Raw genomic sequence first — 285,269 nt, 5'->3', positions numbered from 1 at the left:
TCAACTGTCAACTTCATGGTTAGGACCTTTGATAGCTATGTAAAATAAAGCAATATTTGCACTTGGAAGTTTAGCTACTTATGTAAATATTTTTTCACATGGGATATATAAGCTGGATAGAAGTAACTTCACTTCAGATTGGTATACTCCATAATCTGTTAGGTTTCCCATTAACGAGCAAAAATTTTCAAGGTATACTCAAGATGAATTTATCTAAGAATATTTGCTTTAATAAGACGAATAGAAGCCTCTTTTTCCCTAGAAATCTTATTTAATTCATTATTTAAATGAAAACTAGTTTAATCATTTATCTTTTATGGCAAGTAAATTTAGTGTTAAAATCAAATTTTAAAAGACCTTTAAAAAATAAAGATATTTACTATCTTGGTATGATTTTAGCCTTACTTTTAAAAGTCAAGTAAGAATGTCTGCCTTGTTGAAAAAATGCAACTAGAAAAGTCTTTATGTAGTCTTAAATATATCCATTTTTTCTGAGTAGCTCAGTCTAATCCCTTTTTAATTTACATTCCATCTAAGCTGTGGAAACTTTCTAAACATACTCTTGCCATACGATCCAGCGATCACACTCCTTGGTATTTACTCAAAGGAGCTGAAAATGTATCTCCACACAAAAACCTGCTCATGCGTGTTGATGGCAGCTGTATTTATAATTCCCAAAACCTGGAAGCAAACAAGATGTCCATCCTATGAATTAGGTGCTAATATTCCTCCCATTTTATAAATTAGAATACTGAGGCTTAAAGGGGTTAAATGTTTTTATCAGGACAAGGCACCTAGAGAGTCCTGAAGCCAGGAATTGAACCCTACCTATAGGAGCTTGACTCCTGAGTCTATGCTCCTCACTGCTACTAATAAACATGGAAATGTTACAAAGATTTAAGGACTTACAACAATATTTGGACATAGATAAAAATGTGTCCCCAGAGGCCTGGAAAATATGGAGATCCTAAGGTTATAGTTATTTTATTTAACAAGCATTTATATAGCACTTACTATTTACCATTAGAACTTGCTGTTCTAAGCACTTTATAAATAGAAAATCTGAACAGACCAATAATGAGTAAAGAGATTGAGTCAGTAATCAAAAACCTCTCAACACAGGAAACCCCAGGACCAGACAGCTTAGCTGGAGAATTCTAACAAACATTCAAAGAATGAACACCAACCCTGCTCAAACTCCTCCAAAAGCTGAAGAAGGGAGAACACTTCCCAACTCATTCTACAAGGCCAGCATTACCCTGATACCAAAGCCAGAGAAAGACAACACAAGAAAACTATAGACCAATATCCATGGCTGAAACCACTATTTGTTACATATCTCGGGGCGGGGGCGCAGTCCGAAAGTTAAGGCTAACTTATAAAAAGGAGTGGGGTGCATTAAAAAGAGTACTGAGTGTCAAACACAGAAACTGAACAGGTAGGGAGACTGATTTTATTCAGATTATTGCAATAAGAAGAACATCCCAGATCTGGAGATCAGAGTGCCTCAGCAGGATGCTTTCGCCTTAAGACTTTTGTAGGGAGATGTAGACAAGTTACAGGTGGGGAGATTAACAGTTGAGGTTGTTTTGCAATCAGGGGAATTCTCAGTTAGCTGAACAGGAAGTGTTTATCTCTAGTTGTAGTTAGATTGGGGCGGGGGAAAACAGTTCTAAGCTCAGCTAATCATTGATGAGAGAAAGAATGGGGAGCTGGAGGGTCCGTGTGGTTCAGGCAAAGGCGGGAAGGTCTGTGGCTGACCTTGTCACACGTCCACAAAGGACTCATCCGAGGTCTTACGGGAGCCATGAGAGAGTGGACGGAGCCTTTTCAAACTCATATGGGGAAGGGTCATTCTTTGTGATGAGCCATTTCTCAGAATACAGAATTTCCAAGAATTTTTCACCCACTGCTGTTTTCTGGGAACACAGGGCTCAGGTAAAGTTCTACACATCAGGGGAAATCTGGAAACACCGTTCCGAGTCCTGACTTGGCTGTTAACTTCCACGAGGCCTACGGCATCCTCGTCACTAAAATGGTGAGGGGAGGGTGATTTGTTAAATCTATTTCATACCCCAATGTTTGAAGAGTCTCTGAGAGGGGCAGAGGGACTCTTGAGGAAAAGGGAGATGGCAAGTGAGGGCAGGGAGAGAGGTTCACAGTCACAAAGGGAGGAGAGGACAACAAAGAAAGACTGTGTCACAGAGAGGGGAGGAGAATGTCAGCAGGTACTCCTGAGATTTTTAGGGTCAGAGAAGAGGCACCAGGGGCTGGACTTGGTCTGCCCCTTTCCCTTTCACCCACATCAGAGACAGATCTCAGGTGTGCCTTATGTAACTGGATTTTGATCAGGGCTCGTTTGAAGACATCTGTAAAAGCCTTGCTTCTCCCCTACCCGCCAACTTAATATTTTCTCCCCCCGCTGTTCTTGCCAAGGACGCTTGGACTAAAGATTGAGACAGCTGACAGCTTGATCTGACTTGTCTGCTCCTGGCGAGATCCCAGCCTGCCATGAAGTGCTATCTCATCTTTGCACTCATGAGCGCAGCTGGTGAGTCTGGGGTCTTGTTGCTGCTTAGGCAGAGATGCGGTGGTGTGTGGGAGGGTCAGAGAGGGAGGTAGCTAGCCACAACTGAAGAGAGAGGAGTTGGTGGGCATTTCCTTCAAGTAACTGTTGATGCAAATGAAAGGAACCACTCTCGATGCACAGCTCACCCCACCAGCAGTCTCTCTGAGCTTCTCCGGTGCCTGTGAGCATGTTAGGATACGTCCCCTGCACTCTCCCAGGACCCTTGAGCGTGTGATTTCCTAGATTGCCGAGTCTCCTGGACAGACACCAGAAAAGCACATCTTCCCTTTCTCTGGGCAGATGGACTTTGGAGGAGTGAGTGCCCGAAAGGAAGGGGGGCTGGGTCAGGGGCTCTGAGAGCCTTGTGGCCCTATCCCAAGCTTTTCCACTCCTTTCACCACCAAAGTCAGGCAGTATTTAACTTTTTCCTTTCATTCCTGGCAAAAGTTAATTTAAACTATTATTTTTAAAGTAGTAAGTCTTTTTTTTTCATTTTTATAATACACAGCACTGCCCATCAGGGTTTTTGATCAGCCTCAGATAAGCCTTTGCATTAGTTTCATAGAACTTTAATATACCTCCATCTCAAGCAAAGACATGTGTCAGTTTTCTTCATGTGTAGAGCTCAGGTGACATGCATGATTGCCCTTTGATTTAAAAGAATATTTAAAAATAACTTGAAGACCTTGACATTGTCCTTGAAAACCTTAAGGTGGCAAAAACTAGTCAACTCTCACCTCTCGCCCTGTCTCTCCTTCTACCTGTGACCCCACTGATTCTTTAGGAGTCATTCCGGCCCAAGATTCTAACACTGAGAAGATGAACGTAGCAGAGGATTTTACTATTCCTTACATGGTCTATCTTCAGTCCTTCCCGGAACCCTGTGTGGGGTCTCTCATTCACCCTGAGTGGCTACTGACCACTGCTCACTGCCCCTTACCGTAAGTATCTGTTTGCTCTTGGGAGCCATGAGCTATTCGAACAAAATCAGGTCTGATGAGGCATCCCAGCAAGTTCTAATGGCATCCTAGGGAATTAGAAGCCCCAGGAAGAGAGAGGGTCATCTTCCCAACGGGGAAAATAATACACACTTGGGTGGTTTAGGAGGAGATGAAGAGGAAGCTGTCAGAAGACTTTCTCACAGAGAGTAAATAATATTCATTCATTCAACATACTTATTGAACATTTACTATATTCTAGGGACTGCTTAATGCACTGAAAAAACAGCAAGGGAACAAGACAGAAATTCGTTTTCCCTCATGGAGCTCACATTCTGGTAGAGGAAGTAAGGCCAAACAAATACATGTCCCCAAATAAAACATTAAAAAGAGTGCCAAGCTGAAAAATACAGGAATAAAGCAAGATATCTACTTTGCTTAGGGTGATCATGTCAGGCCTAGTTGAAGAGATGAGACCAACAGGAAGAGGGGGATGCAACCAAGTGAATAAATCCTGGGGAAAATTCCTGGCAGAGGGAATAGTGTACAGAGTCTCTGAAGCAGTAAAGATAATTGAGTGTTTGCCAAACTGAGAGACCAGCGCTGAGTGAGTGTAATGAGTAGGGGTGGGTGTTCACAGGCTGAGGTCCAAGTGTTAGCAGAAGCCATGCGATGCAGGTAACAGGAGAAGGGCAAAGGAGCTCTGCACGAGATGATGCTGTCCCTTACAAACCTCAGTGTCTCTGCTGTGTGTGAGAAACTGTTGTATGATTGGGACCTAGCCAGAGTTTCAGGAGTATATAAGGGTCATTTCTAACTCAGAACTCTTAGCCATCTGGTTGTTCAAGACAGTTTACTCAGACCCAGATTGAAGCCGTGCTCTGTGTGTTAATGAGAAATACAAAGGAAATAAAGACAGTTCATCCCCTCCAAGAACTGGAGCTGGTGAACTGGATGTTCTTCTCTCAGCCAGGCCTAATGCATGAACTGTTTCTGGTAGGCAGTGGCTCCTGTGCCTGTTACGTGACTGGACTCCTGACACTGGAAGCCTGTGGGTTTTTAATTTGTCCAGGAAATGTAATGGAAGATGGTAAATGGGAGTCCTGATAGACTACTAAGAGTCTTGTGAATCTATAATGAGTGTAGGCAGCACATGGTAAATACAATGATATGGGCCCAAGAGGAGCTGGGAAGGGCCTAAGAATATCCAGAAACAAAGGGTACAATATGCTTTGCTCAAGAGTTGCTTGAGACAGTGTAGTGCAGGCAACGACCTCTGCAATGATGCATTGTGGTGCCATCTCTGTTACCTCTTCATTCAGATCATCCATCATCACCATCACCACCATCACCACCATCATCACCATCATCACCATCACCACCATCATCACCACCATCATCACCACCATCATCACCATCATCACCATCACCACCATCACCACCATCATCACCATCACCACCATCACCACCATCATCACCATCATCACAACTAGATTGCACTGAGTATGTTCTAGGTGGCAGATACCATGTCAGGTTTTATGTCTATACATTGAGTCTAACACAACAGTCCTATAAACTATTATTATTACTATTTTACAGACCAAGGCCGGTCACTTGAGTTCTCAGGTCTAAGAGATAAAATTAAGATGATTGGAGGAGGTCACCTCTGACACTTCTTGCAATTCTGACGTTCTGTGACCCTGTTCTTTTCCAACTGCCTGCCTTCTTTCTTCCATAGTGTTAAAATCCGATTGGGAGTTTATCAACCCAACATCAAAAATAAGAAAGAGCAGGTGCGGAATTACTCAATGGTGGTGCCCCACCCTGAATTCAACGCAGGATCTCTGAACAATGACTTGGTGATGATAAAACTGTCTAAGGCTGCTGCACTCAACAACCAAGTGGGAACCATAGCCATAGCCATGGAACCCTTACCAGTTAATAATTCCTGCTTTATCCCAACCTGGACCTGGAGTAAATATAAAAACCGTAAGTGTTTTTTGACTCTGTGTTCTTCATCCTGAGAAGGTTTTGGCGCTGGGGAACATGTGGACGGATATACCTGAAGGAAACAGCTGCTATGAGGTAATGCTCTTGACCCTAGAGGGATTGCTGCAGGGCCTTACACTACCATTATACTCTCTTTCAGTATTATCAAAGGATGCTGGAACCACCACTTGATACCTGAAATGAACTGATAAAGCTAAATTTATTGCTTATTATAGAAGAGCAATGCTGAGCAGACAACAGTCTCAAGGAGCAGAGTACTAGGCTTATATGGGGTTTGTGGGAAGCTTTCCGTACAGGGTTTGGAAGACTTTCAGGGGCTTAGAAAGTTGACGTCATCTGTAGAGGCGTGGTTACCTGGGTGAGGTTGTTGTTGATTGGTTGGCACTCAGCATGTTTATTGGAGGCAAGTCTGATTTGCTGACTTTAAAAAGTGGCATTGATTGATTGGCTTGCCAAAGCCTGTTCACTGAGGCAAATTGTCATGGGTGTTAATCAGGTTTAAACCCTTCTCTGGTAGTTACAGAACAATTCATATGTTCTGTAAAAATAAAAAGTGGGAGACTGGGGCTTCCCTGCTGGCGCAGTGGTTGAGAGTCCGCCTGCCGATGCAGGGGACGCGGGTTCGGGCCACGGTCCCGGGGGATCCCACATGCCGCGGAGCAGCTGGGCCCGTGAGCCATGGCCTCTGAGCCTGCGCGTCCGGAGCCCGTGCTCCGCAACGGGAGAGGCCACAACAGTGAGAGGCCCGCGTACCAAAAAAAAAAAAAAGTGGGAGACTGTTTTGTCTATCAGTCTGTTTCGTGAAAACAAAAGTAGAAAGTGGGAACTTTTGTATGCTCAGTATTTGGCAACTTCATTTTCAATTTAGAAGCAACATTCCAGGGAATCTAAGTGAACATATTTTCTGAACAAATTGAAGATTTTAAGTCTTATTCAAAGTAACTGTATCACATTTTACAAAGTAATTCATTACATAGCATTTGAAAACAAAATAAAACTACATAACTGTTTTATCCCATAGGCTCTGCATGCCAGAATCATAGTGACAAACCAATTCTACAAGCTCTCTGGTGCCAGCCTCCCAATATGTATCGAGTTCATTATTTCAAGTAACTAGGTTACTTTCACCTAGCTTGTTCTTTGTATTTCAGTTCAATTTCCACAAAAACTTAAAACTGAACATAACTCATCTTGTTCTTTTCTGACTTGACATCTTCTGGTCTAATCTGCTTTAAGACGTTAGATTGGATATATATCAGAAAAATCCTTCTCTGTAAGTAACACTAGGCTTAGCCTGAGCAATCTCTGGTTAATTTTTTGTTTCCTTCCTCCTTGTTACTCTCTACCAGAGATTAAAATTATATAATGCCTTGGTTAGACTCCTTGCATCCTGAGGTTAACAGTATAGTAACAATTGCTATTAGTGAGATGGGCAATATTACTTCTTAGGGGAAAATATATATGTATATTTATACATATACACTCACATACACTTATAAATAATCCATTTATAAATTATCTCACTAAAAAAGCATGTTTAGACACATTAAAAATAGTTTTCTACCTTTATGATTAAATGTAAAGATGATGAAGTAGGTGCCAAAAATGAAGGTTTCTTGGGGACAATGGCTTTGTGTCTCTCTCTTCTCACAATCATTCATAATTTTCCTGTGGGTTTTTCAAGCTTTCTAAGTTATGCACGCTACAGAGAGAATTATAGATCTGATGATATCTGACGTAAGGCTCACATAATGCTCTGAATCCACTGCTCTGACACAGAGATACTGAACAGGGGACTCTAAGAAGGATGGAATGTCTGATACCTGCCATAAATATTCTCGGGTATTAATGTATTCACAAAATAGAGGCTGATCACAAGAGTATATGTGATAAGGAGAGTAACCCTGGACTTCATTTCTCTTCCCCACAGTTAGTGACCCTGACAAGCTGACTTGGATAAACCAATATACTCTCCCCCACGATGAGTGCCAGAATATGCAGGATGAAAGAATGGCAATAAACATCATGTGTGTGGGACAACCTCTAAAGAACTTATCTGAAAATAAGGTATCTTTCCCTTCCCCAGACAGGAAGATAGCAAGGGGTCCATGACAAGGAGAGGTGCCCATGGGAAACCAAATGGTGCCCAACAAGGAGGCCTGGAGCCCTTCTACTCTTTCTCCTCAGTCTCTGGATTTCTCATCAATTCCCCTGCCTTCCTTTAACAGTGGGAGAGATCCGGGGGTGGGGAGAGCCATTTGTCCTTTCTCCTCCTACTTGCTCTCAGTTTGGTCAAATTCAAACCAAGAGAGGTGAGCCCTGCCTGGATGTGAAGAGAGCTTTGTCACCTCTCAAGAAAAATGATTCCAGGCCGTGAGATGCTTCTGCTACTATAATGTGCCACTTCTTGCAATTAATTCTTGTTCCATGAGGACCAAGCACTATTGATCTCCTGTTCCCTCTCTCTGGCAGGAAGTCTCAGCAGCTCCAGCCGTCTGCGGTGGGAGGTTGCATGGCATCTTGACTTGGGCAAAAGGAAGTGTCACCCTGGGAAGTGAAGGATTCTTCACAGAAGTTAATCCTTATGCAAGATGGATCATAAACACCATTGAAAGCTACTGAGGCTCCTCTGTCCCTCCATCCCTTCAGTGCAGTAGCTTCTTGATTTCTACACTGGATCCACAGCTCTATCTTTCCTGTTCTTGAACAGAATTAATTAAAAACAAAAATGACACTAAAAACTTAGGTTGAGGCCCCTGATCTCTTTATCACATAAACTGTAAACATGATGAGAAATTTAGCAACATCCTCACCATTTGTTCATTCAAAAATTATTGAGGGCTTCCCTGGTGGCGCAGTGGTTGAGAGTCCACCTGCCGATGCAGGGGACACGGGTTCATGCCCCAGTCCGGGAAGATCCCACATGCCGCGGAGCGGCTGGGCCCGTGAGCCATGGCCGCTGAGCCTGTGCGTCCGGAGCCTGTGCTCTGCAACGGGAGAGGCCACAACAGTGAGAGGACCGCATACCGCAAAAAACAAAAACAAAAAGTAAATATAGAACTACCATACGACCCAGCAATCCCACTACTGGGCATATACCCTGAGAAAACCATAATTCAAAAAGAGTCATGTACCACAATGTTCATTGCAACTCTATTTACAATAGCCAGGACATGGAAGCAACTTAAGTGTCCATCGACAGATGAATGGATAAAGAAGATGTGGTACATATATACAATGGAATATTACTCAGCCATAAAAAGAAATGAAATTGAGTTATTTGTAGTGAGGTGGATGGACCTAGAGTCTGTCATACAGAGTGAAGTAAGTCAGAAAGAGAAAAACAAATACCGTATGCTAACACATATATATGGAATCTAAAAAAAAAAAAAAAAAGGTCATGAAGAACCTAGGGGCAAGATGGGAATAAAGACGCAGACCTACTAGAGAATGGACTTGAGGACACGGGGAAGGGGAAGGGGAAGCTTGGATGAAGTGAGAGAGTGGCATGGACATACATACACTACCAAATGTAAAATAGATAGCTAGTGGGAAGCAGCCACATAGCACAGGGAGATCAGCTCAGTGCTTTGTGACCACCTAGAGGGGTGGGATAGGGAGGGTGGGAGGGAGAGAGACACAAGAGGGAAGAGATATGGGGATATATGTATATGTTTAACTGATTCGCTTTGTTATAAAGCAGAAACTAACATACCATTGTAAAGCAATTATACTCCAATAAAGATGTTAAAAAAAAAAGATCTATTCTCTTAGAAAATTTCAAGTACACCATACAACAATATTAACTCTAGTCACCATGCTTTACATTAAACCTCCAGAACTTACTCATCTTACAACTGAAAGTTTGTATCCTTTCATCAACATACCCCTATATCCTCCACCCCCTAGTCCTTGGTAACCAGCATTCTACTGTCTGTTTCTATGCATTTGGCATTTTTAGATTTCACATTTAAGTGAGATAGTATTTGTCTTACTGTTTCTGGCTTATATCACCCAGTATAACATCCTCTAAAACAAGAAAAACGGAGCTGGAGGAATCAGGCTCCCTGACTTCAGACTACACTACAAAGCTATAGTCATCAAAAAAGTATGGTACTGGCACAAAAACAGAAACATAGATCAATAGAACAGGACAGAGAGTCCAGAGATAAACCCACACACCTATGGTCAACTAATCTATGACAAAGGAGGCAAGAATATACAACGAAGAAAAGACAGTCTCTTCAGTAAGTGGTGCTGGACAGCTACATGTGAAAGAATGAAATTAGAACACTCCCTAACACCATACACAAAAATAAACTTAAAATGGATTAAATACCTAAATGTAAGACCGGATACTATAAACCTCTTTGAGGAAAACACAGGCAGAACACTCTACGACATAAATCGAAGCAAGATCTTTTATGATCTACCTCCTAGAGTAATAAAAATAAACAAATGGGACCTAATTAAATTTAAAAGCTTTTGCACAGCAAAGGAAACCATAAACAAAACAAAATACATTATCTCAGTATGGGAGAAAATATTTGCAAACGAAGCGACTGATGAGGGAATAATCTCCAAAATATACAAACAGCTCATGCAGCTCAATAACATAAAAACAAACAACGCAATCGAAAAATGGGTGGAAGATCTAAATAGACATTTCTCCAAAGAAGACATACAGATGGCCAAAAAGCATATGAAAAGATGCTCAACGTCACTAATTATTAGAGAAATACAAATAAAAACTACGATGAGGTATCACCTCACACTGGTCAGAATAGCCATCATCAAAGAATCTACAAACAATAAAGGCTGGAGAGGGTGTAGAGAAAATGGAACCCTTCTACACTGTTGGTGGGAATGTAAATTGGTACAGCCACTATGAAGAACAGTATGGAGGTTCCTTATAAAAACTAAAAATAGAGCTACCATATGATCCAGCAATCCCCCTCCTGGGCATATACCCAGAGAAAACCATAATTCAAAAAGATACATGCACCCCAATGTTCATTGCAGAACTATTTACAGTAGCCAGGACATGGAAGCAACCTAAATGTCCATAAACAGAGGAAAGGATAAAGATGTGGTACATATATACAATGGAATATTACTCAGCCATAAAGTAGAATTAAATAATGCCATTTGCAGCAACATGGATGGACCTAGAGATTGTCATACTGAGCGAAGGAAGTCAGACAGAGAAAGACAAATATATGATATCGCTTATATGTGGAACCTAAAAAAATAGTACAAATGAACTTATTTACAAAGCGGAAATAGAATCACAGATGTAGAAAACAATCTATGGTTACCGGGGGTCGGGAAGGGGGAAAGGGATAAACTGGGAGATTCGGATCGACATATACACACTATTATATATCAAATAATAAGGAGCTACTGTATAGCACAGGGAACTCTACTCAATACTCTGCAATGACCTACATGGGAAAGTAATCTAAAAAAGAGTATATATGTATATATAACTGATTCACTTTTCTGTACAGCAGAAAGTAACAGGACATTGTAAATCAACTATACTCCAATTAAAAAAAATGTAGAATTTCCTTGTCCTTTGAGAGACAATTTGAGTTTTGGAAATAGGCGAAGTCCTACTGTTAAGCAGTATGTTTGATTCATCTGGGTATGTCACTTGAGTCAAAAAGAGATGTAACTTACAAAAAAGTGCAGTTTATTTTGATCCGGCTCATGAGGTAGTTAAGTAAGCATTTCCAAAAAAAAATTCCCAAAAGAAATGTGGAGCTATACAATTATTGCTGGGCTGGAAAATAAGGCAAAGAATCTCAATCATTTTCTTTTAAAGAATTAATATATTATTTTCAAATAAAGACACTCAAATAAACACACACCCAACTAAAACAAACAAAATCTTAAACTAAAATACTTCCTCCTAAAGAGGAATCTTTGGCAAGAAAACTAACATTTGTGGAGATACTACGTTGCTCTTGTTTTTCTCATTTTGTTGCAGATTGGAAACATTTTGTTATGGGTCTGCACAGTTCATAGTATGTGTGAACTACTGATATAAAGGAAATAACTTGAATTAGGAATGAAGAGACTTAGTTTCAAATCCTAGTTTTATGGGTTTAAGAAAACCACTTTTTGAGTGATTTTAAATGAAAAATTAGGCTTAGAGCTCACTAAATTCCTTCAAACTCTCAGGATAGGAGAGACCTTGTTTAAGGGTACAAACTTGCAACTAGTAGATAAATAAGTTCTGGAAATCTAATACACAGTATAGTGAATATAAATAACAATATTGTATTATAATCAAACTTGCTGAGGGACTAGATCTTAATTTTTCCCACCACAAAAAAGAAATGATAATTATGTGAGGTGGTAGAGGTGAACTGTTGCCACAATGGCAATCATATTACAGTATTCAAATGTGTCAAATCAATACGCTATATACCTTAAATTTATAAAGTGTTTCTCGTCAATATATTTCAATTTAAAAATTAGAAAGGAGACAGTGATTAATGTAAAATATGGGACAAATAAAAAACATGGAAGCTCAAAAAGTAAAATAAAATTGAATGAATAAGATTCCAACACAAAGGACACTTTTTAAACGTTTGAATTGCCAGAAATGTTTTAAGTAATTTATTTCATTTCATTGCAGAAATGTCTTATATTTACATCTAACTTCCAAGAATTTAATCTCTTTTATAAGTAGATAGACACTTTGTATCATGAGAAATTGTTAATCTGATCATTTCCTATGGTCTTAGTGGTCATAGCTGTGATTTCTCTCAGTGTTTGAACTCTTCCTTTCTACCAGGAGATGAAATGTGATGAAAAAGAGGGAAAGGAAAAAAGAAAGTTTGGTATCTCATAACTCTTCAAGTTCTATTTCTTTCTTTCGTCTAGACAAGGACCCCGACTCACTGCAGAATGTCAATATCTCTGTAATCTCCAAGACTGAGTGCCGCGAAGCCTATAAAACCTACAACATCAGAGATAGTATGATGTGCGTGGGCATCGTGCCAGGAAGGAGACTACCCTGCAAGGTAATGTACTCTCAATGCCTTAATTTTCCCATTTTATTGTGTCCTTTGCCAGAAAGATAACCCAGTTTCCTTTTCCCTGGCAGGAAGTCACAGCTGCCCCTGCCCTGTGCCATGGGGTACAGGGAATCCTGACTTTTGTAGATGGATGTGTTTTGAGAGCTGATGTTGGCATCTATACCAGAATCATTAACTACATACCCTGGATTGAAAATACCGTCCCGAACAACTGAGCTCTCATGATGGGAATTCTAGACCATATGACACCACCTGTCCCCAAGTCCAGCCTCAGAATTAAATCTAATCAGTGTCCTGAGTTGCATCGCACATACCTGTCTCACTCCTGCCCCACAGAGTGGGTGACTGGTACCTACCTGTACTGTGATTATACATGGCAGCCCTCCCTCCTCACCTAATGATGATGATGGCAAACTACATACCCCTTAGGCAGTTGAAATTTATGGAGTGGCAATTGTGTCCTCTCTAACGAATCGACCATTGACTTATTGAAAAAAAAAAGGCCACTCGATTGCCATCTTGGGCGACAAAACCCCTACTACTTGCACAGAACTCAATAGCATGTGCTTTTGCCAAGTTACACACGGCAAACGGGAGTCTGAGAAGGATGGCGCTACACAGAAGTCACAGGGAAGGGAGAAGGTCTAAGGAGGGGGGCTGTTGGAGGAATGGCGCTTGGTTTCTCCCTGCCCACACAACTCTCAGCACCAGACAGAGACTCTGGACATTCATTTTGCAGGATTCTCAGTAGGGACTTGCGCTCTGAGAGGTTAATACAAAAGTTAACCGGGGCTTAGGACATAGCAGATGAACAGGGAGTCCAGGATGGATTTGCCAATATACCTGCACGTGGGCTCTTTCTATTATGCCAGCTGCCCCGGGAACTGCATTCTCCCCCAGTTATCACTCTTGCCTTTTTCTTCCTTCCTTTTCTTTTCATTTCACCTCTGCAGCTCCATTTACCACCTGAGAGTTTTAATTGATAGTTTTCTATGGGGAGTAGCCTTTGGTCAGTTGACTGAGGATCAAAACCACAAAAACAAAACCGAGTTCTAGAGAGTTCTGTCTGTGGCCATTACCAGTGGACTATTACACCCTTACGGTCTAGCTAGGCAAGAAGAGAACTCCTCTCAGGAAGCAGAAGTTCCAGCAGTAAATCTTGTGCTCACTAGGGTTCTAAAACCTCTAAGTCAATAAAGCCTAGCTTGTGGTGCTGAACAGCAACATTGTGTGTGGATTATTCAGTGCTATTGTGAGCACTTCACCTTCATGTATGTTATTAGTTGAATTTTTTTTTTGCTTTGGAAGAAACAGATGGTTTTTGCAGGAAAGCACCTCAGCCTCTGTAGATGTTTCTGTTTGAAATGGTGCTACAGTTTCAACAGATCATACTGATATCTTAAAAAGCCAACTGATCCCAGGTGATGAAGCAGATGGTAAGGTCACTGAATTCCATGGGCATCAGCCTACTGTCTCACTGCTACCACTGTAAGGTAACTTCCTTGGTTGGAAAGTACATTCCATTTTTGTGGAATATATAAGGGATTCAAGGATGGTGGGGCTGAGAGTGACGATGGCAAAAGAAAGAAAATCCAAATCTAAAATATGTCAGGAATTCCCTGGTGGTCCAGTAGTTAGGACAATGCATTTTCACTGCCGAGGGTGTGGGTTTGATCCCTGGTCGGGGAACTAAGATCTCACAAGCCACGTGGCACAGCCAAAAAAAAATAGAATATGTCATGTGCAGTGAGAACAAATAGCTACTCCCTCCATGACAAAAAGGGACTCATCTCCCACCACATGGCTGGTGGGAGACCTGGGGTACCAGTGATATGTCATCATTATATTAAGGGTGAGATTGGTCACTGACACTGGCAAACTGGGTCTTTGCAAGAAGTCTCTGCATACGCTCCGTTTGGTTCCATTGCTCACTTTGTTTGTAGAGCCATTTAAAAACCACTCAGAACAATGAGGAAGGACTTCAGAATAGACCGGCTTGTCTATCTGATCGTTAAAGTCTTCTGCAGTGAGAGCATTTTGGTGAGAATTCTCATGGGACACATTTTCCTGCTCCAAACTGACCTTGAAAAACGCTTGTACATAATTCTTCCTCAAATAACTTATCCCCTCCCCCAGCTTGCTCTTTCTGAGTGCCTACCAGGGCAGACCACCAGCCACTCCTAAGAAATTCAAATAAATCTTGACCTCAAGAAAGAGAACCAGATATGTTGATTGAACTTTTGTCTCCTGAGAAGAATTCAATTCTCCTTTTTCCTTCATGGCATCCCTCTGAAGGGTTTTAGTATCACAACGGTACACGTGCAATTGGACCAATATATCAACCAAAGTTATGCATAATCAAGGTGAAGTCTTTTCACCCTCAGCGAACTGTTCAGGGAGAAATCTCTTTGAGGTCATAAGTGTGGATTGAGGAAAGGTTGCCCAGAGCAATTGCTTATGCAAACAATTTGGACACTCAGTGCCTGATTTACCTCTGTTCCATTTACGTTTCTAATTGAGAAGGTAATGCTACTGAGCATATCCAAGTTAATGACAAGGAGAGGAAGGTAGCCCCACCTAGAGCAAGTATCATGGTCAACAGGTGGTCGGCAGTCTGGCATTTAATCTCCACCTGATCCTAGTAGCAAACCAGAAGCTATTTCTCAAAAAGCTACCGTGACTTTGCTACCTAGTTTAGGGATCTCTGTGTTGATTTTCTTATTAGGCTTTGTCATACACTTCATCTAGGTTGCTAAAAATACTGTTAGCACTATTGGAGCTACAGAGTTTAAACCCAAGAAACAGAACCAATTGTACTTCAACTTGTGCAGGCTGGAGAATCTTTTCTGACTTAGTCTCTCCCTAAACTAGCAACTTTTTAGATCACTCATTAAATGGCTCAGAGCATGACATCCCAATGAGATATATGTTGCTCATAAAATTTAGAGACCTTCGGACATCACTCTTAATGGTAGACAGCACAAGTTTCAACAATGCGTTCATTTCAGTGGAGGAACCAATCATACACCCACAAGCTTCACTGCAGAAGCAGGTGATTCTATTTTTTACTTGTTGCGTCACCTACTCATTACCATACATCTGTTTTCCCAAGACATCTGGGAAACTTGCTACTTGCTGTCTGGTCCTATCGCCATGATATCATCAATACAGCAGACCAGTATGGTACCCTCTGAGACTGCCAAGTCCCTTAAAGATTACATTCAGGTACAGGGCCAGAGCAATCATGATTGCTCTGGAGGTGAAATATATACTGCTGTTTCTGCCAAATGAAAGCTAAAGTGATTCTGAACTTCTCAAAGACAACGTACAAAAATGCACTTGCCGTGATCATAAATGGGTAAACAGATAAAAACATGTTGTGGTATAGCCATACAATAGAATACTTCACAGCAATATAAACGAATGAGCGTTCGATACAACTATCAACATGCATAACCTCAAAATAATTAAGCTGAGTGAAATAAGCCAGACAAAATGAATACGTACGGTATGACTCCAGTTTTATCTACATGCACACAGATCTACAGTGACTGAAGGCAGTGGTCTAGTGTAGGCAAGGATGCAGAAAGTGGAGTGAGGGAGAGGTAACGCAAAGGGAAACATTTCTACGCGTGATACATATGTTCATTATCTTGGTTGTGGTGACGATTTAATCACATGTTTAACAAACCTTTCAAACTCATCAAATTGTACGTTTTAAATATATGCAGTTTATCATATGACAATTATATTTCCATAAAGCTATTAAACAACAACAACATAAATGCACTTGCTAGGTGAATAGCTGCATACCAAGAATGAAGGACTGTATTTATTTGCTCTGGTAAGGAGGCTACGTATGGAACAGTAACTATAATTGGCATTACCACCTGATTACCCAATAATCGAACACTATCATTCCCCACTACTCTTTTGACTTGGGCCAAGCTGAAGAACTGAATGGGATTATAATAGAAATTACCACCCAGCGCAGTTCAAGCCTGTGTTGGTAGTACTGATCTCGGCAATGTGCTCATGCATTAGATTTACTAAAGGAAGTTTCTGTCAACTTCCTCTTAGCGTTTTCTACAACGAAAGCCCTCCGGTCACAGGCCAGGGAGAGATTGTCATAGTTGTAGCAATTCTACCAGTTGTAGATTAAAAAGTGCACCTCCCCCAGCAACAGTACACATAGGAAATAAGGAAATAAATCCAGAGCCCCACTGAATTGCTCTAGGAAAGACTTAGGTTAAAAAAAAAAAAAATCCATGAATCGCTCAATTTTCATAAGCCCCACTCTGATCAGAGGTTGGCACGGACCATGTCTTCCCCCCACCACCAATTAGAACTCATTCAGGTTCCCTCAAAAAATTAAGCTATGTTCTTGTCCGTGGAGCACAAGTTGCCAGGCAAATAGACACTGGTCACTTTTATATAAGCTCGAAGCCTCTCAGTGTTAGAATAGAGTCCATTCTCCAGCTCCCTTCCCTCAAGGGGCATCGAAACAGTTAATATAACTAACAGGTCTGTGAGCGAGAGAGGAGGCCGTGATACTTTCGCACATTGACTCACATCGGTCCACTGTTATCAGATCTGTTGGTGTGGCTTTTTGGTTGGTTTTTTGATTATGTAAATCAAATAAGAACTTGAACTTCCTGTCAGTTTCATTCCCGGGGATCCCGTTTTTATGGAGAACCCTGGAGAGAATCCTCTTCAAGGCCCCAAAACATCATCATGTAATATCATTCATTTCCATTTTGAGTTAGAGAAGCAGGTGAAATTAATAACTTGATGTTGTCTATGTTCCTTTAGCAAGTTACATGAAAATGTAAAAGGTTCTTCAGCGGGAGATAAATGACACTGAAGGAGGAGAAAGTGTGACACCTACAACGTTCTTCTTCAAGGCTTCTCTGTTCATCTGCATTTTGTGTTTTTAACAGAAAATAGGACGGAGGCTACCCCTCAGTATCCTGAAGGGCGGGATGAGTCCTCCTCATTTTAAGTTGCAGCGCTGGGCATCCTGTTGTCCTATATCTAAGCCGCATTCTCTATCAGCTCCATAAGTAACATTGCCAGGAATTTCCCTCTCCATCTGCCCTACTCCTTTATCTCTCTCAATTTGTTCAGAATTTATGTAGAGAAAATAGGGGTGTCCCTCCTTATAGCCTCCTCAAATGCTAACAATACGTCAGGATTGGTGATACGCCCCAAACCACCATTCTCAAGGCTGAAAAGATCCCCAAAGTGAAATGTGAATGGATAGGGTCTCACAAAAACTAGGTGAAGGTTAGGCTGGAGCTTGTTCTTGTGCACAGAAATGAACACCAGCTACTGCACTGATGAGACTTTCAAGACGTCTTAGAACTTAATTTAGAATTTCTTCCTTTGTGTATTTACTTCAAGGATGGGAGGATCTGAGAAACCGTAAAGTGGGCTCTGTTCAATAGAGAACCAGGGTGGAAAAAAAAAAAAGCCCTGGTTTAAAGTCATTGGCTCAAACAATTGGAATAGAATCAAATTGCCCAGCGGAAGCTAAAGATGGGGCTTTGAGAAGCTGGGCCAGGGTTGGACACTAACAAGAAACCCCAAGGCCATCACTCCCAGGCCCTTTGAAAACTCACACAGCACCAGGGAGCTTGATTATCTTACTTTGGGCTTTCTGGCAGCTACTCTGACCAAAATTAAACCAATATGCCATAGAGACAAATGTCTTCCCCTTGTCTTTCCCCCAGTCTATACTGGCTCGTCCCTGCCTCTCTGAAGCCCCAAACCCCTACCCTGATCAATTTAATTGGCACATCTGTAATCCGCAGAGCTCCATCTACAACAGCAGCCCAAGACCGGGGTCCAATGCTGTCCTTCGTGAAAGGAGTTTAAACATCCTCCTTATTCAAGTGACTCATCACCAACCCAAACTTGCTATTACATTTTTCTACCTTAACAGGCCCAATTCCAATGACTGGGCTTCTGTTCTGTTCCTGCAGTAAAGTCACCCTTTGTATCCCAGTTGCATTAATGCTGTCTTTGACTTGACAACCTTGTCTGATTCTCTGGCTCCTATAAGCTTGGACTCTGCCTTACTCTCCCCAGGTGGTGCTAGAAACCCGTAAGAGGCCAGCTTCTTGCTGTCAGAATGTCCTGCTGCTAAGTGCCTGCCATACACTTAAGTTTCCCTGGCCTGCCACGCCTCTACCGGCCACCTGGCCCTGACAGCCTGCCTGGTTGCCCTTCTACCCTCACTTTAGTATGCTTTGGCGTTAGCTTAGCTGAATCCCTCCTGTTATTGTCAACCCCATCCCCCCTCTTTGACTTCTACCATCCGCCCCACCACTGCAAGTTCATTTAATTTATAGATTCCCCCAAAGAGTGACCTAGGGTTAGTGTAGTGGAGAGAGTGTGGATTTGGGATCCAAGCTGGTATTTAATCCGAGCTTCAACAGCTACTAGCTGTGTGTCCTTGGGCAGGTAATTAAGTAATTTAACCTCTCTTGCCTTAGTGTGTTTATCTCTCAAATGGGACCCATAATACTTTTCTGGATTGTTGGGAATAAATAACTTATGTAAGGCACATAGCATAATACTTTGCACATGGTAGGCACTCAAGAGCTCATAATTCCACTGAAGCCTTTACCAAGGGATGACTGGGAATCTGTCACCATTTCTTTACACCTGTGCTTATTTCTTCAATTAGAATTAAACTTATTTGCTGGGACTTCCCTGGTGGTCCAGTGGTAAAGACTTCGCCTTCCAATGCAGAGGGTACGGGTTTGATCCCTGGTCAGGGAGCTAAGATCCCACATGCCTCGCCGCCAAAAAAACCAAAACATAAAGCAGAAGCAATATTGTAACGAATTCAATAAAGACTTTAAAACAATGGTCCACATCAAAAAAAATCTTAAAAAAAAAGAATGAAAACTATTTTCATGTCCAAACATGTCAGGATTCATCCCAAACCCAGTTTATCCAGTTCACCCCAGTTTATCATCAACAAGCTCCCACCAGGGCACTCTGTGTGTATGCCTAAGCTCAAGGGACCCTTGCGTGGATCCTGAAACCCTAACAATTATTAACTCATTATCAACTCCCCTCTCCCCAAGCCCACCTGTATTTAATCCCCCCTACCTTCACATTAGACCCCCTTTTCCTCCCCTACTCAGGGGCCCTGAAACGATGGCATATGGGTCTTAAATACTAGCTGTGTGTCTGCTTGGGGCTCAGGAGTCTGAATTACAACCAAGATGTTACACAAAGATATATAACTCCTTTCTTTGCCGCTCGGAACTACAAGCGAAATTTTGAGCTCATGCTTTCTGCTTTCTGAGGACCTTCTAAATGAAAGAATAAGGAAGGAAATAAGAGGGGTAAAATTTGGAGGAAGTAAAGAGGAAACATGCCTCATATTTCTTGAAAGTCACACCCTATCTAGTAAAATACTGACAACTGAGCAGGCATTTTTATACATTGATTGATTGATTGAGAGAGTGACTGAGACAAAGGAGAACAAGTAGACAGCTGTCGTTGGTGACTGTATTCACGTGCCAGTCCTTCAATTCCACGATCTTCAGACTAATCCAAACCGTGAAGACAACTACGGGGCAGAAGCTGGTTTACACGAACAGAAAATACACTGCTTTTCCCTCCAAGTGATTAGATTTAATCAGTACAATTCTGTCTATTCCAGTCTGATCCTGCATCCAGGGTGACTAGCTTGGCCCTTTCCTCACTCTTCTTCTCGGGCCACTCACCTGACCTACTCCACGTGGTGTGTAGACTTCCCTGCGTTCTCTGACCATGTTTGCCAAACGGCCTCTCCCGATGGCATCACAGCAATGTTTTTTATTGCCCCCAACCAGGGTTTGAACCCTGTGCCCCAGCAGTGAGAGCACCGAGTCCTAACCACTGGACCACCAGGGAATTCCCACATCACTAGCCATGTTATGTGCGTCGGCTTTCCGGAGGGGGGCAAAGATGCCGGCCAGGTAACACCTCCCCCATCCCAGTAGTAATGTATTCATTATGCAGAGAGAGGTGTTGAGAGTCCTAGACGTAGAAACAGAATTCCTGTTTGTTGAGACCTGGTTCTACTACTATTAGCTATGTGACAGCAGGCAAGTCATACAAACTCTTGAGCATCCATTTCCCTATTTTAAAAAAAAAATGGCGGTATGTACTTCCCTAATAGAGCATTTGAAAGTATTGAAGGAGAAAATGAAATTAAATATACTTTGCAAAGAAACGGACAAATCACTTATCAACCTGAAGACGGGAGACTCACAGGACATTGATCAATATTTCCTATCTGAGTAACCAGGGAATAACATTATCCATTCAGTCAAAAAGCATCGTTTGAACCCCTACCATCTGCCATTCTGCGACGGCTAGTTTCATCACCATGGAATCAAGGATACAGGCAATAGTATTAAGCCATAGCTCCAGGGTCTGAGAGAGCAGAGTTGCATCCAGGAAGTCGCCAGAGAGCTCTCAGGGATTGAGGTTGAAGGGAACCCATCGGAGCAATGGTCCTTTCCATCACTCCAGCCAGATGCTTGGCTGTAGTTGTTTTAAGAACTGCCAGCAGAGGGCCCCAGCTTTCCTTTAAGAGCCGGTGGCCCAGGGCCTCCCTGCCCTACCATTTCCTCTGTATTAAACCGCCTCTCGATGGCCTCTGACGGCGGACCTCCCAGTGATATTCTCAAACAGAGGTACCCTTCCTGGAGAAATGAGAGAACACAGGTCTCCAGATGCCCCCAGGGCTCTGGGCCAGGCTCTCGACCTCCTCTTCATCCCTGTCCTTGTCCTCTAGAGCTGGGCAGGTGTTCACCACCACACCTGAAAGGGGCTGAGAGAAGACCAACACCTATGGCTGCTGTCATGCCCTTGGTGCAGGTCGTGGAGATCCGTGGGCAGATGGCGCTCCCTGATGGAAAAAACTTCTCACTGCGCACAAGCACTGAGGAAAGAGCAAGTGCTTGCAGCTCTGCACCGCAAACCACACGCCCCCCGACCCCGCCATTAGAGACGGGGCTGCCTTTGAAATGCCTCCTTATTCACTCACTCCCACCCTGCACCCCAGTTACCTGCTCACGTGGTCCACACCGTCTAGGATGGAGAAGCTCTGAGCTGGAAGCAGAGTGGATTAGCTGAGCTGGAAGCAGAGTGGATTAGCTGCGGTCCGGTCTCCCATCTCTGCAGGGGTCTCAGGATGGGGTTCTCTCTCATAACGCCTCTCCCGCTGGTTCCCGGCCATTTCTCTGGGGCTGAGTCTCCTTGTTCTGCCCTCACTCCATGTGTGCCCTTCCTCAGGCTGCAGACCCAGTTCTGAGCCACGGCTTTTAGGTCAATATTTGGTAAGTCCTCCACTATGGGACCCAGACGCTGGTCCTTTCTAGGTCAGGCCCTCTCTGTGGATCTTAATTTTAGAAAGATCGACTTGAGCTTGAGGTGTGAGAAATGTAGGCAGTGCTGAGTGCGGAGAATGTGGATCTAATTGGAAAAAACGTGTGCTTATTTATTCCAGGGGTGTGAGTGGGGGGTCATACGTTGAGATATTCACTCTACTCCTTTTCTGAGCTCCCAGAATTTCTCTGGGTTTCTTTTCAGCACCCCTCTGGGCACTGATACTGGTATTGAAATGCAATATGCTTTTTTTTTTTTTTTTTTGGTGGTACGCGGGCCTCTCACTGTTGTGGCCTCTCCCGTTGTGGAGCACAGGCTCCGGACGCGCAGGCTCAGCGGCCATGGCTCACGGGCCTAGCTGCTCCGCGGCATGTGGGATCTTCCCGGACCGGGGCACGAACCCGTGTCCCCTGCATCGGCAGGCGGACTCTCAACCACTGCACCACCAGGGAAGCCCGCAATATGCCTTTTATACACGCATACTGTGGAGAAAATAGCTAACAGTGATTAAATGCTTCCTACGTGCCTCTGTATTTTCCTAAAGGCTTCACCTGAATTGCGTTGTTAATCCTAGCAGCAACCTTCTGAGTTGGGTAGAGTTACTGTCTGTGCTTTGCAGACACAGAAACTAAGTTTCAGTGAGATGAGGTCCTCCCCAAAGCCTTAAGTGGCAGAGTCAAGGCTGCCCCCAGCCCTGCAGAGCCCACGGGTCGATTGCTGTGCTCATTTGGCCGAGTGTCTCTGAAGCGCAGTGGGAAAGTGGCAGGGGAGGTCTGCTTGTAGTAAAGAGGCCAGAAGGGAGTCTCTGGATGGGGAGGAAGCAGGCTGGGGGACCGTCAGGGCAGAGGAGGACATTGGGTCTGTGGTTGGGAACCAGGGGTGGTTTTTATTCATTTGCCCAAGAAGGATGTCTCACTGTGTCTTTACTGCAGGTGCAGAATAGGGTTCTGCCCTGGGTCACATTGGCCACGTGTAGGTTCAGCTCTGTTTCACTGACCCGCGTGGCTCGGTAATCTGCTCCAGGAAGGGATATGACCTTCTCATCCCCAGAACTCCGCAGTTCGGCCAGCAACTGTAGCTGCCCCTGGAGATCCTGTTGGTACCAGCTCATCCAGGGGTACTGGGAATTCCTCAGGATGCAGTGCAGTGTTTCAGCCTGTCCGCGAGGTACCAGGACCCACCTGGGGCTTTGCTCCACCAAGCTTGTGTCGGCATCTGAAACACACAAGCAGGCCAGGCTAAAGGTCCTGGGGGTAGTAAAGGTAGCTAAAGGTCACTGCCAGAAATAACTAGTTAGAGCCGAAGCCTGAAGAGGGGGTCCTATGAGTAAGGCGGAGAGGAGGCTGCTGGGAACAGGACGGGCACTCTCACAGGGCGAGGAGATACGCAGATCTGGGATCAGGGAGCAAAACCTTCTGTACCCACAGGGGTCCCAGTGACCCAGTCCCTTTTTCCCTCCCTCAAGCCACCGACTGGCTGTCTCTGCCTGGCCTCTGACCTGTACTCACTGCACCCATGAGAACCCAGCCCCACAGGATGGGAAACAGGGCCATTCCTGGGCCTCTCCGGCAGGGCAGTGGGACGGGGACCGCGGGACAGGGACCGCGGGACAGGGACAGCCTAGGCAGGAGAGCTCATCTTGGCCTGTAAGGTGGCGACTGGTGTCTGAGACTCTCTGGGCCCGACACTCAAAAGGGAGCGGCTTTTCCAGGAAACTCAAGATCTTATCTTCTCACTGAGGCTCAAACCTCAAACTGGAGTTTCCTGTTTCGGCACGCCAACACGCACTCACTCGTACACACTCCCCGGGCTCACTGGGGGCCTTAGTGAAGGTGCCTGGCCCTGCACCCTCTTAGCTGCTTCGCAGAGATTCCATGCTGAATCCGTGCCTCACGTTTTTGCAAGGAATTAAAATAACTCATTGCAATGAAGCCACACTTGCAGATTGAACAAAGACATCTTCTCATAGGCATAGAGGCTGCTGCAGGTCAGTGTTGGGCGGTCGGCAATGGACACTCATCTCCAGTGACCTGTGTTTTCCTCTGTAAAAGCAAATACAAACCAAATGGAAGAGGCTCAGTTCTCCTGTTGAAGATAAGGGGAGAGACTTCCCTCCCCTCCATTTTCTTAGAGCATTTACTGTAGAAAACTTGTAAGTTCTTTCTCTGTCTCTTTGAAATGCATACACTCTTAAAAGCTAAATCACCTCTTGCCAGCATTAAGACCCAGGAATGTCTTTCTCAAGGACCTGCAACCATCGCTTCGGAATATAAACATCAAGGAAGATGAGCTTAACTTAGTCTAGAGCAGACGGCTGGCACCGAGTTGCAAAATGATTTCATCATAAAGATATAACATGTTTATCTCTCCTTTGGTAAAGCCAATTTGCAAACACAGATAGACAGCCCAATTACCAAGTGACTTCAGCGTGAACTGTGGATTAACAAAAGGTCCTGTCGAGTCCTCTCATTTGGGGACTAGTTATTGCTTATCTTGAGAACACGTGTGTAGTGGGTTTGATCTGCTGGTCTGTACGATAGGCCGAAATTTCTTTTTGTCTCTGCAATCTCTTAACAAAATGCTTGTGGTGTGTATCACATTCTGACTTAATGATTATTCAATAATAAAACTGTTTTCTTTCTCTTCTACCTTTGTGGAGAGATTTTCTGAGTTGGGAGGGGATTTTGTTTTTAATTGTATTTTCCCAGCAACACACAGTGCTGCCACTTACTGGCAGTGTGAACTTGGACTTCGGTTTCTTCCTCTGTAAGACGAAGATAATGATGAAAGCCATTTCATAGGAGTAAGTGGATTCATACATGAACATTTCTGAGAGTAAAACCTGGCAGAGACTAATCGCTTAACGAGTTGGCCTCTATTATTGCAATTGTAAACTTCCGATAAAAACATATAGTGGCTTTTATTGGTCTTTAATCTCCTATCCTTAGTAATCAACTGAGATTCAAATCACAAGTTCTCATACTTTTTAACATTGATAAGAGGCCTCGAGTTTTGGTAACCAATGATCTGGGAAATGAGATTTAAAAGACCCACACCTACCGTGGCTACAACCTCAGCATGTTATAGACAGAACTATGGAGACACAGAGGGGTCTAGCAACAGAACTTTACTCTTTCAGGACCTGGGGCCGCACAATATTTAAGTTGGTGTCAGGACACTCCATAGATGGAGAAGGGAATTAGAGCAGGGTGAGGCTGCAGACCCATCTTCCGAGAGAGTCTGTGTCGCGGCCCAGCAGCGGCCTGGCATCCTGGGGGTCTGTGCCTCCCAGAGTCACTATTTTTTCTAATCTGCTGGAGTTTTAATACATGCAACACTACGGTTCACGTGAGTCACGGATGGCATCTGGTGATGGCATAATACAGTTTACAATTCACTGGGCTCGCAAGCTTTGAAACCGTGTGGTTCCTGATTTTTTTAAAAATACGGATTTTCATTATGTACAATTCCGTGTGTAACTTCATTAATATTTTCTATATCACACTTTCAAATTTGCATCATCTAAATGTGCACAAAATGTCAATTGCACTGCATTCTAAGTAACGTGCTGATTCCCTTTTATGGGGGGGAGGCGGGAATCTGATTTTTTTGTACGTAAGTTTCAGGTGTACAGCATTATAATTCAACACCTGTACACACTGCAAAGTGATCTCCACCGCAGGTATGGTTACCATCCATCACCGTGCAGTTGACCCCCTTCACCCACCCCCGTGTCCCCTTCCCCTCGGGTAACCTCTGCTCTGATCTCATGTGCTGAGTCACTCTTGTCTTTGGGCCCCTTACCTATTCCCAGCCACATCCGTCACTCCAGAGAGGGAGAGAGATGAGCTCTGTGAAGCATTGCCCAAATCACACCTCTTGAATACCAGACCAAAGGACACGCCGAGATGGTGTGTCCTCACCAGCCTTGTGCACTTAATCCTGAGGTCTGCTTCTGAGAGAGTCAACTCTGGGATTTGGATGACTAAAGGAAAGGGGGCTGGGAGAGGGGAGAAAACCATAACTGGGGTTGTGGTGGTCAGCACTCTGGCCGGTGAGCGGGTTGCAGGAAAACGGATCCTGGACCCATCTTGGTTTACAGGGCTGGCAGTCCTATCTCCTGGCCCCATTCTCCATTTGTCTTAATCCCCAAGTGCGATGGGGATCACAGTGTCTCTGACACCCCTGTTATCTCCTCCCCGGGCTCCGGTTCCTCAAGGTCGGTGACTCCTCAGGCTCCACCCTCTGGCCTTGGCCAGGCTCCCGTCCTGGGCCAAAGTAAGCCTCTTCCTTCCAGGTGGCTGCTTGGCTCCCCACCTTCTCTGCCTGCTCAGAGGTGGGTGGTATGCTTGCCCTCTTGGGAACGGTGTTTTCTCCCCACCGCGCCCCAGTTACTACTCAGGTGCTCACAGCAGCTGCGAACAACCTCAGCTGGGTCCTTACCAGCTTTGATGGGCTCCATAGGTAATGAGAAGAACATGCGTGGCCTGAATGGAGGCATAAACAGAGGTGCCCTCACTCAAGCTGGATTCCTGTGTGGAGGTGTGTGGTCCGGATTCTGTGATGGAGGAGGCCCTCGAAGCATGTATCCTTGTTAATTTTTCAGATCCTCTCCATTGTCTGATGGAGGAAGAACACTGAGGGTCAAAAGATTATCAGCTCTGTCACTCACACTGGAAGAAAGAACTCTAGGATTAGAGATTTTGGTCCCCTCCCTAAGGAGCAGCCAGCAAATGACACCAGCTCCCTCCACCAGGACAAGCCAGGTAGAGACGCCTCCAGGGGGCTGCGTGTCTTATGGGTGTCTGTGACCTAAGGAAATAATGCAAAGAGCACCATCCCGGGGGCAGGGCCCCTATGGCCTCGAAGTTAGCTCTGCCGCCGACGGGATGGGAGTTCGGGCACTACACATGTTACTCCCTGATGTTCCCATTTCCTCATCAAAAAATTAAGTGGACTGGAATGTTTGGAAAATCAAGCGGATCTAAAGTTCCTTTTCACTCTGGTGTTCTGATATTTTAATATTCCTCTGCGTTTCTTCTGTTTGCCTCGTACCAAAGAGCTTGCCAGCGGGGAAGTTGGCCAAGACTCCAGTGGAGGGTCCCCGAAGGTGACTTCTCCAAATGGCAATCTGTGGGAGGAAGGGCAACATGCAGAGTACCCCAAAGGCAAATTCACATTTATTCCCCCTTTTCTCCCTCTCCTTCCCCTCCTCCGCCTCTTTGCTCCTCCCCAGCGACGTGCAGAAACTTGCAGCTGCCCCAGACGTGCCCATCTGGAAAGCTGATTATGACTCCTTCACCTCTACATGTCCTTCCAGGGATTAGTAGTAAAGACTCCTCCAGGAGATGGAGACCATAGCCTTCCCCTCCGCATCTCCCAACACCTCCTCTCCTCCTGCACTGTAGGGAGGCTGGAAGGCAGGGCCACTTGGAGTCCCACTCCCTGTCTGTGCATCACTTCTATATAGAGACAAAATAGAAAATGCCCGTAAGAAGTTGGGGTGAGGGACATGTGCCAGAGGCCAGAGCGCTCAGTAAGAACATCCAAGGATACAGGGATGGTGGGGGCAGAAAGGGAGAGAACGGAAGGAGGGAGAGAGAAATAGAGGGAGAGGCAGGAAGAAATAAAACCTCCTTGATTCTGCAGGGTCCCCATGGGTAGGACACTGGTATTGGGTCAGGAGGGAGGAGACTGAGTGATTCATTCCCAAGAATTTCACGCCAGGTCCCTACTCCAGGGCAAGGGCAACCTTCTCTGGGCACCTTACGCCTCCAAGTTGTGTAAGTGGTACCACTCTGAACCCAGAGATAATGAGATCAGAAGAGCCCCAGTCTGTCCCTCCCCCGTGGCACGGTACCTAGCACAGGCAGAGGTACATATAAGTCCATACTTCTTGAATGTCCATCTAAGGAGAGATGCTTCAGACCCCAGGAGCCATGGCCTGTGCCCTTCTCTTTCGGCTTCTCCTACTTACGGCCCTGCCGACCTCCTCTCAAGGCAACCACCTGGGCCTCACATCACGTCTGCGTTATTCCATGTTCCTAGATCCTTCTAATGTTACTTTCCTGCACTGGGACTTTGACCTTGAGGCTGACGTCGTCACTTTTGAGCTCCAGGTCCAGACAGCTGGCTGGGTGGGCCTGGGTATCACAAATAGCTACACCATGGTGGGAAGCAATCTGGTTGTTGGAGGAGTCTCGCCGGACGGCAATGTCTATTTCTCAGTGAGTGTGAGGGTGACTCCCTCCCGTGAGGGTCTCTTGCTGGGTGGAGGGTGGCTCTGAGTCCAGGAAGGATCCACATTTTCCAAACACATCCAGGCCCAGAGCACCAACTGATGGCTGACCTCTCCCTACAGAAATGGTCCATTGGAGAGTTTGAATCTAGGTCTTCCAGACTGCATGTCTCTAAGTTGCCAAGGGAATGGAGCCATTGGACTGAAAGAGAGAGAGTCCTGGACCACAGTCTCGGTGCAGGTCACTGGGGGAAGAGTCAAAGCTGTTTGGTACACAGTCCTCATCTTCAGTTACCTTTAGGATCAGTCAAATAGACCACAACATAAAATAATCTAACAACATCAGCACCTGCAACAATAATAGCTTAAAACTGTTACTCATTTTTGGTTAAGCAGCCATTGGTCCAAATTCTTTGCACATTAAACCTCACAGCATCACCATGAGGTTTCTTCCCCCATTTTACAGATGAAGACGCAGCTCACCTGTCTCCCAGTCTCACTCAATCTGAACTTCATTTATATGGCGAAGTGCCCATGTTAAGAGCCCCATGAGAAGAGGAATAGCGTAGACAGTTCAGAGAATAAGTGAGCTTTTAAGACTTGAGGATACAGGAATATTAGGATTTATGGAGATGAGATTTGAAATGGGAGAAGCAAAGCAAGGTCAAGTGGTTAAACTCCATCACTGTCCATCCCTCTTCCCCACGAATCCCCCCTTGATGCCATGCTCTGTCCTAGGAGCAAATTATAATACAGAGCTGGGTTCTGCTAATTTGGTACTTTATTGGGGCTAAATGGACCCAGACTACTCTGAACCCGTGACCACGTAGGGCTCCTGGTTCTTACCCCTTCACCTTTCCTGGACCCTAGAATCAGCACCTGGTGGATGAAGACGCTCTGGAGGAGGGAGCCAGGACGCAGAGCTGCAGGCACTGACAGAAGACACCATCTATACCACCATGTGCTTCTCCAGGCCCTTCTGCTCCTGTGACCCTCAAGACCAAGATATCACGGTAAAAGAGGGAGGAGAGAGGAGCATTTGCTCACAAGCAGCCTTCCTTCTAGGAGGTGAAGTCACCCCCAACCTGGAATGGCCATGCCTGTCAGGCAGCCAGTCTTGGTTCCAGGGCCCTCGTCTCTCTCAGCCTTCCCAGGCACGGCCCCAATCCTGCCGCCTCTGATTCCACCAGCCCTCTACAGGTGGCCTCCCACTGACTCAGCCCCATGCCACCCTCCCTAGTGTCCCCTCCTGAAGAACCTTGTCTGATCTTGAACTTCAGTGTCATGAACCAGATGTGGACACAGGCTCAGACAGGGGACATGAGAGGGGGTGTGACTTACTCAACATCTCCAGCAAGTCAGCCTCTAGGCAGAACTGGAACCTGACTAGTTCTGACCCCCAGTCTGAAGTGTTCTCCTTTCTGAAACCGCTAGGTGGCATTTTGGGGGGCTCCAAGGAGCTCTGGTTCTTTATGTCTCAGTGCAGAAAGAATCCAGGGAGACGCAAAGTGATAGATAAGAAGTGAGTTATTAGAATAGGAAGCTTGTGAGGCTTATATCAGGTGGGTGAGAGGGTGCTGCCCCAGAGAACTTAGTGGTCTACAGTTTTACAATCAAAGGAAAACTGGGGAGGGGGAGAAGACCAACTTCTTCCTCATTCTTGAGTAGACACAAGCTTCCATCATCAGCTCTGCCTCCAGGTTGGGCAGGGGAGTTTTCTTGTCCCAACATGATCAAGCCAGGACTGTCGTGGTACTACGGAAAAATTATTTCAGGTCTCAGTACAGTGAGGGTCTTTCACTTTGACATGTCACCTTTCCATAAATTATTGTTTTCTATGTGTGCAGAGAGCATGTCCTAGGGGTCATTAACTTACTGAGCTCACTGGGAAGGATATGGGTCTCATGTCACCATTGTTTTATTGTTTGGGGGCATGTCTCACGCTTCTGTTGCATGGTTTTGTTGCTAAGCAAGCCTGCTTGGTTTTGTGGTTAAGTAAACCTGCTTTCTTGAGTGATCATTAACTTACAGGGGTCCGCCATACTTTTTTCTCTACTTACAATCCCCTTGTGGTATTAACTATTTAATCACCTAGTTTGTCCCTTCACTCTGTCCCAGTAAGTTCCACTGTGTCGATGTGAGCAAGTGGCTTGTGTCAGTGGTTGGGTGTGGGTGTGTGCAAAGTGCTGCTCGTGGGCTGCAGTACCTCGATGCCCCCAGAGTGACACTGTGAGGGTGCTTGCCACCTACGGCCCAGATGACACTCTGAAGCTGGATCGGGAGCGTACTTTTGTGAGTCCATCTACAAATTGTCCACCCCGATGATCTCGATGTCCCCGAGGACACCATCATCCATGACTTGGAGATCACTGATGTAAGGCCCCTCCTCCCCACCCAGCCGCCTCCAGCCACTGCCCACCTTCGTCTCAATCCAGACCTTCCTCTTGCACCCAATATTCAGTATGTTCCTGGAACTGAGGTTCCTCTGACTCCCCTTGGTCCCCCGAGGATGGTCAAACTGGCTCTCAAGTGGCCGCCCTTCCCCGACCTGTCCCTTCCCCTGCTTCTCCAGGAGACTCCCTACCACCTGCTCAGCCTCTGTGTGTCCTTCTCCAGTTCTTCATCCCAGAGGATGACACCACGTACGCCTGCACCTTCCTCCCTCTCTACATTGTTAGCAAGAAGCACCGTATCTACAAGGTACCATGAAACAGACTTCAGGACATTGTCAAGGTGGTTGAGACAGGCAGTGGGCATGGCTGACTCTGAAGAGATGGTGTTCAGAAAACTGCTGGGAGGATGAAGGAGGGAGGTGGTCAGGAGAACACGGGGGCCAGGCCAGGTTTGGTGGAGGTGGCAGTTTCACGATTTCCCGAGCCCAGAACTACAGCTCCCAGCACTGTTTTATTCACGCCCCACAGTGCAGCAGCGATTTTGATGACGGTCATTGGTTAATAAGTGTTTGCAAAGAACAAAGTATAAGTCCTGTCCTGGGCCCAGAATTGTGTTCTCTTAGCCCAGGAGGAGGTGCAGGCTGGGGAGACGTGGCCAAAGGCTGTCAAGTCGGGAAAGTCTGGCTAGAGGAAACTCAAGTCGGTCATCTGACTTCACATTTGAGTGATTTCAATTTTGATCAAATAAATAAAAGTGTGACCTTACAATGAGTGGCAAATGTGTGGGAGCCATTGTTTTCTTTAGAGACTGAATCCAACAAGGCATGATCACATGCTCAAATATAGAGAACTGACGAGGTTATTACGGGAAAGTAGAAAGTCTTGGGATGTTCCCGGCTGGATCAAGTGTGTTGTGCTATCAGGAAGGGATTTTAAAAGGGTGAGGGCTGAGTGAGGAGTCAGACTGAGTGCAGGGGAAATGATAGGTTGGGGAAGGAAAAAAAAACAGAGGAAACAGAAGAGAAAGAGAGAGAAGTGGGGACGGGCATAGTTTTATTTGGGGGAAAGGAATAGGGGGGATAAGAACATGGCCCAGAAGATCTTGACCACACTCTGTCCTGCATCCCCCGCCCAGTTTGAGCCCAAGTTGGTCCATCACAAGGAGACGACGGTGCACCACATCCTGGTGTACCGCCTGCGGCAACACCAGTGCTCTGCCCAAGGGCATCAGCGACTGCTACGGGGCCGACCCCGCCTCCTCCCTCTGCTCACAGGTCATCGTGGGCTGGGCTGTCGGGGACACAGTGAGTCGTGTGATGAGAGAAATCAGCCGCTAAGGGGACACGTGTGGTTGGGCAACTGGGATTGTTGGATTGATGGAAGGTGGGGAAACGGGAGGGCTGGGACGAGGGCCAAAAGACAAGGGCAGGCCCGGGTCCCTGCACCTACTTCCCAGCCATTCTTGCCGCCAAATCACCCTCCATCCAACAGAGTTACCAGTTTCCAGGTGACGTGGGTATCTCTACTGGGATGGCTTTGGACCCCCAGTGGGTCCGACTGGAGATTCACTACAGCAGTTTGCACAGTCTTCCTGGTGAGCGCCTAGAGCATTTACGGGAGAGCCGCGGTGAGGCTGGCTGAGCCCTCTAGGTGTCGGGAAGGGGTGCAGGATGCACGCCTGCGTCTTCTGCTGGCAGCGCCCCCCCGCCCCCCCCCCCCCACTTTCCCAGGGCCTCTTCCTCCCCACCGTGCGACACGGTCTCCTGCATCCTGTGATTGGTCCTTCCTGCACCAGGTGTATACGGCTCCTCGGGGATTCGAGTGTACTACACGGCGCAGCTACGCAAATATGACATGGGTGTCCTGCAGCTGGGCTTCTGCACTTTGCCCATCCACTTCATACCCCCGGGTGCCGAGTCCTTCGCGTCCTATGGGCTGTGTAAGGCAGAGAAGTTTGACGAGGTGAAGCTGGGAGGCACCCCTCCTCCCCTGAGCTTCCCAGTTCCCCATCGCAAATCTGCTGTGACCCACAAGGCACAGCTTGAGCCCCAGATTTGGAGAATGACCACTGCCTGGTGCTCAGGAAAATCGCTCACCTGAATGGGGCGGGGGAGCCAGGAGGCAGGGCTGCGGGGCAGGAAGAGGGGCCAGGAGGTCCAGTAGGGACTAAAGGGGTGTGTCTCAGTCATAAGATGAAGGTGTCAGATGTGAAAGGAGGAAACCGAGGAGCGGGGCCAGACGAGAGTTCCTGACAAGCCAGGTGGTCTCCTCCCTGCCACAGATGAACGGGGCCCCGGTGCCTGACATCCAGGTCTGCGGCTACCTGTTCCACACCCACTTGGCTGGCCGCACTCTGCAGGCCGTGCAATACAGGTAAGGAAGACACGGATTGGAAGCTCTCCCTTCTGTATTTGGAAATAAATGTTAGCAATAATTATTTATTCTGTGGCATGACGTTATGCTCAGTTGGGAGTAGGAGAAGCTAGAACTATCCCTATAGTAGTGACGACAGGAATATGACAGTGGAGGGAGCTTTTTCATTTTACGGGCAATCTGTGCCCACAGAATGACTGCACACGCTGCTTCTTTGTTGATAGACCCCCTCCCTGCTTCATCCTCTCCTTATTCCTGTCCCCTCCCCTTGTCCCCCTCCAGAAATGGAACACAACGCCAAACAATCTGGAAAGATGATACCTATGACTTGAATCTGCAGGAGACTTGAGATTTACCTTCTTGAGTGGCCATCAAGCCAGTGGGAGCCTGGGGGGAGGCATGGCTGGCATTGGGGGAAGGCAGGGTCAGCACTCACTACTGTTAGCCAAGAGGACTGTACCAGTCCCTCTGTGTCTTACTTTGAGCCTTTGTTTCGCTCTGCACAGGGAGATGAATTGTTGGTAGGGTGTCACTATCAGACGCTGGACCACGACTCCTTGACTTTTGTAAGTACCTCTCTCCCCATCGTGGTCAATGACAGTAGCCTCAGAATAGAGCCCCATCCCTGGCCTTGGCCATCACGTGACTCAGATTATTCCAGCTGAAGCCCCTTTCTTTCTCCAATGGTATTACCCAGGCACATGGGGCTTCATGCTCTCGCATCCCCATGACTGTAAGATGGGTACAAGGATTCCCGTTTTCTCTGTCAACGACCCACTAAGATTATGAAAGGAAAGCATGTGATAGTGTCTAAGAGCGTGGACTCTGGGCCTGATCGCCTGGGTCTGAATGTCAACATGATCATTAATAACTTTATAACCTTAGACAAATTATTCAGATTCCTTGTGTCTCAGTTTCCTAATTCTCAAAAGAATTAATACTATCTATCTCATAAGATTTAGGGGAGAGTTGATTAACACGCCTAAAACATCTAGATCATTGCCCGACTTTTAGTAGATTGTCAGAGTTAGCTATTATTATTATGGTCACAAGGAACCCATATTTTGTGTGTCAGGAATGTCTCAGTGTCTGTAGGATTCAAAATGGATTGCATGCTTCCAAGGAAGAAAATACAGCCATACAAATGATTACAACACAAGTTAGAAAGTAAAATACACCGTAAGAGAAGAATGGGGAAAACGCACTAGGGGAATTCACAGGGGAACAAAATCATCAGGTCCTATTACAGTGACCTGAACATGTGACATATTTGAGTGGGTCCTGCTTTTGACATGTAGAGATGGGGAATTCCAGGGAAGCTAAAAGGGAGTGGCTTTTTTGGGAAACTCGGTATGTTATCTCATCTTCTCAACCATCTTTTCTCAAACCAGGGCAATAGCAATGGAAATGTAGAGGATGGGGAAGATACGTGGGATATTTCTTTGGAAATAATATCAATAATTGTCCACCAGTTAGAAACACAGGAGGAGAAAGCAAATGTGGTGAGAAGTAGTAAATAACAATTAGTGAGCTGGCTCAAGGTTAAGGGAAAAGGAAAACAGTCTCATTGGTAGAATGATCACCTAATCTAGTTTCTGCCTACCTTGTTCCTCTCTCTCTGCATGCCTGTGTATCTCTGTCTCTCCATCTCTCTCTCTCTCTCTTCTTCTCCAGGGGGGTCCCAGCACCGTTAATGAGATGTGCCTCATCTTTCTCTTCTACTATATCCGAAACAACATCTCCAGCTGCATGGGGTATGCTGACATCATCTACGTGGCCCATGTGCTGGGGGAGGAGGCATCAGAGTGAGTCATCCTGAAAGATAAGACCCTTAAGAGTGACCTCTAGAAGTCAGATCACTTGTGTACAAAGTATTTGTCTGCCTTTTTCTCATGCACTACCTGATTCAAAGACTGTTTACTTTCAAGTAGTGACCCTTAATTACTTGGGACTAAGGGGCCTCCCTGAGACTGATGAAAGCGCTGAAACTCCTTTCCAAGAAAAATGCACATCTTTGCAGACACATCCTATTTCACATATAATTTCAGGACATTTATAGTTTCCCTGAAGTCACCCTATCAACCTTCTTGGACTTCATGGCCCCCAGATTAAGAAACACTTCTTTAAAGAGTCAGAACTTTCTTTTTTTTTTTTTTTTTTTTTGCGGTACGCGGGCCTCTCACTGTTGTGGCCTCTCCTGTTGCTGAGCACAGGCTCCGGACGCGCAGGCTCAGCGGCCATGGCTCACAGGCCCAGCCGCTCCGCGGCATGTGGGATCTTCCCGGACCGGGGCACGAACCCGCGTCCCCTGCACTGGCAGGTGGACTCTCAACCACTGCGCCACCAGGGAAGTCCAGAACTTTCTCTTTTTCACTTTTAAAAATCCTCTTCTCTGAGCTCTGATGATATTTCTCCTGCCAAGCTCACAGTTGTGCCATTGAGTTGTAAGACATTCCTTATGGTTTATGCCAACATGGAACTGATGCTAACAAAAGTGAGGCTATTTTATACACATTTTGTCAAAGCTTTCAGTCAACCCTAAACTACTGTCTGTTCTTCCTGCCCATGACAGTTCCATGGAGGGCATGATGGCCATGAACAATGTGGAATGGACTCCGGAGAACATTAAAAAGGCTGAGAAGGCCTGCGAGGAGGCCCAGCAGATGGTGATAATAAAGACCATTGACATAAGTGTCCCAGGAGACACCACCCTCCCAGGGTTAGGGATGGAGGGGAGTGGGAGGGTACTGGACGAGGCTGGAAAAGAGAAGAATGAGGGGTATGAATGCCAATGGCAGGAACGCTGGGTCAAAGAAGGAGAAGCTGAGGGAGCAGAAAGAGCACTGATGTTGCTGTGGGTGTGGATGGTAGTCTCCCATCTAGCCTGTGAGGCTGCAAGTCCTGGGGATGACCAAGTAAGGTCTTAGGAGAGGAAAGGAGGTGGGGATGCTTCCACCTTCACCCATTTTCTCCCTTCTCCTGCAGGAACTAGTGGAAAACAGAACAGGCTGGATTCCGGGAATCATCCCTGCTCCCCGGGGTCCTTGCTTAGAGTCCTCCAGAGGCAAAGTGGAGCCCCAGGACAGAACCCCTGTAGGCTTCAGGGCTGCCCCCATGGCCCTCTCGGGCTCCAGCGCTGCCACACCAAGGCGCCCCCCCCGACTGCCCTCTTGTTTGGGCAGGGGGCCGTGTCTTGGCTCCTAGCCACCCTGCGGGCTGGAGCCTGATACCGTTTCCTCATGCCACATACTCAGGCCCCTCCCTGCTCAGGCCTCCCCTTATCACCAAACACAGAAACTCCCTCTGCTTTGGCCCCCAAAGTCCTCCATCTGTGCCCTTCTCATGACTTCGGCCATGAACCTGCAGGCTTGGGCGTGACACAGAGTCCCTAAAGCCTTTCCCGTGACGAGCTCGGCAATCCATCCTTTAAAGCTTTAGAAGCATTGGTGGGACCACACATTTTCTAACAAAATCTAGATTCAAGGCTGGGTGAGGTGATGGGTCTCTGAGCAGTCCAGTGCCCCAGCTTGACTGAGGGGATGCCGCGTGGGGAGGAGGGGGCTTGAATGCAGAGGCGGGAGCCCTGTAACCCCTCCTCAGCCCATGCTGGCCTTGGAGCGGCTCCGGTTTCTCTTTTCTTCTGACATTTTTGTCCAACCCTCCCTGTGAGGCAGAGACAGCAAGCCACATGTGTGATTTGCAGTAAAGGAAGGTGCTCTGTTTACAAGGAACAAAGCTCAAGACACCAAGTTAAATAGAATTCACCTTGATTCCTGTTGCCATCTCTTTCCTTTGAGCCTCCGGTCCAGGAGAGACAGCTGGGAGGTCTCTTGAATGGCTCAGGATAAGGCATCCAGAGGGCAGTGGAGGGCTGGCTGCCCAAATTGCAACATCTAATGCAGGCCTTGCTTGCCTCACCTGTGCCTCCACTGTCAGATGATCTTTATTTACTCGACAAGTATCACTTTCTCAACATTCAGATCACCAGGTGTCAAGAGCCTAACTGGCCAGGGAGGCTGACTTGGGCTCTGAGAACAGGTCAAGGGCATGCTAGTGCATGAACCGCCTTGCTCACGGTTCCTACCTTCTGGAAGGGACCCCTACCCTGAATATTCCGAGGTATTTAGAGGGATCCTAACTCCCTGGAGATCAGGGATCTAGCCTCCGTAAACTCCTCGCCACTGCTTGAGGGGCCGAGCTTACCCGAAGCCAGAGGGATCGTCTGGGTTCACTGCTGGGCTTCTCTGCTGTCAACATTCAAGTGAAATGAAGGCTCTCCTTTAGGTCGTAATCTTAAAACACGGTTGAGGCCCTTTGACGGCAGTCTGAAGTGCACAAATTACATTCTACAGCGTGAAGAAACACACAGATAAAAATGAATCTAGACAGAAACTTAAAACAATCTAAAGAGACCTTTTCTCTCTGGTTTGCCCAATTAACAAATAAGTCTGACATTTCTATTCCAATCTGTGTTACTCCAAGCCCCCCAAGCAAATTCTTTCGACCTCGATCTTTTAGGTAAAAACAAAAAGACAAGAACAGAAGAACCTCCTGGCTGGGTTTCTGATGACAAACCTCGGTCTGTGCTACAGCCTTATTCTCGGGTCTGTCTTGACAAGTTCAAGTCAGCTGGGCAGCTACTCCAAGGTTCTGCAGCCAGGATCTTCTAATGCTCCATTTGTATAGCTCATGGCCCTGTGCAGTTCCTCTCCTCTGTACCCACTTCAATTTCTGGTTCTTATTAAGCCTTCCTTCTTTCATTTTGTTTTCCTCTCCATCTCTTGATCTCAGCATTTAGTCGCCAGGCACATATTCATTGAGCATCCTCTGTGAGCTTGACATTAGGTCAGAACAGAAGCCACCTAAATGAACAGGAAATGGACAAGCACCCCCCCCCCCCCCGCCCTTGTGGAGCTGAGGTGAAGCCTCTATGAGCCCCTGGCTGGCCATTTTCTCCTTGGGTTCACAGCATCCACCTCTGAGTCTTGCCCAGTGCCATGGGTCATTTCCCCCGCTGCTGACTGCCTCCAGAGAGGAACTATATTTATATCAACCTATGGAGAATGATTTGTTCCTATATTTAAAAGGGATGCATTTATATTGATATTATGCATATATATTAGACGGGGAAATGTTTGAAAACATTCCTACACAGGGTAGGAGCGTGAATTAGATGACCTCAAGTGTTTTTCCAGTTTATGTGTTTTGTGACTGCAGTTTCCAGAAAGCCTAATGATACACTACAAAAAGAAGGGCTCAGAGTTGAGGTGGAAAGGGATGACCCCAACTTCCTCCTAGAACCTTCTGGCACATGGGTCTCTGTCATTCCTCTTCCCTCAGTGGTCTCTAAGTTCAGGTCAGCTCTGAGTGACTCTGAGACTGTAACTCTTTTTGCATCTCACCTCCTCTACTCAGAGCTCCACCTGAAATGTGGAGAGCAAATAAGGGATGTATTCCCTCATTACTTTTTTCTGTGACGACAAGAGGACCCACAGGCTAAAGTTTACAAGGATCTGGTCTTTCCTGAGGAATAAGAATATTTTGTTACAATTTCAAATTTATAGGAAAGTCGCAAGAATTCCCACAGGCCCTAAAATGAGCTTTATCCATTGTTTATACTTTGCCCCATTTCTCTCCCTCCCTCTCTCCTCTCTTCCCGTCTCTTCTATTTTTCTTCTCCAATTCCTTCTGCTTCTTCCTCCTTCCCCTGTCTGTCTCCCTCTCCTTCATGAGCTGATAACGTAGTTTCTTATTCCTGTTTGCTAGAATTCTCACCACGTTTAAATTCCTGCTATACTTAGCTGAGACAAACAAGAAAGCTCCCCGACTCCACTGCTCCACCACGGCAGTGACACCCAACCTTGACAGCATATCAGAGTCACCTGGGTGATGGGAGCAGCAACCAGGCATTAGTGAATGATTAAACTCTCCAGGTGTTTCCAATATGCATCTGAGATTGAGGACCACTGAACCAGAAGTTCAATTGCCCTTAACTAGTCTATTTCCTGGATGGGCAGGAATCCCATTCTGGCTTCACATATTGAAGCCACGGCACAGGCACTGACCAGTCCAAGTGAACGCCAGTGAAGAGGAGCCCTGGAAGCCCCCTGATTTCCAAGAGTTAGACTTTTAGTTGCTGGATTATGAGGATGTGTGGGGATCTCAGAGAAGGGGTGCATCTGGGGGGGCTCAGGGAAGAAGCTATTTACCAAGCATCACTCAAAAAATAAATAGCAAAGAAGAGACCTTTAAATGTCAAGTAATGAATATAGAGAAAAAAATGTGAAGTTAGAAAATCACCATTTAATAAATGTATAGTAATAAATTGAATCAGACAAGAATCATCAATGGGTGACAAAATAGGAGAGTAACCCAATAGCTACATAGCCTCAAAGTATCTCCTCATTATATATTTATTAATTATGATGAGAGGAAATAGTAATTTTACGATAGACCTGGCAGACCCCACCTCAAGGAAGTAAGCCAGTTAGCATCACCAATCATGGACAGACATCATGTGCCTCCTGACAGGCATACCAGGAAACACATAACATCAATTCTACGTAATACCTGTCCAAGAAATGTACAACCTCGGTATAACCATGAGGAAATATTAGACAAACCCAAATGAGGAATATTCTACAAAGATCTGACTTGTAATTGTGAAAATGTCAAAATCAAGAAGGAAAATGAGGGGCTGAGGTATAGTTCCACAGTAAACTTAAAAACAAAAATCCAGGGCTTCCCTGGTGGCGCAGTGGTTGAGAGTCCGCCTGCCGATGCAGGGGGCGCAGGTTCGTGGCCTGGTCCGGGAAGATCCCACGTGCCGCGGAGCGGCTGGGCCCGTGAGCCATGGCCTCTGAGCCTGCACGTCCGGAGCCTGTGCTCCGCAACGGGAGAGGCCACGACAGTGAGAGGCCTGCGTACCGCAAAAAAAAACAAACAAAAAAACCCCCCAAAAATCCAGTTAAAATGAATGCACCATGTGCTCCTCATCCAAATTACTACCTGTTGCTGTTGTCATTGTTGTTGTTTAGTGTTTTTTGTAAAGAACATTATTGGGATGATTGGTGAAATTTGACTAACGTGTGTGCATTAGATGGTGGCATTGTCTGAACGTTAACTTCCTGACTTGGCTGATTATATTGTGGTTATGTAAGAATATGTCCTTGTGTTTTAGGAAATACACACTGAAGCATTTTGTGATGTTGAGACATTGTGTCTACAAACTCTCAAATTATACGCACGTGTGCACGTGTGTGAGAGAGAGGAAATATGGTAAATAATTTATAGTTTATGGATAATATTTGGGAAATCTGGGTGAAGAATATAATGAAGTTTTTATACTATGCAACTTTTCTCCACACTTATTTCAAAATAAAAATGTTAATTTTAAAAAAAGAAACAAGCATAAGATCTATACAAAAAGAGTATGAAAATGGAGCAACTTTTTTTTAAAGGCACACAGTTACCTAGAAAAAAAAGTCAATTTAGAAAAATGTCAGCTTTTCCAAGCAAGAGTTTTTGACCACTCTGAGCAGAGAACCTCCAGTCTGCAAGCTATAGTGTACCCTTGGATTAATTTCACTGGCAGAAAATATCATGTTTCCCATATAAAATAATGTGCATGAACTTACACACACACATACACACACACACACACACACACACACACAAGCACGCACAGAAGCTTTGTTTCTGCCTCTATAAACTCCTAGAATGACATAGACACCGTATCTTTTGCTTTAGTACAAGAGAGCCTTTGTAAAAAGGGAAAATGCACCTGGATCTCATTTCAAATTGGGACAATATGTTGGCAAAAGATCAAGAAAGGAGATTTATTGTTACACAAATCTTTCTATTCTTTGTGTGACAGTTTACTCTTAACTCCCCACACCCTGTGTGCACTTGTGACATCATTCACATTAAATGCTAACTGACAATCCCAGCTATAATCTGTTTCCTATAGTGCAGAAAACAGCTAGCTTCACCATCCCTTCTTGCTAACCAGCAGCTGGAAGATATTAGGTCACATGCTTGTGTTGACCAATGAAAAAGTAACAGAGACATTTTGAAGGGAAGAGACAAGCCTGTGAGCCAGTATCTTCTCATTTTTCATTAGTAAGAAGGAACAGTGAAGTTAGCTATTGGCAGAACATTGTAAATCAACTATAAGTCGATTAAAAAAATAAAGTGTAAAAAAAAATTGTAGATATCTCAAAATATTGTTTATGCTGCTCATCACACTGACGTTATGACATGAGATCCACTTGCTAGATCTTGTTATTTAATGTGATAATTTTTAAAAACACCTCATGTTTTTAATATTTGCATAACTGTATTTCAATATAATAGGATTCCTTTACAATAGTATGCATTTTACTTTATGCATTTAAGAACATCATTCTTAGGAGGGGTTCCATAGATGCCACTAGACTGTCAATAGGGCCCTTGACGCTACAAATGTTGTAAAGTCTTTCATGCTTCACTCAGAGACTTGGCAATCAGGATTCTCTAGTAAGAAATCTTCTCCTTGAGCATTTTGTAGCAACCAGAGCCAACTTCTAGCAATATGTCCTTGATGATAACATAAAATATTTCTCATATATCAAGTAAATAATTCTTTCCTACTGGTAGCCTTCCTGGGTTTATCAAAGGATAGCTGACAAGTTTCCCATCTTTTTGATCAAAGGATTCCTGTGGTTGTTTTTCCATGTTTCACTAGTTGCCTAGTTAGTGCAAGCTCTCATCCAAAAGCCTCCTATTTTGATAATTAGAATACTAAGCTAATTTACCTATATTATTTTTATGTAGCCTTATGGAGGCACTGACACATGAGTAAACAAGTAGAATCTGGCTTCCTGGTATAAGAAAGAAAGAGAGAAAGGAAGGAAGGAAGGAAGGAAGGAGAAAGGGAGGGGGTATAAATTAGGAGTATGGGATTAACAGATACACACTACTATATATAAAATAGATAATCAACAAGGATTTACTGTATAACGCAGGAAACAATATTCAATATCTTATAATAACCTATAATGGAAAGTAATCTGAAAAAGTTATATATGTACACATATATATATAAAACTGAATCACTTCGCTGTATACCTGAAACTAACACACAATTGTAAATCAACTATACTTCAATTAAAAAAGGGAAAGACAGAAAAAGACGTAGGAAAGCAAACACATTCATCTCTAATACACTCATTTTCAAGTAATACTAAAAGTAAATATCCCTGTTGAACATTAGTATATAATTTCTTTATCCCAAAATCTAACCACCTAGTGTTTTAACCAACAGTGCTGCAAATTCTGTTTTTGCCAGAGTTATGTTACCAAGTATAGTAACTTCTAGGATGATTAGAAAAACAACAAGCACAGCCTCCCACAAACCTAAGAAAAACCCATGCCAGAGGCATAAGGCAAAGGGTGAATAACCATAAACCTGATCATTTCCCTGGTGGATTAGCCCGCAGGAACTCTGATGCCGAAGGGAACAAGACCAATTCAGAAGGGTTTTTGCTGAATAGAAAGAAGTTTTAATGCCGAAGTGAGATTACCCACGGTCAAATTACCACAAAATTCCAAATCTTTTGTAAATCTGCTTGCCTATTTTTAGTTGGCACGTGAGTTGCATGCATTTGTGTGAACTGTGGTTATACACATCGGGCACAGAGTAGAGAAATAAGGTTTACCTATTTCAAAGCACACCACAGCAAAAATAAGTTATTTTTTACATTCAGATGCCTTCCTTCAACTTTGCCTGCTTAAATCTCACCCCAGCCCTATTCCCACAGGCTAAGGATTTCCCCTAGCCCCTCCTCTTGTTTTCAAATGAGCTAGCTCTTCCCTTCTCCTTCCCATGAGGCTGCTATTCCTAATACTTGTATGTTATCTTCTTACTTGTCATGGTCACTTTTATCCTCATCATCTGTTCTCTCTCATCTCTCCTGCTTACCTTCCCTACATTTGCCTTTTCTTCCCCTTATATCATGCTCTCAGCAAATTATCCCATCTCCCTATAACTAACTACCTGGCAGATGTTCTTTCTGGATACTGTTTTGAGGAGTTAGTTAGCTCTAGGATCCGAACTATCCTGGAAAGCTGTAGCTTGTATATTTAACAAGAGTGGGCCCATCCCCTAAGTACACACACATATGCACGCACACATGCTTCATCATGGACCCAGTGCGTCTTCAGTATATGTATGTTTAGCCATCAGTACCATACTAATCACAGAGAGACATCAAGGTAACCCGCAGTTTTCCACACCTCCCTACTGCCTATAGCACAGGGCTAAAACACAGACAGAACATAAAACAAAACCAAGAAAATATTTTAGCTGTACTGGGCACGATCGGGCAACACACAATAATTTTATGAGCATGAAGTATAAGCAGTATCAAAGCCATCCGTAGTTAGGATCTTGCTCTAAAAATTCAGAGTGCTCTCCATGTCAGTGAAGTGAAATTGTGTAAGCTGAGGTTTCTGCTGGTCACATCAATGTTTAACACCTGTTGGGAACCAAAGAAAAAGCATTGGGCATCTGGTGATTGAAGTTTTCTGCAGTCAAGCAAATCAGATACAAGCCAGTGGTCCATACACACTTTCACAAGTCGTTGCCTAGCTTCCAGACTGCCCTCAGATTTTCAGGTGAGAAGGGTATTTCTTAATCCCTTAGAGTACAAAAATCATTCAGTACGTAGGGAAAAGACGACAAGACCCTAAATAATGAAATACACAACCACTGCAGAGAAACAACTGCGCAAATTGGAGAAAATGTCCTCGGAGCCCTCCTTTTATTGCCTGCTTCTCCTCCTCCCTTATGGCGCCTTGATGATTGCCCAGTAAGAGTCTGATATTTCAGTGTTTTTTTCTAGGCAAATACTTTCCATAAAGTTTCACCGCATGTGCAGTAGTTAGCTTGTTTGTCAGCAACAAAATTGGGCAAAATCCTTTATAAGCTCTTGGTCGAGTTGGGGAAGTTGGTTGACAAGAAAACCACAAAAATGAGGAAACAAGTAAAAAATACAAAGTGAAGGAAAACTTTCATTTCAGGCTTTGTAATCAGGAAGGATTATGAAAAAAGAAAGTTCTGAAAAAAGCAAGAAGTAAGCACACAAGGGAAGAGCCCATTTACCATGAGGCTAGGTACTGGAACCACAACACTGCATTAAATTCAAGGTGCAGATTTTTCACATATTTAACATTCATGAAATCAGAATGTGTCTTACAATCAACAGGCTTGGAATTACTGTGAACAAGTAGCCCTCCTGACAACGGTTTGTACACGTGTGAACTTCATTGCTTCTACTGGTGTTACGAATGGATGGACTGTAAACCACTTAAGAATCATTTTAGAAAGGAATATGTATCTTGGCTGACAGTAAAATCAAAAAAATATGCTACGATGAAAACTTGTATAAAGGATCTTAGTGGCTTTGGAGTAAATTGCATAGACAGCAGGGAAAGAATTTTTATGAAATGATGTATCACCAACACCTTTGATAGTTCAGAGGAAATATCTTAACCAATTCGGGCCACATATTTTTCTTCTAAATAATAATAAATCAAATAAAATAATTTAAAATATTTACCTAGAAATTTAAATAATAAAAGAAAAACTTAAATGATATAAAACGGTTAAGATATTTCTAATATATCTTCACAGTTAGATTTTCCCTCTCCTAAATTACCTTGATGCAGATTTATCAATGTCCATGTATCTCCACCCAACATTTTCCTCTGCAGTATCATAGTAAAATGATAAAAATCTTTGGTTAAAGAAATTTTGTAAAGCTTTCCATATTTTTAAAATAGAAGTTTTAAGTGATAGGAAAGCATAGAATCATACTTTTGTAAGACTTTTTCTTTCTTTGTGGCACGGGAAATAAAGGAGCGAATTTTAACTGACGGTGTCTTATAATTGATAAAATATGGTAGTTCAAGCTGTTTGAGAAGTAGATCTCTGAGGCAAAGACAAAGTTTTACATAGGTTTGCAGACAAGAAGACGTACATGACAAGTAAGGATCCAGACCATCAGTTCCAAATGATAATAAACCCTGAATTTTCCCTTCATCTCCGTGCTGTCCTCTCTGACACACGGAACACAGAGGGATTCGGGAAGGGCTTTGCAGGAGAGGGTATCATCTGGAAGGGAAGCAGGAAGGAACTGCCCTAGGTAGCTCAGGGTTGGGAAATACCATTTGGACTTTTCACTGGTCACAAACCTGTGTTGTAGAGTTGTAGGAGAAGGTGGGTGTTATAACCATGCCGCTCACAGAGATGCTGACACCGGAAACGGAGACACTGCCCACTCCCCAGATCTCAATGTAGCCCAGTTTCAAAGGGTTTGTATCGCTGATGTATTTGTTGAAAATTACATGACTGTGCATTGTATTCTGTCAATTGGAGATAAAAGAAACCAGAGGGGGGGAAATAGCAAAATTTGTTCAAATTTTTCACAACCTCTTTTTAGGCACAAATGTAGACCATGAAGTGAGATAACTTAAGAGCCCCCCCGTCTTGTGACCTTGGATAGTGAGACCATGATTTTAGCATTCTGTCTCCTATTGCCAACTACCATCCAAATCTGCATTGGTTAAGCACTGGCAGGGTCTCTAGAATCATCCCAACTCTGAGAAGACAAAGAATCTCAGCTATCAGGAACCTTATATTCCACATGTGGGGAAGTCACAAAATATGCTGACCATTCCAAGGTGACATAGGAACAAGGGCTAGGAAACATCGAAACAGCCTGTCCGTCTGTGCTTGGTGAACTGGAATAAGCTACTGATGAAATATGAATGGGCTTAATCACAGAAGACTTCCGGGGAGCATATTATATCTCTATCTGAAGTCTAGAGGATGGGGAAGTTACAAATTAGTAAGATGAAGAGTGAAGGAATTCTAGGTGGATTTATGTCATGATTCCCAGCATCTTAGTAAGCTAGTAGAACTCTATCTTCTCCCTTCACAGTCCCAGTCACACTCACCTGGCTGACAGAAAAGCGGGCCAGGTAGTAGAGTCCTTTCCCATAGGTATCTGCAAACAAAGGACAAAGTAAGCATGATCTGGAACATGCTCTAGAATTCTAATTGCTTACCAGGTTACCTTGGTTGAGAAAGTAGGGATGATTTTTGTTTGGGTTTTTTATCTTATTTTTCTTCTTTACAGAGTTCCGTTTTGGGAGATTTAGACTCTGGCTCCAACCTCAGTTGACACAAAATGTTTGAAGTGAGTGTATACAGACGCCTCTGTCTAAGAGAGTCGCCTCATATAGTATAGTTTTCTAACACCACACTTAGTCCACTTCTCTTTCTTGTGGTCTGTGATTCCCAACATCTTGGTAGTCACCTCGGAATTTCCAGACTCCTTCTGCTAGCGACGCACATATCTGCACACACGTGCATGCACACCACATCACAAACACCAAGGCTGGTGTGTAATTGGTCAGTTTATCTTGAGAGGTCTTAGGCAATTTTTTAAATGCCATCTCCAGAGAATAGACTTCTTTGTCCTTTATCCTTAATTTATGCCGCAGGTCCAGGGAGAATATCCTTAAAGGTGGACTAGCCAGAGCTTTGTTACAGGTACTCCCGCCCCACACCCTACCTCGGTGGCTTTCTCACTCTTCCCCATACACTTGCCTCTTTCTAAGTTGCTGGTCACTCGGTCAGAAGGCATTGGCTATCCTCTAGCGCTGTGCTGTCTGAGATAGTAGCCACTAGCCAAACATAGCTATTTAAATTTAACTTAATTACAATGAAATAAAATTTAAACTCCAGTTGCTCAGATGTACTTGTCATGTTTCAAGTGCTCAATAGTCACATATGCCTACTTGCTAGCATATTGGACAACACAGATATAGAACATTTCCATCACTGCAGAAAGTTCCATTGGGTATCACTGGGCCTAGAAATTACTAATGGTGCTTGAGACATCCTCCTGAGAGGTTACTAATTCCTGTAAACTCCTAATGGAAGATTCCCCCCAATAAATAGCACAGCTGATAGAGGCATTGCCTCTCTTACTGGGACATGTAATTAGCGAATGTGCCCTTGAACATAAACCAGATATGGAAGTATAGCTCAGCTGGCTACAAAGCAACTCCCCCTACGGCTCCTATACTGCTGTTTTCCACAGTGGATTAGGACAGCTGGATAACGGTGAGAGATTCAGAGTTAAGCTTCATACGCATGAGGCACAAGGATCATGTATTATACATTTAAAAGTAACAAATGGCTATATTTAAAAGTGCACGACTGTCTTAACACAGAAAAGGAAATAGCAGCCCTATAAGGTATCCAGGAACCTAGCCAATGGTATTGACATGAATGAATCCGAGGTGGCCCTTACTCACCAATGCTTTGCCCATCATCCCAGAAGAGCCAACCTTCAGCAGTCCCCTCATCATCCAAGGCAACCTTGAAGCCTGTGAATTTCTGACGGCTGCAGTGACGGAGGAAAGAGACTTTGGGTAAAAACAAAGCCACAGCCACAAACCCAGCTTCTTCATAAAAACATAAAGGAAGTGCTTCATGATATAAAGACTGGGTACTGGGCTTCCGGAGACGTGGGATCTAGTTCTAGTTCTGTCTCCATAAGCTCTACGACTTCATGTCAGGAATGAATGAATGAATCAAAGGGAATTTTCCTTTAAGGCTGTATAAGCTCATAGGAGATCTACAATCTCTACAAAAAGCTACAAGCAAACTCACTGGCTTCCTTCCTTTCTCCACTGTGAGGAAAAGCCTAGTGCTTCAATCTTTCTTCTTTCATGACCTAATGTCCACATGTACAGTGAGTTCTGTTTACAGATGTCCTAAGTTCTTCAGTTTTCAACAGAATTTTTGCAATAAAATGAGTAGGGCTCCAAGAATTTTAGTCTGACATCAGACATACATGTATTTTAGTCCCTGCTCAACTCCTTACTAACTGTGTGACTCTGAGTTAATCACTTAGCCTCCTGAAGCCTCTCTTTGCTAATCTGAAAAATGGGGATGATAACAGTACTTACACCATAGGGCTTATCTTTCCTTTTGTTAGGAAAAATAGATAATCTCCAAATAGAAATCTCCATGTTAGTACAGTTCTAGGCACAGAGCAAGCATTCACCTGCTGTTGGCTATTATCAATTATTATATAGGTCTAGAATACATAGGCTATATATTAGGTCTAGAATTTTTAAATCTCGCATGTAAGGGATCTCAGCCTCAGTTGCCATATGGCTTACACAATTTTTCAGCAGTAATTTTCTTAGCAAAGAGTCAATTATGATCCAGTCTTTTAAAACTAGCATGAACCACGGTTGCTCTCCTGTTTGACTTCTACCTCAAATGTCACTAATGAGACCTAATAGCACACCCACTTAGATCTAAAATAGCTGTTAATTAAGAATTGTTCAGAGTAGAGAATCCAAAAAAAGGTTAAAATGCAAACAAGTAAGCAAGCAAGCAAGCAAAACTGTTTAGTAAAAGTGCTCTGGGGCCCGAGGGTGCGGTTTACAGATTGGTGGGCTTCACCAGGACCTGGGCTGCCTGGCGTGGAAGGGAGAAACGTGACGCCCTCCCTCACCTTAAGTGGGTGTTCTGTGCAGGCTCTTGCCAGGGCAGGATGTAGCCCCCACGGACATGGAGATTAATGTGGTCAAGAGGCGCTGGCAAGGTCTTCCACTCTCCCTGGGCTTGAATGTCCACACCCTGTGGGCCAGAAGAAGGTGATGGAGAGAACACATCTGCCCGAATGATGCATTTACCAGACATCTTGTCCATGCTCGGAACCTGCTGCCTGTTCAGGACCTGTTATCACACTTTTCCACGCTCGCCCAGCTGCTCTACGGGATCGAGAGCTGCTGCCAGGGCATCATGTCAGGGTCTCTTGTCTTTGGGGGCTTCTGCTGTACACACCCCATGAGATTGCAGCTGCCTCTCACCCTACCCTTACCCCATATCCTGTTTCTGCGTAGGAAGTACTGCTAGAGGAGGCTGAGCGAGCCTTCTTTCTTTCTGTTCGGCTCCCGATTCACTCCCCCAAAGACACGTTCCCTTTGTTTTGTCCCATCTCCGCCTCCGTCTCCCTCCACTGCCCCTCACTCCACCCTCATTAACACCTTTGACTCCTACTTGACAGAAATAATTAAAGTGAACTGCCTTACTTCACAAATCCTTATCTTTAACTCATTACATCTTCCTTTATGTTTCACATCTTGATCTTGCCTGTGACAGGGAGAAGCATCTCTCACCCCAGGCCATAAACCTCGATTCCTAAGAAACCGTCCTCCCTCACGTTCTCAGCCTAGAGCAAGGCTTCTCGAATTCAGCACTGTGGACGTTCTGGGCCAGATAACCCTGTGCTGTGGGCACTGTTCTGTGCTTTCTAGATGTTGACCGGTGTCCATCCACTAGATGGACAAATTTTTATCAGCAAAGATATATAACAGGTTGTTAATGGGGGTTAGCTTTAGAAGAGGGACCAAGGACTGGGAGAATAGTGAATTTTACTTTCCGTTTTCCCTTTTCCAATATTTGAATTTTTACCAGTGGAGGGATTTTTACTTTGTTAATTTTTTGGCACCCCATCTGTCTTTCAGGGTACCTTTCCAGTCCATATTCCTCTGATATCTTCCATCCTTTAACCAGTATACTTGCATTTCTTCTTCCTCTAAATTTCTACACTATATTTTAATATTCCACAGTGTTCCTTATATCGAAGGTTTTTTTTTTTTTTTTTGGTTCACAGGCCTCTCACTGTTGTGGCCTCTCCCGTTGCGGAGCACAGGCTCCGGACACGCAGGCTCAGCGGTCATGGCTCATGGGCCCAGCCGCTCCGCGGCATGTGGGATCTTCCCAGACCGGGGCACAAACCCGTGTCCCTTGCATCGGCAGGTGGACTCTCAACCACTGTGCCACCAGGGAAGCCCTCGAATGATTTTTTAATTTTTATTTTATATTGGAGTATAGTTAATTAATAATGTTTTGTTAGTTTCAGGTATACAGCAAAGAGATTCAGTTATACAAATACATGTATCTATTCCTTTTCCAAATTCTTTTCCCATTTAGGTTATTACAGAGTATTAAGCAGAGTTCCCTGTGTTATACAGTAGGTTCCTTAACTTGTTCCTTTTCACATGACCAGATGGTGAAATAGGTCTCATACACTTTGTGTATCCTCTAGAATAGGGATTAACAAATTTCACCTTTAAAGGGTCAGATAGGATATATTTTACACTTTGTGGGCCAGATAGCCTCTGATGAAACTACTCAAAACTACTTGATTCTAATTAAACATCAAAATTTTATATTTTTCTAAATGGCTTGTTCCATCAACATTTGGCTTCCTATGTTTTGTTTTGTCTCAAAAAGAAACAAAAAAAGTTGAAAGACTCAATCAAAGCTATTTTCTATTTAAAAGCCATGTATAAAACCAGCAATTCCAGGAAACTTTTCTCTTCTTTGAGAGCCCTCACACTTCACTTTCTTGTATAATTATGTACATATGTATTAGTGTTTATAACATGCAAATATTAGCTCCAGATTAGATGGTGAACTCCATAGGGAAACTTCTCCAGTATATACCACACCCAGAGCTCAGTATGGTGGTTTGCACCTGGGCAAGGTTGGGACTAGAGTGAGATGTGTCAGGTGCCTAGGATGCACCATTTAAGAAGGCACTTACTCTCAGCGTCCTGCAAACACAGGGGCCGCCTTAAAAAGGAGCGCCTCCTTAAACCGTGTGCCCTAGGCACCTTACTTGCTTCACCCTGGCCCTGGCCCCGCACCCAGGAGCCTCAGTGTACTCAGAGTGACTGCCTGTTAGTGACTAAGCCAGTCAACATGCAAACTCAGGACAAAGGCTTCACTCACTTAAAGGAAGTTGGCTGCTCCATCCCAGAAAGCCCTCGCTGGGAAGCACAGCGCAGTCTTAACCTACTGCCAACCAGAGGACAGATCCAGCTCAGGAAAAAAGGGCGTGTCAGGGAGGACTCAGGGCTCCATAAGACAGAGAAGAAAAGGAACAAAATTTCCATTGTCCTTGCAGGGTTTTCACCCAGTCCCACTACAAATGGCTTGGCTGAAAGGGCCCAGAGCACGCTCTGCCTCTTGTCCTCCTGCTGTTATCCTTTTGCTGTATTTCTAGTTTGCTGCTTTGCTCTGCTCAGAAAAGTCAGGAGAGGAGGACACTACCTACGATTGTTCCTCAAGAATCAAACTCTGGATTTCCCTGGTGCTCCAGTGGTTAAGAATCCACCTGCCGGGCTTCCCAGGTGGCGCAGTGGTTGAGAGTCCACCTGCGGGTGCAGGGGACGCGGGTTCGTGCCCTGGTCCGGGAAGATCCCACATGCCGCGGAGCAGCTGGGCCCGTGAGCTATGGCCGCTGAGCCTGCGCATCCGGAGCCTGTGCTCCACAACGGGAGAGGCCACAACAGTGGGAGGCCCACGTACTGGAAAAAAAAAAAAAAAAAAGAATCCACCTGCCAATGCAGGGGACACAGGTTCAATCCCTGGCCTGGGAAGATCCCACATGCCATGGAGCAACTAAACCTGTGAGCCACAACTACTGAGCCTGTGCTCTAGAGCCCTCGAGCCACAACTACTGAGCCTGCGTGCCACAACTACTGAAGCCCGTGTGCCTAGAGCCCGTGCTCCACAACAAGAGAAGCCACCGCAATACGAAGCCCACACACCGCAACGAAGAGTAGCTCCCGCTCGCCGCAACTAGAGAAAGCCTGTGCGCAGCAATGAAGACCCAATGTAGTCAAAAATGAATTAAATTAATAAACTTATTAAAAACAAATCAAACTCTGACTTGTCTGTGTCCCTGCAAAAGAACACTGCTTGTACCAATTTACATTCCCACCAACAGTGTAGGAGGGTTCCCTTTTCTCCACATCCTCTCCAGCATTTATTGTTTGTAGATTTTTTGATGATGGCCATTCTGACTGGTGTGAGGTGATACCTCATTGTAGTTTTGATTTGCATTTCTCTAGTAATTGGTACAGCCACTATGGAAAACAGTATGGGGGTTTCTTAAAAAACTAAAAATAGAACTACCATATGACCAGGAATCCCACTCCTAGGCATACACAAAAGAAAACCATAATTCGGAAGGATACATGAACCCCAATGTTCACTGCAGCACTATTCACAATAGCCAGGACACAGAAGCAACCTAAATATCCATCAACGGAGGAATGGATAAAGAAGATGTGGTACATATATACAGTGGAATGTTACTCCATCATAAAAAAGAACAAAATAATGCCATTTGCAGCAACATGGATGGACCTAGAGATTGTCATACTGAGTGAAGTAAGTCAGACAGAGAAAGACAAATATATGATATCGCTTATATGTGGAGTCTAAAAAAAGGCTACAAATTAACTGATCTACAAAACAGAAATAGAGTTACAGATGTAGAAAATAAACTTTTGGTTATCAGGGGGTAAGGGAGAGGAGCGATAAATTGGAAGATTGGAATTGACATAAATACACTACTATATATACAATAGAAAACTAATAAGGACCTACTGTATAGCACAGGGAACTCTACTCAATACTCTGTAATGGCCTATATGGGAAAAGAATCTAAAAAAGAGTGGATATATGTATATGTATAACTGACTCACTTTGCCGTACACCTGAAACTAACACAACATTATAAATCAACTGTACTCCAATAAAAATTGAAAAAAAAAAAAAAGAAAGAACACTGCTTGAAGCTTCTGTGAAAGACTGTTTTCCCAACTTAGTCTCTGGGGTTCAGACTAGCCCAGAAAAGTCATATGACAGAGAAGGCTGTGTTCCTTCCCCATTTCTAAATGCATTTGCATCACACCAGCTCACAAAAGTCAGGCCTTATACCTCTGTGTACATTTTACATACTGCCTAGGGCCTTGCTTACCTTAGGAAAGTACATTTAACAACTCCTCTTTGGGCATCTATGCTATAAAAGAAGGTATTATGTAAAAAGACAGAGGGGAAAAGGCTCCTAATACTTATGAACTTCCAGTCTAGCGGGAGAATATAAACAAAAACCATAGCTTCCAGCACAACTTCAAGCATTTACCAGTGTCTGCCATTTTACACCACTGTGAATAGTGGTGGTATGAGGAAAGATAAAAACTAACACATAAAGAACACCCACAAAAAGCCAGGCACTACAGCAGATGCTTTCACACATTTCAGAACAATTCTGTGAGGGAAGCGGTCTTTCCCCACGTGGAGGTGAGAAAAATGAGGCTACAAGGTTAAAAGTGACATGTCCAAGACACACAACAAGTGGGTTACGGAGCCAGAATTTGACCTGAGGTCTGTCAGCTTCTAAAGCCTGTGCATGCTATCATTTCCCCAGGTTGTATAGAAACAATCAGAAAAACTTACCGTGTAGTAATCATACCAGCGGGCTCTAGGGAAATATGCAGTGACATTTCTGGCGTTCTAAAATTAAACAACAAAAAAAACAAGGCATGAGCAGTAGGCTCAGCTCTCTAGGGCAGAGTAACCATTTGCATAGTAAAGGGGTCAAAACAACGTAGTGGCCTTGGACCCACAGGCCTCTTCTCTCTAGAGGTCACCAGTGTTGGGAAAGGCTCCCTTCTCTGATCCCTTCTCAAACTGGGGAGATCTGCCTAACCAAAAATGGTGGCTTCTGTAAAACCCTTTGGGATCCGGGACTTAAGGGGGGAAAAAACATCATCATTTACTTATAGACTTATCCCATACCCTCTCTAAAGAGACAAACTGAGGCTGGGTCTAGAGCAGAAAAAAAATTTGTAGGTTTACCGCACCAATACTTCAGAAATTATGATTAGTGCAGTAAGTTTTGGAGAAGATCCGGTTAACTGTTACTTTAATCAGAAGCCTAATCATTGATAAATGAAGTAAAGAAAGGGCTGCCTGAGGACCTCTTTTGGAGGAAGGGAAGAGCTAGCCAGCAACAAAAGTATACACATTGCTACAAACAATCCTTCTGAAAAGTTTTGTTTTAATGGTGATAGAGGATAGCAAGGATTTCCTTATAGTACTGTCCCCACCTGACTCATACTCCTTCTTTCAGTTAAAGAAGAAATGATTATATCTTCAAATATATCAAAGGGTTTTTTCCTTCTTGATTATCCAATGAATCAGAATTCGTTATACTGATTTTAAAGATGAGGGAGCTGAGGACCAGAACACCTAAGTAATGAACTTCAGCTCAGAGGGAGAGGAAGAGACAGAGGTAGAATAAGAAACCACATCTCAGGACCCCATCAGATGAGGCCTCTTCTCTTCGACTAGTCACCGGCCTCATAGCTGGGATCCTCTATTCGTCAGAGGCCTCCATACTCACAGGCTCCAGGACAGGGCTGACCAGGAAGGCTGGGCCCAGAAGGAACTGACTGTCTACATCCCAGGTCACCTGGTCTGACACAAACCTGGAGAGGGAAACCAAGGTACCACAGTTAGGACCCCTACAGGACTCCAGATGGAGGCCTTGAAGAAACTCCTCAAGTTCAGACCCAAGTTGGAAATCCAGCCGCATCCTATGCCATCCTTTATTCTTCCCCTAGGTCAACCTTAATTAGACACATGCTTACTTTCTACATGTCATGTTCTTCAAACCCCAGAAATGGCTGGATTTAGACACGTTCTCACCTATCAATGTCTCCACACGTTTCTTAACCACAGCACATTTTAACACAAGAATGGTCTCCATTCCTCAGATATCCCCCTGGATTCGTGACCTGAGCTACTATAAAGGATACGTAGGTCTTTACAGGCCCAAATTAGAAAGAAATTATTCTGTATTGTACTGTATATCATTTTGAAATTTTTCAAAAAAAATCAGTAGTCTTTTACCAAAGATCTAAGGTGTGACTGACACCATGCTAAAAGGAGTCATAACGTACGGTCTGTGCCTAGAGAGCTTTTGGCAAAGGCAGTCATGCCTTTAATTTGGAAGAATTGTTTTCTTCAACTGCCACCATATAGAATAAAATTATCACTTAGTCTTTGGCATCCTCGCTATACACTCACTCATGGAGAAGAGGCCGCACGACAGTGCTGCCCTCCGTGTTGGCCCTGTGCATCAGGGTGTACAGATATGGCAACAGGGTGTATCTGGTCTGCAGGACACTTCTGGAGATATTCACAAAGGTAGAATCCCAGGACACGGGGTCTTGCCTCTAAGGAGAAAAAAAAGTGTTCAGGGCTCAACTTAGGGGACCTGGGGGACGTAAGGAGATAACTGAACATTTATTCCAAATGAAGATCAAACAAAGCTAAACCAACGATGACTATAGATGAGACTCAAAGAATATTTTTAATAGACCAAAAGAGGTCACTGAAGCTTTCCCAGGACAGCTGAAAAAATTCCCCATAAGAAATGGGGGATGGGGTATATATTTGGTACAGTGCCCAAACTGAAAGAATACTGATTCATTGAAACATGAGGATTTTTTTCATGTACTTGTTGGCTATTTGTATATCTTCTTTGGAAAAATGTCTATTCAGTTCCTCTGCCCATTTTTAAATCAGATTTTTTTTTTTTTTTGCTATTGAGTTGTATGAGTGCCTTATATATTTTAGACATTAACCCTTTATCAGATACATAGTTTGCAAGTATTTTCTCCCAATCTGTGGGTTGTCTTTTCATTTTGTTGATTCCATGCAGAAGCTTTTTAGTGTGATGTAGTCCCACTTTTTAAATTTTGCTTCTGTTCTTTGTGCTTTTGGTGTCATATCAAAAAAAAAATTGCCAAGAACAATGTCATGTAGATTTTTCCCTATGTTTTCTTCTAGGAGTTTTATGGTTTCAGGTCTTAATCCATTTTGAGTTAATTTTTTGTGAGTGTGGTAAGATTTGAGTTATTTTTGTGAGTGTGCCTGTGATTATCTAGTTTTACCAACATCATGCATTAAAGAGACTATGTTTTCTCCACAGAGTATTTTTGGCTCTCTTGTCAAATATTAGTTGACAGTACATGCGAAGGTTTATTTCTGGGCTCTATTCTGTTCCATTGGTCTATTAGTCTATTTTTTATGCCAATATCATACTGTTTTGATTACTAGACCATGTACTTTTGATTATTATAGCTTTGTAATATAGTTTGAAATCAGGAGGTCTGATGCCTCTAGCTTTGTTCTTCCTCAGGACTGCTTTAGCTGTCTGTGGTCTTTTGTAATTCCATACAACTTTTAGGATTTTTTTTCTATTTCCGTGAAAAATCACGTTAGAATTTTGATTGGAATTACATTGACTTCATAGATGGTTTTAGTATGGACATTTTAACAATGTTAATTCTTCTGTTCCATGAACACAAAATATTTTTCCACTTGTCTCTTTCATCAATGTCTTACAGTTTTCAGTGTACAGATCTTTCACCTTCTTGGTTAAGTTTACTGCTAAGTACTTTATTGTGTTCTGATGCTATTGTGAATGGGATTGTTTTCTTTATTCCTTTTTCAGATATTTCACTGTTAGTGTATAGAAAGGCAATTGATTTCTGTATGTTGATTTTATATTGTGCAACTTCACTGAATTCATTGATTAGTTTCTAATAGTTTTTTGGTGACATCTTTAGGATTTTCTGTATATAAGATCATATAAACTGTAAACAGAGACCATTTTACTTCTTCCCTTCTGATTTGAATGCTTTTTTTTTTCTCATCTGATGGCTCTGACTAGGACTTCCAGTACTATGTTGAATAGGAGTAGTGAGAATGGGAACCCTTGTCTTTGTCCTGATCTTGAGAAAAAGCTTTCAACTTTTCACTGTTGAGTATAATATTAGCTGTGAGCTTGTCATATACGGCCTTTATTATGTTGAGGTACATTCCTTCTATACTCAATTTGTTGAGAGTTTTTAATCATGAAAGGATGTTGTATTTGTCAAGTCTTTTTTCTTCCTGCACCTATTAAGATGATCATATGACTTTTATCTCTTATTTTATTAATGTGGTATATCACATGATTTGCATATATTGAACCATCCTTGCATCCCACGGTTAAACCCCACTTGATCATGATGCATCATTCTTTCAGTGTGCTGTCAAATTCATTGTACTAATATTCTGTTAAAACTTTTTAGAACTATATTCATCAGGGATATTGGCCTGTTTTTCTTTCCTTGTAGTATATTGGCCTCTTTTTCTTTTCTTGTAGTGTCCTTATCTGCTTATGTATCAGGGTAATGCTGTTCTTGTAAAATTAGTTTGGCAGTGTTCCCAAACCTTTAATTTTTTGGAGGTGAGAAGTATTGGCATTAATTCTTTTTAAAATGTTTTACAGACTTCACCAGGGAAATCATCTGGTCCTGGGCTCTTCTTTGTTGGGAGATTTTTGATTACTGATCTCCTTACTCATTACTGGTCTGTTCAGATTTTCTAGCTCTTCATAATTCAGTCTTGGTAGGTTCATGTTTTTAGAAATTTATCCATTTCAACCAGGTTGTCCAATTTGTCAGTATATAATTGTTCATAGTAGTCTCTTATGATCTTTTATATTTCTGTGGTATCAGTTATAATGTCTCCTTTTTCATTTACAATTTTATTTATATTTGAGCTTCCTCTGTTTTTGTCTTAAGAAATCTAGCTAAAGGGTTGTCAATTTTGTTTATGTTTTCAAAGAACCAGCTCTTAGTTTCATTGATCTATTTTCTGGTCTCTATTTTATTTATTTCTGCTCTGATCTTTGTTATTTCCATTCTTCTGCTAACTTTGGGCTTAGTTTGTTTTTCTTTTGCTAGCTCCTTGAGGTGTAAAGTTAGGCTGCTTATTTGATATCTTTCCTTTTTCTATAAACTTCCCTCTTAGGACTTGGAATGGTAGTTATCAGCGGCTGGGAGGTGAGAGAAATGGGGAGATGTTGGTCAAAGAGTAAAAACTTCTTGTTATAAATTAAATATTTCTGGCGATATAATGTACAGCATGGTATCCATAGTTAACAATACTGTATTATACACTTGAAAGTTGCTAAGAGCGTAGATATTAAATGTTCTTACAACAAAAAAGAAATGGTAATTATGTGACATGATGGAAGTGTTAACTGACCCTACTGTGATAATCATTTCACAATATATAAGTATATCAAATTTAAAAAAAGAAACATGAGGGTTTAACGGTTTTGAAGATGTCTTTGGGGAACACAGACTACATTACTTGTAGTTCAAAAAGGGAGTCTGTGTTCCTGGTGACACAGAACTTCTGAGCTCTGAGCTCAATGTCCTACCCTGGCCCCAATGCTGTTGTGGTTCCTCGAGAAGGGGTAAAAGGCCCCCAGCTGCATCCAGCGAGCACACATTTCATATTCAGCATCTTGAAAGAATCCACAAATATCTGCTCCTGTCTGAAACAGGGTAGAATAAAATGGGCCCGTTAATGATTTCTGAAAGATATCACCATCTGCTTGGTGATTAGGAGTAATCCAAAGGACACTTACAAAGGATATGCCAAAGAGGCTAAACTCCATCATGCCTGCAACGAGAACCACAGCTGTGTCAGACAAGGCACTCATGACCTGCCTCCTCTTCCCTCCTTGGAGAAGCCTTGATCGAAGACCCCAACTCCTCTCCTCTCCCAGCAGCCCACACACCAATGATAGATTTCCTCAGCTGGTCCCACGCGGCCGTGTTGTCACCCAGCCAGTGTCCTCCCCAGCGGCCAGAAGAAGGAAAAGTGGAGCGAGTGATGACGATCCCTCGCTGTCCCGTCACCTCCTGCACAGCTCTGCTCGGAGGGGAACAAGGGGGTGATTTAGGGCACAGCAGGTGAGGAAAGGCCACAAACCTTCTCCTCCCAGAGCTCCTGAGCCTAGGGCATGGTGACAAAATATCTCCTGTGTCACAGAAGGGAATATGGAAATCTAAGCCATGAGGTTCCTCACTGACTGACTCCATATCATGGTGATAATATTAAAAGTTGTGTCTTTACATTGTGTTTTATAGTGTTTCATATAAAAAAAACACTTCACAATGTAATAAACTCACCAGATCACCTAAAAATCATAGGTAATCACTAAATTTTGCTATTTATTTACTCAATACTTAGTTTTATATATTTGGGAAAGAAGAAGATGAATTCCTTTATAAGGCTTTCCTTAGGATACTTCTTATTAAATATGGAATGAGCACACAAAATGGGACAGTGATAATTAAGTAGAACACCAGTTGGCTACCCAACAAGAGTGACAAAAATAAATTCTAATAGAGATGAGTCACTTTTGAAAAAAAGGAAAGAGGTATCCAGTCCTCTGTGTTCCCTTACAATAAGTAAAGTTATCATAGTATCATCCACACTGCGTGATGTCTTATGTCTCCACGTGTATTTCCTCCACTAGGACTATTAGTCTCTTACTTAAATAAGGACCACGCCTTATTTAAATCTGTCCTGCTAACTAGGATCACAGGGTCTGGCTCCATGCTCATGAGTATTTAATAAATGAGAATTGCGACAGAGCTGTAATTAAAGTCTTCTTAACTCTTGGAAGAGGGAATGAAAGGACGAGCAGTGTAGCTTCATCAGTCCCTGGCTGTCCCTGCAGGCTGGCCCGACTGGAGAAGGCAGTTGATGACTCACTCGTACGTGGGTCTGGTCTGGGCCCACCCGTACAGGCTGTGCACGTCGTAGTGCCGCACCGGGGAGCCGTCAGGCAGGAGCTGCTGGCTCTCCATGCACAGGGTCTTGCTGCTCAGGCCCCTGTCCCTGGACTCCAAATCTGAGGAGAAAGATCTGGTGATGTGAAATCCACCCCTGCCTGATCCTGTTTATCCTGGACCTCTCCTCATGGGATCGGACTCTGGATCATAAGACTAACTTGATCCCTGCATGGGTCCCTCTCCTCCCCAGGGGCATGGAAACATGCACGGCTCTGAGCTACAATGGCACTCGCAGGTGTTTTCAACATCCAGGGCCCCGGAGGGTTCCCCGGGAGAAAGCAGGGGCATGGGGGAGAACGCAGTTGTCAAACACTTACTGAGTGACAGGCTCCAACCTAGGCTTTTAACATGTATGTTATTTTATGTCATTCTTATCATAGTTCTATGGAGAAGATATCATTATCTTCCTTTAACAGTTTAAAAAACTGAGATTAGAAAATAGCAAGTAATCTGCTAAAGGTCACACAACTCATAGAGAGTATAATTTCCGGAGCCAAGATATGAACACAAATACAACGCCTAAGTCATTGACTCCATGATAAGGTGAGGCCATTACTTTCCACCCACTGGTGACACAATAAATTCCCGTGGAGGGATTAACATGAGCCTGAAGAAGTAAGACACCTACCTGTGGGATCCTTCGGAGACATCACCACAGTTAAGTGTTTTTTGAAAAAAATTTGAGAAACTTACCCAAAGGGGCCAATAACTTGCCCACACCCAACTGGGTAAAGCTCTTGGAGTGTGTTTGTCTTTGGTCCCCCCAAAACCAGAGTGTCAGTCAGGATGTCCCTGAACATCAGGATAAATGTCTGGCTGCTGGACTCTTGCAGCTCATTCCCTGCAGCCATGGCACTGCCAGTAGAGGAGGCCAAGGGTCCTTACATGGCATGTAGGGAGGGTGGTTCAGACAGGCATCCTTGCAGCCTGGAGGGACTGCCCCACTCACGAAGTTTGCCGGTTCATTCATATCCTAGAAATGTCCAACACAGGAATACTTTACTTTTAAAAAGAATTATATACTGTTAACTCAGAGACAAGGAAGCAGAGAATAATCGTTCACCATCCAGTAATTCCACAGATGCCAGCCCAGGGAGATTCATCAAATCCAGCTTGAGAAAGATCAGTTAAGCCCTACAGAATGACTGGCTGGTGGATTTGAAAAAAAATTCTCACTCAGGGTGTGAGGCAGGCTCAGTTCCAAGGAATTCCTGGTAATCAGCTTGGAATTCTACAGCAAGAACTTCAGACAAGGTACAAGGTATGAGGAGTATCAGAATGGTCCACTCCAGATTGGAGGAACTGCAGTCTGATATGTCCAAAGTCTTTCTTGGATGACGATTACCCCTTTTGATTAAAGGTCAGTAATACATATGCTTAGGCACACAGAGATAGAAACACACCTATCCCCATGTACACAGACACAAACACACACACTTACAATCCATATGCCATCAAACTTCAAGCTCTTCTCTGGATCCCGTGGATTGGTGTACATTTCTCTCAACTCCCTTTTCCACCATGTGATGGTTGAATTACGGAAAAAGTCTGGGAAGGCCACATAAGCTCGGTATTGCTGTAAAAAGTAAATACAATTTATTTGTCCCGAACAAATATATTAGACAGAAAACAGGCATTTCCTAAAAGCTTAACTCATGCGAAGCCTATACTGTGTGGTGATAGTTAATCCAAAGTTATGAGCTTAAGTAATGTTCTTAGCTTATTTGAAATACAATGAGCTCAAAGAACAGAAATGAGCACAAATGAGACACCTTCTTATCATTTGGAAAGCACCCACGGACGGTTTTCCTCTTTGTATCAACAGGAATGGTAGCCATCAACACCCCGAACTCACTTTTTCCATCGTTAGATACCCACCCCTCAACTTCTGTCCTGAGCACTCCTCAAAGACAAAGCATGAGCCAGGGAGACTGCAGCTTGAAAGGGGCAGACAGCAGATGCACTGTCAACAGGTTGTAAAGAAACACCCAGCTGATCCTCTCCTATCTCATTCCCAGTAGGAAAAAAGGGTGAGAGGTAAGACTGCATTTTATCACATAAGACTATCTAACTAATATGTATCTGGGTTTTCTATGGTTTCAGAATCACTTGAAAAGTGCAGTTGTGTGTCAACTAAATTGGGAGGACTGAAAGAGGAAGTTTCAACTCCCCTTTCTCTTATCTTCTTCAAATAATAAAAACTGTCTTTATTTTAACCTGGAAAATGGACCCAAGGTATAACTCCTGAACTATAGCCCCTTTGAGAGCAAGGTCCTTGTTGACCTTTGTATTCTCCAACCATGCTTAGCTTAGTAGCTGACATAAGATAAATGTTTAGAGCATAATTGTAAATTCACACCACTTAGCAACAGCAAATATTCTTACATTTCTATATAGCTACGATGCTTGTTATAGAGCTTTATGGTCCTCTGTATGTCTCAGGAAATTGGTTCCTCTGTGTTCATCAGTACATTTCAAGAGTTAAAAAGCTAAATAATGTTGGTGGCAAAAGTGTGGGTGGGGAGGAAACAACAGAAAAAGGACTTGGTCTAGGGCACCTCCAGTACCTAAACATGATAGGCAAAAGGCAAGTGGAATCCAAATGTCTAGAAAAAAGGCCAAAAAGAACACAAAGAAAAAACCAGAAATGGATTAGTGTACAGGGATCCAGCTCACAGAGAACTTCTGAGGTAGTGAGCCACACCACTGAGCATCTCGTGAAAGGGAGGCATGCCAAGGTTGCCTTTTTGTTAGAAAATGGAGGTAGAAACATGGACCCAACAAAATAGAACCTTTCACCAGAAACAGAGCTCCAGCTCAGGCAGGGTTAGAAACATGGGGTAGAGGAGGGAAGTGGAGAATTGGAATAAACAGAGTCAATACCAGCCGTGTCCAAGTGATAACTGAATCCCAAATGAGATACAAGTGAGAAACTTGACTATGATTTATTAACCCCACTAAAAGGTGCTCTGACCCTTACCCATGAAATTAAAAATGTTCTGCTGTTCTCCAAGGTACTGGCTCTGCCTCACTCCTGTCTGCATTCCACTTTTGCCTCATTGCTTCTGTCCTCACTTTCCCTAGTCCTCAATTCATGATGTACCCACTTGCATGTCTGGTCCCAGGATTACTTACCACAATCCATTGTGTGCTACCAAGATGCAATTCCTAGGCTCCATGCCAGGCTTACTGTATTAAACATCTAAGCTTCAGATCCAGTGGCCTCAGGCCCACTAATCTCATCAAGTGGGTCTTATTAATATAAATAGTTAAAATCATTCTATCTATTGAGAATACCTTATGTGCTACCTAACAAACATTGCGACCCCCTAATGAAGTATTTCCCATCAGGGGCACAATTGGCATTTAGGGCAGAAGAATTCTTGGTGGAAAATCCCCTGCAATTGGGCATCCCTGGTCACTGCCTACAAAATGTCACTTGGTGCTCCCCTTGCAATAATCAAAACTGTCCCACAGATTTCCAAATGCCCTCAAGGTGGCAGTATTGCCTCTAATGGCCGATGCACTATAGGGCTCACACAGTGGTAGCCAACTTCTTGATTGCTGAAGTGGCCCTCTCCCCAGCATACTGATTTAAAAGTCATGGTACTGCCATAAAAACAGACACATAGACCAGTGGAACAGAACAGCAAGCCCAGAAATGAACCCACACATGTGCAGTCAATCAATCTTTGACAAGGGTGCCAAGAACACAAATGGGGAAAGGACAGTCTTCTGTTAACAGTGTTAGAAAAACGTGGATATGTAGAGAACAAACGTATGGACACCAAGGGGGGAAAGCAGCAGGGGGGGTGAGGGTGGGATGAATCTAAGAAAAAAGAAAAACATGGATATCCACATGCAAAAGAATGAAACTGGACTCCTATCTTACACTGCTCACAAAAATTAATTCAAAATGAATTAAAGACTTAAATGGAAAACCTGAAGCCATAAAACTCCTAGAAGAAAACACAGGAAAAAGCTCCTTGACATTGGTCTTGGCAATGATTTTTTTGGATTTGACACCAAAAGCACAAGCAACAAAAGCAAAAATAAACAAGTGGGATTACATCAAACTAAAAAGCTTCTCCACAGTTAAGGAAACAATCAACAAAATGAAAAGGCAACTTACAGAATGGGAGAAAATGTTTGTAAATCAAATACCTGATGAGTTAATATCGGAAGTATATAAGCTTATACAACTCAATAGCAAAAAAAACAAAAAACAACCCACAAATATATTGATTTAAAAATGGACAAAGGAGGGGCTTCCCTGGTGGCGCAGTGGTTGAGAGTCCGCCTGCCGATGCAGGGGACATGGGTTCATGCCCCAGTCCGGGAAGATCCCACATGCCGCAGAGCAGCTGGGCCCATGAGCCATGGCCGCTGAGCCTGCGCGTCCGGAGCCTGTGCTCCGCAACGGGAAGGGCCACAACAGTGAGAGGCCCGCGTACCGCAAAAAAAAAAAGGACAAAGGACCTGAACAGACATATTATAAAGCAGGCATACAAATGGCCAACAGGTACATGAAAAGGTTCTCAGTAACACTAATCATCAAGGAAATGCAAATCAAAACCACAATCATAATCTGTTAGGACAGCTTTTATGAAAAAGATGAGAGATAACAAGTGTTGGCAAGGATGTGAAGAAAAGGGAACCCTTGTGCACTGCTGGGGGGAATATAAATTGGTATAGCCACTACAGAAAATACTGGGTTAGCAAAAACTTCGTTAGGGTTTTTCCATAAGATGTTATGGAAAAACCAGAACAAACTTTTTGGTCAACCCAATAGTATGGCATTCCCTCAAAAAATTAAAAATAGAACTACTGTATGATCCAGCAATTCTACTTCTGGGTATATATCCTGAAGGAAGCAAAATCAGCATCTTGAAGAGATATCTGTACTCCCATGTTCACTGCAGCATTTATTCACAATAGCCAAGATGTTGAAGTAACGTAAGTGTCTGTCCACACATGAATGGATAAAGAACGTGTGGTGTCTATACATACAATGGAATATTATTCAGCTATGAGAAAGAAGGAAAACCTGCCATTTGCAACAAAATGGATAAACCTAGAAGGCATTATTCTGAGTGAAATAAGCCAGACAGAGAAAGACAAATTCTGTATGATCTCACTTATATGTGGAATCTGAAAAAAAAAAAAAAAAAGTTGAACTCATAGAAACAGAGAGTAGAGTGGTGATTACCGGGTGTCAGGGGGTGGAGGAAATGAGGAGATGCTGGTCAAAGGTGGCAAGCCTTCATTTCTAAGATGAATACATTTCGGAGCCTAATGTACAACATGGCGATTGTCGTTAATAATACTGTATCGTATACTTAAAAGCTGCTAAGAGAGTAGATCTTAAACATTCTCACCACACAGTACACCAATGGCAACTAGGTGAAATGATGGATGCGTCACTTAACCTGATTCTCATAATCATTTCATGATATATATGTATATCAAATTATCACATTGTACACTTTACATATATACAATTTTATTTGTCAATTATATGCCGTTAAGCTGGTGGAAAATAGTAAAAACTAAATAAATAAAGTCAAGGAGCCCATGACCCTGAACTTCTCTGGCAGATTCCCATGTCCATGTGGGCTGCCTGGACCATGAAACTTCAAGTGATCTTCTGTGAGAAGCAACAGAGATTACAGCAAGCTAGGTTCTCTCCCTTGGATCCTCACCTGAGATCCATTACAAGTAAGAACCTGTTTCCAGAAGACTGAAAGTTTTAACATATGGCTGGAAACTGGGAGATAAGATCAAAGTTGGGAAACCCAAGGAAAGATGGGGGGATTTATAAGAGAGAAGATGGAAAAGCCTGTCCATGAAAAAAAAGAGGTATAGAGAAAATTACCCAATCACTGAAGACAGGTGTGGGAGACTGTTTAAAAGGGATACGCAAGGCAAAAACAACAATAATGAAAACAATAAATACACTAATTCAGGCAAAAGGCACTGTTTCTTCGAGGTATCATTCAGTGGAAATTTCATGGATGTTTGCAATCTGAAAGCCTTGGATTGGAAATCACCACTCTGTCACCTAAAAGCATGGACAGAAGTAATTTAAGCTCTCTGAGTCTTAGTTATGCAAAGTATAATAATATCTACCTCCCAACCGGGGTAAAATATTGCATGTAAAGTGACTGGCACACAGACAGACACACAGGACATGTTCCCTACGTAAGTTTCCTCATCTCGCGCCCATGCCCATGCCATGGGGATGTCCAGTATCCTAAGTATGGCTGCACCTTCCTGGCAACACTGATTTCACCCAACATCCATACAGGCCCTTTACCTCCACTTGACTTTCCCAGTCTAGAGAACTGTTGATAACAATATCAGGAAAATCAGGCCAGACCTGTGAAGAGAAAAATGTTTAAAAGCAATGCACTAGATAATCTCTCTTACTTAGCATTTCCTAAGAAACTATAAACCATGTCCTAGAGGTGATAATTTGATTTTCTTGTAGGGCTGATCTAAAGAAAAGTGGGTCTCACAATGCACAAACATTCCTTTAAAATTCCTTAACAGTGGTGACAAAGACTGATGGAGAAAATGACAACTTCTGACCTCAGAGTCCAAACAGAAAAGAAAAAAAAAAAATGTACAAACACATTAACAGTGTGGGGATTAGTGGCTCACTGCTCAGAGCATACCTTTCCCCAAACAATGCTTCCATCATTCGGATCTTTGATGAAGACATCATCCTCCACACCCCGCGTGAAAGGGGGATAGGGCTTTGTCTCGTTGCCAGAAATGGCTGGGTCCTGAAATCAAAGCACAGGTCAGGTGAGAAAACCAAAGCCAGGGTAGAAAAATGGAGAACTCTTCAAAAGCGGAGCCATCAGCTTCCACCTGAGCTGTAGAGCTTCTGTGAATCCAGGGAAATACACTTTTCTTACTGAACCTCAACTTCTCTATTCATAGCATGGAAGAAAACACAAGTATAAAGCTTTCTGCACCAAATCCCATTCACTCTTCCAAACAGACTCTGCCCATTCACACAGGGACTCACCAGAATGAGGATGACCCGCATCCCGTCGGCCTTCATTCGAGTAATCAGAGCTGGAAGCCCCTCAAACTCGGGGCTGAGGGTGAAGTCCAGCTGCCGCTCCATGTAGTCGATGTCCGCGTACTGCACGTCCTGGAGGAGGACAAAGGAAACTTGCAAAAGCCCAGGTTCTACGTGAGAACAACGCTCCACTAACCAATGGTGAATTTCAGTCGGCATCTTTTTGATTCTTTCAAATCCCACCTCTGTTATTTGTTAGGTATTAGGTTCTGGAAAATTCACCTAATTTTCAAATTTTGAGTCGTAAAATAGAAAAAAACTAAATTTGCAAAAAATAGGATGATAATGCCGAACTAGCAAGGCTGTGGAGATAAATGAAAGCAGCAGATGAAAGTGCTTTGTGAAGGGCCATTATAAGGAGCGATTGTGGCCACCACCCCATCCCCAGAGGCTGCCCCTGGTATCAGTGACTCATACTCAGAAAAAATAACATAATATAAACTACCCGGTACGAATATAACGTGGATAGTAAGCCCATTAAAACAAAACAAACAAAAGCCACTGTAACTGCTTTGGAATCACTAATCCTGGGGGTTATCAGACACAGCTTTCTTATTAAGAATAAAATATTGCATGCTATACTTTCCGTTAGTAGGAACAATCATAAACAATAGAAAAATCAATAGAATAAAATTAAGTATGTAAATGGTTTATGGGACCAATTCTCTGATTAGTGGACCCCTCTCATCTTCAAGTGAAGGTGGAGTTTGTTTCCATAATTATTTCCTCTGGAAACCAGTCCCAAGATCCCTACATTCAACCAGGAATTAGCTCAAAGCTGTGGGAACACTGGGCTGCAGTGCCAGCAAAGCGTTGGAACTGAGGTTGTAGCTACACACACAGTGGTCTGACTGAATTTGGGTCAATTTCTTTTTTTTTTTTTTTTTCCGGTACGCAGGCCTCTCACTGTTGTGGCCTCTCCCGTTGCGGAGCACAGATTCTGGACGCACAGGCTCAGCAGCCATGGCTCACGGGCCCAGCCGCTCCGTGGCACGTGGGATCTTCCTGGACCGGGGCACGAACCCGCGTCCCCTGCATCGGCAGGCGAGCTCTCAACCACTGTGCCACCAGGGAAACCAGGTCAATTTCTTTTAATTAAGCAAAACTACTCTCTGGGCAACATTTTTACGGTAGCAAGAATGCTTTTGACTAGATGTTGTGAAGTCATGTGAAAGAAACGGAAGCATGATCTAGCAGAAAGAGCCCTCGGGCTGACCCAATGCCCTCTTCCTTTGGCAAATCACTGTGACTCTTCAAGTTGGGGACAATGACACCCCCCCCTTATATTACTACTGGGTAGGGGTGAGGCTGAGTGTGATACTGTATGAGAAAGTACTTTGTAATTTTATAGAACCTGATAAAAATCAGACAAACTAATCCAGATACAGAGACAAGGGTTGGCCATGCGGTCCCAGAGCCAGTACCCCACAGACTGACAACGTACATAGGGGATCTGGGCAGCCACCATCTCATCATACAAGCTACCAATCTCAGCGTCGTTCATGTATCCATAGCGACACAGCTGAAACCCCAAGGACCAATAAGGAACCATCACTGGCCGACCAATCAACTAGAAAATAAACAGAAAATTTAGTCCTTAAGAAGAAGAATCTGGGTTAAAGTTGTACACAAAGTAATAAGAATATTTTTTCCAGTGTCCCCAGTTAGATAATCAACAAATTCAAATCCAGAGAGAAACTAAGAGGATGCAGAGCCACTGAGATAACTTGGAGGAAGCTTCCTGCCAGACTTGAGCTCTCTCCCCAGGAGTTTTGGAAAACCTGATTTTGCTCTCATTCCTAGTGGCAGACCAGCTTACTGGTTAAGAACACGAAATTCAGAAGCAACATACCAAAATGTCTGGGTAACCATATGCGATCCGGTCTCTGCTGGCTATGTGACTCTGGGCAAAAGTGAAATAGCCTCTTCTATATCTGTTTCTTCACTTGTAAATTGAGGATAATAATAGATTTGTTTCATAGTGTTTTTGTGAAGACTGAATGAGTTAACGTATGTAAAGTGCTCTGACATGCAACAAGTAATATATCAGTGACATATAGTAAGTTTTATGTCTGTGTTTGTTGCTGCTGCCAAAGCAACTGTTGGGACCACTATGACCACAACCCTCATCACTACAATCACCACCCTCACTGCCACCACTCTCACTGCCACCACCATCATCACCGCCATCATCACCACCACCACCATCACCACCATCACCACTATTACCACTCTCACTGCCACCACCCTCACTGCCACCACCACCATTACTACCATCGCCATCATCACCACCACCACAACCCTCACCACCACAATCACCACCCTCACTGCCACCACTGCCACCACCATCACCACCACCACCACCATTACCTCCATCGCCACTACTACCACTGTCACTGCCACCACCCTCACTGCCACCACCATCATCACCACCACCACCATCACCATCATCACCACTATTACCACTTTCACTGCCAACTACCACCAGTGGCACCACTACTTTTGATACTTCTGCTAGTCTGCAATGCTCTGAGAGGCTACGAATATAATGGTTATCGGGATGTATTTATTGTTCCTTATTCTATAGCCTACCTGTCTCCCAGAAAGACCAACAATTCTAGTTATCATCTAAGAACTACAGAATGTGCTGTATAAATACTTGGTAACCAGCTGAATTCCCTCCTACCTCAGTGTACTGCTGAGTGACAAGCTCTGGAGTTGGCCCCAAGAAGACACAGAAGTCCAGAATTCCTCCTGTGGTGCGGTATGTCACGGCAGGCAAGGGCTGGAATGTCACATCTGGAAATGTAGGAAAATACCAATCAATATGGAAACCTTCAAGTGAGAAATTACCCCTGAAATTCATACATTCTCCCTCTTCCTATGCCTCCTTATTGTAGAGTACTGAGAGAAGGTATTTTGTACTATGCCTACAGAGAATTTAAAAAGTTAAGTGAAGGTCTGCAGGGTAATCTGCGCCTGGATTTTCTTCCCTTTCATGCACTTATTACCTTATTATATGTTTTGTCTTTCTGTTCTTTTAGAATTGTTATTAACATTTTTATTTCAGAATAGTTTAAAACTTACAAGAAGTTGCAAAAATAGTACTAAGAGTATTCTTGGACAATTCACCCAGCTTCCCCCAATGGTAACTTCTTATATAACCATTGTACATTGTCAAAACCAGGAAACTGATGTTGATATAATACTATTAACTCAGGTAGAGGCCATATTCAGATTTCACCAGTTTTCACAAGCATGCTTTTTAACCCCACTTCCTGATTTTCCACCCCCTTTCCAATATACCACGCAAATTTTCTTTACACCCTCGTACCCCCAGAGTGAGTGCTCTGACCCCCAGCTTCATCACTAATTCAGATTATATTAGTGGCTCCCACTGGCTGACCTCCAGGATACTTGGGACTTGCTTGGTTTTGCTACCCCTTCTTACGTTGTTTATGCCAAATAAGAGTTAATTCTTATTACTACACGTTACTGAATTGAAATAAACAGAACTGCTAAAGAGAATGAAGAAAAAAAATAAAAAGCACTCTCCACAAGATAATAATTTTGACTTCGGGGCCACATGATCAAACACATTCTAAAGTTCCTCAAGGATGACTGATTCACAAAAATAAGGGGAGATGCCAGCATCATCTTACCCATGGCGTTGCTGTTCAGCAGCAGGGCCCCGTGGGCATTGCCATCCTCCTCCAGTGCCATGTAGTAGGGGTGGACACCATAGGAATTCTTCTTGTACTGGGAGAGTCATGGGGAAAAGTGGCAGGAGGTTAGAAGACAAAGGGGGAAAAAAGACAGAGATTGAGAAAGAAACTCAACAAATTGATTGATAAGGTGTGTCTAGTCTTCTCTGTGAAATAAACACATAAGAAACAAAGAAACCCGAGAATTGGCCTACTTGCCTAAAAGCAGAATGTGACCATCCAGGTTGAGTGTTGGAAAGATGAAATATGAAGCATACACAGTGTGGGTGGACAGAGGCAAAGACACAGATCCCAAATGCTCTGCCCTTACCCCCGGGGGCTGGTCTCGGGAAAACATTCCCCACGTGTTCCAGTTCAAGTCTCTTCGAAAGGCTGTGTGCTCAGTTTCCCCAAAGCCATAGAGGTACTGGGAGGGGAGGCGCGTGGAGATGCGGATGAACATGTCGTTGAAGGTGAAGCCAAGGAGCTGAGAGTCCCAACTGCAACACAAAAGGGTACGTTTGCAAAAGAAATGGGCTGTTCTAATAGCTTCAAGCAACTGACTTCTCAGGGAAATTGAACTCTTGATTTCCTCCTCCCACCCAGAACCTCCCTGTTGACCTCCCACACAAAACATAAAGTCTATACGATTAAAACAATCAGAGACTCCCTTGCTATACAAGCCCAGGAGCCAGTTCTTTCTTCTATTTTCCTCTATCACTACCTCCTTCTAGTGGTCCCTCCAGAATGCCAAATCCAATCAGTCTCACCATCTCAGCTGCCAACACTTCACAGCAGGCCTAGTTTCCACCCTTGCCCCACTATAGTCCATTTTCTACACAGCATCCAGAATGATTACTTTTTAAGCATCTCACATCATGTCAACCCCTGTTTGCAATTCTTCAGTGATTCTCATTGAAACATCTTGTGACGTCTTCAAGGCCATTCCTGATCTGAAGCCACCTGGACCCCAGCCTCATCTCCCCCCACTCACCTCCTTACTTACGATACTACTGCCACCACATTGGACTTTTTTCCCCTTAATAAGGCAAGTTTGCTCCTGTTTCTTGGTCTGTGCACTGACTACTCAATTTGCTTGAAGTGTTCTCACTCCTCCCCCATCTCCATGGGGGAGGCTGCTTCTGCTCATCCAGGTCCTACTTAAAATGTCACCTCCTTGGAGAGACCACCTCTGACCACAGTATCAAAGCAGTAACCTCCCCACAATTATCAATTACCCTGTTCTTTTTCCTGCATAGCAGTTGTCACTATCTAAACCGCTACATATTTTAACTTAAATTATTTTTGTTATTTCCTTAGTATTTTTTGTCATAAAAAGAAAGACCTCATCTTCTATAACCATGTACTATGGAGAAGACACCCCATAAACATTTGTTGAATGAATCCCTAGGTACATGCAGCTGCCTCAGGAATTATTCCCAGGGCACTAAAGATTTCTCATAAGAACAGAAGGAAATAACTTGTTCATGAATCTGGAAATGGACAGTGTGTTGCTTTGAGCATGATATCCCCAAGGACAATGGACCTGGCAATGATACAGGTAATCATCAATTCCAAGTCAGACTAAGAGCCATTTACATTACAGTGCCTGTACTCTTCCGGCGAATTTCAATCCCAAAAGGATTCTTCTTAATGAGGACATCATAAAGTCGACTCTCAGAGGTGCTGGATGGAACCCTGGGTATGTTGAGAGGGACTGGAACTTCATACCGGTTGTTGTTGGGATCATAAATCTAGGACCAGAGGAAACAGATTTTAGGCAAGTATAGTTGTCCTGAAACCTACACTCTTAGCAGAAACTTGATGTCTTTGACAAAGAGTCTGAACACTACATTTGTCTTCTTTAAGCTCATGATACTGGAAATTTAATTAACAAATCAAAGAACAACGTCACATTTACTATTTTGATCTGAGTCTGTCATATCTCATTTTGTTTTTTAAAGAAGATGTTGGGGGTAGGAGTTTATCAATTAATTTATTTTATTTTTGCTGTATTGGGTCTTCGTTTCTGTGTGAGGGCTTTCTCTAGTTGTGGCAAGCGGGGGCTACTCTTCATCGCGGTGCGCGGGCCTCTCACTATCGCAGCCTCTCTTGTTGCGGAGCACAGGCTCCAGACGCGCAGGCCCAGTAGTTGTGGCTCACGGGCCCAGTTGCCCCGCGGCATGTGGGAGCCTCCCAGACCAGGGCTCGCACCCATGTCCCCTGCATTAGCAGGCAGACTCTCAACCACTGCGCCACTAGGGAAGCCCCTGTCATATCTCATTTTTAAAGCCTGTATTACATAAACACATTCCTTTGATATTGGTTCTACCTTGGGAAATCAGTCTGGAATTTATGAATATATTCTTTATTACTTTGTGTGTGGGTGTGTGACTGTATGTGAGTACCTGAAAACATTTCTGAACTGAAAAAAAATCCCCCCCAAAAAACATGATGGAATATTACTCAGCCATAAAAAGAAACAAAATTGAGCTATTTGTAATGAGGTGGATGGACCTAGAGTCTGTCATACAGAGTGAAGTAAGTCAGAAAGAGAAAGACAAATACCATATGCTAACACATATATATGGAATTTAAGGAAAAAAAATGTCATGAAGAACCTAGGGGTAAGACAGGAATAAAGACACAGACCTACTAGAGAATGGACTTGAGGATATGGGGAGGGGGAAGGGTAAACTGTGACAAAGCGAGAGAGTGGCATGGACATATATACACTACCAAACGTAAAATAGATAGCTAGTGGGAGGCAGCCGCATAGCACAGGGCGATCAGCTCGGTGCTTTGTGACCACCTAGAGGGGTGGGATAGGGAGGGTGGGAGGGAGGGAGATGCAAGAGGGAAGAGATATGGGAACATATGTATATGTATAACTGATTCACTTTGTTTGTTATATGTATAACTGATTCACTTTGTTATAAACTAACACACCATTGTAAAGCAATTACACTCCAATAAAGATGTAAAAAAAAAAACAACAAAAAATCAAAAAAAACCCCCATGAACTCTACTTGATTAAAATAATCATAGATGTCCTTGTTAAAAATGGGGTCTACACTGATTCACTGAGTACCTACTATATTCTTACCTGATGCTGTACTAGACACAAGGATCACTAAACTGAGTAAGACACAGTTATTGCTTTCAAGAAGTCCACATACTAATGGAAAGTGAAAGAGAGGTGCCCACACTACCTGAGAGATACATGTTAACGTAGAGCTATACAGAAGTATTGTGAGGTTACAGGAAAGGAAATGCCTAACAATGTTTCTGGAAGACTGAGACAGTTTCATGAGGGAAAAGGCTGAGTCTTAAAAAGATTTTCAGTCATTAAACAAGCACAGAATGAAAATCAAGTGCTTCCTGGCAGAGATATAAATGCAAAGGCACAGAGAATTAAAAGAAAGAGGCAAGTATTTTGGAGAGGCTGCTGCATAATCGGGAGCTAGAACAGGAAAGAATTAAACCTGGGAACTTGATCAGGTTCCTTTATTTCAAACCCATTAGGCGCTTACCACTTGCCAGTGTTACAGTGAGGATAGAAAGATAAAAGAGTTTCATCCCTACATTAGAAGATGTGGAAGAGCTCACTGTCCAGGTTGATATCAGATTGTCAAGAACATTTCAAGCAATGCCACACTGGCCTGAGTCTTTCGTTTATTCTCTCAATAAACTTTTGAGAACTTACTATCTCCTAAGCTTTGTGTTACATTTCAGGAACACAGAGATGAAGGGACAAATTCCTGTCCTTGAGAAACTTACAATTCAACAGCGAAAAAGATATCAAAAACAGCCCATCGCTTGTCCTGAGATGTAATTAAATCATGGGAGAGAAAGAGATCAGTACACTCTTGTAGGTATTTCATATATCCCAAATTCAGTGTTCAGAACTGAACTCATCATTTTATTTTGCCTAAGCTCAAACCTTTTCAGTTTTCCCATCCCAGTTAATGTCACCACCATCCATATAAAGACATAAGCTAGAAACATGGTAATCGTCTTGATGCTTCTCTCTCCCTCATAGACTACTTGTAATTAATCACCAGATCCCATAATGCTACTTGTCACTCTCTCAAAGATGTCCACTTCTCCATCTCCTTTCTGTACCTCGTTTAAGCTCAGTCCCTCATCTGGATTTCCTAACTGGTAGCCTCCTAACTTGTCTCTCCTTTTTCACTCTTGACCTCCCAACCACTTTCCTTACAGTAGACACAGCAATCGTTTCAAAGTGCAATTTAGAACAGGTGTCACTGTTCCATCAATGGTCTCCAATTACTCTTAGGATAATAATCTAGTATATTGTAGCATGGCTAACTTAGAAGAGCAGACTGATTTCAGGGTTCTGTAACCTTGACTAGCAAAGAATAATGGAAATGAAAAGTGCCAAGTAGGTACTTGACACGTATACTGTAAACACATACCTTAAACTGCAGCATGGTATCCTTATGGTAGGTCACATTCAGACGGAGGGACTTCACGGGTACGGAGGGCAAAGAGGAGGCATACGAAGACTTTAAGGAGAGCACAGCTGTGGCCCCATGTAAGTCATACTGAACATCACTGACAGAGTATAGATCATTGACAAAATAGCAAAAAGGGACTCCAGGAGAACCGGATACCTGAAAAGTAAAGCCAAATCCAGCTCGGCATGAGTTCTAAGATGATCAGATATAAAGGGGCTAGAAAAGGCAATTTGCAGGGAGATAAAGATAAAACCAGTCATTTTCTTATATACTCTTTGGTAGTGACATCAGTTTTCATTCCTGGTCTCCATGTAAAATATGTGTAAAAAAAAGTCCCACTCCCATCCTTACCTATTCGTCACATCCAGATAAAAACTCAGGTTACTTTGGAAGTCTGTCCTTTCTATGGATTTTAAGTAGTGATATAGGCGCTGGTGCTATGCTTGTGAAATTGTAGATTAAGTGTAGAGGATTTTACAAAATTACAATGAGGTACTACCTCACACTGTTAGGAATGGCCATCATTAAAAAGTCTACAAATAACAAATGCTGGAGAGGGTATGAAGAAAAGGGAACCCTCCTACACTGCTGGTGAGAATGTAAATTGATGTGGCCACTGTGGAAAACAGTATAGAGGTTCCTCAAAAAACTAAAAATAGAGTTGATATATGATCCAGCAATCCCACTCCTGGGCATATACCCAGACAAAACTACAATTCAAAAAGATACATGCACCCCTATGTTCATAGCTGCACTATTCACAATAGCCAGGACATAGAAACAGCCTAAATGTCCATCAACACATGAATGGATAAAGAAGATGTGGTACATACACACAATGGAATACTACGCAGCCATAAAAAAGACTGAAATATAATGCCATTTGCAGCAACATGGATGGACCCACGGATTATCGTACTGAGTGAAGTAAGTCAGACAGAGAAAGACAAATACCATATGATATCACTTATATGTGGAATCTAAACCATGACACAAACGAACCTATCTACAAAACAGAAACAGACTCACAGACATAAAGAACAGACTTGAGGTTGCCAAGGGGGAGGGGGGTGGGGGAAGGATGGATTGTGAATTTGGGCCTAGCAGATACAAGCTGTTATGTAGAAGATGGATAAACAACAAGGTCCTACTCTATAGCACAGGGAACTATATTCAATATCCTGGGATTTTAATGTACATTAACACCGTCACTATGGTTACCTCCCAGACACAGCCGCGGGCAGTACAGTTTTCTGCAGAAGCACCATTCTCATCAGGATAACAGTCTATTTTTTCTGCATCCCTTATCTTCACATCCCACTCCACCGTGTATATTTCTCCCAGGACAAGATCAATTTCTGTGATAAGGGCCACCTGTAAGAATGGGAAAGTATCAAGCAAATGTACCCTCAGGACAAAGACCCTGTAAGGTCTGAAACTTCTTTTAGGAAAGAAAATAGAAATCAGACCAGACTCCCAACAATCTAAGCAACACAGCACTGGAGCTTACACAAAGAGAGAGAGGGCAGAGTTCTAACCAGTAACCACAGGGGAAATGGCACAATTCTATCAGAATTTGTACATAACATTTTGAAAAGAATCAGGTCAACTACAACCTTCTGTAATCACCCCTTTCTTTCCTCCCCCGACTCCTCTTCTGTTCCTTATTTTGTCAGGAAGGCTCTCTTCTGCAGCCCCCTTGTAGCACAGCACACACAAGCACGTGGTGTCACCCCATACTGAGCTCATCATTTTGTCCTCCATTCCCCAAACAGCATTCCCCATTGGTCTGGAGTAGGGGCAAGAACACAGAAATAAGAATCATGTGTGGCCTGGGTTCTCCCCTCCATTCCACTGTGGAAACTTAGACAAACTATCTCAATTCCTCGGGTCTCAGTTTCACCAACTGCAAAATTGGTGAGTTGGCAAAATCATTACATTTCCTTCCATTTCTAACATCCCAACCTCTTCATTTCCCCAAGCCCAGAGCCTCAAGACTTGAAATTTTCTTTGAGTCCCATTCCCTAATTCAAACATTTAATATTTTTCTATGTGTTTTTCTTACGGTCATCTCCTCTTTAATTAGTAATTTCCACAGTGAAAGTTCTCATTTGTCCAGAGGCATAAAATCTCATGCTAAGGATTATCATCTTTCTTCCAGTCTCTCCCCAGTCTACATTCATCTTGCTCTTCCCTGTACCTCAAACCCCACCCCAGAATAACGCTCTCACAACGGCACATATTGATTCAAGGATCAATATGAGACCCTTTGAGAATCAGATCAGATCCTTCTTATTTTGGCACCTAAAACCCTCCAAAATCTGACCACAAGTTAATCTGTCTAAACTGAGCCCCTTCCAAAAGTGGATCCTACCCATTCTAGTTATTCGGTACTCACAGACTAACAGAAGGCTATTCTTAGTCCCGAGACTGGCTTATTCTGATACTTCCACCTTGACTGCTTTATCTAAGCAAACGCCCTTTCTAGGAAAATGGTGCTTATCTGGGGAACTTACTGCTAGCTGCCTGCCCTCTGTAAAACTCCCTTCTTACTATTTCAGTTTAGAGCACTAAAGTTCTCGATTAAGAACTATTTTTTTGAAGCCATGTAACACAGCTGTGGCCATTAATAGGTAAGTGCAAGTCCATTGGCCAAGTATTTCTTTCTTGATTTAAGGGCCTGCCCCTCCCTTCCCTTCACCTTCACCTTTCCCTTTTCCTTCCAGCTTCTTCTTCTTTGTTTATTTTTATTTGTTCTCTAACAAGGCTAGAGTGACTGGAATTAAGCCACCATTTCTAATCACAAGAGAAGACAAGACCTCAACCCTGACAACCTTGAGCCACTGAACCAATGCCAGCAACTGACTACTTCCTAAACTTCCAGTCCCATAAAGGAAAAAAATCCCAATTTGTTTAAAATACCATTTTGCTGAGTCTCCTGTCACTTGCAGCTGAACAAATCTCTACCAGATGTACCGTCTTTCAAGGTCCACCTCTAGCCCTGATGTCTCCAAAGCTTTGCTCAATGACTCCGTTAAGCTTTGAACATGAAATTGGGCAGAATATATACTAACATTTCCTACAGGGTTGGGTTGCCTGTCCCCTTCCCAATAGTTTCATATGTTTCTCCACTACCTAAATTCAAACAATAAAAGAGTTCCTTTGGTTGTATATTTATTAATATATTTATCAAACATTTAATTAGTTTATTTTTATATGTGCATCTTTCAAATGGCTTGCACTTTGCTGTACACACAACTAGCCATATAATACTTTATTTCTAACTTTATAATGTATGCACCCTCAATGTATGTTGTCAAGACAAAATGTCAAATGCAACCAATATATCATTATAGTAGAAGATTAAATTTACTTATTTTCTCCAAATTTGGAGGGTCCCTCACAAACCACGCTGACCCAGCAGCTCCCAATCCCAGATCATTTGGAGCACCTGTAGCAGGGGGTGTTGGGGGAAAGGATTCCTCATAATACTAAGATTTCAGACGAGCTGGTTACAGCCTATCCAGCAACTTCAGGCCTCATTAAAAGGGAGGAAAATTATTTTATTATTATCACCTAACCAAGTGAGTATCCATTAGCTAAGCTTATCCAATTCTTTGACTTAAAATATTTCCTAAAAATGTATGTGTTGGAGTGAGAATCTATATAGCTCAATACAGTAAGAGAAAAAAAAAAAAAGCACCTCGAAATTTTAATGAATGGGAATCCCACCTCCCACCTCAACCCTTCTAGCATCAATCAATCAGCAGCTTTCAGACCCGGTTCTCCTCCAATCCTGTTCCCGACACTCCTGACTTCGCTCTTCTTCTGTTCGAGTCAGAGAGGACAGAAGACTGAGGGACAGATAAGGGAATAAAGATGAAAGGACCAGTTTATCTCCTCCCATGTCTCAGCAGCTCCTTTGTTAATCCCAGCTCTGGCCCACTCTTTATTTTTTTCTGTCCTAACCCTCTGACTCCCCACCCCAGTCTTCAGAGTGTGCTCTGGTCCTTCAGAAACCCATGCAGGGCTTCCCTGGTGGCGCAGTGCTTGAGAGACCACCTGCTAATGCAGGGGACACGGGTTCGTGCCCCGGTCCGGGAAGATCCCACATCCCGCGTACCGCAAAAAAAAAAAAAAAAAAGAAACCCATGCAACCTTGGCAAGAAGGAACATCATAAGCGATGAAGAATTCTTTACAAACTATCTCAACAAAATGGGGTTTTACCTGGAGGTTAGAATCATAAGTGACATTAGGAGAAACTTGAATTTTGACACCATTGTGTTTCACTGTAACATTGGTAGGTTCCTGGGTCCCAAGGATTTTAATCTCTTTAAATGCTAAATTATTGGGGTCTGTGTAGGTTGATTGCAAAATCTTCACATCCAAGCGGTTCTGCAAAACAGTTAAGTACAAAGATCTGCCTTAAATACACAGATTCTCAAATCACTCCAATACTTCATCCTAGACCGGATACTCAAAACCGCTCCAAATGGCTCTTAGCTGTCTCTACTAATGTGTGCTCAAGTACAAACTTATTTTTCCCCTGAGGGGGGCGGAAAAAGGAGAGAGAGAGAAACACACATACAGAGAGAGAAATTTTTTAAAACTTCATTTAAAAAGACTGCTTTGATTTATCCATATCATTGCCTCTTTTTACTAATATGAATGATTCAATTATTAGGTGTTAAGTCATAAACTGAAATGTGGTCACCTATTGTCATAAATGAAGCTACAAATAAAATTACACACATACACAAACACATATGAGCTAACGGTCAGACAAAAGCCCACACTTAAGATTCATAAAAATATACTACTCACTTGGGTGACGGAGAACTCACATAAGAGGTAAACTTTATTGGCCACAGTATCTGAAAGTGAGATTAAAACAAGTCAGACTCTGGCCTGCCCACTACAGAAGGACAGATTTCATCCTGGCACTCCTTGAAGCTACATGTTGAGAATGACAAGATTAGAGAGAGAGTGTCCAAGGCCAAGACACTGTTTTCACTTCTCCTTCCTACCTTAACCTTGAAAAGGTTCCCTTCCAAGTGCTTCCAAGGCATATGCCTTAAGCGAAGCTATTTCCTAAGCTTGAGCCACAAGAATCTTTAATGTATTGGAGACAGATTAAGAAGCATGGCTAGATTCGGGTGCACTAGAAAGGTGTCTTCTCACTGCCTGACTAGCACAGGTAGGTTTTACACATCATCCACGTTTGTTCATAAGTACTTGGAGGGAAGATGTGTGCACTGAATGGCAGAAACAGTCTAGAAAACATTTCTTTCAGGTGCCCTTTGATAATACAATGAGAGCCTATATATGCAGCTGGCCAGCGGGAGAATTCTAAGACGTAGAGATGTGTTTTCCTTCCACCTGTGGTCCAACTACCACTATTCCTGAACAGCACAACCGAAATCAAAATTCTCCTCTCGAGTGATTAATGTTACTGGGCCTGGTGAGATTTCTCCCACCGCTGAATGACCAGCAGGAGTAACTCGAAGATGCAGGTTTGGAAACGGCAACATTGTGCTCACCTTTCGTTTCCCCATCATCCCAGAAAAGTTCGCCTTTTGCTTCTTTGTTGTCATCCAGGGCAATGATAAGACCAAGAGGGTTCCTTCGACTGTGAGAAACAAGATTTATGTGAGAGGCAAAGACTTGGGACTCAAAGAATTTTGCTAAATGAGCTGTGAAGGATTCTATCAGATTTCAAATGGGACAGGTCACTAGCAGCAGATGGCTCTGCTTTTCTTCAGGCACAAAGGCAAAAGCAACAGGGGCATCACTTTCTAGAATGGGTAATGTCACAGGCGACAGCACCACTCCAAACATTAGCAATAAACATCTATGAAGGAGGCAAGAATTTAATCACCAGAATCACTGCAATAGCTACAATAAAACCTGCTGATGCTATTATTATTTTGAATACAGACTATTAGAAGAGAAAGAAATCGGAGACAATAATTGGTTCAGCCTAATCATTTTACAGCTGATACATGCAGGAGAAGTATTAACTGCAGTCAGGGGGATATATTTGTTCCCTGCCTAAGAACCATGTTGACTCAGAAAGCAAGAAAATACAACAAGGTCCATCTATATAATGGCAATTTCCTAATTTGATTATTTATTATTAGTTCATTTCGAGAGAGAAAAAGAGAACATTCTAATTATCTGCTTTATAACTCAGAATATAAAACACAAAACACTACTCAAAAGATGCTAAAATAGATGCACATAGAGAAAGAGGGAGAAAGAAGGAGCAGCTGCATTTAAATCTCCCCTTATTCCGCCCCTCCTCTAGACCACCTCCCGATTTCCTACGCCTGTTGCATCCCTCACACTCCCTATTATATTCTTTCATAGGTCAGCCTTCCACTGTGCCCTGTGCCAGCCAGGTTCCAGGGTCAACAAAATCACCTGCTTTCACTTAACACGCATGTACTGAGTAGCTTTCATTGCTAGGAAGTCTAAGAGATACAAAAACAAATAGACCAGAACGACATTGATGACCTTAAATATGGTAAGAAAGATTAAACATAGTCACCAAATAGTCCAAACAGAAAGTAAAGAGTGGCACAAAAGTTAAAATCCTTACAGGAGTCCACAGTGACACTTGAAGCAGTAGGTGGCCTAGATATTCTTGAGGACACTGCATACTCTTAAGGACTCACCCACTTCAATACTACTTGGCCCTAGATAAATTAAACACATGGTCCCTGAAGGGTGCTAACGTGAAACCCAAGTTGACAGCAGTCCTGGCTTGCAACCAAAGAGCAGGCTGATCCCCTCTGGGCGAGTGAGACCTATTTGGATCCTTGAGATCACCACATTCGGAAAACCAAAAAATTACTAAATGCACGAGGTAACAAGCCAACATGAAAGAAAGTTGGCAAAAACAACTAACAATAGATTTAGATTCCACTAAGGATTTTAGATAATAGAATTTTCAGTTACAAAGTATAGAATAACTATGACTGAAATACTTAACAATATTAAGGGAAAAAAATGTATTAAAAAATGACCAGAAAGTTGGAAGTGGCAGCACACCCTCTGCTGGAATTGTTGGGGAAGATTTCTCGCAGATGAAATCAGAGTGTAATTTGGAATATGATTAAGAATGTATCAGGCAAAGAATGCTGAAAAGGGTAAGAAGTGCTGAAGCCCAGATGCAGGGAAATAGATGAGTATCTTTAGAGAATAACAAGATTTTTGGCATGGCTGTTCTATAGGTGTGTGGTAAGGTGTCAGGAGACACAGGTTAACTTGAAACCAGATTATGATTGGCCTTGAACAACCTACTAATGATAGAATTTAGACTTTAACCTGGGAAGCAACAAATTGAGATCTTCACTTTGGAAAGACAATTTTGGTATCAGTGTGCAGAACAGCATGAAGCTGAATAGTTAGAGAAAAGGAACCCAGGTGGTATTTGGATATATAAGTATTTTCCATCAGTATCACAAAAGTTTAAACTTGAAAAATTATGGCAGTAAGGAAGGTTCAAAAGAAAAAGACTTCTAACCTCCAAAAAACTACATCTATTAAAAGCAGATTAGCTGATACATTTAGAGACACAGATGTGAATGTGTGCCTCTTTAGTACAGATGGAGTCTATAATTTGAGCATCAAAGAATCATCAAGGAGAAATGAGTGACATGAAGGAGATTTGAAGTGCACAGGAAGTAATTTTTGAACCCCGTTTTGCATCACAAGAAAGAAATGGCTCAGTGGGAAGAAAGAAACAGGAAATTGAGATTATAGGGGAGTGGAAAGTGGACCCCACTCCCTAGAAATGAGAATGAGGAGTCGAGTGCACAGCATGGTAGAATGATGGTCTGATAAAGGCAGGTGGAGTGATCAACAGACCCCGTTTGCCCGGAATTGAGATGTTTCCCAAAACATGAGACTTTCAGGGCTAAAACTGACATATTCCTAGGAAAACTAGGAAGGTTCACCACCCTCGGGGGGGGGTTAAGTCGGGGGGTTAAGGAAGGACAGGATTAAGGTCTTTCAAAATCCATCTGGATGCAGTCTAAATCACAGCTTCCCCAGAAGAGGCCCACAGAAATCCAGGGAACAGAGTTTGATGACCACACACACACACACACACACGCACACGCACACACGCACACGCACACGCACACGCACACGCACACACACACACACACGCACACGCACACACACACGTGCCCTTCCTCCCTACATTCCACATAATGCTTCAGCATCTTCTACATGGGCAACAGATGGGAACAGAAACAACTAGGTTTGTCAGCCTCCCCCTTAAAGGAAACTCCCAGCCATGCTATACCTGGCCACAGTGGTTGTGGCTGGCTGCTGTGTGGGGAAGATGTAGCCTCCTCGAAGGTGAAGTCCAATTTTGTCTCCAGGAAGTTCCATCTCCACTTTTTGCTTCCTCCATTTCACTCGGCCCCCCTGACGCACATAGACAAATCAAACACAGTGGCATGAGCACATCACCGCTACCTCTTAACCACACGCGGAGTTATCTCCAGCTCTTTCCTTCTCCCACCTAGTTGAATTGCTATCTAGTCAGGCATCAAGCAAGAAAAGGAAAAGAATTTAAGAACAATGGGTTTTGTGATCAGCTGGGCGCCTGGGGAACATATATCACGCTGAGGCTATTTGACATACATCATACAAACTGATAGTTTTCTGAACAAGAATCTCACTTATAACCAGGCTCAAATTGTCCATCGGCCCCAATATTTGCCCATGAGACATTCTACTTCCATCTTTATCTTGCTGCTGAATAAAGTATATGAAAGTATCTTTTTCAGATTTCATCATGACTGATGTCAAGTGACTTCGTCTCACTTTATTGACTCTGCTATGAAATCACTGCAAACACGACAGAAACATTCCTCAGTGCATGGATAGATGTTTCTGTCTACCCAGACGTATCTTGTCTATGCAGCTTGAAGAGTTTAAGAAAAGTCAAAGCTACTTACAGTCTCATAGTCATACCAGACGGCATCAGGCACATATGCTGTCACTTTCTCTGCACCCTGAAATTAAAACAAACTATTGTCCTTTATGGCCCAGCCTCTGAAGGGGATAAAACTTCTTAATCACATACTGAGAATGCATAAATGGCCTTTCTTTTCTCTACCAACTTGTGCTTTTCTTCTAACAGAGGCAATAACCTTGCCACTTAAAGAAAAATCCCAGATGGGACCATATTAGGAATAATAATCATAGTATTGAAATAGGTGTTGTGGTAAAAATTCCAGCTTTAGAGGCACAGAAGCAGATGTGATGACAGCGAGGCAGGGAGACAGAACAAGGAATGCGGGCAGCCTCTAGAAGGTGGAAGAGGCACGGAAATGGATTTCTCCCTTAGAGCCTCTAGAAGCAACCGGCCCCACCAACATAGTGATTTTAGGCCAGTGAGACCCATGTTGGGCTTCCGACCTCCAGAAATGTAAGATAATAGATTTTTGTTGTTATGAGCCACTGCATTTGTGGTAGTTTGTTACAGCAGCGACAGGAAACTAATACAGCCTCTCTAGACACAAACCAGACCAGTTAGCAGAGTCAACTGCAGCCAGGTGGAAAACAGGAAGAAGGACACGACGGTGCATAGAAGTGATGAAACAAGAACCAGGAGAATCTGGGACTCCCTTCACTGGTTGAGAGGCAAGTTCTGCTTGGAGGAAGGGACGTGAAGAGCCGTGAGCCATCAGCGCTGTGAAGCTGGGCTTGAGAGGGCGGGGCTGGAGGGTGCGATTTTGAAAAATGAAAAAAAAATTCCAGCTTCACACTGCGTACCTCATTTAATCTTCCCAATAGTCTCCAGTGATACATACTATTATTATCTCATCTTACAGCTGAGGAAGCGGCACATAATTTCCCCCAGATGGCACTGGCACCAAGTGGCAGAGACAACAAACACACCCAGATCACCCTGACCTTAGAGTGAGTGCTGGGTCACTGCTCCCTCCTGCCTCTGCATCCTGGAACAAGTCATGATCTGTTATGAGACTCTGACAACACATAGGACAATTCTTAAACCGAGTCACCCGTAGATGCTTCTATACTGATTGGAAACTTGGTCAAGGACAAAAGACTTCTAGAGACAAAAATGTGTACCCATCAGATACCCATCTTCCCCAAACTCCAACACACGGTCTTCAAGGCTGCCCCAGCCACAGATGTTGGAAATGGGTTTGGAATAGAAAGAGGACAAATGGTTCCAAGAAGAGAGGAGTCTGGAGTTACCAGGAGCAAGACCAGAGACCACCAGTGTGTCTTGGCGGGAACACTTGCCTCGGCCAGAACCGGAGTGATGAGGAGGCCGGGCCCCCATAAAAACTGCTGCTGCACATCCCAAGTGTTGCTGTCCTCGTAGAACCTAGAGACCAGAGAAATGTTCAATGACATTTGGGCCGGTGCTTTCTGGCAGCTCTCCCCCAAGCCTGTCTAAAACTTGCAGGCTCCCTGCCTGGGGCAAATTCCCCAAATTATTCCGTGACACCTGTCTCCCCACTCCTGCAGGCAGATCCACTTTCCCTAGCCCCTGCACCCTCCTATTCTTTCCCCAATTTGGACAGAAGTTCCTATTTCAGTATCTCTATGCTAGGCAGGTTCCAGGCTATAATTCTATTTGTCATATCTCCCTTAAAAAAATAAGTAAAACAAGCAAGACATTTTAAAACTTTAGCTGACTATCCAAAAGGAACTAGATTTGATCACCCAAAAAAAGCAGACAAAAACTTTACTCTTTTCTCTTTTAGGATACCTACCTTTAATAGAGAATTCTGGGAGACAGCAAGAACTTACCCACAATAATGAATATATAATATATATTATAATAATATATGCCTGAGGGCCTAAAATGTCAGACACAGAAGGGAATTAACTGTATTTTGATTTTGACAAGAAAAAGTCTCTTTTTCGTAGACTATAAAATTATTTTGTTAATTTTTAATAAGCGAGACCTGGGTTACTTTTTTCTTTTTCTATGATATGACCAACATAGACCTCAAAGATGCCCCCATTGATGACCAGCAAGTATATCCTCCAATATCCAAGCACTTTGACTTTCAGAATATCTGTGCTCAAAACGGTTAGAATGAATTCACTTAAAAGCCAACCAATAAAACTGGTTGAGGCTTTTATCTACATAGCATCAAACATAGTTCAACCTAATATCTCTATTTTCATGCTTTTTTTTTTTTTTTTGCATCATGTACACAGAGCATTACTGTTCCCACTGTTCAAGCCCTGAGAAATGCTACCAAAGGCATGAGCAACTGGGGCAGGGTCCTCGCCTAAATCACAGCCTCCGTCTCAAGCCAGTTCCGTACACTTCCCAGCACCATCTTCAATCCTCGGGTTTCTAAACAAGGCTTCCGGCTCCTTATTCTGCCAGGGCCGGTCATAAGAAAGCAAACCCCACTGCAGAGCTACTCACTCTGCAGCCACCAGAGGGTCCCACAGCATTAGCTAGGAAGCGAGGACACACCCTCTCCTACTACAAATCTCCACCAAGCTTAAATTTCCCCGGTGCCTCACAGCAGCTTCCCCGAGATTCCAGCCCCGAAACAGGATTGCCTGGAAACCCCAGAACTACTTGCCGGCTAATATTATAGAGGCATCAGTTCATACTAAGTGGCCAGCTTTAAGGAAAGTCTCTTAAGTGTTCTTTTTTTAGAGTCAAATTAGAGATACTCATTGGCTGACAATAAAAATTCTGAATTCAGGAAAATCCTCCATACTATTCTTATTAGTATGTAAATGACCTAGAGCCTGAACATGGTGCATTACGAAAGCGACCATCAGGTTCAAGCTATCAAATCCTTTAAATGAAGGCTACAGAAACTAAGGATGAAGGAACTTAAATGATTTGTCTAAGGTATAGAGTTAGTTGGTGGAACAAAGACCCCAAATTCCACAGCTTTTAGTCTAGTTCTCTCCCCAAAAGGGAACAGGCTATAATATTTAAATATACCTAAAACAGTACATAGGCAGCAACAGCCTTGCAAATACCAACTCGTTATTCAAGTTAAAAAAATATATCTGAGTAACTGTTTGGATTGTTTTAATTTCACTCATTTTCTTTGCGGTACGTGGGCCTCTCACTGTTGCGGCCTCTCCCGTTGCGGAGCACAGTCTCCGGACGCACAGGCCCAGCAGCCATAGCTCACAGGCCCAGCTGCTCTGCAGCATGTGGGATCTTCCCGGACTGGGGCACGAACCCGTGTCCTCTGCATCGGCAGGCGGACTCTCAACCACTGCGCCACGAGGGAAGCCCCACTCATTTTTTTTTAAATATTTGTTTATTCATTTAGGATGCTGCCGGTCTTAGTTGCAGCTCACGGGATCTTCGTTGCGGCATGTAGACTCTTAGTTGAGTGAGAATTCTTGGTTTTGACTTGCATGCAGGATCTAGTTTCCCGACCAGGGATTGAACCCAGGCCCCCTTCATTGGGAGTGCAGAGTCTTACCCGCTGGACCACCAGGGAAGTCCCTTCACTCTTATATTTGATGATACAGTCAATGTCACCCAGTTACATTAACAAAATTCCTTTGGGCTAGGTGAACTTACTCATGCAGAAGGGGCCTGGCCACCGTGTCCCCCTGGCTGTGAGCACGGTAGAAGAGGGTGTAGAGATAGGGCAATAGAGCATAGCGGATGGTAAGGTAGTGCCTGGAGGAATTCAACAGCAGAGAGTCAGCTCCAAAGGAGGCAGGATCCTGGGCCTGAGAAGAAACAAGAGGTTGCAATTGACACCTGGTTACAAATAAGAAAAGCCTTTGGAGATATCAGACTCCATTCATCACAACCAAGAGTTTTGTTCCTGCAAGACCTGGGGCCTACCTTGCAAACTTTGCCTCTGAGCAGTAGGGTTGGGCAAAGGGAGATCATTCCACCAAGTTAAGTGGCCATTCTTCACCCTGCACTGCATCCCCCCTCATTCATTCTATGGGTGCTCTCAGTAGACTGCCATTTAAATAACTTCTAAGTATTTCTTCATTTGATTCTCACTACAAAATGAGCAATGCAAATAAAGTGTATAAAGGTTTGATTAAAAACCTTCACACACTCGCCATTTCCTTGACTGCCACGGTAGAGATGGCAGGGGCTGTGTCGGCAGAGGGCATTTTAATGGTGCATCATGAGTCCTGGTTAATTGCAAACGGTGGTCCCAATTAGCCTAAGTGAAGCACCACGTGGGAAGTTGGCTCAACAGATTTCTCGGACAGGATGCAGGTAGATCCAGTCCTAATGTATGCCAAGTCTATTTTGATCATATCTCCTGGGAGACTTACCTTGTAGCCTTGGCCATTGTGATTCCTGGAAAATGGATAGAACGCTCCCAGCTGCATCCACCTCCTGCAGAGCTCTTCGGGAGCATCCAATGTAAAGCCACATATGTCAGAACCCACCTGGAAGGACACACAGACAGCGACGGCATGTGTACGTCACTTCCATTACTACACCCTGCTCCTCGGCTTTGCTTTCTACCAGGGACCTGCCAGCTGTACTTGGCTGTACTAACCTCTTCCTGAGAAGGCTACTTCGGTGTAATGGAACTGGGCTAAATCCTATGTCCACTCTTTACTGCCAGGTGAATGCAAATGAATTACTTAACCCTTCTGTGCCTCGGTTTCCTCATTTTGTTAAAGTGGGCACTCTAGGGTTTTAGTAAATGAGATAATGGAAGTAAAACACTTGATGCACAATAGTTTTTTGGTGAATAGCAACTAGAAATACCGTTGATATTATTACTTTGACCACAGCACTAGGAGAATTAATTTTCCAAAGCCTAATTCTGATCAGGTCATTCATCTATTCAAAAATCCCCAGGGTCTCCTGCTGCCTGCCCTACTAGCGCCTCAAAACCTGGTTCCAACCCACCTTTCCAGCATCATTTCTCATTCCAGTCCTACACTCCAATCCTTAGGGACACTCAAATTCTGCCCCTTGCTGGTCTCAGTCTTAAAATTTCTCAGTCTTACAATGACCTCCCCCCCATCAGTCTGATAAAACATACCCACTTTCAAGGTTAAACTCCAGTGCCATCTTTTGCATGAAGTTACTATTTACTCCCTCCCGGGACTCCCATTGTTCCTTGTAATCTTGTTACAGTTGTTAAGTACCTTTCTCAGGATTTCTTTTAACATTTAAATGATATGTTCCTGTTTGCACTTTTACCCTAGCTTGTCATAATTATGTGTGTGTGTGTGTGTGTGAGTGTGTGTGTGTGTGTAGAGAGAGAGAGAGAGACTTTGGGGGTGTGCGGAAGGAAGGTGTTTCTGTTACTATATTTATGTTTCTCTCCACCCTCACCATGCATACCTAGCTCAATGCCTTGCTCGAAGTAAGAGCTCAATAAACAGATATGCTGAATTTAACTAAAAGATGCCAACTGTAACCTTAAGGACATGTGCACTTTTTTGTGTGTATGTTGTACTTAAAAAAAAAATATTCCAACACTACCACTTCAAGTTTGCACCTTCTATCCTTATAAAGCAGTACAGGAAAGAATGTCGTGGTATCAGTGTCATACTGATGTGGATGAAGCCCATAACCCTCCAGACTTTAAATCCCTGGGCCATGGAGGGCAGTAGAGGGGAGCTTTATCATTTGAAAAACTTCTAGCATGAGGCATTCTGGGGACTGGGATGTGGACTCACCATTGGGATACCAAAAAGGCTGAACTCGAGCATGCCAGGGATGGACCATCGAAGGTCATTCCAGGTGGCTGCGTTGTCTCCTAACCAGTGGGCTGCAAACTTGCCAGACCCCGCAAAGGTAGAACGGGTTAAAATGAAGCTTCTCTTGTTAGGGAACACAGTCTTGACAGCTCTAGAGAGGGAGAGAGACTTAGGGAGTCAATGTGTGACCTTAGCGTGCCTTAGCCCAGAGGATAGAGTGATAATATCGAGGATCTCAAGTTAATACCGCACTCTTCGCTTTTAGTTCTCTCCTGTAGAGTTAGAGTTGCTGTTGGGAGCAGACTGTACCATTGAGTATGTTTATATTTCATTTTGTTTTGTTTTAGGCATTTTATGTACATCATTAACTCCATAATTTCAAAGTTCAGTAGAAGGATACTGAGCCAGTACCTAAAACCCCAAAGCACATGAAGTCTTTAAGTTACTTAACCCTCCATACACCAGTCTATAACAGTATGGCAGAGAGGAAAATACATGGGTCTTGGACTCATGCAGAAATGAGTCCAAATTTTGCTCTTACATTTTATTAGCTGTTTCACCTTGGTCAAATTACTTCCCTTTCTTCCAACCTTTTATTCATTCTTTCTTTCATTATACACAGTACACAAATACTTATTGGATTCCTTCCTCCCAATGTGACCAGGATTTTCTTCATTCATTCAATAATAACAACCATACTTATCTTGCCGAATTTTGTTTTTACATTCTTTTTCCTGTATTGCTGGTTTATTTTTTTTTAATATAGCAAGTTCTTATTAGTTATCTATTTTATACACATCAGTGTATACATGTCCATCCCAACTTCCCAATTCATCCCACCACCACCACCCCGCCTTCCCCCCTTGGTGTCCATACGTTTGTTCTCTATATCTGTGTCTTCATCTGTACCATTTTTCTAGATTCAACATATATGCGTTAATATATGATATTTGTTTTTCTCTTTCTGACTTACTTCACTCTGTATGATAGTCTCTAGGTCCATCCACATCTCAACAAATGACCCAATTTCGTTCTTTTTTATGGTTGAGTAATATTCCATTGTATATATGCACTACATCTTCTCTATCCATTCGTCTGTTGATGGGCATTTAGGTTGCTTCCATGACCTGGCTATCATAAATAGTGCTGCAAAGAACATTGGGGTGCATATGTCTTTCTGAATTATGGTTTTCTCTGGGTAAAGGCTCACTAGTGGGATTGCTGGGTCACATGGTAATTCTATTTTTAGTTTTTTAAGGACCTCCATACTGTTCTCCATAGTGGCTGTATCAATTTACATTCCCACCAACAGTGCAAGAGGGTTCCCTTTTCTCCACACCCTCTCCAGCATTTGTTGTTTGTAAATTTTCTGATGATGCCCATTCTAAATGGTGTGAGGTGATACCTCATTGTAATTTTGATTTACATTTCTCTAATAATTAGAGATGTTGAGCAGCTTTTCATGTACCTCTTGGCCATCTGTATGTCTTCTTTGGAGGAATGTCTATTGAGGTCTTCTGCCCAGTTTGGATTGGGTTGTTTCTTTTTTTAATATTGAGCTGCATGAGCTGTTTATGTATTTTGGAGATTAATCCTTTGTCCATTGATTCGTTTGCAAATATTTTCTCCCATTCTGAGGGCTGTCTTATCATTTTGTTTATAGTTTCCTTTGATGTGCAAAAGCTTTTACGTTTCATTAGGTCCTATTTGTTTATTTTTGTTTTTATTTCCATTACTCTGGGAGATGGGTGAAAAAAATTTGCGGTGATTTATGTCAAAGAGTGTTCTTCCTATGTTTCCCTCTAAGATTTTTACAGTGTCTCGTCTTACATTTAGGTCTTTAATCCATTGTGAGTTTATTTTTGTGTATGGTGTTAGGGAGTGTTCTAATTTCATTCTTTCACATGTACCTGTCCAGTTTTCCCAGCACCACTTATTGAAGAGGCTGTCTTTTCTCCATTGTATATCCTTGCCTCCTTTGTCATAAATTAGTTGACCATAGGAGTGTGGGTTTATCTCTGGGCTTTCTATCCTGTTCCATTGATCTATATTTCTGTTTTTGTGCCAGTACCATACTGTCTTCATCACTGTAGCTTTGTAGTATAGTCTGAAGGCAGGGAGCCTGATTCCTCCAGCTCCGTTTTTCTTTCTCGATACTGCATTGACTACTCGAGGTCTTTTGTGTTTCCATACAAATTATGAAATTTTTTGTTCTAGTTTTGTGAAGAATGCCATTGGTAGTTTGATAGGGATTGCACTGAATCTGCAGATTGCTTTGGATAGTATAGTCATTTTCACAATGTTGAGTCTTCCGATCCAAATACATGGTATATCTTTCCATCTGTTTGTATTGTCTTTAATTTCTTTCATCAGTGTCTTAGAGTTTTCTGCATACAGGTCTTTTGTCTCCATAGGTAGGTTTATTCCTAGATATTTTATTCTTTTTGTTGCAATGGTAAATGGTAAACGTTTCCTTAATTTCTCTTTCAGATTTTTTGTTGTTAGTGTATAGGAATGCAAGAGATTTCTGTGCATTAATTTTGTATCCTGCTACTTTATCAAATTCATTGATTAGCTCTAGTAGTTTTCTGGAAGCATCTTTAGGATACTGTATGTATAGTATCTTGTCATCTGCAAACAATGACAGTTTTACTTCTTCTTTTTCAATTTGTATTCCTTTAATTTCTTTTTCTTCTCTGATTGCTGTGGCTAAAACTTCCAAAACTGTTGAATAATAGTGGTGAGAGTGGGCAACCTTGTCTTGTTCCTAATCTTAGAGAAAATGGTTTCAGTTTTTCACCACTGAGAATGATGTTGGCTGTGGGTTTGTCATATATGGCCTTTATTATGTTGAAGTAGGTTCCCTCTAGGCCCATTTTCTGGAGAGTTTTTATCATAAATGGGTGTTGAATTTTGTCAAAAGCTTTTTCTCCATCTATTGAGATGATCATATGGTTTTCATCCTTCAATTTGTTAATATGGTGTATCACATTGATTGATTTGCATATATGGAAGAATCCTTGCATTCCTGGGATAAATCCTACTAGATCATGGTGTATGATCTTTTTAATGTGTTTTTGGATTCTGTTTGCTAGTATTTTGTTGAGGATTTTTGCATCTATATTCATCAGTGATATTGGTCTGTAATTTTCTTTTTTTGTAGTATCTTTGTCTGGTTTTGGTATCAGGATTATGGTGGCCTCATAGAATGAGTTTGGGAGTGTTCATTCCTCTGCAATTTTTTGCAAGAATCTGAGAAGGATGGGTGTTAGCGCTTCTCTAAATGTTTGATAGAATTCACCTGTGAAGCCATCTGGTCCTGGACTTTTGTTTGTTGGAAAATTTTTAATCACAGTTTCAATTTCATTACTTGTGATTTGTCTGTTCATATTTTCTATTTCTTCCTGGTTCAGTCTTGGAAGGTTATACCTGTCTAAGAATTTGTCCATTTCTTCCAGGTTGTCCATTTTATTGGCACAGAGTTGCTTGTAGTAGTCTCCTAGGATGCTTTGTATTTCTGCAGTGTCTGTTGTAACTTCTCCTTTTTCATTTCTAATTTTATTGATTTGAGTCCTCTCCCTCTTTTTCTTGTTGAGTCTGGCTAATGGTTTATCAATTTTGTTTATCTTCTCAAAGAACCAGCTTTTAGTTTTATTGATCTTTGCTATTGTTTTCTTTGTTTCTATTTCATTTGTTTCTGCTCTGATATGTATGATTTCTTTCCTTCTACTAACTTTGGGTTTTGTTTGCTCTTCTTTCTCTAGTTCCTTTATGTGTAAGGTTAGATTGTTTATTTGAGATTTTTCTTGTTTCTTGAGGTAGGACTGTATTGTTATAAACTTCCCTCTTAGAACTGCTTTTGCTGCAGCCCATAGGTTTTGGATTGTCGTGTTTTCATTGTCATTTGTCTCTAGGTATTTTTTGGTTTCCTCTTTGATTTCTTCAGTGATCTCTTGGTTATTTAGCAACGTATTGTTTAGCCTCCCTGTGTTTGTGTTTTTTACATTTTTCCCCTGTAATTTAATTCTAATCTTATAGCGTTGTGGTCGGAAAAGATGCTTGATATGATTTCAATTTTTCTTAAATTTACTGAGGCTTGATTTATGACCCCAGACATGATCTATCCTGGAGAATGTTCCATGTGCACTTGAGAAGAAAGGGTAATCTGCTGTTTTGGGATGGACTGTCCTATAAATATCAATTAAACCTATCTGGTCTGTTGTATCATTTAAAGCTTGTGTTTCCTTATTAATTTTCTATCTGGATGATCTGTCCATTGTTATAAGTGAGGTGTCAAAGTCCCCCACTATTATTGTGTTACTGTCAATTTCCTTTTTTATAGCTGTTAGCATTTGCCTTTTGTATTCAGGTGCTCCTATGTTGGGTGTATATATTTTTACAATTGTTATATCTTCTTCTTGGACTGATCCCTTGATCATTACGTAGTGTCCTTCCTTGTCTCTTGTAACATTCTTATTTTAAAGTCTATTTTAGGCTTCCCTGGTGGGGCAGTGGTTGAGAGTCCTCCTGCCGATGCAGGGGACACGGGTTCGTGCCCTGGTCCAGGAAGACCCCACATGCCGTGGAGCGGCTGGGCCCGTGAGCCATGGCCACTGAGCCTGTGCTCCGCACCGGGAGAGGCCACAACAGTGAGAGGCCCGCGTACCGCAAAAAAAAAAAAAAAAAAAAAAAAGTCTATTTTATCTGATATGAGTATTACTACTCCAGTTTTCTTTTGATTTCCATTTGCATTGAATATCGTTTTCTATCCCTTCACTTTCAGTCTGTATGTGTCCCTAGGTCTGAAGTGGGTCTCTTGCAGACAGCATATATATGGGTCTTGTTTTTCTATCCATTCAGGGAGCCTGTGTCTTTTGGTTGGAGCACTTAATCCATTTACATTTAAGGTAATTATCGATATGTATTTTCCTATTACCATTTTCTTAATTGTTTTGAGTTTGTTTTTGTAGGTCCTTTCCTTCTCTTCTGTTTCCCACTTAGAGAAGTTCCTTTAGCATTTGTTGTAGACCTGGTTTGGTGGTGCTGAATTATCTTAGCTTTTGCTTGTCTGTAAAGTTTTTGATTTCTCCATCGAATCTGAATGAGATCTTTGCCAGGTAGAGTAATCCTGGTTGTAGGTTCTTTCCTTTCATCACTTTAAATATATGGTGCCACTCCCTTCTGCCTTGTAGAGTTTCTGCTGAGAAATCAGCTGTTAACCTTAATGGAAGTTCCCTTGTATGTTGTTTTTCCCCTGTTGCTTTTAATAATTTTTCTCTGTCTTTAATTTTTGTCAGTTTGATTACTATGTGTCTCAGTGTGTTTCTCCTTGGGTTTATCCTGCCTGGGACTCTCCGCACTTTCTGGACTTGGGTGGCTATTTCCTTTCCCATGTTAGGGAAGTTTTCGACTATAATCTCTTCAAATATTTTCTTGGGTCCTTTCTCTCGCTCTTCTCCTTCTGGGACCCCTATAATGTGAATGTTGGTGCGTTTAATGTTGTCCCAGAGGTCTCTTAGGCTGTCTTCATTTCTTTTCATTCTTTTTCCTTTAATCTGTTCTGCAGCAGTGATTTCCACCATTCTGCCTTCCAGGTCACTTATCCGTTCTTCTGCCTCAGTTATTCTGCTATTCATTCCTTCTAGTGTATTTTTCATTTCAGTTATTGTATTGTTCATCTCTGTTTATTTGTTCTTTAATTCTTCTAGGTCTTTTTTAAACATTTCTTGCATCTTCTCGATCTTTGCCTCCATTCTTTTTCCAAGGTCCTGGATCATCTTCATTATCATTATTCTGAATTCTGTTTCTGGAAGGTTCCCTATCTCCACTTCATTTAGTTGTTTTTCTGGGTTTTATCTTGTTCCTTCATCTGGTACATGGTTCTCTGCCTTTTCATTTTGTCTGTCTTTCTGTGAATGTGGTTTTCGTTCCACAGGCTGCAGGATTGTAGTTCTTCTTGCTTCTGCTGTCTGCCCTCTGGTGGATGAGGCTATCTAAGAGGCTTGTGCAAGCTTCCTGATGGGAGGGACTGGTGGTGGGCCGAGCTGGGTTTTGCTCTGGTGGACAGAGCTCAGTAAAACTTTAATCTGCTTGTCTGCTGATGGGTGGGGCTGAGTTCCCTCCTTGTTGGTTGTTTGACCTGAGGTGACCCTGCACTGGAGACTACAGGCTTTTTGGTGGGGCTAATGGCAGACTGCGGGAGGGCTCAAGCCAATGAGTACTTCCCAGAACTTCTGCTGCCAGTGTCCTTGTCCCTGTGGTGAGCCACAGCTGCCCCCCACCTCTGCAGGAAATCCTCCAACACTAGCAGGTAGGTCTGGTTCAGTCTCCTATGGGGTCACTGCTCCTTCCCCCTGGGTCCTGATACACACACTACTTTGCGTGTGCCCTGCAAGACTGGAGTCTCTGTTCCCCCCAGTCCTGTCAAAGTCCTGCAATCAAATCCCACTAGCCTGCAAAGTCTGATTCTCTGGGAATTCGTCCTCCCATTGCCAGACCCCCAGCTTCGGAAGCTTGATGTGGGGCTCAGAACCTTCACTCCTGTGGGTGTACTTCTGTGGTATAAATGCTCTCCAGTTTGTGAGTCACCCACCCAGCGGTTATGGGATTTGATTTTATTGTGATTGCGCCCCTCCTACTGTCTCATTGAGGCTTCTTCTTTGTCTTTGGATGTGGGGTATCTTTTTTGGTGAGTTCCAGTGTCTTCCTGTCAATGACTGTTCAGCAGTTAGTTGTGATTCTGATGCTCTTGCAAGAGGAAGTGAGCACACGTCCTTCTACTCTGCCATCTTGAACCAATCTCCCTTGCTGAGTTCTTAAAAATAACACACTGGCAACTGGCATCTAGTGAGACTAAGAATTTGATCATGTATTAAGTAAATCTGATCATATATTAAGTCCATAGCAATAATGGCCTTACTCTGCTGTGGCAATTGCCATGGAGTAGCCATACAGATTGTGGACATCGTATTGCTTGCCCCAGTGCTGTACTGCATCCATGCAGAGACTCTTGCAGAACAGGTACCCATCCAGGATTCCTGCGACAAAAGAGGGATCAGTCAATGAGAGCCTGAGATGCATATTCCCTGTTTCTCGACTATCACCTGAAATTGTGGCTCCCTAGGCAGGCATTTTTTGTGGCCATCCTGGAAATGATCATACAGCTTCCTCACTATCAGAAGGATATATACTTTCAGTAGTTTCTCTGATATATAAAAAAATTGTGCTGACCCATACACATTCTCCCACCTGGGTGCACAGGTGACCAGAGGCAAGTATTTGGAAGTAAGTGGATCTAGTTAGACTTGAAGTTAGATCTGAAGTCTTCAAACTGAGCTAAATTAAGTGGTCCAAGAACAAAAATATTAGATGAAAGTGCAAATTAATTTCTCACCCTTTCTCTAAGCTGTCATAAGGGATGATTGACCAATCTCTCTTTCATTCATCCAATCTTTTCTGCTCCCCTTGCACCACTATGGTTCAGATCCAAATTACCTTTGTCTTAACCATTGCAATTGTTTTCTTAATGGCTTATTTAACTCTGATCTACTGATCTTCTAATTCATATTAGAAGCACACATTAATGCCAGATCAATATTTCTAAAACCATTTGACTGTTATGTTTCCCTCTAAAACTTAAACAGTTTCTATCACCAAAAGAATGAAGCCTCCCATCTGAGTCTCTCAGCATTTGATCCTGACCCAACTGCCCTAATTTCCTATTTTTCCATCAGACTGGAAGTTTTCATAAGATGCTATAATTCTAGCAGCTCATTCCTTTCTTAATCAAGATACAATTTATCTGTGAGCCTCTAGATTTCTTCAAACTACAATAAATGCTGTGATTCCAGGGCCACACCCTGGGATACACTGTTGTTCAAAGTTCAGTCAGAACTCACTAGCATCATACTCACTGACTCTGATGTTGACCTGCCCCCCTCTTCCCCCCCACCCCACCAATGGGTTCTGGCTTCCTTTCATTTTATGGTCCAAATCTGTTCTTCACTGACATCTGTTCTTCTTGACATTACCAGACTTGACCTTCATATGAAGACCTAACCTGGTTACCTAGTCTCTCTCTGGTTAGCCCTAACCTATTTGGGTACACACTTGAGAGGAAAATGAACTAACCACTAACCTCTGGCTTCTGTACCATATCTTCTCTGGAACAGAAACGGCTCAGATGTAGGTAGAAGGACTAGATTGATTGCCCCTTTTGAATTTATACCTCATTTAGGAAAGCATAGAGTGTTTTGATTTTCTTTCCTAGTTTTATTTATATAGTACCCACATTTTCCTTCCCCTATGCAATTTATGTAAAAAATCCCTTGCCAGGTTATTCATATACATCCTTATGAATTTAAAATACCAGATATTCATTGCCATTTTAATCAAACTAATCAGCACTTACTGGGAGTGAATGGGGGATAATTTAGATTGTTTGTGGAACATCCTGAAACTGAACCATCCACGAAGTTGGAGACTTCATTCATATCCTAGAAGACAAAGAACAAAGACTATTAAGAAAAAGTAACATGTCCTCGTATGTTGTACTGATGGTGTCTTTCTTTTTGTTTAGGACTCAGAGAAATGATTCTAGATATTTCTTTTTTTAACGAGGTTCTTATGTTAAGGAGAGAAATAGATGTTCCTGTCCTGTCTTCTCTACCCATTGAAGGCTTTGTGGAGAAGGTTCTTAAAATCCCTTCAAAATGATATATGTATATAATCATTGAAAATGAAAAATTTCCAAAAATATTAGGTGAAAAATATTTCAATTTATATGGTCCCATGTATATCAACTCATACATTCTCTAAATATTCAAATATAGCTATGAATACACACACATATAAATGCATATACATATATAATACAAACATATGCAGAGAGAGTGAGAGAACAAGCATGTACCCACAGCTGTGCAAGTGAGGGCTCTGGAAACATGCATACTGAAATATTGATGGTAGATGTTTTTGGTTGATATCACTTTAGCTCTCCTCATCTGTTTAGCTCTTTGTATTGTTTGCATTTTCTACCTTTCTCTTATAAATAGAAAAAAGTTCAACTCTAGAGCTCTGTAAATTGTGCCAGACACCTGCTGCTTTGCATTTGTTTTCATTTGACATCATGTGAGACATTTGTCCTTTCTGCAGCCACATTTCTGTCGCTCACTTGAGTACTTTGGCTTTGATCAGTTTATCCAACACGTCCAAGTGAAAGAGCCCTGAAGGGGCAATTGAACAATCTGTGTACTCTGTGACAAGGTAAGGAGTATATGACTTATTTTTACTTCAGCTCATTCATTTGTAAAAGAGGAGCTAGACTCGGAAAAAACAGATATCTTGGTTTACTTCCTTCCACTTCTAACAATCTGATTTTGAAGTCTAAGCTACATGTTTTGGTAAGATTATTTGAACAGTAAGAGAGAGAATACCTAGAATTATTGCCATACTTGCTTTCCTCTCCTCCTCTTCCCCCTGTGCTCCATGACTCGATGATATAGAGATACACAGTCTGAATGTTAGCTGCCTAGTAATCAAAATGTTAAGAACTCACAATCCAGATTCCATCAAATTCTACTTGATTGTGGAAAAGCTCACATTCATTTGCCCACCAAGCAGTACACTTGGGGTTGGTGTAATCAGGAAACACAGTTTTTCCAGGCCAGACCTGCAGGAGGAAAAGAAAAACATTGATCAAAGGAAGTTAAATGAATGCAGAGTAAAACAGAGTACAAAGAAATTCCTAATACAATCATGGCAACAGAGGTGCCCAGGCACAGGTCCTTTTCAATTAGGAATGTAAAGTGCTTTAAATATTTAGACTAAATAGGAGGAGTCAAATAGTCACTTGAGAAAAAACTTATTTCAAAAAAATGGTTAAGTCTTTGCTAATCTTCAACTATGCCTCACCCTTTCCTCACACTTTCTCTACTCCTAATCCTAGGAATGGCAAATGAGGGAAAGTACTGTATAATTTCAACTGACCCATGACAAGTTATGGGTTCTAACCATCAATTACTCTTCTCTATACTCTTCCTATCCACTTCTTCTCAGACACTAGGCACTCGGGTCAGCAGAGGTGTTAGAAGTGAACCAGCAGATAACACCTTCATGGAAAACAAGGACAAATAAGTTTGAGAAAGAAATAGTCAAACTTGCCAAATAACAGAAAAACTGAGTAAGAAGACGAATGAAATAGTTTCATTGGATTTGCCAGTTAGGAGGTAACTGGTGCCAAAGCAGCATCAGTGGAGTGATGGGGAAGGAAAGTAGACTGCAGTCAGCTAAAGAGTGAATGGGGGGTACTTCCCTTGTGGCGCAGTGGTTAAGAATCCTCCTGCCAATGCAGGGGACATGGGTTCGAGCCCTGGTCCGGGAAGATCCCACATGCCGCGGAGCAACTAAGCCTGTGCGCCGCAACTACTGAGCCTGCGTGCCACAACTACTGAAGCCCGTGCACCTAGAGCCCATGCTCTGAGACAAGAGAAGCCACTGCAACGAGAAGCCCACGCACCACAACAAAGAGTAGCCCCTGCTCACCGCAACTAGAGAAAGCCCGCACATACCAAAGAAGACCCAACGCAGCCAAACATAAATAAATAAAGTGAATAAACTAAAAAAAAAAGTGAATGGGGGGTGAGGTGAGGAGGTGGACATTCAGTATCTAAGTCTATTGTTTAAAGGAACTTTTCTGTGAAGGGAATGTAAGAACTGGGATGACTGGTAGGTATTTGAGGACGAAAGGACAAGGGCAAGTTGATCCCCAGCATATATAAGGCACCTGAAAATGTAAAGCAAAACAATTACAGACACATACACACACACACACACACACACACACACACACACACACACACACTGCCACAGACCCTCCACCAGCCCCCACTTCCCCATTAAGATACCTCCCCAATGAGTGGAGTCACTCCATCTGAAGCATTCACCCATATCTTCATATCTGAACCCCTGTCATATGGGCCATAGGGATTACTTGAGGAAGAGTTGTTGGAGATGGCTGGATCCTAAGAAGGGGAAAAATACAATGAGGGACCTAGCTTTGAGCTAGAAGCACTGAAAGGAAACTGGGGATTGAGGGATGAGGGAGGGGGAGGGGGCGTAATGACAAGGAAGAGCAAGGACCTGATGTGGGGGAATAAGAGGACAGCACATACCACAATGATGACCAATTTTTGTCCGTTATTGTGTAACTCTTTAACAAACTCAGGGAAGCCCTTAAAATTTACTGGATCATAAGTGAAGTCCTTCCTCTCATGCATATAATCAATATCAGCATGCTGAACGTCCTGAAAGAATACATAACGTCCACAATTTATGAGCCCACCCCTGGAATCAGATGAGCTGCATCACCCTACCTTGTTGCCTGGTGCTCCGGCATTGAAAACCAATCGAACAAACAAACCACAACAGTTACAAAAAATATCACTAAGGCTATCAAAACAGATCCATTACCTAAATGCTATGTCATCCACAAGATAAAGGAGAGAAGGGACTGTCTCTCCCACTTCTCCCGCATTTGACTACACCACATTTTGTATTGTTGCTTCTCTTCCACTTCAAGCCTTCTTTGGCATTTGCTCTTTCCTAATTTTACTTGTATGAAAATAGTGGAGCCCAGAATGAAATTGACTCTTGCTCCAAGACCTAAGCGTCTGCCTCCAAGGGAATGGGGTAAGGGAGAGAAGAGGATTATTCCAGAGACTACTGGGTGTTTCTCTTTGCATGTCTTGTAAGACCTCGCTACTCATTATATACTACACACATTCAAATTTAGCCACTTAAATCATAAAAATATTTTATTACATGTATAAACTGTATTCTTTTGTTCCCTTAAACTAGGGAAAGTAATGCCTTGAGAATACAAATAAGAATGCATTGTGTAGAACGTCATCAATACAGTAAGTGTAAGAAAACCAGTCCCTTCAAGGAATGGTTGGCCCAACAATAAAGTCCAGCATTCTGAATATATAAAAATATTTTTGTCGTATATTTTTTTAAAAAACTCAGGAGGAGACAGTATAAACAGTTGTTCTTATTCCCCAAGAAAATTCTTTTATTTTTGGAGGATTTTTTTGCTGCCTTACTTACGTAAGGCAGCTGTGCGGCACGGTTTCTCTCCATGACTTCTTTCATGTTACCCAGGGTTCCATAGTCATAACGACTGAGATGAAACCCAAGTGCCCAGTATGAGGGTAGGGCTGGCCGTCCAATGAGCTGAAAGAATGATGTGAAATGGAAGTTAGCAAATACTCTATTTTTAACAAAACTTTTTCTACGCATTAGTTTGGGGGCACAAAACATACCCCACTTTCCAACACACTATTTCCTTAATATTAGAATGCTAGGCCCCTTAATAAATCATTGAGGTTCGGATCAATTTGTAATAGCACATTTATAATAGCTACTTATAATAGCATATGTTTGTGAGTCACACTTGCGTATTAATTTACATTTCTTTGCTCTTATTTACAACTTCCTCAGTCATAACCATAACATTATAAGTTTACCTCTTGATACTCTTGAACCACTTGCTCTGGAGTGTTTCCCAAGAACACGTAGAAGTCGAGAATGCCCCCAGTGGTACGGTAAGTGACAGCTGGGGTGGGCTGGAGGGAAACCTCTTGAAAGATTAAAAATGAAGCAAATAGACATTAGAATTTATTCTAGAGTAATAATTACAAAGCTTTAGACCAGAGGATCACCAGTCATCTGAACACTAATGAAGTGAACCTAATGCCTCAGTTTTTGTATAAAAAGGGACAAACTCTGACAATCAAAGTCCACCCTGACAGCACAAGAGAGCCCAAAGCATTTGTTCTGTGACAGATTTCCATAACTGGTGACTGCAGTGTCTTAACTGCTGTGTCAGGATTTCATGAAAAAGCAACCAGTTTCAGGAAGGGGTCCAGAATAAGCCACTGTGGCATAAAAATGATTGTAAGCTGAATGAGTTCGAGTTTCTGAAATCCCTTATCCACCTGAAAGCAGAGCCTCCCATACAGACTCAGCTGTCATAAACCCCCTGCCCTGGAGCAAAACTAATCTCCTCTGAGACAATAACTTGGCAGCACACAAGAACACCCAGCCCCCACTACTCTCCTAAGGGCTCACTGATCTTTCCAAAACGTCATTTGTTGTTCCATTAAATGCCCTTTATCCCTCTCACCCCTTCTAAGAAGCCATTTGTTTCATCCTAGGTACATTTCTTCCCCTATTAGGATGGTTTCTAAGTCCCAAATTCTAACCACCCCTTTGAGTTACTCACTGAGCACTCTTGCGTATATGCAGGTTGCACACGTAAATAAACCTAGTTTCTTCTCTTGCTAACCTGTCTTTTGCTAGACTGATTCACAGGCCCCCAAATACCAAACCTAAGAGGATAGAGAAAAAAATTTTCTTCTCTGACATTCACAACTACAGAATATGCTGTTCCCACCCCATATCCCATCATTATTGCAGGAACATAACCTGGCGAGACACACGGAGGTACTAGCCTCAGCAGATCTCACATCAAGCAAGAGCCAAACTAAAAAGATGTCAGAGATAATACTACACATTCAAAATCCCTCTAAGCCCCACATGCAATTTTCAGAGATGAAGTCTCCCCATAGCTTTGAGTTGCATTAGGGATAAAAGGTCTCAAGATCGACTAAAATGTACTCTTCAGGCATAAGAACAACTCACACGGAGTATCTAGGATTCTGTGACTTTTCCCTCTAAGCCTGACACAGATTATTTTCTGGTTCCTTTCAGCCACCTGAAACTGTACAATCCTTGTATTATCTCAGTCTGTTCTTTGACTATCAGGCATCTTAGAATCATCCTAGATCACTTAGAGTGATTCTCAAACAATCTGTGGTAAAGGATCAGATCTTTATTTTTTAAATTTCCAGTTCTTTGCAAACTGATACTTTTGTAAAATAACATGAAAATGAATTATTAGAAAAAGTTTCATACATGCACTTGGACACTACAGCAATGTTTACTCTTAATTTTATACTCATCTTACTGTAGACCTGAAACAGTCTTTGAACACTCCATGGGTCACGTTTTAAGGAGTACTGATCTAGTCCATCAAGTCCCAGTTGAGAAGAGGGTGGGGATCAATATCCTGTGCTGACCATCAACCCTGGGAGATTCTGACAGAACTCCTCTTTCCCTGTAGGGATTGATTCATTGCCCTGGGATTGGTTGTTACTGGTGGAAGCAGAAAAACAGTTGAGAATCATTGATCTGATCTAAAACCTTCAAAGATAAGGAAGCAAGCTACTTCCTGGAATCCTATGATATTACGCCATTTGGTCTTAAACAATCTGATTGTACTCTGCCTGACCCTCACACTCCACTTTGCCTTGCTACCCGTGGATGTCTCGATGTAACATTCACAGCTCAGTTGTAGCTCCTTGGTTACACCTGCTATTAGAGCCATTACCCGTTTCTTACCAGAGCTTTTATTAACCCCAGTACTGGATGAAAGTCTGAGGAAGGAGAAGAACAAATTGGTAGAAACTGCCTTAGAATAGATTATAGGAAAGGATTAGCTGTTTTAACACTATAATAGTAAATACTCCAACAGAGGCAACCAGATTCAAGAAAATCGTAAGCTAAGAGAGAAAACTCTACTCATGGCTTCCATGGGTCAACAGGTAATGAAGTATGAATGACACAAGCAGAGAACATACAAGGTCCCAAGCTACGGCTCAGCCATTCCTAAAGGGCGCCATTCCTTTATCATAATGCTATAAGAAAGGGACTGAAAATCATCCTTGTGTGTGAATATTCCTTTAGTCTTTTACCCATGGCATTGCTGTTCATCAGAAACACTCCAAAGGACAATCCACTAGCATCTTCAAGGCATAGGAAGAATGTCTGTGCACCATACAAGTTAGTTCCATCCTGCAGAAAGATAATTCAAAACCAAAAATTTACAAATAAACCCCACATGGCCAGAAAGAGCTTAGGAAATCGATGTTAATCATGTGAAGAATTGACAAGGAATTCATGTCAAAGAAGACACAAATTTTTAATATAAGGTCTATACTTGGTTGATGTTAATCAAGTGAATTAGCATTTTCATATAGAATGAGCCAGCTATGACCATTTATCTAATAGAAATGTGAGAACTTGTGATATGTTAGGATGTGGGAGAACAGGAGGCTTGAAACTGTAGTTCAAAAAAGCTCTTCTCTACAGATATCAAAAACAAACTTATGGTTACCAAAGGGGACACGTTGGGGGTAGGGATAAATCAGGAGCTTGAGGTGAACTATATAAGAAAGATAACTAAAAAGGACCTACTGTAATAGCACAGAGAACTCTACTCAATATTCTGTGATAGTCTACATGAGAAAAGAATGAATATATGTATATGTATAACTGAATCACTTTGCTGTACACCTGAAACTAATGCAACAGTGTAAAGCAACTATACTCCAATAAATTTTTTTTTTAAAAAAAAGAGCTCTTCTCTCAAAGAGGCTTGACCTTGACTCAGAGTCTTGACCTAACCTCATCTGCAAAAACTCCATCGAGCCCTAATATAAATCAGGCACCTTTCTAATTTGCAACTAGATGGAACTCTACTTAAGATATCTGGTCTTCTAGTCTTTACAACAGCATACATTAGAACTTGAGCTGGTCTTCTGGACTTTAGAACGGTAGTTCTCAACCTGGGCCGCATCCCACCCCAATTAAAACAGAATCTCTGGGAATAGAAGCAGACATTGATAGTTTGTTCAGTTTCCCCGGGTGATTCCAAAGTGTAATCATGTTTGAGAATCACTGCTCTGGGACAGCATATCTCAAAATTTGGTGTGCATACAAATTACAAAGGAACCTCATTTCAGTGTGGGGTCTAATTCAGTAGATGGAAGAGGGAGCTGAGAGCCCAAATTTGTCACGCGGTGGTGCCCATACCGCACACTTCAAGCAGCGAGGATCTAAGGCTCCTTATTAAACAAGCATCACCAGCCATATCCCAGATGAGCTGCTCGGACCCAACGCCTTTCCTGTTTTCCTGATAGGCCTATGGTATGGCGAGGAGCATGGCCAGGGATTAGATCCTATCTCTGCTCCTTACGAACTATTTTTTTTTTTTACGTTGAGCTATTCATTTGGCTTTCCTAAACCTCAGTTTCCTTGTCTGTTAAATGGAGTAAATTAGACTATTTTTCTCAGAGTCCTTTTGGTAAATAGAGATAATATATTTAAAAATTCACTTAATAAATTATTCCTCTAATTTCCTTTCATCCAGCCACTAGTTCTGCTTAATTGGGACAGTTGCTGAACAAGACCTGAATGTAGTATTGCTGAGTCTAGAAAATACCTCTGCTTTGAGTTTTAGCAGTCAAAACACAACCAAGAGAGAAAAAACAAAATAAAATAATAACAACGAAACTCTACTCCTTCTATTCTTTCACTGCCCCAAACATTCTTCACACAAAGAATGATTAATACAGAATTTTAGTTGATATTTTATCCTATTTTGCTGACAAACCTGGTAAGTTGGTGATTTGTAAAGGTCAACCTAAAATAGGGTAACCATAACCAGCATATTGTGCCGAATCAATATTAGTTTTCTCCACAACTAGTTAGTTCAAAACGAAAATGTGATGAAAAATACTTGGTATTTATTGAGCATTTTCTATGTGGCAGACACTCTTCTAGAGACTCTACATGTATCAATTCATTTAATTCCCATCACAACCCTATGAAGTAAGTATATTACCCCCATTTCATAGATGGGGAACTAAAGACACAGAGAGGAAACCTGCCCAGAACCGCAAAACTGGTGAGTAGCAGTGTCAGAATCCAGACCCAGATAGCTTCACCCGAGCACCTGACTCTTAACTGTTATACTGCACTGCTAGGGGTGACCTTCATGAAAGAGGCTATGACAGTCAGTGGAAAGGGCCCCATACTGAAAGGTTACCCCTTTGGGGATTGTGTCCCTGGCAAATATGGGCCAGGTCTTCCAATTCATATCGTGCCGGTACTGCTGGTGCACGTGTTCTCCCAGACCATACACGTTAGCACTAGGCAGTCGGATGGAGAGCTGCAGGAACTGATCAGCAAACAGCAGGGGCCCGATGCTGGAGTCAAACCTAGACATGGGTGGAAAACACAGGGACGGGTGGGCAAGTGGAGTGGAGGGAATGCAACTGCTTAGAAAATTGTTCTTGTATCTCAGAGACTCAATACTCCCTGTTTAATCGGCCCCATTTGCCCTCCTGTGACATTTTTCCATGGACATCAAGAGATCAGGATTTGCTGAGGGCAGGTACCATTCGGCACATTTCTTAGATTTGTCCCCTTGACTCTCTATCACATGACCAGAATATGAGTCGTACGTTATAGTAGATGCTCCATAGAGAGTTACTGCTGGATGGGTGTTGGATGGATGGAGGGAAAAAAGGGAAAATAAGGAGGAAAAATGGCCAAATGGAAGGAAGAAAGAGAAAAAGGACACAGCCCAGTGCCTGGCCTACAATAAATGCTTAGTAATAAAAGAGGGGGAGGACGAGGAAGAGGAGGAAGGAAGGAAGAGGAAGGAAGGCAGAAAAAAAGTACATTTGGAGGTAGAGAGTCTGGTCACCAACAGTGGGCTCACAACCTTCAGGAATATTGTAGAAATGCATCCTTTTTCAGGCTTCAAACCTCCCTCCCCCATAACCTTCATACTAAGTCTCCAGATAGGTTTGCAAAACTTACAGAACGTGATTGTTGCTCGTTCTGATCACTTTGATGCTAAATGGCTGTTCGGAGACCTCAACTTTATAGGTCAAGGAAGCAGCAGCATTTCCTTTGAAGGGTTGCACATGTTCATGGGGCACTTCGTATCTGTCCTGGTTTTGGTCAGTTAACTGTCCAGAGAGATTAGGGAAAGACAGTCAAAATGAACATGTCTCTGTTTTTCTAAAATAGAAACATGCCTACCAACACCAGTGCTTCCCAACACCTGTGCTCCTGGTACAGGAACCTGTGCAGCAAATGACATTATGTCTGAAATTATGTCACCAAATTCAGATGTTTAACACTTGGACATAAGTTAGTCTTTAGGTAGAAATATATACTACAAGTCTGCAGACATAAACTATCTCTAGAATTTTCAAAGTTGTGATCATTCTTTTTTTCCTTCCCTATATCATTTCACATGGTATAAAGGGAAAATAAATGAAAGCCAAAGCTCACCTGTGAACTCTATAATATACATTTAGGAAGTTATCACACTGAAGGAAGGCTATAAATGCTTTCAACATACACATGCTAAGTAAGAATAATGACAGTACAGAAAAATACCTCCATTAGCAAATTTTTCTCTTTTGTAGTAACTGCAGTCATCAGGTAGGGAACAAGAACTTCTCCAAAAAAATTTTAAATAAACAAATATCATATGCTATCACTTATATGTGGAATCTAAAATATGATACAAATGAACCTATTCACAAAACTGAAAGACACACAGACACAGAAAACAAACTTAGGGTTGCCAAAGGGGAAAGGGGGGTAGGGAGGGATGAATTGGGAGTTTGGGATTAGCAGATAAAAACTACCATATATAAAATAGATAAACAACAAGGGCCTACTGTAGAGCATAGGAAATTATGTTCAGTATCTTGTAATAAACTATAATGGAAAAGAATAGCAAAAAAGAAACAAACTACAACCTTAAAGTGGAAACGGTTAGACGTCTGGTATTCCGCTGTGAGAAGGACGTTGTTGACATCATTTCCAAAAAGAGATGGAGAAGGCAACCTTTTCAACTGGGCTGTGAATCCTAATGTGAAGGGGGTAAAGAGTTTTCATAGCTGGCTGTGTAAATTCACAAACAGCCCCATACAATTAAGCTTTATGTCAAAGGGGCTGGCAAAAAGCCTTTACTTCCCATCAGAAGAGGAGACACGGATGTGTACCTCATCATACACACATACTGTCTTGGGCCAGATTCTGAAGCTAGGTATTGTCATTACCTTATTCAAAAACCATGCCTCTCTTCTCCAAAATCTGAATGGAAACATCCCTCAAAGGCCAAACTATCGTTATACCAGCCCATCCAGCACTCATACACTCTTTATATTCTGAGCCCTCAAGGTGTTCACATCCATTATTCCTTCTCAGTTATCTTCATGTTACGCCACAGGTGATCGGATGTATTGATGCCATCTCCCCAGTTATGTGACAAGCCAGGTGAGAGTCGAGACCTTATTAGAAAAGCCCATCAGGCCAAGAGGCCCTGGAAGAGGAGCATGCCTCTTCCTTTATGCTAAGAGCCTCCCCAAGTATCCCCAGCATGTTCATTATTATGTCTGCATTTTGAGGTGGGAGAAAGAAGGGGGGATGTTTAGTCCATGAACACTGACACTGGCTAGCTAACTTTCATAAAACATTGATAAAATGGGAATTGTTTCCATATCATTAAAATTACACTATATTAGAGTTGTTAGTAGTCTCAGAGGTTACTGAGTTCAAATCCCTCTCTTTAAAAGTCAGAAACTTGGGGAACGAAGAAGTTACAATGTTTGGACAAGGTTACAAAGGTACATAAAGACAGAGTCAGGAATAGAACATGTCTCCTAACTCCCAAGACAGAGAGTGATATTTTTCCTTGATGCCAAAATAGACTCTAGTCCTTGCTCAAGGGCAGTGCCCACCTCCTGTCACACGCTGTGGTAGCCGTACAGAGTTAACACCCCACCTGCTGCTACAGCTCTCTTCTGCAGTGTACAGAGCCAACCTGCAGAGGACACAGCCCAGTGCCTGGCCTACAATAAATGCTTGCAAACCTCCCTCCCCAGAGGATCTGGAGCTCCTTCCTCAAGGCTGAGTCTGGCTTACCTGCATTTGTGTTCACAAGGTTGCCCTCCACTTGATAGCCATGACTCTTAGAATAGTAGCACCAGGGCACACTTATGGGTCCCTGAGGTTTCCAGCAGCACCCACGCTGGTCACACATGGCCTGAAATAAGGGATTAGTTAGAGTAACTCCACTATGGGTAGAACACTATCATTGATAAATATAATTTGAGCTTGCAGTCTCATGAGCCTTGTTTTACAAATAAGGGACCTGATACTTAAAGAAATTGTGCTGTATCCCAGTCAATGCGGTGCTTGCACTCAAAACTCACTTTTCTGACCAATATCCTTCCTCGTTGTTATCATATAACAATATATGATCACAATGCATTCTCTACCTGTCATCACAATAAACCTGGTAAATTTATTTAAATATTCTAAACTACTATATAGGTATATCACCAGTGACCCAAAATGACAAATGGAGCTTCACTGATATTGGCTTTGGGCTGTAAAAAAACTTTGCAATTAACTTTATTCAGAAGCTTTGAAATCAAGGCAATTTTGCTTTGAATTTTAAATGTGTATATTACAAATGGGTATATTTAGTATATGTGACATATATACATATATATTATACATATGTACACAGTATATACATGTATGTGTGTGTGTGTGTATATATGTATATATAGTCTCTTAACTCCTCCCAAGGCACTAATTGTTCCTTGAAACCCAAATAGATTCTGATTCTTATTTAAGAAAGGTACCTGCCTTTTACTACAATTAATGACTGAATCACATGGAGACTAAAATGGATACAATCTCTTTCTCATATAACTAATTTGGAAGAAGCAATCAGGTTAAATATAAAAAAAGTACAAGGAAACCATTCCTCTTTAGTGTAACTAATAAAATACTATAGCAAAAATTATGGGTTGTGGCTTCCAGGATTAGATTACAGAGTGCCTCCTGTCTAGCTTGCTCCCTCCCTTTCACTTGCTCTGTTGGAGCTCTCACTCTGCGAGAAGTGAGGTGCTGCACTGCAGAATGACCCACATGGTGAGGAACTGAGGGAGGTCTCCAGCAAGGAACTGAGGTCCTCAGCCCAACAATCCTTGAGCAGCTGAATTCTGCTAATAATCACAATACACAAGCTTGAAAAGGATCATCCCTGAGTCTCAGAAGACACCTTGATTGCAGTCTTCTGGAAGCCTATGAGCCAAAAGCACCCAGATACACCAAGGCCAGATTTCTGACCATAGAAACTGTGAGAAAATAATGTTTGTTGTGTTAAGCCATTAAGTTTTGGGATAATCTGTTACACAGCAATAGATAACTAACATACCCTGCTATATTATTTTACAGATGAAGAACCTCAGGCCACAGAGGTAAAAGTTCGCAGTGGTGAAGTGATCTGCCAAAGGTCACTTAGCTATTGAGAAGACAAGGACCAAAACTTAGCTCTCTTGTTATCCATTTCTTTTTCTCTATAGTCTGGGTTGAGTATCTGCTGAACATATTTTCAGCAGGATATGGTAATGCTTTACAAATGTAAGACAAAAAAAATTGCTTAGATATATGAACAATTAGATTTAATCATATGCTAATTTTTTGGTAATCATATGCTAATATAATAAACAATATTAAGGATCGAAAAACAGTGTCCATCTGTGGTTTCCACTGCTATGGAATCAGGCTTCACTGTGAACTCAACTAGTCAGCAGTTTTTGTTTTTTCTTTTCAAAACCCACTCACATGAAACTTCAGTATAACCTGAAAAGGGAAAGGTGTCGAAAAGAGTGTTAAGCAGAACGGTTTCTGCATGCTCCCCAGAGCTTAATAACTTCTTCACTGAACTGGAAAGGGCAAAGATCAAAGAGTGGCCAAAGCAGCATGAAAAGTGCACAGCCTCTTGGCCACCTGGAAATCCCAGGCCCTGCAGCGGACCTAAGCAGTTATGGGGAGCAATGTGGGGAGAAGCAGAGAGCAGGGCAAATAGACAAGGGAGTAAAAAGTAGGTGAAACCTCAGAAAAGAGTTGTAGAGAGAAGCTATAAAAAAATGACAACATGAATAGGACTGAAGGCACCCAAAAATAATTAAACCCAAACTTGAGACAAAAAATGTCCTTTTAAGTTGAACATGAGAAATAAAATTTAAGAGAAACTGCCAAAATAATATAGAGTGTATAATTTCCAATACAGTATTGAGGGGAAAACTAAGGGGAAAAATTCTCAATGCAAAAAATAAGGAAAGAAAACATGTATATGGGGGTAGGCGTGAATGGGGAGCAGTACATAAAAAACAGGCCAAATGGAAAACACAAAATGAAACCATAGAAAAAAGTTTTTCATGTCAATTATCATATGGCTTAAATACTTAATTTAAAAAACAAGGATAATCAGATTACATTTACAGAAATAAATTCAACTGAAGCTGTTTACAGGCAGCACACCCAAAATTTAAGCTCACAAAAGCACTAAAACAGGGGAAAACAGCTATGTGAGAAGAATTCTTACCAAGGGTTAGGACCGCTATAGTGATAGCTGACAAATAGACTTTAAGTAAATATTAATTATTAGAGAGACATAGAGTCACTACATGATGACAAAAGCTTCAGTTCACCAGGAAGATATGACATCTCAAACCCGATACACACCTGATAATAAAGACTCAAAATATTTACAGAAAAACCTTAAAGAATCACAAGATAAAATTGAAAAAGACAGTAAGTACATAATGCAATATTTTTAAAGAACTCCCTCAGTAATTGATAGATAAAGTAGACAAAAAAGTAAAGATATTTTGCTTTTTACATAATAGATACATACAGGCTCCTGCACCAACACAAAGAGAAGGACTGGATTGAACTCAGAGATTGTGAGAAATCAGATGCTGAAGACACTGCTTATGACCTAGTCAAGCTCTGCTCCACTGGAGTCCCTTTCTCCTCCAACCCCCAATGCTTCTTAACATTTAGAGAGAGAGGAGAAGAAACAAAAAAGGAAGTATTTTATATCAAAATCAGACATGAGAGAAAAAGGAAAACTAGAATCCAGTTTTATTCACGAATACAAATGCAAAAACCTAAAAGAAAAGAGCACGCTATTTTAACAATGGAAATCAGCAGCATATTAAATAAATAATAAGCGAGTGGTGTTTCTTCCAGAAACACAGGGATTCTTTACTATTAGAAAATCCACTGTATAATATTTCATAACTTATTAAAGGAAGTACACAATACAATCATTTAAATTAATCACCTATTCATGATAAAATTCTTAGCAAACTGGGAATATAAAGTAAGTTCCTTAGTTGGATAATGGGTAGATACCTAAAGCCTATAATATCCATCTCACTAACTCTGAAATGTTAGAAACATTCCTTTTAAAATCAGAAAAAAAGAGTAGGTGACCATGCCTATGTTGTTTTATAATTAAATATATATTGGAGGTCCTAACACTACAAGACTAATAAGACAAGAAAATAAAGAAAATTTGTAAAACTAAAAAGGATGAAGCCAAGTTATCATTATTTTCTGACATAATATTATGTAAGTAGAAATCCAAGAAAATTTACAGAAATAAATTTAAACTAAATAAGTTAATTATTATTATATTAGATCTTCTATTTTCTTCTTAAAGTCATAAGTTTTCTTTTTTGCCTTTAGGCTTTTAATCTTCCTGGTATTGTTCCTTGAGATATGATGTAATATAGGAATATATAAGCTTGACTCCATTAAAATATAAAATATCTGTTCATCAAGACAGCATAAAATAGGTGAACACAGCCTCATGACAGCAGAAGATACTTGCAGCATGTATAATAAAAATAAGAAGTAGAATCTAGAATAACACAAACAAGAAATGTGTACAAATCAGAGTGAGTTGAAAATAATTTACTGATAAGACTACACATGCCTTGGAATATGTGCATCATTAGGTCATTAGGAAGCAGCATATCTAAGATTAAAAAAAAATTCAGGACCTCAGCAACTGCAGCATTTATAAAAGACAGAAAGCAAAGTTGCAAGGACAAATGCAAACACGTGAAAAGGAAGTGTCCCAGGTGCAGTGAGAGTTGGCCTGAGTGAATCAGAATTAGCCATCTCCTGCCACTGGAGGGAATGGGACCACAGTGGACCTTGCTCATTCAGCCCTGCCAGCCATCCTGTCCTAGGTGCTGGCTCCTCTAACCCTGTATCCCTCCATCCTGTTCTTTCTGTACTGTCCAGTGTCTCTCCACAGCCTTTATGGGTCCTGTTTTAGACAGAGAATTCCCTCCTTTTACTGGGATAAGAAACAATGGAATTTACAACAAAGAATCATCTGAAGGGAAATTTATACTCTTAGTTCTTTAATCCCAGAGGAGAGGAATGATAAAATGATATAGCGATGGCCTCAGCAGTAAAACATTCTGCCTAGCCTAGTGTCATATTCATAATTTCTTCCCACTCCCCTCCTCCACATAGCCATATACTTTCCTTCAACAAACATATTATATACATATACACAACATTATCCATTGAATCAGCCTCTCAACAATACTTTAGATTAGCATATGGCACCCAGGATACTTAGAACACACAACAAAATACCTAAGAAATACCTTCTATGAAAATCCAGGTCACTGAAAGTGCTCCCAGAGTATTTCTCTCTGGCTGAACTAAAGAGGAGCAGGCCAGTGAATGAATGCAAAGGTCATAGATTAATTCACTTGGGTATAACATTTAGAAAAAAGGCAAAGGTTGTTTATTGAACTACAATCTTGATACCACAGTATTAAACAGCCTTATTATAAAAGCAAAGAAGCATTACTGAGGCAATAATGACATCTGAAGTTCACGTAGCCAACAACAAGATGGGCTGTTGCAGGAAAGTGGACAGACTGAGGATGCATTAGTCTTCCAGGTGGGCTTCTGAGCAAGTAGTTTCCTAGCACACTATGACAGGGGCAAGTAAATGGGTGCAGATCAACTTTCTGGAAACATCCTGTTTAGGTACAGCATATCTAGACCATGACTTCCCATTCCTATTGGCAAAGCAGCACATTAATGAATGGTCCTCTATCATCAAGCTCCAAACTACCTTATAGTCTTAAACATTATATGCCATCTGGCACCCATCCTGTATCTTGGCCATATGGGACCATTCAATATGTCATGTATGTGCCCCACAACTTCCTCTTCTGTCACTTTGTGTGCAGTCTCCTCTATCCTGAATTCACTTTCCATTCCTCTCATCTCTGTAAAAATCCTGCTTATCATTAATTCCAGACTGTCACCTTCTCCTTGATAATAATCTCTTCTGCTTTGTGATCCACACAGTATTTCATTTATATCGTATAAATTTTTGTTTTACATTCTAGTTATGTATTTACTTAGCTTATCTCCTCTACCTATTGAACCTATCATCTAAAATACCAAACTTTATGACATTTGGCCCCATACTGAAGTGCTTTTTTTTCTTTTCTATCTTCTTTTTCCTTTATTTCTGTCTTTTATTCTCTCTCTGCTTGGTTTCCCATTTTGTGATTTCGTTCAGCCCTAAGTGGCTGCTCCTAGCTGCTACGTAGCACATAAAAAGCCAACCTCCTCTACCCGAAATCCAAGGTCTTCCAAAATCTGAATCCACCTTTTCTGTTCAGACACATTTCTTCCTACTCCAAGCAGGCATGTCTCTTCATTAATCCAAGAGAAAGTTACATTCATTCAGTCAGGGTAAGACGCCAGATGAAGGGGATTGAATGCTGCAATAGTCTTGGTTTGATGAACTGCTCTAACTGGGAGTCCTTCCCACGTTGGCAGCCTTGCTGTCCAGGCTGATGCCCTTCTGTGCTCTCACTGCTGTGTCCTGTCCTGGGGATTTCCTGATCCTTGACTATTTACCATATTGGTGCTCTCTCTTGCCTTCAACATAGCCTCTGAGCTTCCTGACTAGTTTTGTCCAATCACTCTGCTCCTAACTACAGTTCCCAGGCATTTTCTCTACTCCAAGCTATTTATCTGGCTCTAGTTCTTTTTTTCTGCCTTAACTTCCAGCTTCCCCAAAACCCCAGTTTATCACTACGGTTGATTTCTCATCTGTTATTTCTTTGCCGTCTTGGTTCTCTCTGACTCAGCATCTATGCTATTTCAATCAATACCAAAGGCTCAAATTGTGTAACCATTCTCACTTTCCACAGTTCACATTCTGTGACTCTGTCCAAGTTATGGGCTGAATTGTGTCCCCAGAAAAGATATGTTGAAGTCCTAATACTCAGTACCTCAGAACTTGATCTTATTTGGAAATAGGATTGTTGCAGATGTGATTAGTTAAGGTGTGATCATACTGGAGTTGGGTGGGCCCTTAATCCAATGTGATCTGTGTCTTTATAAAAATGGGAAATTTGAACACAGACACACACAGAGAATGCTTTGTGAAGATGGAAGCAGAGAATGGAGTAATGTAGCTACAAGCCAAGAAACGCCAAGGATTGTGGCCGTCACCAGAAGCTAGGACAAAGGCATGGAACAGATTCTTCCTTAGAGCCCTCAAAAGGAACCAACCCTAATAACACCTTGATTTTGGACTTCTAGCCTCCAGAAGTATGAAAGAAAACAAAATGCAGAAATAAAATGTCTTTTGGTATTAGGACCTTTAGACAAACCAAAATAGTAACTCTCAAGAACATCACAGATTATTCCAGCCCGTGAACAATAGGATGGCTACAGAGATAATGTGAGAGTGCCACATGCCCAAGAATCGCATGCAGCAAGCATCCCTTCTGTGTCTGACACAAATCTGCCATTTCAGGTCAGTGGACTTCACTCAGAAGGCTGCATGTTGTCTTTCTTCACTCTCAACACGAGACATGACTGATATGGTGTGTGCAATGCATTTTATAATCATATATTCAGCTGGACTTCAGGTGATGGTCAGGAAACACTGCCCAAAAGTAAATGCCCAGATGCCTGCACTATCTTTAATCTGGTATTTATTACCTCTTCCTTCAAAACTTGGCTCTTGAAGCTTTATCCTTATTTGAAATACTGTTTTATACCTATGGATGATTTTTTATTGTAGATCCTAGATAATCTTTTAGAATTGTGTAAGGAAAAAAGAGAGAGAGAGGCCAAGAAACAGTCAGAAACAGAGTCAGAGAGAACTAGTAACCAAGTAGAGTTACCAGATAAAAGGCAAATATACTTTTAGTATAAGTAAGTCCCAAGTCTTACACGGGACATAATTACACTAAAAATTTATTCATTGTTTATCTGAAATTCAAATCTAAATGGACAGCATGTACTTTTATTTGCTGAATCTGTCAACACAAGGAAATTTTCTAGTTCTTCCTCTCCCAAGGCTGAGCTGTCATATAAGCATGAATACAGGATTTCTTTTCCTGAGCCACCAATAATTGCAATGCAAACAATAAACAACTCTGGGGGCTACAAACAGAAAAAAAGAAAACAAACCCTTATCCAATGGCATAAACTCTTAAATGAAAACAAGGTCTGTAAGTCAAACCTTTGTTGGTGACTGGTCAGGGATGCAGTTTATCCGTTCCAATTCATTTACCACTGGGCACTCGGCAGGACCAGGAGTGGTACTTTTCCCAGGATCTGGAGTAATCCCAAAAGCAAACATAAGATGACAGAATTAATATCACAGGCATTTGATACCCTCATAGTTCTCAACACCTCCAATTATATGGACTCCACTACTGATTGGGCTTCACTCTATGACCCTGAAATGTGCACATTCACTGTATAAAGCCTCATTTTGTTCTTGCTGACTGTATTTAACTCTACATATACCTGCACCATCCCCTTCTACCAGCAAGGCCCTCCCCTATGAGACAGTGCATGCAAGAGCAAGGAGTTGGACTCCAACATTAGATTGGAAGCTCACCAAAGTGGGAACTAAATCTACCTTCTCTACTCCAGGGGTTGGTAAACTATGTCCTGTGGACCAAATCAGGTCACAGCCTGATTTGTAAATAAAATATTGCTGTCACACAGCCACACCCAGATTTTTTATGTATTGTCTCTAGCTGCTTTTGTTATTATAGGCAGAATTAGGTAGTTAGGACAGAGACCGTATGGGCCACAAAATCTGAAGTACTAAGTATATGGCCCTTTACAGAGATGTCTGTACATTCTGCTTTGGTCCTGTACTTCCACCCAGGCAGCTGGTTCACGAAACGTTTGCACACAGATCACGTGCAGTATATGTTGTTCTCTTGAATGTTACCCTAATCATAGTAACCTCAATTCTCCTTGCTCAGTCAACAGGCAATCCCTTGACAAGGAACACTTCTGAGTGATGGTATTCTTATACAAATGTAAAACCTCATAGGACAAAAAATGTAAAGGGAGGCCACCAAACTAGAAACTGGCAGCTAGAATCTATGCCAGCTGATTGATGGATTCAGACTTAAAAATCAGTTAGATAGGGTTTCCCTGGTGGCACAGTCATTAAGAATCTGCCTGCCAATGCAGGGACACAGGTTCGAGCCCTGGTCCGGGAAGATCCCACATGCCGTGGAACAACTAAGCCCATGCACCACAACTATTGAGCCTGTGCTCTAGAGCCCACGAGCCACAACTACTGAGCTCGTGTGCCACAACTACTGAAGCCCGCACACCTAGAGCCCATGCTCCACAACAAGAGAAGCCACCGCAATGAGAAGGCCACGCACCACAACAAAGAGTAGCCCCTGCTTGCCACAACTAGAGAAAGCCCGCACACAGCAATGAAGACCCAACACAGCCAAAAATAATAAATAAATTATTTTTTTTTTAAGTCAGTAAAATAAAGAAGGCACATTTATTGCATTCTAACATAAGGATGTTAGATTTCTTTAGGGCACTCTACAATAAGCTAATAACAATATTAAGACAAAACAATGAGGCTTCTAATAAGTTTTCTTTTCACTAAGGTTTCCAATTCAAATGTGGTGGAGTAATAGAACTTTATATTTGTGCCAGTTTCCGCATAAGGGTTTTAGTTTCATCTTCAGGATCATAGAATTTTAAGAACTGAACAACCTTTGAGATTATTTAATCTAACTTCCCACAGAAGTAGAAGTGGTGTGACTGAAAATGAGGTAGGGGGAGGGGGCAAAGGTTTTCCTCTGGCAACACACTAGCCCCTCGTCACGTGCCCCACCTAGGAAGCTGCTCCTAGCTGAAGCCCAGATAAGAAATCATGGATAACTCAGCACAATCCAGCCCTTCTGTTAAAATAAAACAGTTCAATAAACTTTTAATAAAAAAAAACTCTGGTAGCTGTTATTTTTTTAAAGAAACAAACCTGGGCTGAAGGTACTTTAATTGATTATATACTTATTTGACTATATTTCATATAAGGGTATTGTTGATTACTATTGTTAACAAAATTACAATTATTCAATGAAATTCAGCAAATATATTTCAAGTGCCAATTGCGGAATCCTGCGCTGTGCTAAATTGGGAAATGAAAGTGTCAGAGTTAGGCCTACAATGAATACCTATTGTGCTGTCACAGTTTGAGTCAGGTTGTCCCCAACACACACATATAATACACACACACACACACACACACACACACACACACACACACACACACGTTCACACCAGTGAATATGAAAGCATCACTTCCCTGCCATTTCTGAGGTGTTTGCTCTGATAAGAGCAATATATGGAGGGGGCAACACCAGAGTTCCTTGTTACCTTCTGATTCCAAAGAATCTCTGGCTGAAAGCACAAAGAGAGGAACAGTGATGATAAACACCACAAGCAGAAGAATACTGAGCATAAGCTCCAAAGTAGTGAACTTTTTCAACTTCTTTCTTGCCATCTACAAAGAAAGAGAAAACAATTTTAGATTTGAGTTTTATTTAACACGTGGTTAGCAAACTTTTTTAACTTGAGAAAAGCTCAAATGTATACATAAGAGGAATGAATGACATAATAAACGCCCAGGTACCCATCAACTAGATTAAAAAATTATCAAGTGGCAAATCTCATTCTGTCTTTTTTTTTTAAAGGTAATATAAAAACTTTTATTTTTCTTATGTCTATTCTTATTCATGTGTCTCCTTAACCTTGGGTTATTTTGAAGCAAATCTCAGATTTCATATCTTTTATTCTGAAAATATTTAAGCATATTTTTTAAAAAATAAGAAATTTCACAAAAGCCAAGCAAAATATTGTTATCACACTTAAAACATTTTTAAAATAATTCTTTAATCATCAAATTAAAGAACTATTTTAAAAAAATTTCCCTCATTGTCTGATAAGCATTTTATAGTTTGTTTGTTCTACTCTCATAAGGATACAAGTAAGATCTATATATGACTAACTGATTTGTGTCTGTTAAGTCTTTTTTAACCAGTAAGGTTTGTTCTGTAGATCTGCCCACAATCTGGATTTTGTTGATTGCATCTCCATGCATGCCAACATGTTTCTCTATCCTTGTATTTCCTATAAATTATTAGATCTAGAGTTTTGACAGACACAGGTTGAATGGTGCATAGATGGTACAACATCTTCCAGCAAGAGATACATAAAATCTAGCAGTCTCCTTTTTTTACAAAAATGTTCACAGCCATTGGCGAGCATTTCTTCGATCCATTATTTCATTAGGAGTTGTGATGCAGTGACACTGTAATTTTATCATTCTTTGTTCACTTATTAAATGAAATATTCCTATAGAAAGAAATTTCCCCTCATCTATCATTTGTTTCATAAAGTTACAGTTTGTATAGGATAGGAAAGGCAGGATAAATGTTTGAGTCTTTATTTACTGGTTTTCAAAATGAGGAATAATAAGGAGTAGTTTCCCTAGCATCCTCCAAAGGGGATCAATGAGATTTTTTGGTCCAATATCTTTATGAACTCATAGATTTAAATACATTTCATCTGTATTAACCCATTGATGTTATTATTGTTAACGCTCATATTGTCCCATCTCTACCCATTGACAGTCTCTTCAAGGTGATTCTTGGTACACTTTGGTACTTTCCCTGCTTGCTGGTTTAACATGATAACCTAGGCTCCTTTTGTACATTTCCTGCCCCTCGTCTCAAATCAAACATTTCTAAGGAGTCCTGGCTCCTTTCAGTGGCAACAGTATTTAGAAACTATAATCTGGATGGAGTCTGTGAAATTTAACCTAGAATTCCAGAACTGAAGGGCCCTTATGGATCATCTTGACCAGTGCTGCCTTTGGAGCCCCAAGGGGTCCTTGAGGATTTTTAATTTCAAAAAAAATACAGAAATTACACATTTATCTATGTTAGACTCATTATGAACCCTAGCTAGGGATTAGAATATTTTGTCAGGAAGTTTAAATCAGACACTCGGCACTTGCCCCTGCCCCACTCCTACTGAATCAGAATCTCTGGGGTTAAGACCTGGATATCCGATTTTTTAAAACCTCCACAGATGATTCTGATATGCAATCATTTTTCAAAAGCAGTGAATCCATCTATTATAGGTTCGCTGTTGGCTCCCTGCCGAACAAACTATAGTATCTCTGCAATGCACTAGGAATCCTGTGTGCTCTTCAAGTATGTAGAACACTGAGATTGAACACATGAAGCTCATCTTGTTGGGATACTAAATTTAGAGTACTTTAAGCCAAAATTTGTCTTTGAAGTAAAGATTCATGAAGTTCAAAACCTAAAAACATTATCCTTTATATTCAAAGATCCACCATAAATTGGGCTTTGAAGTATCTTCTTATTCGTGAGGAGGATTCGGCAAAGTCATCCACATTTACTCTTTCCAGGCTATGGGAGGTTACAGGGAAACCCAGAGAGCCCAGAGACCAACTCAGCTGCACAGAGGGATGAATATTGATATCATTTGTCCAGATACGGAGCATAGCAACATAGCACGTGTCTGAGCGAAGAAATAAAATACCACGTTCCTAAGGGTGAGTATTGTGATCAACACAGAAACAGTACTTGAGGAGAGAAAAACCGGACAGCTATTAAAGCAGGGACCACTGGGCCCATCAGTGTCACCCGGGCCTCTGTGCAGACTCCCTTAGTCTTTGACCAGGAAGGCACAGACCACCATGCACAAACTCAAATGGGGGTTATGCCTCACATGAAGTCCTTTCTAGAAATCTTCCCCAGTGCTTCCATCCTTGGACTTGGTCCTTTGTTTGGATCAATTCTGATTCTGGACTGAGCTGTGGCTCTACCCTCCATGGGCAGCAAGTAAATAAACCCCCATCACTCCCTTCACATCCTTCCCCTGGATGGCCCAGATATGACTTCATGTACCTCCTTCCTCTGACCCCACTACTGTCCTTCTTTAGAAGGACCTCACTGTCTCTTAGGGGAGGGCACACCGTCTTTTACGTTTTGAACAAGAATGTGGACACAGATATAGCACTTCTCCAAAAGCATGAGAAACTATGTAGAGCCGTACTTTAATGCAGAAATGCACTGCTCAATAGGGAGTGAAACCTACAGCTAGTCACAATCAATACACAAACCAGAGGGAGGGAGAAATATCTTGTCAAAAGAAGAAGTAAACAAATCCATTGTCAAGTTGAGTGGTGTGACTGGAATGATTCCTAAAATGAGTTTCCTTGACCTAACTAGCTTCTTGTATTTCCTCAAGTTATGAAAAATTGTACATTAGCCGTATCTAGAATCAGACATACTGAAAAGTGTAAAGAGAAAGAAGAGAGAGAAGAGAGTGGAAGGAGCAGAATTATCTACACTAATGGGCCACTGGTTTTGCGGCCTCACAAGTTTAAAATGGTTTCCATTGCTTATGAGACTAAATGGCGTGTCATCTATTACCATCTGACTCTTAATAATCATTATCACTAAGTTTCTGGTCTTCTATGTGCCAGGTATTTTCCAAGCTTGATTAGATATCTGTATAACCCTGAAAGGCAGATGTTTTATAAACGAGAAAACAGAGGTCAAAACGGTATAAAACTTGTCAGCAACCACAGACAAATGGTGGAGCTGAAATCCACTACCAGTCTGCGCTCCAGGGACCGGCTTCTCGGAACACACACTCCCCGACAGCACCTTATCCACTCATCAGGTCAAACAACATCTCCTCCAGGACTTCAGATTAATAACCCTCCCTCTCTCGCTCCCAAGCACTCTATCTAGATTTATAACCCTGAGGAGAATCTGTTCTCCCTACTAACTTTGAAGCTACGAGAGGAAAGTGAGTACGAGTTTCTTAGCCCTCCCCAAGTCATCTCTCTCGGCTTGAGAGCCTCAGATACCAATCCCCTTGGCTCTGGGGTAGCTGAGTGGAGCCAGGGCAGAGTCCAGGGACATTCTCCTGCTGGCAGTTGCCGCCCCGGGAAATCCAGATGCCTTTCAATTAGCCTAGTGATGCCACCTTCCTTTTTTTTAAATCACTGTATCATTTTTTAAATTTTTATTTTATATTGGGAGTATAGCTGATTGACAATGTTGTGTTAGTTTCAGGTATACAGCATAGTGATTCAGTTATACATAGACATATATCTTTTCTTTTTTCAAGTTCTTTTCCCATTTAGGTTATTACAAACCTGTGCTATAGAGTATGTCCTTATGGCTTATCTATTTTAAACAGAGCAGTGTGTTTATGTCCATCCCAATCTCCCAATCTATCCCACCACCACCCCCGCCCCAGTAACCATAAGTTCATTCTCTAAGTCTGTTATCACTGTATCTTTTTCTTAATAATTGTTTTTTTTTTTCCTTTTCCTTGTGCTCTGTGATGTGGACAGGGCTGGCAAGAACTCCACCATGCCTCAGTGCACGCTACCTGGCAGGTGCTCTAAGTGAGTATTTGCTGACTGGGGAGCAAGACTGAGTGGAAACACCACCACAGGATCCTTTGGCCATGCGTGCACTGCAGGGTCCTCGTTCCTGTTTCCCAAGAGGAAAGGTGGGGAAGGAATGGGGAACAGTGTGCCTTCATCCCAGGAACCTCACCGGTAATCATAGGGGCACTAGGGAAAGGGAAAGAAAGAATGAAATTTGGATTTAAAAGATAATATAAGCTAGAGGGCAGTTATTCATTTTACAAAAGGATCCAAGTCAAGCTTTCTTTAAATCAATCTCTGAAGTGTGAAGGAGTGGTACATCAATATCTCCAGGGAGATTTTTTTTAAGAATATACAGCTACTTCCCTCTCCATCTGACCTGTGTAACGATTGCTCATAACCAGTAATAGCCTTCATGTGAGTTGTAACATACAAAGAAATAGCTGAAAACCATCTCTTTATAAATGAATAGTTTATATTCTTCACCAGAATATATCCTAGTAAATGCACTTTCTGGAAAACAACACCCTTCACAGCCCCTTCTTAAGCCCAGCCACAGCTGAACACAGCCCCACATCCCTGTCCTGCTCTCTGTACCCTCCTACTCCCAGCTCAGAACTGCCCCCAACTCCACTGCAGACCCCCTTTCCCAGGCTGATTATGAGCTGAGCTGTTCTCTGCTCTGAATCCCCAGCACAATGGTTCTGTCTGCTTTTCTTCATCCATATTGTTACAGACTCACTTCATTTAGTACATCTTTATTAGAATGTCAAGGGAAGTCTGGAAAGGAAAAAAGGTAAAATCCTGTGATCAGTCTACCATCTGGAACCCTTCTATGTAGGTTTTAAAAGTTCCCTAGATCACTTTGATATTCACTTCCCCTCCACTCCTGTTTGAGAATCACTTGGGAAACCTTGAGTTCAGTGGATTTAATAACAGTGAATGACATTATCCTATGAGGGGGAGGGGGAACAGCAGGTGCAAATTAAGGACAGCGCAATAAGGGACAAAAATGAAGTAGGAGACAGTAATAAAGAAAAATGAAATACATTTGGAGGGAGTCATGGGGGATGGGTGGCTCCTTGAAAGTTTTCAACCCCATTAAAGCACCCCTCCCAACTCTTCCAGTATCTCCAGTATATCAATGCGCCCTCTCTAACCTCAGCTCATTTGTGACCAAGCATAAGTTTTCCTAAGGCTTTTCCCCCAAAGGTATGTCTACTTTCTTAGGTTTACAACACCCCTTTTCTTTTTCAAATTGTAAGCTCTTAGGGTGTGAGAATTATGCCTGCTTCTTCCTCTTTATTTCCTTCCTAAATACCCACAAGCAGAATCTACAGAATCAATACTTACTGACCAGTAACATTTTATCCCTTGACTGAATATTTACAAAATATCCTGAATACTTCCTAATTTAGTACACCAAGAAGGCACTTTAGAGGGTATAATAATGGCACCTGCCTTAAGTGGACTTAAATTCCAATACCACTATTTCCTCCTACCCAGTAAAGGCAATGTACGGTAGAAAGGAGAAGAGAAGGGATGTGCTCTTTCTTGAAAATCAGAAGACCTTAATTTTATTCCTCATTCTGAAAATAACTAGCCAGGTGACCTTAAGAAATTTACTTAAGCTTTCTGGTTCTCTGTTTTCTCACTTACAAATTAAAGAGGTTGAACGAGAAGATCTACAAAATTCACACCAGCTTTGATATGTCATGTTTGAGTGAGTCACCCAAATTGCTTGCTACTTCACTCTTCTCTTCCACAGAAGGTCCCTGTGCTAAACACATCGTTGGCATTTTCCTTCTTCATTATGTGCCCAAGTTCTCTTTCTCAGTGTGAGAGCATGCTAAGCACAGCTTGAGAAGACCTGAGCTTGCTTTTTAGCCCTACTATTTCTTGCTGTGGTCGCCAAGGAATTTATTTAACACTCTTGAATCTCAGTTTTCTGATGTGTAAAAATGGAACTAAGAATATCTATTACTATCTACCATCATCTTCTTATTGTGAGAATCAAATAAAAACATCTTAAATCATAAAGCATTACATATCCTTATTTATTACTTACCATAGAGAAAATACTCTTGGGTACGAAACAGCATGTTCCTAAGAACCGTGTCAATCCCTCTCTCCATGAGGGTGGCACTCCACCTTACTCAGTGCTTTGTAAAGTGGAAGATGCACGTTCCTGGCAGCTGTCCTTATGAACTTGTTCTGATATGAACTCCTATCTGCTAAGTGCTTTACGGCCCCATGTGTCAGCTGACTCACGTGGTACCTGAGACACAGGTGCAGAAATCTAGGAAGCAGCAGCAGGAGCTATGAGCAGCAATCTTGCCCATTCAAAGTCCGATTCTCCACCAGCCCACTCACGGCTCCTCTCCCAGGCTGCCTTGTAAATCACACTATTTTTACTCTCAAAGCACATCCCTTCTCTTCTTCCCTGAAGTCTTCATTCAAAACTCCCCAGCTTGCGAATCTTAAATCCTCAGCTCAATTTAGTTGTTTGATATTTTCTTGCAGCCTCACTGTCCCCCCAATCAATGTGTCCTCACACAACCTCCAGATGGTCCTCAGGCAGAAGAAAACTTTTTCATACACTGATGAGAAATCTCTATTTGTCACCGTAATACCCTCTTAACATGCAAAAGGAAATCGGGCTGTACCCTTCTCTACAACAAGGATTGCCTTGGTTTTTCTAAAGTAAATGACCCAGCTCTAATCTTTCATACCTGTCCTGTCCCCAGTACATCACATTCCCAAAGGCTTTATAAGAGATTCCATAATACTAATCTTGCATGTAAAACTCCATAAATATTAATAGCCTTCCATGCCTGATTTAATTAAATTAACTAGTGAGATCAAGAGCAATCTCATGTTCACTGGCAAGGAGCAGAGTTATCAGAATGCCTATGGAAGTGACCATGTCTCCTTCTCTTTGGTGGTTGCTGACAGCTGTGAAATAGGAGACTGTTCTTCATACTAATATTTAAATTTTTCCCAAATGGTTATTAACATACTGTGTTACACGCTATAAAGAGAAAGTCACCCACCATTTACCAGTCAAACTGTAAACGCTATATGCTCAATAAAGATTTGGCAAAAGCTACTCAAGTTATTTACATCCATAATCTGGATGTCCATTTATAGAAATTTAGCCCATAAATAGACTTGCAGCTTCAGAGGTCAGATCCCAGGGAGAGGACCAGGGTTGGCTGCATGAACACAGCCTGAAGGGGGCTAGTGCACCACAGCTAGCCGGGAGGGAGTCCAGGAAAAAGTCTGGACCTGCCGAAGAGGCAAGAGACCATTGTTTCGGGGTGCGCGAGGAGAGGGGATTCAGAGCACCGCCTAAACGAGCCCCAGAGATGGGCATGAGCCGTGGCTATCAGCGTGGACACCAGAGATGGGCATGAAAGGCTAAGGCTACTGCTGCAGCCACCAAGAAGCCTGTGTGCAAGCACAGGTCACTATCCACACCGCCCCTCCCAAGAGCCTGTGCAGCCCACCACTGCCAGAGTCCCATGATCCAGGGACAACATACCCGGGAGAACACACGGTGCGCCTCAGGCTGGTGCAACATCACACCGGCCTCCGCCGCCGCAAGCTCGTTTGGCATTCCGTACCCCTCCCTCCCCCCGGCCTGAGTGAGCCAGAGCCCCCTAATCAGCTGCTCCTTTAACCCCCTCCTGTCTGGGAAAAGAACTGTTGCCCTCCGGCGACCTACATGCAGAGGCGGGTCCAAATCCAAAGCTGAACCTCAGGAGCTGTGTGAACAAAGAAGAGAAAGGGAAATCTCTCCCAGCAGCCTCAGCAGCAGCGGATTAAATCTCCACAATCAACTTGATGTATCCTGCATCTGTGGAATACCTGAATAGACAATGAAACATCCCAAAATCGAGGTGATGGACTTTGAGAGCAACTGTAGACTTGGGGTTTGCTTTCTGAATGCAATTTGTTTCTGGTTTTATGTCTATCTTAGTTTAGCATTTAGAGCTTATTATCATTGGTAGATTTGTCTATTAATTTGGTTGCTCTCTTCCTTTTTTCTTTTAATATATATATATATTTTTTCCTTTTTCTCTTTCTGTGAGTGTGTATGTGTATGCTTCTTTGTGTGATTTTGTCTGAATAGCTTTGCTTTTACCGCTTGTCCTAGGGTTCTGTCTGTCCATTTTTGCTTTTTTTTAATAGGATTTAGCACTTATTATCATCGGTGGATTTGTTTATTGGTTTGGTTGCTCTCTTCTTTCTTTTTTTTAATTACTTTTTTATTTTAATAATATATTTTTTTATTTTAATAACTTTATTTTATTTATTTAATTTTTCTTTCTTTCTGGTTTTTTTTCTCCCTTTTCTTCTGAGCCATGTGGCTGACAAGGTCTTGGTGCTCCGGCCGGGTGTCAGGCCTGAGCCTCTCAGGTGAGAGAACCCAGTTCAAGACATTGTTCCACAACAGACCTCCTGGACCCATGTAATATCAATCAGCGAGAGCTCTCCCAGAGATCTCTGTCTCAACACTAAGACCCAGATCCACTCAACAACTAGTAAGCTCCAGTGCTGGATACTCCATGCCAAAAACCTAGCAACAGAGGAACAAAACACTACCCATTAACAGAGAGGCTGACTAAATCATAATAAGTTCACAAACACCCCAAAACACACCACTGGACATGGTTCTGCCCACCAGAAAGACAAGATCCAGCCTCATCCACCAGAACACAGGGACCAGTCCCCTCCACCAGGAAGCCTACACAACTCACAGAACCAACCTTACCCACTGGAGGCAGACACCAAAAACAACGGGAACTACAAACCTGCAGCCTGCGAAAAGGAGACCCCAAACACAGTATGTTAAGCAAAATGAGAAGACAGAGAAATACAAAGCAGATGAAGGAGCAAGGTAAAAACCCATCAGAACAAACAAATGAAGAGGAAATAGGCAGTCTACCTGAAAAAGAATTCAGAGTAATGAGGGTAAAGATGATCCAAAATCTTGAGAACAGAATGGAGAAAATAAAAGAAACGTTTAACAAGGACCTAGAAGAACTAAAGAGCAAGCAAACAATGACGAACAACACAATAAATGAAATGAAAAATACTCTGGAAGGAATCAATAGCAGAATAACTGAGGCAGAAGAACGGATAAATGACCTGGAAGATAAAATAGTGGAAATAACTACCACAGAGCAGAACAAAGAAAACAGAAAGAAAAGAATTGAGAACAGTCTCAGAGACCTCTGGGACAACATTAAACGCACTAACATTCGAATTATAGGGGTCCCAGAAGAAGAAGAGAAAAAGAAAGGGACTGAGAAAATATTTTAAGAGATTATAGTTGAAAACTTCCCTAATATGGGAAAGGAAATAGTCAATTAAGTCCAGGAAGCGCAAAAAGTCCCATACAGGATAAATCCAAGAAGAAACACGTGAAGACACATATTAATCAAACTACCAAAAATTAAATACAAAGAAAAAATATTAAAAGCAGCAAGGAAAAAGCAACAAATAACATATAAGGGAATTCCCATAAGGTTAACAGCTGATCTTTCAGCAGAAACTCAGCAAGCCAGAAGGGTGGGGCAGGACATAGTTAAAGCGATGAAAGGGAAAAAACTGCAACCAAGATTATTCTATCCAGCAAGGATCTCATTCAGATTTGATGCACAAATTAAAAACTTTACAGACAAGCAAAAGCTAAGAGAATTCAGCACCACCAAACCAGCTTTACAACAAACGCTAAACGAACTTCTCTAGGCAGGAAACACAAGAGAAGGAAAAGACCTACAATAACAAACCCAAAGCAATTAAGAAAATGGTAATAGGAACATACATATCAATAACTACCTTAAATGTAAATGGATTAAATGCTCCAACCAAAAGACATACTGGCTGAAAGATACAAAACCAAGACCCTATATATACTGTCTACAAGACACCCACTTCAGACCAAGGGACACATACAGACTGAAAGTGAGGGGATGGAAAAACATATTCCATGCAAATGGAAATCAAAAGAAAGCTGGAGTAGCAATTCGCGTATCAGACAAAATAGACTTTAAAATAAAGACTATTACAAGAGACAAAGGAGGACACTAAATAATGATCAAGAGATCAATCCAAGAAGAAGATATAACAATTGTAAATATTTATGCACCCAACATAGGAGCACCTCAATATATAAGGTAAATGCTAACAGCCCTAAGAGGGAAAATCAACAGTAACACAATAATAGTAGGGGACTTAAACACCCCACTTTCACCAATGCACAGATCATCCAAAATGAGAATAAATAAGGAAACACAAGCTTTAAATGATACATTAAACAAGAGGAACTTAATTGATATTTATAGGACATTCCAACCAAAAACAACAGAATACACTTTCTTCTCAAGTGCTCATGGAACATTCTCTAGGATAGATCATATCTTGGGTCACAAATCAAGCCTTAGAAAATTTAGGAAAATTGAAATCATGCCAAGTATCTTCTCTGACCACATCACTATAAGACTAGATACCAATTACAGGAAAAAATCCGTAAAAAAATACAAACACATGGAGGCTAAACAATACAGTACTAAATAACCAAGAGATCATTGAAGAAATCAAAAAATACCTAGAAACAAAGGACAATGAAAACACGACACCCAAAACCTATGGGCAGCAAAAGTAGTTCTAAGAGGGAAGTTTATAGCCATACAATCCTACCTCAAGAAACAAGAAACATCTCAAATAAACAAACAAATCTTACACCTAAAGCAATTAGAGAAAGAAGAACAAAAAAACCCCCAAAGTTAGCAGAAGGAAAGAAATCATAAAGATCGGATCAGAAGTAAATGAAAAAGAAATGAAGGAAACAATAGCAAAGATCAATAAAACTAAAAGCTGGTTCTTTGAGAAGATAAACAAAATGAATAAACCATTAGCCAGACTCATCAAGAAAAAAAGGGAGAAGACTCAAATAAATAGAATTAGAAATGAAAAAGGAGAAGTAACAACTGACAGTACAGAAATACAAAGGATCATGAGAGATTAGTACAAGCAACTATATGCCAATAAAATGACAACCTGGAAGAAATGGACAAATTCTTAAAAAAGCACAACCTTCTGAGACTGAACCAGGAAGAAATAGAAAATATAAACAGACCGATCACAAGTAATGAAATTGAAACTGTGATTAAAAATCTTCCAACATACAAAAGCTCAGGACCAGATGGCTTCACAGGTAAATTCTATCAAACATTTAGAAAAGAGCTAATGCTTACCCTTCTCCTATAGAGAACGGTATGGAGGTTCTTTAAAAAACTAAAACTAGAACTACCATACCACCCAGCAATCCCACTACTGGGCATATACCCTGAGAAAACCATAATTCAAAAAGAGTCATGTACCACAATGTTCATTGCAGTTTTATTTACAATAGCCAGGACATGGAAGCCACCTAAGTGTCCATCGACAGATGAATGGATAAAGAAGATGTGGCACATATAAACAATGGAATATTACTCATCCATAAAAAGAAACGAAATTGAGTTATTTGTAGTGAGGTGGATGGACCTAGAGTCTGCCATACAGAGTGAAGTAAGTCAGAAAGAGAAAAACAAATACTGTATGCTAACACATATATATGGAATCTAAAAAAAGAAAAAAAAAGCTTCTGAAGAACCTGGGGGCAGGACAGGAATAAAGACGCAGATGTAGAGAATGGACTTGAGGACACAGGGAGGGTGAAGGGTAAGCTGTGATGAAGTGAGAGAGTGGCATGGATACATATACACTACAAGATGTAAAATAGATAGCTAGTGAGAAGCAGCTGCATAGCACAGGGAGATCAGCTCGGTGCTTTGTGTCCACCTAGAGGGGTGGGAGGGAGACGCAAGAGGGATATATGTATGGGGATACATATATTCCTATACATATATGGGGATATATACATACTGATTCACTTTGTTATACAGCAGAAACTAACGTACCACTGTAAAGCAACTATACTCCAATAAAAATGTTAAAAAAAATACACTTGCATGTGTGGAAAGCAATGTATGTACAGATACAGGTTCTTCACTGTAACATGATATATAACAGCAAAAGATTGCGAATAGTGTAGATATCTATAGAGAGAGGATGGAGTAAATTATGAAATAAAATAAAACTTAATATTATTCAAAATCATGATATGGTGTTTTTTTTAAATAAAGATACACAAATTCTTCTATACTCTTCCCTTCAAGAGGTGGAGCCAAGCCCCCCATCCCTCACCCCATGAGAGTGGGCTGGACTTAGTAACTCACTTCTAACAAATAGAATACAGCAGAGCGGATGGTGTGTGATTCCCAAGCCTGGGACACAAAAGGCATTACATCTTCCTCCTTCCTCCTTCATCTTGGATCACTTCTTGGAGAAGCCAGCTGCCATGCCATAATGACGCTCAAGCAGACCTACAGAAAGGGCCAACAGCCAGCAAGGAACTGAGACCTCCTGCCAACAGCCATGTGAGTGAGGCATCTCAGAAGCAGATTCTCCAGCCCCAGTGAAGCCTTCACATGACAGCAGCCCTGGGCAGCATCCTGGCTGCAACCTCATGAGAGACCTTGAACCAGAAATACAAAGTATTCCTAACCCACAGGAACTGTGAGATAATACCTCACAGTATTCCTAACCCACAGGAACTGTGAGATAATAAATGTTCATTGCTTCAAGCTGTGAAATTTTGGGGTAATTTGTTATGCAGCAATAAATGATTAATATACATGGGTAAATATAACTTTTGAAAAAATATCACTTGCATTTTTAAAAATCTGTTTGCCTCCTATCAAAAGTCCTTTTGCATCATATTCAAATATGGCTACTGGCTCTATGGAACAACGATAATTACTTTCTAGCTATAGAAGAGAAACATTTCGTTAAACCTTAAGGAAAAAAAAAACCCTCATCAGCATCATCTGATTCACCTTACTTCCCAAATTATATGGATCTCAGTGGTGAAACCTATAATCTCAATTTGAAATGCAATTTAGAAAAAAATCAAGATCAAAGAAAAAATATTTTAAAAAACTGTTACTTGGCAGTCTGTCAACAATCTTTGGATATTCTATTTCATATGACAAACAAACTGTGCACTTTTAATAATAATCGCTACCAGTAATTGAGTAACGTTCTAAGAGGTTTACATAATCCATTGCATGTAATCTTTGTTATAACCCCCAGTGAGTTATTGCTACCATCTTCGCTTTCAGATGAGGAAGTTAAGCTTTAGCAGGGCCAAATGTCACACAGCTGATAATGAGTAAAGCCACAATTTGAATACCCGCCCTTTGGACCTCACAGCCAGAACTTGTAAGCACTACTCTGTATTCCATGTAATAATGCCCGCAGTGTACTCCAGCTTAGGCTTTTGGTGAGATTGTGCTTTCGTCAAATAGTACCTGGGTCATTAACCAAGTACTCAGAACGTGTGTGGCACTGGGCGAAGCACTTAGGTGCGTTATTTCATTTCGTCCCCATGACCACCCTCTAAGCTAAGACTGTATTATCCCCATTTGACAAATGAGCTAACTGAGCCTCAGAGACTCCAGATTGCCTGAGGTCCAGGCAGTCTGAATCCAAAGCCCACTTCCACATATGATGCAAGTACAGAAAACCTACACATTCGTGATGATAAAAGTTTTTAATTTAAGAGGATGGAGGATGCATGGGAGATGCCCGTGTCCTTCCAAAGACAACCTCCTGTTAGGAAGCTTACAGAAAGAAAAGGAAAGAATTCTGCAACATTTCAGTCTCCACAGCCCCTGGGGGGTTTCAAAGCGGTTTTTCTAAGCATCTGTTGTAGTAGTCAATTCACTTGAAGTTTACAACCCACAGGACTGTTTTAAATTCTCTGAGAGCCAGGAGAACGAGTTCCCCATGTTTATCAATCCTTTGTCTTTTTGCAGTTTATTTATTCACTCATCAATATTTATTAAGCTCCTACAATGTGCCAAGCACTCTTCCAGGAGCTGGTTATGCAACAACAAACAAAAACGTAAAAATTCTTGCCCTCATGGGACTTATATTCCTATGGGTAGGAAAAAAGCGACAAAAAAATAAATGAATATGCTGTGGAGAAAAATAAAGCTTGGGTGGGGGGAGAACGAGGAACGTGAATGAGGGTTGCAATTTTAATTAGGCTGCTTAGAGAAAATCTCACGGAAAAGCTGCAAATTATTACTGTACATAAGTCGTGCAGACTCCAACGGTAATTTTTTCCTTGAATTAAAATGGTTATACGAATAATTGCCAAAGTTCATTTTCCTCGTACTGTTATAATCATTTAGGCAAAGTAGATGGGTAAGCAGGTGGGGCCCAAACTACTGAGATGGCTATCTGAATCCATTAGGAAAAACTGGATAATCAACTTTCTTTTTTTTCTGAATTATAGCCATTAGCTGATTTCCACATGGCATTCTAAGCCTTTCTTTCAAAAATCCTTTGATAACACAAGGCAAGAGCTCTCGTGGAAAAGAGAGGGTTAGTTTTACAGAGGCTGAGAATAACTTGCATAGAGGACGCCAGCAAGTCATGGCTATTCCTCAAAACTCCTGGGCAAAATTTTCTGACTTCGTACATTGTCATCCAGATATTTAGAGAATGGGAAGGAAAAAAGGAGCTAACGATCTTTTTCTCCCTAGTCTGGTCACATCCAAAGTGCAAAGGTCTAAAAGCCAGCTTGACCCGACTTAGCTGTGTGGCCTTGGAAAAACTTGGGCCTCATTTTCCCCATCTGAACCCAAAGGGATTGTGTCTAGAAGACAGCTATGACCTACGGTGACCCCAGCAGCAGGGTGTGCAAAGGCTTATCTGCTCCATCACGTTCTGCAGTTTTGGAAATTTTTAGATGGAAAATTTCTTCTCCTAGGGCCATCTAGTCCTTAGTATTCCATGCTCAGGGAGCAGTTCATAGAGTAACGTTATTAGCCCATCAAAACTCTCATTTGTGAGGGATGCCGGATAATAAAAATCATTGGCATCTGCGGAAGCGTGAGTGAAACAGCGATGAGCTATCTTCAGTTGGGGGTACAGGACAGAAGGTCCTCCATATCATTTGGTCCTTCTCAGCACAGCAAACCAAAGATCCCTCCCTCTTCCTCCTACCTGCCCACCACACATACACACTGCTCCACACCGTGACAAAGAGCAATAGACAGTTTGGAGACCTGGAGGTCTCTTTAGCACCTGAAAGCTGCCATTCAGACCCTCTATCAGGAACCCATAGAAGCTTTTTGTAGTGAGACCTGTGGGACTGATCATGGTCTCCTGTTTCTCCAGTTGTAACTCTCCCTTCTCACCTCCACGGCCCATCAGAAAAGGAATGCCCACATGTGTTTAGCTAGACTCTCAACAACTAGTGAGGATACCACCCTCTCTTACTTTGTTTTACCAGAGAGGAGCCTGCAACAATCCATCACCTTCCCCCTTCCCCTAGGCACTTTCATTCCATTTTGACAGGAGCCAATTCAGAGCCGAGTCTTTCCCTTCAGAACCTCCTTCCAGACCCCACAGGAAATCACTACACACCAAAGAGTGCACACACCCCAATGCTTCACACACACACACACACACACACACACTTTTAGACTCTTCCCCATAATAATTCTTTACTTGATCAATAAAGGCACCAACGGCTTCCCTGATGGCGCAGTGGTTGAGAGTCCGCCTGCCGATGCAGGGGACATGGGTTCGTGCCCCGGTCCTGGAAGATCCCACGGGCCACGGAGCAGCTAGGCCCGTGAGCCATGGCCGCTGAGCCTGCACGTCTGGAGCCTCTGCTCCGCAACGGGAGAGGCCACAAGAGTGAGAGGCCCGCGTACCGCAAAAATAAATAAATAAATAAATAAATAAATAAATAATAAATAAAGGCACCAAACTCACAGGGATAGAAATATACAGATTTCTCAATTTCCTGACCGTGATGAGTTCTCTAAATACCACTTCTCAGTCACAGCTCCACATCCTTTTAGAGGAACATCCCCAAATGCCCTACTCTAACTTCCCAATTCCTTCCCCTCGCTTCCCCCACCTCATCTCAAGAATCAGAAAGAATTTCTACCAGTTACCTCACCCTGAATATTAAATCATTCATCACCACACAGACATGCACACACACATACATCCCAAGAAAAAAAGAGCTGAATTTTATTTACTATGTGTTTGTGTAATTTTGTGGTTTGTTGTTGATGGGTTTTTTTGTCTGTGTTTAACCAATTCACAAGGGCATCTGACTGAAAGAGATGAGCACAAGTCCAGGCACACTTGCACACATACATCTGTAGCCGTAAGAGAGCACACAGTTTAGGTACATACCTCATCACCCCCGCTGCTGCTCCCTTTCTCTGAAGGATGGGCTGGCAATCAAGGCAGAGCACAGTCCACAGAAAGCAGCCACAGCCCTGGTAACTGGTTGCTGTACTGATGTTAATGGAGTTCAAAAGCAAATGACGGCCCAGCTCTTTTGCAGGATCAGATTTGCTAGTTAATTAGCAATCAAGGTCTCCCTGAGGCAGTCATCCCTAAGACCTTGGGGCAAGAAGTAACCACCCTGACCCCTGGGGCACTGAATGTCTCTGCTGCAGTGAGGACGCTCCCTGTGCCTGGTAGCAGAACAAGACTGACACAAAGTGTAGATGATAAAGAGCAAAAAAACAATGATCCTGGTACCCCAGAAGAGCCCCATCTCTCCCAATGACCCCTAATCTCATCCACTGATCTGTGTTTGAAGGAAATAACTGAAAATGTTTTCAAAATAGTTTCTTCTTTTCCTGCCTCTAGGAGGCGTACCCTTAAGCTTTTTTGTGTTAAAGAGACCCTTTGGCCATCCGGTACCTCCTAGGGTACCTCTCTTGGAATTACACTTTTTTTAGAATTATATATATATATATATATTTTTTTTTTTTTTTTTTCGGTACGCGGGCCTCTCACTGTTGTGGCCTCTCCCGTTGCAGAGCACAGGCTCCAGACGCGCAGGCTCAGCGGCCATGGCTCAGGGGCGCAGCCGCTCCACGGAATGTGGGATCTTCCCGGACCGGGGCACGAACCCGTGTCCCCTGCATTGGCAGGCGGACTCTCAACCACTGCGCCACCAGGGAAGCCCTTAGAATTACATTTTTAAATGCATGAGACAAAATACAAAATAAGCATACAAAAGAAACCAATTTCGTTGAATTACAGTTACTACAATACTTTTTAAATTGTAGTAATGTATGTTGTATTAACTAACAAATCTAGCAGCTGGTCTAATAGCGACTGCAGTTTCAAAATAGTGTAAACAGTATTTAGAGATTATCTTCAACATATAAAAGTATCCGTGACCTCTCTTGGAATAAAAGTCTTAGGTACTGCTCACACTACTGTGATTTGTGGCCTAACTTTATATTTTGAAAGACATATTAAATGTCAGTATTTCAGCAAAGAAAAAAACATAAACACTTTCCCCTTCCAAGTTCACCTGCTCTCTGAATTAAATGCACAAACCCCAGGTTAAGAACTCCAGTCTATTGCTAGGCAGACCCTCCCTCAAAGTAGGGCAGTGTCCTTGCCTGGGTGCCACTCCAAGTGATGTCAGTAATCCATGAACCCATTATTGCCAGTCCCAAGGAAATAAATACCAAAACTGAGGATAAATATTTAGAAGCTTCTATTGCCACTTGTCATGGTAACTTATGTCCATTGACCCTAATAATTAAAAACTGGAGTTTGTGTATATATATATGTTTTTCAATTTTCTTTTTCTAGTAATTTATTTTTATTTTAAATTTACAAAAGTCTCAGTCTGTGACATAATGGAAATTTTTGTTTTTACAAAAACCAGATTTTTTACCACAGATCATTTTAAAAGCTCTGCTCAACTACTGTTATTCCTGGTCATTTGCTTTTATGGATCAGTGAAAATTCAAGAAAAACTTAGGCCAAGGGACCTAAATTTATAATCTGTGTATCACTGAGAAAAACTAAACAAATAACTAAATAAATAATGATCTATTATCATTATTTCATTGTGGACACAGACTATTAAAATGGAATGAATTTATCTTTTTGAAAAGTTCACTTTCTTGTCCTTATTTTTCTCATTTCATCGACCAACAGAGAAGGAAGCTCAGCTCAGTGCTCTGTGATGACCTAGATGGGTGGGACTGGGGGGGGGCAGTGGGAGGGAGGTCCAAGAGGGAGGAGACATAGGTATACATAGAGCTGATTCACTTCATTGTACAGCAGAAACTAACACAACATTGTAAAGCAATTATACTCCAATAAAAAATTAAATAAATAAATAAAAAGGGAGTTTGCGATTGACATGTACACACTGCTATATTTAAAATGGATAACCAACAAGGACCTACTGTATAGCACAGGGAACCCTGCTCAATATTCTGTAACAACCTAATTGGGGAAAGAATTTGAAAAAGAATAGGTACATGTATATACGTAACTGAATCACTTTGTTGTACACCTGAAACTAACACAACATTGTTAACCAACTATACTCCATATAAAACAAAACATTAAAAGAAAAAAAAGAAATGTTGGGAACCAGTAAGACCTGCAGACCAGGTCTGATATACTGCATTTGTTTGGCATCACAATGACAAAGAATTTTGAACTAAAAGAGGAAGAAAAGGAAAACTAAGGTGTACGGAGGCCTGTTGGGTACTGACGCCTTTTGCCGACATTATCTCATCAGTATTCACAACGGCCTGACAGCTGCAAGGGTCTGAACTGCCATGCGGATATTTGTCCACTCTGCATCAGAGCCCACGCAGACCGTTTAGTATTAGCCCGAACGAATTTCAAAGATTACCACGTACAGCCCCCTCATTTTACAGACGGGGAGCCTCGGATCTAACAATTTTGTGAGGTTTGCATTAGTCTAATAACGGAATGTAGTACGTGAGTGTTAACATTTAAAAAAGAAAAAATTTTGGCAGCTATATACTTTGCTCAAGGCCCTGTACTACTCACTGACTCTATGATGTTGCCTGACTAGAGCTTTTGAAAAGTGTAGCCACTGGATTTAAAAAAGAGATGATTCAGGACAGACCAATGTACAGAACTGTGATGCTGAGAGTGGTTTGTGACCCTGGTGACACAGCCTTACTTGAGCCTGAGGAGGTCAGGAAAACATGTCTGTCTGGGAGCCATGGGGGCCATGCAACTATGAGAACTAGTAATGTGAGGACAAAGCCTCCTCCTCAGAACTCTCCAGCCAAGCCCCTTCCCCAGACCCTGTGGCCCCATGTCTGGATCACGCAGGAGCTCGGGGGCCTCCTCCCTCCTTCCAACCCCTGAAAATATGATAACCACTTCCTAAACACAAGTCAATTCAATGTTTAGTTATTATACGTGTGCTATAAACAAGCATCTATCAGAATAGCAATGACAGCAATATTTATGGAACACTGATATGGCCCATGCATTATGTTAAATGAGTCACAGGCATGATTTCAATTTCTCCTCATAATTACACTATGAGGCAGTGACTGTTATCACCCCAGTTTTACAGCTGAGAACCCTGAGGCACAAAGAGCGACTGCCCGAAAGCTGTGTAACTAACAAGAGGTGAAACCAGAATGCAAGCGCAGGCAGTCTGGTCGAGCCTACGCTGGAACACAAATGTGAGTGCTGCCTCCGTAACCCCACAGCCCAGAGCATGTAAGAAGTCAAATGGCTACGCTACAAAAGACAAGGCAGCACTGACAAATGTCACTGGAAAAAGAACACTCCCATTGGGGAGGGACAGGAAAGAAAGAAATTAAAGGCCAAGATAGATGGGAGTGGGAAAGGAGGAGAGACGTTAAGATTTTGGGGGCTAAGGGATCAGCATAAGCAAGGCACAGAGGTAAGAAAGAATGGGACCTGCTTCAGAAACTGCAGCAGAAAGACGAGGGAAGACAGTTGTGGGAAAGTCAGGAACATTATTGGAAAAGTACCCTAGAGTCGCCGCATCACCGAGATTCTGTTAACAAGAAGACTTCCACCAGCAACAGGGACCCATCACAGGCTGTCATAAACATGAAATAGATTTCTGAGCCTAGGGTTTCTCTGCCTAGGACTCAACGTGCGATTATCTGTCTCTGTGAGTCTTTACTCAGAATATTACTTCTTCCCACACCTCCAAACAGAACAAGACATATCCATAGGGAACACTGAGAGCTGTACAAGCTGCATGTCCACTGGAGTGGCCCCAAAGTATGGAACTCTGCCACCCTGAGATCCCCCATGGGCATTCCCTGAAGACCAAAGAGTCAGTGGATCACAGTCAATCCTGGGCAAGAACACCCGTCTCTCCCTGTGCAACTTTCCCAAAACAAAACTTTATTCAGGCTTCTCTTCTAAAATAGCCATGGTCTACTTCTCACGATAAATCGCACTTTTCTCTCTTTAAGGCCCTCACTGTCATTTTGACTCCACTACTCCAGTGTTTTTCATTATGCACCAGTCAACTTGGCTCATGGCTGCTTCTGCATTTTTGCCTGAGGGCAGCCCTCCACCAGGGCTGTGTCTACATCCTCTTGTCCTGTTTTCTGTGAAAACCCCTCTCCTATTGCAAAGCCAAGTTTAAAATCCACTTGGTCATGAAATTTTCTCCAAACACTCAATTCCCATTGACGTTTCCTCTTTTCTGAACTACTGAAGTAATAGTACATTCAAGAATAGTGTTCTGTCTTATGGGTGAACATACCCCAAAGTGCTCAGGGGAAAGCTAGCCTCTCATCAAGTCCCTGCTGGCTGAGTTCCCTCAGAGTCTCCCCAAAGCCAGACCCACGTGAGGAGCCTATTCTGACCTCCTGAGTGGAGAAGGGACAGCTGAGCCCCAGTGTGTGTTCTCCATCCTCCTAGCATCGAACATGGCAATGGATTCTCCCTTCTTGGAATAAAATCCTTATGAAAAGATACTCATCGGTCTGGATTTTACCAGCAATGGACTGTGGGTGGGTTAGATAATCCTGAAAGTATTCCTAAATAAGCTTATTAAAATCTGAAACAGGTAGATGTAACATTGAAATCAAGTTAAATCATCTTTTGGACACTGTTTCCATGTTAAGTCTTCAGCTGGTGGTTTAGTAGTCCCCTGTATGGTGTCATAGAAAGAGCATGGGGTTTGGAAACAAACTAGCTGGGGTCTGAATATTGGATTCTCTGCTTACTTTCCACAGACCTTGGGCAGTCATTTCAATGCTCTGAAGCTCAATTGCCCTCTCTGTACATTAGGGGTGAGAATATGTGTGACATATATTATTTTGTGCGTAAGCTGAGATAATAAGTCCCTGATATCCAGTGTCGGTTTCCCACTCCCTCCCTAACTTGTCTTTTCTGAAAATAAAGTCAAATAAAACCCAGAAAGCGGTCGCATTAGCTTAAATTCTGTTAACAACTCCTCCTTCAGTTCATCCACCCCCAGAAAGAGCCTCACTAGCCTGGGCCGGAGGAGGTGTTCTCTTGCATCCATGGACCACCGACAGACAAGGGCGGAGCATCAGTGCCTCCCACGGGGAACCACAGGCTGAGGGGGAAAAGCAGCCCAGCCCATGACTTTGTTCTCCATGGCTCCTTAACATTCCTTCTTCCCCCATCTCTCCCCCCCCCCCACTCCCAAGCACATGCCATCTCCACACCTTCTTGTCACAAAGCATCTCTCACAGCCTCCACAGCCTACAAAATTGTATAAATTGTACCTCTTTCTTTTTATCGCAACCGAGTTCCTTCTTTCATTCCCAAAATAAGCTCTTCACATCAGACGCTATCTGGCAACGGAGAAGTTGCTTAGAGTGAGAGTGATTTCCCTGCCCAGAAATGTTCAAAGAAAGGTGAAAATAAAAGAGACTTATAATGGGCATTACAACATTTCCTTCTCTTGTGAAATACCTATTATTCAGCAGTTTTACACGACCTTTCATCCTTTCCTACCTCACCCTCACAGACAGGAGTACGTGCAAACACTGGTGTGAGTCCAAGGAGAGAGTTATTAGGAATAATATATTACTTAGTATTCACCTGTTAGTAATAAAACTTTATATTTGTATAATACATTGCAGTTTTCAGAGCACTTTAATCTGTATTATCTCTCTGATCACACAAAGAAATAGAGCAGGAATTTTTAATCCCCATGTATAATGAGGAAACAAACTAAGAAAAATGACTTGCTAAAGGTCACTCAAATACTGGCCAAGTCGAACTAGTGCTAACTTAGCTTCAATCTAGTAATCCAGCGTTCACAGAGTCTGAAGTCGGTAAATCCAGAAATTGCTTTTTCAGACTAAATACTTGTTCATTTATTCAACAGATTCAAAGTTCACTCTCCACCACGTATCCCAAAGAGGAAAGCTCAGATCCCATCCATTATCAAATGCTACCATCCTTTCCTCACAGATGGATACTTAAGTCCAAAGCTTGTCCTAGAGATTTCTACCATTTCCTCCATGGCTCCCCTACCCCACGTCCAGGGAACCGGCCCAATCCTGTAAGGGACCCCAATACAGTCCTAACTCACCAGTTACAGCTGACTGGACCAGCACTGGACAGCTGATCCAACCTGGTCCAATTGGATTCTCTCTCCCGGAAATTAGGATTTGAGACACAGAGTCTGAATCATATTCAGGCTGTGGGATCATGTCATGTTACTGAGAGGCAGAAATTAAGGTTTTACTGAAAATACCTGTTTCCCCAAAGGAGAACAGGATAGACATATGGAAAGAAGCAGGAGTAAGAGATTATTCAAACCCAAAGAAGAAAAAGTAAAGAGACTAGCTACCAGTATTTTTCCTATTTCTGTTAAGACCAATACACAACAGAATTTCAGGTGATTCTCCTGCTTCTTCACCAAAATACTACTTCTACAATTACTACCACCACTGCTTCTACTACTAACCACCATCATCACCACCATCATCACCACCACCACCATCACCACCATGACCATCACCACTATCACCATCAACACCACCATTATCACCACCACCACTACCACCATCACCACCACCATCACCACCATCACCACCACCACCACCACCACCATTACCACCACCACCACCACCACCATTATCACCACCACCACCACCATTATCACCACCACCACCACCATTATCACCATCACCACCGCCACCATCACCACCATCATCACCACCATTACCACCACCACCATCACTACCACCATCATCACCATCACCACCACCATCACCACCATCACCATCACCACCACCACCACCATCACCATCACCACCACCATCACCAGCATCACCATCAACATCATCCCTTCCTGCAGCCATGTACTGTGAGTTTCTATACCTGGCAACCAAATAGTCTCTGATGGCCCTGCTATGGCAGGCTCTCATTGTCTCCCTCTGTCCAGTGTAAATACTTTCAACAGAAATTTCTAACCACTCTAGTCCAACCTACAAGCAACATATTGGCAACACTTTGCTGACTTCTACAACCACTTGCAATTGTAGGACCTTCAAATCCCCACAAAGTCCCTCTGAATTATATGGCCTCCCTATAGAATTGTGCCTTTTAGTTCAGGAATACACGTAATCTAGGGGTATGTGGTGACACACTGAGAGGTACATAACACATCTTCTTGGAAAATCAACTTTAGTCAAAGTCCTTGGAGAGGAACAGGCAATTTGAATCAATATTTGGAATTATGAAAAATATGGCAGTATAAAGTAATGGCATGCATAATTTTTTTCAACATAAAACACTGCATTTACAGAAATTTTCCTGTGAGCCTGCTTCCCCCAGGTCCCCACCCCAGGGGAAACTGTGAAAAGCAAGCCATAGGGAATGTCTTCAAGGCGCCAATAATGTCTCACAGCCACACACAGGCTCTGGCTGTCGCTGTTGCCCTCTTCTCTGGCTTGGCCTCCCTCCCCCACACACTCCCTCGCCATCCGCTCTCTGGGAATCTCCGTGTCACACCATCTCCCCTGTCTCTGCTAGACAGTGACCCTCGAAGTGTCCCTGCTGCTCCGTGCTCTCTTCCTTTCGCCATTACAGAGAAACAGAACAGGGCTGATGTCATCCAGCGTCTCACAGCTCTATCAGCTTTTACTTAAAACCTCCTCTTCCATAATTCATATTAGTGGACAAAATAAAGCTCAGAAAGGGGCCTGAGCACCTTCTAAAGCAATCCCTACCCACAGGTCCCTGCTGGGGAAAGTGACCCAGGTATGTCCCTAATCACAAGACTGGCATCTCCAGACACCGCCCGCCGTGTGAGCACCAGACAACCCAGATTCTCCTTCTGAATGGAACGCAGAGAATCTGCAGCAGGATCGGTTAGTTGCAAGAGCAAAACTGAAAGGTAGAGAAACAGAAATAAGAGCTGTGTGAGACCATCTTTACCCTCATCTCCCCTGGCGTGACCTCTCTGCCCTCCTCCCTCTGACAGTTCAAAATGGACAGGATATGCTTTAAATGCAGGAAGCAGAGACGTCCTTCCTTTTGTTTCCTCTCTTGCGCTTCCTGTTTTCTGCCTCTTCGTGACAAACGAACCTAGACACAGGGCAGGCTGCCTTTCCCTCTGTCCACTTCCTTGCTTCACATCCCCAGATGGGCAAATGGACTCAGAGCCCTTCTCACAGGCAAGTTATCAGTTAGTCATTGCGTTCAGCTTCCAGTCACAGTGGCCCAAGCATTGTGACTTAAAGACAGAAAGATATTACCTTTCTCACTTTCTCTGCTCTCTCTGGAGCACAGTAGTCACTGGTGTGGTTTCACAAACTCAGAAACTTAGGATTGAGATTCTCTTGGCTTTTCGCTCATGGTTGGAGCTCCAACCGTAACATCTTAGTTCAGGCACAGAAAGAAGAAAAGGAGACAAGGGCTTTCTAAAAAATCCCACCCAATGCCTTCTTCTTGTGTCTCATTGGCTACTCTTATCTGAAGGAAAGATGGGAAATGCAGTTTATTTTTAGTTAATATTGACATACCCAATAACACAGGGGTTCTGTTGGCAATGAAAAGGAGAGAACTAATAGTCTGCAGGCAATTAGCAATAACTACCATGAACAGAATGGCAAGTTGGATGCGTGGATTCTGCCTAGGTCTGCTGCATGCTCCAAACCAAGTTGTACCAGAGTTCCACCTTGGGAGCTTTCAGACGCTGGTCTAGCTTTCAATAAAGTAACACACACCCTACACCCCATTTCCCTGCTGCTCCTCTCATGTAATCGGAGTGATTGGCAGAGCTGGATTTGGGAATTCCCGGGACTCTTGGCTACATGCCATCTAAAAGCATCAACATCCTAACTCCTCACTTAGTAACCTTGGCCAAGATATCTAACTAACCTTCCTGAAACTCCATTTTGTCATCAGTAAAATGGAAGTATCACTACACTCTTCACACAGCAACTCTGAGATTAAAGGACATTCAGCCTGCCATAGCATGATAAATGGTGTCTAAAATTTCCCTTCTGTGACATACGCGTCACATTACTGCAGGAGTAAATCAATGACTGGGGTGAGCCTGCACGGAGAGCAGGCCAGGAATTCCAGGTCTCACAGTGGCCTGGCGCACCTCGTGGCAGCTGTTGAGTAATGATAGGAAGATTCTGGATCCCAAGCTGGCTTTGACTTGGGAAAATGGGAGGGATTACATGACTCTTCAGTTCGATTATCTGGGGAGTTCGGAGACACAAGACTCATCCGCAGGTGCCATGCTTCCTAAGAGCAACTTACCTGTTCTTTCCCACTGGTCTCAGACAACCCTCGGAGGCAGGAGATAGACAGGCCCCAGGCTGAGCAGCTGGAGTCTGTCCCCTGTGGACAGATAGTCCAAGATAAATATAATGGCAGGAGCAGGGAGGACCTGAGTGCCGCCCAGATAAAAGATAAAGAGACCACATATTTCCATTCTTGAGGTCAAGGAGACTTACCCAACTACACAGGAGCAGAAAGGCTCCTCGGGGGCCAAAAAGGGAGGGGGCGCCACCCCATAATAGGTGGTGTCAACCTTCCCATAGGCCTCTGTGCTGGAATCCATCTTGGCTAAGAGATGCACAGGCACACAGGGGAGGACCCGGAGTTAAACCAAATACGGACTCAGAGCCAGGCAAAGCGAGATGATTGGCCAGAGGAAACCCAGAAGAAATGCCCACATAAGTGATTCAAACCACCACGGAGGCGCGACTCTCTCTCTGAGCCAGCCCGTGTGCGCCTATTCACAGGTACTTTTTTCCTCCTAATAAACACTTTACTTGTTTCACTACTTTCCATTTCTTTGCTGAAATTTATTTCTACAAAGCAGACAAGCCAGGGACTTCTCACTGGCCACTGGCCCTCATGGTCTAGTGGCTAGGATTCAGCGCTCTCACTGCTGTGGCCTGACTTCAATCTCTGGTCAGGGAACTGAGACCTTGCTTCAAGCCACTGCAGGCCGAGGCCACCCAAGATCACCTCCATAACTGTCTAACCACAGGGTAAGAACTGAAGCCAGTCCCTAGGTAGGAATGGGGGCAGGTGCCAGACGAGAAGAAGCCAATCATGGATCACTTTATATTATAATTCTCACAGAAGTGAAAGAAACAGTCTTGGTCAGGAGCCCAGCCCCTCCAGTCTCACCTGCTACAAGGCAGCACTGGCCTCGTCTCACCCATCAGAGCACAGGGCTTCTTCCTACCCTGGCACCTTCCTGGGGGCAATATCCTCCATCGTCACCATGGCCCTACTTCAGAACAACACCATCCCAGTCATCTGTTTCCTGTCAGCTATCTGTCCCGTTAACATTAAATTGTTTCTTTCATTTACCTCTCTTATCTCAAGTCGTTTAGCCGTACTTTCCCATCTAAATTAAAATGATCTCTCTCCCTGAGGAATACACTCTTTCACGTATAAACTGCCATTTCTTCACAATTCCTGTTGTCTTGGCTTCCTTTCTCAAGGCCTCATGGGACTGCCCTGCTGTCTCTCCCCCTCCACCCCTTTGCTTTGCATCTAGATAATTAAGTAGGTGAGGGAGAGTGAGGTTGCAGGGACTGAGGAATCTCAGCTCAGTGATGTTCAAACAGGAAGCTCACTTTGTTCTCAGAAACATACATACTTTCTTAAAATAGCCAAGATATGAAAGCAACCTAAGTGCCCATCAACACATGAATGGATAAAGAAGATGTGATGTGTGTGTGTGTGTATATATATATATAGAGAGAGAGAGAGAGAGTGTGTGTGTGTGAAATACTACTCAGCCATAAAGAAGAATGAAAATTTGCAATTTGCAACAACATAGATGGACCTGGAGAGTATTCTGCTTAGCGAAATAAGTCAGAGAACAACAAATATTGTATGTTTTCACTTACATGTGAAACCTATATATATTTGGTGAGAACATTTAAGTTTTACTCTCTAAGCAAATTTTATTAATACAATTCAATGTTATACATTGTATGTTATACACTGGATCCTCAGACTTTATTTGTACCCTTTTACCAACCTCTCCTTATTTCTCCCACCTCCCAACCACTGGCAATCACTGTTTTACTCTTTGTTTCTATGTTTGACTCTTTTTCTCGTATTCCACATACAGTAGAAGTGATACCACGCACTATTTGTCTTTCTCTGTCCGGCTTATTTCACTTCGCACAATGTCCTCACGGTCCATCCATGTTGTCGCAAATCACAGGACTCCCTTTTTCTCATGCCTGAATAATATTCCACCGTATCCATTCATCCATTAACGGACCCTTGGGTTGTTGCCGTATCTTGGCTATTGTGAATAATGCTGCAACGAACATGGGAATGAGGACATATCTTTGAGATCCTTTTGCATTCCCTTTGGATATATACCCAGAAGAGGAACTGCTGGATCATATGATAGTTCTATAACTAGCATTTATTGATTGGACGTCATGTGTCAAGCATAATCCCAGTCATGTTACATGTGTCAATTCGGGTCATCCTCCCAACCCTCTGAGGTAGCCATTATTTTGTTCGTCATCTCTATTTCATATGAGATGAGCGAAGAGGGTTCAATAACTTGCCAAGTTCTCACAGAGAGGAAGCAGCAGAGCCAGGCCTTGACCTGAAAGAGCCTGGCTCTAGAGCCCACACTCTGAACACAGAGCGCCCTTCAGAGGAGGACATCTGAGAAGGGACAGAGGCTCTGATTATGTACACAGGACCCTCTAGGGCACTGTGAAAACTTGGCTGATATGGTGAAGGAGATGGGGGGCCCTGAAAGGTTTGAACAGAGCAATGACATGATCTTAGTTATATGTTAACAGGATCGCTATTGCTGCTTTGTAGAAAGTGGGGTATGGGAGGGAGGGTGGGAAGCAGACAGAGCAGTTGTAAGGCTTCGGCAATGATCCAGGCCAGATACCCACCCCCTACCCCTTCATAGCAAGATGCTGGCCTTGTTCATGTTAATACTCCTCTTGCCAAGCACAGTACCTGGCATAATAATGATGGTTGAATGAAATCTTTGGCAATGGCAGTCATACTAGTCATACAGGGGAGGAACCATGCACTTGTCCATATTAAAAACATAGTCTATGATCAGTCACCCTCAGGGGTGATAGAAGGCATGCAAATGGAGAGAGGCACCATCTCAAAGCCTAGTTCACAGAGAATATATGCTTTGTCTGCTGCCAGTTTCCTTAAAACCCATAAGCAAATCCTGCTCTCCTCTCCACTCATGTGGGTCCAGATGGGCATGCAAAACTGGGCTTGGGAAATCAAGACCTTGTCTTATTTGCATCCCTCATGCCAGGCCATGGTCCTCTGGGAAGGCTGTTGTTACAGAAACACCTGGGTTTATTCAAAGCTTCTGCATCACCCAAGAGATAGAACCATCACTCTTCTACTCTTATGATGAGCCTTTGTGTGTATCCAAGAGATATTCTAAAGCAACAATATCCCTCTAAGTTTACTGTCAGAACGTTTTATGCACTCACTCTGGGATAGCTCTAGAGCAAGAGCTGGATGTCTTGTAAAGGAAAGGTCGTGGCTCAGAACGTACACTTACCCTTCTCTGCTGGGCGGTGTTTGAGTCTTAGATTAGCCAAGTAAGAAGAGACATCATGGTGACTCTGACTGCCACTGTAACTGTGCCCTATGAAGTCAGGAATGCATTTCTGTTCTTTTCAGTCCTGGAGTTTGCAGTAGGGATCCTGGTCAATGCCTTCATTTTCTTGATGAATTTTTGGGTCGTGGTGAGGAGGTGGCCACTGAGCAACTGTGATCTTGTCCTGCTGAATCTCAGCCTCACCTGGCCTTTCCTACACGGGCTGCTCTTTCTGGATGCCATCCAGCTTACCCACTTCCAGTGGGTAAAAGACCCGCTGGGCCTCTGCTACCAGACCACCCTCATGCTCTGGATGCTCGTAAATCAAGCTGGCCTCTGGCTCACCACTTGCCTTAGTCTCCTCTACTGCTCCAGGACTGTCCATTTCTTTCACACCTTCCTCCTCCGCTTGGCAAGCTGGATCTCCAGGAAGATCCCCCAGATGCTCCTGGGTGCTATTTTTTCCTCCTGTGTCTGCACTGTTCTCTATTTGTGGGACTTTTTCAATAGATCTCACTTCTCAGTTGCAACCATGCTACTCATGAATAACAATACTCAATTGAGAAACTGAGAAAACTCAATTTCTTTCATTCCTTCCTCTTCTGCAGCCTGGGGTCCACCCCTTCTTTCTTGCTTTTTCTGGTTTCTTCTGGGGTGCTGATTGTCTCCCTGGGGAGGCACATGAGGACAAGGAGGGCCAAAACCAGAGACTCTCGGGACCCCAGCCTGGAGGCCCACATCAAAGCACTCGGGTCTCATCTCTTTCTTCTGCCTGTATGTGGTGTCCTGCGCTGGCTTCATCTCGGTGCCTTTGCTGATGCTGTGGCACAACAAGATCGGGGTCATGGTCTGTGCAGGGATACTGGCAGCCTGCCCCTCGGGGCACACAGTCATCCTGATCTCAGGCAATGCCAAGCTGAAGAGAGCCGTGGAGACCATTCTGCTCCGGGCTCAGAGCAGCCTAAAGGTAAGGGCGGACCACAAGGCAGATCCCAGGATGCCAGATCTATGTTGAGAGTGGACACGAAACGGGCTCTTCATAACTATGCCTCTGATTGTTCATAAAGCCTTCAGAAACCGATTCCAATTTCTTTTCTAAAGTATAACTCCAAGTCTCTCTACTTTACATCCATGATCCCACCCACAGGAGAATAAAATAATTAAAGCTCTACACATGGCCTAGGCAAGTAGAATGGCATTGGTTGTCTAGGTGTGTCTTGACAAAATGAACAAAATAGAGAAGTGAAGTGCTCAGTGTAAATTCTTTGTATACTATAGCTTACTAGTGCTTGATATGAGCCAAACCATGAGAAATCACCTCTTACGAAATGATATCTAAATCCCAAGATAGCATGGTTGGTTTTTCACATGACTGCTATTTCTTAACATGAGTGCTAGTGGGACTTCCCCGGTGGTCCAGTGGTTAAGACTCCGCGCTCCCAAAGCAGGGGCCCTGGATTCGATCCCTGGTCAGGGAACTAGATCCCGCAAGCCGCAACTAAGATCTGGCACACCAAATAAATAAATATTTTTTTAAAAAAATAGGTGCTAGCATATAATATTTAAACATATTCACTACTATGGCAATTATATTATCCTCCTCAAGCTCCACATATTCATGGAAACACAGATATGAAAAGACAAACTTGGAAGAAAAAGGTGTCATCACTTCAGCTTCAAGAGGTACTACATGAAAACGCCTACAGGAACCAGAGGATGGGTCGTTTTGCCTGAAAATGCACTGATTCAGAAATGTACATTCACCTGCTTTAGAGTGGGAGACAAAGACGGGTAGATACTTGCTCAGTGGGTGCCTGTGTGTGTCTCCTGGCTCTACTCCACTTGCTCATGAGGACAGTGCTTTGCCTGGTGCCAAGCACCGGTCAGTCTAGTTGGGGAACCTACCAAAATAGCCTCGCTAAAAGGCCTATTTGTGGAGACCGGCATTCTCTGCCTGCCTGCCAGGAATCTAGCCGGGAAGGCTTTCCTCAAATCACATCCTAAATGGCTCAGCAGAGAGAAAGGTATACCAGACACAGATCTTTATGGGCTTCAACCCAGCCCAGCCTGGTTCTGCCGGCTGTGGGTGCTGCCGAGTACTGCTTCCTCCTCCCAGGACCTGTTCTTGATAACTCCACTCCCTCCTCTCAGTTTTCCCAAATGACCCTTTTTGCCACCTCCAATGGCTGCAAAATTTGTGCCTTCATCTGGTTTCCTTTCCTTGGTGGACACCAAAGTTGTCCTAGGTTTTCCTCAAGACAGTGGTCTCCCTACTCTTGGCTTCACATTAAAATTGCCCGGGGAGCTTTTAAAATCTCGATGCCCAGGCCATTAGGAGTGGGATCACTGTGTCATAAAGCTGGTGTACATTTCGCTTTACAAGAAACTGCTGGAGTTTTCCAGAGCGATTCTAGCATTTCATGCTCCCATCAACAGTGTAGGAGAGCTGTTCTACATTTTCACCACATTTGGTATTGTCAGTCTTTTTTAATTTGGGCCATTCTAGTGGAGGTGAATGGTATCTCGATCTCGTTGTGGTTTGAATTTGCATTTCCCTGACAACTAGTAATATGGAGCACCTTTTCATGTGGTCCATGGCCATTTGAACACCTTCTATTATAAAGCTACTATTTGACTTGTTTGCCCCTTTTTTTAATATTCAGTTGTCTTTTTATTATTTCTTTGTAGAATTTTATTGATCTGCAGCATTTGTGTGTATGTTCTTAAAATATATATATATATATATATATAATATTCAGCGTGTAAAAAACTAAAAATAGAGTTACCATATGATCCAGCAATCCCACTCCCAGACATATATCCAGAAAAGATGAAAACTCTAATTCAAAAAGATACACGAACCCCAATGTTCACAGCAGCACTATTTACAATAGCCAAGACATGGAAGCAACCTAAATGTCCACTGACAGACGAATGGATAAATAAGATGTGGTATATATATAAATACAATGGAATATTACTCAGTCATAAGAAAGAATCCATTTCCAGCAACATGGACTGACCTAGAGATTATCATACTAAGTGAAGTAAGTCAGAAAGGTAAGACAAATATCATATGATATCACTTATATGTGGAATCTTAAAAAATGATACAAATGAACTTATTTACAAAGCAGAACAGACTCACAGACATAGAAAACAAACTTATGGTTACCAAAGGGGAAAGGGGGCAGGGAGGGATAAATTAGGAGTCTGGGATTAGCAAATACAAACTACTACATATAAAATAGATAAACAACAAGGCCCTACTATAGTATAGCACAGGGAACTATATTCAATATCTTGTAATAAACTACAATGGAAAAAAATATTTAGTCTAACAATCTATGAACAGGATATAGCTCTTCATTTATTTGTCTATAATTTCTCTCAGCAATATTTTATAGTTTTTAGTGTAGAGGTCTTGCATGTCTTTTGATTAAATTATCCCTAGGTATTTAATATTTTATAATGTTACATACAGTAATGTTAAATGGGGTATTTAAATTTTCATATTTCAATTATTTGCTGCTAGTTTATAAAATTTTTGTACATTAACCATGTATCTTGTCACTTTCCTAAATGAATTTAATAGTGCCAATAGTTTTTTGTAGGTTCTTTGAAATTTCATACTGAAACAATCATGCCATCAGCAAATAAGAGAACTTATATCTCCCTTCTCAATCTTTATGGCCTTTATTTAACTAATTTCACTGGCTGGAACCATCAGTACAATCTTGATTAGAAGTAATGTGAGTATACATTCTGCCTCTTTCCTGACCTTACAAAGAAAACATTATTTCACCATTGAGTATAATATCAGCTGTAGATCTCTTATAGATCTCCTTTATCAGATTAAGAAAGGCCATTTTTATTGCTAGTATGCTAAGAATTTTTATCAATGGAGGTTGAATTTATTGAAACGAGGGAATGGTTTCTCTCCTCTATTTTGTTAACACAGTGATTTATATTGAAAAAATTTTGCATGTTAAATCAGTCTTGCATTCCTGGGATAAGTCCCAATTAGTCATAATGTATTATTTTTATATGTTGCTCTATTTGACTTGCTAACATATTGTTAAGAATCTTTGCATCTATCTTAGTATGTACTATTAACAACTTTTATTCTTGGTAGACTATATTTGTTACTTGCCCTTTCAAAGAGAATCTGTGGGTTATAAACTTTATGAATCCTCTATGTCTAAAATTGTTTGCCCAGCTAAAATAGGCTAGCTGAGTATAGAATTCTACATTCAAGTTTATTTTATCTTAATTACATGAAGATATTGCTACTTTGTCTTCTCAAAAACAGTATTACTAATGTTATTCTATTTCTCATCCCTTTGCAGTTTATTTTTCTTTTCTATGTAAAGTTTCTCCTCAGAAGTGAATTTCTTTCCATTATTTTCTTAAGTTTCATTTTATTGTTTCTAGTTATGGGTGTTTGTTCTTCTGTTTGTTTTTCAATCTTGCTTGGTAGCCAGAGAAACCTTTAATCTTAGGAGTCATGTTTTCTTCACTTTAGGAAAATTCTTCGTCATATTTCTTTAATATTATCTCCCCTCTATTCTCTCTCTTTTTTCCTTCTGAAACTTCTTTTAGCTGAATATTTAGGTTCTGGACCTATTCTTGTCTTTGACTTTTCTTTAATATTTTCAGTATTTTGGGACATGTTCAGGGAAGTTTCTCAGCTCCGTTTTCTAGCACATTTTTTAATCCCTTTGTTTTTTTTAATTAAAATACATTTTTTTAATTAATAGAATTTTTATTTTGTTCTTCTTCATAAGCACCTGTTCTTTATCATAATGTTTGGTTCTAACTCTTTGAAGCTAGTTTTTGGAAGAAGTTACCTCCTTTGGCTCTTTGAGAATATTAAATATTACTTTAAAATCCTTTTTAGGCTGCATTATGACCTTTAATTCCTAGGTTATATGTTCCTTTGGTGGTTGAGTTTATCTGTGTTTCTGTAAAGACATTGGTGTTACTTAGCAGTTTTGTCATTCTTAGCTGTTTGTACAGGAATTCTTTCCACACTCTGTGGCAGGAATTTCTCCTAGTGTAGTGGCTTCACAATTGTGTAGATACTAACCTTGAAGATGACTTAGCTTTAGATTTGTCTGCTGGGCAGAGACATATCAGAATTTGTTTCCAAGAAACACAGCCCTAGTTCCCGCTTCACGATAGTAAAGCAGCAGACTCTGTGGTGGTTTTGAGTTTGTTTTACTCTTTTAGAAATGCTTCTCCAATTCTGGTTCATGAAACTTTCTCTTACTTGAGTGTGGCTAAGAAGTTGTTCATTTAAAAAATATGTATATATCATTTTAATGGGTTTTGTGTAGAAGGGAGATATTTTATCAAATTTCTCATGTGCCACCTTGAACTTAAAAAGAATCACTGATATTTCTAGTTTTCTAAAATATTTTGTAAAGAATAAGAATTATTTTTAACATCCTTTCAGCAACGACTGAGTTAAATATTACTGTATCCTCTGTCGTGTTGACATGATATATTACATCAGTGATTTCTGAAGAGAAGTTATGAGTGCCTCAGCAACTGTTTGCTTGATGTTAAAGAATATTTAATAGTTCCTCTGGGGTACTTTTTATTTATTTTTTTAATTTTGTATTCCTTTGTTTTGTTTTCCACTTCCTCGTTCTTTTAAAAGCGAGGTCTACTTAAGTCTGGTATTAGAATTTGTATGAGTGGATTTCCCTAGATCTAGTTTTATCTTCAAATGATGACTGGAAGAATATTTCTCTGACTTTACTATTTCACTCAGACTTTGGTCTGAAGATCTGGTTGCTGTGTAAAACATTTAGTTAAATTTCTAGTATTTAGTTGTTATTTATCACATTATTTTTCCTAAATTTTCCTGCTTTCCCGTTGGGTCATTTCTCTTTGTGTGGGGAAATATATTCCTGGAAAAGTTGAAATTGATTATTATATTTCAACTGAGTAATAGTCGTTTTTTTTCCTAGAGAAAAACTATAATACTATTTTTGAAATGAAACGTACCTGTTGGTCTAGAGGTTCTACACTTCACTGAGGGTATGCCGGTCCAAATTATATTCACTTCTGTCTCTGAAAATACTATATTCTTTGTGTATAGGTCTGAAATGTGAAAAATACAGTACTAACTAGAGACCTAGAATATTGTCCTAACCCTGCACCTCATAAAGCTTTGCAGTAATGTCTTTTTAACCCAGAAATGGCTTTCTGGCTTCTATTCAGCCAAAGTTCCATATCTCTTAGAGAGGCATGGAGAAGGGTACTGAAGTCTCCATTTTCCTGCTTGACTTTGCTTCATTGTTATTGTTTTAACTGCTACTGCTCTTAATATTCAATACCAAAAGCACTACAGACCTCAAACATAAATAAAAATTTTCTCTGCTTTTGTAAATTTAAAAAAGAAAAAAAGAATCTTTGCATCTATTTTCATGAGAAATACTAACTTCTAGTTTTCTTTTTTTCTTTTAAATATCTTTGTTAAGTTTGGTATCAAGGTTATTCTGGCCTCATAACATAAATTGAGAAATGTTTCCTCTGTCTTTATTTTCTTTAGGATTTTGTAAAATTGGTATTATTCCTTCCTTAAATATTTGATAGCATTCACCAGAGAAGTCATTTGGGCCTGAAATTTCCTATTCAGGAAGCGTTTTTTAATTATAATAATTACAATTTACTTAATAGATACAGTATTAATAAGATTGTCTATTTCTTCTTGTGTCTATTTTTGTAAGTTGTGCTTTTAAAGGAATTTGTCTCTTGCATCTAGGTTTGTAAATGTTTTGCCATAAATTTGATCATATCTCTTTATTATCATCTTAATGTCTATAGTATCTGCTTTGCTATTCCCTCTTTCATTCCCAATTTAGATAACTTTTGTTATCTCTTTTTAATTCATCACTCTAGGTAGAGATTTATCAATTTATTGATAATTCCAAGAAATCACCTTTTGGTTTCATTTATTTCCTCTATTTCTTTTATTTTCTTCTACCTATTTTTTTATTATTTCCTTCCTCTACTTTTTAGGTTTAATTTCTCTTCCTGATTTAGCTTCTTAAGTTAGAGAATTAGATCATTGATTTTAAGTCTTTTTTTCTGTTCTAATATAAACATTTAAAGCTTTAAGCTTTAAGTTTCCTGCTAAACACATTTTGCCACATCCCCACATATTTCAATACATTGCATTTCCCCCCAGCTTTATTGAGATATAATTAATATATAATGTCTGTAAGTTTACAGTGTACAATGTAACGATTTGATTTCACATATATATTGCAAAATGTTTACTACAATAAGATTAGTTAACACATTCTTCACTCACATAATTACCATTTTGTTGTTGTTGTTATAGTTACAGTGAGAACACTAAATCTTTATTCTCATAACAACTTTAAAGTATACAATATAGTATTGCTAAATATAGTCACCATGCTATACATTAGATCCCAAGAACTTATTCATCTTATAACTGAGAATCTGTACCTTTTGACCAACATATCCTTATTTCCCCCATGCCCCATCCCCTGGCAACCTCTATTCTACTCTCTGTTTCTGAATTTGATGATTTTAGATTTCAAAATAAGTGAGATCATGTAGTACTTGTTTTTCTCTGTCTGGCTTATTTTATTTAGTAATATAATGTCCCTTAGGTTCATCTATGTTGTTGCAAATGGCAAGATTTGCCTTCTTTCTCACAGCTGAATAATATTCCATATTATATATGTGTGTGTGTGTGTGTGTGTGTGTGTGTGTGTGTGTGTGTGTGTGTGTATACACACACCCATCTTCCTTATGCATTCATCTTAGGTTGTTTCCACATCTTGGTTGTTGTGAATAATGCTGCAATGACCATAGAAATGACCACCTCTCTCTGATATACTGATTTCATTTCCTTCGGAATATATACCCAGAAGCAGGATTGCTGGATCATATGGTAGTCCTATTTTTAACTTTTCAAGGAACCTCCATACCGTTTTCCATAGTGGCTACACCAATTTGCATTCCCATCAACAGTGTGCAAAGGATCTTTTTCTCCACATCTTCATTAGCATTTGTTATCTCTTGTTTTGATAATAGCCATTCTAACAGGTGTGCTGTGATATCTCATTGTGGTTTTGACTTGAATTTCCCTCATGATTAGTGATCTTGAGCACCTGTTCATATACTTTTTGGACACTTGTGTGTCTTCTTTGGAACAATGTCTATTCAAGTCCTTTGCCCATTTTTTAATTGAATTGTTTTTTTGCTATTGAGTTGTGTGTGTTCCTTAAACGTTTAGGATAGTAACTCCTTATGAGATATATAGTTTGGAAATATTTTCTCCCGGTTGGCAGGTTGCCTTTTCATTGTGTTGATTGTTTCCTTTGCTGTGCAGAAGCTTTTCAATATTCCTTTTTTATATAGGATAGACCGCTCTGTTGATGCTGAGTGTAAAGCCATAATTTGCCCCCCGAAGGTCTTTTCTGATGCTTTTATTCCACTTGATCTCTCGGTAGCTTTCTTTTTTTGATTCAGGTACTATGAGAATGGCTGAGGGCTCAGGGCAGTGAATTAATAGACATGTGCTAGTTTCCTATAGCTGTTTTTAAGATGCTTAATTTAGTTTACAGAAATTTGACATTACGTGCCTAGATGTGAGTTTCTTTTTATAAAATCTGTCTGGAGTTTGCTGATTCTGTTCAGTCTATGAGTTGATATTTTTCATTAGAGAAATTATGAGCCATATTTCTCCATACGACTCCTCTGGATACTGCCCTCAAGAAACTTTTTTTTTTCTTTGCTCTCTCAAACAACAAAATTTTTTTTCTCTTTTTAAAATTTTTTAATTAAATATAGTTGATTTACAATGTTGTGTTAGTTTCAGTGTACAGCAAAGTGATTCAAAGTGATATATATATAATTGAATATATACATTATATTCAATTATATATATTCTTTTTCAGATTATTTTCCCTTATAGGTTATTACAGAATATTGAGTATGGTTCCCTGTGCTATACAGTAGATGCTTGCTGGTTATCTATTTTATATATAGTAGTGTGTATATGTTAATCTCAAACTCCTAATTTAATAAGTGGAGTGCCAGACCTTTCCCAAAAGTAGTCTCACACATCCCTATGATCCTAGACCACCACTAAGCACCATGTCCAGAAATGAGCTACTCTCTTCTCCTAGGAAAAAGGACCTGCAGGGCATACTCGCCATATTTAAAGTGTTCTTAATAAAAAATTTATCAACGTGTTTCTCCCTTGAACTTTATTATCCTCACGCATTTTGCAAGAAATATCTTGCAAAAGGTAGAGAAGGAGAGATGAAGAATAGCAGGGGAGCTGCAATTGAATAAACTTAGAAATTTCAACGTTAAGATCTAAGGGTGATGCAAAAAATAATAAAACATATTCTGTTTAGTGTAGAATCTTCCATTTACTTGGGGGAATACACACCATCATATAGGGAACATTTAAGTGGTGACAAGAGGCTGTATGTAATTCAGTGTCAAAATTTTTGGCATAAACAAAATGTGTGACCAGAGTTCAGATCACAATTTAAGTGAAATGACATAAACAAAGGGGTAGAAGTGAGAATAAGCATAGTATATTCTGTACAGGTAGGTCAAGGTCAGATTGTAGAGCCAAGCTCAAGAGCTGAGTCTTCATGTTAATGGTCATAACAAAACCTTAAATAGGGAAGAGACATGATCATAGCAGTGATTTTATAAAGTTTTGTCTGATAGTGTTTTCTAATATTGATTTGAAGGGGAGGAGGTGAAAGTTTTGGGAGGTGAAAGTTTTGGAGGTGAAAGTCATTTTAATATAATGACTAACAAAAATAAAGAAGTTGAAGAAGGAAGTTGGATTAAGTTTGTGGAAAATGGTAAATGTGGTTTGGAACTTATTGCAACTGGACTGACATCATGTCACCTAGCTGGAAAACACCAGTAGAGCCTTGGAAATGAAGCTAAAATTCAGATTCAAGGACAGAACTAGAAATAGACATATGGTCATCAGAAGAGCAGCTAGTCTGGAAAATATAAATTTTTAATTGGGTTATAAAGGTAGAGGGAAAATGTTGGTAAGGTTGGAGGCCATAAATTTCTGGCAGCAGTAAGTGGGCAAGAAGTAATGAGAATCATTGGAATAGGCCAGATGCGTGTGTGCGCGCGCGCGCGCGCGCGCGCGTGCGTGTGTGTGCGCGCCTTCCCAGCACCTCTTTCTTCTGAGAACGACCACATCCACCTAGGGGTAACTGCTCCTCATGCCCCAGTTAGGATGTTTACCATGATCCTGCCCCTGACTATATTTGCTGGGTCTTTTCTAGTCCCACCAATGTCTACCTCTGGGATTTTTCTAACTCGATCCAAGAAAAATGTGTAAGACATGAAATACAGCAGCTTCTCCTGGCTATGCTTCCTGCCATATTTCCTATCACAAGAGGAAACGAGCAGAGACAAGAGGTAGATATGGCAAGACCTAGTTTTATTTGGTTCTTGATGTTCCAGAGGTTCAGCTATATCCTTTGCCTGCTTTGGTTTCATTGTACAACCCTTTATTATATGCCATGAGCCAACACATACCACTTTTGCCTAAATTAGTTTGAACTGAATTTTTCACTTGCAACCAAAAGATTCATGATACAATGATAATACATAACCCATGAAGGGAAGAGGGGGATGTGACTGGTGCGTAGTACAAAGGGTTTCAGTTAGACTGTAATGTTTCATTTCTTGGATTAGGAGATGGGTGTTTATTATATCATTCTTTATCCTTTTTTGTACACCTGAAATATTACATGATATAGTTTTTAAAATACTGCATCAGAGACTTGACATTACACGTCACCTAAGTACTTTGAATATGTTGTTGCTGGGGCATTTACCTGGAGGCACACCGCTGTATAATTAGATTCACTCTGTCCTACAAAGAGTCTGATTTGGGAAAATTTACTTAGCACTAAATAACCTAGTTCACTTTCTGTGCCAAAATTAGTTTTCAGAAATGAAACAGATGACATGAAATAAATTTCTGAGCCTATAAAAAATTAATTTTCAATATATGTTCTCCAATTTCAAAATTATTGGGCAAATGTTCTATTCGTATTTAGAAGAACCTACACTTAAAAAGAACTATTTTCCATTTATGAAGCAGAATGCAGTTAAATATGGCTCCTAGTTAACAGGATTCAAGGATAAATTCTGTACTTTACATCTCAATGCACAATATTAACCTGAAATGGCAATCCACAAAAGAAAATAAGTTTTTAGTTCCAAATCAAAGACATGTAACAATTAAACGTTTCTAACGTTCAATTTGTATTTTTTCAATGAATTTAAAATATTGTCTCCAATATCATACATTTGTGTTATGTGTTCAGTTGAGTAAAAATAAAAAGTTTCATATAGTTCTGGCAAGTGTTTGTCTTATGCTTGGTTAACTTCATTCAGTATATTCATTGTCAAGTACCTATAGGCATTTGAGTTTGTAAACCACTGGTTTATAAGCCACATTACTATAAAAACGTATAAAGGAAAGGTGTATTTCTTCACTCAGAAGGAGGGGGAAAGATCTCTGAGGTTTAACTTTGGCAGAATTACACACAATATTCATCACCAAACAAAATGATGAAATTTGTGGCTTAATGTACCTCCACTGCAGTTAATTCGCTGTTTACACCAGCCATCACCACAAAATCTGCAGGTCTTACCTTTATAATTGTGTATCTGGACAATTCAAGAAGCCAAGGAATAGTGTTCCTCAAAAATGATTTCACAGAAATCATTAACACAGAAATTGCCACGTTTAAAAAACATTTTCTTGCAGTTTTGCTTTACAATTTCCAAAATCTTAAGGCCATCTGTTAGCAAAGACACTTCAAGTTTTCTTCTCATGAGTCCATTTTGATAAGTTATATTTGTGTAGTGATTTATCTAGTTTATCAAAGTTTAAAACTTTAATGGCTTAAATTTACGGTACTTTCTTACCATCATATTTCATAGAATCTAAAATACCATCAATTGTTAAGATACATCCTTATTTTACACACTACTAAAGAAGAAAAATTCAAAGCTGTCAATTAAACAATGCTTTCTTATCAGTAACTATGATATATCCTAAATCCAGAGATGTCATAATGAGAAAAAAAATGTGTTTCTCAGAGTCAGTGAAATATGGTATATTTTAAATCTCAGTGTATATGCTCCTTCGTTAATTTCTAATGTCGCTTAGTAGATGCATGGAGTACAACAGACTATCGTGTGGTGAATCCTATTCACACAAAGCCCTGTTTTTTCTATAGTTCCAGACCTTTCAAGCGTGTCTGGTACACGGCTTTAATTACCACATCCATGAATACTTTAGCACAGTGGGTTTCTTGACGAATGATGCAATGAGCAGGTTTCAGCTCTTTGCCATTATGAAATGTTGCCACAGTGGTTTAAATTCAGTAATAAGTCTGACTTTAACACCTACCATCACAGAATTTCCCCCTAGTCACGCTTACTAATTTGAACTTTCTATAGTAAAATATCAAAGCTTTTCTTAGTACACAGATATAGATCATTTCTTGAAGTTGCAGATATCATGGGTACCATTTTAATAAATGCATTGGTTGCATAACCTTTTCAATCAATATCACAAGTAAATATAGCTAGCTACTTGTAATGATTATTTATACCCTTGCTTTCATCTGCTGCAATTATAAAACACCACAGATTAATTCCTCTCCAGCAAGTGCTCAGGCAATATTCTAAGCAACAGTACTTCTGGCTATAATATATTCATGAATGCTTGATTCTGTTGAAGTCATATAATTTCTCCTTCACTTCGTAGACAATCTTTAAGAAATTCATTGGCTGTAAAGGATTTTATGGCCTCTTTTCCACAAAAGCATTTGGGAAACGTTCTATTTTCATTCAGAAATTAATCGTGGAAAATCTAGTTCTTTCTTTCAGTTAATTGAGTTTTCATCATATGTCTTTTCTATAGAGCAGCTGTTCTTTAATTTGTTTTATAACTGTATTTAAGTTTTATTTTTTGGTGAAGACACATTTTGCATTTTCAATACATAAAATATTGTTTACTTTTTGCAAAGAAAGATGTTCTCTCCCATTTTTCTGAAAGCATATAGACTCTTCATTCTACTTTTTGTTTTCCCTCTTTCAATAGACTTTAAACAACTCTTGCTCTACTCCAGGAAAAAAAAATAGCTATGTAAACATGACAATAGCTTGTACAGTAATTGGATTCCTTCCAGTGAGATGGTGAGATAGGAGGCAGACGGAGGGAGCCCTGGCCCCTGCTCCAACAAACTACTGCCCGGAAGGAATGTGTTTTCAGCAGTGTCAGATCTTCTAGATACCTGGATAGCTATTGAAATCTCCAAAGCTTCAAAATGTTAATTCAAATTTCTTTCTGTTTAACAGATCAAACAGAATATAGCTGCAATCTGTGGGCCACCAGTTTGTAACCTCTGCTACCAATTTGCAGCCTCTCCCTAACGGGATATGAGAGAGTATTTTTCTGTTTGAGCAGAAAAGAAATGAGGAACTGAGACAAAGAACCGTGAGATAAACTCCTAAGAAGGTGCTATTTAGGCTGAATAACTCAGAATGTAATGCGGGACTATTATCTACTGGTGCACATAGCCCTGCAGAATCCTCCTGAAAGTTGCTGAGTTTCCAAACTAGAGAGAAGGGTAGACTCTTTCATCTTACTAAGCTTCCTGTCTGTTAGGCCTATAGTCTGGAGACCACAAAGAGGCTCTGAGAGCTCCCAGTATGGAGAGAGTGGGGGCTGGGTGGAGGTCGAACAGCCACAGCCCATGAGCAATTACAAGTCAAACTCTGTATTGCACTTGACTTATTAGTTCCTAGATCACAATGTTTCTCCATCAGAACTTTAGATATCAATTTATGGTCTTCTGGGATTTAGAATTTTTAAACAAAAATCCGAAGAATAGTGTTTTACCTCCTTCTTAGGTTTTTCCACCTAGAAGCCTCTGGAATATATTTTACCTACTTTTTTAAATTAAAACAAATCACCAGAATTATGCAGGTTTGAATCTAATTTCATTGATTTTGCCTGACTTTCAGCCTTTTCAATTACATTTTCTTCCACAATTTCTTTGGTTATTACTGCTGTTTATTAAGTTTTCGTGTTTTCTCTTCTGCAAACCACAGCATATGTAAATGACCTGCTAGATCTGACATCACATCTCTTTCTCTCTCCTCTAATCACATTTCTTTTTTCCTTTTTTCTATGAATTCTGAATTAATATTTTAGTAATATCTTCAAATATTCTCATTTTTTTCTGGAGCATCTAATCTGCTATTCAGACCTCTTCCCTCCACTGATTTTTTTTTAATCAATAATTAAATCTTGAAGCATTTGTTTTTTAATTTCATTATATTAGGTCATATTCTTTTTACAAAATCAGTGTTCTCTAAACTCTGAATGAAAATATAAGTGAGATGTTTTCTAACATTTCCTATGACTTATAATGACTTTATTTCACAGACAGGCATTGGATCTTTTTTTTTCATAATGCTCATCTTATTTTAAGTTATTATATTCTCACACATCCATTGATTTTTTTTTCTATATATTAAACTTTGAAGTAGGAGGTTAGTGAGTCTTTTACCCCACATTTGAAGTTGTGATGGGACCTGACAGATGTTGGAAGCGTTAAATATTGTAAGATTTGATGAAGGAAGATGGGGGAAGTATTTTATTTTCTCTGGTTCTGTTTTGCCAGGCTACAGACAAGCTGAGCAGAAAGTCTGATCACTGAACATAGTGTTTCTTCTGCCTGGTGCTGTGGCAGCTTGACAGAAATGAAGTCATGTCCTCCCTACCCAACTGAATGACTGTCCTCAGCAGAAGGACTTCTAATTTATTCAATGAGCCACTGCACAGCGTGAAAGCCAAGTGTGAGCATCTCCCTAGGATCCCTGCGCTAGAACCTGACAGCCTTCCCACAGGCTCTAAAGCATCCCCTCTCCAAGCTCCCCAGCCACACCTCACCTCCAGGCCCTAACTCTTCAGATTAGGGTATATATCATAGAGCTCTCCTAGGGGGTCCTTCTAGTTATTCCCAAAGCAGGCTTATTCTGTGCATTCTGGATTGTCACCTTGTCTGAGTGGTAATGTACATTAAAATAACACAGTAGTGGTGATATGTATGTGAATATAAATTAACTCTATCACAAAGGGGGCGGTTAGCTACCATCTGAAGTACTAGAGTCCTAATTCATACTCCAGGGTGGTTATTTAAGATACGAAGCTTTCTAATCGGGAATTATTATCTTCAGAAATGGTCTAGCACTTAAAGTTTCCTTATTGAAAACTACAATAGCAAATGTGTTCATTAACATGAAGAATACAACACAAATTTTTAACTGATTAGGAATATTTTGCGGACCCTACAAATACATAAGTTGCAAAACTCCAACAAACCTAGAAGCCTCCTGTCATGCTGCTGTGCTCTAAGCACTATGGATCAGCTGCAGTTACAGCAGGGATGGAGACAGACTCAGCCCTGCTTCCACGATTTCATAGAATCTAGGAGGGAAAGCAAACAAGAGCACTTTCCCCTCAAGGATAAAATATGAGACCATATCATGAGACCACAGATAAGGGGCACCTAGAGCCAACTGGGGCAGGGAAGGAGAACTGGCAGGAAAATTTTCCTGAAAAAAGTTAACATTTAACCTGAGACCCAAAGGATGAGTCAGAATTATCTAGTTAAAGAGAGTATACAGGAATATAGGACTTGCCTGGCAGTCTGGTGGTGGAGACTTCACCTTCCAATGCAGGGGGTGCAGGTTCGATCCCTGGTCAGGGAGATAGGATCCCACATGCCTCACGGCCAAAAAACCAAAACATAAAACAGAAGCAGTATTGTAACAAATTCAATAAAGACTTTAAAAAAATGGTCCCCATCAAAAAAAAAAAAGAGAGAGCATACAGGAACATATATGTGCTTGGGAAAGGGGAGGTGGTTCTATTAGTGCTTTGTACATACTACATGCTCAATAAATATGTGTCAGGTGAATAAGTGAAGACTTGAATCCAAAAGAGAGTGTATGAAGAACCAACAGTTTAATGTTGCCAGCAGACAGTGCTAGGGGGCTGGCAGATATAGTGTCGTAAGATGTACTGAAAAACCAGAACCTATATTCCAAGTGCCTAGCAGAGTCTCTGGCACATGGTAAGCACTCAACAACATCTGCTGAAAAACTGAACATGCAAAGACCCACAGACCATGTTAAGGAGCCCAAAACTGATCCTAAGAGCAATGGAAAGTTACTAAAATATTTCATCAAGGGAATGATATGACCAAGTCTGCATTTTAGAAAGATCATTCTGACTGAAGAGTGGAAAACTGTTAAAGCCAGATTATGACAGAGAGGTTTCTTTAGAGATTGTTGAGGAGGTCCAGGAGAGAGCAGATGGTGACTGGATACAGGGTAGCAATGAGAAAGTGGAGGAGAAGACAGGTTTGATAAGCTCTGAGGAGACAGAATCATCATGACTTGGAGTTTGATTGAATGGGAAGGAGGAGAGAGAGAGAAGCCAAGGATAATACCCTCATTTCATGATTTGGGCAACTAAATAGATGGTCTTCCCATTCAGAGATAGGGAACTTAAGAGGATGAACATGTTTTTAGCAGAGGATGGTAATTAACACACTCGGGGGCATGTCGACACTGCGCGGTCTGTGGAGCATCTCAGTGAAAAGTGAAACTAGTCAGAAGATACACCGATCTGAAGCTCACTAGAGATTGGGGCTCAGGTAAAGACTTGGGAATCATCTTCATGAACTTGGTGATTGAAATCATGAGACAAGGAGAAGAGGGAAAAGTATAGAATTTGAGGAATAGGCAGAGGAGAAGTAAATAAAGGAGAGGGCAGAGAGAAAGAAGGAAAACCAGGAGAATGTAGAATCATGGAGGCCAAGAAAAAGAGTATATAACATAGCATGATATGGGCCCCTGTTGCAAGATCAGGCAATATAAAGACCAAATGGCGTTCATTTAATCTACTGAGTAGGAGTCATTACTTGGGGATGTGGTTGTGGTGGAATTCAGACTGGAGGGAGTAAGGAGTAAGTGGAAGACAGAAGAGGCAGTGAAAACTGACCATCCTTTCAGGAATTCTGACTTTGGGGATAAAAGGAAACATCAGGTCTCTTTCAATTTCTAGTTTTCTCATGAACTGTCTTGAAAGAATTCCTGTAATAGATACATTTAAATGTATATATGCCTAATAATAAAGCTCAAGAGACAGCATTAGTCTTCCTGTGCTTGAGGTACAAAATAACAACTTTTTTGTAAATATTCATATTCGTATCACTCCAAAACTCCGATCAATGAATCACAGGATGTCGGTTCTTCTTCTAGGTTTCCATTCTCAGACATCTCCCTGCAAGTATACACATGGCGGCTAATCAACCAAACAGGTCAATCACAGTTCCTACTGCCACAAAGTCTCACCAGCCCACCGAGCTGGTGTTGTTGCTGCCATTGTCACCATAGGGAGGTGACTCTGAAAATAGGCAGTCCATCTGTTTGGTGCCGGACTCTGTCAGTTTCAACAGTGGATGCTGGAAGATGGCGTAAGGAAAACTACATTGTCCCTATTTTTGCTCTTCCTCAGAAGAGTTCTTGACTATCCACTTCAATTCACACACACACACACACACACACACACACACACACAAGCTGTTTTCCCCACAACACACCCACAGTACACCTAGAAGCCTTGTTTAACCATATACTAGGTGTCCCCTACAAATTTTTTCCAAGAACAACTGTGGGCATGATCTTCATCTCCCTTAACTCTCTGGTAATTACAGTTTACAGCAGACTCCACTGTCTCAGTAGGACAATTATAACACTACATAATACACTTCCTAAAAACTTAGCATTTTCATATTACTTGAAGACTATCAAAGTCAAATCTCAGCTTTGCTATGTTTTTCATTTTTTAGAATTGTGGTAAATATACATAACATAAAATTTACCATCTTAACCATCTTTAAATGTACAATTCAGCAGTATTAACTACATTCGTGTTGCACAATCATCACTACCATCCATCTCCATGGCTCTATCCATTTCGTAAAACCGAAAGTCTATACCCATTGAACTAAGTTTTTCTCTTTGCGAAAGATGTTCTTTATTTTTAGGGCTTAGTCTAGAGAAGAAGATGTCTAATTTGACTCTCTAAGCAGAGAATCTTATACCTCAGTCTACAACACCTGGTTGAGAATTACAGTGCTCTTGTCTCTTTTCCCAGAAAAAATTAGGGGTATTTTCTTTACAGTTGTGTGACTAGAATGTCCTTTCTGATGAGTTTTCCAAAGCAACAGAGATGGACTCTGAATGCCATTGACTTCAGCTCCAGAAATCCCACAGTGGCATTTCTGATTGCCACTGCAGACTGCTGACTTTCTGTAGCAAGTTTTCTGATATTATCAAGTTTAAAGAAATCACTGGACTCCAAAAGCCTTGAATAAGAATTTGAATCTTTCTTTAGACTTGCTTATAAGAGGCAGAAGTTTCCCACAGTGCATTAGTCACAACACCTCCCCAGATCCTCTATAATCATCCCTTTGTACTATTACATTTTCTCCCTTTTTGATCGTATTTGAAGGATTTGTTTTACTTTTTTGTTGAAGTAGAAAATTCATCTGCTATCCAAGTGTATTTATTTTATTGGTAAGGTTTAATCAGAAAGTCTCTCCTCTACTATTCAAAAAGTTCCTCAATATTAACAACCAAGCCTCTGAACCCTATTGTGTCCAACAGAGTGATGGAGTGAGCGTAACTGGTATCCAATAAATACGTGGAGTCCTTCTGGACAGCAACCCAGGGTCTGCAAGTAATTAAACTGTGACCAGAGGAAATGAAGTTTGATAAGATTTAAAAAAAAAACAAACTTGGAGGATTATCCAAGTAAAATAAAAGGCAGCATTAATATCAAAGCCCTCAAAATATGCACGTCCATGATCCAACACTTACGTTTCTGAGCACTTAGCTTAAGAAAATTATTTAGGGTGTGTACAAAGATGCTTGTGCTTGGGTGTTCAGTGTACATTTGCTGTGCCAGAAAAAGAGCTAGAATACTAAGAATTTATAGTCAAGGTACCAGGTAGCATGCTAATAAACTTGTAAGCATTTTCTTGCTAATTTCCACAACAAACCTTTATGAAGTTTTACTATAATTACTCCTATTTAGAGACAAAGAAATGGAAGCTTAAAGAGATGAAGTAACTTAGTCAAAGACATCCCGCTAGTAAATGGCAGAGCCAGGAATCAAACCCAAGACTAACTTAAAACCTTTGTTCTTACCCACTACTCTTTACTAGAAGAATCACAATTGTCCAAATGTTGAATAAATCATATATATGTATATGTAATAATAATATATCATCAAAATCTATATTTTGACTTGAAGGGATATCTATAATATAGTGTTAGCTTAACCTATAGAGCCTATATTACAAAATAATATATACAATATCATCCCAATTTTCTAAATGACCCAGTATCTATCTATCTATCTATCTACCTACCTATCTTCTTACATACTTACTCATCTAGAAAGCGTACACATCCAGAAAAGTTAACAATAACTATAGCTAAATGTGTAAAGTAATATGAATGTTTTTATTTTCTCAGTTTTCCTTGCCAGTGTTTTCTAACCATTTTTTGTAATGAGCACATGTAGCCTTCACAGTAAGGAAAGTATAATAAAAGGAAAACTTTAAATGTGATATGCAATAAAGATTCCTTGATAGTAAGACTTCAGTATTGTTCACCCTCACCCCACTCCCTGTATCCAGTGAAGTGCCATGCTCAAGAAATACTGAATAGTCACCACCTTCACGTAACATATGGTCTGGAAGGTGAGCGGTTGGGGCCAGAGAGGAGGAGTCTATCATAAAGGGGACTGAGCAGAGTGTGTGACAGTGACGGGGCCAATGGGACACACGAGGACCTGCTCACTAATAGTAGTGACTTCAGATGAATTTCTTTTCTTAAAATTTTTATTTTGACAATTTCAGACTTGCAGAAATGTTGTAAGGAAAGTACAAATAAATAATTTACAGATACTCTTCACCCAGACTCTTATTTGTTAACATTTTACTATATTATCTTTCCACTCTATTTCAAGAAGATTCAGACACAGAGAAAGGGTAAGTCTGTGTTAAGGTATTCTGTTTTCTAAATTCTTCTAAAATCGTTCCCCTGTATTAGAATCCCTCTAGGGGGAACCTTCCTCTTTCAGAGGCTACAGACTCCTTTCCCCTCCTTGCCCAACCCGCTCCCTTTGCCAAGAACACTTATCAGGAAGAAGTGTTTGCTCAGAGACGCTGACAAGACAGAGACTGTTAGAGGAAGGAAAGAAGGATACTGCCTGAACAGAAGGAGCGTATTCTCATTGGAAGAGCCTCCACCACCACAGCAAGCTAAGGCCACTGGGAAGATCGCCACCTGCAGATCAGCCGAGTCTTCCAGGGAGAGAGCAGGTGAGTCTGTGTCCATCCCCTCTGTACAGATTGCTGGCTCTGCCCCCGTGCCAAGGACTTCAGGGACACTTGTCCTGTCTGTCTGACTCCTGTCATAGTCTTTTTTTTTTGCTATTTTTTATTTTATTTTTTCCAGTTTTTTATTGACATGTAGTTGATGTATAATTTTATATATAAATTATACGTGTACAATACAGTGATTCACAATTTTTAAAGGTTATACTTCATTTAGTTATTATAAAATATTGGTTATACTCCCCATGTTGTACAATATATCCTTGTAGCTTATTTTTATCTTTTAATAGATCTTTATTGGAGTATAATTGCTTCACAATACTGTGTTAGTTTCTGTTGTACAACAAAGTGTATCAGCCATATGCATACATATGTTCCCATATCCCCTCCCTCTTGAGCCTCCCTTCCATCCTCCCTAACCCATCCCTCTAGGTCATCGCAAAGCACCGAGTTGACCTCCCTGTGCTATCCTGCTGATTCCCACTAACTAACTATTTTACGTTCATTAGTGTATATATGTCAATGCTACTCTCACTTCGCCCCAGCTTCCCCCTCCCACCCTGTGTCCTCAAGTCCATTCCCTATGTCTACATCTTTATTCCTGCCCTACAACTAGGTTCCTCAGTACCATTTTTTTTTTTTTAGATTCCATATATATGCGTTAACACATAGTATTTGTTTTTCTTTTTGACTTACTTCACTCTGTATGACAGACTACAGGTCCATCCACCTCACTACAAATAATTTTGTTTCTTTTTATGGCTCAGTAAAACTCCACTGTATATATGTGCCACAGTTTCTTTATCCATTCATCTGTCAATGGACATTTAGGTTGGTTCCATGTCCTGGATATTGTAAATAATGCTGCAATGAACATTGTGGTACATGTCTCTTTTTGAATTATGGTTTTCTCAGAGTATATGCCCAGTAATGGGATTGCTGGGTCATATGGTAGTTCTATTTTCAGTTTTTTAAGGAACCTCCATACTGTTTTCCATAGTGGCTGTATCAATTTACATTCCCACCAACAGTGCAGGAGGGTTCCCTTTTTACCACACCCTTTCCAGCATTTATCGTTTCTAGATTTTTTGATAATGGTCATTCTGACTGGTGTGAGGTGATACCTCATTGTAGTTTTGATTTGCATTTCTCTAATAATTAGTGATATTGAGCATCTTTTCATGTGCCTCTGGGCCATCTGTATGTCTTCCTTGGTGAAATGTCTATTTAGGTCTTCTGCCCATTTTTTAACTGGATTGTTTGATTTTTTGATATTGAACTCCATGAGCTGCTTGTATGTTTTGGAGATTAATCCTTTGTCTGTTGTTTCACTTGTAAATGTTTTCTCCCATTCTGAGGGTTGTCTTTTTGTCTTGTTTATGGTTTCCTTTGCTGTGCAGAGGCTTTTAAGTTTAATTAGGTTCCATTGTTTATTTTTGTTTTTATTTCCATTACTCTAGGAGGTGGGTCAAAAAAGATCTTGCTATGGTTTATGTCAAAGAGTGTTTTTCCTATGTTTTCCTCTAAGAGTTTTATAGTGTCTGGCCTTACATTTAAGTCTTTAATCCATTTTGCGTTTATTTTTGTGTATGGTGTTAGGGAGTGTTCTAATTTCATTCTTTCACATGTAGCTGTCCAGTTTTTCCAGCACCACTTATTGAAGAGGCTGGTTTTTCTCCATTGTATATTCTTGCCTCCTTTGTCATAAATTAGGTGCCCATATGTGCGTGGGTTAATCTCTGGGCTTTCTATCCTGTACCATTGATCTATATTTCTGTTTTTGTGCCAGTACCATACTGTCTTGATTACCATAGCTTTGTGGTATAGTTTGAAGTCAGGGCGCCTCATTCCTCCAGCTCCATTTTTCTTTCTCAAGATTGCTTTGGCTATTTGGGGTCTTTTGTGTTTCCCTACGAATTGTAAAATTTTTTGTTCTAATTTGTGAAGAATGCCATTGGTAGTTTGATAGGGATTGCATTGAATCTGTAGATTGCTTTGGGTAGTATAGTCATTTTCACAATATTGATTATTCCAAATCGAGAATATGGTATATTTCTCCATCTCTTTACGTCATCTTTGATATCTTTCATCAGTGTTTTATAGTTTTCTGAGTACAAGTCTTTCCCCTCCTTAGGCAGGTTTATTCCTAGGTATTTTATTTTTTTTGTTGCGATGGCAAATGGGAGTGTTTCCTTAATTTCTCTTTCTGATTTTTCATTGTTGGTGTATAGGAATGCCAGAGATTTCTGTGCATTAATTTTGTATCCTGCAACCTTGCCAAATTCATTGATTAGTTCTAGTAGTTTTCTGGTGGCATCTTTAGGATTCTCTATGTATAGTATCATGTCATCTGCAAACAGTGACAGTTTTATTTCTTCTATTCGAATTTGTATTCCTTTTATTTCTTTTTCTTCTCTGATTGCTGTGGCTAGGACTTCCAAGACTATGTTGAATAAGAACGGCAAGAATGGACATCCTTGTCTTGCTCCTGATCTTAGTGGAAATGCTTTCAGTTTTTCACCATTGAGTATGAGGCTTGCTGTGGGTTTGTCATATGTGGCCTTTATTATGTTGAGGTAGGTTCCCTCTATGCCCATTTTCTAGAGAGTTTTTATCATAAATCGGTGTTGAATTTTGTCAAAAGCTTTTTCTACATCTATTGAGATGATCATATGGCTTTTATTCTTCAATTTGTTAATATGGTATATCACATTGATTGATTTGCATATATTGAAGAATCCTTGCATCCCTGGGATAAATCCCACCTGATCATGATGTATGATCCTTTTAATGTGTTGTTGGATTCTGTTTGCTAGTATTTTGTTCAGGATTTTTTCATCTGTGTTCATCAGTGATATTGGTCAATAATTTTCTTTTTTTGTGATATCTTTTTCTGGTTTTGGTATCAGGGTAATGGTGGCTTTGTATAAGGAATTTGGGAGTGTTTCTCCCTCTGCAATTTTTTGGAAGAACTTCAGAAGGATCGGTGTTAGCTCTTCTCTAAATATTTGCTAGAATTCGCCTATGAAGCCATCTGGTCCTGGACTTTTCTTTGTTGGAAGATGTTTAATTACAGTTTAAATTTCATTACTTGTGATAGATCTGTTTATCTTTTCTAATTCTTCCTGGTTCAGTCTTGGAAAATTGTACCTTTCCAAGAATTTGTCCATTTCTTCATGGTTGTCCTTTTTATTGGCATATAGTTATTTGTAGTAGTCTCTTATAATCCTTTGTATTTCTGCAGTGTCAGTGGTGATTTCTCCTTTTTCATTTCTAATTTTATTGATTTGCGTCCTCTCCATTTTTTTCTTGATGAGTCTGGCTAAGGGTTTTCAGTTCTGTTTATCTTCTCAAAGAACCAACTCTTAGTTTTATTGATCTTTGCTACTGTTTTCTTCATTTCTATTTCATTTATTTCTGCTCTGATCTTTATGATTTCTTTCCTTCTACTGACTTTGGGTTTTCTTTGTTCTTTGTCTAGTTGTTTTAAGTGTAGGGTTAGATTGTTTGAGATTTTTCTTGTTTCTTGAGGTGAGATTGAATTGCTATTAATTTCCCTCTTAGCACTGCTTTTGCTGCAACCCATAGGTTTTGGATCATCGTGTTTTCATTGTCATTTGTTTCTATGTATTTTTTAATTTCTTCTTTGATTTCTTCAGTGACCTCTTGGTTATTTAGTAGTACACTGTTTAGCCTCCATATATTTGTGTTTTTTACAGTTTTTTTTTCCTGTAATTGATTTCCAATTTCATAGTGTTGTGGTCAGAAAAGATGCTTGATATGATTTCAATTTTCTTAAATTTTCCAAGGCTTGATTTGTGACCCAAGATGTGATCTATCCTGGACAATGTTCCATGTGCACTTGAGAAGAAAGTGTATTCTGCCACTTTGGGGTGGAATGTTCTATAAATATCAATTAAATCTATCTGGTCTATTGTGTCATTTAAAGCTTGTGTTTCCTTATTTATGTTCTGTTTGGATATCTGTCCATTGGTGTAAGGGGGGTGTTAAAGTCCCCTACTATTATTGTGTTACTGTTGATTTCTCCTTTCATGGTTGTTAGCATTTGCCTTATATATTGAGGTGCTCCTATGTTGGATGCATAAACATTTATAATTGTTATGTCTTCTTCTTGTATTGATCCTTTGATCATTATGTAGTGTCCCTCCTTATCTCTTGCAACAGTCTTTATTTTAAAGTCTATTTTATCTGATACGAGTACTACTACTCCAACTTTCTTTTGACTTCCATTTGCATGGAATATCTTTTTCCATTCCCTCACTTTCAGTCTGTATGTGTCCCTAGGTCTGAAGTGGGTCTCTTGTAGACAGCATAGATATGGGTCTTGTTTTTGTATCCATTCAGCCAGTCTGTGTCTTTTGGTTGAGGCAGTTATCCATTTATGTTGAAGGTTATTAGTGATATGTATGTTCCTACTACCATTTTCTTAATTGTTTTGGGTTTGTTTTTGTGGGTCTTTTTCTTCACTTGTGTTTCTGCCTAGAGAAATTTCTTCAGCATTTGTTGTAGAGCTGGTTTGGTGGTGCTGAATTTTCTTAGCTTTTGCTTGTCTGAAAAGCTTTTGTTTTCTCCATCAACTCTGAATGAGATCCTTGCTGGGTAGAGCAATCTTGGTTGTAGGTTTTTCTTTCATCACTTTAAGTATATCCTGCCACTACCTTCTGGCCTGCAGAGTTTGTGCTGAAAAATCAGTTTATAACCTTATGGGGGGGATTCCTTTGTATGTTTTTTTTTGGTTTTCCCTTGCTGCTTTTAATAGTTTTTCTTTGAATTTAATTTTTGTTAGTTTGATTAATATGTGTCTTGGTGTGTTTTTCCTAGGGTTTATCCTGTATGGGACTCTCTGCTTCCTGGACTTTGGTGACTATTTCCTTTCCCATGTTAGGGAAGTTTTCGACTACAATTTCTTCAAATATTTTCTCAGACCCTTTCTTTTTCTCTTCTTCTTCTGGGACCTCTATAATTCGAATGTTGGTGTGTTTAGTGTTGTCCCAGAGGTCTCTGAGATTTCAATTCTTTTCATTCTTTTTTCTTTATTCTGTTCCTTGGCTGTTATTTCCACCATTTTGTGTTCCAGCTCCCTTATTCGTTCTTCTGCCTCAGTTATTCTGTTATTGATTCCTTCTAGTGTATTTTTCATTTCAGTTATTGTATTGTTTATCTCTGTTTGTTTGTTCTTTAGTTCTTCTAGATCTTTGTTAAACATTTCTTGTATTTTCTCAATCTGTGCCTCCATTCTATTTCTGAGATTCTGGATCATCTTTACTATCATTACTCTGCATAGTTTTTCAGGTAGATTGCCTATCTCCTCTTCATTTATTTGGTCTTGTAGGTTTTCACCTTGCTCCTTCATCTGTGACATATGTTTTTGCCATCTCTCCTTTTTTTTTTTTTAATGAGTGGGATTGTGTTCCTGTCTCAATGGTTGTTTCGTCTGAGGCTTCCAACAGTGGAGTCTGTAGGTTGTTGGGTAGAGCTGGGTCTTGGTGCTGAGATGAGGACCTCCATGCAACCTCACTCTGATGAATATTCCCTGGGGTCTGAGGTTTTCTGTTGGTCCAGTGGTTCGGACTTGGAGCTCCCACTGCAGGAGCTTCAGCCCAACCCCCAGCTCATGAACCAAGATCCCACAAGCCGCGTAGGTGGCATAAAAAAAAAAGAGAACAATAACAAAGTAAAAAAAAAAATTAGACTACAAAACTAACAGGTATGTTAGAAAGAATCTAAAAATAAAAATATAGATGAATCAACAAGCAGAAAGTACATCAGTACCACAATAGTATAAAAGAGGAGGAGGAAAAAGAAAAAAAAAGCCGGGGGGGAGGCCTTAGCTGTGGAGGGTGGGGCCTAAGCAAGGGTGAGGTTTGGATGGTGGGCGGGGCCAATGCTCAGGACCCACAGGGCTGGAAAAGGCCCTGGAGGCTGTGGGGAGTGGGGCTTAGGCTCAAGGAACAGAAGGGTTCCAGGCATGCCCCCCACCCTTGGGCTCAGAGGGCGGGGGACCTCACCTGGGAGCCCAGCAGGCTTCCTTCACCCTCCTCTCCTCTCCTGCTCACCTGATCCCGGAGGGCCTCTCCCGCCTGCCTCTCCTGATCTCCCCGGCCTCAGGGGTGCCGATCCTGTCTGGTTTCCACTTATCCTCCCTCCTTGATCTCCCCATGTCCTACCAGTTCACTTGGGGGCTCCTCCCGTTTCCTTGGGTGTCAGGGGCCCCCACCAGCGGCCAGCAGGTGCCCTAGTTGTGGGGAGACACTAACTTGGCATCTTCCCACACCGCCATCTTGACTCCGTTCCTGGCATACTCTTTTGAAGACAAAGACTTTTGAGAGCTGAAGTCAGTATGGCCAAGACTACAAATTAAAGTTCCAGGGAGCAAGGGTCATTTCAAGGTTAAGGGTTCTCAAAGTCCAGGAGAGGATTTATTTCATCAGACAGAGTTTAGGAGTCCACAAGTGGGAACAGGGCTGAGGTCTAGAGCTAGGGATGGTGAAAGAGAGGCAGTATGCCAAGTTCAGAGGCTACCAATGAGCACAAGATCCTACCTGTCTTCTGGGCATGTGCTGAGTCTCCTCCTTGAACCTATCAGTGTCATGCCTGGCTTCCAAGCCCTTCAAGGGTGCTCTGAGAAAGAGTCTGGCATGTGCCCTGGTGGAAAGAAGGCTTGTCCCAGATTCCAATGCTGATATTGTGCTCTCATGCCCACAGCCTCCTCATCTCCTGCATCATGAACTGGCACATGATAATCTCTGGGCTTACTGTAGTTGTGCTTAAAATTGTTGGAATGACCTTATTTCTGCTTTATTGTGAGTATTTGATCAACTTCTTACCCCAACTCATATTGTTTTGTTCTTTGACTCTTCTCTCAGAATGCAGGGTTGAATATAAAGGTTAAATGCCCAGGTCTTTCCAGCTGAGGGCAACTGACTGCCCTTCTCACTCCCCGACACACACAATGGGTCAGGTTCCTTGGTCTACCTTGGAGACGTAGATAGAACGGACCAGTGTCTGACGGTTAGAACCCCACATAAAGCTTTTGCCACTAGAGTATTAGTTGGGTAATCTGAGCTGAAGTACTCAGCAGTGCTTGTTATAGTTGCTAAAATTTGAAAATACAGCTCCAGTCCAACCCAATGATAAGCTCTGGGAAGAACTACATTAAAGGTAATAGGATTTTACTGAGCGAGATATTTTCCTTTATGTACACAGAAACTAATTCATCCAAATGTTCAGAAAAAGAGGCCTCATCTCAAAAGATTTTACTGCAATTGCAGCAAGTAAAATTTTCTCCAGCCTCAGAAGCCAGTGGGGAAAATAAATGAGGAAGGAAATGTGATTTGGAGGCAGCAGTTGGATAAGAGGTATCTACCATATGACCCAATCTAAAGGTGCAATTCCTACCACATAAGAGAGCGGGAAGAAAATATGGATGTGAATGACTAAAAATATTCACAGAAAACACATGCACATCTTGACTGACCTGAGTCAGAGAGTTCAACATGTCACGTTAACACGTGTCACAGTGCCCTAGCAGCCTCACGGTGACGTCTGTCTGTTACGTATATTGTGCAGCCACCTCTGGGGCTGAGCCAACAGCTGATTTTCTTTTCAGTCCCACAGATTTTTTTTTTTTTTTTTTTTTTTTGCGGTATGCGGGCTTCTCACTGTTGTGGTGTCTCCCGCCGCAGAGCACAGGCTCTGGACGCGCAGGCTCAGCGGCCATGGCCCACGGGCCCAGCCGCTCCGCGGCATGTGGGATCTTCCCTGACCGGGGCACGAACCCGTGTCCCCTGCATCGGCAGGCGGACTCTCAACCACTGCGCCACCAGGGAAGCCCTCAACAGCAGTGTTTATTACATCCATGTTATGTTTTTTGTGGGGGGGGGGCAGGGCAAGATAAGGCTAATTTTATTTATTTTTTTATATAGCAAGTTTTTATTAGTTATCTATTTTATGCATATTAGTGTATATATGTCAGTCCCAATCTCCCAATTCATCCTACCACCACCACCTACACCCCACTTTCCTCTCTTGGTGTCCCACTACTGGGCATATACCCAGAGAAAACCATAATTCAAAAAGACACATGCACCCCAATGTTCATTGCAGCACTATTTGCAATAGCCAGGTCATGGAAGCAACCTAAATGCCCATTGACAGATGAATGGATAAAGAAGATGTGGTACATATATACAATGGAATATTACTCAGCCATAAAAAGGCACGAAATTGGGTCATTTGTAGATATGTGGATGGACCTAGAGACTGTCATACAGAGTGAAGTTAAGTCAGAAAGAGAAAAACAAATATCGTATATTAATGCATATATGTGGAATCTAGAAAAATGGTACAGATGAGCCGGTTTGCAAGGCAGAACTAGAGACACAGATGTAGAGAACAAACATATGGACATCAAGGGGGCAAAGCGGTGGGGGGCTGGGGGTGGTGGTGAGATGAACTGGGAGATTGGGATTGGCATGTATACACTAATATGTATAAAATAGATAACTAGTAAGAACCTGCTGTATAAAAAAATTTTTTTTTAATTCTTTAAAAAAAAAAGATACTGGCTATAATTCCCTATTCTATACAATAGACAACAATTGTATAGAACAATTGATATACAACAATATATCCTTGTTGCTTATTCATTTCAAACACAGTAGTCTGTATCTGTTAATCCCATACCCTTAATTTTCCCCTCCCCCCTTCTGTCTCCCCTCTGGTAACCACTAGTTTGTTTAGTATATCTGTGAGTCTGTTTCTGTTTTGCATATACATTCATTTGTGTTATTTTTCAGATGCCACATATAAGTGACATCACATAGTATTTGTCTTTCTCTGATTTATTTCCCTAAGCATAGTATTCTCTAGGTCCATCCATGTTGCTGCAAATGGCAGAACTTCATTTTTTTATGGCTGAGTAATATCCCATTGTATATATGTACCGCATCTTCTTTATCCATTCATCTGTTGATGGGCACTTGGGTTGCTCCCATATCTTGGCTATTGTAAATAATGCTGCTATGAACACTGGGGTACATGTATCTTTTTAAATTAGTGTTTTCATTTTTTTCTGGATATATACCCAGGAGTAGAATTGCTGGATCATATGATAGTTTTATTTTTAGCTTTTTGAGGAACTCCATGTTTTCCACACTGGCTGCACCAACAGTGTATAAGAGCTCCCTTTTCTCCACATCCTCTCCAACATTTGTTATTTGTACATTTTTTGATGATAGCCATTCTGACCGGTGTGAGGTGATATCTCATTGTGGTTTTGATTTGCATTTCTCTAATACTAATACTGACTATCTTTTCATGTGCCTGTTAGCCACCTATATGTCTTCTTTGGGAAAACGTCTATTCAGGTCTTCTGCCCATTTTTTGATTGGGTTGTTTTTTCGGTATTGAGTTCTATGAGCTGTTTATAATCATGTGGAAATTTCCAAAATTATTTAGAATTTAAACAATAGTGAAAATGGCGCATATCAAAGATGATGGATAGAAAACCCACAAGAACATATACATAAATTACTAGAAATAGTAAGAGAATATAGCAAAGCAACAAACTATTAAATCAACTTATGAATACCAATTGCATTTCCATCATCATCAATAAACAGAAAATATAATTTTATGCAAGTACGTCAATTAAAATGATAGAAAAATATAAAGCACTTTAGGAATAAACTTAATAAGATATGTACAAGACATGAATGCAGATAATATAAAACTCTTGAAATGCATCGAAGGGAAACATAAATAGAGAGCTATCTCAGATCCATGGCTAGGAACAATCAATATCAGAAAATATCAATACTTTGCAACTGATATAAAAAGTCAAAGCAATTCCAAATAAATCCCACTAGAGTTTTTCATAGAACTTGACAAGTTGATTTTTAAATTTATGTAAAAGAATTTCTAAGCATTCCTGATGAAGAATAAGATGGCTGGCCAACCATATCACACATCACAAATTATGATAAAGTCATAACTATTAAGGCATTGTGGTCTATAATAAATAAACCAATGGAACAGCAACAAGAGCCCAGAAACAGACCCATATACAGATGGAACTTTGATAGATGACAGAACAGGTGTTGCAGATCAGTGGGGAAAGAAGGGACCATTGACAAATGATATTTGGATATTTAGCTTACTATCTTTAAAAAATGAAATTGGATCGCTACTTCACATCATTCACAAAAATCAAATCTAAATTATATGAAAATTTAAATATGAAAATCAAAGCTTTAAAATCTTTAGAAGTAAATATAAAGGAATATCTTTCTGATCTTGTGGTCATAAAAGATATTTTCAACTTGGCACAATGCTCAATAACCACAAAGACGGATAATTCAAGTTTTAAAGTGAATTATCTTGAAGTTAAGAGTTCTTATTCATCAAAATACACCATAAAGAGAAGATCAAGCCACAGAGTGGAAGATATTTTCAACATATATAACTGACAAACAAGTAATATCTAGAGCATTTATAGAAGTCCTATGAAGCAATATTTTTAAAATTTAATACACAAAATTTTCAAAAGACATAAAAGAGTTGTTCCCAAAAGAAACATTATTGTCAGAAGGAGAAGGAAGAGGAGGATGAGGGCGGAGGATGTTAATCATCACTACTAGTAAAGGTAATAAAATTAAAATGATAATAAGATATTTGACACTTAATCAGCAAAAAAATTAAAAAGCTTGACAATACCCAGTGTTGGAAGAACTCATAAATTGCTGGAGGGTGTGTAAAAGTGAACATTTGCATGCTCTTATGACCCAGCAATTCCACTCCTAACTATATGCTCTAGTTATATACCAAGAGGTGTACTTACAGATATAAACCGATATGTGAATATACCAATACACACACACACACACACACACACACACACACACACATATACAGAATATGTATCACAGATATATACACAAGAATACTTTCTAAGGTACGTGGTACAAGTACATTTACAGTAACACTGTTCAAAATAGCAGTAAACTAGAAATAACTCAAATGTCTGTCAAGAAAAGAACCAGTGTGAATTCACACTGAAATATAATACAGCAATGAAAAATAAAATACCATCACATCTAACAGTTTTAGATGAATCTTAAAAACATTAAGAACAATTCGCAGGTCTATTTTTATATGTATGTAAGATATTATTTTATAACATAAAACTTTTTCCTTTCCGGACACGTTAAACATAAGAACGTGTAGTTAAGTTTTATCCAAGTAGCTGAGCTCCCCCTCACCATCAGATCATTATGATTTCCTGACCAGCACAAGTTTTTTAGAATTTCCACAAGGAGCATTGAGCCCCAGCCTTGAAGCCTTAACAGAGTAGATTGCTCCCCATCACTTACGGTAAGAAGCAGTGTGCTGCCGTTATCACCCACTGAGAAGCAATCAGAGTCCCCATATAGGACTGGTAACTGGATTTCAGGTATAATAAATAGAAAAGATGACTTAGGTCTTCAGTGTCTTCAATAACAAATGAGATAACACCTGAAACACAGAGAGGGGAGAATCAGGGATACAACCCAGCTGATTAATGGAAACTTGGTGTGGTTATGGAGATTTCAAGACACCAGTGTCCAATAATATCAATATTTACCACATTAATCACTTAGTCTACCATGTGGTACTAGAGTTCCATACTGCACAAACACTGTACTAAGCACTTTAGGTACTTTTAAAATGTTTTTTAATTTTCACAGGAAAAATAAAAAAAAACCCTGGGGTGGATACATTTTATATTATTTTACAGAGTAAAAGCTTAACATTAGGAGACTTACTTAAAGCCATACAACTAGTGAATGATGGTTGGTTCAAGGATTCTGATTTCAGTCTATTTGATCCTAAATCCCATGTATGTACTTCTCCTCGACATGGCCTCCCTGCTTCCCCTCACCCTGTCTGCAGCTTTCCAGAATAGCTTAGCTCATTTCCAATCTCCCAAAGGCTCAAGGCTTCTTGGTTCTATCCATAGTCACAGCAATGCAGCCTTTCCTACAGCTCCCTGACTTTTCCTACTAGTGAATTGCAGGGATGCTCTGAGACTAGTCATCATGACTCCAACAGCAATAAATTCATTAATTAAATAAAAAATAAAAACTTTAATTCTGGCATGAAAACATAGGGAGAGATACTTTGTACTGATGGGCACTTAAATATAAAATAGTACTTATTCTCTGGAAATAGGTACCTGGATTCAAATTCTAGCTCTATCTTTACTAGTAGCGTGAACTTGAACAAATTATGTAAATCTCTATATCTTGATTTCCTTATTTGTACACTGAAATCATAAATGAACTTCTCACTTAAGGCGATTGTGAAGATTAAATGTGTTAATATATGTAAGTAGCTTGGAGGAATGTTTGGCATATAATGTATTCAATAAATGTTATTTCTTACTAAGGCAGTTTCAAGAACATTTTTATGTTGATAAAGTGCAAAATAATGCTCAGAAAAAAGACAGAGACGAAGCCTCTCCATGACCCACCAAATAACTAAACGTCAGATATTGCCTCACACCTCCCTTCTTGGCCTTACTGCTGTTTCTTTACCAGTGATAGCTCTAGCCCTAATATAATCCTCCTAGCTCCTAAATAAAACTTTTGAGGTACCCAGTTAGGGTTGGGGGACCCCAATTAGGATTAGGATGTTCCCTCTTCTCAACTGCATCTAATTCTGAACTGACCCCATTTCTGTAACTCCATCTTCAGAATTATCCAGCACAAGCTCAAACCCTGTAAGACACCCCTTCCAACTTCCCCTTAACTGGGACACTTCTGAGGTTCTCTGGAGTGTGTTCCCCCGGATGCATAAAGCAAAATAAATCTCACTTTAAAAAAATTACTGGTTAGTGGGTTCAACAAGTTAGATCAAATCTTGCTTTCTCCAGTTTAGGAAAGGACAGAGGAAAATATAAAACTATTAATTTTTTAAAAATCTATGTTCTAATCGGGGCTTCTCTTGCTAAGTCAATTTATATTTCTGGGTCTATTGGTTTTCCATCTATACACATGACATAGTAGAGGAACAATGACTTGTACAATATCCCCAGCACTTAGCACAATGTCTAGAGCATAGTAGAAACTCAATACATATATATTATACAAATGAATTAATGAGATTAGAACTCACTTTGTGTGCAGGGGTCCCCTGGAAGGCTATGAATTAATGCAATGGTTTTATGGATTCACATGTGAAGCAAGCGTCATCAGAAGACTAAAAGTTAATATTATGCACATATATGCATGTACTTTTTTCCAAATCTATATATGCATGCATTTGCTTTTTTAATTTACTGAATACTTATATGTACCAGGAAATATTGATATATTGGATGTTAAATATAAAGGGGTATCCAAGACAAAAGTAGACTTTGTCTTCATGAAGTGAGGGAGGTAGACAATAAGCAAATTGTGATGAGACAATAAAAAAACAAATTGTGATGAGACAGTAACAGTGTTTTATGAGAAAGAATAATAAGGGCAGTAAATGAAAAATCTAATTTACTTTGGTTGGCAAAGAAGTACTTGCTGGGAAAGTGACAGTTAATCTGAGACATAAAAGATGAGAAAAAACAGCCATGGGAAGGTTAGGGTAAAGAGTTTCCCAAGAGAGGAAATGCATGTGCAAAGGCTCAAAAATGGGGAAGAACTAGGAGTGCTCAGGAATCTGAAAAGAACCAGTGAGACTGAAGCCTAGAGAGCAAGAAAAATATTGGCCTAAGGTGAGCCTGGAGAGGAGGCAGGGACCTCATCGAGCAGGGCTTCAAAGCTATAGTCAGGAATTTGTATTTTATTCTAAGTGTAATAGAAAATTTTGAAGAATTTGATGTATGGGAGTGATATGATCCTATTATATTTTTAAAACATCACTTGCTTCCGATTAGACACAGGGTTAAAAAAGGCAAGAGTAGAAACAGGTTTATTGAAGTAGACCTAGCAAAAAGTGATATGGCTTGTGTTACTGTGGCAGCAATGAAGATGGAGAAGGTCAGATAAGTAGATGGATATGAGACCTATTTCAAAAGTAGAGTGGACGGGAAATCCAGTTAAATACTATTTTGATAATAAAATACAAATTGCTTTAGCATGTATAATTAATTCACCTTTTTGTTATTATATAAGTTTTTAATAACATCATAAAAAGACTCAAGGGCTTCCCTGGTGGCACAGTGGTTGAGAATGCAGGGGACACGGGTTCGAGCCCTGGTCTAGGAAGATCCCACATGCCACGGAGCAACTGGGCCCGTGAGCCACAACTACTGAGCCTGCGCGTCTGGAGCCTGTGCTCCGCAACAAGAGAGGCCGCGACAGTGAGAGGCCCGCACACCTCGATGAAGAGTGGCCCCGGCTTGCCACAACTAGAGAAAGTCCTTGCACAGAAACGAAGACCCAACACAGCCAAAATAAATAAATAAAAAATTAATAAAATTCCTACCCCCAACATCTAAAAAAAAAGGCTCACAATATTTTAAGACTAAAAGGGGTTCTCATGCTCAAAAAGGCTGAGAACCACTGGCATAGGTAGTATTCTCATTCCTTCTTACTCTAAGCTCTTCCAGTACATAAATCTAACTCTTATTTAACTCCCATCATCTATCCCTGATTCCAGACCATCTCTCACTAGCTTCTAAGTCTGCACTACCACTAGATCCAACTTATCTCTAGCAATAAGATATCCAGGGTCCCTTGAAGCCACTGGGACTTCCAAGGAAAGGTGAAGAACAGATCTTCTACTAATTAAGACTGAGTTATGTACCTGGCTGAGCCCCCCAACTAAATATTGGTCATATACTCTAAATGTGTCCACGTTTTTTTCCACCAAAGCCCTGATGCCCTGTGACCCAAGGTACTGTGTCACTCTTAACAGAGCTTTATAAAGTCACTGATTCTAAGAACTCATTATAAACTTATATACATTGACTCTTTTCCCCCCTCCATTTCTTATCAGACACTGCCTGTTTTTACTTCCTTCTCTACCCAAGTTAGATTCCTTTATTTATCATTTCAACCATGCTCTTATTCTTTGGAACTCCCTTGTCCTAACACCCTTGAGCCATACTTCAAATGGCCAAATCTTAACTCCATTTTAATGCACCTATATGCCTTCACTGTATCTGTAGCTTTAACTCTCTTAATTTCTCATAGAACACATTAACTACACCCTCCTCTTAGAAACAGACTCCCCTGACTTGTATAAAATCACATTTTTATTCCCTCCTGACTCTTAAGGTACTTCACTGGTCTCTCATCTTCTACCCTCCAAAACATGAAAGCTCAACTTACAGTTGATCCAAGATGGAGTAGCCCCATTCCTCCCAGCTCCTCCCTTTTTCAACTAAAAGAACCCTGCACAACAAACACAACAAACAAACATAGACTCAAAGTTGACAAGAAGGAAGTGTACTGCCTAGAAAACTGGGGACTTAAGGAACAACATGGCAGTAACTTCCCTGTGTTTACCTTTTATTTATATCTCCAAAGATCCAGGACAGGGCACAGGAGCAGCCCACAACCCAGAACCTCCAACAGACAAAGACAAAAAAACAAACAAACAGCAAAAAAAAAAAACCCAAAAACGACCTCTAAGTAAAAACCTGCTGCTCCTAGTTACAGGAAAGGGAAAAGGGTGGTCTAACAGGACGTCTTATGGACAATACCCACCCTACTCTCACCAAACAACAAAGGAAAAAATGCCCACACACCATGGCTTCACCAGGGCTGAGCAGGCAGCTCATCTTCTATCCCCAATCCCAGTGGAAGCAGGCTTCCTGTTAGACCACCTTTTCCCTTTCCTGTAACTAGGAGGAGGTGTTTACTAAAGGCTCTAATGGATAAAGGAGGCAGCATGCAATCACAGAAGGGGAATATAAGTAGAAAATTGGAAATCTCAAGAAAGAACCAAAAAGAAACGTTAAAAGTAAAAAACACTAACAGAAATATGCCTTTGATAGGTTTATTAGTAGACTGGACATGGCTGAGGAAAGAATCTTTGAGCTTCCACATGTATCAATAGAAACTTCCAAAGCTGAAAAAAGAGAACAAAGACTGAAAAAGACAGAACAGAATATCCCCAAACTGTGAGACAACTATAAGATGTGTGACATATGCATAACGAGAATACCAGAAGGAAAAGAGAGAAGGGAACAGAGGAATATCTGTAATAATAATAACTGAGAATTTCCTCCAAATTAATGACATATCAAATCACAGATCCAGGAAGCTCAGAGAACACCAAGCAGGATAAGTACCAAGAAACTACACTTAGACATATCACTTTCAAACTACAGAAAATCAAAGATAAAGAAAGAATCCTAAAAGAAGCCAGAGAGAAAAAACACCTTACCTATGGAGGAACAAAAAAAAGAAGAATTATATCCAACTTCTCCTCAGAAGTCATGCAAACAAGAAGAAAGTGGAGAAAAATATTTGAAGTATTGAGAGAAAATAAACACCAACCTAGAATTCTGTACCCTGTGAAATTATCCTTCAAAAGTGAAGGAGACATACTTTGTCGACAAACAAAAATTAAGGGAATTTGTTGCCAGTAGACCTACCTTGAAAGAAATGTTAAAATAAAATCTATAAGAGAAGGAAAATAATATACAACACAAACTCAGATCTACATAAAGAAAGGAAGAGCATTAAAGATGAAATAAGCAAAGGTAAAAAACTTTTTTTCTATTTTTAATAGTAATTAATATCTATTACATCATAATAGATAACAGCTTGCTTAAAATAATAGTAGCAACTATGTATTCAATTATGTATGCTTACATATACACATATATATGTGAAATGACAGCAATGACATAAGGGACAGGAGGGAGGAACTAGGATTACTTTGTTATTATAAGGTACTCCACACGACCTGTGAACCGGCATAATGTTATCTGAAAGTGGACTAGGATTAGTTGCAAATGTATATTGCAAGCTCTGGGGCAACCATATAAAAACAGGAAAGTATAAAGAAGAGAAGTATAACTGATATGCTAAGAAAGGAGAGAAACTGGAATCATATAAAATGCTCAGTTAAAACCACGAAAGGCAGAAAAAGAGTGGAAGACAAAAACAAACATTCTTATTATTGTTAATAAGAAACAGTAACAAATATGGTAGATATTAATCCAACTACATCAATAATCACTTTTGAATGTCAATGGTCTAAATGCACCAATTAAAAGATGGAGATTGTCAGAGTGGATTAAAATATAAGACTCAACTATATGTTGTCTACAAGAAACCCACTTTAAATGTAAAGATGCATATAGATTAAAATTAAATGGATGGATAAAGATATATCATACTAAGACTAATCAAAAGAAAGCAGGAATAGCTATACTGATTTGAGACAGAGCAGACTTCAAAGCAAGGAAAGTTACCAGATAAAGAGGGGCATTATATTATGATAAAGGTGTCAATTATCCAAGAAGACATAACCACTCTCAATGTGCATGTGCCCAATGAGAGAGCCTCAAATTATATGAGGTAAAAACTGATAGAACTGAAAGGAGAAATAGTTGAATCCACTATCATAGCTGGAGACTTCAACACCCCTCTATCAGAAATGGACGGTTCCTCATCAACAGACAAATGGATAAAGAAGATGTGGTACATATATACAATGGAACATTACTCAGCCATAAAACGGAACGAAATTGGGTCATTTGAGGAGACATGGATAGACCTCGAGACTGTCATACAGAGTGAAGTAAGTCAGAAAGAAAAAACAAATATCGTATATTAACGCATATATGTGGAATCTAGAAAAATGGTATAGATGAACCAGTTTGCAAGGCAGAAATAGAGACACAGACGTAGAGAACAAACATATGGACACCAAGGTGGGGGGTGGGATGAATTGGGAGGTTGGGATTGACATATATACACTGATATGTATAAAATAGATAACTAGTGAGAACATGCTGTATAGCACAGGGAACTCCACTGCGCTGTACCGTAGAAACTAACACAACATTGTAAAACAACTATACCCCAAATTTTAAAAAAAGAAAGAAATGGATGGTTCCTGAAGGCAGAAAATTAATCAGGACATAGTTGAACTCAACAGCACCTTCAATCAACTGGATATAGTAAAAAAAATTACAGAATACTTTATGCAAAAACAGCAGAATATACATTTTTTTCAAGCTCACATGAAAAATTCATCAAGATAGACCACATTCTGTGTCATACAAGACACATAATAAATTTAAAGAATAGGAAACATACAGTGTCTGCTCTCAGGCCACACTACAATTAAATTAGAAATCAGTAACAGAAAGATAGCTAGAAAATCCCAAAATACATGGGGATTAAACAACTTACTTACAAATAACACATGGGTCAAAGAAATCTCAAAAGGAATTTAAAAATATTTTAACTAAATTAAAATTAAAACACAATTTACCAAATTTGAGGATGCAGGAAAAACAGTGCTGAGAAGGAAATTTTTAGCATTGGAGGTATATATTAGAAAAGAAAAAAAAGATCTAAAGTCAATAATATGTTTCCACCTTAGGAAGCTAGAAAAAGTAGAGCAAATTAAATCCAAAATAAGCAGAAGAAAAGATATTACAATATTATAATAATTAGAGCAGAAATCAAAGAAAATGAAAATAAGAAATAGAGAAAATCAACAAAACCAAAAACTGGTTCTTTGAAAAGATCAGAAAAATCAATAAGCCTTAGCCAATATAACCAAGAATAAAAGAGAGAGGACACAAATTACTAATATTAGAAGTGAAAGAGGAGATATCACTACCAACCCCATGGACAGTAAAAGGACCATAAAGGAATACTATAAACAACTCTATGCCTGCAAACAGGAAAACCTAGATGAATTCTGTGAAAAACATAATCTGCCAAAACTCAAACAAGAAGAAACAGACAAAAATACACTTATATCTATTAGAGACATCGATTAAACAATAACCTTCCAAAACAGAAAACACTGGGCCCAGATGAGCTCAGTCATGAATTCTACCAAACATTTAAGTAAGGAATTATACCAATTCTCTGCAACCTCTTTCAGAAGATAGAAGCAGAGGGAATATTTCCTAAATCATTCTATTAGGCCAGCATTATCCTAATAACAAAAACAAAGTCATTACAAGAAAACTACAAAAAAATCCCTCATGATCATAGATGCAAAAATCCTCAACAAAACATTAGCAAATCAAATCCAACAATGTATAAAAAACATTATACATACACTACGACCAAGTGGGATTTCTGCTAGGTATGCAAGACTGGTTCAACATTTGAAAATCAATTAGGAGCTTCTTCCCTATGTTTTCTTCTAGGAATCCCATGGTTTAAGTATTTAATTCATTCTGAGTTAATTTTTGTGAGTGGTGTAAGATAGCGTTCCCATTTCATTTTTTTGCATGTGGTTATCCAGTTTTCCCAATACCATTTGTTGAAGAAACTATCCTTTCTTCATTGAGTGTCCTTGGCTCTCTTGTCAAGTGTCAACTAACTGTACATACAGGGGATTATTTCCAGGCTCACTATTCTGTTTCATTGTTCTATGTTTCTATTTTTACACCAATACCACAATGTTTTAATTACTATAGCTTTGTAGTATAGTTTGAAATCAGGAAGTGTGATGCTTCTGGCTTTGTTCTCAGGATTGCTTTAGCTATTTGAGGTCTTTTGTGATTCCATACAAATTTTAGGATTTCTTTTCTATTTCTGTAAAAAAAAGCCATTGGAATTTTGATAGGGATTGCATTAAATCTATAGATGGTTTTGGGTAGTATGGAAATTTTAACAATATTCATTGTTCCAACCCACGAACATGGGATATCTCAATTTGTTTATGTCTCCTTTAATTTCTTTCTTCAAAGTCTTATAGTTTTCATTGTACAGATCTTTCACTTCCTTGGTTAAATTTATTCCTAAGTATTTTATTGTTTTTGATGCTATTGTAAATGGGATACCATAAAACTCCTTGAAGGAAACATAGAGAGGAAACTCCTTGACATGGGTCTTGGCAACGACTTTTTTGACATGACACTAACAGCACAAGCAACAAAAGCAAATATCAACAAGTGAGGCTACATCAAACTAAAAAGCTTCTGTACAGCAAAAGAAACAATCAACAAAATGAAATTGTAACCTACAGAATGGGAGAAAATATTTGCAGACTATATAAAGAGATAAAGGGTTAATATTCAAAACATATAGAGGACTCATACAACTCAAAAACAACAACAACAAAAACAATTTAAAAATGAGCAGAGGAATTAAATAGACTTTTTTTCCCAAAGAAGACATCTAAATGGCCAACAGGTACATGAAAAGATACTCAACATCACTAATCATTGGGAAATGCAAATCAAAACCACAATGAGATATCATCTCACACCTGTTAGAATGTCTGTCATCAAGAAGATACAAAAATCCTTAACAAATATCAGAAAATTAAATCCAATTGCAAAGGAAGAAATATAATTGTCCCTTCCTGTAGGCGACATGATTGTCTACATAGAAAATCCCAAGGAATCTACAAAAAACTCCTAGAATACATGAGTTCAGCAAGGTCAGGGAATACAAAATCAACACATAAAAATCAGTCACACTTTTATATACTAACAATGAACATATGAAACCTAAAATTAAAAATGCAATATGATTTACAATCACTCCAAAGAAAATGAAATAATTAGGCATATAGTTAACAAAATATGTACAGAATCTTTATGCTGAAAAATTTTAAATGTTGAAGAAAGAAATCAAAGAACTAAAGAAAACGAATAACATGCTGTGTTCATGGACTGGGAAACTAAACATAGTAAAGGCAGCAATTGTCCCCAGACTGATCGATAGGTTTAATGAAATTCCTATCAAAATTCCAGCAAGGTCTATTAATTATGGAGAGAAGCTTACTGAAAATTTATCAGACATTCAGATGAGGTTTTAAGCCCATAATAAAAGTTTTAGGACTTCCCTGGTGGTTCAGCAGTGCAGGAATCCACCTGCCAATGCAGGGGACACAGGTTCGAGCCCTGGTCCAGGAAGATCCCACATGCAGTGGAGCAACTAAGCCCGTGCGCCACATTACTGAGCCTGAGCTCTAGAGCCCATGAGCCACAGCTACTGAGCCTGCATGCCACAACTACTGAAGCCCGCATGCCTAGAGCATGTGCTCCCCAACAAGAGAAGCCACCGCAATGAGAAGCCCACACACCACAACGAAGAGTAGACCCCACTCACCACAGCTACTGAGCCTGCATGCCACAACTACTGAAGCCCGCATGCCTAGAGCATGTGCTCCCCAACAAGAGAAGCCACCGCACTGAGAAGCCCACACACCACAACGAAGAGTAGCCCCCACTCACCACTAGAGAAAGCCCGCACACAGCAACGAAGTCCCAATGCAGCCAAAAATAAAAATTAAATTAAAAAAAAAGTTTTAGTTAGGTTCTACAAATGACTGAGCCTGTACGGAAAATGACTAGTATATTACCTATTTCCCAGACTTTCCTGTTCCTAATCCATCAGCTCTCCCTCTCCAACAAAGCTCCACAGCCTCATCTCCTAGTACAGCCCCAATCAAGCATGAGATACCTTCAGTCACTCACCAGTTATCATCAGCAAGGTTAATAGGATACACTTCATGTTGATGCCTGAATCTTGTCCTGAGGATAAGGTTGTAGTGGAAACTAACAGGCACAAAGCAGGGATAGAAGGTATATCCTGCTTGGGGATTCTGAACAGCAGGAGAAAGTGCAGGTGAGAGAACTGGGGATGAGGATTCTACAAGTCTGTAATTTAGAGGCTTCTCCTTCCAGTATTGATCCTTAGAAACAAAATCTGAGTAAAAGAATGGCAAGTTGAGCAACAGTAGAGAGGCACATGCATTAGTTCAAGTGAGACAAGATTATGGCCTGGACTGGGGTGAGAGCAGTGAGAATGGAAAGATATGGATGGCTTTAAGAGACTTTGGGAAGTAGGATGGACTTTGGGATTGAGTGGTCAGAAAAAATTTTTTAAAGTGGAAGGTAGAATTGTCTTCTAAAATAAGGAAAACAAGTAGCAGAATGAATTTGAAAGGCTGGAGGAGTAAGGAGTTTACTTTTGACATGCTCAATTTCAGGAGCTGAGAGGAGACACAAACAATGGCTTCCAGGAGGCAGTTGTATATGTGGGACCAGAGCTCTGGGCTAGAGATACCAATGTGAAGCTCATCAACAGGTAGCAGCGTCCCCAGTGCCAAGGCCTCCAGAAAATCTGCTTTTCTGTTCTTAGTCCTCACATCCTCGAACAAGCCTCAAACTCCCTTCCTGGTCCAGAATCTTTCCAAAAGATCTAGGAAAACAACCTGAAAGTAAAGTATATCTCTTTCCCAAATTTTTACCTGTTTTAACTAATCCCACCCCCACCATAACTCGATCCTGTCTAGGAACCTCAAATATATTTCATAAACCAGCCCTACTCCCAATGTAGCTCTGTGTTCATTGTGAGGTTCAAGAAAGTACGTGTCATGTTAATTTCTCATTCCACACTTCAGGGAATTTGTGTGAGGGACTGTATAGCTTTCCCAGATCCACGAATGCTGGTTAATGAGCTGAAGCCTGGAGGATGTGGTTGAAAAGTGGTGGGTATCCAGTAGTAAGATGTAGATTGTACTTCTAGTCTTTCCAGCCATGTGTGATTTGAGAAAATCATTTAAATTCTCTGTTTCGGGTCTTTCACCTACAGGTCAGGAAAAAAGAAAAAATGATACCAGCCCCACCCCTGTCTCGTCTTTCCAGGGTTGCTGTGACACTGAAATGAGATTATGAGTTTAGGAAACTTTCAGGGGCTAGAATGATACAAAGCATAATTAATTTTACATCTCAGACTAACCTGATATAAAATCACCACTAACAATGTCTGTAAAGAACTTAGCTCAGTGCCTGGGATGCAGTAAGTGCTCAGTGAACGTTAACTATTAGCATCCCTGCTCTTTGTGTTCCCAACTAGCCAGGGACGACGGTGGCAGTCTGTTATTGGCTGAGAAATCTTTTCATTAGGCAAAAAACACTTAGAGGTACTGCCTTCTGAATTGTCACCAGCCATTCAGTAGATCCTAGATCTAATGTAACCTAGAATGTAAGTCATTCTCCAACTGTCAAAACAACCACTCAATGAATGCTTTCCATTTCCACATTTCCATAGCTCAAAGGTGCTGATCGCAACAGCCAGACCAAGCTGGTGATGATGGCTGAGTGATGTAATAGTGACCACTGGGAAAGATGAAGTTAGTGTAATAAAGATGGGAGGGGCTGAAGGAAAGGATAAGTAACTGTTAGGGAGTTCAGAGCAAACCTGAGCACACTGTCTTCATGAACTAAGGTGGAGAATCCTGTCCCCCACAGCCCTGGCCTGAAAAACTCCATGGGGAGATAAGTCCTAAGCCTGGAGCTCCCTTTCCCACGGACAGTTTAACTACTTTTAGGCAGATGGGCTTTTAGGGACAGCAAATAGAGGGACCTGGATGCAGAAGTCTAGGAACTAGGCTTCCTTGTCCTTCCCTAAGAGACCCCAATAGAGGCACAGTCCCCCAACTTCCCTGGAGCAGAAGGGCCTCCATCTGCCTATCTGGAGCCCTCTTCCTCCTTCCTGTCTATGCCCAGAGCTGCTTTTCAATCCCACTGCGTGCCCCCATGCCTAACCATACCCACTGACTCTCCTAGGTGTTCCTGAGGAAGATACTGAGCTGAGAGCTCCATTTTCTGCTGGTCTTCCGCACCTCACAAGGAAAGAGTTAGACGGCTATGAAATTTATCTTCTGTTTGAGTGTCCTTGCTGGTATGTATCCATGACTTTCTACTCTGTCCTATAAGGCACAGATTAATATAGGATGGAGTGAGGCAGAGGCAGGATGTGTGGAAGGTGCAAAAGAAGAGTCAAGAAAAACTGTCAGAAGCATAATTAGGGGTCTCCCCTCTCAGACTCCAAAGGCTCTCGGGACAGGCTGAGCCCCCAGTGCTAAGCTATGGGGTAGGTTATGGTGTACACCTGCCTCAGAGAATGCTCAACAGTGAGTGTTCCACCCTGGTTATTCCAAAATGTGGGCTTCATCACACAGTGGGCAAGCCTAGTGTAATCACAAGGACAGAGTACTCATTTTGACATCTGATATGCGCCCTTTTTCAAAAGCTTAGAGACTCAGAATGCAGGGAATGGAGAAGATGGGAGCAAAAGATCAAATGCTAGGGCCCTATGTCCTACACTTCTTGACTACCATGAAGTTCTTCTGATGGCAGAATTTGCTGGTGAGGCCTTTCCCACCACACCCTGACTTGCCTAGGTTGCATCACAAATCAGCTGTGTGAGCTTGGACAAGTTAATTAATCTATCTGTGCTTCAGTTTCTACAGTCAAAATGGGGATATTACTACCTACACTATAGAGTCATTGTGAAGATTAAACAAATCCATGTAAAGCACTTAGAACAAGAGGTCAATGTCTCTTGTCCTTAATAATACTCCACCCTTTTTTCCTTGGGGTTTCTAACTGTGTGACGACACAGAGAAGGGGGTGGTGAGGTACAAGACTGGGCTTGGGGAGGATTAACATAAGAACCAAGGGCAGCTGAGACAAGAACAATATTTCTGATACTAGAATCAGCCTTCCTCCTCTTTATTCTCTAGTTTTTTTGTTTGTTTGTTTGTTTTTGTTTGTTTGTTTTTTTGCTGTACGCGGGCCTCTCACTGTTGTGGCCTCTCCCTTGTGGAGCACAGGCTCCGGACGCGCAGGCTCAGCGGTCATGGCTCACGGGCCCAGCCGCTCCGTGGCATGTGGGATCTTCCCGAACCGGGGCACGAACCCGCGTCCCCTGCATCGGCAGGCGGACTCTCAACCACTGTGCCACCAGGGAAGCCCTCTAGTTTTTTTTTTAATAACATAATTCATTTATAAAAGCACTGCATGTTCATACTAGAAAATTTGGAAATATTAAAAAGCAGAAAAAATAAACATCATTCATAATCCCACCTCAGTCAACACATGCTAATGCATTGTCTGAATTTACTCCCAGGCTTTATTTATTTTTAATGGTTTATTTTTGTTTCTTTACTTGTTTTTAGACAATTAGATTACTGGATTAATGTACATTTTTATTTTTTAACTTAAAGGTTATCAATATTTCCTTTGCTGTTTAATATTCTTTACAAATACAATTTTAATATATATGACGTTCCATTTGTTCATATACTTTTGTATTTCAATGTCCAACATTACTGCACTGGACACTCATATTTCAACCATTTAGCTACTATAAATAGTGTTAAAATGAGCACATTTATTAATAATCTTTGTCTACATCTGATTATTTCTTTAGAATCAAGAATTCTTGGCTTTGGAAATATTAGGTCAAAGGTGACGAACCATTTACAATTTTTGATGCCCATTTCTAAATCACTTTTCAAGAAAATAGAATAAATTCCCATTCCTATAAGCACTAAATGAGAGTCTCTCTCATTGTACTTTCTTATACTGAATATTACCAATATTAAACAAAAATGATTAGTATAAATATTAGATGAAACACTATGTCATTTTGATTTACATTTTGATTCGAAAAAAATGTCAAACATTTTCACATTTCCTGGCCAACTGGTTACTTCTTTAAAATCATCCATATTTCTATCCAACTAGGAAGTTGTTGATTGTCTTATTCGTTCTAAGAACATCTTATATATGCTTCTCAGGGACAATTTTCCCCGCTCAATCATCCGTGCAGAAAGAAGACCATGCCCCCTATTTGGTATACCTCAAGTCTCACTTCAACCCCTGTGTGGGTGTCCTCATCAAAAGCAGCTGGGTGCTGGCGCCTGCTCACTGCTACCTACCGTGAGTGCTGGGCATCCTTACCCACTACAACAGCTACTACTCATTCTGCGTCGGTGGTTCTCAAGTACAGGCAGCTTCCCCTCCAGGGTATTTACATTTGGCAAAGGCAGACATCTCTGGCTGTCACAATGGGATGAGGGATCGGGGGAGGCTGTGCTAAGGACGCCTACCCAGCAAACAGAGGCCAGGGCAGGGATGCGGCTAAACACCTTACTGCGCACAGAGCAGCCCCACCGCAGAGCAGTACCCAGCCCCAGACGTCAGCAGTGCTGCTCTTGAGGAGCCCCGTTCTACGTACTATGCCTCCTCAGTCTCCCTTCGGTTTTAAAAGTTTTCTACTGGCAATAGGAATGTGTTTTGTCAGTTAAGGGACCAGCAGGTAACTGATGGTACACTCAAATTTGATTAAGTTGAGGAGAGTTCATAAAAAGAACTAATGACAAAGATATGGTCTCATTATAGGGAAAACACAGGGAACAGTTCAGTCCCCCCGCGTTTAGTATTAGAAAGGTGCAGTTACTACCCCTAGACCTAAAGCAGCGGGGGAGAGAATGTTTACAAGGGGAGAAGGGGAAAGAAAGAGAGAGAGAGACAGAGAGAGAGAGCGCTGTGCACAGGGACTGCCTGATAGGGGCTGTAACCATTGGTCAAGAGACAGCCAACAGCCACGCCCTGTGGCAACCTTACAGGAAGAAAGATGGGAGGATAAATATTCCAACCTCTCCCTTCTCCCTCCCCTTACTTTCTGGTGCTTCTTATTGGCCAAATACCAATCAAACGCTAGAGGACCAGAAAGCCCACTGACTTAATCCACATATATCACCTTCCAAAGTACAGAGCAGGATGAAAGAGTTGTGAGTAGATCTGATGAAGCAAACAGGAGATACCCAACACTCAAGTCACCTCATTCTCTTACCTCCACCAGAATGGAAATAACCCAATCTGATAGGCTGGAGCTGGAAAGGAGGGAAAATAGTATTTCTATGCCATGCATCCTTTTCTTCTCCACTACATTAAGGACACTACATAAAAAAACATAGTGGTTAAAGGCTCCACCACTCAACTGTGTGACATGGGTGAATACTCTTATGTGCCTCCGTTCGTTACTTCATCTGTAAAATGGGGATTCAAAATAGAATCCACCTCACAGATTTGTTGTGAGTGGTAAATGACGTAATCCAGAATCCAGATACAGCCCTTGGCAAAGTATCTGGCACACTATAACATTCAACATCAGCTTAGATGATGATGACGATGATGATGATGATTACTTCCAACCATTTATCCCTCCAGAAACCTGAAAGTGATGCTGGGAAATCTCAGGATCAGAATCAGAGATGGGACAGAGCAGATAATTGACCCTATCCAGATTGTCCGCTACTGGAACTACAGTCATAGTTCCCCCCAGGATGACCTCATGCTCATTAGGCTGGCTAAGCCCGCCATCCTCAACCATAAAGTCCAGCCCATTCCCCTCGCCACCAGCACCGTCAAGCCAGGCACCATCTGTATGCTTTCAGGCTTGGACTGGAGCCAAGACAACAGCGGTGAGTGCACCTCCCACAGAAAACCAGGGTCATCAGTTATCCCTGAAGAGGAGCACCCATGTCTGTATAGCTGAGAAGGGAGTAGAATGGATGGAGACCAAAGGGAGATACTATATGAGTGGTCTGACAAAAAGAGACCCTCCCAGAAGTCCAAAGCTCCTCCCTTCCCAGGGTGACTAACGCTCCACTGCTTCTTCAGAGCTTTGGCAGAGGGGGCCACCAGGCCACCTGACTCTGCACAGAGGCCACGCCATTCCTGATTGTCAGAGGTACAATTCACGTTAAAGAGTCTGTGCTCCCCTCTCCCATACTGGCTCACTTAACATGTGGAGGACACCTGAGAACTTGAGTCAGGTCACCTCTTATGCCTCCAAGAACAGACACAGAGAAGAAAGAAAACTCTGCTTTTTAAAGGGACATAAAGGCTATTTCAAAATCCTCAAGTTTAACTCTCCTAACCATGCACAAAATCATGTCTTCCCTTTGTCTCATTATTTTCTTCAGACACACACAAAACACCAGTTGAAATAGAAGGTGGTAATTGGAGCACTAAATAACAATTGTGAAAAAAAAAATTGTGAACAGGAAGGTTTCCTTTATTCCTGTCTTCCCTCAGGCAGACACCCTGATTTAAGGCAGAACCTGGAGGCCCCCATGATGTCTGATGCAGACTGCCAGAAAACCGAACAAGGAAAAAGCCACAGAAACTCCATATGCGTTAAATTTGTGGAAGTGCTCAGTCGAATTTTTGGGGTAATCTTTTCTCTCTATTCAACTTTCACTTACTTGTATTATATATGTCCAGTTAACTATTTAATCGTGATATTTAAAAAATTGAAAGCCCACAGCTTCATAATTTTTTGAAAATTTGATAAGGCTGCAGCAAAGCCCCCCATTACCTTCAGTAAAGGGCCCTCCTTAGAGATGTCTGTATTCATTAAAGGGGCATCACGCAGTATCTAGAGTTAATAACACTTTGCTAGGTTTTTATTCTCATAGATGCAACTATGAAACGGGCATTGCTTTTAAAAAATTAACTGAAACTTTTCACAAATTGAAACTGGCTTCACCAGTTCAAACAAATGGAGTTTGACTCATTTTACATGTGAGTTCTAGCAAGGTTTTTCTCTGACTTTCTCAATGTCACACAAGATTAGTTACGACAAAGCTAGATAAATGACTCAAGCTTCCAGTCTCCCAACTCATTGCTCTTTTCCTGATGCAGCATGCTACCTCTAGACAGGGCGCATCCACATCGCGGACGAGAGGGCTCCTATAGGGAGAAGATCTGACCATGTCTGTCTCTCTCCCTCTCTCTGCATGATCCCTTGTAGGAGGTGGCCGTTGCTACTGTCATCTGCAAAGGCAAGCTACAGGGGATCGAGGTCGGACACTTCAGGGAAGGGGATGTGGGCATCTACACCAATGTTCAGAAATATATCACCTGGATTGAGAACGTCACTAAAGACAAATAAGACCATACTACTCCCTCTGCATCCCAGTGGCTCTGCCATTGACAATACTAACCGCAACTTTCCCCAAATTCAAAATAAAACATCCAAATAGAAATATTTGGATGTATCACACCAGTATCCTATGTTTTCTTATTTGTGTCTCTGTCCACATCCCATAATGATCTGAAGAACCAAGAACAAAACATGAAATAAGCACTTTCTACACTGTACTGGGTTATATCCATTATCTCATTTAATGCTTATAACAAGCCTTTGAGGTTATCGTTTATTCCTACTTTACAAATAAGAAAATTGAGACTAATATAGATTACTTAACATTATTATAGCTGGTAAATATCAGAACCTGAAATGGAACCCCAAAATGTCAGATTTTCAGCCCTGTGCTCTTAGCCTCGAAATTATAGGCAAGTCCATAGCATCACAACAGACGCTGGCTTCTGTTTTCCTGCTACCTCTCTTAACATTCAAAGGGCTTGAAGCTCTCAATTGTGTCTCAGATCTTGGGTACTGAAATAAACTCTCCCAAAAATGCAGCAGGCTGAAGGGAGAGAGCTAGTGGATGGGTAGGAGGTTGAAAAGAAATGTCAGGACAGTGACAACAATCACAAGTCAAGTCCAAAGGGAGGCCTGGCAGCTCCAGAGCAAGATGAAGAAGTCATTTAGATCCAAGGAGAACACAGTATCAGGGCAGCAGCAGAGCTTAAGAGGTAGAGATAGCTGAGAGGAGGTGAAAGAAGGGCAGAAATTGGGTTTGGCCTCAGACCATGGGATTAACAAGGTCAAGAAAGCAGGTACCAGTCCTCTGGTTGAGAACTTGGTAAAACATCTCTCCAGGTATCCCAGATCGGGAAGTGATAGAGGAATTCAGGATACCCAAGAGATTTGGTCATATAGGACAAGGAAGGTTAAAGTAATGTCCCAGCAGATGAAGATTCAGGAAACAACCCCACACTATCCTTGAGTAATACTTTCTATTCCCAAGGTTTAAAATACAATCTATACTTTAATGACGTCTGTGTCAGGCAGAATAATGCCCCCCAAAAATGTCCACACCCTAATCTTCAGAACCCATGAATATGTTACTTTACATGGAAAATGCAGCTTTGCAGATGTGATTATGCTTATGGACGTTGAGATTATCCTGGATTATTTGGGTGGGACCAATGTAATCACATGGGCCCTTAAAAGTGGAAGAGGAAGGCAGAATATTTGGCCAGAGAGACGTGACAACAGAAGAGATTCAAAGCATGAGACGGACCTACCCCCCACTGCAGGCTTTGAAGATGGAAAAAGGGAGCTACAAGGCAAGGAACATGAGCGGTCTCTAGAAACTGGAAATGACTCTCAGCCACCAAGTAGCAAAGAAATGGGGACCTTAGTCCTACAATCCTTGACAACTTGATTTTAACCCAGTGAAATCTGTCAAATTTCTGACCTACTACTAGTACTGTAAGATAATAAATTTGTATGGATTTAAGTAATACATTTTATTGATTTAAGGTGTTCACGGTAATTTGTTACAGCAGCCATAGAAAACGAATACAACTTTTAAATCCACAGCCCCTAAAAGAACTGCTTTTTATAATGGGATTTAAAAACCTTCAATGGTTCCTGATTGCCCTGAGAATATCTAAACTTATTAGAATGGCATCCAAGCCTCCTTGATACTTCCCACCAACCTCATCCCACTCCCAAAATAGAATTTCTAATACTGTCTTACCACTTGGCATTGCTTCCTGACCCTGTGAAGTGTAGATCAGGTTAAAAAGAATGTCAGAGGAAAACATTTAAAAAAAAGCCCAACGCCCTCTTTCCTTTTAAGGTAGCAACCTGGTCAAGGCACAAGCTTAACAAACTTAGATCCATTTAAAAAAAAATTCCTTGAGTTGAAGTCAAGCCTTCAAGTGTTGAATACAAAGGCAACAATATTCCAGGCAAAGTATTTCCTCTACTCCCATTGCCTATGACTTAGGCACAAACAAATCGTATCAATCACTCTTAGAAGTAGATTGCAAACTGTGCTATGTTCAAATGTGTGAAAACTCCCTTAAATGCTGCCATGCGGCTGCTGTCTCCTCAAATGATGCAAAGAACAATTATGCAATAGAAGCAACAAGAAAGATTAGGACTTGTTTAAATCAAAATTACTGCCAATATGACAAAAGATAACTCAAACAGCAGTGTAGATCTGGATCACCACTCAAAATCATCTGTCCTATAGCCTCAGCCAGAGGATGACCAAAAGGAAGTCTGAGAAATGAAAATGAAATCCATAGTCCCACCTGTCAGAAAATTATCAATTCTGCAAAACAAGCAAGAACAAACCACAACCTATCTGGAAAGAAAGGACCACAAAAGTTTCAGAATCCAGATGGAAAAAGAAACACTGAATGCACTCTGTGCTCCAAAGCCAATTAAAAGTGACCAATCCCTATTCATTGCCCATTTCCAAAAGCTCACCCAGTAAAGATCACCCAATTTATAATCATAAGAGCTAGCCCTTAAAAAACCTTCTGTAACTCCCCTTCTGTGGACATCACTGATGTTTTGTTCTTAATAAAGTTTTCCCTAGCTGGAACGATTATTAATAAATGACTCTGCTCTTGACATAGGCTTTCCTGATGATTTTGTGCAAATTTTAACAGCTTGTATCTAAAGCGAAGGCTCCACTTATTCACTAGATCCCATCCCCTCTCTTCTAGTCAAGAAAATCACTCTGGTACTATTTCTCTTTTGGTCTCTTGGTCTCTCAGTCTCTCTGTCTCTATCTCTGTCTCTTTCTCTCTCTCTCTCTCTCTCTCTCCCCCCCCCCCATCAGTCCCATCAACACAGAACTATGTTGTTATATCTCTCATTAAAAAATTGTATTTAGATCTCATGTCCCCTGCCACAGCTGCTATTCTCTCCTACAATTTATAGCAAAACTTCTTGAAAAGGTTGTCTATTTTCACCAATTCCTCTCCATCCCAGTCTCTTGATCCAACTCAAATCTGGCTTTTGCACAGCACTCCCTCTAAAACTACTCTTTCTAAAGTCACCAATGACTTGTATATTTCTAAAACCACAGGTCAATTCTCAGCTCTCATTTTACTTGACATTATCAGCATCAATTGAAAATGTTAGTCATTCCCTCTTCCTGGAAACATTTTCTTTACTTGGCCTCCAGGATGTCATCTTTTTTCCATCTATCTCACTGGCTACTTCTTTTCAGTCTCCTCTATTGATTCCACCACATTTCTCCAACCTCTTAACATCAGAGTTCCCCAAGTTTTAGTCTTGGCCCTCTTCTCTTATCCGTATCATCCACTTCCTACTGATCTATGCTAGTCTTAAGATTTTAAATATGATATATAATCTAACAGCTCCCAAATATATATCTCCAGTTTGGACTTTTCCCTTGATGTCCAGTCTCATGTATTTTACTCATATAGTCTACTTTGATATCTAATATATATCTCAAACTTAACATGTTCAGAACTGAACTCCAAGCCTTACCCACAAGTCAACCAGCCTCACCCACGATCTTCCCCATATGAACTGATGACAAGCTGATGACCCTGCAATTTACTCAGGCCAAAAATTTTGGAGTCACTTTTGATTCCTCCCGTCTCTCATATCTTATATCTAATCTATAGGTAAATCCTGCCAGGTCTATCTTCAAAACATTTCGACAATCTTACCACATCTCCCTGTCTCCACTGCAACCACCCTGGTAAACCTGGAGCAGCGCAGTATCCCCCAACCCATTTTATTCTTCTACTTTTGCCTTACTAAATTTAACCTATTCTCAGTACAACAACCAAAGTGGTCTTTTAAAACCTAAGTCAAGTTTTGTCACTTGCCTCTGCTAAAAACCCTCCAATCGTTCCCCATCTCACTCAGAATAGAAGATAAAATTCGAACAATGGTCTATAAAGTCCCTAAAATCATGGGCTCCATGGCCCCTTTGACCTCAGTGCCCACTACACCCTCTACTCCAGCCACAGTGGACTCCTCGCTCCTCCTTGAACACATTAGACACTTTCTTACCTCAAACTTTTACACTTTCCCCAGGTTCCTGCATGGCTACCTGCCTCACTTCCTAAAATCTTTGTTTAAATATTTTCTTAGTGAAGTCTTGTCTGACTACCCTATTTAAAATTAGGATCCCACTTCTGGTGGAAGTACATATTCATTTTCTACAAAAATTTGGCAATGCATATGATAAATCTTCGAATTATGCATATTCCGCCTTCTACCTTTAGAGTTTTACAAGGATGTTTGCTGCAGCACTGTAGAGAGCAAAACCTGGTGGGGTGGGGGGGCCACAGAGTATCGCTTATTTCTAAAAAGGCGGTACAACCATATACAATAATATGTGTGATCATTTAAAATGGTGTTGTAAAAGAATATGTATTGTCATAAAAATTATAAGCATAAGACTCAGTTTATGAAATAGTATATATGTTATGGCTCCATTTTTGTGCCCATAGCTATTCGTTCAACAATATCTACTATTCTAAACACTGAAGACACAAAGAAAACCAAAGAAAAAGATTCTTGTCCTCAAGGAGTATACATTCTAGTTTAAAGGTACAGGTAGTTAAATTTTAAAATGTATGTCAGATAAGTACTGTGAAAGAAAACTAAAGTGGAATTGGGAGCACTGGGGTAACATTTCAAAGAGAGTACATATTGAGATTCATTTGACAAGGATCCCCCAAACTGGAGCAGGTTCTAAGAATTCTCCTTGGGAATGCAGAAAATAGAGTTGAAAGGTGTTTGGGAAAGGTGGTGTCTGCTCTCCTAGAGATATCATGATAAACAGAGAACAGTGAAAATGCCACGATCAGGGGTGAGAAAGTGAGGATGAGGAATGTGTTTATGACAAGTTGTAATAATAAAGTGTGACAAAATGTGGCTCCTGAGCCTGAATGTACCCAGAAGGCGATGACGATGAATGGACAAAAGAAGGGAAGAGGGTAAGGGATCCATCCAGGGAACATCCAGGACATGGATCTAGAGGTAAGGATTTGGATTGGCACTGCTCCTGTGGGGATACTGGGAAAACCCAAAGCCAGTTTTCAAAGCTAGGGGCCTTGAAGTGAAGGCCGCTGTCATCAGATGTTCCTCCAACTCTTTTACTAGTTCCTCAGAATTATCCAGTGCTGAATTATAAAACCTTATTAAAAGAAAAAAAGCCTGAACTGTTGATACCTGTTTTATAAAGTTATCTTTTACCTTATTTTCAAGGTAAGTTCATCTCAGTGATACTATGCTAAGAAAACTTCAATGAGATTAATACTCTATTTTTCTTAAACTTTTTTGCACATCTGAATCACATGAGGAACTTTAAAAGACATAATGCCTGGGTCCTATCTCAGAGATTCTGATGTAATTGCTCTTGGGCAAGACCTGGGCACTTGGGATACTTTTTAATCTGCCAAAGTGATTCTCATATGCAGCCAAGATTGAGAACCTGAAACTGACTTTCACCATGAAGCTTGTACTAACTAAAGCTTTCCCAGAATTTTACAGCACACTAGAGGCTGCGAAAAATGGTTTTCTGAAAACCCAGGTTTACTGGTTTCATACTGCTATATACAAACACACTAACGTTTGGGTATTGACCTTATATATAGCTACATTTCTAAATTAACTTATTTCCTAAAATTGTTTAGATTATTGGGATTTTCTATGTAGACAATCATATATTAAAATAATGAGTTTTATTTCTTCTTTTCCAATACTTACATCTTTAATTTCTTCAATGTGTCTTTAAATGTATAATTCAGTGGTTTTTCATATAGTCACAGACTTAAGCAATTATTACCACCATCTAATTTTATAACATTTTCATGACCCTGATAGAAACCTATACCCATAAGTAGTCACTACCCAATACCTCTATTCCCCAGCACCTGGAAACCACTAATCAACTTTCTGGTTCTATAGATTTGCCTATTCTGGACCTTTCATAGAAAGGGAATCATATAATATGCAGTCTTTGTGACAGGCTCCTTCAGTTAGCATAATGCTTCAAGGTCTATCTGTGTTACAGCACCTATCAGTACCTCTTTCCTTCTTATGGCTGAATAATATTCCATCATAATATGTGTGTGCATGTACACACACACACACACACCACATTTTGTTTATCCATTCATCGGATGATGGACATTTGGGTTGTTTCCACTTCTTGACTATTATGAACAGTGTTGCCATGAACATTCATTGGTAAATTTTTGTGTGGACATATATTTTCATTTCATTTGGCTATATACCTATGAGAGGAATTGCTGGCTCCTATGATAACTGTATTTAACATAAAATGTAGAAGTTCTTGAAGTCACTCCACTAGCTCCCACTAAAGGAAAGCCCCTCAGCAAAGTTTACAGCTTTGCTCTTAAAATGCTTATATATTGCTAACGTTTTCTCTTTAATTGAGAGAAAGTTGTCCCCAGTAGTTTCTGTTGTCTTCAATCTATATGCTTAATTTTTTGCCTGTTTCTCCTATTTCCATCCTTTTATTGCTTCCTGATAACCTTCTGAGAGAGTTATTTGAGCTAACCTTCCAGTTCATTAATCGACCGTCTGCTGTATCGATTCTGCTACTTAACCTCATTGTTGAGTACATTATTTCATCTAATTTAAAAATACATATTTTAGAAGCCAAAGGGAAATCAGACTTTTTTTCACCACAGGACCTATCATCTAGGGCAGGTGTGTGACCTAGAATCAGCCAACCAGAAGCTCTTAGCCAGGGTTTATGTACTATGATGCAAAGGGACACATTCACAGAGGCAGTGGCACTGTCTAGGACATAATGCTGACAGTTGAAATGTGAGTGTTGCTGCCAGCATCAGTCTCTCTAGAGGGACTTGGTTGTGTTCTCAGTTGTTTAAACCCTCTTGGTTCCCATTCTGATGTTGACTCTCCAGACTTCCCATTGATTCTAAGAGATAGCCAATTTCCTTCCAATAAATTAATTTCCTCCTTAAGTCATTTCAAGTTGGACACATGAGTTGGGATGTGGGAAAAGTACATGAGAGTTAAAGCACTAATTTCTTACCTCTACATAGTCAGATTCTGTAGACACTGTCATAAGTTATGGTTCAAAAAGTAAAGTGAAAAACATATTACTTGAAGTTACAAAATTAGTAACCAGAAGAATGACAAGTAAATAAAACTAATCAAATATAGAAGAGGGGAATAAATCTGGGGTTAAGTGAGATGATTCCCAAACTTTGGTGAATGGGATTCAAAAGTTACAGTTTCACAGTTGATAAACCAAGTAAGAAAGGCGAAATATTATTTAGAGATGTGACAATAATCACCAGAAGAACTAAGACAAATGGTAAAATGTGACCACATCTGGGCAGTGGGACTAATAACAGGGAGTGGAATGGGAAATGCTGCTGCACATTTTCTACCTTTCTGTATTGTTTACATCTTTTTCTAGTCCCCCTCTAGGCTGCACCATCAGAGATCATACCACATAACAGAAAGGGAAGTAGTAAGACCTACACACATACATACACACTTATGCACGTGAACATGGATCCAGCTGCAGCTCGGAGAATGCAAACTATAAAAGATTTAATTATAGAAGATTCAATTCAAGAGCACAGATTTGCCTCCAGATTTGTTTTCTTGGATAAAACACAAAGTAGCCTCACATCCATCATGAGCTAAATCACGCACGGAAAAGGAAGGAAATCCAACCCCAAAAGATGACTGGGAAAACGCAAGTGTTTTGTCCCTAAGAAAAGCAAGTCATAGATACTTCAGTCTGTCATGATTTTGGATCTTGACTCCCAGGCATCCCACCAATGCCAAACATGAAAGATTAGTTGCTTATTTCACCTGTTTAAAAATACTCTCAAACTTGAGCATTCCACAGGCTAATCCCGGCATGAAGTCTTACAAGTATGAACAAGAGGAACTTAAGGGTTACCGGTAAAAGCACAAGACTTGGAGTCCAAACATTTGGGACTGTTTTATCTGACTGTTTACTAGTTGATGATGTTAAGCAAATCATCACTCCAGCCTGAGTTTTGTCATCTATAGAATGGGGATAGAATTACTACCTGCATACAGTTGCTATTAAAATCAAATGAGATAATAGACTACATATAAGAATACCTGATAAAGTGTAAAGCCCAATACAAATGTTAGGTTATTATCATTATGACAGCTGGTCACAACAGACAGCTGTAGAAAAATAGGCATGGCATAGTGGAAAATTCATTCTACTACTAAAAATATAACCCTAGAGAAGCATCTCCGTGCTTGCAAAGGATGAATATTATCATTTCCAGAAGACAAAGATGGTGCTTGACCTCACACAGCTCACAGTGACATCAGTGGAGCTATCCCTCCCTTGAACTATGACTAACATCCACATGTGGCTAGCACATACCTCAGTTCACCCCTTTGGATAAGGAAAAGACATGTGTTAGAACATGTTAATGAAAGTAGAAATGAAAAAAAAATTTAAGTATATCAAGTATTGTCCCTTGGATTACAGATCCTTTAGAACTGAACCAAAGGAAATGTGTTCAAATAAGCCTAAAAAGAAGGCTGAGAAAGTATATACAAAAACGGACAAGATTCAAAGGAGGGAAAGGCAAAGCTAACTCTTTAGCAAAGTAGTGTGATATAAAGGAAAGAGCCTTGGACCAGGAGTCAGAAAACTTAGTTCTGGCTCTCTACGAAACTCTGGGCAGGCCATTGCCCTCTCTGGGCCTCAATTTCTCTGTAATATATAAAAGGAGTTAAAAGACTAGTTAACACAGCTAATCAATCATTTACAAAACATTTATTGTTTATTATGGGTCAGGTAATATTCTAGGCACCAAGAACTTAGGAAGAAACAAAAACAGACACAGTTCCATGGATTTGATGTTCTAGATGATCTCCATCCAACTCAAAGAGCCAACATGCTAAAACTCTGACTTTAGGCTGTGGAGAGGCCAGAGTGGACAGTCAGGATGGTCAAATGACCAAAGAAAATAAGCCTTGACCTCTCCAGGGAGCAATGTTCTTTCGGGGAGCAGAAGCAAGTGCCCCTCACTCCCATCTTGCCCCACCCTAGGTCCTGGGCTCAGAACTTAATACCAATTGTGGCAGCCAACTGACTTTTATCCTGAAAGGCAAGTCTAGGGCTCAAAGAAACTCCCAGAAATAGAAATATATTTTGTTTTGTTTTTCAGTTAGATAGCAAGAACAGCTACAGTAGAGAAATGGGAAACTTATTTGGTACTTTTTTTTAAGCTTATCTAAAATGACTAACATTAACAGATAGATGAAATTTCACAAAAATTAAGGATCACTATATTAATTGTTCCTAATCTCTATTTAATATAATAGGAAAAACACAACTTATATATGTAATTTTAAAAGAAAGGAATTATTTTCTATATATAAACAGAACATAACACTTCATTTACCAAACATAAGGCCCTAGCCTTGATTTCTATCATACATTAAAATAATGTACTTTGCATTGTGAAAAGAGAAACAGTATTGATTTTTATTCTGCATTTTCTATTGCCCATTTATTGATGGAGCATTAAAGAAGGAAAACTTTTACTGAGCCATTAAAAAGAATGAAATACACACACTACTATATATAAAATAGATAACTAGTAAGAACCTACTGTATAGCACAGAGAAATCTACCCGATACTCTGTAATACCCTACATGGGAAAAGAACCTAAAAGAGTGGATATATGTATATCTGTAACTGATTCACTTTGCTGTACACCTGAAACTAGCATAACATTGTAAATCAACTATACTCCAATAAAAAATTTTTTTAAAAAAAGAATGAAATAATACCATTAGCAGCAACATTGGATGGACCTGGAGAGTATCATACTAAGTGAAATAAGTCAGACAGAGAAAGACAAGTATCATATGATACCGCTTATATGTGGAATCTAAAAGAAAAAAATGATACAAACAAACTTATTTACAAAACAGAAACAGACTCACAGACATAGAGAACAAACTTACGGTTACTGGGGGTGGGGGAGGGACAGATTGGGAGTTTGGGATTGATATGTACACACTGCTGTATTTAAAATAGATAACCAATAAGGACCTACTGTACAGCACAGGGAACTCTGCTCAATACTCTGTGATAATCTAAATGGGAAAAGAATTTGAAAAAGATACATGTCTATGTATAACTGAATCACTCTGCTGTACACCTGAAACTAACACAACATTGTTAATCAACTATACTCTAATATAAAATTAAAAAATTTTTTAAAAAGAAGGAAAAATTTTAAATATGTAAAAGTCAGCCCCCTTTTGGAGAGCTATCAAAAAAGTGTCTCAAAACAGTCTCCTTACCACTCCTTTCTCTCCAAGTGTACACTGTCTTCCACAGGATTCTCTGACAAGTCTGCTTCATCCTGGAATTCCCCATGATCAATATGACAGAATGAAGAGAAGCCTAGGCAGCCATGAGTGTCTCAGAGATGAAGAGAGCGGTAAGAGCAGCAGGAAAAGACCTGGAGGTGATGGAGAAGGGGCTGGCCAGGATGTAAACTATGTAAAGTATAAGGAAACAGCCCAAGGACTTCAGGACAGTGATGTGAGCCTTGGCCTGAGCATCTCTCCTGCCGACTTGTATGGACATTCATCTTCCTGCGGTGTCTACACAAAGAGACAATCTGCATCCCAGAGGAAATAAGCAACACCATGAAGGGCATTATACTTCCTGTATTGAGCCATAATATATACAGACAGTGCCAGTTTGAAGGGGGGTATAAAATGCTGCTGTTTCCTTGGGAAAGATTGGAGAACTCTAAGCTACCCTGGACTATAAGTAACAAACTGATCATGAAGTACACCAGAAGGCACCAGTGACTCAGACAACAGGCCCTCTGCTTCAGCCACAAGTAGACAGGGTGTTCAAAGGTCATGATCTTCCTGCAGTAGAAGACACTGAGAAAAGTGGCAAACCACAGGCTGGTCTGGCTTACTAAGACCCAGAAGACATTGAGATAGCGAAGCCAATGGCTGCTCTGGAAAAGTGGAAACAGACTTAAGTCCACCATAATCAACCACTGCAGAAGAAATCAACAGACAGCCAGGCCCAGGACAATGAGGTTATATGAGGACCCCTTGAATTTTCTGAGCCGTTCTCCAAAACTCCAGACCACGAGGACTCCATTTCCAACCAGGCCAATGAGAAATTCAGCCACTGCTACCAGCATTAACAGTCCTAGGACAGCAGTCAGCACGGCTGGGGAAGTCTCTCACTGCCGTCTCAGGAGGTGCTCTGCTTCAGTGCTGATGAATGCGTACGGCTCCTGGCTAAACTGCAGACTCCCTGAAGAGGATACAACACTCACAGTAAATTTTCATATCACAAAATCTGGATTTGGTCTTACCCTTCTGTAACCTGTCCTCAAGCACAGACTGAACAGCTGTGACCAGGAACAGAGAGTTTAGAAGTTATAAACCCCTCTATATTTGCATCCACATGAATGAACCCTGAACAAACCCTGAGACTAGAGATTTGAAACGTATCAGAAACATCAACTCTCCTTCTCAAGGGTCATGGGCTAACATCTAGATACCAACACATAATATAATAAGATGTCTCAATAAGAAAGACCAAAACAGTCTTAGGTTCTATACAGTGCCAGATGTGAGCTCATTCTTATAAAAAGGAAAATTTATTTTCATAAAAAGAACTTTGAACATATAGGCGTGAAAGCCAAATAAAGTCAGAAATTAAAAATATATTTCATTATTAAAGAGAGAAGTAGGGGAAGTTTGGGGAAAGAAAACAATCAGAGAACCAAAACATATTTTAAGTGCCAAATAATAAAAAATATAGGAGGTCAGGTAAAGGAGCCATTACTGTTAATCAGGATCTTTGAGATCATCTGCCCTTTATGATCAATTATCCACACACACTTGACTTAGCATATATGTCACATCAAGGTCTTAGAGGAAGGAGATGAGCTCAAAGAAGTGAAAAAAGACTAGCAGAGTAATCAAGAAATATAGGAAAAGTGCTTCATTTACTGTTCAGATTCCACCTTCCTTGGGACCAGCCAAATGCAAATGTGTTTATTTGCTGAATTCTAAGATGGCGCCCAAGGTTCCCACCCTTTGGTGTACATACCCTGAATAATCCTTGAGCAGGGGTGGGACTGTGAATAACATGGGATGTCACTCCTGTGATTAGGTTATATTACATGGCAAAGATGAAGGGCTTTTGCAGATGTAATTAAGGTTCCTAATCAGTCAAGTTTGAGTTAATCAAAAAGTAGACTATGCTGTGTTGGCCTGATTTAATCAGCTAATGTCTTGGAGGAGGAACTGGGCCCTCCTGCTGGCTTTAAAGAATCCAGCTGCCATGTTGTGAGAGAGTCACATGGTGAGAAACTGTGGGAAGCCTCTAGATGCTTAGATCGACCCCACCCCACCCCCAAATCCCACCACCTGACAGCCAGCAAGAAAACAGGACTTCGTCCTACAAATGCAAAGAACTGAATCCTGCCAACAACCAGTAAGCTTGGCAAGCTCCAGAAAGAACACAGCTCCAGAAGGAACACAGCCCCAGAAGGAACACAGCCCAGCCAACATCTTAACTGCAGCCTGTGAGACGCTGCACAGAGGACCCACTTAGGCTGTGCCAGGAGTCTTGATCCACAGAAACTGTGACATAATAAATAGATGTTGTTTTAAGCTGCTAAATTTGTCTTGCTTAACAAAAAATAGAAAACCAGTACAGTGTTCAAAACAGGCTAGAAATAACTATGAGGAAATGAGAAGAAAGTGGAATTAGATTGGAAAGAAGGAGAAAGGCCAGGCTTCTTAGGAAGGCAGCACGGGTGTAGTAAAAAGGTTCTGTGCCAGGTGCCCGCGCTGCCTTGGGCACTCTATGAAGCTGCAATCAAGCCAGCACCCTCTCTGGACCTCAGCTGTTCTACTATTAATATAATAGCTTGTGGGACCGGATTTCTATTCATTAGGTAAGATGTACAGAGCGCTTATCATGTGCCAGGCAGTGGAGGAGGCACAGGAACACAGCAAGGAGCAGGCCCTGCTTCCAGGGTGCACACATTGTGCACCACCCCACCCAGCTGAGGGCCTGGAGCCTGAGAACTCTGCCTGCAGCTGTGGAGAGGCAGAGGGGAAAGCCATAACTGCCACTGGCCAGAAAACTTGGATGAGGCATGAACCTCTCCAAGAGCAAGGCTTCTACAGTGACTTCTGGATGGCAAACAAAACTGCCCTTCTCTCCCACCCTGCCGCACTTGAGGTCCTGGGCAGTGGAACTTCATGCAAAGCATGGCAGCCAACTGACGTGTATCCAGAAAGCCTGGTCTTGGCTCAAAGAAAAAAAAATCACTAGAAATATAAAGATGGTTTCTTGACAGGCTGCTTTACAAGTGGTGTTAAGAAAGGCTAAACCACGTAGAGAACTGAGATAATTAGTTAATTCTAATAAGAATAATGTTTGTCTAAAAAATATCTAGCAATTAACGCACAGGTTCATCTTTTTCTTAACACACATTATTTCAAAATTATACCTATTTTCTACTTCATCTCATCAGGGGATACACAGTCTCTACTGGCAAAGATAACTGGATTACCTGCAATAATTTAGAAAAATGTGATCCTTTCCATGCAAAACATGAGAACTCAGTTTTGACTTCTGGAGTTTATTAAAATAAGCACTTTGCATTGCTTAGAGAGCAATAGCTCTGGTTTCTATTCTATTTTGCATGTTACTCTCTCATTTTATTTCAAAATTAAAGAAGAAATGAGAAGAAGAATTGAGAACAAAAATTTAATTAACTTGACAATTTTACAGGAAGTTAATTTTACTGTTGGCAATTCTCTAGAGTAAGGGCTGACTAGATCTTTCTCCCATGTCGTGGACACCTTCAACAGGTCTGATTCCTCGTGACCATTATGACAGAATAGAGGGACGGGTAGCCATCAGTGTCTCAGGGATGAGCCAGTGGTGGGCTCAGAGGGGGAAGAGCTGGAGATGATGGCAGAGAGGCTAGCCAAGGCATAGAAGCCACATGAAGGAGGAAGCAGCAGCTAAGGGACTTTGGTTTCAAAGACTAAGGTCTGCCACTTTCATCCAAAAAAATGCCTTCCCCCCACAAGTTGCCAGACCAAGTACAGCTCCATCTCCTATTCTACATCTGACATAGCTCAGGGACTCAAACATTTTGTATTCCTGGACATAGACTTTTCCAATGCCGCCCCAAACTGTGCCTACATTGCCACTAGATGGCATCTAGAAGGCAACTCTTCTGTAGCAACTGCTAACCTGAGCAAATTAATTCTTCTCTTAATGTACAGCATGTGTCTAAAAATTCAGAAATTGAGAAAATTAAGCATGTTATTAATTGGCACGTGTAATAGGAACAAAAGCTATAAATGTACACATATTCATCGTCTTTCCAGCTTCTTCCCCACCACTTTATGAAGAGGTGGCGTTCTCGCTCACTGGGTCAGCACCACCTCTTGGGTACTGGATTCAGGTATTTGCAGGGAGGATGAAGTGCCAAACTCCACCCTCCATGGCCTGCATGCAGCAAGGATCACGATAAGCGTATAAGCAGCAGCAGCATTGCTGGGGTAGAAAAAGTAAATGGTAGTGAGGGGACTTGGCAGATAAGAAAGCAGGAGCTATTTTCTCTGCTTCCGTAAGTATGAAAATTTGGGACGAGAAATAAGAAGACAAGATTTGGGACACCCTCTAGGAAGCATGGCTTAATGCCCCTTCCCTTGAGAATAAGCTGGACTTAGTATAAAACTCTTAGAGGAAAACATAGGCAGAACACTCTATGACATAAATCACAGCAAGATCCCTTTTGCCCCACCTCCTAGAGAAATGAAAATAAAAATAAACAAATGGGACCTAATGAAACTTAAAAGCTTTTGCACAGCAAAGGGAACCATAAACAAGACCAAAAGACAACCCTCAGAATGGGAGAAAATATTTGCAAATGAAGCAACTGACAAAGGATTAATCTCCACAATTTACAAGCAGCTCATGCAGCTCAATATCAAAAAAACAAACAACGCAATTCAAAAATGGGCAGAAGACCTAAATAGACATTTCTCCAAAGAAGATATACAGATTGTCAACAAACATATGAAAGAATGCTCAACATCATTAATCATTAGAGAAATGCAAATCAAAACTACAATGAGATATCATCTCACACCGGTCAGAATGGCCATCATCAAAAAATCTAGAAACAATAAATGCTGGAGAGGGTGTGGAGAAAAAGGAACACTCTTGCACTGCTGGTGGGAATGTAAATTGATACAGCCACTATGGAGAACAGTATGGAGGTTCCTTAAAAAACTACAAATAGAACTACCATATGACCTAGCAATCCCACTACTGGGCATATACCCTGAGAAAAACCATAATTCAAAAAGAGTCATGGACCAAAATGTTCATTGCAGCTCCATTTACAATAGCCAGGAGATGGAAGCAACCTAAGTGTCCATCATCAGATGAATGGATAAAGAAGATGTGGCACATATATACAAGGGAATATTACTCAGCTATAAAAAGAAATGAAATTGAGTTATTTGTAGTGAGGTGGATGGACCTAGAGTCTATCATACAGAGTGAAGTAAGTCATGAAGAACATAGGGGTAAGATGGGAAAAAAGACACAGACCTACTAGAGAATGGACTTGAGGATATGGGGAGGGGGAAGGGTAAGCTGTGACAAAGTGAGAGAGTGGCATGGACATATATACACTACCAAACATAAAACAGCTAGCTAGTGGGAAGCAGCCACATAGCACAGGGAGATCAGCTCGGTGCTTTCTGACCACCAAGAGGGGTGGGATAGGGAGGGTGGTAGGGAGGGAGATGCAAGAGGGAAGAGATATGGGAATATATGTATATGTATAACTGATTCACTTTGTTATAAAGCAGAAACTAATACACCATAGTAAAGCAATTATACTCCAATAAAGATGTAAAAAAAAAAACTAAAAATAGAACTACCATACGACGCAGCAATCCCACTACTGGGCATATACCCTGAGAAAACCATAATTCAAAAAGAGTCATGTACCACAATGTTCATTGCAACTCTATTTACAATTGCCAGGACATAGAAGCAACCTACGTGTCCATCGACAGATGAATGGATAAAGAAGATGTGGCACATATATACAATGGAATATTACTCAGCCATAAAAAGAAACGAAATTGAGTTATTTGTAGTGAGGTGGATGGACCTAGAGTCTGTCATACAGTGTGAAGTAAGTCAGAAAGAGAAAAACAAATACTGTATGCTAACACATATATATGGAATCTAAAAAAAAAGGTCATGAAGAACCTAGGGGCAAGACAGGAATAAAGATGCAGACCTACTAGAGAATGGACTTGAGGACACGGGGAGGGGGAAGGGGAAGCTGGGACAAAGTGAGAGAGTGGCATGGACATATATACACTACCAAACATAAAATAGATAGTGGGAAGCAGCCGCATAGCACAGGGAGATCAGCTCGGTGCTTTGTGACCACCTAGAGGGGTGGGATAGGGAGGGTGGGAGGGAGACGCAAGAGGGAGGAGATATGGGGATATATGTATATGTATAGCTGATTCACTTTGTTATAAAGCAGAAACTAACACACCATTGTAAAGCAATTATACTCCAATAAAGATGTTAAAAAAAAATACCTGAGACAAATAACAATGAAAATACAACCATATAAAATCTATGGGATGCAGCAACAGCAGTCCTAAGAGGGAAGTTCACAGCAATACAGGCCTTTCTCAAAAAACAAGAAAAAAATCTCAAATAACCTAAACTACCACCTAAAAGAATTAGAAAAAGAAGAACAGACAAAACCTAAAGTCAGCAGAAGGAATAATAATAAAGATCAGAGAGGAAATAAATAAAATACAGATTTTAAAAAATAGGAAAAGAAACAATTAAACCAAGAGCTTATTTTTTGAAAGGATAAGCAAAATTGAGAAAGCTCTGGGCAGGCTTTCCAAGAAGAAAAGACAGTGGACTCAAATAAACAAAATAAGAAATGAAAGAGGAAGAATAACTGACACTGCAGAAATACAAAAAAACCGTAAGAGAATACTATGAACAATTAATTATATGCCAACAAATTGGACAACCTAGAAGAAATGGACAAGCTTCTAGAAACACAGAGCCCACCAAAACTGAATTAAGAAGAAATAGATAATTTGAACAGACCGATCACTAGAAGTGAAATAGAAATCTGTAATAAAAAAAAAAAATCTCCCAGCAAACAAAAGTCCAAGACCAGATGGCTTCACTGCGGAATTCTAAAAAACTTACAAAGAAGAACTTATGCCAATCCTTCTCAAACTCTTCCAAAAGACTGAAGACGAGGGAACAGTCCCAAAGTCATTCTATGAAGCCACCATCACCCTGATACCAAAACCAGACAAAGACACTGCCATAAAAGAAAATTACACGTTAATATCTTTGATGAATATAGATGAAAAAGTTCTCAACAAAATATTAGCAAACCGAATCCAACACCACATAAAAACATGATGAAGTTGGATTCATCCCAGGGTCACAAGGATGGTTCAACATACACAAATCAATTATTGTGATATACCACATCAACAAAAGAAAAGACAAAAACCACATGACCATCTCAATAGACACAGAAAAAGCATTTGATAAAATTCAACATCCATTCATGATAAAAACTCTTACCAAAGTGGTATTTGCTATTTATAGCAAATACATAACCAACATAATACTCAAAGGTGAAAAGCTGAAAGCCTTCCCACTAAAATCTGGAAAAGAAAAGGATGCCTAGTCTCACCACTTCTGTTCAACATAGTACTGGAAGTCCTAGCCACAGTAATCAGACAAGAAAAAGAAATAAACGGTACCCAAATTGGAAGGGAAGAGGTAAAATTGTCATTATATGTAGATGACATGATACTACATATAGAAAACCCTAAGGACTCCACACAAAAACTATTAGAATTGATAAACAAATTCAGCAAGAGAGCAGGATACAAGATTAATATACAGAAATTGGTTGCATTTCTTTACACCAATAATGAAATATCAGAAAGGGAAAGTAAAAAAAAAATCCCTTTTAAAATCACATCAAAAAAATACTTAGGAATAAACCTGACCAAGGAGATGAAAGACATACGCTGAGAACTATAAAACACTGATAAAGGAAACTGAAGGTGATTCAAAGAAATGGAAAGATATCCCAGGCTCTTGGATTGGAAGAATTAATATGCTTAAGTGGCCATACTACCCAAAGCAATCTACAGATTTAATGCAATCACTATCAAATTACCCAAGACATTTTTCATAGAACTAGAACAAATAATACTAAAATTTATACGGAAACACAAAACACCCAGAATTGCCAAAGCAATCCTGAGAAAAAAGAACAAAGCTGGAGGCATAACCCTCCCAAACTTTACACAATATTACAAAGCTATGGTAATCAAACCATCATGGTACTGGCACAAAAACAGACATATGGATCAATGGAACAGAACAGAGAGTCCAGAAATAAACCCACACACCTATGGTCAATAAGCTTCAACAAAGGAGGCAAGAATATATACAATGGAGAAAAGACAGTCTCTTCAGTAAGTGGTGTTGGGAAAGCTGGACAGCTGCATGTAAATCAATGAAACACTCCCTCACACCATACACACACACACACACACACACACACACGAACTCAAAAGGGCTTGAAGACTTAAAAATAAGACGTGATGTCATAAAACTCCTAGAAGAGAACGTAGGCAAAACATTATCTGACATAAATTATAGCAATGTTTTCTTAGGTCAGTCTCCCAAATTAATAGAAATAAAAGCAAAAATAAACAAATGGAACTTTTCAAACATAAGCTTTTGCACAACAAAGGGAAACATAAACAAAATGAAAAGACCCTACAGACTGGGAGAAAATATTTGCAAACAATGCGACTGACAAAGGCTTAATTTCCAAAATATACAAACAGCTCATACAGTTCAATATCAAAAAAACAAACAACCCCATACAAAAATGGGCAGAAGATCTAAATAGACATCTCTCTAAAGAAGACATACAGATGGCTAATAGGCACATGAGAAAATGCTCAAAATCGCCAATTATCAGAGGACTGCAAATCAAAACTACAATGAGGTATCACCTCACACCTGTCAGAACAGACATCATCAAAAAGTCTACAAATAACAAATGCTAGATAGGGTGTGGAGAAAAGGGACCCCTTGTACACCGTTCGTGGGAATGTAAGTTGTGCTGCCACTATGAAAAAAGTCTGGAGGTTCCTTAAACAACTAAAAATAGAGCTACCAGATGATCCAGCAATCTCACTCCTGGGCATATATCTGGAGAAAACCCTAATTCAAAAAGATACATGTACCCCAATGTTCATAGCAGCACTATTTACAATAGCCAAGACATGGAAGCAACCTAAACATCCATCAACAGATAAATGGATAAAGAAGACGTGGTGTATACATATACAATGGAATAATACTCAGCCATAAAAAAAAGAATGAAATAATGCCCTTTGCAGCAACATGGATGAAACTAGAGATTATCATACTAAGTGAAATGTCAGACAGAGAAAGATAAATATCATATGATATCACTTACATGTGAAATCTAAAAACCGATACAAATGAACTTACAAAACAGAAACAGACTCACAGACATAGGAAACAAACTTATGGTTACCAAAGGGGAAAGGTAGGGGAGGGATAAATTAGGAGTTTGGGATTATCAGATATACACTACTATGTATAAAATAAACAACAAGGACCTACTGTATAGCACAGGGAACTATATTCAATATCTTGCAATAAACTATAATGGAAAAAAACCTGAAAAAGAATATATATACACCCACATATGTATGCTGACATATGGATATATATATGTATGTATCTGAATCACTTTGCTATACACCAGTAACTAACATAACATTGTAAATCAATTATACCTCAATTAAAAGAAAAAGTGTTAAATGTTCCAAAAAAGAGGGGGAAACCCAGTGTTGGGCAGTAACAGACCCAATTCAGAGGTTGATATACCAAGCTGTTGGGTTCTCGGTAGCAGGAGGTACTATAATTAAGATGTGATCATGTTGGCTAGCGAGAACAAGTAAGCTGGCTCCATCTGAAGTTACTTCTAAAAGGGTCACTATGGAAAAAGTGTTAACAAAATCCTTTCTCCCCCTGCATGAGAATTCGACCTTCAGTTAAATATAAATATCTTACGGAGACCTCCTGCTTCCTTGAGTGTGATGGATGACTCTTAGGTGTGTATCCTTTGGCTCAACCCTGAGAGCTATGTCTATGAAATTATTACAAGAGAAATTGGATCCTTTGGGACATGAGGCTTCTATTTTAGGGAAGCTTCCACCCTTACCCAAATGTGGATCTCTTCTCCTTGCACCTGAACTGTATAACTGGCAGCAAGGACTCTGCAAAAGAAGAAGGTCTGACACTTCCCTGCTAGTGAACTGGATCCTTGAACTATACCCATCTGAGTACACTGCTGCCAGAGTGGCCTAAGACAGTCTTGTAAGTCTGACTACTTACTGGAAGCCAAGAAGGCTCACTTGTGGGCGTGCTGCACCTGTGAGTCCAAACTCCACTACCTGGCAGATCTGTAGGGAAAGTTTTAGGGCAAACAGTCAAAGCAAAAGGGTGACTTAGTTTATTTGATGAAGGTTTTAAATAATGAGATCAGTCACGGATCAATAGGAATTACAAACTTTGAATTGTTTTCAAAAGAATACCACTATTGCTTAGGAGGAAGAAAGAAGAAAACTTTTATTTCTTGGACTTTTTTGAGTGCTTATTATGTTCCCAGCAGTGTACCAGGCATCACAAATCTCAGCTAATCTTCAAAACATTTCTAGGAGGGAGATCTGGTTATTTCTACATACAGGTGAGGAAAACTAAGATCAAAGAGAATAAGTGACTGCCAAGCGTCACAAAAAATCAGTGGTTAAGTTGGAACGTCTTTCTGAGACTGAGCTCTTTCCAGTACACTAGGCCGCCCCTCATTGGTTCATTCATTCATTCAATTGTTATTATCAGCCAGTCCCTTATACGTTAGGTGCTGGGGAAACAAAGAAGAATCACCCACAGCACAACCTGCCTTCAAAGAACACACAGAATAGTGGGAGAGACAAATAGACTATTAGATCAGTGTATTAGGTGCTATAATAAGGAAAAACAAAGGGTACAGTGGGAGTGTTCAGGAAGGGCATTTAACACAACCTTGGACATTCACAAAAGCCTTCATTAAGGAGACATATAAATTAACTCTTGAGGATGCAAAGGGGTTATCCAAGCAAAAGGCTACAGTGGGAGGGAGAAGGATATTAGAACAGGGGGAGAACTCTACCTGAAGACTCAGAGGTGACAAAGAGTGTGGTAAATTCAGAAAACAGAAGAATGGGGGGATGCAAGGAGAGGAAGAAGTGGTAACAGATAAAACTGGAAAGATAAATAAGAGACAGATCATGAAGTATCTACGCCATAGGTATATGGACATAAATAATCATTACAGAAATTTGATCTAACATTTTAGGAAAACACACAGAATAAGTCCTTAACTTTATCTGAGAAAGCCAGAGAAAGTTTCCTGGAGGAGACAGGACTTTAAGGATAAGAGGATTTAACAAAGCTGGTAAGTGAGAAAGGGAATTCTAGGCAAAGAAAGCAGCTTATGCAAGAGAGTAGCAGCTAGAAGAGTATGGATATTTGGGAACTAAAGTAGTTCAAGGTTCTTTTGAAAAAGTAAGGAATTGGAAGATGAAACCAGATAGGAAAATAGTGGCCAAGTGATGAATGGCTTCTCATTCCAAGCTAAGGCATTTGGACTTTATCCAAAGCAATGGAGAGTCACTGCAGGATTTTAAGAGAGGAGCGCCATGATTGTATGTTCACTGTATGAAGCCCACATCCCAGTAATGTGGAAATGCTTTGCTGGAAGGGGATGTAAATTGAAACAGGAAACTAGTTAGAATCCTGCTGCAGTCACTCTGATGGGTTGAAAAGAGCAGAAAAAGAGACTGGGGGGCATTTGAGAGAAAAATTTTTAGAGTACAACCAAAGGGATCTAGTGACCAAATGAATATTAAAGCTGAAGAAGAAGGAAGAATCTGGGATGATTTCCAAAATTCTAGTGCACTTGAGAAAACATAACACTTAACATACCTTTTAAAAAGACAAGAAGCATAGGCTGAAATAGGATTAGGCATTCAAGAGATTTTAGGTGGCAGGGAGCAAAGGAAGGTGAATAGTATTCAGACAGCAATGTAGGTCTGACACCTATAAAAAGGGAGGGAGAAGGAAGAAGAACTGGATAGGAAGAGCCCTAGACTGCAACACAGTTCCAAAAAAGGTTCACCCAAGCTGATGGAGAGTCCTTGGGCCAAAACTGCCTGTTGGAAGAGTCTCATGTCTCAGTAGAACAGACCTACCTTAGTACTCCACAGTCTCCATCACTGGCTGACAGCAACCTGCAGGAAGTGTGGATCTCAGCAAAAGATCACCTGTGCCAGAACCCTCTGGTGATAAGAGGATTGCTTTATCATATCTGAAGCATCTGTTTCAATCATGTAGACATGGAATACTCATTTCTGTGTCTTTATTACCCACTAGATGCAATGTTGTTGAGAATAAGAACTGATCTAGTACAGTGTTTGGTGCAGAGAGAGTGTTAAATAAATGTCTGTGGTATGAATGAATGAACTAGATCAGGATAATCCAGAATCAAAATGGAGTAAGGAATTTATTTATTCCTGAAATATCACAGCAGCATCTGACAGGTAGCCAGAACCCATCCCTTTCTCAAAGATATCTGCCAGCTGAGCAGTAAGGTACAAACCTGAGCAACCAAGAAAGCTTCAGCAATCATCCCTCTCTGTGGCTGTGAGTGCCCTATTTGGCAACAGACAGATACCCAGGCTAGACGGAACATGTCAAGAAAGTCTACTCATGAACATCTGATAATATATTTTTCAGGGTTAACCTGGAAATATCTCTCTGGTCATTGGGCGAGCTCCACCAAGTTACAAGGACAATTTAATTATAGTGTGGGCAACAAAATTCACTCACTCTGCAAACTAAGATATGTCGAGAAAAAATAATGTTCCTAATTTTGTCTAAAAGTATTAGAGTTTTTCTCCTGAGTCTCCACCTGTGGTTGAGGGAAGAGTTTAATCCAATGAGATAAGGCAAAGAATAGCTTCAGAAAAATGTTCATCTTCTACAGATTTAAAAATAAAAACCTCTGAGACATCCTCCCCATGCCATGCTTCTCTCCTGCCAGCACTCAAGGCTGAGTCTGTGCCTGCGCTTTGCTCCTACTGACTGCAAACAGGGAGCTTTCAGCCAGTCCTCAAAGAGGAGGAAAACCAGGACTCTCACCTACCCTACCTGCAATCCCTTTTCTTTCTCCCTCTTCTCCTTTCCACCATCCCCTGGGGGCTGAATATAGGTTTTCCCTTATATCATGTCCCCTTATACCACCAGCAACAATAAACTTCATGGATTCAGTGTCATAAGAGTAGGACTCCAAGAGGTACATACTTCCAGCTCAACCCTTGACAGGTTACTAATAGCTAATATTTGTTATGCATTTACTATGCTTTAGTTGCTAAAACACTTTCTATACATTTAATCCTCACACCAATCCCATGAAGGATGCCTATTTTATAGCAAAGGAAACTGTGAAGTCCAAGGAGGTTTAGTAATTTGCCAAAGATCATGCATCTAACAAGTGGTCGGGTCAGGATTTGAACCCAAATGTGTGATTCCAGAACTAACATTCTTAGCCACTACATTATACATTTTTCTAGTCCAGCAAAATGTAGAAATACCAGAAAATAATACACAAGCAGCAGCAGCACTTGGAGTTTATAAGGTCACTTTTGCTTTCTTAGAACTTCTCACAGATTATGAACAAATAACATTGACCTTCCTTTCCACTTATCCCAAATCAAGAAAATCACAAACACAACTTGCAGATCCTCTAGATAGCCCTGTTCGTCAACAGCTGGGAAATATCAGGGATATTGTATTGGTATAAGGTAAAGAGCATTGGTAAGCTCTGAAACTGTTTAAGAAATGCTGGAATGTAATTTGGGGGGGGGTTGGTTTTGTTTGTTTGTTTTCCATTCATAATCCTCCTAGGACCAAACTATGGTTCAATCTCATTAACTGTGAGGAGCTATGAACTTGGCCTAAGAGGTCAGAGAGTATCAAAAACGAGTAGTTCCACGAGACATGGAACGTAGGGGGCCCTGGTGGAAACTTGGAAGGTTTCAGGAGGTACTGTCATAAGTTGCTGTTGATTCCTGTGCTAAAGCCCCACGCAATACACCGAAGAACAGATGCACTTGGCACAGACACGGCTTAGGAACAAGCTCCAGCATGTAACTGGACTCCAAATGCGGGGACAATTCTCATTCCCATACTTTGACCCTGGTCACAGTGTGGGAACCAAGCCATGCTCTGGTCCTTTGTGCGTGAAACAACTAGATTTAAGAGTCTTAAGGGATTTAGCAACTAAAGTTAATTTATTGAAAGCAAAACCAAACAAACAAAATGGCCGCTTCCAGGGTTTCTCAGAAATGGGAGTGAGGCATTAGGTAGTTCTTCCCCGTGGCCTGGGACTTGGTGAGGAGCTGGCAAATTAAGTATTTTCCCTGATAGATTCAGAAGACCATATCCTCCCCAAAACAGCTACACTTCCCTTCAGTGTGCCTCCAGCAGCAAGACTCCTTTCCTCGGCAACCCACCCACTACTCAGACCCATATCCCCACTCCCACCCCAGACCTGGATTAAGGGAAGTCCACATATTGATGAAGTTGCATAACAAAGTCTGAGCTTTTCCATGTGTCACCTCCAAATTTCTCTGAAAGTGGAAACAGGAGAGGGGTTGGGAATGCCACACCTATGAATCTGATTTCATTTACTCCCAGGGAAGGAAACTCTGCACTCAGCCAATTGGACTACCACAACAGGCTCCCTTATCAGGAAATTCTACATTTTCCATCCATATTCCAGGCTCCAGTGGAATGAACAGTAGTGGTAACTTGAGCAAGTTTACTGTACCACATCTGAATCTGTTAGATCAGGGTAGGATTTAATGGAGCCTCAGGAGAAATTTCTCAGTCAGAGGAGGAGTCCTTCAGAAGTTAGCCAAAGGCACCAGGAAACAAACAACAACCAAGCCAAAATCTCTAGTAAAATGTTATGTTCAATTAAAAGAGAAGAAAATCCCCACACCCAAAGCAGAAGGCAGAATCAGGAACTCAGGTAAGGGCTAAAGAACCAGAAAGTCAGGGCTAGGTAGAGAAGCTGTCAAAGTGACAGGAAGTAGGAACGAGTGTTCAGAGTGGGTGAGGATGAATCCCAGAGCAGGCTTTAGGGTGAACAAAGCAGACACCAACTGAGACAGCATGGTTATTCCACCGTTAAACTTCCCTGTGCTGAAAAGCAGCAGATATTTTTATTAATTACAGAAGTACTCGTTTCAGAATCCTTCTTTTTTAGTGAATTACGAATGAATATTAAATCATTCTTATAAGTTTCAACAGATACCTTTTTGAAAGAGAATTTTAAGTTATGTCAGGATTAGGAATTCTCCTAGCAGCCCCGAGAGGTATGTATCAATTTAAAAGCAAACAATACAGACCAAAAGACATTTTGAAAATGTCTATAATTTTGAAAATGAATATATAAATCAGAACAACCCGAGAATTCATTTTTGGTTACATATGACAAAATGCCAAGTAATGTGGTGATCTTTCATGCTATGTCAGAATGTAACCCCTTCATAAAATAATAACAATAATAATAATAGCAGTATTTATTGATTATTTACTCCATGTGGGACTCTAAGCAGTTTTCATGTGTTAACTCACTCATTCCTTCCAACAACCTATCAAGAAAATACTGTTACTATTCCCATTTTACAAATGAGGAAAGTGAAATAGAGAGAGGTTAAGAAACTTCCCCAAGGTCACCCAGTTTGTAAGGGCAGGGTCAGGATTTGAACACAGGCCGTCTGGTACACATTCTTAGCCCCAAAACTTTATACCTGAGGGCCCCATTAGTGACAGAAATCCAGATTCAGAATTGCCATGCGTCCTAAATATGTTTACAAGTTTGAGATCTCAAGCAACAATATTCTCATTGACTTGTCAGCACTGTTCAGTGACAGGAAGGAAATCAATACCTACATAATTTTATTAAAATAAAAGTGATTATACTTACAAAAACTGCTTATATATTTTTTTATAAAACTCTGAAATTTTAAAAGCAGATATGCATCTTGGTTAATTAAACAAACCAAAAAACTGTTGGGATTTTTGCCCAGTCTAAAAACTTAAAAATGACTTGAAAATCTACTTTAGCAAAATGATAAAGGAATGCAAAGGATGACTGAAATTGAAGTAAAATGACTTAACCACCAGACTGGTTTAGAACCTAGTATCCAAGGGTCTTGATTTTCATTCCACTGCTTGTCATTACACAGTGGATTTGTGGAAACTGATCCTTGTGGGAATTGCTGTTACCACACAATTCATGGTCTGTTACGCTAACAGCTTCACCTACTGCATGCTGACACAATACACTGAGCTGAAATGATGGCACACATTGTCTCATGAATCTCTAAAACCCCGTGAGGTCAGTATCACAGTCCGCATTTTTAAAAGGGGGAAGAGAGGTAATTAAAGTAACTCACCTAAGGCCAAAAAGTCTTGGAAAATGGACAGAACCAGAATTCAAATCCAAGTCTGTGGGACTGCAATGCTTTTACTCTCACCCCTGTAGATCACTACATTGCTATCAGTATAAACTTTAAGTTAAAGTTAATAATCAGCTCATTATGTTGAGCTGATAGTTATTAAAATACAACTCCATGTCTATATAGTGAGTGTTTTACCACACTGACACTTTCCAAAGACTATCCTCTCCAAAACAACCATACAAGGAGAGGCCACGAGAAGTGTCCCGAGTGGGACAGAATGAAGCAGTAGTGTCTCTCCTACTGATGTGACAGAAGTGGTGCCAAGGAAGGGTAAGGAAGAGCCCTGTAATCCTGAGCCAGGTCTAAGGACTCCTAGGCTCCCTCCTGTGCCCGCAGATGCTCTATGGAAAAACGGGTTCCTTGGATCCAGGCTTCAGATGACCAGGCTCACACCAAAGCATCTCCATGAACATCTGCTTCAGCTTATTATTTCCCAGAATGAGAATATATGAGCGGCCAGCAGGATATAACATTGTTAATTACTTCTCCAGTCATCATAATCACCTCAGTTGCTGGTAGAAATAACTGGATGTCAAAATTGAAAAGAAAAGAAAGTAAAGTAGGAAGAGAAAGAGGAAGGAAAGGATGATTTTGATGGCCCTCTTTTGGGCCTCAGTACTTGGATATCTGGAGCCGGTAAAGTTTTGCTGCATCTGCCGCATATGCCTCCCCAGGGAGAGGATGAGCAGAAAGTAGGAAGCTAGAGATACAATTAAGGGAGGGAGGTCCCACAGAGTCCCAAGAAAATGGATCAGCTTATATTCATTTCTTTTCTTTCTAAAGGGTTCAGTCACATTCCCTGTTCCATCAATTCCACTGAGAACAGACTAGATCTTAAATTCATGGATCAGAGAGATGGCACTGCTACATGATAAGAGCAGGGTACCAACAGCATCCATACAACCAACCTGAAACTCTCCACTTGAGCTAGAGGAACGTAGGATGGGAGAAACTGGCGACTTTCAGGCATTAGAAGACAATGAGACAGGTGGCAAGCCAAATGCTCAGATGGTTTGTAAATGTCCAGAAAATATCACTAGTCTGCATGATTGCAAATTATTCATCGTGGAGTTTGGAAGAGAACACCATCAATCAAGAGAATCCACAGCAGAGGGCTTCGCTGGTGGCGCAGTGGTTGAGAGTCCACCTGCCGATGCAGGGGACACGGGTTCGTGCCGCAGTCCGGGAAGATCCCACATGCCGCGGAGCGGCTGGGCCCGTGAGCCATGGCCGCTGAGCCTGTGCGTCCGGAGCCTGTGCTCCGCAACGGGAGAGGCCACAACAGTGAGAGGCCCGCGTACCTCAAAAAAAAAAAAAGAGAATCCACAGCAGAACAATCCTGGAGAGACCCCGGTTAGTGATGATGAAGTCAGACAAAGAGGTTCTCTTGTTCTTGAACCAGCTGCTACCATTGACCAACCCATGAAACTATTCCCCGGCATTCCCAGAATGAACTGAGTGGCAGTCAGAACCAGAAACCCGCACTCGGTGAGTCCCAGCATGTCAGCTATTAGGCAGACCTGATCTTCCTTCTTTCTGTGGATGAACACTCTCTTGCTAACTTGAAATCTGTTAATCACCTCTACCTGCTGCTTCTCTGTACCTGTCTCTTGTCTCTGCCCAATTTAGTCTGTTGTGGAGCACAATTTAGCAAACCCTCTCTGCTCTTTCAGGTCCTCTTCAGAGACAACATGGACTGTCATATTCCATCTATGATCTAAACTCAGAAGCTCTTTGCCAAAATGCAAATAGAGTAGTGTCCAGTGTCACAAAGAGAAAGAAGAGATCTGAGTCACAAAGAAGATGCAGGATTTGGACTCAGTTTCAAAGGCAGAAGGGTTCTGAGCCACCCAGAATGGAAAGGTGTGTCACCAGAAGGGTTGCACAGAATCACTCAGAAGAGTGAGAAGTCTTACTCTTCAGGAGGGAGGACTCAGGGACATATACAAAAGGGCGAAATATCAGAATTCCACTATAAGGCACTATTACAGTCACCCTGGAGGGAGGTTTACATTCATAAAATAGAAAAGGTTCAGTGTCAATGGTCCTGGATTAGAATTAAAAAGTGTGCCTCTTAGAGTATGCCTTACATGAAGGGGCTACAAGCTCTTCCCTAGTGAGCCATAGCATCGGAAATTCTTAACTACCTGAATATTTAGTGATAACAATAATGAAGTATCATATGAGCTACTCAAAGTATGGATTTTTTCAGAGGGACGACCACTGTATTGATATGTCAGTAATAGTTCAGGCTGACAGAAAACACACACAGACACTCCGTCAACCGAAACACTGCCTTACAGATTTTGACTATAACCAATAGTAATACTGTTTATATTGTCTTACATATATATAAAACATATATATGTATGTATATATATATACATGTCACAATCTAAATATTGGATTGGCCAAAAAGTGCTTTCAGGTTTTTCATAAGATGTCATGAAAAACCCAAACGAAATTTTTGGCCAACCCAATATATGTATATAATACTGGGACACAAAGGTTTCACAAAACCATATTTCCCTTTCTACATGTGTGGCATTCTGATATTTTCTATCCTATTCTATTTCTTTCAATGCTGCTTGTATATCACAAACTTGATTTTACAACCTACCAATGAGTTGTTACAACTACTGTTTGAAAACACTGATCTGAAGGGTAAAGAAAGAAATCCATGCCATCAAGATACAAAACAGAGAGTTCAGCAACACTATCTAGTAACAGACTGAGGGATACTGCCAAGGAGCCACTCACCTGAGCTAGTAAACCTCATCAGTCTTGGCATTATGTGGTGTACGCTACAGTTACAGAGCATCGTAGAGACGCTCAGGCATAAACACAGTCCTCCTTAATCACCCTCAGCTTTCTCAGGCTAACTTGACAACCTGGTCCAAATGCTTCCTTAACTCTATGCTACAGAATTAGAATAAGGCCAGTTCCCAGCTGTCCCTGGGAGTCTTGCAACAGAACCTTAGACCAGTTGTAGGGCTGATCCTGCAACCTACCACCGACCCTGTTCAGTTTTTTTCTCAGGGCCTCAGATCTATAGATTCAGATTTTTGTCATTATAACACCTTTTACCTCCCCTCATAAGAAGAAACACACTAATAAGATTCCTCTACCCATGTATCAGAATTATCCATGAATAAAAAGTTTAGAATATACAACATATTAGAATGCATTTCACTTACCATTTCAGTTCAATCATACTTTTTTACTACCCCCATTATTTTTACCCCTTCCAAAATTAGAACTTGTACCTTTCTTAAGTTGCTATTGAGCAATTTAGGGTTAACTGTCATTTTTCTTTCTCATGTTTTCATTCTCTAGTTATTAAATAACTAGAGTTCAATTTCCCAAATGACTTTTGTTGAATATCATCATTATCACTGCTATTATTCCATCAGGTACCAGTGATATGAATTATGAGCCCATAGTTATGACCATTCTCATCTCTTAACATAAATACTAAAACCATCATACTATAACTAATACCATAGCATTAGTAATGGCTGATTCCAAAATGTATGTTGGCCATGGTCAACCAAATAACCACATATACGCCAAGTCCAACTCTATTAAGCCTGCAGTTTGTTGGAGGGATCAATACTAGAGCTGTGATATTGTGGCATCCCAGGCTGCAGACATCTAGAAAAACTACTTAGAGATCATGAACCTGCTTTCCTTCATTCTTTTTTTTTTTTAACATCTTTATTGGAGTATAATTGCTTTACAATGGTGTGTTAGTTTCTGCTTTATAACAAAGTGAATCAGCTATACATATACATATATCCCCATATCTCCTCCCTCTTGCGTCTCCCGCCCTCCCTCCCTATCCCACCCCTCTAGGTGGTCACAAAGCACCGAGCTGACCGCCCTGTGCTATGCGGCTGCTTCCCACTAGCTATCTATTTTATGTTTGGTAGTGTATATATGTCCATGAGTAAAAGACCAAAGTAAGTATATAAGTGAGGGCCTTGGCAGAAAATAATTTGCATAAACTGGGTAATTCTAGAAGAGTTTTAAAAAGGGATTGTTTACAAAATGACGGACAGAGTACAGGGATACCATAAACAGACAGTGCAGTACCTCAGGGCTAGGAAAAGTGGGGCACCATACCATGATACCACTGAGAGAGAGAGAGAGAGAGAGAGAGAGAGAGAGAGAGAGAGAGAGAGAGAGAGACCGAGACCTGTGAGGAGGGGACCGAGCTGAGAGAATACACTTCAAAACACAGATCAGCAGACTAACAAGGCATTCTGAGATCATCTGCCACTCCTTCATTATTCTTGACACTTTCTCCACAAGGACTTAGACATCATGGTCCAGGCCTTTGCATCATTCCCGCTTCTGATACTAATCTGCATGACAATTGTGTTGATACACGTCAGGAGTACACTCGGACTGACATCAAGACAAATCATAGATAATATCCATTTATACCAATCAAAGTTCAGTAATCTGAAGAACACAGATGGAAGTCAGTAGAGCTGAGTGTACACAGCAGAGAGATCAGCAATATATATAAAATGGTAAGTAGTATGCAGCCTTCCAAGTCCCTTAAAGTCCTGACCTGGAGAATGCACAATGGCCAGTAATAAGTCTAAGTGAGCATCTTATCAGGATCCTAAAGGCCCACCCTCAAACTAAATATGCATAAATACATTCTGTATGTGGCTAACATGGACGATTTTCCATTTCCATTGCCTCCACCGTGGTCCAAGCTACCATGACCTCTCATATGAACTGCTCAATGGCCTCCTAACCCATTTCTCTACTTCTAATCTTTTCTCCCATAATACATTCTCCATACAGCCACAAGAATGATCCTGTTAAAGTGTAAATTAGATCATTCCACTCCACTACTTAGAACACTTCACTGGCTTCCCAGTGCAACTGCACAAAATATAAACTCCTCATAGTATACTGTATACTGAGAATCTCTTCTAAATTTCCTTCTGCATGCAACAGAATTCAAGATAAATTTTATAATATCACATGGTCTGCGTTACGGAACAGGTTTTACTGGAGTAAGAGAAAATTTCTATATCCACAACAGAAATGGAAGCATGGTTCCTCCTCACCCTCCTATGACTGCACAGAGGGACCTGGGCACTGTTAGGTTAGCAGTATTCATCTGTATGCCAGTGGAGATACCTCATCCTCTCTATTGGCCTCACTTCTTGTAACAAAAGTGTGAAAGCAATTTTGTCAGTAGGAAAATAAACAGTCTGCCTAATGCCAGAAAATCTGGATTTGGGAAGCTAGCTATTACAGGAGCTGTCTAGGAAGGCCACCTGACCAACACCTGGGGACCTTAGATGTTCTAGTTCCCAGTGTTAGAAGGAGAAAGTCATCAATTCTGTGGGAATTGAGCTTATGTGAAACACGTAAGTGCTTCACAGAAGTGAAAGAAGTGAAAGAAAGATAAACAGGTTATCTTTTCCCAGATAACCTGTTGTCCAGGCAACCTAGATTGAACTCCTAGGGTTATTTTTGGATGACTTTCATCTTTGCAGTATAAATTTCCTATAAGAAGTGTTCAAGTTTCCCAGTTTGTCCGGGACAATTATGGTTAGGTGCCTGTTGCTCCGAGTAATTTGTTAATAATGCACCCTTTTGGTGTTTTACTCACTGAATACCATCTGGCCCTAAGCTCAGTCCTTGGAACACAGTAGAACCTCAATAAATATATATGGAATAAATAAATTTTCCAGAAGTTTTATTTTTGCTCTTATCTCAAGTTTTTGATTCATTTTCTAATATCGTTGGATTTCAGGAAAAATAATGGAAAATAAATGAACTAGAAATTAAATCTTATTTCTGTACTGCCACTCATTCATCTAACATTTCTTGAGCATCTACTATGTGACAGGAAGTGTACCAGGTACAGGAAATCATGGACTAGAAAGCAAGAGAGACATATCTACAAAAAAATTACATAACGATGTGACCAATGCTTTAAGAGATAGATACAAAATATACATGTTTGCACAGAGAAGGGACCAAATTCTGCCTGGAATAGTCACAGGCTTGAAAGAGGAGATAACATTTGACATATGTTTTTTAAAATAAATGGGAGTTCACCTGGCAGGCAAGGTAAAGAAATGGGAATTCCATGCACTACTGAAATAGATGATGATTTATCCACCAACATATCCACAGACTATCCAAGCAAGAAAATAATAAACATACATAATACTTAATTACAGGCTATGCACTGTTTTAAGGTAGCTAGAGTAAGTCACTTAATTTTCAATGCATGAGGTGAGTTCTATTATTGTCCCCATTTTTAAGGAGGAGGAAACTAAGGCTCAGAGATTCTCACAGAGCTAGTAATCAGTACAGCGAGGATTCTGACCCAGGCACTCTGGCTTCAGAATCCATTGCCTTAACTAAAGACCTCAAAGATCACCTATTGATGACACCTCAATAAATACAAGAAAAAAATGGGGACTTGAGCACTAATGTTATGTCAGAGACAAGATCTTAGATCCCCTCTCTTTTAGATCACACTGCATCATCTGCTCTGGTTCTTAATGGTCCCTATAAACTCTCAAACCATGGGCTGCACCTCAAACCAACAGGTGTTTTATTGAGAACCCTCTGGATCCCATTCTCTTCCTTTAACATTACTCCTCATTTATCTATATAACACATTTTATCAATTAGGGATCTGCTACTATGGTAAAATGGAAAAAATCCCAGAAGATAGTAACCTAGGTTTCTTGCATCCTTCCCATAGAAATGCTTTAAGCTAATTATGTGACATTAGGCAAGTGTCTTGATCTTTCTGATCCTCAGGTTGGAAATAAAGAGGAGGTACCAGATAGTCAATATGAATGAATGCTTTAAGGACCTGGGTTCTGGAATCAGGCCTAGATTTGAATCTGAGTGTCACTGCTCATTAGCTATGTGACCTTAGGCAAGCTAATCTTCCTAAACTTAAATTTGCTCATCTGTGAAATAGGCATAATAATAGTACCTATCACAGAATTGTTACAGTGATTAAGACAGTGACTATAAAAATGTAAAATGCAGGAGTGTTTTTTAAACGTTATCTATTAATAGGGTCACTGCCCTACACATTACCCATACTTAGGATATTTTTATGAAAACTGCTATTCTTTTAATGTAATATTTAATACATATAAAAATACATGTAACATATAGATAAATTATAAAGCAAACAAAATAAGTACCCATAATCCCACCACCCAACTTAAGTAAAACATCACCAGTGGTACCATGGCACACGAGTGCTTCTTCTCTGTCCTACCCCTTGTTCCGTCCCTCAGCTTCCTATGGTAACTCTTCTTGAATTCTGTATTTATCATTCCTTTTCCAATAGTTCTATCATATAGGTATCTACCCATTAAAATATTGTATACTTGATTTTAACATTTATAAAAATAACATGCTATAACAAATATCCTCTGCAACCAGAGGAACATTCTGTTTATAAAAGCTATTCCTGTTACAGGATAACTGTAATTCATTTACCCAGCTGTATGATAATCTACTGTGTGAGCATTTATTTATCCATTCTCTGTGGATGAACCTTGGGGTTGTTTGCAGTTTTGTACTGTTAGGTACATTATTGCTATGGACACCTTTGGACCTGTTTCTTGGGCCACATGGGTAAGAGTTTCCTATAGAGTGTACCTTAAAGGTTGAATAACTAGGTGAAATTTCAACAATATCAAAATGATTTCTCAAACAAGGCAAGTTAATCTCCCTCAAAAAGAGGTGCCAATTCACACTCCCCCCACTAGTTTCCATTGGTCGACAACATCCTCCTTCACACTTTGTTCTTTCAAATGTGTTGAAATTCGCTAGCATGGAGGTCTTGAAAGTTCATTGCAGTTTCTGGTTTTCATTTCCTGGATTAATGAGGTTGACCACATTTTAATATATTAATGGATTATATTTCCTTCTCTGTGAAATGCCTGTGTCTTTGACCATTTTTGTACTAAGCTGTCATTTTCTTATTTCTCCATAGGTTTTCATATATTCTAGATCATATTCTTTTTGCTTTGTAGGTATTTATATGTTCCAGATTGTATTTCAGTTATATTATTTCAAATATCTTCTCTGCCAGTTTGTGACTTGTCATTTTGCTTTCTTTATGGTGATTTTTGGTTTAAAAAAAGGTTATTTTTAACAGTTAAATTTATCATTCTTTTCTAAATTCAAGTTTTTTTAAAAAAACAAAACTCCACATCCCCAAATTATAAAGCCATTGTCCTATATTTTCTTCCCAAAAAATTTTTTTCTAAAGAAGGGGGAAGTTCCCCCTTAATTTTTACCTCCTATTGTTTATTTATTTAGGCCACCCCACACGACTTGCAGGATCCTAGTTCCCTGACCAGGGATCAAACCCGGGCCCCCAGCAGTGGAAACACCGAGTCCTAACCACTAGACCGCCAGGGAATTCACCTCTTCCAAAATTTTTGTTTTTCCTTTTACTCTTTGAATAACCAAGAATTGACTTTTGCATAAGGTGTAAGGTAGAGATCCAATTTCACTTTTTTCTATTGATTTATGGATGACAAATTTTCCTAGCATCATTTATTGAATAATTTATACTTTACCCAGTGATCTAGAATGCCACTTTCGTCATATATACTTTCCATATATGCATGGTCTGTTTGTGGGTTCTCTATTCTACACCACTGTTCTATTTGTTTATTCCTGCATCCATAGTATACTTAATTTATCACTGTAACGTTACTTTCAAAAAAGAAAACTGTCTTGCTGACTGGCAGAGCAAGCCCCCCATCTCACTCTTCCTCTTCAGGAACATGCTGCCTGGTCTTAGATCTCTGCTCAACAATACATCTTTCGAATCAACTTGTCCAGTTGCCCCAAAACACTTCTGGGAATTTTTGATCTGTAAACATCAACTTGGGGAAGGTTGACATCTTTACACTGTGATGCTTCCAATAAATAAAAATGGTGTACCAATGTGTTTAAGTCTTCTTTTAATGTATTTCAATAAGTTTTATGTCCTCCATAGGAACCACACACCTGGAGACATCTTTCATCTTCTGATGCTCTTGTATACGGCATCTTTTTAAAACTACATTTTCTCTGCTGTTGTTTGCGATTGACTTTGGTATACTGATCTTATTTCCAGCAACACTTAATTACTCATCCATAGATTCTTTTGTATCTTCTATGTAATCAGAGCCTTGTAACTTTCTTCCTTTCCTGTCTTAAAACTTTTTCTTTCCCTTCCTAACTGTGCCCTGATACAACAGATTAGTTCCTCCAAAGAGATACCAGAGAGCTCTCATTCTCTCTGCCAACGCTCACAAATAAGAGGTCATGTGAGCACACAGTGAGATGGTGGTCACCTATAAGCCAGGAACACAGGCCTCACAAGAAACCATGCTGGTACCCTGACCTTGGGGCTTCCAGCCTCCAGAATAGTGAGAAAATAAATGCCTCTTGTTTACATCTCCTAGCCTATGGTATTTTGTTATAGCAGCCCCAACTAAGACATCCAATGATGCAAATAAGAACTATGTTATTCTTAGGATCCGGTTATTTTCCTGTGGGAAATCTGCTCACTCCAGATTATCTAGTCTGCTATACTGCCAGGAGAAGCATAAGGGCAGTACTTCTGTTCTTAAGTGTTCCTTTATTTAACAGGGGGCTGTTAACTCAGGGTCCTCATTAGGGACTTGAAGCAAAATTAAACAATATTTATTTGATGAGTGTGTGCTCATATTCATGCTTTTTAAGGCTAATTGCTAAGGTTTTGTGTGTCTTTGTTCCAATCCCCTCCTCAAATTCAGAATGAGACATAAGTTAAAAGCCCGAAGGACTGTGGGAGCAGAGGTGAGATTTTTCTTCTACTTACAGTGGAAGTCGCCCAAGAGAAAGGCAAGAGTAATGAGTTGATCACGTATATGGAGATAAAGGTAAGAATGTGTAAATTCGTAAGGATTAGGTTTAACTGCAAAGCACAAATCAGTGGCTTAAACAAGGTAGAGATTTATTTGTGTCTCCAAAAGAAGTCCAGAAGTAGACTGTCCAGGACTGGTATGGTGGTTCCATGGTCATCACGGATCCCAACTTCTTCTGTCTTCCATCCTGAAGATAGTATCATGCTCCAAGACCACTAGTGGAGATTCAGCCACAGAGTCCACATTTCAGACAAGAAAAAGCCAAATGAGGGTTTAGAGAAGCACACAGGATGAGCCTCCCAACAAAGTTAGTTCACTGAAGGAACTTCCCTGGAAACACCATCAAATAAGTTCTGCTTATAGCCCCTTAGCAATCCTTAACTGCAAAGGAGAATAGAAATACAATATTTTAGCTGTTCACACTGTCATCCCCAATAAAATATGGGTTCTGTAAATGTAGAAGGAGTAATAGATATTGGGTATCATATTAACGTTTTTTGGTTTTTGTTTTTTAATGACGTTTCTCATTTTCTGTATTTTACGATGCTTTGACATCTTGGGGCCTGGCAGACCCTGGGAGGGACTTTCCCCACTCCACCCCCAAACGATAGCTGATTCCTAGAAATAGTAAAGGACTTGCCCACGAGCATGCCTTTGATATGCACACCAAGCAACCCTGAGTTCATAGCCCTCATTGGCCTTTCATCAGGCTCCTGAAGTCCAGGACACTACTCCTCTACCTGAAATCACCCCAGGGCAAGGTACCTGACAACTAGGGACCACCCCTATTACCCACTGCCTGCTGAAATGTATTCAAACTGTCCAATCCTAAACTTGCTCAGCGCTCCTATCCTGTCTCACCCATTCTTTCCCCATGAAAACAACAATAAAAGCTCTAACCCATGCTTTTCCCTTGCTCCTTCTGCCTCCTGACCTACCCTGGTACCTCTCCGTGTGGTGCTGGCATGGTGTGTTGCACGCCCTCCTCTTGAGAACTGTTAAGTAATAAACTCTTCGTTCAAAGGCAGTTGTCTCTGTGTCTGTCATCATACCATTCCTGATTAGAACAAATCCCATGTACATCGTAAAACAGGTAGGCAACTGGAAATCCTTCCCACAATATGGTTTTCCACAACAGGAAGCTGGAATCCTGGCATCATCTGAAAGTTATCTCACAAAAATCTGCTTACAATGTGTCTGGCAGAAGAAAAATAAAGTCACTCTTGCCTCAGCATCTCTTCTGAGCGCCAGACTCGTTAACCTTCACCCTCCCAAATATAAGCTAGAAAGTCTACAGTTAAACTATTTTCAAAACTAAACTCAATATCTTCGCTCTTCTCAAATCTGCTGCCACATCCATGTTCCTTAGTCTCTAATAAGACGTCATCATCTACACAGCTGCCCAAGCAGAAGTTTCAAAAGTATATTCTGGAGTCCCCCGAAGTGGCCTCTGGGATGCTTTCAGGCACCCGGGTAGACCCACGCAGTCCACCAGGGGGGTCACTAGAGGCCACAGAGCTCTAAATTGCGGCCGGACAGCGTGACCAGGAGTAAGTGTAACACACACCGGACGCCAAGACTGAGGACGGATGGGAGGGGAGTGTATGATATTGACATGTTGGAATATTTTGTATACATTGGGTTAAGTAAACGTATTAAAATTTAGAAAAAAAAATTATCTTCTGATTGCCTTTTCTCTTACCACTAACACCTGTTCTGTCACCACTAGGTGCTGGACAGGAGCTATGCGTCCTCGGTTGTCTCCAACCCAGAGCCTAGCACAGGATCTGGCACATACTTGGTACACGACGAATGAGTCGATGTGAATCCTAAACATCCCTCGTGTCACCTCTCATCCCCACTTTACTAACCTTTCCAGGCTTATTCAGTAGCTTCCTAACTACCGCCAGGCTTTGCTCCTTCTAACCCTTCAACTGTCTTCACAGTTCTTTCTAAAGCACAATTCTGATAAGATGTCGCTGTTTTAAAACCTTCTATGGATCCCCATTGCCAAAGTCCTCTGCAAGCTTTCAACACCCTTTACAATCTAGCCTCAAATACCTTTCGTGTTTTATCTTCGAATGCTTCGTATACTTTTAAGTTTCTGGACCTTCGTTCGTGCCGTTTCCTCTGCTGAAAACTAACCTAACTATTCTCTTCTGCGCCCCGCTGGACTCTGTTTCTACCGTGACTAGAGTGTCTCTCCCATCGTATCACACTTGCCTACACAACTCCTGCTTTTACCTCCCCCATTCAACCTGCACCACCCTACATTGCGAGTCCCTTCAGTGCAGGAGTCCTGTTATATTCACCGCTACATCCACACTGTACGGCTGCATGGCATACAGCAGGTGCCCACATGGCCTCTGAGTGTAAAAAAGATGCCCAGGTTAATAGTAAACAGCCATAGAAGATTAACAACAAACCAAAGAAAAAAAATGACCAAAGTGGAATACGTGCTCAGTAATCCACGGACATTAATAACTCAACAAAAAAAGGTCGAGTACAATAAACTGAAATTAAAATGCTCTCCTAAGTATCTCCTGAGACTTGGTGAGATGGGCATGGTGACTGAGAGATACACCTTGTTTAAAATAACTGCAACAGCAGTAACAATAGCCAGCATGTATTGAGCACTTGATTCAGTTACTATGTGCTAAGTAAGTTACATGTATTACTTACTGTGTTCTTCACAGTAGGCCTTTAAAAGTACAACTACTATTATCCCTGTTTTATTCACAGGAAAACAAAACAACAAAAATCAAAGGCATGGAAAGTTAAGAAACACACCAGAGTTCACCCAGCTGCTCTTGAGTAAAGCAAAAATTCAAATGCAGGCTTTCTGACTGCACAGCCTTAAGTGAACTATTATGACAGACCACCATTTTCCCAAATGACTGGTACAGCAGAAAAACTAAAAATGTCAAGATGTACACTTATTTGGACAAATAGGACCCTAAGGTCCAAAGCATGGCAGAGAGCTAATGGATGAAGGGTAAAGAGAGAAAAAGAAAAATTTCAGTATTGTGGATGCATGACTCTGACAGCCGAAAAAGCTACACATCATCCTATCACAGACTGTGGGACTAGCACAGGGGCCAAGTATAGTAGTTTTGAGAGGGGACTTCAATGCTGTTGGTGCCTACCAAAAGCCTCACTCTCTAAAAAGTTCAACTGAACAACACACATTTACAAAGTCCTAAACTGTCACTGTGCTCGGCCGAGCTGGACAAAGGCAAAAGGGTAGTCTGAGTAAAAGACAACACTGCCTTCAAGAAGTACACGATATCTTTCGGGAACAATGAGAAACTACCACTAATTTCCCCTAAATGAGCTGCAAAGGTTAGACTGAAACGCAGTTGGCAATGACAAGTAATCCCCAAAACAGCCACAGAACCATGTCTTTGGTGTTTTCAGATGTCTTTGGACTGATCAATCTGTCTGATTTTCAAGAAATGGATGACTCTCTGAGAACTGCACCTCGCAGCAAATAGTGGATCTTATCTGGGCTGGTCTTTAAAGTCAGCCATTCTGGGTTGTGTACGTTTATTAAGAGAATACAAGAAAAAAAAAAAAGAAATGAAGTGTTTAAGCATGAGATGTTATGATACAGATAATGCGGGAAAAAAATGCATGAAAGAATATCTTGTTCACCTCTAGCACATGAAGTGATACTAGCTTAACATGAATGAGGAGAGCAAGCCTGGCTTGGAAATAATGGAAAGATTTTTTTCCCCAAAAATGTAAAGAGCTTTATTTACTTCTTCTTATAAAGGTAATACATACTCAATGCTAAAAAAAAAAAAAAAAAAAATTACAAAATTGTAAAAAATAAGGAAAATCATACATAATCTTCTCAGAGATCATCAGAGCATTTTGATTTTTCTCCTTCCAGACTCTTCTAAGTATATATTTATATCAATTACTTTTTTTCAAATATGGAAGTAACACCACACATGCTGTTTGATACTTTTGCTCCCACACTTCCATGTATCATACTCATCTTTCTACCTAACCCAGAATCCCAAAATCAAAGTCACAGGGCAGTTTTCTGCAGGTACATTCCCTGACACCGTAAGAACATGAAAAAAGGAAATGCAGGACTCAAAACTTGGACTAGAAGACCCCTACGGTCTGTTACTGCTATCAGATTCCACAGGTCTACTCTGAGACTAGGCTCGGAACAGTAGAAAGTTTCTCAGGAGACGGGGCTGCCTGCGGGGGGAGGGCAGAGTTTATGCTCCCACAGCCTGCCTGGTTGTGGACCCCGGGTCTGCAGTATCACACGCACGCTGAGGCCTCTGCACTGAACACCTGACTCTGAAAGCCCTGCTGCCCAGCCTCAGAGCCTCTCAAGCAATCTCCAGTGGGAGTCTGCAGAAGAGCCCCTCGGCTCGCGGGGATCCTGGAGGACACACTCTTCTTCTGCCCCTGCACCCTGGACTCAGAATCGCTTGGGGATGGTAATTAAGCAGTTTTGTTCACCATGTCACTTTCCCAAAGCACAGATTCATCACTCAGTTTAAACAGGAATACTAATCCGCATTAACTTCTCACAACTTTGAAGGAGCATAAAAGTACCTTTGCTGAGGAAAAAAATTAAAAGTTGCCCAAAAGACAAATTTTATCTACTTTACAATTTTGCTTAAGGAATGTGGCGTAAAGGAGTGAGGACTACGTCACCAGTTTTAATGTGGGAACTCAAGAGAGCAGACTTAATGTGCTGACTAATGGTCTCAGGTACAGGAAAAAAAGAAAAAGATGGTTGAAAAAAAAAATTAAAATTTAAAAATAAATAAAGATAGCTGATATGAGGAAACAGTAATTAATTTTCTACTGTTCCTGGGCGAAAGAAAGGATAAAGCTAAGGAACTCCATTTTTCCTTAAACAAGCTGTGAGTACAAAATGCTGCTGATGCGTGCAGAAAATACCTTAAAACAAAAAGTCAAGTGTCCGTAAAATAGCATGTGAATTCTGAACCTGTTAAAGTCCAGCAGGGTCTAAGCTACAGTTAGCACCACACTCTCTCAGGCAGAGGGGAGAGGACATGTAGAAGTAAAAGATGCATTAAAAAACTGAGTTTGTTTTATGTAATCTTTACTAGTAAATTACTAGTACTCTGTCAGAATCTTATAATAAAGGTAACTGTGCATACACAATTGTACACAGTATGTACAACAAGAGACCATGTAGAAAAATAAGAGGAAAATGTTATACCTGGGGCGCTAACCTAGAGAGGCAGGGACTCCCCTGAGAGTCTGTATGAGACTAAAAGGACAGAGAATGGGGTTTAGAAAGATAGAAAATAGTGAAACCAGAGCCTATGTCATCACCTGGAGATGGACTACTTCATCCCTAGTTATACTTTAGGTCTTTACTGCTAGTAAACTCTGTTTCACAAATGCTACTAGTGAAATTGTCCAAAAACAGAAGACGTGAATAATGTAGGTTCATCTTGAAGCTATTTAGATTAGATATTAACCACTGTTCAGCAAGCCCCTACAATTTAGGCTAAAGCTTAATATCCCGTTGGGATCATTCATGTGTCAACATTTATTGGCTATTCTGTGCCAAGCAATGGTTAAGACGCAGGTACATAAAGAAGATACAGTTCTTGCCTTCTAGTCTATAAACCAAACAGATAAGGAAATCAGTATTTACAACCATGGGATACATGTATGACGTACAGCAATGCTCAATAAACACTGAGTAGCTAAATCAATAGTATAATAGAAGTGTGCACAAAAAGGGGGGGGGCTTCCGAAAGGACAGTTATCCCTCTACCATAACACGGATGACCCTAACAGTTCACTATCTTGTATACTTATACACAGAAACTGTCTCTTAAAGAATAAAAAACTAGTGAATACCATAACATACAGGAGCTACCAAGGTTCATGACACGAAAAGGGGAAGGAGAACAGCAGTCAGGAAAAATATTATCACTCATTTTACATAGAGTATTTTAATTCTTGTCTTCAGAAACTATAAAGACTATCAAGATTTGGAAACGAGACTGTACCAAACAATGGCCAAAGAAGAATCGTCCATTCTATGCCTTCTCTTTCGTCTGGTCACTCAGAAATATGATGTTATCTGTAAAGAAGCCAAAGCATAAATGTTATTTTCAGAATGCTTCCTCCATCTCATTTAATCATTCCCGTCTACCACATACATATTTTAGTGCTATTCACTGAAAAGACTTTAGACAAATTCTCAAAATATTATGTTCTTGCTATATTGCTTGCTATGTCCTTGAGAGGTATATACAATAGGCATAATGGAGCTAAAAGCTGGGCTTCAACCGTTTATCAACAGCTCAGACCTTGTGAGAAAAGGTGGGATACTTCTCATCTTCCCTGAAGATAGCTAAGGTCTTCTCAGTGATAACTTTCTACAGAAGAGCTAGTCACAAATTCTGATGCTTGCAGTGCTCAGACAGATGCCATTAAACCGGGGAGCACATCCTCACAGAGAAAAGGATCCCGGCAACACAGTGCACAGGCTGGAGGGATGGAGGAAGGACAGGGTTCAACAAATGGCCCCAGCGCACAGACAGACTTGTTTTTTAAGTCTGAACACTTATACAGAACACATTTTATTTTTAAATTTTAAAACAGAATGAGTTTTATATATTCACTCTTGAGAAAATTTTTACTATCAGTATTTCAGAGAACATTTTTATCCAAAAACATCAGACATTGCTCTTAAAATATTGTGCAGAAAGAGTTAGTTTAGGACAAGCAAAGGAAAAGAAGTAGTATCTCCCGTAGAACACCGAAAGATCTACATTCTTAAAACTTCAGAATTATTCAAAAACGGTTGTTATACAGTAATTGAATATTTGTTGACGACTGTAGTCTTCTAAAACTAGAATGTTTTGGAACAGAATGGTTAGTATAAGAGATTATCAGAATTGACATCACTGTGTAAAAAAGACAAGCGTGCCACCTGCTGGTGGTTATTTTTAAGCTACATTGATCCAAAGGAGAAAAAAATATGGCCTATAAAACAGATAAGCCAAATTAAAACTCTATTCTCTTCCATTCTAATGTCACTAAAGACCTGTTCAATTTTACTATTAGCCATAAACCTATGTTAACTGCTTAAGCATTCATGCTAGTGAATACTGGTGACAAGAAAAAAAAAAAAGGCTGATAATTTGAAATGCTTCTGTTTGGCCTGGTTTATAACAATTCAAAATCTGCCCTCACAATAGGTTTACAGTTTACAGTGGAATATGAAAGTGTTGAATGCTTCATAAATACATGATCAATAGATTTTAAACTGTCAATTATTTTATGAGAAAGCTTCATCTTCCACTGCTGAAATCACAGGGGTAGTTCTATACCATATACAGGTCTAGAAAAAAATTTTTGAATAGGTAGATATGTCTGGAGGCTTGACCCAAGGAGGAACAGGGCAGGCAGGAAGTAATTTACTGTCACAACACTCAAGAATTATGAAAGCAAACCAGTCAGAAAAAACCTCATCTAAGTTATCAAGGTCAGTATACTTTCAAAGAAACCAGTAAGAAAATATACGATTATTATTTACAACAAATTATAATTTATCCATATGGCACAGTAGTTAAGACAAACTCTGGAGCAAGTGAAAAGAGAAAGATAAGAGAAAAATCTGTCAATTAGGAGACTTAAGTTGTCAGACTTTTCGCCTCCAGAATTGTGCGAAAATTCATTTCTGTTGTTTATAAAAAGAAAATAAGAGACACTTAAGATACATATAAACCATGTAATATGATGTATGGACTGGTATTTATGAAGCAGTCAAAGAAATTTCAATACTATGACATCTGGTAAAAAAAATTTAACAATAATTTCTTAATATTAGGTGTGATAATAGCACTATAGTTATGTTTTAAAAAGGAATCTATCTTTCAGAGATACCTACTGAAATATTTATGGATGATATAATGTCTGAGATTCCCTCAAAATAATCCAGGTGGGGGAAAAGGGGGCTGGGTCATAGATGAAATAATATTGGCCATCTGTTGATAACTGTTAAAGCTGCATGATGGGAGTTTTCGTTTCTTACTATTCTCTCTCCTTTTGTGTATGTTTGACATTTTCCATAATAAAAAAATTAATTTTTAAATGATATCTAATTTGGGCATACCTCAGAAGTTCATAAATATTGAGATAATACTATAATAAAAGTTCTTTTATTCCCATCTACTTATTTATCAAAACAAGGTTTCTCAGTTTTTATATTGATAAAAAACAAGAAAACAGAATGAATACTTTTTTAGCAATTTATCCAAAAGGCAAAAAATGCATCATCTATCTCATTAAGATACATTTTCAATAAAATTTTAGTTTGTATACATATATACTAAAGTTGTTTTGGTCAATTATGTTCTAAAAACAACTGTAATGATAACCCAATTCAAGGAGAAACCTAACATTTAGAGCTCTACTGTTGCAGAATTTTTTTTAATATTTTTAAATTTCTATTTATGCATGTACTTTTGTTACAGTTAATTGAATGAATGACAAGAGTCTTGACTATACAATATATTAAGGTACACTTCTGAGGAGAAAATGCAATTGAAAAACAAGTTCAGAGAAAAGGGAATAATGTAAAATTTCCAAATGTTGAGGAGTTTGTATCTTTTTTAATGATGATGGATACCAAATAGCTATAATATTTAGATCCATTAATACCTTTAAGAGTAACATAATTTTATATTAAAAAAATTTAATGTCAACTTAAACATGTCCAAAGGGGTATATTATTTTCAAAATTCTTGTAGAATTTTCAGAAAAGTTTAAAACTCTGTTCTAGAGCATATCTTCTTAACCTCCTGAAGCTTCCATGTGTCCATCTTTTCTATGTTGTTTTGTATTTTGTTTAATGAGAACAAAAGGAATTTAAAACAAAATCATCATGTTAAGTACCAAACAGGTTCTGAACAAATCTGCACAAATGTCTAACGCCACTCACTTTAGTATAACTCTGTCTCGACACATGCTTTTCCCTGTTTAGGCCATGTCCTTCAAAAACACTAAAGGTTTTCTAAGTCCAAATAGTAAGTACTGGCATAGACAGTTCAACTGATAAGTTACTTGTGAACTAAAACTGTGAGTACAGAGATAATTTTCTAAAGGAAGAGATAAATGTAGAAACCTGGAGCAAGCCCACAAACCTCACTTGGAATTCTCCTGGTGAAGGCCTTACAATCTCATTGGCATCAGTACTAACAGCCTCAGGTAAAGTTACAACATAGCCAAGCTTTCAAAAACGGAAAGGAGAAAAAAAAACCAAAACAGAATAGCTATTATCACAAGAGCCTTACCAGCTATAATTGTTGTTGCTTGTCGTCTCACATTATTTTTATCCATATATTCACCATAGTCTACTTTCCCTTCCACATAAATTCGAGACCTGATATGAATAAAATTTACAGTTTTTAGTCTGGAGATTCTAATGTACTTTACAGGAGAAAGTCAGGTTAGAGAGGGTAAGTATACATTAAGGATGAAACAGATAATCATACAGAACCTCATTTTTGCTCCCACTTCTCATAATTCAGAATTAAGAGTACTGAAACAGAGAGTTCCCTTGTGGCCTAGTGGATTCCTAAGGAATGCTAGCTCTAGGATTCCAGGCTTTCACTGCCAGGGCCCAGGTTCAATCCCTGGTCAGGGAACTGAGATCCCACAAGCCACGTGGTACAGCCAAAAAGAAAAAGTAGTGAAACAGAATGTGCACAGACTTGCCACACCTAGGAAAAAAGACAATGTTTTCATCCTTGAGCTAACTGTGGTCCTTATGAAAGTTAAAACAAAACAAAACAAAAAAAACTGTTCAAAATTTTAAGTCAAAATTAAAAAAAAAAAAAGCAACCTTAAGACCATGAAGAGTAACCTAGTGGCATCCTTTAAATCTCTATGGTTAATTTCCAATGTGCTATTTTCTGTCACCGCTGATTTTGGATTCTCTAACAGATTTGTAGATTTTTTCATTTATTTTTTAGTTAGTTCCTTTCTATATTAAGGTTCATAAACTTACTCTCAAAAGACTTAGATTACTAAAATGCAAAATTTTCAGCTTTAGTATTTCACTCAGAGTTAATTACTAAGACTATGCTGCACTCTCTAGAAGGCTGAACTAGAAGACAACTGTAACTCTGATTTCAAACAGTAGAAAATGGCCATAATGACACCAATTTTCAGAGTCTAACACCACCAAAAATGTACAATACAGAACATAGACAAGACTGGTAAAATGACTGGGTGCCAAAGGGAACAGTCACACAGATTCATCAATCAGTAGGTGAAATTGCATATAGACATTTTCCTTGAAATTTCCTGTGTTTATATGTGTATATATGCACATATCATACAGACGTGACAACGGAGGTATATATGAAGAAAAGGTATGCACTTATTTTAAAAAAATAGAAATTTTAGTTACTGCTGAAATTATTTTACATGAAATGTTTTATTTCTATAAAACAAGTACATTTCTAAACATACTATGACTACAACTGCTGTTAAACACATCCTCTTGTCCTTCTGTGGGTTTGGAAAAGATACTTTTTATACATAATCAATCCAAGCATTCCAAAAGGGAACTACTAAGTTTACATAAAATTATCAAATATGAAATAACTGCTGTGAATATTACCATAATACCTCACTGGGTCAGGCTTCCAACATTCCAGACCCTCTGTTAGGCCATCGTGTGATGCCAAGAGGCAAGACATCTGCCTTCAGGATCGCTGGCCATGGAGACACTTGCTCACATGGTACTCAGTACCCTTTGCCTTCTCTCTTACCTCATCAGCTCCATTTAAGTACACATCCTCTTTGCCCTAAAGTATAAGTTCTTAAAAGGCTAAACCATGTTAAAACCTTTAAATTAGTCACACATGGCAATGCGCTATGTTTATAGTATTAAGCATTGCATGAATACCTCTTGGGTTAACACAGAGTAATTAGTGGTACTACATAAATAAAGGAGCTACGCAGTCCATAAGAACACGTTACCAGTTTCTTAAACCAGTGGTCCCCAACCTTTCTGGCACCAGGGACCGGTTTCGTGGAGACAATTTTTCCCTGGACGGCGGTGGAGGGGGGGTGGGGGGGTGGCTCGGGCGGTAACGCGGGCCATGGGCAGCGGCAGGTGAAGCTTCGCTGCTCGCCCACTGCTCACCTCCCGCTGTGCGGCCCAGGGCCTAACAGGCCGTGGACCAGGACCGGTCCGTGGCCTGGAGGTTGGGGACCCCTGTTTTAAACCATTCAATCTGTAAGATCCTTCCTTCCTCAACTTACCCCTTTTTCACATACTGATATGCCACATCTCTCAGGCCTGGTCGGAATACTGAAATTCTGTGCCACGTTGTCTTTTGACTGACATCACCTAAATCACAATAGGGAATGTGGTTACAAATGCAAAAGACAAGTGCCAAAGGACAACATGTCCCAGCAAAACCAATCCACGATTTCTAAAAGAGCAGAACAGAATTAGAGAAGGTCCTTTCTAAAAGTATCTAATTAGGTAATTCACAATAAATAATACCTATTTACTGCTGATAAAATTAAGAGCCCGGGCTTTTGTACTCACCTATTTGGTGTGTTTCATTTTCCCCTGATCGCCACATCTCATTTGTTGCTAGAGAAAATATTGTGACTGGGTTTTTTCCTTCTACCTGTCTCATGACAGGGTCCTGACCTACTCGACCAAGTAACTGCACACGATTCAGAGCTGAAAGGCAATGTGTAGATAAAACGAGACTGAGAGAAATGTCTAGGGAGGAACAGCTACAAACACTACTCCAACTTCAGTCTTGGCATTAAGCAAAACCCAAGTTCTAGAAGGTTTGAAAGTAAGTTGAAGGGGAAAATAGACAGAGGTTGGGAGGGAAAAAGGATTGGCAAGAAAGGAGAAAATAGTCAGAGGAAGTAGCCCCACAAAACAAACATTAAGCTCTTTATCTAAATTCTTCTTTTAAATACCTAAAGAAACTTCTTTAAACTGTCTGTAGAGTTAAAAGAACAAATCTGAGTATCTTTATAAACACAAGGGACTATTTCTGTGAAACAACAGCTTTCACAAACATTCACTTCTTCAGCCAAATACCACATACCCTTGGAAGACTTAGATAACCAAATAGGACTCAAGGAAATTCTTTGGCAGGAAAGTGACAAGAGTGAGTAAAAACTGACTGGTAAAGGAAGAAGGGCCCAATTTACAGGAGCCCTGCAGCCTGATGGGGCAAGGCCAAGATCTGAGAGGCAAATGTGAGTCAAGAGCGTGACGATTAATAGATTATAACCCAACGAATACACCTCTTGTGCAACACTGAGAATATTAGCATACTGCTATAAATAACACGCTTTAAACTTGGAAATCAGCTGCTACTTACATCTTTCGAGAACCAAACTGCCAGCTATTTCAGACTCATGTCTCACAAACTGATGAAGGACCTAAAGTGGAACAAATAAGTAAAACAGCTTTAATCCGGGGGGAAAGGCAAATACCAACAGAAGACCCAGTCACATGTGGTCACCATCTAGTCAGCAGCTCCTATGGCACACATCCACCCAAGACAAGAGGTGTGCCCATCACACAGAGCCAGGAGGACTATGCAAACACTTAAGCCTACTGCAGAAGCCCACAGGCACACAGGAGGTACTACACAGTATACCCAAGAGAGTTCATTTACAGTCCTCTCCCGCTTCTTTGGTGGCAATCTTCCTGATTACGGTGCCTCTGTGTTTGTACACAAAAGGTAAATAAATACATGTTGGAAAAAGTCATGCTTTTGACAGACCAAAAAAAAAGTCTAAGATAAACAAACATGACTCTTTGATAAAGTGCAAAGATATGCCTGCCCAAATCGGTCTGTCAGACAAAGGGAATCACTGCCATGTAACAGCAGCACTCGATAACAACAGCTATCATTGCTGAGTACCCGCTAACTGCTTTACCTCTCATCCATTATTCCTCAGACTAAATCTATAAACTATGTAAAATTACCACCACTTTATAGAAGAGAAAAATGAAGTTCAAAGAGACAGAGTAACTTGCCTAAAATCCTACAGGAAGTAAGTGGCAAGTCACGCCGAGATCCCAGGGCCGTCTGACCCCAAGGCTGCTGCTTTTCCCACTGCCCTCTGCTGCCTCTTTAAGGACATTCTGTGTAAGGGCTACTGCAAAGATATGAGGACACATCACTGGGAACATCACTGGGTTCAGAGACCTAACCACTACATCAGAGAAACATGTGTCAAGTGGTGGCACTGTTAATAAGCGACCAATTAAAACAATACCCACTCCAGGGGTGGTACTTCTGGCTATGGAATCCTGGCGCTATGTTTGGGAGCAGAGAGTGGGTAAGAAAATAAAAATGTGAGTTACAACATATTAAAGATGAAACTGCTAACTGCTACCTGTGTCATGATTCCAGAAAGGTGCTCATCTGAGTGCTCACATGAGCCAGACCTCCTAAGTTTCATGGGACAACAGTCTGCCTCATTGGGGGCACACAAAACTCAAGACCTACCGGAGGAGCGGAAATGGGGAAAGAATTAATTTAACTGGGATACTTTTTTAAATTAAACATTTTACTCTTTTATACACAGCTTTAAAGATATCGTAACACTGTAGAATCGTGTATTAAGACAGGAATAGCTTTTCCATGCTTCACATTTCAACACATGAAAAAGTATACGTTTCAAAAGTACGTATAAGTTAGTACGGATCCAAGAATATAGGGCCAACTCTACAGCAGAGCGGGGGAAATAGGAACAGGTTTCACAGAGGAATTGCTTCTTCCTTATCTTCACAAGATGAGTGCGAGAGGGGTTCTAAAGGAGAATCTATAGCACTTGGTGCCCAGATGAGCTTAAGCAAGCAAAACGGGGTCTAGGCTGGCTCAAGGCTGGCGAGGCTGACTGAGGAGATCAGGGGAGGAGTCTGACTGGGTGACATGAGAAGCAATCCTGGACCTGGTAAACGTGTGGTGATGCTGAGACCTCACCTGCTCTCCTCAGCACAAGGAGGCAGGGCGGGGTGGGGGGCAGCTGACAACACATGAGGCACGTGGTCAGAAAAAAAACCACCTGTCTTATTAAAAATATAATAATTTTAAAAAGCTGGAACAACGGTTCTCATAGTCTACAGATCAACAACGACCTTCAATGCTCTCTAACTGATCTACGTGCAAGTAGCACGTGTTTTTAAAAGTAATTATTCCCATTATACATGTGAACACACTAGAGAAGTTTCGTTTTGCTTTAGTGAACATTATTTACCCAAGTAAAATCTGTCCCCAGCCCTCATGTCAAATAAGTACACCAGGGTGTGTGGGCTCAAAGGACTTTTGCCTCTGCAGGCAAAAGCCTAAAGAAATTTGATCACTATGCCTTATAGTAACACATCCCAACACTAATACGAAGAAGTGATTACCTGCACTGCAGGTCTTCGAAACATGGCTTCTATTTCCTTTTCTTACAATCTAACCTTTAATCTTTTCCTGAAGAAAAAAGAGATCAATTAAGTCCTACAGCAAGAATATGAATTCACTGAGTCCTAAGTGCCTAACTGCAGCCACGACTTTTACGCAACCCACCTTTAGACCGTATCGCATCAACAGCCCTGCACAGGGGACGGGAAGGACTCCCTTCTGCTCCCAGAAAGCCCCTCTCGCACTTTCATGCCTCTCTGATCCCCCTTAACTTCCTCCTCCTCCAACCCACACCAAAAAATCCTGATTCTATTCCCATTTCCGTTCCACTGTCTTCTCAAATTTTATTAAAATGCAAGTTCCCTTCGGGCAGGGACTTCTGTCGGACTTATTCACTGTTACACCCAATACCCCTAAAAGTTCCTAAAACATAGTAAGGGCTCAATAAATATTAAAATGTTAGCACGGGGCTTCAATCTGAAACGTGTGGCCGTAAAAACTACCGCCTCCAGCCCCGTCACCAAAGACCAAGGAGATCCCTGGGCTTCGCCGCCTCACCGCCGAGATGTGCGGGCGCCCCTTCTCCAAGATGACGCTCCCAACCAACAACGTAAAGGAATTGAGAGGGGCGACGAAACCACGGAGTCCTCTGCGCGAGGGAGAAGACAAGGTCCACACACCGACACAGTACCGCCTCCAGGACCTATGCAAAACCTTCCGCCCCTTCTCCCTCCCTCACCTGAAGCTCAGGCTCCGACAGCTTCCAGGCAGGAACTCATTTCCGGTTGCTGCTGGGACGCAAGACTCGCGAGAAGAAGGAGGAACGGAAATCCCGCTGCTGCGTCGTAGAAATGAGGCCGGCTGGCGCCACGGGAAGCACGCCGCCTTAACGCGGTAGTTCCGAGAGCTTCCTTCTGGGCGGAAGCGAATGAGTCAACGCCGCCAAGTGGTTCAGGTAACCTATTTGCAAGTTTGTAGCGAAATGAAATTACTATTTGAAGAGGTTCCCGGCCCGGGACTCGTCAGGGTGGACCAAACAAACGCTAGCTGCGCCTCTGGAAAAAACTAGAAAGGTTCAGGCCTCCAAAAGCAAGAAGAAAAAAACAAAACAACAACAAAAACAAACAAACAAAAAACGGAAAAAGTAGAGAAAGAGCCGAAAGCGCAAAATTTAAGGGTCACCAAAAAAATGGGAATCAAAATAAATAGTAATGCAATGTTTTCAAAAGTCAGAATTAAGGCAAAAAATTCGTGAATAAAATATGAAAAATTTTATTAAATACAGTATCTGAGCCAGATAGGATCCTAAGTCACCAGGAAAAACGTGTGCCCCTATATACAAGTTTTTATGTATTTAAAAAAAACTTTACAAGAACATTAAAGTACTTGAAGAAATATTGAACATCTGAAAATTAGGTGTGTTAAAACTAACAACGTTGCTTTAAGTTTAAATATTTTGCTTTTACCAAAAACATAATTTTACCTTCCTGGCTTTAATAGAAGTAAACTGACTGATAGTATTTTCAAAATCTACTTCTTTGCTTACTTTATTTCCAATTGCAAGAGTTGCCGTGCCTGATCATTTTTCCTGAGGAAGTGGCATTAACTTCAGCGTACTGAACTTGCCTTTATTTAGAATTCTGATATTTTGTTAATTGTGGATTTTTCATTAATTTTAATATCTTAAAATTATTGCATTAAAGTAGCATTAATCTTGAATGCTGGGTTTGTTGGCCCCCCCTTAAATTTTGTCTTGTTCCCCCTAATCCTGGCCTTGGTAAGGAAAAGGGGATTAGAGGCCCATAGACTGCAGAATACAGGCCAGAGGGAGCCTCCCCAGGTCTGTCCATCACCTGGTCCTGGCACTGTCCAGCTTCTAGAAAAGGTACCCTCCACATCATTCTAATAAGCAAATCTCCTCCTCAGGACCCTACTTAAAACCTTTCAATGGCCCCTTCTTGCCCTAAAAGGAAAAAACACAAACTACTTCATGTGATTTCCAATACATACCCTAACTCACTCTTAAGAGTATGACTTACTACTTGGTATATTTATTGACGCTTACCTCTGTTTTACTTCCACCTTCAAGATGTTTAGTCCTGGAAACATACGATGTTATGCTGCCTTCAGGTCTTGCACAGGCATTAATCATCCCACACTCCACTGTGTTACTACTGTAACATACCCTCTGATGATTTCCTATTTAAAAGTCCTATTTCCACTTGAGCTGTTGAGTCAAGTGAAAAACCAAATTCACCCTTTCCTTCAAAGCCAGTTTCCCCCTTCTAAGCTCCTTGTTTGTTTTAATGGTACCAAGATTCTCCCAGACTTGAAGTTTGGAATCATCTTTGACACATCTCACTGATCACCTACATCTGTTCATCCACATCCAATCACTTGGCCCTAAAAGTTCTCTCTTCATTAGGCCACAGATCTCTCCCTCTTTCTTTCTGTTCACAAACACTTTGGGGTAAGCAGAAAGCACCACGCAAATTGAAAATAGACACACCTTTGGCAAACTTTTATAACCTTATGAATAACATCTCAGTGGAGAATCTGGGCTAATCTGAATTCTCTCTCAGACAGGAATTAACCAATACACGTTCTCCTTAGACTGTTGGCTGGAGAAAGTTGCAAGTGCTGTTTTCTTTGACAAAGAAAAACATATTAAGATGTATAATGTCATTTATACATTAATGATACATTAATTATACAAGAGTTAAAACATTTTCTTCTGTCATCAAATAGATCCTCCTTCACAATATGACAAATACTTCAGCATTGCTTTACTCTTCAGCATCAGAAATGTCCTTTCCACATACTTTCAAAATTCTCTACTCAAATCGTCTTTCCTTTGTTCTCCCATTTCACTTTCTTTACACACTCAGTCTATCTTGTATTAGAATTTAAATGCCCATGAAGGGGCCTCCTCTTCCCCATTGATTGTGAGCTCTTAGAGAACAGGGACCTTGTTGTGAATATCCAGTTGGCAATTATGCTTTAAACAAGAACAGGCCACAGGCCAGAACAGAGAAATAGAACCTAGAAGGATACTCAAATAGGCCTGAAATTAGAAAATTAAAAAAAGAAAAAGAATCTAGAAAAGTAGCTGAAATGTATTTTTTAATTAAACGTACCACTTTTACAAGAATCTACAATTTGCATTTTAGTGAGGAATTCCTGAAACCTCTTCATGGTGTGCATATACCTGCACACGCTCTAACATAATCATAAACTTTCTGTAGTTCATCCACAGACCCAGAAAGTACCTTCCCAATGCTGAGAAGTGGTGAAAGCATCATGGCTTTAATCAGTTACAATTACCCCTGGCAACAGTGGAATAATTCAGGGCTTTCATCCTTTACAAAGCTAGCTGAGAAAGAGACATGTCTATATGCCCAAGTCCACAAAGTTATCTTTGGCCTTGCCTTTTTTTTTCCTTATGATAACAGATCAATTTTAATTCTAGCACCTGCAGCTATACAAGGGTGTGCATTATAAACTTCATGGAACTGTTGTCCACATTCGATAAAGTGACAACTGTGCAATACCACTTAGTATCTCAAAATCAGGAACGTACATTGGAATTGTTTAAACACAATCCACAGAATTAAACACAAAATCAGAAGTCATCCACAGTTATACTCATTGTCAATTAAATGTTTTATCACTTACTACTTGATATAACAGTCAATATCTAGTAGGGGATATCGGAAGTGATTTCAGATTCTCATCCTGTTGTACTCTGTTGGGAAGGTTTCTTGAGTAGCTATGTGACTGGCCAAAGGTGGGTACAACTAGGACCAGAACAGCATCTACCACAGTTTCTGTAGTTTTCACTTTTTTTCCTTTGTCAGTGAAAAGTGAACAGTAAGAATGAAATACTTATCTTTACATATATACATGGTATGCTGTGAAAGCATATTTGCTAAAAATATGGAACGCTTCACGAATTTGCGTGTCATCCTTGCACAGGGGCCATGCTAATCTTCTCTGTACTGCTCCAATTTTAGTATATGTGCTGCCAAAGCGAGCACTGGCCTTGCCTTTTTTCCCCCCTAAATTAAAAAAAGTCTCAGCTATAGGCATCAAGTGGTAGAGACCAGGGTTGGCAATGCTTTCTCACAGATAGGAAGCTTTGGACAATTTCAGTGCTGTAGAAGAACATTTTTTAGATATTTTAATCAAGTTTTCACTTTGCTTTTAAATCAGTTTTTCCTCAAGCCTCATAACTATTGGAAAATTACAGCACTTATTACTTAAACTGATTACTATCACGTTTTACATTGATTCAAAAGCAATTTTAGCAATACTCCATAGTTACTATGGCTATTTTTTTGGTAAATTTTTTTTGAATTTTATTTTATTTATTTTTTTATACAGCAGGTTCTTATTAGTTATCCATTTTATACACATCAGTGTATACATGTCAATCCCAATCTCCCAATTCATCCCACCACCACCACCATCCCCACCATTTTCCCCCTTTGGTGTCCATGTTTGTTCTCTACATCTCTGTCTATTTCTGCCCTGCAAACCAGTTCATCTGTACCATTCTTCTAGGTTCCACATATATGCATTAACATACGATATTTGTTTTTCTCTTTCTGACTTACTTCACTCTGTATGACAGTCTCTAGATCCATCTACATCTCTACAAATGACCCAATTTCGTTCCTTTTTGTGGCTGAGTAATATTCCGTTGTATATATGTACCATACCTTCTTTATCCATTCATCTGTCGATGGGCATTTAGGTTGCTTCCATGACCTGGCTATTGTAAATAGTGCTGCAGTGAACATTGTGGTGCATGTGTCTTTTTGAATTATGCTTTTCTCTGGGTATATGCCCAGTAGTGGGATTGCTGGTTCGTATGATAGTTCTATTTTTAGTTTTTTAAGGAACCTCCATACTGTTCTCCATAGTAGCTGTATCAACTTCCATTCCCACCAACAGTGCAAGAGAGTTCCCTTTTCTCCACACCCTCTCCAGCATTTGTTATTTGTAGATTTTCTGATGATGCCCATTCTAACTGGTGTGAGGTGATACCTCCTTGTAGTTTTGATTTGCATTTTGTTAAATTTTTTTAAAAACTCAGCCTGACAGTTTTTATGCAATTCAAGATTGACAATATGGTTCATACAGAGATTTTTAAGATACCTAACTGTTCAGGCTGAAATGTTGACATTTAACTTTCAGTGTTCATCTTTCTACAGCTTTAGATAAATAGCTTCTATAAATTGGTAGATGTGTTAGAGCTTAGTAAAGCACAGTAGTATTTCTTTATAAGATTTCTTTAACTCAAGATTGTCTGTTGGCGCCTTAACGTCAGTGTTCATGTTTAAGAAACAGAACTTCATGACTGAGGATGGAGTTTCTCACTGAGGCCAGGGGTCAACTTCCAACTGAAATGGAAGGGATTAAATTCCGGACCCACTGAGGATCCAGTCCCTCTCACACTCAGTGTCTGTGCAGCTGCCTGCTCTTTTGGTGACTTCCTGCTACTGTGGAGCCCAGCAGAGAGAAATGGAGAGAGACCAACAGTCTGGCATCGGGTCCATTCAGGTGCTAGAACAATCTTTGAGGAACGTAGTAGAGAAGGGGTCATAGGCCCTAATAGTAGTTGTCAATGCCTGAGAAGAAAAGTGTAACCACAGAACTGTGGGCTATACATTGCATACTCTTAATAACATACCTGCTTATAAATCGTAAAGTGTGGTTGACCTTGCAGCACTGTACCACAAGGGACATGGCTGGTGTCAGGGAGGCAAGAGATAAATTAACTTAGTTTTAAAACCTGAATAATCAACTATACTCCAATATAAAAAAATTAAAATTAAAAAAAAATACATAAGAGTACAGGGGAAAAAAAAACCTGAATAAAGACTCATTTTTTTAAATGTCAATGGGCAATACAGAGCACTATACCCCACTTAATTGCATGGAAGAAATTGCTACTCCAAAACAGAAGAATGATGTGATGGTTTGTTCAATGATTTATTCAATTTGTTTGTTTGTTTTGCGTCACGCAGGCCTCTCACCGTTGTGGCCTCTCCCGTTGCGGAGCACAGGCTCCAGACGCACAGGCCCAGCGGCCATGGCTCACGGGCCCAGCCACTCCGCAGCATGTGGGATCCTCCCGGACTGGGGCACAAACCCGTGTCCCCTGCATCGTCAGGCGGACTCCCAACCACTGCGCCACCAGGGGAGCCCGATTCATTCAATTTTAAAAACTTCTTAATTTGCTTTTAAAAATTAAGGGAAAAGAAGAAAACAAGGCAGCCAAAAAGCCTACGAGCCATGAAGAGGCTAACGTCATCAATATGACACAACTAGGAGTTCTCAAATGCCTTTACGACCAACATTATTTTGTATCATAGCTTGGCCATTATTAGCTTTTAGGGCCGTGAAGCTGGGCCTTAAAGCCAAGACCTGTTAGTACCAGCCTATTGGATTCTCTCTCCTATCTACTCATGGTTTCCAACATAAATTTCGTATTCTTTGTTAGTTGCATATTTATAAAGACGAGTGCTTTACTCATATTTGGCTTTGGACAAGATAAAAACCTTTATTTACAAACATTCTAGTCCTTTAAAAATATATATACAGAGTAAAGGATTTGGATAAAATAAGTTAAATCACAGGAAGCAAGGCCAACGTCTGTTAAAATCAAGGAGAAATTGGTGACAGCCAGAGAATCAAAACCAGTTATAACAGTTACAAGAGGCTCAAAGCAAATAGATTGAGGGACAACAAACCACATCAAATTTCCCTTGAACCCTCTACCCAGTGGCTTTGTTCCACAAGTTCATAGCCAGCTCAGAAATGTGAAGTTATGTAGTCTTATTTCTACCCACTTCATATGGTGGTGAAGTCATTAACTTAATAAATACAACATCAGAGAAAGGGGTTGGCTCCATTCAGAGAATGCAGTAGGAAAACTACTTGCTCAAAGTGGCTGAAAATTCCTTGAGGAATAAATTCATCTAACCTGGGAAATGTTGAAATCCAGGCACATTTTCTTGTAAGCTGTTACCTCAACTCAAAACCAAATTGAATTCCTTTCTGTTTGCCCGGAGAGTCCCTGGGATCCTTGATAGGTAGGTAGGCAGCCTCATAGCCCACAGGCTGCACAAAGGGCTGCTTTCAGTTCAGAGGTCCATGCTTTCCCGTTGCGCACCAACAAATCTGAGAAGTGAACGAACTGTTGACAGGTGGTGTTAGGAATGTAGCAAGAGAGAAGAGAAATGGCTACCAATGATAATACCTACGACCATTGCTGCTAGGAAGTCTTGATAGCTGTAGGATCGTGGCTGAAAATACTAAATTAGGAGTGGCTTTTGAAATCTTTGGGCACCCAAGTCCGTTAGTTTCTCCCTTTACAAGAGAAAGGTTGACACAGTCGGCATCTATTTGGGGGATAAAAGGTGAGTTGGTGTGAAAGGAGTTCTTATGGGGAAGACTGCCCCCAGGTGAAACTTGAAGACTTGGCACTCTTTCCTCCCACCAGGCGTTTGGTGCTTCTTGATCCCGTGGGGGTCCCAGAGACCCCAGGGACACTGTGGCATTCCTTGGGGGACTGGGCCTGCTGGGCTTCTTTCAGTTCCCTGGAATTAAAGAGGAAAAATGTACGTTACTTAGTCCTAAATTAGAGATAATATTTATGATCTAAACTGATATAGATGTGGCATGGACATACATACACTACCAAATGTAAAATAGATAGCTAGTGGGAAGCAGCCACATAGCACAGGGAGATCGGCTCGGTGCTTTGTGACCACCTAGAGGTGTGGGATAGGGAGGGTGGGAGGGAGGGAGACGCAAGAGGGAGGAGATATGGGGATATATGTATGTGTATAGCTGATTCACTTTGTTATAAAGCAGAAACTAACACACCATCGTAAAGTAATTACACTCCAATAAAGATGTTTAAAAAAAATTAAAATAAAAATTTTCTAAAAAGTGAAAAAAAAACTGATAGAGATTTTTCTTTTTATTTCAGTATTTATAGAAACAAGACTGAATTATACACGGAATAGAAAATTAGCTCTTGTGATTATCTTAAAAAATGGCTACTTCACACATGCCTCAACACACAGCAGGCTTGGCTTACTGAATTCTACTGATTGGGGCATAAATGGTCTTTAAAATTAAAGAAAAATAAGAGAACAACTCTAGAGGCTATATATGAAAGCTCCAGGGGTCCGCGAAGCGCAGCCCATGGGTCAAATCTGGCCTGCCATCTGTTTCTGTAAATAAAGTCTTACTGGAACTCAGCCATTCCCATTCATTTGTATATGGTCTATGGCCACTTTCACATCACTCCAATAGAGTTGAGTCGTTGCAGCTAAGATCATATGGCCCACAAAGGGTGAAATACTATCTTGTTCTTACAGAAAAGTATGCCAACCCCTGGTCTAGACAATTTCAAAAAGCAAAAAATTACTGAGTTGCTTATTAGGAAGGATTACCTGACTAAAGGCTCAGTTAGAGCTTCCACAACTCATTGCCACGAAATCATTTGGGGGACTTTTCAAACTAATCATTTTAAGATGGGTTGTGCAGCCAAAAGAAACTGGACCTCTAAGTTTATTCTAGACAAGGACCATTTCTCATCTGCTTTTATATTTTCAACAGTTCACAGTATGTAATAATTACTTTAAAATGCCTTCAGAACCGTGCTCAAACACCACTTCCTGACCTTTATAATACCAAGCCTACCCTATTTAATTAATTAATTTGTTAAATGAAGGAATAGGTTAATAAATAAATGCATGCATGAATACAAGCTTACATGCGTAAGTAATAGGACTGCTTCCTTTGGCTTGGAAAAATACCTCTTTCTCTAAACATTTGCCAAGACAGAATATCTGCCTGCCCCCAAGATTTAATGGATTTCTAATAGATATCTTCCCTCTTTAACTATGGTTATCTTATATCAGGTGATCATCCACCAGTTACTTTAAAACTCTGGTCACTCAGAATCCTGCTAATTTTTCTTTACCAGTTGTATTTCCTTGTATTCATTTGCATTGACTGGAATTTTCTCTCTCAAGCCGTCTAGTCACGGAGCATCCAGCCCCTTGTTACAAAGGGCCCCATGCTACTAGCCTCCTTGTGGGCAGGGGCCCCTGTGTCATACTGTTGGATTCCACTTGAATCCATAGAGAAGACACATCAGACCAGTCATGTCACTATGAGTAGTACATCAATAGATTCTTTCTCAACTCCAGCATCCAAAATCTACCTTTCCAGTGTGGCTGTCTTGAACTTTTCCAAGTTCAACTGTTGCTGAAGCTCTTCTGTTTTCCCCAGGGAGGGACAGAGAACTCGACTTTTGGCCAGAGCTGCTGCAGAAGGTCTCTCTGCTGGATCGGGGTGGATCATGTTCTGATGAGGTAGGACCAAAGAGGAGGAAATAGAACCTTCACTGTTGAGAAAAATCTCCCCCCCAAGCCAACTCCAACCCAGCTTCTGCCGGTGGATTTTGTGAAACTCGCTTCTCCTTTGTGCAAAGGGAAGAAATAAATGAAAACTTAGCTCCACCTGGGAGAGGAATATCATCCTTATCTGGTAGCATGAGCCATCCATACCTTTGAGTTGTCCTTAAGTAGCATATTTTAGAGCTGGATGAATGATGAACCAGCTTAATTGCCTTAATTTTAAGCAGGAAGAAACTGAGGTCCTGAGATAGAAAGTGGCTTGTCTCAGTTATTGACAGGCCCAAGACTAAAACTTGGGTTACCCAACTGCTAGTTCAGCTCACTTTCTACCATAACATGCTCATTTTTCACTTAAAATTAATTAAGGATATCCCACCATGACAGTATTCCTACAGCATTTATCTTCAGGTAGAGGATGCGTATAGCCTAAAATGACTGGAATACAGTTGAAAATACCTAATATATGGAAATTAGTAGTGTTGAATAATGAAGAAAACACTGACCCTTCCATTTGGGGAGCAACGTTCAGAGCCAGCTCCACCACTTATTATGTAGCCTTGAGCAAATCACGTACCTTTGCTGAAACTCAGTCTCCCTTTCCTATATTTAGGATAGCGATATTCACCTTCTGGGCTATTGTGAGAATTAAATGAATTCACATATGCATATTACCTAGCACAGGGACAGCAGTGAGGTACTCAGTTAGAATCAACTAAATCTAAGAGCAATTTACACATAGAAATAGGTGATTAGACTATGAACAGAAGACCACTGTGAGGAAAGGTTTGCCTTCTTTCAGGAAAGCAGAAGTGTTCAGGTAAACTGTGAAACTCAAATTTAATCTCCAAGAGAGCAGATATTTCTAAGGCTATTTTAGGGATTCTAACCAATCCTGTTCCTTAAGCTATGAAGTAAGTCTTACATATACATTGCTTTTCTAGTATAATTCTAGCTTCTTGACAGTGTAGGTATTCTTGTACCTCTCTTTGTTTCAACATAATACCTTCTTTTCCTTGTCCCTTCACATACTCAGGTATCATTAAGGACAAGGAACACATAGATTCCTAAATTAACATTATGCCTTTCTTCTGTTCAAATAACTGGTGGGATTGTCAGTTATCCATCAATAAAGTAACTTCTATTTCCTCTATACAAGCAAAATTCAGTTTTTTGAGTAACATCACTGTTACCATTGACTGTAGTTAAAACCCTGACATAGGAGCCTAAGAGCAGGTTTGATTCTGGAATTAATTATCGAAAGTGAAATACAAGTCAAGGAACTGCTCTGAGTCTTGGTTTCCTCATCTGCCCACCTCACGGGGTTATTAGGAAGGGTAAATGAAAAATACAATAGGAGTTTTAAACTATAACAAAAGGTTTTCATGATATGCTCTAAGTTTCCTAGAGAACCTTTCAGTCTGTCCTGTTTTTCTGGGCTTCCTAGTCATGCTTCCCTGCTGTCAATGGCACCATCATTTCCCTTTTCCCACCTACTTGCCATTACATTTTTTAAAAAACAGACATTTCCATCCTCTCTTCATTTCATTAGAGACACCACCTTGAGTAGTTGGTGAAATTCTTTGGAGAGCTCCTGAGGAATGTCTGGAAGATTCCCCTCACGGATGTGATGCCACGCAGCTCCATTGGTAGGTAATGACTCTGCTCCCGCAGCCACTGCAATGGTCAATCCCAAGGCAAATATGTCTGCTTTAGGAAGGTGCTGATAATTCTTCAAAACAGAAGACAGGAAGGCCGGTTAGTTCGCCAAGTGAAGGGAGTCTAGACTAAAACACAACTGGTAAGAGAGATTCATTTGAATGCACATGAACTTAAACAGACGCAGTGGGCAAGGTTATATCTGCTGTGGTTAGTGGTCTATCTCTAGGGAAGATAGTGGTCTATCTCAGGGCACAAATCCACTTGATTAGCACTGCCCTGCCCCAAAGAGTCTGAGGCAGAATCTCAGCGCCATTTTGCTCTCTCAGGCTGAAAGAGGCTTGAAGCATAGATTGTCTGATCACAGATAGGAAAGACTCCTCTTTTTCCCCCCTGATTTTTATCCTGTAGAAAGTTATATCCTTCCTAGGCCAGACTCACAGACATCTTAGAAGGTGAGCAATAACTGAAGGTCATTCCAATGACCAAAGCTGGAGGTGCTATCAAAAGGATAGTAGCATGATAAAGATGGGTTCAACCAATAACAGCTTCCTTTCTACTAGGAAATCCGTAAATTTAAGAATTCTAAGAAGTAGAAAGGACCTTCACGAAAAACAGTAAAAATTTTGATTAATCCATGTTTGAGCCAGCTTTCCCCACGCTTTTTTTGCAAAAGTTTCTCTCCTATCTTTGGTCTCCATTCTGGATAGAAAAAGGATAATATAAATTTAAATTATAAATATATACTTTTCATTTCCTGCACTGTCAACATTCATTTGAAACTCAAAATGTTCAATGGATTATAAAATACCCTCCATTTCCCTAATCTATACCTCTTGCAAAATCTCATTAGCCAGGAAGCGACTATCTCCCTCTTCCACTTTGGGCTTGCTTATTGATGTCACATGACCCAAGTCACCTAAAAAAAGAAAAAAAGAAATAGAGTTCTTTAAAAGCATGTCTTTCTTAAAACTGGAATAAATGGAGTAGAGTCATCAGCATAAATTTTATAGGATAATAGTATACCAATCAGGTTACAAGACAGACTCACCGATTTTATACATCACATTGGCAGAGAGAAACCAATCAGCTTCATTTTCAATCTCTTCTGGGACTACTGGAGAGTCACTTTGCATCTTATGACATATGAAGATGTTACCTGAAAAAATACAGAATTGTCGTTAAGTAATGAATCCTAAACTTTTTCACCCGAGATTCTTTTCTGTAAATAACATTTCAGTCACCCTCCTTTTCTGTGTGCATGTAACAAGACTACCAAGGTTTCTTTTCTTCCATGGAATCTCTCACACTACTTCTGAACAGCTGAGTGATTGATAATACCTATTTCAGTGAAACTTAAACCTCAAACATACTCCATCCTCTGAAGAGGCTGGTGGCCTCAAAACAAAGAAATAATCAAAACCACAGAATAGTAACAACATTTCCTCACATTTCACATTAATGAGTGCCTAAACCATTCATTTCTGCTCACTTCGATCAGGGCTGAGTTAGAAAGAGTAGAGCACTAGCTGTAAAAAGTCAGGATGCAGCCAATATGCTGTCACTTATCTATGCGGTAAATTAAACACTTATTTTCATACTTTTGCTTCACTATCTGGGAGTCCTTACTCTCTGTCCTCTAGGCCCGGGGGGAAATGGTTAAAGCTCTTTAACTGAAATTTGGGCAGGGGAGGGGGAAAGGGGAACTGATGAAAGGGATTCTGCCAGCAAACAGCATCTTTGACACTTGATAGACACGCAGGCACAGATTCTGACAACAGTGGGGAAAGAACTAAATACGGCCAGAGGAGAGCTGCACTGACTAGGTTTGATGTCCAGGTGCGCCATGCCAGAGTTGTGGATGTACTTAAGCCCAAGGGAAATCTGTAGAAGGATGTCTTTGAGTTTGCACTCTTGGAAATGATTGCCAGACTTTGCGTTTTCAGATATAGCAGCTTGCAAGCTCCCACCTGGGAAAGAAAAACAGAGAGTAGCCCCGCAAAATGAGAGAAAAGGTATGAATCTTATAAATGAAAGCATAGTACGTATTCAATAAATTCCTCATGAGTGAACGCAGTCCAGCAAGTATAAACTGCTTCAGTGTCAGTTTGAAACATAAGATCTGATCCCTGTCTATACCATAGACATATTGGAAAGAGGAATTAAAGGCCTTTAAAGAGGAAAAGAAAATGCCATATCCTAGGTATCCAATATGTGGCCCTATTGCTTTGAGTATGCCCCAACTAACATTTTAAAAGCTTTACCTAGTTATTAACCAGAAGGCCAATCAGGCCTAGTCATGTAGCTACTATGGTGTTGAGGAATAATTCCATGTTGGTATCAAGTTAGTAATTATAGGCCATTAGTAATTTTAATGTAATTGGCTTCAAGTTTCATTCCATTAAAATATATATCATGAGGGCTTCCCTGGTGGCGCAGTGGTTGAGAGTCCGCCTGCCGATGCAGGGGACACAGGTTCGTGCCCCGGTCCGGGAAGATCCCACATGCCGCGGAGCGGCTGGGCCCGTGAGCCATGGCCGCTGAGCCTGCGCGTCCGGAGCCTGTGCTCCGCAACGGGAGAGGCCACAATGGTGAGAGGCCCACACACCGCAAAAAAAAAAAAAAAAAAAAAAAAAAAAATATATATATATATATATATATATATATCATGAAATAAGAACATGTAATGATTGCTGACCCAAGGAAAATATAAAACCTCCATATACACCTAAACCCTATTTGAGCCACCGTGTTTGTATATCAACTATTTATCATTGTTATCAATAAAAAGATAAGGCCCCCGGCTCATCTGACTACCTGATCTTAGATGCTCCTATCCTAAGTTATTAGAATGCTTCTGAACCCTTTGTTTCATTAATTAGCATTTGTTGGCAGCCTCTTCAGTCGAATTACAGACTCCTGGGACCCCCTGTCAGAAAGCCCACAGCTCCACCCTCCAAGTATATATCAGAACAGGAGGATCTGAGATGGTAACTGTACTTTTAAGGAAATCAATATTTTAAAGTATCTATGTGAAACTGAATTTAAAGCTTGAGCTGCCATGTTAAAATAAGTTCAGAAAGGAGAATTCAGCCCCTTTCGGAAACACAAAAAGGGCTAAAGTAAAGGTTATTTTTTTTTCCCCTGGGAGTCTTCTGAGAAAAGAATTTATGGAATGTCAGAGACATTAATTAGAAAGGAAGAATAAGTAAAGAAAGAGTGCGTTGTGCTTGTTAAAAGTGCAGTCACCTCAATACTAAGTTTGCGGATAAGGTTATGAGCTGCGACAAAGCCCCCGGGTCCCCGCTAGCCCCGGTGTTCCTTTAGGACAGGGTCCACAGCTCATTCATCTTCACTGTGCCAAGGTCTGGCATGTAATAAGTATTTTCTGAACTGAATGTCTATTCTGGCAACAGAGGGAAAAGAAAGGCTGAGTCAAGGACCCTATGAAAGGTAGGGAAAGAAAGAAGCATCCTAGGTTACTTAGGATCCACTTAATATGTTCCTTTAGATTATAAGCAGAGGTATTTCTAATCCCCTGAAGAGCTGCAGCTATTTAGTAAGGGTAACTAGACCAGTACTAGCAGCACTTTTAGTTACTTAGAATCTCTATAGGTAATATTAAAGATAGCCAAGAGGTAATTAGAAGAGTAGAAGTTACTGGAAAGTACTCGTTTATACGACTGTATTAGAATATCCTCATTTTGCTAGAGCTAAAGCTGGTCGTCCACACACTCTTATAGAAGAGCATAGTTAACTGTTCTTTACTAAATAGTATTAACAAGGAAGTACGTGTTTATAGACATAGCAATACTGAATGAACTGTAAACTTAATCCCTCCTAATCTCACCCAGCTACACTGGAGCCTTAGCTCTGTAACCCAAGGTACCCCCTGGAGTTGGCTCCTGCCAGCATTGTGCCCTAGGAGAAAACAGCCAGCTCCTGGCAGCTCTTTTCAAACCACCTTTATGAGATGAGTTGCTGAATTCCTTCCTTTAGATAAAATAAAGATACTCACCCTACTTGGCAGGAAAAAAAAAAAAAACTTAAGAAAAACATATCCATGTTTTCCTGTCTGCTCGTGAGGCCTAACAGATACCGAAACAAATAAATAGCAAATGCCTTCCAACAATGAAATGCAAAAAGCAGGCCAACGACTCAACAGGATATTGTGTTCATACATTTGTATTCTCACAATCTTGATTTTAGGTTGCCACCAACAACACAAAGCATATTTTTCTGCTGGTAAAGTTGTTCCTTATTTGGTGGAAAAATATAACCAGTATTCATGTTGTTCCACAGAAGACACAGACTTCTGAATGTCACGTCACTTGAGCAAGTATGAGAACCACCATTCTAGGGGAACATGCCCTGTAAAACTTCCGTGACAGAGACGTCAAAAGAAAATACTGCCTTTAGGGAGAGATTAATCATTCAGTCCTGAATCGGTTAGAATCCTGGTTGCAGAATCAGCCTGCTACCGGAAAACCTTCAGATTTCTGAGGCTGGCCCAGAGGTTGCTCGTAGGGGATCTTGGCTAGGGTGTCAGAGAAGCAGGGAACTTTTGATTAGTTCAGGGTTCAGGAGGGACAGGAGGGGAAATCAGATGACTGTTAGCCTCTAATAGTTAAAATCTAAGTTATCAAAATCATCTAACTTATAATCAGAGTTAACACCATAAGAGTACATGTTCCAGCCGGACTGCTATGAGAGGCTAGGGGTGAGGGGTAAGGGTGGGCATGGGGAAACAGGGCATAAGGATGAAGAGGTGAGAAAGAGGGAGAGGATGCAGTGGGGAGGGAGTGGAAAGAATGAGGCACCGACTACTCCGCTACTTTACACATACTTTGGGCTTATTATCCTTTACTTAGAGCCATCAGGCAAAGTCTCAACATGGATTATCCTTAACTACAAACAAGGTATAAGGGCATGCTTTATTTTCCATGATCAGTTCACATATGAAAGGTTCAATGTATGTGAATTACATTTTGCTAAATCACAGTCCCATTTTAATTGGCAAGCGTTGAGTGAAGCTGGTGAACCTCCATGATGAACAAACAATGATTCCCCGTAATCTATCCCATCTAGTCAGACTCACTGCCTGGCTTTCACGGCTCACTGCAGTCTTCCCACCCTTTACCTTGCTGATCTTATTTCCTCCTGTAGGGTCACCTCAGGCCTGTTAGTCTCCTTACCATCTGCTAGGCCAGACCCTTCCCAGCACGGTGCTCTTAGCCTGCCTGCTGTTCCCCTAACTGGGTGGTCTTCCTTCTCCTTGCCTAAACTCTAGGAATCCTTCTGCAAGGTCTCATTCAAGTCTTACCTCCTTTATGAGATTTTCTCCGGATATGCTAATGACAAGTATTATCAAGTTCTTACTATGTATTGGGACTTGATATTGTGCTAGCATTTGACATATATTGCTGCTAATTTTCAAACTACTCCCTTAGGTAAATATTACTGTCTCTTTACTCATTGAGATTAAATGACAGCCCAGGGATCCTACAACTACTATGTGACAGAGCTGGATTTTGAACCCAGGTCTGCCTGACTTTAAAGCCCAGGCCCGTCCCACCACACTGCCTCTTGTTCACATTCATCCTTTCTGAACGCTTTGTATCCACAGTTGTACCATATGGCTTTGCATCAGATTGTCTCTTTTGTATTCATTTTAACAGAGGAGATGGAATAAAGCTCCTCGAAGATAAGGACTTACTTACCTTATCTCATTCTACAGTATTTCTCACCCTAGAGCTTAATACAGTGTCGAGCCTATAGAAGGTATTGAAATGTTGAAAAGAATTAGAAGATGATTTGTAATAGATCACTTCATCTTATTCTTTTTGAAAATTTGAAACTTTTACATTGCCCCAGTTAAAATTTACATTGCCTGCAGGTTAAAATTAGTTGTGTTTCCCTTTATTAATTTTTTAATTTGATATTCTCTTTGTTAGTAGCTAAATGTCATGGAAATAAAATCAATCTTCTTTATAGAGAGAGGGAAGAGAGAAAAAGAATAGGCAATCTCAGGTTATGATAAGAGGAAATTAAGAAGAGAAGATGATAAGAAAGTCTCAACCTCTCAATCACAAGTATAATGAAAGGGTCCATTTTTTAATCCCAAAGAAACTATTAGAAAAAGGGATTTGGGGTGAGCTTATTAAGGAAAAAAACTCATGAAATTCACAGGTAAGGCTATGAGAAAATCAGGCTCTAAGGAAACAATAAGGGAAATGCCAAATCATTATTTTATAGGATATGCCTTCTATACCATTTTCTATGTTTTTAGCAACTCGTAATGTTATTTACTTACCTACTTATAAAATCAATCATGTATACGGTGATGAAGCTTTATCAGTGATCACTGCCCTCAAAAGCCAGGCTGGACGTACATACTCAGGGCTATCCAGTGGTCATCAAACTTACCCAAAGACAGACTGTACTATTAAAGAAGCACAGGGTGGGTGTACATGTTGTGGGGGGGATGCCGTTATCCAATATTACTGTGGCTAAAATATGGATTGTAAAATATGGATGCATCCTAAAATGATGGCAAGCTTCTATTCAACTGGTAGCACTTTTCTACTTTACCACTGAACATTTTGATGAAAATGTATTTCCGAGAATAACAATACACAACTACTGTTGTGTCACCCCTTAATCATAGATTAGAAATATTAATCATGGATTAGAAATACGTTAATCCGAAGGACCACTCTTTATAATTTAAGTAGCCCAGGAAAAAAAAAGGTTTTACTGGTTACGATGTATATATGGTCCTGAAGGATCTAGGAGAATATATCTGAGGTCACTAAGTTTCAGTCCCAGCACCCCACCCCATGCCCTTACTCTTCTGAGAATACTTAAAGCTCAAAGGTCAGAAGCAGCAAGAAACATGAACAATCCCCAAACACAGGAATCCACTTCAAAGTTAATCAGAAGTTGGCTATATAAGTTTACCACCCCTTCCCCAAAATCGTAGGGACTATGGCTTACATCTTTTAGAATACCTAGTAAATGGTAAAAGGATGATTTACCATTCAAACCACCAGGGTGAAAGTTTTCTCTTTAAGTAATAACTAAAGTGTGAAGGATGTGATAGCTTCTGTGTATTAGCTGTGCATCAGCTTTGAAAGAAACACATAACAGCATAAGCCTGAAATTCCTTTCCAGCTCAACTCATTTTCTCCAGCTGTCTGTTTCCAAACAAAACAGTAGTACAGACTTTTAGGTATGACTCTAATATACCTGCCATAAGCTACAAGAAGGAGGCAGAGATTTTTTTCTGAAGACTTAAAAGTTCATCTCCCTCTCCATAGATATTAGACCACGTACTTACCATTGCAGTATTCATTCTGAATGACCATGTGGTCATCTTCTGCCCATGCAGAGTAGTAACGTACCACATGGGGGTGATGCCCAAGCACCGCGTGAGCATAAACTTCATGCATAGCCAAATTCCTAAGAGACGGAAAAGCACTGAGAAAACTGAATCAAGATAATAGACATACAAAGGCTTTTAAAAGACAAGCTCTGAGGCATTACTAATAACGGCAGAACATTTACTGAGTGTTCACTGCTTGCTTACTATTTTATCACATTTAATGTTTGTAACGCCTCAGTATGATATAGTGGCAAGGATTAAGGCTTTAGAAAGTTAAGTGACTGACCCAAAGTCAAGCTGGTGATAGTAGATCTAAGACCAGAACCTTGGTTGTCCTGGACCAAAGTCCATGGTTTTTTGATTGAACATGACATATGTAGAGAGGAATCTTGGGTGGTTATTACCTCAGCAGCAGACCTGCTTTGATTCTTTTTTTTTTTTAAATAAATAAATTTATTTATTTATTTATGGCTGTGTTGGGTCTTCATTGCTGTGCACGGGCTTTCTTTAGTTGTGGTGAGCGGGGGCTACTCTTTGTTGCAGTGAGCGGGCTTCTCATTGCCGTGGCTTCTCTTGTTGCGGAGCACGGGCTCTAGGTGCGCAGGCTTCAGTAGTTGTGACACGTGGGCTCAGTAGTTATGGCTTGTGGGCTCTAGAGCTCAGGCTCAGTAGTTGTGGTGCACGGGCTTAGTTGCTCCACGGCATGTGGGATCTTCCCAGGCCAGGGCTCGAACCCTGTGTCCCTGCATTGGCAGGTGGATTCTTAACCACTGCGCCACCAGGGAAGCCCAGAGCTGCTTTGATTCTTATTTTCACTGTATCACAATCTAAAAACCCTGATGGGCTTAAGAAGAAATGGACTTGATGGTGGATATTGTGATGGGCCCTCTACCTTCCCTATGAAGGCTAAACGATCATTATAGTCAATATTAAACTCAGCCAGTATGATGTAGTCACAGGGGCAGTCTTGGGGGGCAGATATTCATTATGCAATAGGAAATCCAACACACAAAAAGCAAACTATAGTACTTGATCAATTTCATTATTCAAATGAAGAATTCCAAAGACTGATGTCAGATTCAGCATTTTAGTATTATATTCCCCAGAGTTCATAAAAAGCAGTGGCTGAATCTGAAAATATTTGTTTTCCTTGTGGAAAGGAAGAAGTCTTGAACATTTAGTTCTGGGAATGAAATTTAAATTTTTGTTAGTTTTTCCTTGCTTACAAGGAAGGAAACTTTGAAACTTGACTATTGAATTTATTATTAATGCAAAGTAGAGATAACCAGTGAGTTAATAATAACTTGGTAATATTTCTGATGAACTAAACAGGCACCAGAAGATCATTCCATAAATCTATTTGTTAAAAAAAAAAAAACCAGTAAGATCAGTAGTAAAAGCCACAAGAACTATAAAAAAACAAAACAAAAACACAACATGATCCCAAATGCTCATGGTATATTTCAGGAAATAACTTATCTCTGATCTTGAAAATTCAGAAAGGTTATGAATGTTAGACAACTTTCAGTGGGTCGGGGGTGGGGGAGGTGATTAAAAAAATGTAGCAAATGACGTCAGTGCCCTGATTCAAAATGCTTTGACAAATCCAAGTGTGTATTTCTAGTACATTTAAAAGGTACTCACTCATCTGATGATCCTACCAAAGGTTTCGTGGAGCGTTTTATTGCATAAACACATCCATCCAGCCTCTTAATGCACTTGTAGACAGTACCAAATTCCCCAACCCCGATTTTTTCCACCTCCAAGAATTCTTTTTCATAGCGGGAAGCCATGTTGGTTTCTCGTAGAACACATCTCTGAAATATTTCAGTAAAAAAAATAATTCTCCCTAACATATTGTGAGAATAAAATTAAGGCATATTATTCCTAAATTCCTCTAAGTTTTCAAAAAGCCTTTTGAGGCAAATCCATCAATATTCTTGGTAGCAAACGCCTCTGCAACCCTGCCACAATTGCTGACTACCTTCTCTGTGTTCTTTATAACCTGTCATACAACTCTGTACTGGCATTTCTCTTTGCTATATTATTACATCTTTTTCTGTATTATTTCCTCTGTCTGGCCATACTCTTCTTCCCTATATGTGCCTAGAGGGGACACCTCACTCACAGCCAGAGCTACTGTCCTGAGCTGAAGGAGCGGGTGGGCTCTTGGAGGAGGATGTTAAACAAAGAGAACACCTCTCTTTGACTCTTGTTTACTTGTGTCACAGTCTGGCTGCTGCTGTTTCATCTCAAGTTGAATAAACATACTGTGTTCAGTTTGCTTCCCAAAAAAATCTTAGTCTGGAGAACAAAATTGTCAAATTGATTATTTCAGAATGTGTGCTCAGATACAGCAACCACTCCCGCTACTGGCTAACTAGCGACATCACTCATTGCTCTGCTAGTAAATAACTTGAGCAATCACTGAACCCCTTTATCAGTTTTCTCATTTGTAAGATGAGGATCATAGCAGCTATGCATCAGGGTCCTGTCAAACATCACACGGGAATTATATATGTTACAAATATATATATATATAAAATTCTCAGTAAATGGTGGTTATGATGACAAAAATATGCAGAGATTTATATGAATCTCAGTCCAAGCTGATGCGTCTCTGTGAACTCATCTTTTCCCCAATATCCTCCTTAGCAAGAATTTCTGCCATCCAACTTTAAGTGTTTAAAATATCTTGACTCTTACTAGCTCTTCATTTTCCACATGCAGTCCCAACCAGTCCTCATCAACAAGATCTATAATTTCCCTTGCCCTTAGCCAGTCTCAAGCTCTGTTTCCTCCAAGTCTGGATTTGCTACAGCTACCAGCCCTCTCTCCATCTCCTCTAATAGGAAGATTGCTTTTGCAAAATGATGCTGTAGAATCAGACAAACCTAATTGTTTCCCATGAGGCATCCACACTTTTTTTTTTTTTTACTATTTTATTTATTTATTTATTTTTAACACCTTTATTGGAGTATAATTGCTTTACAATGGTGTGCTAGTTTCTGCTTTATAACAAAGTGAATCAGTTAGGAACCCACACTTCTGATCAGAGGCCTGAAGGCGCTGGTAGTGCTTACCTGCTACCTTACCAGCCTCATCTCAGACACCAAGTACCACCTTACCATCCATATCACTCCCTCCCCCTCCCCCTCCCCGACCCTCCCCCTCCCACTTACATGCACTGAACATTATAATATCATGAAAACATGCCTATGTTCAAGCACCTTAATGGTAATTTAATATTCCACTGACTTTAAACTATAATTTACTTGGCCATTCTTCTATAATTGGACATTCAGTACTCCCCTTTTTTTTTTTTTTTTTTGCTATTACAGTTAAGGCTGCAACAAACATCTCTGGTATTAATATTTACAGCATTATTTTCTTAGTTTATGTTATCAAATGAGGGATACTAGATCAACATTATAAAAATCAATGGATACTGACACATTTAAGAGGTAAATTTTACGTCTAGACCTCTGGCTTTATGCCCTTTTTCTCTGTTTTGTCTTATTCATTTTTGGACCTTAAATATCTTGATTTTCCCTTCACTTCTTCTGGCGTATATAATTTTTCCCCAGATCAAAGACAGTAGCAGTAGCCTTGAAGAATACTCCAAGGTAATGGTTCAGCAATAGATTTGTTAGACACTGTCTGCTAAGGTAACAACTAGCTAAGAATATAGACCCTGATAAGAGCCCAGATAAATTTAGCTGCAAAACATATTTACTACAAGGTATGTGGAGGGTTGGAGAGGAGAGAAGGGAGAAAGGAGGGAGGGAGGGAGAAAGAAGGAGACATTAGGATGAAATGACTGTGTTACGACGGCTGGACCAAAGAACTGTGCTCACCTTGGCAGGCAGCCCTTGTTCTACCTTGCCTTCTCCTGGACCAGCTTCCTCACTTGGAAAAAAAAAAGTGATATCAGAGTATGATTAGCACTTATTGAGCCTAGTACTATGCTAGGTTTGGGGGCTCTACAAGTAAATACGACAATTACTTCCCCTCTTCAATCTATATTTGGGCACAGGGATAAACAGAAATTTTCAATACAAGAACTTAGGACAGGATAAAAACAAGATATCGAGGGATACCATAGACAGCACCCAATTCATTATTTGAAGAGTAAAAGCCTTTCCCAAAAAAGAGGACATGTAAGGTAAGATTCCAAGAATGAGTAGGAACCAGCTAAGAGAAAAGAACAGGGTTTTAGGCAAATGGAACAAGGTATGCTGAGATGCGGATCAAGAGAGTGCGCAGAACATACCTGAAACTCTAAGGGGTCTTCACCACCAGTATATGTTTCCCCTGCAACACCCGCCTCCCTTAGAACCCGGCCTGCCTTAGGGTCACAAGCCAACTGTAAGTATAGCAGAATGTGCTCTAATCCTGGCTAAGATGTTTTCAATTACTTTTCATTAAGCTGAAGTCCCTGACGGACACCCTCTTTGGCACGAGCAGATGCATCCTGGATCTTTAAGCAAAATTTCAGTTTCTAGATCAGCCAGCTAGGTTCTTCTTCTGGACGAGTACAGGGTAGAAGGGGCAAGTGGAGGACATTACACACGTGCAAATTAGGTGATGCAGGACACTTGTGACTTACATTTAATACTACATTCTAATACTTTATAAAATAACAACGCCACAGTGAAGAAGAGGGGAAAATACCCTCTCAGCATCACTAAGTTATTGTACTAAAATGTCATCACTTTCAGGGCCAGGAATTCAAATCAGCAGTCTTTTCCTGCTAGCTTCAGTGAGAGGTGAAGCCATTCACTCTGAAGGTTTACAAAGATCCTAAAGAGCTAAAAGCAGTGGACTAGTAACAAGAATAGACCAGTGTGCTTGTGCTGAAGTCCCGTTTACTTAAGATCCAGGAAATAGTATTGAGAAAAACCTATTCTGGCTACAAGGCTGATTAACATGTAGTCATGCATTCCGAAAGAACACAGCACATTAACTGTTCTACAGGCTTTTAGATTGTTAGCTGTGTGTTTATTCTGCTGAGTACATCTAAGCATAAATGACTGGCCCGTTTTAGAGGTGCTTCCAGTCTATAAAAAAGCAGCATTGAGGATACAGTAAAGAAATGTCCCTGAGTAATCTGCACTGTCCTTATTTAGGTGATTTCTACCATTCAGCGGCCTTTGTGGAACAGTGCAGCTGGCTTTCCATTTATTAGCACCTCCAAAAGCAGCACTCTCTTTTTCTCTTCAGCCAGCCTTCCATCACGTGCACAGAAGTTCAAATCCTTGCTCTGTAGCTCTCGTCACCAGTCACACCACTAAACTCAAAACAGCAATATACTCTCTGGAACGAGCACTACACCTTCCCCAACTGCTGGACTCTGTAGTAACCAGAGGGGAGCCCTTGAGTGCAGTTCCGTAGCCCATTCAACTTCCTAATATAAGACAGATCTATTGCTTACTCTGCCCTGTTCTTTCAAAGAGAAGGCATTTTACGGTGCACTTCAGCATCTCTGAAGACAAAGAGATTTCTGTGACAAAGAAGGTTAAAGCCAGCGCTGACATTTAGAAAGGAGGGAATATATAAACACGATGTCGACTCATTCAGACAGACTTCTTGTTTATTCCTAATGTTTAACACTCCCCCTTCTACTTGGCAATAGTAAGATCAGTTCTCAAAAGTCATAGCAACAGGACACTTACAGGTCGCCTCGGGTTTTCCGCTTGCCATTGGATTTAAGGAATTGTTTCCTATAGGACTCCGGAGTGAAGGGATTAATATTGACCAGAGCCAGTGAGGTCATCGCATCGGTGAAGGGACCAGGTGTGAGCTTCAGATGCTTAGAGCTTCGGGAGGGGAGCTTCCCTGTTGAAGAGATCCCCGACTGGCTCACCTGGCCCTGAATGAGGATGATAAAAGGCAAATCAGAATGGAGGTAATTTTTAAAAAATGGTTCTGTATCAGTTAGTTAATTAATATTTGAACCAAAGAAAGTTATTGCTGAAAGATACCCCTTAGAGGGTATCTGGTTCACTGCAAACATTGTAACTGGCTCTCTTATGAAAAATACAGATTCCCAGTCTACCTCTAGATATTTTGATTCCTGGGATCAGCACAGCAATCTGTACTTCTGTTAAGCTCCACCCTCTTCCCCTGGACGATTCTGATAGTCAGCTATGAGACCACCAATTCTAGTCCTACCTCCAGCTTTTTAAAGATGACCTTTCAGCTTAGACAAATGAAAATGACTCTAGAAGACCTGGTGCTTATGTTCTCAGACTGTATAGTTAATTTCCCCTCAATTATTCATCCCAATATTTGTCTGGTACCTACTAAGTAGCAGATGCTGGGTTAGGTGCTGAAGGGACCAGAGGTGAATTCTGGCTCTTAAGGAATGCACAGTCCATTCATCAGCAGTTCATTGATGTTTCAGAAATAATCACTTTGTAAGGGAAAGATTTCGTAGACTATCTAAACATGGAAAAAGAAGTTTCCAAGTCCACTAAAAATGTAGCACAAATTGAGAAAAGTTCCAGGAAGTGGGGTAAGGAGACTGAAAAGTAATACTCTAAGCCCTTAAGATGCAAGGCTTTGCAGTGGCTACAGCTAGCATACCAGTCAATAGGAAAATGTGCAGGGCTTACCACTCCAAGTGGGGTACAGTAAGAGAACATCGGCCTAAAACCTAACCAGAACTAAATCAAACGACAGAGGGGAGAAATCAAAGACAAAGAATTCTGATGAGACGGCAGAATGCTATTATGATCTAAGTGCCAGGGGCCAGAGGAATAGCTGGTAATAGATCCTCAAGAGGACAGTAGTAGACACAGGGGCCATGATGTAACCTCATAGTGTCATCATTGTACTGTGAGGCTCTTTGGAGAAGAATTCTGTTTTGATATTCTCTGCACACGACTTTCGAGTGTAGAAGCAGAAGCTAGATTACAATATGATTCAGTATATAAAAATGTAATTGAAGAATGTGAGGCTACAAAGAATGGCTATTAAACTTACTAATGAATACTCATTATTAGATTAATGATAGAAGCAGAAATAAATACTCATTAAATGACTGATAGAAGCAGAAATGAAAGAAGCTATAGAGTACACATAGCAGCCTAACATTTTTTTAAGTGAAGAAAAATTGACACAGTCAAGAGTTTTGCCAAGGGTTTTACATATGTCTTAGAGTTCAGAGGGTCAACAGCCCTGGGGATATTATCAGACAAAGCCATCAATGACAAACAATTTTCCCATAAGTTTATTGTAAGGGTTGAGTATTGGTTCAAAAGAAATAAAACTATACTATATATTTCTCAGTTGTCAATGTGATTCAGGAAATGAAGTTAGAATTATAGTAAATCATTTTCTGAAACAGTTTTCTTGTGATGGTGATTATCATATGGAAAATAAAATGCATCTGTCACATATGAAACAGTGGGGCATCCACACCTGGTATGTTTCACATAGTTCCAGTTGCTACAGTTCAAGGACAACAAAAAGGCCTAGAAACTTTTCAGATAAAAGTAAGGAAAAGTATTCCTATCAAGGAAGACTATCAGAATTCCTAGTCTGGAAATATGAGGGCTGATAGATTTTGTGAACTCCACTTACAATATAGCAAATGATATTATGTTAATATGCATTTTATTGCCAAAATGATAGAATTATGAGTAATCCTTTTGAAATCTAAAAGAACACAGCTTGCAACAAGATGTATGAAAGTGAGTTCTGCCTAGAAGTAAAGTAGACTGAAAATTTCTGGAAAGATGACCAGGTTGAGAGTATAAACGTGTTGCAGAGAGTGTAGCTACTTCTGTATAAGTAACAGCTCTTACTACAGACAATTAACAGAAAGGAAATTTGGGGAATAGCTCCTTGACTTCTGAAGATGGTGAGAGGAGAGGGAGGCAACCTCCCACCAAGACACAACATCACAGGGACTGGGAAAGTCTTTAAAGGCCCAGTTGGTACAATTAGTTCCCTGATGCTTGAATCCCTGGTACAGTGTTTTTCTACCAAGTGGTCATCAAAGAGCGTTGAATGCATTTAGCCACAGGGACCTTACTATACCTCCTAAGGAAGCTCTGCTATCTCTAGATAATTGTGCTAGGAAGTCCTTATGGGGACCTGAAGTCATTTCCCGTGATTTCTGGTCCTATCCCCTGAGCAAGGCTGAACTAAGCCAATCCTCCTTTCCTCTGCATCCCTGTCTTTAGCACAACATTACGAATTATCATCCCCCTGGCCTCTCTCCTCTGACCTTGATCCAAACTATATTTTTTGTAAAGTGTGTACTTTCCCAGTTGCATTTCGAGTTTCCCTCCCAAATGTTGTTTTCTTTCTGTCCCTCAAATCTTGGCATCTCTAGGGTCCCTAGCTTGGACCACTCCTCTTCTTACTCTGGCACACAGACTGTGTAAACTTATACACACCCATGGCTTCAACAACTTCCTAAATGCTGATGATATCCAAATACAGATCTCCAACTTAGGTGGTTTTCCTGCATTGCAGAACCACTTATCCAACGATTTACACCACATCTCTTTCTCCAAACCTGTACATCCTCTAAGGTCACCTACCTTGATTCAAGGTACCATCTACTCTGTCAAACAAGCAGGAAGCCTCACAACACCCTAGGTCCCTGCTTTTCCCTCAACCCCTCCATCAAGTCAGTTAGCCATTCCTAAGCATCTCTCAACTCATCACTGTCTACCACTATCCAAGTTCAGGCCCTTCTTTTTTCTCAGTAGATCTATTATGAATACTGCCCTGCCCCATGGTCTCTCCCACTCCATTCCATCCCTCACATGAAGGTCATGATTTTTCAAAACTGCCTCTGACCAAAACCATTTAATGGCTCTCTCAACACTTTCAGGATAAAATCTCAGTGTAGCTGCTACCTACCTACTCTGGCCTCACTGCCAGACCCCTGCCACTCTGAATAACAAGCGGTTTTCCAGGTGTAGCGTGATCTTTCCCCTCCATAGCTTGGTAGATGCTTTTCCCTCAGCCTCGAGCTCTCACTCCCTTCTTTTCCTAGCAAACTGCGAATCATCCTGTAAGACTGCTCTCAAACATTACTTTCTCTGGAAAGGTGTCCTGGATATCTCGAAACTTAATTCCCCACTATTCCTCATCATGCTCTACAAGTCCTCTAGCACACCTGATCTGAACTTTATTTACCGCTGTTGTTTACCTTTATTCATTCTGTAGGCACGTTCTGAGGTAGTGAAGGGTTTGCCAGCAGAAGGTCTGCTAGCATATCAAGGTGTTCAATTAAGTTTTCAATGAGTGGATGAAACACACATACCGCGCCACGTCTCCTCCCGCTTACGCTTGCTCTGAACTCCATGCTCCTAGCCCACTCTCCCCATAATTTCCACGTATTAAAACCATACCAACTTTCATTGCCCTTCATACGCTTCCTTCACCTTCATTTCTTTCCTGACTACCCACTGAGAAGCAGTCCACCCAGAGAACTCTGACCACTCTTGAATCACCTCTCACATAGTATCCGTAGGCACATCTCCCCTGCCAGAGACTGCCTCGCGCTCCCAGCCCACAGTGGGTTCTCAGAAAATAAATGGTTAATTGATTGGTTACTGGGACCATTGAAAAACCCACAGGCAGACGCACGAGCGTATTAAAGTAGTTTGTCTACCATTCAAACAAGAAGCTTAGTATTTCCTGGTAGTTGTGGTACCCATACTCAGCAGGTACAAAAGAGACCTGCTGACAGTGACTGTGCTGCCGTCAGTAGCACAGATGTTATTATGATGATTTAAGCACCTCAAGCTGAGGCCGCGGGAAGCAGAGCTGATTCCAGGCCTAAGGCTCACACGCCGCGGCACCAGTCTATTAGAGGTAACCCTGCCCCAGTCCCGGCTTTAATAACATGAATGATATAATAGGAGCTCAATCACAGCAAGGATAAAGGAACCTGCTTACTTGGGACCTTTACCTATTTGCCATCCTCAGCTTATAAAGGAGTATCAACAAGTTACCTCTGTGTTCACATATGAGAGCCTGTACCTCACTAGACCAAGGAAGGGAGAGGACTTCTTTCTGGAAAGAGCAGCAGCAAAGAGACAAAAAATATGTTAAATAGTGAATGTGAACATTCTTATATTAGGAAATATTAGTAAATAATCACAGAAGAATAGAGCCAGTTGGCGTAATGGCAAGAACAGTAGACCAAGCCCCAAAGACCATGTTTCTCAGTCCTTTCTCTGCCGTTGCCTGAGCTACAGGCCACTTTCTCTGCTGAGACCTTGGTTTTCTCACAGGCAGAGTACAGGTCAGGCTGTAGATCTCAGTATTTTTTCCAGTTCCAATATTCTTTCACTAGGAACTTTTTCCCCACCCAAGATTTATCTGTGGCCTACACCAATGGTTTTAAGAAGACAGCTGGCAAGACACTTAATTCTGTTTTCTGGTAACTTTAAACTCTTCTTCATTTTCACCAGGAAATACGTAACTGAAGATAGATACAGCCTGTGAAACAGATCTGCCACACGTACATAGGACTGGGCCCTCGTTCTCCGTCCGCCAAAGGAACACAGACCTCAGCGGCCTGGCTCCCTCCTCCCCAGCGATGGACTTACTTTGGGAGTGAAGGGGCTCTCGCAGCGTGGCGGCTTGCCCTTGTCTGGCGGGGCTGGGGTTTCAGGACGTGTGAGAGAGTGTGACACTGGAGTTCTCAGACCCTGACCTGGACTCGCTTGGCCTTTTTCCTGAAATGTGTTGAGGTCACGTACGTCACTAAGGGGAGTCCTGACAGGTGTAAGCTCTGCCGCCTGAACAGATCCTGAATCCTGAGCTCCAGGCTTCTCTGGGGTTTGGCTCTGGGGCTCCTTGCTCTCTTGTGTTTCCTTTTGCCCTTCGTTCTCATGCTCTTCCTCACAAGAGGAAAAGTTTAATTTCTGCTTCAGTTCTTTGTCCTCATCGTTGTCACCCATCTCAGCCAAAGAGCTTTACAACCTAGGCAAGGAGACCTCTCAGCAGGAAACACTACAGAGCTGCAGAAATAAGGAGGAGGAAAGAAAGTAACCTGGCAAGTTCCCTAACTCTAGCCCCGCTTTCCTTCTGCCAACCAACAGCTACATGGAGACACACCCTTGGTTTACTCACTTAAGTACCACGTATCTGTGTGATCTCAGCTTCTCCTTATTTCCATTCTGATTAAAGAAGGCTCCAGTAACTCTTTGAGCAATTAAATCCAATTATGTATAGAACGCTTCTGGATATCCCACAGTCTCCCTGAACCCATGTGCAACAAACTACTAGGGAAACAGTTGGATTCTTTAATTTAGCACGGCTTTAAAAATACATATTCGCCAACTGGGAATGAGCTCATTATTGGAAAGAAATTATTTTCACTCTTTTACACCTACCATTTAGAAATATCACCCTCTCCTCTCCCCCACTTCCCACCTACCCAGTGGCTAGCAGTAGTTCCTTAGAATTCAGTATCACCTGGATATCATAATGATCCTTAAACAGCCGCTAACATATCTTGGCGGGAGTTCATCTCCCTAATAGAGACACACCTGAGATCTCTGCCAGATACACCTGTCCTAATTCAGGCACCTCCACACCCTCCGCCCACCCCCAGGTATTAGCAGTTAAAGCTTTTAGGGAACCGGACACATTTTCCCACTGAAAAAAAGAAAGGTAGAAAGGTCAGCAAACAGAGAAGCAGATATATGTATCACTTGAAAAAAGCAATTACTTGGGCCCCAGACACCTTATTGTGTAAAATATGTTTTCTTACTGTTTAGATATCTTTAACATACATTATTCAATTTCTTTCTCAGAAAGGCCCCTATGGAGAGGGAAAAAAAAAAACAGCTCTTTGAAGAAAAAAAAAAGGCCACCAATATCACCTTGTAGGAGAAACCATGTGAAAGGCACTACATGAAAAAGGAAAATGACGTACATGAGCCCCCGGTGCCCTCAGGGGAGACTCTGGAGGGACTGGACATGAGGAATTATTTACACAACAAACGTGGACCCACAGAGAGGTGCTGAGGGTGAGTTTGGTCTTGACTGAAACAAATTCAATGTCCTTTCTCACGATCGTCTTTGGTTACTCATTGCCTGTCACCCATCTTCCACCTTCTGTCTCTTCACCAATCCCTCCGCCCCTTTCTTTTTTCTCCCTCCTTTCCCATTTCCCACCTGAACTCATGAGAAGGTTAATCCAAGTGGAGAGTAACTGGGGTGGGGGTGATTGTGAAAGTGTTTCTGCAGCTAAACGCCTTCTCTTGCCCCAGCTTTTTGTAGATGCGCACACCACCCAATCATTCCTTTGTCCTTCCCCAGTCCCTCTGGCCACGCAAACTTTCCAAATCACTCAACAGGGTAGCTCACTGCTCACCTTTGTCAGGCACTTGGCATCCCACAGGGGCCAAGGAAAATAGAGTCATCCACAGGGAGGGGAGGCCGGTAAAGAAATTCCTATTAACTGAGATTCCGGGCTTCGGAGTGAGTTTCTTGTTTACAAACCAGCGGGCCATGTGATATAATTCCTTCACTACAGCCTTGGTGCTGATCAGTTTTCCCCTCTCAAGGCTGTGGCTAGTCACCTCTCCAGGCCAGCTAAAGGCTTGCTCTGCTCTCAGGCAGGATGGGACCAACCTGAAACCCTCTGACTGTATCACGGGCCTGCAGCCAGGGCACAGGGGCTAGTGTATTGGGTGTTATCCAGTAGGCCAGGCTGGTTTTTATCATCACCCCTGCCTTTCCTCTCTGCCTTGCTAGAATTCTCAATTCCCTTTACTTATGACTGCACTGTTTGCCTAGGGAGGCAACTATGCCACCGTGATGACCAATGGTATATAACTTGTACCATTCACCATCCATATATTATCACTCAGCAGATGATTGCGGCTAAGGCTTCAGAATAAGAAAGCTATAATAACAAGTACGAAAAGAATATTCCCGATTTGGAAAATAGAACAATGAGAATTGGGCAGTTGCCGACCTTGATGGCCCAAGGGAATCCCTGGAGGTGCACATCTGGCCTCTGGCATGCAGCCCCACTATTTCTGGTGTCATGCTTTACTGTTTTCTCTGTCCTTAGCCTCTTCACATTGTGAAAGATCCCGTCTTTGCTCCAGTGCATGTTAATACCACAGGCATCCATCCCAGGCACAAAGCTTAGCATCATAGTTGAGATGAGGTGTCAAAAGGGGAACCCAAATAGCCTGTGGCAATAAGAGGAAAAGGAGGGAGGATTTTTCCCTTAATGTGGAACACATGTGGGTGTTCCATAAACTACTTTTGAATGGACTTGGGAAAGTAAAATTAACATATCTCATTTTGTTTAAAATACTCAGTATTTGACTTTTTTGAAGGTGGAATGTTGTTCACATTGTTATAGGGATTTCTGCACAGCAGGAAGGTAATGTTCCCAGGAGTAAGAGGTACAAGGAGGAGGTCAGCTTTGCATCTTAGGGCTGGGTTCCCCAAACCGTATGCTTGGGGGAAACTCTCCTTCTGCAGACACTGCTGAGTGATGAGAAAGCTCCTAGACTCAGAGCTCCGCTCTGACCAAACCTCAGTTCTGAGGCCTCTGAGACACTGATGGGAAGGACAGAAACAGGGAAATCCAGCTAATTCAAATCGGATTCACAGGAGGTAGAAACTTGTATTCACCTTCGAGGTAGACTGTTCCTTTGCAAAAGTAAAGCGAAGGCCGTGGAAAATGAGATATTTGAGGGTCTGTTGCTCCGAGGAGGGACATGCTAGCCTGATTGCCTCCTCAGTTAGGAGGGAGAAATGTAAAAAATGCTTAAACACGCCAAAGTGAAGCTCTACCACATTATTTACTGAAGACTGAATTAAGACTGATTCATTCCAGACTCTGAAAAAATACCGATGCTGGATTATGATGTATTTGATGGGACTGCCCCACTGGGAACCATTGGGAGGTCTGGTTTCCCTGATGAGAATTGGACATTTTTACTGCCAGGCTTAATGGGAAGCTGGCAGATTCCAGGACAGGAAGTGAAGACTTGAAGCAGGCTTAAGCAGAAAGCAACTCTCTGGGCTTTGGACTGTTGGGCCTAGAATCTGAAGACCAGAGACACACTTGAGGGAACTCCAAGGTGGTGGAGGAGAGAAGTTGACTTGTATCCCCAGAACGTGCCCTGTAGAGGCAACAGTGCAGCATCAGTGCTCTCAGACAAGGGCCCATGGACCTCACCAACATATGGAGGAATAATCTCGAGCTCACTGAGGAAAGGGACGAGTAGGCAGTGGTACCTCTCGGGTCCCTCCTACTTCAACCCAATTGTCTTCCTTGCCCTTATCTTGCAATGTTTGCAATACCTTAGAAAAAAGCAGAACATGTTCATCACCGACGTGTACTGTTCAGCTCCCTGGACAGATCCATCAGCAGCAGTGACGGTGAGCACGTGCTGGGCCTGGACCCGTCCCATCAAGGGTCGCAGGTGCTCCTGACTCCTAGCAGCTCTCTTCCCATGACAAGGGTGGTCAGCAAAGCCAGGAACCGTGAAGGGGACCTTCTCTTGATCTCCTTCCCACACCAAGAGAGAGTGCACAGAAGCAGCGGCTGTCAGTCGCAGTCAGTCTAGTGATAATTACGACAATCATTAACAATATTCACTAGCGGTCCTTATATTTGGCCACCACATTTCTTCTTTTGAAGTCCTTGCACATCTATGTCTAATGAGTAGCATTCCCAGCAGAACAGAATTCCAAGGAAAGACTGTGGGCCGGGTAAGATAAAGCCTGGAAGTCATCTTAAAGCTTATGAGTCTATCATGAATACTTTTCTTCTTGTTGTTTTGCTTTTTCTTGTGGAAATGTTCAAACACACCAGAAGTAGAGGAAGTATAGTATAATGAGTCCTGATGTACCAATAACCTAGCTTCAAAAATTGGGGGCAGTTTTACAGTCTTGTTTCGTTTACATCTGCAGCTTCCTTGGGGGTGGGTGCTGGAGTATTTTAGAGCAGATCACTGATAACATGTCCTTTCACCCATGAATACTTTGGTGCCGTTAGTAAAAATCCTTAGATTAATCTATTTATTTGAAATCTACTATATCTATGTAATGAGTAATCAGATTCTAATGAATTGCTTCTCTTGCCAGAGTTTTCCATTTGCTAGAACTAGAGGATAGTCATCAAAATAGCTGTTATAACAGAGATATACTACTTGTCCACTCACAAGACAGTATTCTTCTTAGAACAGGTACAGAGTTCTAACCTCATATCCCAATAATTTAGAGATGGTTGATGTACGGCCCACACTTTAAGGAGCAGATAGTTTAAAATGATATAGATTCATTAGTCTGATCTTTTCTCTATGGGCCACAGTTAGGAGAATTTAAGTGGCATTTGACCATTCCCAGGTTCTCTAAAATTAGAGCAGGTAGTAGTTGCCTATGTGACTGAGTCCAAAGCCAGCCCTGCAGCCACAGAGGCGAGATCTCTGTCTCCTCTGTCTCTCTCTCTCTCACACACACACAACATACGCAACACTCACGCACACACACACACACACACACACACACACACACACACACACACTCACTCACTGCTTTAATGGGAAGAAATTAGTAGGGATGGAGAAGACATTCTCAGAGCTGGACCTAATGTACCTCAATCTTGACTCATTCTCTGTCTCTCCTCTGAGGGGTGGGACTCAAGAAGTCCCAAGGAATTGGTCAAACATTCTCAGTCATTTCTTCACACTTCTGACCCAATTACAAGATCCCCACACTGAAGTTTTGCCTTCATAAAACTAAGCAAGGCGAGGTTTTAATGATTTTTTTGAAGCGTGATTAGGAATTAAAGCTCTTCCACAGGAGGTGACCAGCAGAAACTCTAAAGACAGAAACTTAAAATATTAGTCTCTCAGAAGAGTGTGTGGGTATGGGGGACTGGGGGAGAAGGAGATTGCTACTCATTATACGTCCTGCATGCAATTCAGTGTAGATGGGGCTGACGTTACAGTTGTGTGGCTAATGTATAAAGTAAATGTGTCTCCTCCATTCACATTCTAAATTTCACCCTGTTACACCTCAGCTTGTCCCACAATCTGGACTCCTGTCTGGACCACTGGTATTTGCCCTGGTCCACTAATTATGCAGACTGATCATGGAGGCAGAGCAACCTGTTCCTCACATGGATGGAAGACTACCTGGCCAAATAAAATGGCTTAGTTATATAAAGATGTTGACCCTTCTCCAGTAAATATGTACAGATGACCCTTGAACAGTGCAAGGGTCGGGGCTCGACCTTCAGCATTGTCAAAAATCCGCATGTAACTTACAGTCGGCCCTCTGTATCTGAGACTCCCCTGCATCCGTGGGTCCCCATCTGCGCTTTCAACCAACCACAGATGGTGTAGCACTGTAGTGTCTACTACTGACAACCCACGCGTAAGTGGACTCGTGCCCTTCAAACCTGTGTTGCTTAGGGGTCAACTGTAATTCTCATGCAGTTTCAAATGAACAAAGATCACATTTTTTTGAAACTGGCTAAAATGATTTTAAATTTCACATGGAAAAATCATTGTCAAAGAAATAGCTGAAGATTTTTTAAAAAGAGTGAACAGAGAAGACTACCTCTCCTAGAAATAGAACTTTAAATTGTATGTCGAATAGGCAGGTCAGTGGTGAAGAATATATAGCTTAGTAAATATCAGTAATATTAAATATTTTAGTCTCACTTCCTATCACATATCAGTATAAACAATGAATAGATGAAGAGATCAAATGTGGAAAATCAATCATAAATAACTAGAAGAAAATAAAAGTGAAGGTTGATCAAATTTCTGGGAGGGGAACAACTTTATAAATGTCAAAGCAACGTGAGAAATCACAAAAAGAATTGATAAGCTTGATGACATAAAATTTAGAACTTCTATATTTCATAAAGCAATTAAGCAGCATTGAAACCATACCAACCAAACCAGTAAATTGGAAGTAATATTAAGTAATATTAACAAAAATTATGACAAAAGATTAATATTCTTACTGCATAAAGAACTCATGCAAATTGATAAAAATTCTTCGGACCGTGTCTTCAGACAGTGTTCTGAAGAGGAACCACAAATCACCAACATATATTTCGAAACCATGATTAGATCCAGTGACAAAACGTTAACTTAAAACAAAATGCCACGGTCATCTGACAATTGGCCAAAAAAAAAAAGATTTTAAATGGCACTATCTAATTGGGACAAGAGGGAAATGAGACCGATGCCCTTGTACACTTGGGAATCAACAATTTGGCAGTACAATCAAAACATGGATACACCTTAATCCAGTACGGCCACCTCTGGCAATCTGTCATGTCAGCAGCCTGAAGAGCTGATTGTACTTGCCCTGCCTGTCACCCCCTCATTCTAGATTTCATTTTTTGCCTGATAGCTGCCTCCCCTGTTGGGCTATAAGCTTGATGCAAAGGGATGTCTGTTTTCTTCACAGCTGGACATGGCATAGAATAGGAACCTAGTGTTAGTTCAGAGTGAAATTTAGGCACAACAAAAAAGGGAAGAGCTTGATTGTCTAACAATGAGAATGGTTAAGTAAATACATTTTCAAACACACATACAAGAGAAAGAATTAAAATGATGCATATAAAACTTTCTAATAAAACGGCGAACTGTTCACAGTCTGAAATTAAGGGGGAAAAAAGAATACAAAATTGATATACAGTATGATTTCAACATGTAAACACAGAAAAGAAAAACAACTAAATCTATCATTTATTTTAAGATATACCATTATTATACCATTATTTTTACATGCCACTAAGAATAAAAAATGCCCATGATGGGGAGTCTAATATGATACCCCCTACACAACTTTGCCAAGTAAACCTCCCACGCAGAGAGGGCCAGGCAAGGAAGACTTCTTGTCTCAACTTTGTCATTGGGTGCAGAGAAGAAAAAAATCTCACCTAGGAATTAAAAGGCAGGGCTCGCACTAGCTTGTATTTTGAATTCACACTACCAGCGTGGTC

The 285,269-nt window shown here is 40.9% G+C and overlaps 9 protein-coding genes, 1 long non-coding RNA gene and 1 other non-coding gene across 16 annotated transcripts; 5 read left to right on the top strand and 6 right to left on the bottom strand.

The window, feature by feature from the left end:
• The first annotated feature begins 2,511 nt into the window (after positions 1 to 2,511).
• Positions 2,512 to 8,139, top strand: PRSS58 (serine protease 58). Its single transcript, XM_060020032.1, has 5 exons — positions 2,512 to 2,551; positions 3,354 to 3,510; positions 5,246 to 5,496; positions 7,448 to 7,584; positions 7,990 to 8,139. Exons 1-5 carry the CDS (start codon positions 2,512 to 2,514, stop codon positions 8,137 to 8,139), a joined length of 735 nt encoding a protein of 244 aa, XP_059876015.1.
• A 19,762-nt stretch (positions 8,140 to 27,901) lies between these two features.
• On the top strand, positions 27,902 to 36,170 carry LOC132430549 (putative DBH-like monooxygenase protein 2). The gene is given in 16 exon segments (XM_060019806.2): positions 27,902 to 28,189; positions 29,071 to 29,101; positions 29,104 to 29,213; positions 30,421 to 30,500; positions 30,502 to 30,574; positions 30,817 to 30,900; positions 31,729 to 31,785; positions 31,787 to 31,897; positions 32,085 to 32,187; positions 32,389 to 32,555; positions 32,875 to 32,966; positions 33,249 to 33,345; positions 33,473 to 33,532; positions 34,641 to 34,771; positions 35,539 to 35,659; positions 35,952 to 36,170. Coding segments are annotated over 16 exon segments (1,824 nt in total).
• A 5,835-nt stretch (positions 36,171 to 42,005) lies between these two features.
• MGAM (maltase-glucoamylase) lies at positions 42,006 to 180,203 on the bottom strand. 2 transcript variants are annotated; one of them, XM_060021020.1, is made up of 48 exons: positions 180,114 to 180,203; positions 119,079 to 119,205; positions 116,893 to 116,987; positions 109,425 to 109,545; positions 108,257 to 108,366; positions 107,301 to 107,452; positions 106,522 to 106,693; positions 104,387 to 104,486; positions 102,098 to 102,210; positions 101,679 to 101,804; positions 100,745 to 100,876; positions 100,478 to 100,594; positions 99,130 to 99,243; positions 97,984 to 98,068; positions 96,493 to 96,610; positions 89,553 to 89,724; positions 88,185 to 88,301; positions 87,460 to 87,614; positions 85,179 to 85,263; positions 83,861 to 83,917; positions 83,200 to 83,324; positions 80,426 to 80,514; positions 79,710 to 79,759; positions 79,113 to 79,280; positions 76,106 to 76,258; positions 74,843 to 75,040; positions 72,003 to 72,157; positions 70,735 to 70,903; positions 70,362 to 70,458; positions 69,386 to 69,498; positions 68,144 to 68,269; positions 66,643 to 66,771; positions 66,284 to 66,394; positions 65,923 to 65,985; positions 61,048 to 61,182; positions 60,492 to 60,579; positions 59,527 to 59,665; positions 58,544 to 58,677; positions 58,391 to 58,425; positions 58,181 to 58,297; positions 54,988 to 55,136; positions 54,302 to 54,386; positions 53,353 to 53,409; positions 48,548 to 48,672; positions 47,334 to 47,422; positions 45,966 to 46,015; positions 45,201 to 45,371; positions 42,006 to 43,483 (listed from the first exon to the last, which is right to left on the bottom strand). In XM_060021020.1, exons 2-48 carry the CDS (start codon positions 119,203 to 119,205, stop codon positions 43,409 to 43,411), a joined length of 5,463 nt encoding a protein of 1,820 aa, XP_059877003.1. In that variant the 5' UTR covers positions 180,114 to 180,203; the 3' UTR covers positions 42,006 to 43,408. The 2 variants fall into 2 exon arrangements, with proteins under 2 accessions (XP_059877003.1, XP_059877002.1); XM_060021019.1 differs by lacking the exon at positions 180,114 to 180,203 and adding an exon at positions 140,850 to 140,950.
• TAS2R38 (taste 2 receptor member 38) lies at positions 148,188 to 149,186 on the top strand. Its single transcript, XM_060020031.1, is given in 3 exon segments — positions 148,188 to 148,731; positions 148,734 to 148,920; positions 148,922 to 149,186. Coding segments are annotated over 3 exon segments (996 nt in total).
• On the bottom strand, positions 180,147 to 249,604 carry SSBP1 (single stranded DNA binding protein 1). Of its 4 annotated transcripts, none has more exons than XM_069541026.1 (8): positions 249,549 to 249,604; positions 248,812 to 248,878; positions 246,767 to 246,827; positions 245,965 to 246,105; positions 245,673 to 245,760; positions 243,692 to 243,780; positions 240,398 to 240,471; positions 180,147 to 180,255 (listed from the first exon to the last, which is right to left on the bottom strand). In XM_069541026.1, the coding sequence occupies exons 2-7, from the start codon at positions 248,833 to 248,835 to the stop codon at positions 240,428 to 240,430; spliced, it is 447 nt and encodes a 148-aa protein (XP_069397127.1). In that variant the 5' UTR covers positions 248,836 to 248,878; positions 249,549 to 249,604; the 3' UTR covers positions 180,147 to 180,255; positions 240,398 to 240,427. The 4 variants fall into 4 exon arrangements, with proteins under 4 accessions (XP_069397127.1, XP_059877004.1, XP_059877006.1 ...); XM_069541027.1 differs by lacking the exon at positions 180,147 to 180,255 and adding an exon at positions 234,456 to 234,589; XM_060021021.2 differs by lacking the exon at positions 180,147 to 180,255 and having other exon boundaries at positions 234,449 to 240,471.
• Positions 192,530 to 197,630, top strand: PRSS37 (serine protease 37). 2 transcript variants are annotated; one of them, XM_060020030.1, is made up of 5 exons: positions 192,530 to 192,563; positions 194,467 to 194,608; positions 195,902 to 196,152; positions 196,772 to 196,908; positions 197,490 to 197,630. In XM_060020030.1, exons 1-5 carry the CDS (start codon positions 192,530 to 192,532, stop codon positions 197,628 to 197,630), a joined length of 705 nt encoding a protein of 234 aa, XP_059876013.1. The 2 variants fall into 2 exon arrangements, with proteins under 2 accessions (XP_059876013.1, XP_059876012.1); XM_060020029.1 differs by having other exon boundaries at positions 195,902 to 196,155.
• TAS2R5 (taste 2 receptor member 5) lies at positions 207,920 to 224,301 on the bottom strand. The gene is given in 4 exon segments (XM_060019805.1): positions 207,920 to 208,246; positions 208,248 to 208,870; positions 208,980 to 209,054; positions 224,259 to 224,301. Coding segments are annotated over 4 exon segments (1,068 nt in total).
• Positions 224,796 to 226,028, bottom strand: TAS2R3 (taste 2 receptor member 3). Its single transcript, XM_060019804.1, is given in 5 exon segments — positions 224,796 to 225,343; positions 225,346 to 225,366; positions 225,369 to 225,568; positions 225,779 to 225,878; positions 225,881 to 226,028. Coding segments are annotated over 5 exon segments (945 nt in total). The 5' UTR covers positions 225,957 to 226,028.
• Positions 249,605 to 249,638: 34 nt separating the features above from the next.
• LOC132430790 (uncharacterized) lies at positions 249,639 to 278,001 on the top strand. Its single transcript, XR_009520566.1, has 5 exons — positions 249,639 to 249,764; positions 258,125 to 258,207; positions 259,802 to 259,898; positions 273,022 to 273,200; positions 277,735 to 278,001. It is a non-coding gene; the product is annotated as an uncharacterized lncRNA (long non-coding RNA).
• LOC132431423 (U6 spliceosomal RNA) lies at positions 252,740 to 252,846 on the bottom strand. The gene has a single exon (XR_009520729.1). It is a non-coding gene; the product is annotated as a U6 spliceosomal RNA (small nuclear RNA).
• Positions 256,260 to 278,523, bottom strand: WEE2 (WEE2 oocyte meiosis inhibiting kinase). The gene is made up of 11 exons (XM_060020028.1): positions 277,873 to 278,523; positions 272,968 to 273,164; positions 271,150 to 271,201; positions 268,937 to 269,109; positions 267,248 to 267,369; positions 261,732 to 261,878; positions 260,960 to 261,067; positions 260,742 to 260,827; positions 259,811 to 259,981; positions 258,057 to 258,199; positions 256,260 to 256,416 (listed from the first exon to the last, which is right to left on the bottom strand). Exons 1-11 carry the CDS (start codon positions 278,224 to 278,226, stop codon positions 256,260 to 256,262), a joined length of 1,710 nt encoding a protein of 569 aa, XP_059876011.1. The 5' UTR covers positions 278,227 to 278,523.
• Positions 278,524 to 285,269: the final 6,746 nt, after the last annotated feature.

The sequence above is a fragment of the Delphinus delphis genome, chromosome 9, assembly GCF_949987515.2.
Source record: "Delphinus delphis chromosome 9, mDelDel1.2, whole genome shotgun sequence".
Classification (NCBI taxonomy): Eukaryota; Metazoa; Chordata; class Mammalia; order Artiodactyla; family Delphinidae; genus Delphinus; species Delphinus delphis.
This window is presented reverse-complemented; position numbering and strand designations above follow the sequence as displayed.

Coding starts and splice junctions, on each gene's coding strand:
- PRSS37 (XM_060020029.1), top strand. CDS start 192,530: ATGAAATTTATCTTCTGTTTGAGTGTCCTTGCTG. Junction 194,609..195,901: donor CCTGCTCACTGCTACCTACC/GTGAGTGCTGGG, acceptor TTATCCCTCCAG/AAACCTGAAAGTGATGCTGG. Junction 196,909..197,489: donor TGCTCAGTCGAATTTTTGGG/GTAATCTTTTCT, acceptor GATCCCTTGTAG/GAGGTGGCCGTTGCTACTGT.
- MGAM (XM_060021020.1), bottom strand. CDS start 119,205: ATGGCAAGAAAGAAGTTGAAAAAGTTCACTACTTTGGAGCTTATGCTC. Junction 76,259..79,112: donor CTTATGATTCTAACCTCCAG/GTAAAACCCCAT, acceptor CCATTCTTACAG/GTGGCCCTTATCACAGAAAT. Junction 68,270..69,385: donor TCACTCAGCAGTACACTGAG/GTAGGAGGGAAT, acceptor TTTATTTTCTAG/TTGATTGGTCGGCCAGTGAT.
- WEE2 (XM_060020028.1), bottom strand. CDS start 278,226: ATGGGTGACAACGATGAGGACAAAGAACTGAAGCAGAAATTAAACTTT. Junction 271,202..272,967: donor CGGAAAACCCGAGGCGACCT/GTAAGTGTCCTG, acceptor TTTTTTTCCAAG/TGAGGAAGCTGGTCCAGGAG. Junction 261,879..267,247: donor TCAGAATGAATACTGCAATG/GTAAGTACGTGG, acceptor TTTCTTTCCCAG/GTGGGAGCTTGCAAGCTGCT.
- PRSS58 (XM_060020032.1), top strand. CDS start 2,512: ATGAAGTGCTATCTCATCTTTGCACTCATGAGCGCAGCTG. Junction 2,552..3,353: donor TGCACTCATGAGCGCAGCTG/GTGAGTCTGGGG, acceptor CTGATTCTTTAG/GAGTCATTCCGGCCCAAGAT. Junction 5,497..7,447: donor CTGGAGTAAATATAAAAACC/GTAAGTGTTTTT, acceptor TCTTCCCCACAG/TTAGTGACCCTGACAAGCTG.
- SSBP1 (XM_069541026.1), bottom strand. CDS start 248,835: ATGTTTCGAAGACCTGCAGTGCAG. Junction 243,781..245,672: donor TATCAGTATGTGAAAAAGGG/GTAAGTTGAGGA, acceptor TATTCATATCAG/GTCTCGAATTTATGTGGAAG. Junction 240,472..243,691: donor AGCAACAACAATTATAGCTG/GTAAGGCTCTTG, acceptor GCTTCTTTACAG/ATAACATCATATTTCTGAGT.